At 29.3% G+C, this 288358-nt stretch overlaps 1 protein-coding gene across 2 annotated transcripts; it reads left to right on the forward strand.

The window, feature by feature from the left end:
- Nucleotides 1-5635: 5635 nt before the first annotated feature.
- LOC107449764 (nephrin) lies at nt 5636-242261 on the forward strand. 2 transcript variants are annotated; one of them, XM_043038973.3, is made up of 22 exons: nt 5636-5942; nt 158626-158766; nt 170096-170217; nt 185949-186006; nt 188131-188283; nt 195776-195943; nt 199407-199697; nt 201958-202169; nt 204012-204099; nt 205150-205286; nt 212745-212898; nt 213442-213500; nt 215180-215423; nt 219565-219876; nt 221766-222044; nt 229213-229521; nt 230628-230915; nt 232744-232929; nt 234014-234162; nt 235762-235822; nt 237109-237167; nt 240394-242261. In XM_043038973.3, the coding sequence occupies exons 1-22, from the start codon at nt 5852-5854 to the stop codon at nt 240586-240588; spliced, it is 3756 nt and encodes a 1251-aa protein (XP_042894907.2). In that variant the 5' UTR covers nt 5636-5851; the 3' UTR covers nt 240589-242261. The 2 variants fall into 2 exon arrangements, with proteins under 2 accessions (XP_042894907.2, XP_087008412.1); XM_087152286.1 differs by having other exon boundaries at nt 235750-235822; nt 240394-241871.
- The last annotated feature ends 46097 nt before the right edge of the window (nt 242262-288358 follow it).

Here is a 288358-nt window from a genome sequence, read left to right on the forward strand (position 1 = left end):
TAAACCAGAACATGCGTTTTTATTCAAGTCAGTGCTTTTTGATGTAAAATAAAACTTTATTTCAGAGTAGTTTTACTTATCAATATCCTCATTCTCTTCAGATTCGATTTTTTTTCTTCGGTCAGGTATATGAATTCTTACCAGAACATGAATTCGTGTCCATGCCATGTTCTTTAATTTAAGGTAAACTATATTTAAATTTACTTCCATTATCAAAATCCTTTTTTACTTACAAAATCCTTAAGCCTTACAGTTTCTATTTCTTTTCTTTGCCAGGTATGCCAGTTGTTATCTGAACATAAATTCTTTTTTACTTCAATTTTCCTTAATTAAAAACAAAACTATATTTCAAATTGTTTAAATTCTCTATGCCCGTATTATTTTTGGTTTCGAATCTTCGTTCTCTGCAATTTGAAGCAACAATAAATAAAGGATAATTATTTTTTAAAAAAACTTAAAGTTTGTTTAATTTCCTAATTGAACTGATTAAAAGTAGCAAAACAGACCCTTATAGTAAGCAACTTCCTGTTTTTTTAAAAAATTTATTTAGTTATTTTTAGAAAGAATTTTAAAAATCAAGATATAAACTTTTCGAAACTTCAAAAAATCAAGTTTCCTGCTTTAGAAATGCAAAGAAATCTGAAACATTACAAAAATCACTCATTTTAAAGAAGGAAAAGCAATGAGATTCTAGGTTTAAATAATCTTTCAGCAAATCTAAAAAGATTGCTCACCAAAAGGAAAATTTTAAATTGAACTTTTTTAACTATAGGGGTTTAAAAGTCCATTTTGGAAGTTCCATATGCTCTAGAATATCTAATAAAGCACTATATGAGATTTGCATTTTTTTTATTGACCCTACAGCCCAGGGTGGGTTCCAGCCTGTCGCAAAATGTGTCTCCAGACAGCTCTGTCCCTGACCTTGATCTTAAAGTTGGATAACTTTATATTTTAAATCATTCAAGACATCATCCATCCACCTTCTCTTCGGCCTGCCTCTTGGCCTATTGCACATAGGCTTCCAATGCAAGATCTTTACCATTCGGTTGATAAAAGCTTCCTATGCTTGATAAGTTGCTATGCTTGATAAGAATTCATCATCCGTTCTTATTCTTCAGAAATTAATAGCCAGCTGTAATGGGCCATAAGCTTTTGTAAGTAATTTTCCATATTTTTTTTTATTATATATATCTTTTTGAGTCAAAGTCCAAGTTTAGCAGCCATATGTCACCACGGGATAGATCATGTAAATTTTTAGTTTAATTTCTCCCGAGATCAATTAATTCTTTAAAAGATGGAATGACATGAAAAATAGCATTCATTTCTTTTCGGAATCCACAATTAATTTCTTCTTAACTTGTAGTTCAAGTATTAATAATTGAGCCTAGACATGTAAAGCCATCCACGGTTTCAAATATGAAGTTATCAACTATCAAATAATCACTAGAGTCGCTGAACAGAATAGAGGTTTACATTAGATTCCTCGTATAACATTAGTTTAGATTATGTAACACGAGGGAAAACAGGTTCCCTTATCAAATATGTTGATTAATTTGGATGTTTTGTTGATGAAACATGAAATGCCTTTTGCTGAGAGAAATTTAATAAACATTCTAATCGATTCGATGAAATATACAGATTAATTTAGATACATGCAAATTATTTTTGACGTTTGATAATTAACTCTTTTATTTCTTTATATTAATCAATATTCATTCGATTTTTATCACATTTTTATGCTGAATGATGCAAATGTCGAGAAGAAAATAACATATTACGAACAATGATAAGACTTCTTCTAAATTTAATTAGCCTTATCTCACAATTAATAATATATATATGTAATAAACTGTGTATGTTTTCTTATTTGTATAGTTCAAACAAAATTGTTTGATGTACGGTAAAATTAATAGAATAAGCATAAGTAATGTTTGGTAAGATTACAAATATTTCAGTTTGTTGGTGTAATAAGCAAAATTGCTATTTCTGAATAGAGAAATTAATTATTTTAATACTATATTCCCTCACTTTAAAAGCTTTTTAATTCCAATGTTGGTGATCTATAATGTTTTTGTGATTTCTTTATTATTTTAAATGGTTAGCTTTTATAATTATAGTATAAGTTCAAGCAGAGCTGTTAACCTAATTATAAGTCAGTTTTCTACCCCGATGTAAGGAATAAAAAAATTCCTTTTCTCTTTAAAATTGGTTAAAACCTTTTCAAACAGAAAAATTAAGTTAGATAATACTTTGATAGGCACAAAACAAGTCAGCTATTGGAAGCATGATAAATGGCATTCAAAATATTAAAAACTTAATAAAAAAACAGATATTTGTGTAATTTGCTGAATGTGCGAATGTACACTGTGCGTATTTACGTATACGCACAGTGTACATTCGCATATATATATATATATATATATATATATATATATATATATATATATATATATAGCAAAATAAAAACAAGAAAACATGAAGAAAGTTAAGAAAAACAATAAATTTTATTTATTGCGCATAAGCTGCAAGTAAATAGAACTCATCAAATAAGTTAAAAATGTAGAGAAAACAAGGAAAAGATTACAGAACAATGAAAAAAGAGGAAAAAAAGAAAAATGATAATAAAAATAAAAATAAAAAAATCCGGAAAAAAAGGACAAAAATTTTAAAAATCCAGAAAATGAAAGATATAATCTTTTCATTAGCTCCCACGATTATATCCACAAAAAAGAGTGCTTTCTAATATTGCATCAATATAGCCAAAGCAATATAATAGCGTGAGAAGCACAATATATATATATATATATAAAATACGCTCAACTGAGGGTGATTTTTACATCAAAACATCTAATTTGTAACTTATTTCGATTCTAATCATAGAGCAAGACTTCCATCATTGATTTATTATTATCTGGGTTAAACCTATTTTTCACCACGTAAAAAAAATGCCAAACTTTTCCGAAGCAGAATAGCATTAATATTTTTTGTCCTTTTTTTTAAAAATATTCGAAATTTTTCTCGCACTAATTATATTAATGACTGATTTATGAGCCGTGGTGGCTCAGGCTACAGAGCGCTCGCCTCCTAATGATGTGAACTGGGTTCGAAACCCAGCGATGGCTGGTCTATATGGATTCCGATACCGGCTCGCACCAACCACAGAGCTGACGTAATATCCTCAGTGGCAGACGGATTATGGATTACAGTTCCTTTTCTGTCAGGCTAACCATGGGATGATTTAGTATTTTTTATCTCCATGTAACGCAAATGCTGGTTAGTTCCCTGAAGTCCTCCACGAAGGCAAATTTCTCCCAATACTTGATCCAGGAGTTCCCTTGTTTTTTGGATAAGGTTAAAAACTACAAGGCTACGAAGTTGAACATTAGTAGTCGTAAACCCTGAATTGGGTCAGCTGTTCAATGACTGCTTTATGAAGTCTTCAAGGTTGACCACTTCCACTGTGGGCTCACAAATGCATAGATAGATAAAACTCATTCAAGAAAACATAGTAACTCGTTCCGTATTGCAATTGCGTGGAATTTTGCTCGAGGTGACTAAAAACATGAGATTTGTATGCATAACATGTAAACAAACATTTATTTTTATGTAAACGAATGTAAAATATAAAATTGAATTATAAAAATCAGAAATTATTAAAATACAAGTCAAGATTCCTAATTCTAGTAGAGGTGAAGGCTATTATGCATTAAACTTCCACAAACATGTTAATTTACGGCGAGTTGATTTTTAGAATACTACTTTAGGAGATATTAGTAACTTCATCACCTATTGAAAACTTTCAGAGTATGAGAGATGAGTTCTTAACATTCTATTTAATGATGTTAAATAATTGAATATTTGCTGTTTGTGTCAGGCGTAGTATTAGGGTATAAGTAAAAGTTAGTTTTTAACAAGAACACATGCTATGAAATTAATAAAACCGAAGAACTCAAATTGACGGGCTTATAAATATGGTATAGGCCTTTGTATCGAGATATTATTTTAACCTAGTTTTTAAATAAGAAAATTTAAAATTAATAAACATGTTTTATAAATTTGTTTTTTGATTTCACTATATATTCAGAACCTGATTTTTTAAGTTAAATAAAGTAACACTTTTCACTTTTTCTTTCCTAAAACGTTTTATTTAATCCTTACTTTTTTCCATTGCATTTCTTATTTATTTTCTGTTAAAAAACTTACAACAAAACTTTTTACTTAATACCGGAAAGAGAGTGAGATGATGAGTGTTGAGCAAGACTTTAGTAGAAAAACATGACAAAAAGTAGCTCATGTTTTTCCTCTAAGTTTAGAACCACTCCTCAATTTGATATATTACCATATTATATCATTTGTATATTACCATTTTAATTAATCCAATTTTATGACCCATAAGACAGTTTAAAGTGTTAAAAAACACTATTTTATAAAATGTTTGTTAAAATATCTGACACTGATTTTTCAATGTTAAATAAAATGTCCCATTGTTCATTTAATGATTAGCTCTTTCATAAAGTTTTTCTTATTTATTTTTTATCATAAAATTATCTTTCTCATAATCGTATGTCTAATCCAACAAAGAGTGAATGCGAACGTAAGTCCTTAGTAGAACAACATGTTTATTGAAACTTTTAAAAAAAATCTCAAATTTTCGAGTTCAGTTTTGTTACAGAACATATTTTCAGGAAATAAAGCTTGAAAAGCATAAAAAATGGATATATGAGATAGATATCTGTTGTTTCTAAACATTCCAAAGCAGATTTTCTTAAGCCAAATAAAATGTCTCAATTAAAATAAAATGTCCTCTTTTCTCATTTTTAAGCTCTTTCAATAATTAGATTCTCTCAGTAACACTTTTTCCATCCATTTATTATAAAAGTTTCTTTACAAAAATGTATGCCAGATACAACAAAGGGAAAATTTAAAGATGAAAATTCTTCTTGGAATGACATTTAAAAAAAAAATTATTGCCGAGTTAAGAAATTGTTTTTGGGGAATAAGAAGATTCAAAATGCAACAAACCATCTTTTTTTTAAAAAAAAATAGATACATGATGTTACTTGATATTTTAAAGTTGATTTTCTCCATCTTTAATGAACTATTATTTAGCATATACTCCTTCTAAAAATTTCCAATTTATGATAAGATTTTCCATTCTAAATTTTTCTGTTCCGTTAGTCAGTTTTTTGTCTCCAGCTCTTTAGAAATGCTTCATCATTGAATTGCATCCTTAATCCGGGAAAGAGTAGGGAACGTTCATGTGTACTATTGTTTTAGAATCAATATACATCAGAACAAAACATCTATTCATTTCTTATTTAAAGCAACTTTGCATAATCCTTTTAATACCATATTTATTTCACACATATTCCATACTCAGAACAACCAGTCTATTTTTCTTTGCAAACATCTCAAATATCGTCTGCACTTAGAACAAAAAACAGACCAATTAAGATATGCGTGTTTCTTCTATAAGGAAAAAAAAATGTTCTTCAGAAAGAAGAAAGAATTGCGGGATTGAAAAAAAAGAATAGAAGGAACAGAATAGAACAAAAAAGTGCATTCTAATATAGCCGTATCTTTACCCACTGGCGCCCTCCTCCTGTGTAACGATATAGCAGAAAGAATCGATACTGTTGGAATCGTAAGAGTTTCGGGAGGAACCGTCATCAGTTGCCGCGTTTTGCCATCGCTGAACTGTCCCGTTTGTGATCGTCTGCTTTTTCGCAGACCGAAATATGCTTGCTCTCTCTCGATACACGTGTTAATTTGTGTCTTTGTGGTTCGTTTCTCACTGTGAATCTATTTTTTTCTGCTCTTTTTTTTTCGCCGTTCAATTAATTTTAGAGCCATGGTTGGCTGGAATGACTATAGCAACAGGTCTGTGGAACTGATTTTGTTTGTGATATTATCTCTAATAGCATTTGGAGAATTTTCAAAAGGTAAGAAATTAAGAAATTGATAGAAAAAACAATTAAAATTTTTCATAATATTTTTTTCATTTTGCAAATCTTGTTTTTTTTTTTAAAATTTTCAGAAAAACTTCTTTTGAAACATTTAAAGTAATTATACTATTGTTGTATGCTGCTAATTTTTCCAAAATTACAAAATTAGATGAGTTATACTTTACATTTATCATACATTTTAAGACATTTTTAAAATAATATTTTACAAATCAAGTCGCAATTTATGTCAAACAGTTTAGTAATTATTTTTTAAGTAAATTGTGATGTTCAATCTAAAATATATGATTTTGTGTTTGATATATATTAATTACAGAAGAATTAGTTTAAATATTAATAGATTAATTTGTTTTTAATTGAAATATTTACAGATATTTCCCCGAAGTATGAGCTAAGTAATATTTTCTAATTACTGAAAGTGCAAAGTGAGTCAAGTAAATTTCACGTGCTTCTGTTAGAGTTTCTGTATGTTCTAACTAAGGGTTTAAATAATTTGTTCGCCAGGAAGTCTAGAAAAACGTAGTTAGCGCTCAAAAGCTTAGTACAATTTAACATGTTTTTTCATGAACTTGAAAATATGAATACTTCCTGAAAAAAATAAAATATTTTTTTTTAAACATAATCAGACCATTGGTATTTGTCTTAAAATACTAAATGCACTGGTATATTATGTCATGCCGGCATTGTCTGCGCAATAAATTCGTACTCAGTACTTAAGTTTATTTTACATATTTTAAAATAATATTGAATTAGTAAATTGTAAAGAATATTTTTCTCTGAGTAATCTCATAAAAGCAGAAATCTGATATTCTATTTAATAGTTTCATAATTAGCTGGCTCCGAACAGCTGATCTTGGATCTTAGAAATACTGAACTTTCGAAGGTTTCTGTTCATAAACATACAATAAATCAAATTAATTTTTAATTATTTTGTTGTATTGTTTTGGAAAATTAGAATTTGTCATGTTATATGCTGTAATGTTATTTTTGTGACGAAAAAAAATATTCAATGATTAATATTTTACTGAAGAAATATTTGAAATATTTGCTGCAACAAATTCGGACAAATTATTGTTGAGGGTAATCTGAGCAAAACAGAAAATGTATTTAAATATTAGAAAATAAAATTATTTAATCCGGTCAAACTTAAATCTGTACGTCTTTTGTTTAGTATCGAGCTTCCTACATATTAAACGGTTTTAGTTTTAACCAGTTTCAATTTATTTTCTCGGTTTCACTTATGATTCATCCGTATTTAATGTAAGAAATGTTTAAATTTGAAAATATTAAAAGTAATTATTGTTTATTTCGAAATATGTTTATTTCGAAAGCTTTAATTTTAAGCTTACTGCAAAATGATTTTGAAGAAATTAGTATTATTTCATAACTAAGTTTCGTCTGCTTTGAGCTTTCATTTCTCTTCTTTTTTTAAATTTTTTTATTCTGATTGATTTTTTATTTTTTCATTTTTTCATTTCATAATCACCAAAACATTACCTTAAATAACATTTGATATATATACAATTAACTGAAACATTAATTCTTAAGCCTTGGTGCATTTCTTAAAGAAAAAGATTTGTTATCACTGTTAATGACTGTTGAATTGTAATGTTTTATAATTAAGTGGGTAAAATTTAAATTGTCTACTAATTTAATATAAATTGACATTAGTTCCTCATAGAAAATTTCATTTAATATTTAGTTTTTTTCGCTGTCGATCTATAAAAATAGAGTAGAGTGTTTGTGTATGTATTTATATGTGTATTTGTATATACGAACCTTAAGCAATTCTGAACCTGCACTCTCCACGTTTAGTGTATATAAGCTTGCAGATACGGTGGATCTTACTGACGATATATTATGGTATCCAAAAAATTATAATATATATTATATGTTCGAACTATTAGAAATTTATTACAAAATTTGTTCATTAGGGTTTAGTCTTTTATTGTTTAGAACATGATAGGTACTGAGGTAATAAGTTTTTTTTAGGTATTTTCCTTGATGAATATAGAATGGAAAACTGTGGTAAATTTTAAATATCATGAGTTGGCGTTGACTAAAGACGCCATGGCAGATGATGCTGAAAGCAGTTAATCTTTATTTTAATTAGATACTGAAGCATATTTTCCTTAATCTAATAATGTAAAGCCTCAGGAAAAGGTTAAAAATTATAAAAAATAAGAAAAAAACCTTCTTTAGTTGAGACCCGAGTTTTAGCACTAAAAAATTAACTAAAGAAAGACTGCTACTTTTGAAGATATCGTATTCTGAAGAATAAAAAATTTCATCAATTTCTCAATAATAGTCTTCCAGTCAGATTTTATGTTAGAGGGGCTCACTATGCTCTGTAGTGAACGAAAACTTATGTAGCTTATAATTTTTTATCTCCGCCAAATATGAAAACAAAGTTGAGTTTTTGTTTTCGTTGAGATGCAAGTGAAGTGTAATAAATGTTGACAGTGATTATCCAGAAAATTAGTATTGAAAAGCTCATCGAGAAAATTGCGAACTGATAAGCTCGACTTGAAACTCTTATGCCGTTTTAGAAAATACATATAGTTTTTTTTGTAAGTTTTCAATGCAATTTTTTAAAAATAAATATATGTTTAAATTTTGAAATCGTTTATTTTGGTATTTTACTTAAAATATTTCGTTAAAAATAATCAAACAATGGATTTTCAATATAAGTATAATTACAGGTTTCAAAATGTATTATTGTTTAAAACGAGGTTGGTTTTCTAACTCTCGGAACCAGTGTAACCATACCAAGCCACAGAACAACTTTTAGGAACCAATGTTGAGGGAATCTGGTTAAATTTAACTCCAGACATTCTTTATCAAAAACTTACGAATCTTTACTTTTGAATAGCTTTTGGGAACCAATGTTGAGAGAATCTGGTTAAATTTAACTCCAATCATTCTAATCAAAAACTTACGATTCTTTACTTTTGAATAAATTTTGGGGAATATTTGGAATAACTTTGGGAATAACTTTGAGGGAATCTGGTTAAATTTAACTCCAGACATTCTTTATCAAAAACTTACGTATCTTTACTTTTGAATAACTTTTGGGAATCAATGTTGAGGGAATCTGGTTAAATTTAACTCCAATCATTCTTAATGAAAAACCTGCGATCAGTTTTTAATTCGCCTGATGTTTTTTTTAGTTTGGTATTTCAATGTAGTATAAATTATGCTGAAATGCCTCTTAAAAATCTATTTATTTATTTTTTAAATTGACAGGATTAGAATCCTCTTCAAGATTTTCCCGATATCCGGTGTATCTACACTTTCTTTCTACAATTACATTTTGAAACACCTACAAATAAAAAAAAATGAATTTTTTAAATAATATTTTTGTTTAAATGAAATTAAGCTAAATAATTTCAAGTTATGATGTTTTCTTCACTTTTCAATGGATTGCCAAAGTTTTTTCCTCTTTACTCCTGCGACCCTTTTATAAATAGATTTGAAATTGTGTTTTCTTTTAAATTTTATAAAAAGTATTTTTGTGATTTTTTTTAATTTAGTTTTGTTTGAATTTAGACAAAATGTTTTTAAGATTAAAAAAAAGTAAGCTCCTTCTACATGCAGGAAAATAAATTCAGATCTTCTGCAATATCTTCGACGTAGTTTTTAATCTCAATTAAAATTTGAAAAAGAAAATAACTAAAATAAATTTACATAAATAAAAGAAATAAAAATTAAATATAAGTTCATGAAAAAAGGGAGCTATAAAGTTTTTATAGAAAAAGTCTAAAAATCTGAATTTAGATTTCATCAAATGGCAGAAACAATGATGCAAACGTTTTCCAATGCCCATTAACAAAAATGGAAAAACTTCACAAAATTTTAATTTTTTTTTGGCATTTTGTGGTGAAAAAGGGTTGTTCAATTTTGAAAACCATTTGATTTGTTCTTCCCAAAGTATCTCTCACGTACTGTAGCTTGCGTACCGTTTTAATGTAACATAGCGTACCCTCCTTTGACCTAAGAATCGTGTAATGAAATTCGAACATAAATTGTGATATGATTTTCAAAGATATGAGATATGATTATATTAAAATATATATTTTTAAAAATATTTCGGCTCAATGCCATCGATATTTTCTTCCTTTGTTTAAATGCAAGATAATTTGAAATAATTCTTTCTGTAACATAAAAGATGGAATTAAAATTTATAGATTTTTTTTTAAATTGTTGTTTTTAAGTTCTTAAACAATTGTTTAAAACTCGCTTGTTTATTTATTATTTATAGAATGTTCGCTTCCTGAAAAGCGCATACATTTTAAAAACATTAAAAATATAAAATTCTGCTAAACTTAATTGATAATTAGCATATTTAATTATTTTAGGATATTTCATTAAAGTTTCCATTTCGTTAATTAATTTTGCGCTAATGATTTTTCTTTGTTTTTTTAATCATCTCTTAATGCAAACAACAAAACATTTTAATGATTTATAAAGAATCAATTAATAGAAATACTTGTTAATTATGAAAGAAAGAAAATAGATTATCAGTATTCTTTTTAAAGAAATTTATGAAAACAATGCATAAAATTAAATTTTTAGAATGAAAATTATAAATACGCATTTCAAAAAATGTTTAGACATGCAATTCTAATTTCCAATTATTTTAATAATTGTCTGTTTTCCAATTATCTTTATTAGGCATTTTATATAAACAAAGCATTTCCTGCACTATTTATTTTTATTTATGTGAAAAAAAGTTATTTATTGGAACTCAGTCTTAGTTCTCGAATTAAAAAACTTATTTTGAGAGTGAATTTATAATTAATTTCAGACGACTAAGTTAATCTGATGATGGTATTTTATAATCTAGATAAAGTGAAGTAAAAAGGAAAAAGCTTTGAAATTTAAGGTATCGCATTTGATAATGTTACAATTTTATTTAAAAAAGGAAAGAAATCGGATAAATAAGTATTCTATAGAGATATTTTATGGAATGATATAGATTTTTGAAATTTTATTATAGATTTTTGAAATTTTTAGATGCTGGTAGAAGAAACCTGACACGGCAGGGGGCGCTGCGGATTACTAAAGAATCTACAGATTATTTTTTATCTTAGATTTAAAAGAAGGGAGCGAAACGGCTAAAAAGTTGCTTTTAAAAAAACTAAGGGAAAATAAAAAATAAAAAGATTTGTCTACCCTCTTTCAAAAAAGATTAGTGAATTTTTTTTTCCTTTTGAAATCTAACACAAAAAAATAGATTGCTGTATAAACTGCGAATATGAATTTTTCCATTAGCATACTCTGCTATTTTGCGTAAAATGTATTTTTATTTTAAACTAAAAGCTATTAGACAGATATTTTGTCATAGAGAACCGTTATTAAAAAAAATTGAAATATTTTTTTTTAATGAACTGAAATAATTTTTTTTAAAAATAATTTTCGGAAAGTTTTTTTTATATTTCAGATTAAGCTGAATTGCGATTTTTTTCCATCTTTTACAAAGTGTTATTTATTTAAATAATTTTCGCTGAGAAGACGGACCCAATTTCGGGTTTATGACTACTGAAGTTCAACTCCGCAACCTTGTAATTTTGAATCCAATTCAGAAGACAAGGGAACTCCTGGATGAAGTATTGGGTGAGATTTGCCTTCGTGAATGACTTTTTGATGTAACTTACCCGCATTTGCGTTACATTGAGAGGAAAGCAACGAATACCATCCACGATTAGCCTGACAGCAAAGGAACTCTAACCAACGATCCGTTTACCACTAAGGATATTTTTCGTGAGCACTTTGGTCGGCGCGAGCCGGGTGCGGAATTCATATCCACCAGCCATCGTTATGCTTTAAATTCTGTTCACCTCATCGGAAGGTGGATGCTCTATTCCCTAAGCCACCACGGCTTTTCAAAGTGTTATTGTATAAAATTCTTATTAATGCGATATAAAATTTTAATAATATAAACTTTGTCAGGTAAATTATTAATTTTGCATATGCGAATTTCGTTTTATTTGCATTAAGCTTAAATACTGATTTTATGTGAGTGGTTCCGTTAGATTCATAAGAAAATGCGAATTTTTGAAGAGTGTGCTTAGCAAAATTTGCTACCGGAGGTGTAGCAAAATATAAGTTTGCTGATCATTTTTAATATCATATCAGATTCAGATAACTCAATTTCTTTCTTAAGCTTAATCGAACATCTTAATGTTTAATTTCAAATTTATAAGATAAAAACGGAGTATTGAAAGGTAATGTCATTTACGACACAAAATTTAACATTTTATTTATGTTTATCATTATTTAATATTTCTGATGATAACTAAGGTTGATTTTCTTTATTGTTATTTTATTTTAGAACGTTTCGCATTCACCTCCCTTAAATATATTTTAGAACCTTTTTTTAAAAATAAGCTAAAAAATTGTACACTATAGAAATCTGTCGTTATAGAAATCTACCAAAACACTATAGTAATCTGTCGAATCACTTATGAGGAATCTCGCATAAAGGAAGAAAAAAAGTCTGATTTCGAACGAAGCTTTTAAGTCTTAAGAAAAATAACTTTCCAAATCCTTTCTCTAGCTATCAATCTGGTTTTGATCTCTTTTGTCCTATTTTATTCAGTAGTGATTTGTTAGATTCCATATTGTTTTTTTCCGTGTTTGAAAGTTAGTTTGTGAATCACAATGTACATACTTTAACTTAAAAAGCCAATAAATAAAAGATATGAAATTATAAGATAACTTGAAAATTTTTGTAGTATCCTTTGCCAAAAGGAAACCGTGGTTCAAAAGTTGATTTTTAAGTGAGAACTAAACATTATAAAAACAAAAATCTGGTTAACAGGCTTTAAGTTCCTTTTTCATCTGTTTTTATTGAAAAATAACACATTTCCAAAATCGCTGCTCATTTCATTCTTTAACAGCTCCCACTCGATTGGATACTTACGCAGAATAATGTCAAACAGGAAAGTCTGCTCAAACTCTAACCGACACCAAATCATTTCATATTGTAACGAGTGCATATTTAAAGAGAATTAAAACAAAAAAAATATTTAAAAAGTGTTAAAATTAAATAGTTAATGCAATTAAAAAAAATTAGCACAATTCATTTGCATACGTAGTTAAGTACTTAAAAATCATTGTATTTTAGGAATAAAAAGAATATATTTCCCTGAAAAACGTTGAACGAATAACCACTTACCTTAAAAGAATAATCACATACAAAAGAGTAACCACATGATCTTAAAAGAATATATTTTCCCATCCTTGACTAAAAATCACGTCAGTTAACAAAATTTTTCGGTTTTTATCGAAAATGGTCAAAGTGATTCTACTCAAGTACCAGAAATTGTATTGTTTAGTCAGGTCATTTTGACCCATGGATATCTGCTAAGTTTCAAAAAGCGTATCGTCAAACTTCAGTGGCAAAAATTTTAGAAAAAGTTACACATTTATTAATTTTTTAATAGATAACAGAAGAACACAAATAGAAGCTTTTGTGTCATGGGAATTTATTGTTAACTTTTTAAACAAGTTATAATTTATTATATTTTAGTATCTTGAAGTAGAAAAGCTTTTTTGTCATGGGAATGTATTGTTAACTTTTTAAGCAAGTTATAATTTATTATATTTTACTATCCCAAACAGCTAAAAAAACTGTTGTACATTTAAGCAATTTTAAAAATCCCTGTTCATTTTATTAATGACTGCCAACTCAATACTAATAAAATTGTATACCCAATTGTAGAATAAACTCAGAGATCATTCTGACCCGAGAGTATCTATTGAAAGTTAAAAAGTATGTTTTCAAACTGAAGTTGCGAAAATTGAAGAAAAAGTGACAATATATTTTTAAAATATGAAAAATAGCAAATTGATTTTGTTTTAAGTAGTTGATAAATGCTTACAAGTTGAAGTTCTTGTTCAATAAAAATTTATTATTGATTTTTTAAACAATTTTTAAATTTCTTCTATAAAATTATCCTTAAATAGAATTGAAAAGTTTCATAAGACATGCTTAGCTTGAAATTTTTAGAATCAGCAACTAAAGCAAAAATATAAATATTCTTACTTTATATGCATAGAAAAGGAATGCTGGAAATATATAACTTTAAACCCTAGTCTTCAAAGTATGTCACGTAAAAATCAACTTTAGGTCAGAAGAAAATTCAAATAATGGCATTTTGAAACATGTGCAATTTTTATAAGAATAGTTTGAATAAATTTCAATGCATGGATATATATACCAAATTTTAAATATTATACCCTAAACCTAAATATTACCTTTTTAAATATTATACCTTATTTATAACGAAAAATCAAAATTAAATACGATCTGATTTTGAAGTTTACTGTCACAATTTTTTAGCTATATTCCTTTAAAACTGACTTAAAAAATTCCTATTTAGACGATTCAATTTATTTTAAATTTCTAATGAAATTTTTGGTGGGTACATTGAGTAAGATCTCTGAAGTACTTTTTAGGGAGTGGTACATTAATGTAGTTTTAATTTCTGACACTGGATTGCTAGTTTCGCCATCTGAGGGTGATTTACTATAAACTGTTGCTTCAGTACTGCCACTTCAAAAAAGAAGAATAAGTCAGGAGAGACATCTGTACAGGTGTTTCATGAGATTCCAAACGCCACAGATACGTCATGAGACTTTCCAAAGACAGAGATATTTCATGAGATATTCTGAAAACATTGATATTTCATAAGATTCTCCATAGAAACTTCATGCAAATCCTGAAAAGACTAAGTACTTTATGAGATTTCCTAAGGACGTTGATTTTTCATGAGATTTCCTAAAGACTAGGTACTTCATGAGATTCTTCATAGACACAGATACTTCTTGAGATTTCCTGAGCACATACTCCAAGCGATTTCCAAAATGAAAAGGCACTTTATGAGATTTATTAAAGACTAGGTACTTTACGATATTTTCAAAAGACATATATACTCCAGGAGATTCCCCATCGATGCTTCATACGATTTCCCATAGATAATTCATGCGATTTTTGAAAATAAAGGGTACGTTATGAGATTTCCTAAAGACTAGGTACTTTATGAGCTTTTCTGAAGGCTTCATGAGACTTCCTGAAGACGTAGACATTTCTTGAGATTACCTAAAGACAAAGAAATTTCATAAGATTCCGCAAGTATTTCAGGAGATTCCCTATAGGTACTTGATGCGATTCCTCAAAAGACTTCAGTAATTTATAATATTTCCTGACGACACAGATACTTCATGAGATTCCCTAAAGATATAGCTACTTCATGAGGTTTCCTAAAGACGTAGATACTTCATGAGATTCCATACAGGCATGGATACTTCATAATATGTGAAAAATAACAATATATATTATCAACAGAATTGATTATACTTTATTTCATTGTGAGAAAAATGCTATAAATTTTACTTATAATTTAGAAAGGTTTTCTTATTTCTGAAATATTTTTTGCATGGAAGTTAACTTTAAACTATTTTGAGTATGGCATAAAAGTATTGAGTGTAATTATGATAAAATGATTGAGCACAGTTTCAATTATAAGTTTATTTTAAAACGAAAATAATTAGCAACCTTAGTGTGGCTATAAAACTGCGTACTATTTAAGTAAATAATTTGCTACAAGTAATGGGACTTAGTTCTTTTCATCTCACTTATACGCAATCAAGCGTTAATAAAAACTTTTAAGGTTGTAGTTAAATCTAAATATCAATAATTGAAAAATCTTACACCAAGTCAGATAGATACGTTTATTCCCGACATCATTGGCTATAGGTCGGGAGGGAGGATTTATTGTTGTTTTATGCTCCATAAGCTTTTTAAAAAGGACTTTGGGACAACGCCAGATTTAACATTCACTAGTTACCATTGAATACACGGGGATTCTTAGCCGGCGAGATGCGAATTCACGTTCTCACGAACACAAGCCCAACGTCCTACCAAGCAGACAATCAAAATTCATATAAAATGTACATTTAGAAATTGAGAATCTGATTGTTGAATTTAAAGTAGGATGGGTCAGCCCCATTCAGCTGGAATGTTGCCTAAGTTTGTAAAGATCTTAATTTACATTTTATAATTTTTAAGAAACTTTTTTATTGTATTTTTATTTTTGAACAGAATTATTTGAAATCTTGATAAATAATTATTTTTTAAAAAAATACTAACGTCACTGCATTAAGCAGCTAACAACGGTTGAACGTTTTCGATAAGCTTCTCAAAAGTTGAAGAAATTTGGATCGAGCTCCAAAAGCTCCATACCGTGGAGCACATCCAATATCTATCTTCATAAATAATTATTTATCCTGCATATTATGTTCATTCAGAAAAAAAAATTTAAACTGTGATTAAACAGAATGCGATTGTAAAGATTTAAAGGAACTTTACGAAAAGGCCGAGGAGAGCAAAAGATGAATTAAAATCATCGAAAAATATTTTTTTTGCCTAGTGGGACTTCAATAAAGCTGAAAATTTTCTTGGAATCACTTTAAAGCTTCGTCTTCAGAGAAACTGGTTTTAAATAATTTTAATCTTTCATTTTCTTACACTAACACCGCAGTGTGAAAACGTTTATATTTAACTTCCTATTAACTTAGATTTTTAACTTCTTCATTAAAAATTAAATTCCATACATATTTTTTTAGAAGCATGAACATTTTTTTTTTATATTTCAAAAGTTGATCTTAGTTGATTTTTTTTTTATCTTGATTTCGCTCGAATCATTTGATTGACGTGTTTTGAAAAATAAGATATATCATACAATACTAATGGTGAAAAAGCATAAAAAAATATATGAAGAAAAACAAGACAATTCTTATCGATTTTTTCTGCTGCGACATTAATTCTCCTATTACGATTGTAATTAAGGTATAAAAAGATTAATCGAATCTTAACGTTTGATTTATCCTTACTCATATTATAAATGGTTCCGAGTAAAGCTTCAATTATTTGAGCTTTAATTCTATATCTTATTTTCTTCTGAAACATATGCCAAAATAAAAATTGTTTTCTGAGGTGATATTAAGTACATCAGGCATATTTTTATAGCAAAATTCTACTTACAAAAATATGAAACAAACATTTGACTATAGGCTTTATTTGTATAGTTATAATGCAGCATTTTTTATATATGTTGGACATGTAAAGTATCTACGGTTCGATTATTTGAAGGAATTTTCAAACTTATCAGACTTATATATGTCTATGAACTGTGTGAATTGTATTGATATAGAAATATATTCATATAAATTTTTATTTGGAGTTACGGTAAATATATATTTATACTTAGTTGAAAACATTTGTTTGAATTTTTTTTTACTTAAATTAGGTGTAAAATGATTATTGGATTTTCTTATTCCGAAGCAATTGTTGAAATTTTTTTCAGAATTCCTAAATTGTGAACTTAATTAGTCAATCTATTTTAATTGTTTTAAATGTAAAACCATTTGTCATTTTGAATAATTTCTTGTATTTACATTATTATTTGTCTGTATTGATTGAAAGCAGTTTAAAGTACAAATTTAATTTGTTTCTCTTAATTGCAAGATGGTTTCGCCACTGTTTGCTCACCTTGTCATTTCCCATAAATGCTTCACATTCATTATTGTTTCCGATTGAAATGTCAATACTTTTTTCCGAAAAAATAAACATATTTTTATAAATTGTGTATAAATATTAAACAAAGAAAATTTTGACGATAAAATATATTTATCAAGGGATTAGCATTTTGTAATAAAAATTTTATAATATTATTTTAACTCCAGTTTTTATTTGACATTGTTTGTTTTTCGAACGTCTCATCTTTTAAGTAATTTATCCAATTCTAAAGATACGCATAATGATAAAACTCATCCTCCGTGACAGTATTTATGTTTATTTTCACAGAAGATGTTTAATTTCATAAATTAAGCATCTTCTCCTTAGGAAGACTGGTAAATCGAGAAAATTTCCCATTTTGCCAGCCGTGATAGGATCTTAATCTTCAATTTAACTTCCTCTGAACATAGTTTTTTTCCCAACAGTGTGGCTTTATGCAAACTAAATTTGTTCAGTTTTAAATTTTTTGTTACAATTAAAACAGTCAGATGTGCATTGGAATGTAATTATACGCTATTCATATAAATAGAATTCTTAAGCGAGGTAGAGTTTGCATGTTTAACTAATCTTTTCTAAGCTTCGAAAAGCTAGCATTTTCGACATATATGTGTCAGTTGATTATTTATTTAGGATTCCATATATTACTATCAAAATTAAATTTTTCTTTCGTTTTTAGTTAAATTAGTTGAATAAGATTACTTGTGTTGAATAATATGAGCTGATGTTTAAATCTTGATGATTCATATATCAACTTATTTATTTTTTATTTTCTTCGTCCACAAAGAAAAGCGAGCTCATATAAAATAAAAAACACGGTAGGTAAATAAATTTTCATACTTCTCTTGTCAAGTATGGTCCATAATAGGGAGAAATCGCGAAAATTCACATAAAATTGCAACAGCCTATGAATAAATTAATATTTTTAAAAAAACACCTGTTAAGCTCAATGATAAAAGTATCCGTTTCAGCATGTTCAATTCTAATTATGTAGTTGCATCTGTTTACTGAAGAGCGGCTAGCATGATATTTCCTTTAGTTTTCAATTTAATGTTCATAAATTTGGAATTAATTATCAAGCATAAATTTTTTTCCGTCCATCGTGCTTTCTGTACATACTTCTCTACACTGTCATATTTTTAATAAATTTTAATCATTACTTCTTAATAATTTTTAAGCCTTACAGGTTTCTGGACAAAACGCAATTTAACATAAAGTTGAACACTAAAAACTTGCTTTGACAGTTTGTACGCATTTTACTATAGATTCAGTTAGAGAAATTTAAGCGGTAAATGTTCTTGAGGTTATTTTATTAATACAGAGAAATGAGGAATCGCATAAAATTAATCTGAGGTTTGATTCCTTTATTTTTTACACCATTAAACGCGAGTTATGAGTTAATGAATAATTTGATTATTTTTTTAATTAATTTAAATGTTAATTTCAAAATTTTAAATAAGTGAATATATATTGAGAAAGACATAAAGTAGATGAAGTTTAAAGAATATTCCAACACTAGAACAGCCGGATTTGGAACTTACCTAAAATCTCCATTTAGAATCAATTTGACCACTAAAAGAAATTAATGTCTTTTCAAAGTAAAAAATATTTTGAATGGCGAATATCGATGAAATGCAATTTGAGAAAGTTTTCAGACATTAAAAAATAATCTTTTCCTCGTCTTTTTTTATTTTACTAACGCAATGACAATATTACAATACTATGTAATACTGTATTACAGATTATTCTTTTGCAACAGCACAAGAAATACAAAAAAAACTATTTGAATATAAATAATGCATATTAGAACACAACATGTTTTAAAATGTTAAGTTCCATTATTAGTTAGTCATTAGCGTAGGCCTATACAGTACATCCGTTTGACATGAAAATGACAAGAAAATATCGATGAAATGCTCTCTATCATTTCTCATATCTAGTATTTCTTTATTCTCTAACCTAAGGTGCTAAAATACATGTTTCTTATGTTTAAGAGACTGAATTTTATCTATTAGGGTTTACTTGATGCACAAAATATTAATTTACATCAACAACTTACTAAATACATCAAAAAACTCAAGAATAATTTCGCAATAGATATTTGGTGTAGGAAAGGATTCCTTGAAAACATTTCAAATATTGAGGGCAGCAATGTCACAAACGTTGTAAAGAAATGCAAGACACCTCCAACTTTCACCTTTTGTAGAATAATTATTTTGAATCTAGTCCGCTTAGCCTATGTCACATTTCGTACTGTTATAGTAAGTGACAGTGCTCGGCTCCTACTCTTTGCTATCGTCTGTAAACACATTCGCATGATTACCATTCAGAATTCTAGAATTTTTTTTGCATTTATATAGATTTCATTTCGCAGTGCAAAAAATAGATTTCATAACGAAGAAGTGACAATGAAATTAAGAGGAAATTTTATTTTGTTCAAACGTAGTATCCCTGTAAAGTACATTTTTTACACAAAAAATTCATCTGTAAGTTTCACTGAGGCAAAAAACAGTAATCGAGCTGCACCTAGAGCTTAGAAGTGGTTCCATAATTCGAGCACTATACTTTCCTCAGGTTGCAATTCTCTAGTCTGTTTTGAAACTTGCACAAATAATGATAGCTACTCAAAATAAAAAGAAATTTCGATTTAATGTCAGTTGAAATCAAAGTAATAAGGCTTGAACATCATAAAATGAATTTTCATTTTTATTTACATGACTTTAACTGTTCACCAGCAATACTTTCCTGTCCAGGATTATAACAAACACAGATTCTTTCAGACGCAATAACGAAATTATAACTCAATAAGAACTCAACTCAGCTACTTCGTTAATCGAATATTAAATACCATAAAATTCCATAAAAACTTTTGCAGGTATGCAGTTGTAGACATACTGTTGTAGATGTATACTGCTGTAGATGTATACCGTTGTAGATGCTTTCATAATTATTTTTATTACTACTAAACAAAATGCGGGGTATTTTTTATATAATATACTTTGAAAGATAAAAGGAAAAGTAAAAAAAAAAGAGCTTTGAAGCTTCTTCTAAAATAACATAAGAAATGACGTAAAACACTCAAAATGACCCCTAAAGACGCTTCTAGTATTAAACAATAATGATTTCTCCAGTATACTGTAAAATTGCGACATTCTGTAAGACTGTTCTTCGTCTAAATAATAAAACAGATACTGCCTAGATAAACAAAGTTTGGCAAACTTAAACCGTCGGAATGTTCTTAAGCTCTTCAGAACTGGCGTGAGGGAAAAGAAACGCATCGCCAAGCTTGTACTAACCGAATTCTTATGTACTAAACAGTACTTATGCGTACTAAAGAGTGATAAAATACCAGAAAACCGTATTAGATCACGTTTCCATTATCTTACAGAATATTTCATGTATGATACATTGGATCGCGAAAGAAGAATCGCATGATCGCATATATGTGATTACGGGTATAAAGAGGGGAAATGAATTTGGTTTTTAGTAAGGTAATATTTAATTTTCGATTTCCAAATTCTGAAATTGAAAATGAATTCTGTTAGCTGTATCTGTTTTAGAAAAAAAATACTGACAAGTTACGTCTAAATTTCTCTACCTGTAAAGGTCTGGTTTCTTAGGACAAGCGCCTTATCTGGGCGTCAGCGGGACGTCAACGTCCCGCTGACGCCAACAATATACTGGTTTGTTAGCTCAAGGCTTGGTTTCTTAGAACTAGCGCCTTATCTGGGCGTCAGCGGAAAGTTGACGTAGAGCTGACGCCAAAAAAAATACTTTTTTGTTAGCTCAGCGTGAGCAGTCGGTCCAACGCAGACATTATCTCTCATTGCGCATGCCTTAATAACGTAAACAAATATTTATTTTGAATTTGTATTGATTTTGTTATTGTCGACCAGTGTTTTAGAGAACAAATAATGACTTTGTGCAAGAAAAAAACACATTATAGTTGAGCTAAATGAAGAGTGCTATGTTTAATGAAGAACCTATGTTTAATGTCAAAATCAAAATCTTGGCTGATTTCAATGTGTTGTTGGATGTTGTCCGCCATTGCTTCTGTGGCTAACGTCACGTTGTAATCCAAGTGCAGTTGAGTTGGACGGCAATTGTAGTTCAAGATGAGCGTTCGATGACGTATACTATCAAACTCACAAATGGACCAATCAGAGGTTAACGCTGATTTCCAGCTGACGGCGTCCTGTCCTAAGAAACCAGGCCTTAAGAAAGGTAGTTCACTTATATGGAAAGGGGCAGCTTAAAATAGAAAAATTGTCATACAGGCTTGTTGTTCTGTAAACTTGTAAACGGGAATCGTTTTTTTCCCGCTTGTTAGCAGCTGTTTATCAGAAAGTTTCATGAAATCAGTTGCAGACAGTTAAAATGTTACTTAGAGATGAAGACAGATAAGATTTTACTTACCAACGTCAATGTGTTCATCGCTTTTCTAAATAAGTCCTTTATAAATGGCATTCTTTAAAATAGTAATCACTTTATCCTCCGAAATTAGTTTATGGACATAACATGTTATTAATTCTTGAAATAAAACCTTAAGAAAAAAGGACTCACATAGGACGAAGTTTTTTTTACATTTCTCCAACTAAACAAGCAACTCGACTTTTTCTCTTATTATTTTCCGCAAAGTTTCTTTGTACAACAAAAAAGAATAAATTTCAGATTCAAAGCTTTGTTCGCTTATGTAGAATAGCTTTTCACCTAGTTCAATTCAACCAGTTTGAATGTTTTTATTTATTTTGAAAGCTTATCTAAAATTCTATTATATGAACAAACGTCAATATTTAAACTACATAAATTGAATAGATATCAATGCAGTCAATGTTTTAGTAGTTCGTAGTATTTATACACGTCATGCAGAATTCTCATAGTACAAACTTGGAATGTTTTTAAGAAAACGTTTATATTAAGTAACAAAAATCGAAAAGAAAAAATCAGCTTTCGCATCTAAAGTCTGTTTTATTAAAACTCTAATTACATAGTTGCGTAATAAATGTCGATACAGCGGTTTATTTGCAGGTACGTGTTGGCTTTAATCTTTATGCTTAATATCTTTATATTTATATTGTATTCATTGTTTGATAAAACTCAATTACTTTTGTCTTTAACTCATTAAAATATCTCTTCTAAAACAACAAAATCTTTCAATTTTGTAAATTGCATAAAGCAAAAGAAATGCTGCACAACCATGTTTTTTTGACGAAATCATAACGACCTTTACCTATCAAAATGTTTGTTTTATCATTTTTTTTCTCAATTAGAAACATTTGGCTAAATGTCTTATTTATGTTTAACTTTTATGAATACATATATTGTATTATCCAGTTTTCTAGTATTATTTAAGTGAAAGATCTTAAATATCTCGAAAATATATAATTGTTTTTAAACTACATCTTCAGAGACAGTATATATTCAATATCATTCACTTTCAAAAGCGTCGTAATATATCATTTTTGTAATCATTTATTATCTTTCTTTAAAAGCTTCCTTACATAAATTATTAAAAGCAAGTGCAAAATTAATTTCTATTTTCAATTTAAAAAAAAAGAATACGTGTATAGTTTTTACGTTTTGTTAATTCTCAAGACAAAAAAATGCATTTTCGATTTTTAGATCTCACTTATAATATTATTTCGGTAAATAATACTTTGAAGTACGTTTTTTTTGTGGAAAGCAAATTATATGACATCTTTATTAAATATTGTTTGAAAAAAATACACTGGTTGCATAATAAATTGAGATTTTCTTTCTTTGTAAGTAAACTATCTATTACAAGTCAATTTTATATAATTTTTTAAAAATGTTCAAGAATTTATATACAAACTATTGAAATTGCAATTCCCATTCCATATCTTTATTAAATATTCACTCTGAACTCAACTTATATTATCGGTGGGAATAAGATTTCTTCTGTATATAACAAACAATTCTATGCGCACTTTAAATATTTATTGAAATAAATAAACCGATTAGATAATCGTCTGAAATATACTTTCTTCTTAGGGAAAATAATTATTTCTTATCTATTTTAAATACTTTTTGAAAAAAATAATTCCTCCTTTAGATTATCGTTGCCAGTGCGATTTTCTCTTAAGTAATTCAATATGTAGTTTAAATATTTATCTAAATATATACACTGATCAGATAATAGTTGGAGACATCATTTATTTGATGGAAAACGAATAATTACATTTCTGTTTGAAATCGTTTTTAAAATAGATAGACATATTTACGAAGTTTATCGCTTGAAGTACGCTTTAACGTGATAGGAAATATATTATTCCATATCTGTTTTAATTATTTAAATTTGACACAGCTTAAGTTTTCTTTTGGAGTATGATATTTTTCTTAGACAGCGAATGATTCTGTATGTATTTTACAAAGTAAATCGGTATAATGACGATATTCTTGATAGAAACATATTTTTTCTTTATCTGTTTAAATCACTTCTTGAAAAAAATGTATCCATCCAAGTTTGTAAATCTTTAAAAGAACATTTTTCTCAGCAGATATCAAATATTTCTATATATATATCATAAAAATTTATTTAAATACTTATAATTTAAAATACAACTCCGCTAATGGAAATTCTATTATACCATATATTTGTAAAGAAATTTGAAAAGGAAAATAGAAAACCGTCTACATATTCGTTTCTTGTATGATACCCTTGGTGTATAACGAATAATTTATAACATATCAAACATATTACTACAGATATATCACATATTATTTATTGAAATAAATGTATTAAATAATTTTTTATTTCTTGAATGGTGTTTCAATGGGGTAAAAAATGCAATATAAATGCGGCTTAAATAAATTCTCGTCGTGGCATTTTTGACAAACATTTTGTAAAAGGACTTTTTTACAAAATTGTTAATTGGAAATTAAAATAAAACTAAAATAAAAGGGATAAAATTAAAATGAAATTAATACAAAATTAAATTAAAAGCAAAAAGTAAATAATGAAATTACATAATTTTGATAATCTACATAAAGATCAGCAATTATTTTATGTAAAAAAATTTTCAGAACAAAATTTTAAAATATGGGATTCAATAGTTTAGTTATTAGTTTGTCGTTAGGGTTTAGTTATTATTGTAACTATTATTTTTTAATGTAAAAATATGTGCATCTCAAATTTATTTTATTTATTTGGAATTGCTTTTAATAATTTAAAGCATTTTTACTTCATTTAAATCAATTTTTAGAATAAATTTAATATTTCCTAAGACTTGAATCAATTTAAAAATGCAAATTAAACTAATTATAAGTTATTTAGTTTTGGCGATTAATACCTTACAAAAAAAAGAAATATGTCTATTCTTTGAAAAAAACCTAATTGATATTAAGTTTATATAATTTGTATCAAGTCATTCTTAATATATGAATTTCGTGAATTACATGGAATCATAAATACCCTATTTGCTTCTATATTTAAAGTTTTAGATTTTAAAACAGAAGAGCTTTTCATCATTTTTGCAGCATTTTTTATGCACTTAATATTAATTGCAATAAAAAAAAAATGAAATTGATCTCATTACCAGAAGAAAAACTAAACCAACACAAAATAAGTCTGCAACGATATATATTCCTTTAATTATATACGGAAAAGTGGAATTTCATCTACTAAGAACTTAAAAAAGATTTAAATTTTTATTATCTGTAATTAACTCGTAAATTTGCACTTTCAACGGAAAAAAAATCTAATTGAATTTATGAGTCTAAGCATCTATCAAGATCTGTGAGGAAATTAGAATAATAAAAGGAAATTAAATTCCTTTGATTAATATAGGGGCATAAAAATTAATCACTGGGGAAAATCGATCAGGATCTTTTTTTTTTTCGAAAGTATTTTTATTAAAGAGCTCGCAGAGGAGATTTTAATCGAATATAGGGAAAGTTGTTTTGAAATCAAATGGAACTTATGCATTCAAGCTATGCCAATTAAGACATTTAAAACTGCATGCAGTTAACCAGTTTTCGTAACTTAAAATATTGCTATTTTATATTATTTCTTTTAGATAAGCTCTTAAAATCTTAAAGAGCTTTTAATTTATTTAAAATAAATGTCACAACATTATTAATACTTCCTCAGGCGGCAATCAGTTTGAAAATATAAATTAAATTAATTTATAGTAACTTATTTTTTAATGATTTATTTTAAATTTATAAAATACGTCAAGTTCTGAAAAAAATCTAATTGCTATTAACTCATTAGAATTTATTTCTTCACCTCTGAAAGAAGCAAGAATTCCACAAACCACATTAAATCATAAATATCATGTTAAAAAATCCACTTATAAAGCTTCTCGTTTTCAAAAGGAGAAAATTTTTCATGATTTTTATAGTATTTTTTAAGCTATTCATTTTAATTAAAATAAAATTTCTGGAAAAAAAGAACTAAATATATCGCTTTACCAGAAAAAAGAACTAAAATCAACGCGAAATAAATCTGCAGCGTATTTTTTGAAATATATTCTTTCCTTATAATCAGAAATGTGAAATTTTATCTATTAAAAAGTAAAAAAAAATATTCATATTTTTATTATCTGTAATTAACTCGTAAATTTACACCTTCATCAGAAAAAATGTCGAATTGCATTTATGAATCTGAGCATTTATTAAGATCTATTGTAAATTAGAATAATGGAGGCAAATTTAATTCCGTTGATTAATAAAGGAACATAAAAATTAATCACTAGGGAAATAGTTCGGGATTTTCTTCATCGATCAGGATCTTTTTCATTTCTTTTATTTTTAAAAAGGAACGTGTAGGGAATTTTAATGGAATGGGGAAAAGTTGTTTTCAATCCAAATAGAACTTACAATATGCAAGTATTTGACTTTTTATCCTTATTTAAATAAATTTACTGAAATTATTTAGGCAAAGCATTAAAACAAAAACTTTTTACTTCGCATAACCAAAATTTTACATTTCGTTTCTAGTTTTCATATAATTTTAGTCAGCTTTTTAATATATCCTGAGAAAATATTTATTTATTATTCAGAAAATACTAGCCGGAATAAAATATTATTATGATGTAGATGAAATAAATGCTGAATAAAATTTTCAACTTAATATTTTAACTAGATTTTGCTATCAGTTTTGCAAACCTATAAATATTGAAATTCTAATTAAATAAGTAATTTCTCTGATGAAGCAAAAGCTAAACAAAATCATAGTATGTAAGATATAATAATAAATATTAATGGTAATTAAATAGACATATGAATATACACCGAAGAGCTATTGCATTATGACCACACTGCTAATAACATGTAGGACCGTCTTTAGCCCTCAAAACTGCTAGCACCCGCCAAGGCATTGATTCCACAAGGTGCTGATAGGTAGTCTGAGCTATCTGGTACCAAGCGCTCACCAACTGGTCCTGCAATTCCCTCACATTGCGAGGGGGTAGCGTGGCAGCACGAATTTGGTTTTCCAAGTAGGACCACAAATGCTCTATTGGATTAAGGTCAAGTGAATTTGGGGGCCAAGACATGACTTGAAAGTCACTGGAATGTTCCTCGACGATTCGACCTTTATGACAGGGTGCATTATCCTATTGGTAAACACTATCCCCCGCAGGAAAAACTGTTGCCATGAATGGATGATCCTGGTCGGCAACTATAGCTTACAGACGTCAGGGATTGTTCCATGAGGATTATGGGTCCCAATGTGCCCCATGAAAACATTGTTCCTGGGCGAGAAACCATGAAAACCGAGGCGAACCCATTGTTATAGATGGTGGGTGGTCATAATGTAATGGCTCGTCGGTGTATACAAATTGAATCGAGATGGCTGTGATTTCAATATTATTCGAAATTATTTCTTAAAAATGAAAAAAAAAACTGCAGTTTCTTTCCCAAAGTTTCTGATTTTTCCTTAAAAATCGTGAAGTTGATGTGATTTGTTTTCATCTCTAAGAAAATTGAGAAAATTATAATTTTTTAATCTCGATGAAAATTATCGCAATCAGTGAATAATTATCTTGTTTCAAGTTTTCCTGAATCCAGATAATGCAGCGTTTGTGTAAATTTTGAATAATTACAAACACAGGTAACAAGGTGATAAACGGATTTAACAAGCGCTTTTCATTTTCACAAGTTTGACTTTTTGCGTTTTTTTTTTAACGTTCATTTTTTTAAAAAAAAAAAGATATAAGTGACTTCCGTAACAAAAGACTTTTGACGATTTTGTCTGGTCTCAATAATTTTATTTTGTACCGAGAGTCATCAATCTAGAAATAAGCTAAGATTGAATCATTGTTAATATTTTAAATTAAACGTTTTAAATCCCCAAATCCACCTTGGGGATTTGAAAAATAACATGAATTTATGGAGAAAAAAAAACGCATTCTATGTATAAAATTTGAAGAATTAAAAAAATTGATTAAGAAAAGCTATATTTAAAGCAACATAAGTAAAATTTCAAATTAATGCAGTTTTTAATTGCTCTTTTCTACAAATATATCATTGCAGCTTTTTTGTTACCCCTTATTTTTTGCATAAAAATGAAATATCTATATTATATAAAACGCTAATACGTACGTATGTATGTATCAATAAAACCGATGATGTATCTTTTCTCGCGCTGGCAACAGTTTTCATTTTTAATTGATTGGATTCGGCGCGCAAGAGCACGTAGTGAGCAACCAGATAACAATAACCAGAGTGAGCATTATCAGGTTGTTCAATTCAGATTCATGCACTAAAAACATGACAATATTTAATTTAAACTCAATTAGGAATTAATTAATTAATTGAAGTGAGAATGCTTTAAAAGGCCGCTGTTGAATTGATATTTTTCTACTGGGAGCTACCTAAACGTCTAAAAAACGTTTAAGTGTTTGTATTGAATGCATTGAATTTTTTTATATTTCGCGTTTATTTATGCATTGAATTTTCACGCTTTAAAATGCAGAATATTAGTGAAGCAATATTTGATAATTTATTTTGCTAATATGTTTCTTATTTAGCTAATGTTTTGATTTTTTCACCATGTACAATCTAAATAGCTAATATACTTTTTTAAAAGCCAATAAGAACATTGGTAGAATTCTTCTACATAAGTACAATACTATGTCTTTGATGATAAGATACTATGTCTTTGATGATAATATATTATGTCTTTGTGCTAGAACATTGTGTTCATTGGCGAGCAAGCGCAGCGAGCCATGGTTCACGGCGTGAACCACATAGGATTGCGTAGCAATTCTCGGGGGTTGGCGAGCGTTAGCGAGCAGGGGGCGGAGCCTCCTAGTAATCATTATTATTGTGACGATTACAAATGTCCTAAAATCACATAGATAAAGTTTAAATATAAAATTTGAAGCATAATCTATAGCGTAGTACTTTTTATCGGAACTGCATGTATGTTTTTAATTTATACGTAATTGTATAGCTGAGTGTGGTGATATATACTGTTGAAGGGCATATTGAAGAATTAGTTTGGGGTTTTTGCGAATAAAATGGTATGAGCTTTTGCAAACCAATTCAATAAGACTATGCTTAAGACATGTCGATAAGATATAAGGTTTCATACACGCATAAAGTGAAGTAAAGCATTGCTGAACATGCAATTGTTTTCAGAGCAATCTCAAGGATCTAAAAAAAAATCTGGAATTCAACATATCAAAGCTGTGCGATTCAACTGTCACGTAGATCTATGACTTAGAATGTGGTGTTCTCTTTCAAAACTTTATGTATAATTTTAGTTTAAGCGCATGCACGCATATGTGCATAGCGTGGTGTAAGGGACAGCAGGATATGCTTTCAGTATAATCTCAAGGATTTAAAAAAAAATCTGGAATTTAAAATATCATTACTGTTCTCTTGGACTGTAACGTAGATTTATAATTTATTATGCAGTGTTCCGTTTCTAAATCCCTTGTGTAATTTTATTTTGGGCGTTACTAAATATGGTTGTTAGTTTCAATTTCAACTTTGTTTTTGGAGATGAAAAGACAAGGAAAAGTCTGAGAATGGAATGGGAAAGACGATTTTAATGATTAGACGTTCTTTGTCGAGTAAAAAGACATACGGTCTTGCAAATCACGTTGATTAGACCTTAGATTTCATACGCTCATAAAATGGCACAAGATTGTAATTGCCTTTAGTCCAATCTCAAATACTTAAAAAAATCTGTGGGTTTGAACTCTAATGTAGATCCATGATCTATAATGCAGTGATCTGATTATGAATTACATGCATGATTTAATTCTAAGCGTTATTAAATGTTGTCGCTAGTTTCAATTTCAACTTTGGTTCAGAATATGCTGAAGTGCAGAAGAGAAAGCTGGAAGAAGTTCGATTTGAGCTATTAGAATAGCGGTTTTTAATGTGTTTAACAAGATGTTAGAAAATTCGAAGGAAAAAAAAGTACAGTTAAAACTACCAGAATATGGTAAAACATGTCCTGGCTCGACCGGAACTCCAAAGATCTCGGTAATTGTTTTACTGAAGCTCTTTGAAATAATTTTGAAAGCTAGAATTTCCAGTTAAAACATTACCATAAGAACGAAAAATTTACCAAATGAATGGCTTAAACACCGTATATTTGGGTTTTATTCACCAGAATTTTTTTTTCATTTCAAAAATGTCATTACCATACACTACGGTTATTTTACTAGATCTGTCTTCTTCCACCGCGTATTCAAGCACGCCATAAATGGTGTTAGATATATCTGACCATGCATATAACTTATACATGGTCTATCCATACCACAATTGTTTGATCGTAAACTATGTTTTACAGTAGATCACCAAAATCAAGCGTAACTGGCTGTGGTCAATGAGTAGTGGATGACCACTTTGATCAGCCTGCGAAGGGACCGAAGCGCGGACGGTAACTGTTCTCATTAAACTGCTCTTTTGTAATGTGCTCGAATTAGCCCAGGTCGTCAGGCTAAGGAAGAGGAGGAGCTATCTTCTATGCAGTTGATCAAAATTATGCCATGTCTTTGGATCATCCCCAGGGATATTTCCCTGACCATCGTTAAGGGTTCATTTATGCAGCTCTGTGTGACGTTAATAAACTACGGCAACTACATATAGTCCAATCGCAAAGAATAAAAAAAAATGTACACTGGAAATCAGTATTGCAGAACTATACGCTTGGATGCTCGAGAAAAAAATTTAAAATGGGAAAACCATTCAAAATAGGCGCATAATCAAAAATTCAAACTGTTTTCTCTAGAAAAAAACAAAAATTGGATGAATTTTGTAAATGAAAATCAGTAAAAAAAATATATTTCTTGAAAATATTTTTTTCAGCAGATTTTTTTCTTCCTTTAACTTTTAGAAAATAAAAATAAAATGCAAAAATAGTGCACGATTTTCTTTTTTGAATTTGCATTGTATTCTTTCTCGAATTCTTCGTTTACAAAATTGTATTCAAATCATTAGAATTATTGCGAAGTTATCCATTAAAGATAATTTTTTTTAAATATTTACCTCAATATTTATATTTTTAGCATGACGATCAAATCCATATTGAATAACAAAACTGTAAGCAGGAATTTAATATTTCAAAACATAGTAACTTTCAAAACTTGAATGCATCATTCAAACAAAATAGCAACTACGTATCTTGAATTTTAAACAGTTCACTCCAGAGAATAACTGAAATTGAATTGATTTTGCAAGTGAATACAAATCTCAAAAATATCTTTTGCAAATTCTTTTTCTCCCAGATGAAATTTAGTTAGAACATATTTAAACAAACCCCTTGGAAAAATAAAAAATAAAGGTTAAAACTCGGCTGGATTTCCCTTGTCGAATTTCGCGCCATTTTCTCTTTCCCTTCTTGTTTGTTCCGAAAACTAGTCGGCCTTTATTTAATTTTCTTTATTCGTGTTGGCAACGGTAGCAACTTTGAGAAGGAAGAATGTAGAAGGCATCGCTAAGTTTTGTGATGCACTTCAGAGCCAAAATCTCATTTTGGAATAAACAAGACAAAAAAGGAAGATAAAATTTCCGATCCAGGGGAATTCATGGTTAGCACGATTAGAATAATCGATATAAAGTTTTTGTTTTGATGTCCGAAAGAAGGAAAAGTTTCGTTTGAGTTTGTCCGTAGGCGACGAAGACAGGCGGAATGTTTGCATTTTTAAGAGTTTTGTTCGGAATAAAATATGAAGAAAAGATTACGCCATGATATCAAAAAATGCTTTAAAGAAAGATATTATGTTCGAAATATTTAATGTCTAGTCATTTATAAAGAATTTCTAAATGAAAACGTGCAAAATTTAGTTTTAAAGTGAAAAAAATATTAATCTTCAAATTTTGGAATTCCATTTCATCTATTAATAATTTGCAATACGATCGAAATTTTGAAACAAAATAAAGAAATTAAGAAAAACACGTGAGTTTTAGTTATGTTTAAGAAAAGAGTGTGATCAATTCTACCAGAATACAGCAAAATTAATTGTGTTTCCGGCTTTATGGAAAACCTTAAACTCGGTAATTTTTACAGCATCTCTTCGGTAATGATTTTACTGAAATTAACAAAAATATGTGGTTTTATAATATTTGATAAAATTCTGTAAGTCTGGTAAAATTTTTGTAGATTATTATGGTACTTCTGAGCACGACATAAAAAGCTTATTCGATTAATTGTATTTTTCTGTTTTGTACTTTTTGATAACTCTGAGGTAATAAGAACTATGATGTTTAAAACCAGAATTTCTATAAAACCATTACTTCATGAATGGAAAAATTACTAAATGAATGGTTTAAATACCGGTTTTATTACCCAAAATCAGAGTTTTTTTTTAAAAAATCTGAGATGTTAGTACCATACAGTACGGTACATTCAGTTGAATTTTTTCTCCGTAGTTTTTTTATTGGAAATAATATTGGAAAAAATTAAGCTAGCAACTTTATATTGCATCAGGGGTTCGATATCTGTTATTAAAAATGCTTTATTTTCAAAGATTCAATAAAATTACCAGATTTAAAAAACTAAAAACGATCTATTTATGCTGCTTGTATTGCTGGGTCGCGGCTGGGCGTCAAATGTTATTGATAAAAAATAGCTTTACTTTGTTTAAACTACTTTAAAAAGATATTTATTCCAGCATGGTTACATTTAGTGCATGACATTAAAAACAAACAAATGTATTTTTAAATAATAAAAGAAATACTTTGAGTGCTTATGATTAAATTTGCCGTTCTGGCAGAAACACAGAAACTATTTAAAATTCCCTAATATTTCAATATCTTATAATGAATATAAAATCGGGAGTTTAGAACTATTTCTTTTAAAAAATAAAATTTTGCTGCTGTCACAATTTAATTCCTACGTACAAAAAATAAGTATTTAAAAAAAATAGATTTTGAATGTACTTTGTATTTATTGCCATTTTTTTTCTCCATTTGCTTAGCCAATAAGACCTGTAGTAGATATCAGACGACCAATAAGCATCAATTATGCATATTTTTATACAAATAAAGTATCTGAAGTGGCAACACATTTAGTTTAAATAGCACAGCAATGTGACCTAACGTAGTAACCTAATAATAGCAACGTAAACAACCATTTTAATGCACTGTTTTTTTCTTCATGTCTTGATTTTTCGGCTTCAATTATTATCAAATTCTATTTCATTCACATTGATGACCGGTTGTCACATGCATTTTCTCAATACAAGAGTTATAACAAGTTGTACGCTCTTCTTATAGCGAATTTTTTTTAAAAGTTTAATAACTTTTGAAATATTTAAGTTATTTGTTCGTTCTAAAGCCTAGATAAATTCTTCACTGCAAGATTATATACATAGTTTAATATCATAGCATTGCTTCAAGTGTACTGGACTTAAAGTATGGCTTTTTTATTTTCCTGGGCGACAGAGCTTCGAAAAACAGGTTTAAGCCTCAACGCAGGCCTTAGAACAGGCAAATAACTTATATATTTTAAATGTTATTTAAATTTCCTAAAAATCTCTAATTTGGCGACAAATTATCAAAATCACTGCCTTATTTTAAGTTTTTGCAAATTTTTATAACCCCAGGTAAGGCAGCATAGAAGTAAGCCTTAAATATTGGAAAAAAATAGACCACAAACGCTCTTAATTTTCGTAAAACTGTAGTTTTTTTCACATTGACGCTCTGCGCCATTTTCAAAATAAGCGTAGACAGCGCTGGTTTTAGATTCACTAAACTTGACCTAAAAGTAATTTGTAACAGTTGCAAGCTAACAGCAGTTATACAAATAGCATATTATTCGCAAAAAAGCACCATTTGAAAAACAGCCCTTGAAAAACAGCCTTAATTATTCAAAACCCAAATGAAATTATCAGTTCCTATAATGCTTTATCAAATTAATATTAAAAAAAAATGTAAGAAATGTTTATATTAAAAATTAAAACTTAATAAAGAATATTAAATGTATTGTTTTAATTACTATGCAAAACTTAACTTTTATAACCTCTTATGCTATCAAAATTCGATACAACTCGTGACAGAAATTTATCGCCAAATGCTCTAATTTCAGCACCAGTGCAAGCGCTAAGCTACACAAACATGTAATGCATCTTAGGCCACCTGCTCTAAAATTTCTCATTTAACTCAACATGGTTCTATCGAAAATGGTTTTCCAAAGTGCTTTTCGCTGTTCCTTTTCAAAATATCGTGATAGAAGGGGATTCCAGCTCACACAATTGAGTACTAAAGAGTTTTCTCAAAACGGTCTCTCCGGAAATCTTTAGGAGGAACCCCCAAATGCCATCAGGTTCTGAATCTCACCTTAATAGCGCCCAGGATTAATTCATGCATCTTTTCCCTCTTTTGTGAAAGGATTTTTCCCTGCTAGGGAAAAACGAAACAAAACTCTTCTCATTTGGATACTCTTTACTTAATCTGGAGATGCATTTAAATTGTTGCTGGAGAGGATAATCATTAAGACTGTTCTTAAAAGATATGCACCAAGTGAAAAGATTTTGGAAAGATAGTTTAATGGGATGGAAATGGTACGCATGGAGACAAATCTCTTTCTTCTTAAGTCATTCTTTTGAGAGATAATGAAAACAGAAAAATATCAGGAATTAATGTTGCTTCCGTTACAATTTATGTCTTTAAAAAGTGTTTAACCACTGTGAGTTAATCACCTAATAACTATTGATAATTATTTCTAGAAAAGATAACAATGTAGATTGTACTTTAAGCTCACTTGGAATGCAAAGGTTTAGTTAAGATAGTTTAATAGGATGGAAATCTCTTTCTTCCTTCATTTTTATGCAAGATACAGAAAATAGAAAAACGGCAAGAATTATATAAATCACTTTCTATAAGTCGTTCTTTTGAGAGATACAGAAAACAGAAAAATATCAGGAATTAATGTTGCTTCCGTAACAATTTATGTCTTTAAAAAGTGCTTAACCATTATGAGTTAATCACCTAATAACTATTGATAATTATTTCTAGAAAAGATAACAATGTAGATTGTACTTTAAGCTCACTTGGAATACAAAGTTTTAGTTAAGATAGTTTAATGGGATGGAAATCTTTTTCTTCATAAATTTTTATACGAGATACAGAAAATGGAAAAACGGCAAGAATTATATAAATCACTTCATTTTAGTCGTTCTTCTGAGGGATACAGAAAACAGAAAAATGTCAAGAATTAATGTTGCTGTCGTAACAACTTATGTCCTTAAGAAGATTGTAACTATTGTTAGTTAATCACCTACTGACTATTGATAATTATTTCTAGAAAAGATAACAATGTAGATTGTTCTCTGATCTCACTTGGAATACAAAGGTTTAGTTAAGATAGTTTAATGGATGGCAATCTCCTTCTTCATTCATTTCTATACGAGATATAGAAAAACGAAAAACGGCATGAATTATATAAATCACTCTCTTTAGGTCGTTCTTTTGAGATATACAGAAAACAGAAAAATGTCAAGAATTAATGTTGCTTTCGTAACAACTTATGTTCTTAAAAAGATTTTAACTATTGTTAGTTAGTCACCTACTAACTATTGATAATTATTTCTAGAAAAGATAACAATGTAGATTGTTCTCTGATCTCACTTGGAATACAAAGGTTTAGTTAAGATAGTTTAATAGGAAGGAAATTTCTTTCTTCAGTCATTTTTATACGAGATACAGAAAACAGAAAAATTTCAAGAATTAATGTTGCTTCCGTAACAATTTATGTCTTTAAAAAGATTTTAACTATTGTTGGTTAATCTCCAAACAACTATTGATAATTATTTGCAGAAAAGACAACAATTCAGATTGTTATTTCAGCTCCGTTGTTATACAAAAGTTTGGTAAAGATAGTTTAATAGGATGGAAATTATACGCACCATCTTAAATCTCTTTCTTCATTCATTCTTATGAAGGATACAGAAAATAGAGAAATTGCAAGAATTATATAAATCGCTTTCTTAAGTTAAGGCGCCTACACACCGAACGCAAAAACGATGCGAAACACGATTTTTCTCCTCTGTTGCAGTGAATCTGTTGCACCTGATTTCAAGTACCTTCACACCGCAAGATACAACAAACCCGTTTCCATGTTCGCGCATGCGCAAAAACAGACATTTAACAGCGAGCGCTCTTTTTTTTTTTCTTCTTCTTCTTCAGAATCTTGTTTTCCTGTTTTTTCTCGTGTATTTTCCAAGTTTTGATGCTTCGAACGATCTCTTCTAATCTGTCAAAATTAACATTGTTTTTCATTTTAATTTCTAAATTTCATTTAAAGATTCATTTTAATTTTACGTACTTATTAATTGTTATTTTTATTTTATATTAGTGTATTTTAAAATGGATAAGAAAAAAATGAAAAAATTACTATTGCGTCGTAGAATTCAGTTGCTACAATTATTGAAAACAAATCAGCGCTCATGGGTGAAAGAGTTAAATCTTAAAAGAAAAGAGCAGGGACATTTTAATAATTTAATCCAAGAAATGCGATTAAATGACATGGACAAAACTATCGAAAACTACCAAAAGTGTAAACAATCCGATCAAGATGGATTCAAGATTTTCGCTTCACAGGGGAATTGTGGGTAGCGAGTTAAAACAAATCTGATTGGCTCCCGGGTCTGCAACAGCGACGAAAATTCAACTCAATCCAATTCTTGAAACCAGTGCGACGGCGATTGCTGGCTGTTGCAACAACGGGAGAAAGGGAGAAGTGCGCATGCGTCAAACCTCGGCAACATGCGATTTGTTGTTGTTGCAGTCGGTATGAAGAAACCTTTATTCTTATGAGCGATATCGAAAACAGAGAAATGGCATGGATTAATGTTACCTCCGTAGCATTTAATGTCTTTAAAAGTTTTTAACTAGGAAATAATAATCTATTAATTATTGCTAGAAAAGATAACAAAGAAGATTCCTTTTTAAACTAGGCGTGAGTTCAAAGGTTTTGTGAAGAAAATTTACTAGGATAGATATGATATGCATCATTATAAATGTCTTTCTTCTTTCATTCTTATGTAAGATACAGAAAATAGAAAAATTGCAAGAATTAATGTTAGCTCTGTAACAATTTATAACCTTAGAAAGCTTTTACTATTGTTAGCTTCTTACCTATCGTCCTGAACTTAGTGCTATGAAAGATAAGAATGTAGATTATTCTTTAGGTTGGATTTTAATGCAAATATGTGTTTTGTACCAAGCATCAACAAACAAAGGGTGGAATATTCTGTAGAATGTACACCACCAGATCACAAATAAAGTTAAGGAAGCCAGACATAAATATCAAACTTTCTACGAATAAAAAATATTTTACATGATTAAAGCTTGTGCTGCGCGATGATTTGTCTAAAATCTTTTGAATGTTCGTTACTTAAAGACTTCCTTTTTTCTTTTAACTGCAGAACAAATTATTTCTGGTTTTACTGATAAAAATTGAGCATCTCACCAGGATATAATGCTAGAACTTAGATTCTAAAATGACGATAATTAAAAAAGCAGTATTCTCTCCATCCAGTTAACCATAAAGTTTACGGTTAGAAGCAACTTTCACCACATGGGTCCTGAAACAGTTTAGAACTAGTTTGGCTAAAAAACCATGACTACAAAACTATATGATTTTTTAATCATTTGCAACCAGCATGGTTTCCAAACAGCAAAAACGAAATTTAACAGGACAGTGGAGTTAAGTGGTGGTCAAGTTGTGTTTTGTCAAAAGAACCGTGGCTTAATTAGTTTGTTTAGTGGTGCGATTAGCCGCACATAATTGTAAAATTTAACTTTAAAGCAAATAGCTGTTACACTTTTGTACATTTCATGGCAAACTGGCTCCCAAACCTTTTGCACTTCCTTGAATCCCTTGGATTCCTTGAATTATGTCACTTTTTAAAGTATGATAGTTGTAAATAATGATAACCAATCCGTTTTAAGATTGCAGTTGTAACAAACTGAATTACTTTTTAAACACAGTTAGATAATAAATACAAAAAATGCTCTATGCTATGCAGTAACTATGCTATACATGCATAGTTATTTTCAACTGTAAAAACTTCTTAAATATGAATTTGTAATGATATTTTGTAACAGCTGGTCTGAAAACAAATCTGAACATTTTGAATTCTACAATTAAATGCTCGTAATGCGATTCACTACTTCAAGTGATAAATGCATATATAATTCGAGTTAATATTTGTACATCTCATCATCACTTCAAAACTGGTAAACAGTACGTGTGTAAATGATAATGGCTTCTGTAGATTTCTGCTCGATATGCCACTGATGATCCCATGCTAGTGTTTATGAATATAGTACGATCACCTATATAGTGATATAGTCTGGTAATCCTTGCTCAAGAACCACGAATGTTATATACAACACATAATATATTTACTTTAATCGTTCTTGTTAGCAGTTATTAACCAAGATATCTATTCTAACTGTGATAATTGCAAGGTACAAACAATGTTTCCAGGCTTACGCATACTTAACTTTCTCAGTTGGGTTTTAAATTATAGGAAGCGCAAAACAATATCTTAAGTTTATCTTGCAAAGATCATTGTTTTCGTTAAATAGTATCTATATTAGAGAATTTTTCCTTGTAATTAAACAATAACTATAAATGCGGAATAGCATAAAACTAAGCACAGGTGACGTGTGCTGAGTTCATAATAAAACTTCCAAGTTAATTTTACATACAAGTTTACACGCTATTCCTTAATTGTTATTGAGAACCGTGGTGGCTAAGGGATATAAAGTATACATATCCTCAGTGGCAGATGGATCATTGGTTAGAGCCCTCTTATCGTCGGGCCAATTGTGGAAGGGTTTCGTGGTTTTCCATTCTATGTAACTCAATCATGGCTCCCATCAAAAGTAGTTATCCATGAGTCCCTTTGTTTTCTGGGTTGGTTTTAAAATTACAAGGCTGCGGAGTTGAACATTGATAGCCAAAAACTCAGAATTAGATCGGTTGTTCAACGTCGGTTATAAAATATAAGACGAAAAAAAATATTTATTACATAGAGAATTGAAAAACAATCTCAAACAAGCTGTACCCGTTTGCAATAGTTTGAAATTGTCAGAAATAGTCAAAAGGAAAGTAACAATTCTTCTAGACAGTGTAAGATCTCATAAGGAGAAAGCGACTAGGATGATGAAGAGGAATGAGCTTTGTTGGGAAATTTTACTTCATCCTTCTTACTTACCGGACATCACTTCAACAGAATGTCACATGTGTTTCCGGACATATATAATAACCGGTGTTGTGAACAACTAATGATTTAAAGATATTACTTGGGTTATAATACAAAATTTTTGTTTTAAGGACAGCTATATATATGGAGTTTAAAAGTTTTATATAAATATGTTTATAGGTTTTATACATGTGGGATTTAAAATTTTTTGTCTGATTAAGAGAGTGATTATTTGATAGGGCAATGTGCAATTTCACGAAATTATCGAGTTATTTGACATTGAATAACAGAACATGAAAATCTTAAAATAATGAATATGCATTTCCTGTCGATTGCACGAAGCTGATTATAGCTATAATATTAATAGTAAACATAGAAACTAATCACTGGTAAACATGGTATTAGTAAACCTGTATTGCAGCTTAATATATGTAATTCATAACAAATACGAGAAAATTGTTTTCATAATTAATTATTTAAAAATAAAAAAAATCTGGAAAATAAACTATAAAATTAACGAGAAAAATAAAATTTTCTTTTTTAACTGATGTTCAAATATCCAAAGCAAAATTTTATTTTAATATATGCATACAAACTGATTTTAATTACTTCTAACTAAAAAATAAAAGTTGCCAAATAAAGTGAAAAATATATTTTTCATGATAATAATTTCCCGATAAGCCTCAAACAGATGTCTTTGAATACTAAAGTGTCGGTGCGAATTCTCCTCATTCAAACAACTTCAAGAACTTCTTTAACTGCAGACGATTATAGTGTATGGAGGTACTTTGCCGGAGGATCAACGCAATTTAAATTTAGGTAATAAAACGCAGTTTGTGAATTGAAATTCTAGATGGGGGAAAAAATGAGAAAACTGATAACAATTTGTTGTGTCTAGGAAAGATTTTTATTGGTTGAGCTGGCATGTTGCCACAGGTTTTTTACGAATAATAAAGAAAACAGAATGGAATATTCGAAGCAGTTTCACGCATCAAACAGATATGAAATAAAATCATGAAAACTACTTGGAAAATATGTCTTGTATAAAATCCTCACGTATTTCAGTTCGTATTATGATTTGTTTTGGAGTAATAAATGACGGCTTTGAATATCTACGTCTCGCGTTTGAATTTTAACATATTATCTTTTAAGCCTTCAATAAAATATAACGTTTTCAATTTATTTTAGATATTTTAATAAGCTAAATAGCAGAGATTTATTATTTTCTTCTAAAACTATACATTTCTACTTATAAAATGTTTTTGATAGGATATTTATAAAGTTTTGATAAGAGATATATTACAAATTTAATATCAATACTATAATTTTTTATATTGAGGGGTGTTTAATCTTTAGAGTACATTTTATATTTTATCAATATAAAACACTACATTTTTACGAATCGTAGAACACGGTTATCTTATTCCCCCCCCAAACACTTTATATTTTTATTTGCTGGAATGCTTTGTCGCTTATCTTTATAGAACGTTTTGTTCTCTATCTTTATGGAATACTTTGTTCCTTCTTATTATGAAACGCTTTTTTTTTGTCTTTATAGAATGCTTTTTCCTTACTCTTTTTAGAATGTTTTTTTACTTAAGGCAGTATTTTGAAGGCTCCATCGTAATATGAAATGATGCTTTTTTGAGAATAATTTGTATTTTTATAACTGCTGTGAGTTTGCAACTGATACTCATGATTGTTAGGTCAAGTTCACTATCTACGCTTATTTTAAAAATGACGCAGAACGTCGATATGGAAAAAAAAAGCCATAGTTTTGTGAAAATGAAAAGCGTTTGTAGTCGTTTGTAGCGTTTGTTTTTAATACTTAAGAACTTATTCCAACGCCTGGACTCATAAGAATTTGCAAAAATTATGAATAAAGCAGTGATTTTGATAATTTTCTTGTAAGAGGAAAAATTTCACCAAATTGGAGATTATTTTAAAAAAACAATAACTTTTAAAACATATAAGTTATTTGTCTATTCTACGGCCCAGATAATTCTTTATGGCAAGATTATATATGTAGTTTAAAATCATCGCATTGCTTCAAGTGTAAGGCGCTTAAACTATGGGTTTTTCTTTTCCCTTGCTGACAAAACTTCGAAAAACGGCGTTAATTCTTTAAAACATATGGGACAATAGTGCCTCTTTTGCATATTTTTTCTTATTCTCTTATATATTTTAGCAAGCAAAAATATATTTTTGCATTTCTTTATTACAAAAAACAATTTAATAGCTAATGAAAAAATCATTTAGATTATCGGAATTATATTCGCTCTGAAATATTAAATCCAAAATAAATTTAGCTTAATTTTTTTTCCATTCATATTCAAAAATTTATCGATAATTGATTTAGTAAATAAAGGAAATTTCAATGATGAAATACTTTTTCGCGTAGAATTAAATAACTTCAAATAGATGCAAATTTAGAATTGAATAACTTCAAATAGGTGCAAATTGGAAAATTTACTGGAAGAATTTATCTTCAATGCAGAAAAAAACACATGTTTCATGCTGTATTTCATAATAATAAACTATCTCACTGCAAAATATAGTATTTCTCACTTATTTTGACTTAAATTAATGCAAAGTAAGAAAAATATGCTAAATAAAAATTCTGCTAAGAATTTACATTCATATGTCAATGTTCCTAAATTGCATTGTTTTTTTCTCTTATTGGAGATCTTTTTTCTAAATTATTAAGGAATGATTTGCCTTTTTTTTAAAGGAATTTTTCGTCTTTTCTCTTTATGGATAATTTTGTTAATCGTCTTAATAAAATTACTTGCCTTTTTTATTTATGAAACGCGTTGCTCTTTGTCTTTAGAGAATAACTAATATTTATGGAAAGATTTTTTTTTCTTTTTTATCTAAAAAGATTTCATTAACTGTATAGTTTTTAAAGTTCATATTTTATTTACATAATTTTTATATTTCATATATTTTTATCTTTAGTGAATGCTTGATAATACTATTTTATCCTATAGATTACTTTATCTTCATATTTTAGACCTCGATTGATCACGCTTTATTTTGTTTCAATTGTTTCTTCGCATTATATTTATCTTTATTCTTTACCAATTATCAATTTTACAGAGTGCATTTAAAATTCTTTTTCTTTTAAAACGGAACAGCTTTCGCAGTTCATTTCGGATTGCTTCGCAATCCGATACTCACTTTGCTCGCTCATTGGATACGTTCTTAACGTCTAGCTTTTGTATACTTTTTTGAACACTGAGGTTCCAAAAACTTTTCACTGTAGAAAATTTTAAACCTGTGCATTTCAATATTAATTTGAAATTGCAAACAGTTCACATATTTTTCTTAATCACACCATTCTAAATTTCAGTTATTGAGAAAAGTAACTGTTGTAAGTTTTGTTTTAAAGTCTTTCCCGCCAGAGGGCTAAAACCATGTGTTGTAAAACAATATGAAATAGTACTGAACTCCGGGTGTAAAGCATCGGCTTCGATGAAGATAATTTTGTGAGAATTTTTTTGATTATTCGGTGAGAATTCACCCGATTAGACATATGATGCTCACTACGTGTTCTTGCGTGCCGAAGCCTATCAATTAAAACGTATTAGCGTTTTATATAATATAGATTCGTCATATGATGCTCACTACGAGCTCTTGCGTGCCGAAGCCTATCAGTTAAAAATGAAAACTGTTGCCAGCGCGAGAAAAGAAATATCATCGGTTTTATTGATACATACATACGTACGTATTAGCGTTTTATATAATATAGATAGATACTTTTTAATATTTTTTCTTTAATTATTTTGCTTTAATTTTTTAAACATTTTCAAGATCCGCTCATCAGCCAGGGATTTTGACTAATTTATGATTTTTCCTTCCTGGATAATCGATATTTCTTAAGAAAAAAAAATATTCTGATAATAAAATATGTATTAGAAATCTGGTAACATGCTATTCGCGTCGAACTGAATAATTACCTGGATTTGAAAAATAACCGACTACACCTTATATATATAAATTTTTAACTTAAGAACAAACTATTTTTTTTCAAACTTAAGAACTTAAAAACTGTTTTTATCTCACATGAATTAAATTTGCCGCGTTTTAGAAAATTTCATTACGTCTTGAATTATATCTGAAAGTACTTAAACATCTAATCACCCACTCTCTCTCTTTCTCTATTTTTTATTTTGTCGAAAAGAATTTTGTATAACCATTCGATAAATAGTCATTATTAAAAGTAAAAAAAATATATATCCGATAAATATCCGAACACAAAAAAGCGTTAAAAAGAGCAATAGTTTTGAACATATTGGTATTTCAAAGAAACATGTATTAAATACATAAACACGTTAACATCTAATCAATATTATTACAAATTGGATTGAAATTTTCAAGAAAACTCTTTTAAATATATGAATAAAAATGACTCAATCAGCATGTCAAATTTCAAATCTGCTGAAACCTCTCTGCAGAGTGGCTCTAGTGACATTTTTTTGCTACGAGTTTATTCGATTGTACTTCCTGTACACTTTATTATACGCATTCTTAATTATAAGTTCTCATTTTTATAGTTTTTTCACAGTAAATAAAAATATTTAACATGCAGTTGAGCACCCAAAACCACGTCGGCTGTTTCATTTTATTACATCGTGTACGTAATTAACATTTATATTTGGTGGAAAATTTCCATTTTCGGTTCTAATGCAGTTAAATATTGCATCGTGTATCATAGAAATTATCATCAATTTGAAAATAAACTTACAAAGATAAGCGGAAGAGGTAGTGAAATACATTCTGCTGTGCTCTCTTTCAGAAATCAGTTAATTTATCCCAACAAACTTTTTAAAATAAGTTGCATTGTTTAACAGAAGATGGCGGTTTTGTCTGGAAAAAATATTAAAACATTGTTTTCTGCTGCACATTAGATAATTCGAATTAAAGTATCCGTACAGACATCAGTAATTTTTGTTTTCTGACTGAAACATGTTAATGCTGTCAAAAGATTATTTAGATACTATAATTCTACATTTTTTTCTAGCTAACGCATTCATTTATTGAATTTCTTTCAACCAATTTTAAAACTTATTTATTTAATGCTGTATCTGATGGGATGATGGTTTATTTAAAAAATAACGATGTTAAGCGTAATCAACCATTTAAATGACACTGCCTTTTAAAAAATGGTTAAAAAGCTTGCTTCCATGCAGCAAACTCTATCACAATCTCCATCCATTTTTATTTAATTTAATTTCCATCAGTAATTTTTCACACACACTGTAATCAAACTCTTTTATTAGACTACAATAGATTGAAAAAAAGCAAAGCTATTATTTTGTTTGAAATACAAAACATAGTTAACCATTCAAATGACTTAGCTTTTAGAGAAATTAGCTCTAATATACATAATACGCTTTAGATATTAACTATCTATGAAACACTAAACCATTTATGGATATAAAGATAAATGAGTTTATTAACCATAACTAAATTCAATAATGCACCGCTATTAAAACTCTTGTTATGCTATGCAGACAAAGTTCCTTCGAAAAGAGGTAATAAAAGTCACCTGTTAAAAACCATCGAAGTTGATGACTTCGAAATTGACGTCCCCCATAAAAAGTCATAATCTCCATTACATCGCGCTTCAATGACCTTTTTAATATACAGGCCAAAAAAGCTATTTTCTACATCACATAATTTTATAAGCATTGATGTCGTTCAAAACTAAGTTTCCCATATAAGTCCTTTTTTTTTATTCAGTGAATAGACGCTTTGTCATTTAAATTTATCGTATAAAATATTTTTTTATGAAAAATAACTTTTATCTAAGGCATATAAAATTTGGTGAGAAAAGTTTTAAATATCTTGAAACTGTTTATTGAGCGATTTTTGAAAAATTGTAAATTATATATCAAAAAAAAATTTATTCTAGTCACCCTTGAATGTTTATATTTTTTTTTTAATAATTATTTTCTAATTTCTAAACTGCGCTCTAATTTAAATATCAAAGCGGAAAGCAATATCAACTGCGCCATAAAAAACTTGTGTCATTACTAAGGCTTGTCTCAAATTCTAAATTTTCTCATTTGAATCTTTTTTTATAATATAAAAATAACAACAATTATCTAATGTATATTTCCTTCTTTTTTATTTTTGATATGCTTAGAACTTTAAACACAAAAAAACAACATATTTTTTTAATTAAAAATTTACCCTTAGGGGTGACTGTTATTATTAAGATGAAAGTTAAATTTTTTTCAGCATCTCTATATCAGAGGGCATCTATACACTGTAATAATTATTAAACTGATTAAAATATAAGATCACATGTTCTTATAAATAAATGTTGACTTTTTTAATTGAATTAAACAAAAATTCTTTTCTTTTGCTATTTTTTAGGCGAAATTATTGTTAGTGTATTTATTGCGCGCCAAAGGTTAATCGCAAATCTTCGATAGCACTGCGGTTAAGGTACTATTGGAAGGAACTAAGATTCAATCTACAGTGGCTGCGTCAAAGCTACCCAGTTTCAGATCGATGGCCACCAGGTTGTCTTTGAAGTAAAATTGGCCAGTGCGCAAATGCTGAAAACATTTCCACCATTATCACGAAATAGTGAAGTAAAGTCTAAACCTATATGACCGTACGAGCTGTTGTGGAAATGTTTTACTTTTCACTAACTTACATTTGCCAAATACACTATTAAAGAATTCAATTTTTCATGTGTATGATTTAAAAAGAGTTTTTGCACTAGATTTTGTCATAAATTTGCTTATAATAAGTCTAAGTACAATAATATATGTGAAATAAGTTTAATAGTCATGATGAGTATTGTAATAAGAGAAGAAGTGCTTGTAATAAATTATGAAAACATGGTAAGATGTTGATAACAGTTTAACCCAATGACGGTTCTGGACGTAAAAAGTCGTATTTTAACCCGTTGTCTTCTCCGCATAGCAAAACCGATTTTTCAATGTAGTTAGATAGAGAAATGGTCTGCACGGGTGATATATTCTCACAATTTTGTCCTTTCGCTTAACCGCCAGTAGGTTAAGGTTCACGGCAAGCTGCATTAAGTCAAAAATATATCGCTAAGTGTTTATTTCAATTATGATGAAAAAATATATATAATTTAAATTAATGTGTTTTTTAAAATAAAATGCTCTCCACCATTAATTTTTTTTCTGCATATTAACATTAAAAAAATCATGAATTGTAATAATAAAATTTATTATCTTTCAGAACTAACTTTAAGCATTATCATTATTTAGAATAAAATAAGCAAATTACGGCATACGTAGCCTGATATTTTCTTAATAAGATCTAAAAATAAAAATAAAAAAATAAAATATCCGTTTTCCCCGGATGAACTAATTGTTTAGACAAACTTTGTGATCAGTGTTGAGTAAAGTTTTCTCCTGATCTTAATTGAAAGATTTTGAAAAGATGTATGCTACAATTATAAAGTTATGATTTTTTAAAATTGCATATATACTATATAAAAGTAAAAAGTACTGGCACCCTGAGTGCAGCATCTATGTAAAATGTATTCTACTGTAAACTTTAATTTTACCGTAAAATTGTATCCTTAAATTTTTCAGTAATACTTTTTTACAGTGATTCAGTGATTTTATAGTAAGTATTACTATATATAAAATTTACGGTACATCAGATTTCTAGTTCTGAAAAAATATGCAGTAAAAATGAATTATACGGTAAAAGTACTAATATCCTGAGTGCTGATAATTTTTACTGATTCGTTTTTGATCCGAAAATTTTTACAGTTCAGACAAAATCTAGTATTAGCACATACTGTATTATGTTATATACTATGTAAAGGGTATTTAACGCAATTATAATTTCAAGCAATGCTCTTTGAGCTTTGTCTATGCTAATACATTTGGCAAAAAATGATATTAAATTGCCAAGTTCTCAACGCTCTATATTTGGACTTAGCAATGTCTTTATTATTTAAATGGTAGTGTAACTTTAATTGTTTTATCTGCAATTTTTGCTAACTTTTTGACTCAAATAATAGTTATAAAATATTTTCATAGCTATTCTTTTCATATAAGAAGTGAGTAATAAACGACAAGGAAGAGTCTGTTGTAATTTGTTAAAATGTAATTTGTTAAAATGTAATTGTTAAAATTTAAAAACTAAGCTTTTAAAAAGAATTCTTTAAAACAAATATTTCGTATAGTAATAAGAAAAATATGTATGCTTTTCTGAATCCTTAATTATAACTTTAAACAATTATTATATCTGCAATTTTTGCTTTTTATCTACAATTTAGCAACTGTTTTACTCAAAAAACAGTTATAAAATATTTTCATAACTATTCTTTTCATAAAAAAATTCAGTAATAAACGACAAGGAAGAGTCTGATGAATGTCAAAAAGTAGGAAAAGGAAATTAAAAGTTCATAATCTGTTAAAAAGAAATCTCTATAAGTTTTTCTTTTTAATAAGATCTATTTTTTATGACTGGGAAATTTATATCAACTATTTTTAATAGCAATCATTTTTTATAAATAAAATGAGTATTTTAATCCCATTAAAAAAAATAAGAATTTACATTTCCTATTGCTTTTAATAGAAATCAAAATTTGGTGAGATTTTTATTGAAACTCTTTTTTTTTTATTGAGAATTTTTATTTTATGGAATTTTCGTGAAATTAACGATATCCGTACAGTTTGGTGTCTCAAACACTGAAGTAATTTACCCCTTGTCTTAGAGCCAGAACGATTAATAAACATTAATTTATCAAACTTATTATTTTTATTTTTAGAATTTAAAAACTATAAAATCAACACTTTTTTCCTTTTTTCCGCAGTTCTATTGAGTAGAAAATGTAGAAATGTAGATATAAATAATTTTTAAAAATTCTTAATTCTTAAAAATTCTTTGTTTAGGGTAATGTGCGCAGAATAGAGCAGATTGTTACAGATCTCGGTTTAAGGTTAGAAGGTTACACGTAAACCGCATTACAAACACTTTTTAGTTTACATTAAAAGGTTTTTGCTCAGGGGAAATAAGCCTTAGTTTTCTATCGGGGAATGTAATTGAATATATTTCAAATTAGTGCATTAAAATAACTAAAGTATGGAGTATACGATAACGAGATAGTATGGAAGTTCTTTTTTCTATATTAATGCGTCAAATATTCAAGTGAAACATATATACTTAGTATAATTATATACTTATAAACATATATTTGGTGTGGCATGGTTTTTGAATGACAAACATCCAACAAAAAATGATTTTCTGCAAAAAAATTGAAACTTACACATCTTGAACAGTCACATATATTAAATAAACTGATTGCAGAATCCAATCATCCATCTCCATCTTCCATCTCTCTGAGCCAAATCATCTATTCTATCTTTTGCGATAAACTTTGTTTTTGCATCTGTTTTAATCGGTTATAATTATTGAACGTTTATCTACGTGTACGTATCAAAACAGATGGGAAATCGAATTAAAACTCACTTAAAAGTGGTGAATCTGTCTTTTTAAGCGTTAAAATGCGAACTTAGTTTTAAAATACTATATCTAGCTTGAATAATGGAAATGCAACATTAAATAATGACCAAATTCTGCAATAAAGTTGAGCACACATATCTTGAACTATGAATTGATTGCAGGAAACTTCGTCTCTTTTTATTCCAAATCTTCAGTTCCATTTTTGTTTTATTATGTGTTGTAATTAGATTCAAATTTGAAATTCAAGTATTTAAAAATCACGAGTATTTGAATCAATATCAATACAAATAAACAAAAAACATATACTAAGCTAAATGTCATTTAACATTAACACTGTTTCTCAAAGCTCTGCCACCAAGAAAAAAAAATAGCTTAAGCTCCTTACATTTGAAGCAATGCGATGATTTTAAATTTCATTTATAATCTTGCCATAAAAATTTATCTGGGTTTTAGAATAGAAAAATAACTTAAATATTGTAAAAGTTATTAAACTATTTTAATAAATCATCAATTTGGCGTCATTTTTCCTTCGAGATAAAAATTATAAAAATCACTGCCTCTTCTTAGTTTTTGCAAATTTTTATGAGCCCAAGTAATGCAGCATTGGAGCAAGTTTTTCAATATTAAAAATTAGTCTACAAACGCTTTTCATTTTCAGAAAACTGCGTCTTTTCTACATATTGACGTTTTGCGCCATTTTCAAAACAAGAGTTGACAGCGCTAACTTTAGTCTAAACTTGGCTTAACAGTCGTGAGTAACAGTTGCAAACTCCCAGCAGTATAAAAATGGCATATTATTTGCAAAAAAGCATAATTTCATATTACGACGAGCCTTCGAACAACAGACTTTCAGTCAAAGGTTCTCTTATAAATGTTAAAATACTAACTTAGTTCTGTCTAATTAAATTTTACAAGAATAACGGAGTAGAACATTTAATAACAATCCATACTCTGCGATAAATCAAAGCACACACATCTTGAACTATGACAGCAAATGAATTGGTTTATAGAAAACTTCCCCGTCTCTTTTGACACCAAATCTTCTGTTCCATCTTTAGTTGGCGATAAACTCTACTTAAGCGTCTGTTGCCATAACAACCACTTTTGATTGACAGCTCTTAATGCAATGGCAGCTGCTCCAGAAACGAAATTCTAGAAATGAGTAAAATGACAGTTTCGGTAGTGGATGTACTGGTCCTTTGAAGAACACTGCTTGCTTCCCTTTTCCCCAATCATTCGAAGTTGAAGAACAGGGAGTTCGAAGGACTGATAGTTGAAGGACGAGGGAGAAGGACTGATAGTGGAATTCTGGATGGCTAAATTACTTCTGATCGAAAAAGTGCCGACCCGGCACAAAAGAGGACTTAAAGTTTTAAGAGCCTTTGGATTGGGGAAGGGAATGAAAATGTTCGAAATGACGCGAAATGGAATTTTTTCCCTTTGGTTGGAGAAAATGCTTTAAAAGTCACTCTTAATTTCTGATTCGAGTTTCAAGTTTATGCATTTTTATTTCTTACAGTATTTTTCTCTCGCTTATAGAGGATATTTTTACATATTATGAAGTGTCATACATAAAAGTAATTGGTAAAAAGTTTCTTTAGCTGTCATAAAAATAAATTTGAGTTTTCTCTTAATGTTTGGGTTTGTTTAAATAAATAAATAAAAAGTAATTAATGTTTTTTTAATTTTTTTTTGAAATTTTCATGTTTTAACAATTGCAACCGATTTGTTGAGTGTATTTTTTGAAGTAAAAAATTATTTTCACTTTCATAGTTTTCATATAAGTGTAAAGATATCTTTTATTTCCTGATTTTTATTATATCCTGACTAACTTCAACTAATCGTATAACTTTAACTACTGGTAGAAAATGAAAGTTTTACTCAGGAATATGTAGCTTACAAGAAAGTAAGTGTATAAATGCTGCAAGGAAATTTAAAAAAAATCAATTGAACTTAATTCATATTTTTCAGTTATTGCAAAGTAACATCACACTGAAAAATGATAAATTTTAATTATGATTACTAATTGCATATTATAGGATGTTTTTATAGTTTTTGCATTCATAGTATATGCAGTTTTCGCATTTTGTTCATGAAATAAAAACCTCTAGAACCAGAAAATAACACATTTATATGCCATAAAACTATCCAAAAGGTCGTCTGCATCAAATTTCTTAACTAACTAAAATCCACCAGACGCAGATAATACGATATTTATATGCCATGAAACTGTCCAAAAGATCATCTGAATCGAATTTTTTGACTAAATAAATCCAGTAGACGTTACCATAAAACTGTTCAAAAGGTCAGCTGAATCCTAATTTATAACTAGCTAAAGAAATGAAAAACTCAGACCATCAAGGATAAATCAAATTTTATTTGGAAAATCGCTTTGTAAAGGCATGCAAACAGAAAATGAAATCATAAAATGAAATCATAAGATATTATTTTCTATGTACTGTACTATCTTTGTACCAAATGTTGATCACACTTACATTACGCTCATTGCATTTCTTTCTTTCCAGTTATTTCTTTCCAACGTGAGTCAATTATTCTAAATATAAGAACACAAAGCAAGCACCAGTACGCTTATTTCCTTCCAATGGTAGTTCACGATGCTAATTTCGCATCCCTTAAACATAAAATAGCAAAACAAACGTTCTTAAACGCAATGAAATAGAAGTAGATATGAATATTAGTACATCTCAGTATGCTTATTTCCTTCAATTGCTTGTCAGATCCCTTAAACATAAAATAGCAAAACAAACGCTCTAAAATACAATGAAATAGAAATAGATATGAAATTGAAATATTGCTATATTTCAGTACGCTTTTTTTCTTTCCACTGCTAGTCAGATCCCTTAAACATAAGATAGCAAGACAAACAGTCTTGAAAGCTATAAAATAAATAGGAAATTGAAATATTGGTAAAATTTCAGTACTCTCATTTCTTTCCACTGCTAGTCAGATCCCTTAAACATAAGATAGCAAAACAAACAGTCTTGAAAGCTATAAAATAAATAGGAAATTGAAATATTGGTAAAATTTCAGTACTCTCATTTCTTTCCAATGCTAGTCAGATCCCTTAAACTTAAAAAAGCAAAACAAACGCTTTTAAACGCAATGAAATAGAGATGGATATGAAATTGGTACATTTATATTGGATATTGGTACATTTAAGTACTCTTATTTCTTTCCAATGCTAAGTCAGATCCCTTAAAAATAGGAAATTAAAAAAATCTCTTTCAATAAATCAAATAAGCAAGCTAAGTTTTAGTTTGTTAATTATATCATCAAACTCTACGAAAAACTCTTAAATGATTACCCAATTATTCAAAAAAACTACTAAAAACATTCAAGTTAAGCTTTTAGAAGCAAAGTATTGCATCTGTGTTTCGAGGGATTAAGTAATTAAAAAAATACCAGAGCTGTTCTAAAAATATGTAATCCAAAAAAATCAAAAAATGAAAAAAAAAATGTTTAAAGCCTAGTTTTATTATTCTTTCCTAAAGACAATCCTGTGGTGAACATACGAAAGTTTTCCCCCTTACTAACAAAATTAATGTTTTTTGAAATAAAATCTCCGAGACTAATATTATTTTTTATTATTCAGAAGAAACTTTACGAACGTTAAAAGCAAGCTTAAAGTTAGGATAATTTTTCTTTCTTTCTCAGATGAATGGTAAAGTAATTTAAATTAATGAGGAGGAAAACGCTTCTGAATTTGAACTGTTTTTAGAAATGTTATTAGTTATACGTTTTTAAATTGTTTATTTTACACTATGCAATGAAGTTTCTCTCATCCTTTTCGGTTGAAAACGTTGAATGAATAAATAAAAAAAAAGGTATATTTAAAAAAACTACTTTCCAACTTCTTTCAGAAGTTATCATAATTTTTAATTTAAACCTCGTGTTTTAATTTGGATTTTTAAAGGAAATAAAAATATAATTCTTTTTAAATTTCTTGGAAATACTGAAGTGGAGTTTTTTTGTGCTTTTCAAGTTGCTTTAGAGTATTATAAAAAAGGGGGAAAAGTTTGCCTTAAAAAGGGTTTTCAATGGTTCAAAAAAGGTTTTTTCAATGTGAGATTGAAGCCTTTAACCATGCTTGACTGAGAGCTTTTCAGTGAGTTTAAATGGAAAAAGCGTGAAGCTTGTTTGACTTGGGGATTATAAAAATGATTTACAAGCAACTCACATTTCAAGAAAAAAGTGATAAATATATTTCGCTTTTTTGTTCTCTTTTCAACTAGCAGCGTATTTTTTTATATTCTGTTTTATACTTTTATGAACTCATTCCAAAAAAAATTATTTCAAAACTTCTATTTATTTTAGCATAAAATGTATAAAATAAATTATTTTAATATCTTATTGATTTTTAATTATGTTTTCAGAACGTAAATTTCGTCGAAAAGCCTCATTTTCTTTCTCTGAATTTTGATTTCTTCCCATTCATTAATTTCTCTTAACTCCATTTCCATAATTTAATTCTTTTTGACTTGTTTGTTACCTACCAACAACCCCAAAACCATGAAAAAAAACCAAAACTAGTTTTTAATTACTTCAAAATTAAATAAAAAATTAACCAATTTGGGCCGAGATGGTTCAGGGGAAAGAGCTTCCCAATGAGGTGACCCAGATTCGAATACCAGTAGTAGCTAGTTGATACGAATTCTGCTCCGATCTCACTCTCCTCTTGTTGTCCACGAAGGCAACATTTTCCCAATACTTTTACGTAGGAGTTCCTTTGACTTCTGAATTGGATTCAAAATTATAGTGCTATGAAGCTAAATATTGGTAGTTGCAAACTCTGATTTTAGTTGGCTATTCAACACTGGTTATAATTTAATATAATATAATATAATATAATATAATATAATATAATATAATATAATATAATATAATATAATGTAATATAATATAATATAATATAATACAATATAATATAATATAATATAACATAACATAACATAACATAACATAACATAACATAACATAACATAACATAACATAACATAACATAACATAACATAACATAACATGATGTAATATAATATATAAAGGAAAATTTATATGAAATGAGAATCATTCAGACATTTGAGTAAGTTGCTGCAAATAATCATTATTCTGCTGTTACTGGTTTTTACTAAATTGGAGAAACTTTACATTTGCAGCAATTCTAGGCAAACTGTTAATAAATTGCTGTCATAAAAACAAAAACAAAAAAAAATATGTCAGGAAATATTAAGCTTTAGACACAGTGCACAGAAAGTCTACATCTTTGAAATAAAATAACTTCCTTCTGTAGCAGAATGTTCCTTAAAAATTTCTCCAAAAATGTGAAAAAGTTTGCATTTTTAGAGAAATTTATCGGAATGTTAAAGATGTGCTTCACACGATTAGGAAATTCAGAAAAGAATAGGAATTTTTAACTTGTTGCTAGATAATGAAAAATTCATTAGTTTAATTAATCAATTTGTAAAGTTTTGTAAATGGCAATTAAAAGAAGAAAAAAAAATTCCCCCAATTTTTTTTTTTAAAGAAAAATTGAAAAATTATCGAAAGTGTCAAGCGTAACGTACTTGAAAATGTTCGAAATTGTAAGCCTAGTAAATATAGTTTAAAAAAATAGCCGAAGCGACTGGAGAGAGCTGAAAGTTCCAGGTTGTGAGCAATTATACAACTATGCTCTGTTTGTAATGCTTAGAAATAAAGTTTGATTAAGATTCACCAAAGTATGATTCACCAATTCATTATATTTTTTTATGGGACAAATGAAAAACATGTGAAAAAAGAAATTAATAAAGGGTAAATCAAAAGGAAGAAAGAAAAGAAACCTGAAAGGTTTAAATCAAAAATAACGATTTTTTTATTTGCAAGCTACAACCATCTAAATTCCTCAATTGCACGCAATCTACCTTTTCAAAAATACCTTCTCCATATTTCACATTCAGTTTCGTTCGTAGGAATTTTCTTTAGCTTTTCACTTTTGCTGACTGCAATTATTCTTCAATATTATGTTATATATATATATATGTTATATATATATATATATATATATATATATATATATATATATATATATATATATATATATATATATATATATATATATATATATATATATATATATATATATATATATATATATATATATATATATATATATATATATATATATATATATATATATATATATATATATATATATATATATATATATATATATATATATATATATATATATATATATATATATATATATGCCGATCAGTGGCCGAGTGGTCAGCGCGTCTGGCTGTGGAGCCGTTGGCTGCGGGTTCGAATCCCGCTCAGAGCATGGATGTCTCTTTCTTTCTCTCTCTGTTTTCTATGTCCTTTCTCCTTTGTGTGTGAATGTGACCCGCCCTATAAAGGGGTTTATGGTTGTGTGACGTGGGTGACCTGCTCCACCGCCGTGGCTTCGCCACAGGTTCCCACTGGGTAACGAGAAGAGAGTAAGCAGTTCTGGTACTTTCTGAGACCAAAGAACAATAGTTCAGAGTGCCCGCCATTAAAATATTTATATATATATATATAATGCTTTAGACGTTTTTTTAAAAAATGAAATTAATTTTAGCATTTTTGCTACTGTAATATTAATTTTTACTTGAGTAGCTCAGGGCCTACTACACCTATTCCTTGCCATCAAAAAGCTAATTAAAGCACCTCTTTCCACCATATCATATAGGTGCCGGAATTTTTCTGCTGGAAAATGCGTGGGTTTTATTTAAAAGTGCTATTAATTCCATAGCTACTCCCAACACAATGAAATATATTTATTTGCATAAGTTAATATTAAAAATAATTTATAGTATCTTAAAAGTGCGCTACACTTTTATGAAAAGTAATTATCTTTTTTAATTTCTGTGTTTCTTTTATTATGCAGGAATTTTTTTTCCTTAAATTACAGTTAATTTGTAGTTAATATTCATCAAAACACTTTGTTACCTGATATTAATATTCTGTTAATATGGCCTTTTTTTGGGTTATTTTACATGTGCATTGTTTTCAAATTGCGAGAAAAAAAACATTGGTATCTTGTATTGTAAAACTACATTGGTAGAAATGTTCTTTAATCTTATCTTTCAGAAACTAAGATTGTAATTATCTCAGAAATCGTTAAAATTGTTTTACAAAACAAATTTCTTAGTAAAGCTAGAAAATATATAGATCCAACTCATGACAGTATTTATTTTTTAATTAATTAAAAACACTGTTTAAAATCAATAATAGTAATATGGCTTTACCTCTGTGTCATGTGTTACTTTTTTATCCTTATGATAAAACAGAAAAGACGGTAAAACACACATGGCGTAAAACTCCAGACTTCAGGCCAACTTGGAAGAATATACGCGTTTAGTCTTAGCAACAAACGCATAAAATATTGGTAGTTAAAAAGTTAGGCATTTAATTTTTTAATAAATATGGTGCAGCATATAGATCGTTCTCCATTGAACTTTTGTTTTTGAAGCCTGAATGCTTCCCATAAATTCAGATCAATGCTTGGAATTTATTTATGAATAATGTTGAGTAACAACTGCTATAAACTTTGAAATGTTTTGATATCAATATCAAAAGATAAAATTCTTTAACATATATCATTATAGTTCATTGTGAATTTAATTGAAAATAAAGATGTACATTTTAAGATATTTTTAGGGCTGTAATGATATTTCTCAGAATAATTGAAAAAATTGTTTACTAAAACATGCTAGGAAGGGAAAATTGAGAAGAAAAAAAATTTTCGTAGCTATTAATAGAAAATTGAAGTCGAACGCATGATTTTCTATTCATAGTTCAAGCGATAAGTATTAACGATATTTATGTGCAGTTTCCTAACTGCTTTTATTCATTTCCTTTCTTCTTTTCATTGAAAGAAATTCATCCCCCCTTCGAGAGTTTGAAACAAAGAAAGATAATATTCATATTGATTTTAATTGTTTCATTACACATTTTTAAATTTACGAACAGAATCACAGAAATTTTTTATAAAGTACTAATCCTTTCAATTACTTTCTTTCCTCTTATATTAACGAACTAATAATTTAAACTTAAAAAATAATGCTTCGGTTATTAGACAAAAGGTATTAGAACAGCAAAGAAATAGTATAGTTTCTTTTTCGGGGGAGTGCTTCTGAATGATTCATTTTCGCTCATTCTTCTTATGTTTAGAGATTGGCCTTTGGTATATTAAACCAGAATTAAGAGCACGCATTGTGAAAACAATAACAAAAAGTATTAATAAAAATTAATGGATTTCGGAAGAATTTTAAAATGACTGCTCCGTGTGAGCTTAAAGCAGTTCTCAAATTTTTTAACTTTTATTGTTCCTCGTTTGAACTTCTGTAAGTAAAGATTCTTGATTCTCTGATAGCGATGCAAAGTGGATTGGGGTAGGAGCACACGTCGTGAAAATAATAAACTTTAAAAAATCGAGTTATGAAAATAATAAACTTTAAGGAATTTGAGAACTGTTTCAGTGTTTTGACGTTCATTTTTAAAAACAATCGTTTTTAAAACTGTTCTCATAGTTATTAATTTTTACTATTAAAATTTATTATTGTGCAATGGGCGCTCTTAATTCTAGCTCAATATACCAAAGGTCAACCTCTACGTATGTTTGCTAAGGTAAAGAAGCAAGTCAGCTTCAACTTCCAATCCGTTTCTTTTGACATTTTCAATTGCAGCCTTATCGAGAAGCTTTTATCACAAAAAATAAGTCGGCCCAAACGTGAAACAAAGCTCTGATACCACTTTTTGACACATACGGACGATATTTGCATAATTAAGACTAAAATTCTGTGACTCTTCAAATATGTCTTTTATATAGGAGTTAAAATGTCAAAAAACTAAGTTAATAAAGAAATTAAATGGTTTTAGAACTGAATTTAACTTCTTAACTGATTATATTATAAAGCATACCCAAAATTTCTTCTCTGATGATAAAAAGGTTTCTTTAATAACAGGCTCATACCTATTCATACTTTTTTTTTCATTATTTTCTATTAATTTTTTAGGTCAAAATAAGTGAATATCATATGCATCACTTTAATTATTTATGGTCATGAAATGCTGCATGAAACACCGGTGTCTTTTTCTTTGTTAAAGGTAGAATCTTCAAAACAAGGCTCACTGCCAAACAATAAATTTTCAAATTTGCACTTATTCGCAGTTATCAGTTATTCATCATTAATAGTTCTTTAATTATCAAAGTAAATTACTGATACATTTTTGAATATGAATGAAAAAAAATATTTTTTTCTAACTACCTTTCTTGCATTTTATATTTCAGTACAAATATAATTTTTATTATCTAATAATATGTTTTTCACTAACTATTATGCGACTCTTTTTACGATTAAAAAATACCAAAGTATATTTTTGCTTAAAATTAGAGCGTCAGTAAAGATACATATTAAAGATACAAGGGTGTCCCATTTGAGTTAAAAGGTTAAATTATTTTGTGAACAATTTAATGACTTAATATAAGTATTATACAAATTTACCAATTTTTCAAATTCTGACTTTCAAATTATACTGTCATTAGGAACCGATAACGCAATGACAAATTCTTGAATATGAATGAAAAAAAATTTTTTTTTTCAAAATACTTTTTTTTTTTGTATTTTGTATTTTAATACAAATATAATTCCTATAGTCTAATATATTTTTGCAGTAACTATTAGACTGTTTTTTTTGCTGTTTAAAAAACAAAAATATGTTTTTGCATGCAATCAGAGTGTCAAAAAAATGCATATTAAGGAGACACAGGTGTCCCATTTGCATTAAAATTTTAAACTATTTTGTGAACAAATTAATGATTTGATATCAGCATTATACATATTTGCAGATTTAACAAAAGAAAGACTGAAACTTAGATTATACCTATATTTCCCAAAAGCAGTCAAAATGACTGCATTGTGAAAGAATAACTAGTGTGTAAAGAAATTTGTTTAATTAATTTTTAATATTTTTAATATTATTTACAGTTATATAACAAGTTACTAGTAAATATTAAGAATAAGAAAATTTACTTCACTTGGAAAGAAAATATTTATTTATGCATTATTATTTGCACATTTTTTGCAAATGAAAAAGCAGTTAAAAAGAAGTCAAAATGAATTCCTCTAGGCAACCTAGTGTTAAGAACTTCTGATTTTCAAATTAAATTCTCATAAAAAACTGATGACTCTATTTACAAAATTATAATTTTTGTCAAATTTTTGAAAAAGTGTAAGATCCTGATTTGGGTTTACGTTTTGGAAATAATCTTTGGAACTGTAAGAATAGTTAATCTTAAAATGTTTTTGTTTCTCTAGATCGTCACCTTAAATCAGTCTAGTAAAATAAATATAATAAAGTAGAATTATTCCTGAATAAATCAAGTAGAAATAAAATAAATAGAATAAGACAAATAGAATAGTAGAATAAAACAAATTAAAATTAAAATATTCTCCTACCTTTATTATCTTAATGAATTAAGAAGAGTGTTAGTTCATTTTTCGCTTCGCGATCGTATTAAAAGCTTTTTAAAAAGAAATAATGTCGAGGAAAACTAATTTTTATGAGTCTTCAACTGGGGAATAGATACGGAGACAGCAAATTGAATCCATTCAACAGTTTGGCGACTAAATCATATTTGAAAAGCGGAATTAGTGAGGTTTTTTGGGATTCTATGAAAGGTCGTTTAGATTTTTTTTTTTAAATAACTGATCCTTCTTTTCAAAAACACTCTAAAGATTTGGTGAATTTAAGGGCTTTGTAGAATAAAAGAAAAAAAATTATTTTCCTTGAGTCATCATTACATGGATGGTTTGGCATAAATGGCAAAGGAATAAAGAAAATAGTGCTTTTTTTCTTTATTTGAAAGATTAATGTGCTAAATGAGTAAAATAATAACTTATTAATAAATAAAATGTTAAAAAAAATTTAAAATCACTATAATTAAAGTTAAAGGTTAAATATAAAATTAAAGCATAAGAAAAAGTTCAACGTAGAATTAAAATTAAAAGCAATAAATTTAGTTGCTCTTAATTTGAGTTGCTATTATATTCAACCCAATGAATTTAATATAACTACATTAATGAACATTTATTAGGTTTCCCGTTGGTTCTTAATATAAAAAATTGCTGTTGCTTTTAGCATTTTAAAATCAAGAGGGATCTTTGTCAGATTAAAATTCATAAATAACAAAGCATTTATGTGTATTTTTGCAATTAATGTGCAGAAATAACTTCAACCAATTTACTACGAAATATTTGCTATAAATGGTTGCATAAGAGCACAAAACCACAACAGCACAAATGGTGAAATTCTTTTATTTAAACCTAAACATATTCGGGTGTCACAATTGTACGCCTTCAGTAGGATAAAAGGCTGGAATGGTAAAAAGAGATCATTAAATCCGATAGCGTTTACGTCTTAATAAAGAGATAAATATTTTTTTAGAATTTTCAATATGAAGAGTTGTTAACAGGAAGAAAAGCAGCCATCAGGTATAGCGTAATCAAGTTGCATAAGAACTATATCGCAATTTATTAATAAAGAGATAAATATTTTTTTAGAAATTTCAATATGAAGAGTTGTTAACAGGAAGAAAAACAGCCATCAGGTATAGCATAATCAAGTTGCATAAGAACTATATCACAATTTATTTTTGAGATATTGTACAGAGTTAATTCCAAACAAAAGTTTTTGTTTTAAATGGATTGCATAAAATCTACTATAAATTATATTACTATGCCTCACATGTGTCACACTATGTCACGCATCATAAATTTAATATGACTGTATTTCTGAACTTAGATGTCAATCGATAAAAAACTTATGTTGGTCTTAAAACTCTCAAATTTAAAAAAAAAGTATGTGTATTTTTGCAATTAATGTGCAGAAATAACTTCAACCAATTTACTATGGAATATTTGCTATAAATGGTTGCATAAGAGCAAAAAACCACAATAAAGCAAAATAAGTTTATACTTTTTACCACGCAGCAAATTTACCTATTTTCCAACTTAATTTTAATATGACTGTATGTAAGCACGTGTGAATTATTAACAGATATAAACAGGCGCTAGTTTTAGCATTCACAAATTGGATAAAAAATATATCACATGTAATTTTCCAATAGAGTGCATAACTAATTTCATAGTATTTACATTAGAATTTTATTTTCAATTATTGTACAGAACAAATGATGAAGTTAAAATAATTTTGGATAAATTAAAATAATTTAGCTTTGGAATTTTTTAAATTCCTAAGAAAAATTAATACTGAAAATATATAATAATTATGAAAAAATAATAAATTTTTTATCAATAAATTATTTTTTTTCTAAACATCACAATCAGTTGGTGAGTTAAAATCAAAATTTTCAATAATACGTAAATTTTAATTATCTTTATTTTATTAACCGGGTTCTGTTAATCATTTGGTAGCACATAAATTACCTCGAAACAAAAACTAATGCGAATGAATTTACCACTACAGTTTAAAATTGTTGTATGTGATTAATTTTAAACGGATTTTAGCTGGAGTTTTTGAAAACAATAGCAGATTTGGGTATCATACATCCAACGGTAATTTTTAAATTGACTCTCAATAATTCTAAAACTAATTCAATATCAAGATATTTACGATTTCAAAATACGAGTAATTAAAAATCGTTATAGGCCAGCCATCATCGATAAAAGACTGTCCTCCAATTTTAATCTATTTAGATCTCATATCCATGCTGATGCTTTTGTGCTCTTATAATTACACGAAACCTCGCTGAGCTCCCACAATGCAGTTCGCTTTCGAATCTGTTTGGCTGTCTGTCTCGGCTATTGCTCGCCAAAACTATTCCAGAATGTAAATGCATCTTTAATATGAACAGCCTGCTGCATCAGGCAAAGTCTTGCGCAACTATCAAAGAGTACGCTTCTAGCTCGTCTCGTGAGACTTCATTAATCGACGGCCGCTCTTTGGAATTAATTCAAAGCTCGAGCTAATTATCGTTTTCTTGAATCGGATTGGTAGATAGCAAAGATCCGATCTGAAACTGTAGCGGGAATTTTCTACTGGAATAATTTCATTTTGTTCCCGATGTTCTGGCGAAATATGTAAAATAATTGATTTACGGAGCTACTGATTTAGTAGTCGTTTAAGATTTTGATAGGGAAAGGGAAGATTTTTAAAAATCTCAGGGGAGTCCATCTAGAAAATATTTAGTGCTTTTCCATTAAACTTTGAAATAAAACAGTGAATGAATGTGGCGGTTCCTGAAAGGGTTAAAAATGCTTCTAAAGATGATATTGTGAAAGTAATTATCCCAAAAGACTGTAATCTAGCTTTCATTTATTGATGCAAAATTTAATATATGAGGCAATTACGCATTAGGATAGCGTGTTTTGATTTTTCAAAATAAGGTATTATAGCATTAACGTAATTAAAATTTTCATTGAAAATTTTATGAAGAATTTATTAAATAAGCATGAATTAAATTTTCAAATATCTTGGAAACATTTCTGTTCACATATATTTATAAATTTGTATATTAAATTTGAATAAATAGTTACTCATTATTGTTGTTGTTACTTATGCCACTTGTCAATATCAAGCAAGTCAGCCTGAAATTAAGCAGAATCTTAAGGCAGAGGATGCGTTTTTTTTTCAGTGACGCCATTTATGGCCAAGAATCCTACTTCGGCCCCACACATGTCACACCCCGTTTTTCGGGGAGGACCAAAGCACATTCCATTCACACATCCACAGATCGTAATTTAGATCTGAACCAGAGAAAGACCAGTCTCCAATTCAGTATTCCAGAGATATTGATTTGCTATGGGGACTTAGAGAACTTGGTGACCCCGGCAGATTTAACTTGCACCAGTCATTATTTAATACACGGGGTTTGTCCGGCTGGCAGGATTCGAACTCACGTTCTCACAAACACGTGCCCAACGTCCAATGAAATAGGTCCGTCATTCAGTGCGTTGAAATGTGACAATGTTGCTACTATTAGAGGCCGGGATAGCCTGGTCGGTAGGATGCTGGGCCCATATCCAAGAGGTCGTGGGTTCGATCCTCGCCGGCCGAAGACTCCCCGTGTAGTAAATGGTGACTGAAGCACGTTAAATCTGTCGAGTCTCGAAGTCCTCCATGTTCCCACAACAAATCAATACCTCTGGGGGTACTGATCCAGGAGTTTCCTTGTCTTCTGGATTGGTTCAAAATTACAAGGTTACGGAGTTGAACGTAAGTAGTCGTAAACCCATGAAATTGGGTCGGCAGTTCAACGACGGTTATAAAATAAAATAGAATGTTACTACTATTGTTGTAAATTTACTTAATAAATTGCTTTACACTTGCCATAGATTTTAACGATGCACCAAAATATTGCCATGGTATCAAATAGAACAATTTAAGCTCACGAATGATTTGCTCCCTACTTGCTTCTTCTATCTTTCCCTACACAGTAAAATATTTTAGCATATCTTAAAACCAAAAATGTTGGTGACAACTTTACACCAAAATTGATATAGTGAAAGTAATCACACAAGTAGAATAATTTTTGATATAATGAAACACCATGAATGTTCCTTTACACTACTTAAGCAGTTTTTGTTAAAAAGCAAAATTAAAGCAGTGAGTCAGTAAAATTAAAATTCTTTATAAAAGTAAGATATAATGCACTTAATAGTCTGTAAAGTTATTTTTACTTAAGTTTATGTTTAATTTATGATGCATACACAGATTAATTAATTGGCTAATAATTATCCTTATTGAAATTAATATAATTAGCCATTTATCGTAATTAAAGTTATGAATACATTTTGTAACGGTGAACGTACATTTTCTGTAGATGTGAGACAGTATCAAACTTAATAGCAAGACAAGAGCAGACTTTTGCCACCTTTTATGGAAGTGCAAATGCATCGAATTTGGCGTTTCCAGCAGCTTTGTGTTCAACTAATGTTGTAGCTTGGTGTTGGCATTCTATATTATTGGTTTTTAAATTTAATTGCTCCTTTTAGAGTATATTTGACCACTCGAGTTGGTGTTAATTTTAATGAAAAGTTTTATTTTAGGTTGTCAATTACCGAATACGCAGATGTAGTTTCTAGTGCAGAAATGCTTTCACAGTATTTTTTGAATAGAATCGATTGCTCATTGGATACTTAGGTTTTTCTTGGTGAATTTTAATTTATTATTAAACAAATATAAATAAATCATTTTAGCAGAACATGGGAAAATCATTTATGAAAAGAAAACTGATTTTAAAGTAAAAATATTATTTTTTTTTCAATTAAAAAAAATAACAATAGGCGAAAAAGGGCTAAGGTTCATTTGAAAGACATGCTACTTGAATAGATTCAAGATCAAACTCTGCCAAATATGAAATATTATTTCAAATTACCATCTGATAGAATAAAAGGGATAATTAATTTGAATAACTAATGACAAGTTATGCTAGCAAACGCATCTGTAACTAGTATTCTGTATAAACAAATTATTTCAAACCTACTAAATCCCGTTTAATAGGATCTATTTCAGTAAAACATTGAAAATCAATCTAAAGACTACAGATTAGAAATTTCAACTAGATTCCAGGTCATCAGCTACTTACAATCCTAATCAAATGAAGGCAGATTGTAGGATTCCCACGGTATCAACCGAATCTTCCATCTCCCAATCCTATCCAATTCCTCTTCATCACATAGATCCTGGAAGTGGCTTTAAGGAATTTAGGGTGGACATCTTATTTGAATAGGTAATTCCCCCTCACAACGGCCAGTGTGCTTAGTTTCCAATTTCACGTCTGATTTCTAGTATTGATTTAGAATTTCCGAGCAGTGCTTAATGCTAGTTTCTAGAATAGTTATCAGTGCAGGATATGGTCAGTAATATTACATTTTCTGTGTCAAGCTGTTAAACCTTAAAGGGGATTTATCTTCCAGGTCGGTGTTATTTCGAAGGCCAATTTTTGGTCATCTTCTCATTTTGGTGATTGAATTAGAGTATTGAACCCGTTTTCCGTAGGAACATTCTAGAAATTTTGAAAATAGTAATATTGTATACTTGTTTCAAGGAAAAAAAATGAAACCATTGGGATGTGCTTAAATTTATCTCTATTTCTAGTATTGATTTCGAATTTCCGAGAAGTACTTAATGCTAGTTGAAGAATAGTTATCAGTGCGGGATATGGTATTTAATATCACATTGTCTGTGCCAAGCTGTTAAGCCTTAAATGGGATTTTTAGGGTAGAAGACTTCGTAGTTGATGTTGCTTTGAAGGCCAATCTTTGGTCACCTTCTGATTTTGGTGATTAAATTGGAGTATTAAAGCAGTTCCTTTGAAACATTCCCTTTGAAACATTCAGTTTCATTTAAAACATACAAGAATTTAGAGAACTGGGATATTTTATGCGTTTATTAAGTGAAAAACTAGGAACATGAACATTCATGTAGGTTTAATTTTATGGTAAAAGCAATCACTAAATTATGGTTTGAGACAGAATAGTGAGCTGTAATGTTTAAATATAAACGGAGAAAAAGTAATGTTAAAATTTCCATAGTTTATATAGTTTTGGGTAATGACATCAAAATACACGGTACTTAACATTCATTTGTTAATTTTCCACTCGTATGGTAATAGTGTAGCGGAAAAAAAATTCTGGTTTACAAAATTATTGTTCTAATTCACTCATATTTAGTAAAAAATTCCAAACCAGAAAAGTAAATTTAATCTAATAAATGGTTTTTATCTCATGCTCTGCAGGTATCATGATAAAATTACCCAATTTCACCACATTTACCAAATTTTATCACATATTTAAAAACCACAATTTTATTAATTTTACCAAAATCGTTACCTAAGCGCTTTGGTAAAAATTGTTAAGCTTTGTGGTATTTCCTAGTGCCAAAAACACGGTAAATTTTATCTTATTTTGGTAGTTTTGATCATACATTCTTCTCAGTGTACATTTTTTTTTCTTTCTCTTTTTAACTTTTTTTAAATTTTTTAACTTTCTTATAACTGAAAAACTTGGCACTTGATGTTTTTGAATTTTCTAGTATCATATATATTCTAGTATTATGTATATTCCAGTATTATCTATATTCCAACAGCTAAAATTATGTAAGAAATTTAGGGAAAATTATTAAAATATAGAATTATTTCTGTGAAACAAATGTAAAACTCTTTGCCATTATTTAATAAAGTGAATTCTTTTTTTGTCATTTGCGAAACGACTTCATATTTGTATTTTATTTAATTTGTGGGACAAATTGAATTTTTTTTCAATTGCTATATTTTATTAATCTTTTTTTTCATATACGTCCTTTGAATCATACCTTCAATCTTTTGATATCTATTTTTCTAACTATTATTTTTCAATGCATATCTTTAATTTTTCGATGCACAAATGCGTTTTTAGATGAAAACCTTCATCCTTTTAAGATAAATCATCCTTCTAATACATATTTATTTAAATATGTCTCTAATTATTTGGTGCTATTGTTCAAATTTTTTGAAACATATTCGCAATCTTTGAAAACATAACATATTTCTTAACGTATTTCGTCACCTGCTTTTAGGCGTAATTTTGATATACTTTGTATACTTTAGATAAAGTATACTTCTATACTTTAGATATGTTTTAGATATAATTTGATAAATTTCTTCGAATTTCATGCATCATAGTGAGTGATTATTATTCTGAAATTTTTATCAAAAAAAAAAAGAAAACAGTGATTGAAAAAGAGGCATAAATGTTTACTTATAGATTTAAATGTTACAAAAAAATGTTAAGAAAAAATAGCAGAGGGTAAAATTTACAGTTTATATGTAAAACTACAGTAAAATAACTGGATGAATTCGGGAAACTGTTCTTTATAAAATTTGTATATTTGCAAGCATTTTTACAACTGTGAGTTTAGCCCAAAAAATTATTATCTTGGAATGTATTTCTTTAAAATATTTAAAGAAATGGAAAAAAAACCTCATAATTTATATATAATAAAAAAAAGACTTCCGAAACTATGCACATGCAAAGAAGTAGCAAGATTTTCAAAACGTGAAAGGCGTAAAAATATTTATCTACATCTAAAAGCATTAAAAACGCAACAATGTTTATTCCCTTAGAGAAATTTAAGATATTTTTGAGGTTTATTTGAGGTTTTGAGTTGTCATGGTTGGCTTGAGGCTTATTCGAAGTTGATCAAATTCTCTCTCTCTCTCAAGGTGTATAATCAAGGTGTATGAAATTATTTTTTTCTCACTTGAGGTTGTTTTGAGGTTGATGGAAGTCTACTTTAGAGATACCAGCTTTAGGGCGTTGCGGATTATTTTTTCTGCGATTATTCCAGTTTATGGATTATTTTTTCTACACTTTAAGCAAATACGTATATTTGGGAATTAAATGATTTCATCCGATCTAAACTAAAATTATATCGAAGTTATATATGAGGTTAAAGTGTATATCAGGCTGAAATTGAGGTTTATTAATAAGGTTATTTTTGGTGCAAATCAAAATCTCGTTTCCTACCTCAGGTTTATTTTTTACAACTATCAACCTCAAAACCAGATTATTTTTTGCAAGTGTTTTAACCAATTCAACGTCTCTAGATAGATATTGATTTGAAAGTCATTAGTTATGAGAAACACAAAAGATTTTAGATTATTTTATTGTTTCAAAATATTCAGCTATAGCACTAATGATACGAAAGTGAGAAAGATACAGATGCAAATAATTTGACTCGAAAAATAATGATGAACATTTGCCAAGCATTTAAAGCTTTACAAACACAAATCTTTTACTTAAAACTTTTAAACTTTTACAAAACTACTTAGTTGAGATCATTTTAATGATTTTTATCTCAAAAGTGGTTAAATTTTCTTTCCTAAAGTGTGTGCCAGAAGGCACAAGAAGATGTTTTTAAATGAAGTGCTTTTCAACTTATAATCCAACATTCATCACGGCACGGTATATTCTTTAGTAATTAGTTGCAAGATAAATGAAGCAACTGAGAATATTTCTCAAGGCACTCCATTAGAAAAGTTTTTTTTCGTTTTCTTTACTTTCCTTTCTCCCCAATAAAATATGAATATTATTCGCTAGAAAACGAACGCAGACATTGTATTCCATTTAAAGTACTTTGATAAATTTTCATTTCTTGCACTTAATATTTAACTTATTTTTATGATATTATTTTGTGAGTTCCACAAGATTATCTAAGATGTGTATTAAAAAGAAATACCGAAACAGCTATAAATGATTTTAGCTTCAAATGGAATCAAATAAAATTAACGATAATTCATTCTTTTATATAGAATACTGCTTTTATGATAAATTACTAATTTAGTTTCCCTTTATGGTTGTTTTTTATACGTTTTACTATCCATTAAAAACAAGTATTTCCCAAGTAGGACTTTTAAAAACAATTCTTTTAACTTATATTTTTGAAAAACTAATTATGCGTTTGAAATTAAGGAAAATTATTTTTTCATCGGATGCTTTATACCGGCGTTTACTATTGGATTTAAGATAAAAAGCTATTTTTAACTTTACAAATATAAGTTTGAACTATTTACATGAACTATCAAAACACTTCTGATTTTTTTCCGAAACTAATTACTGCATTGGATTATTTAATGTGCATTTCAAATGAAATGTAGTTTTAAATATTTGGCTTACAAGTATGCGAAAAGTCTAACAACAATTTCAAGAATTTGAATTTGTCTTTTTTCAGTAAGCTCTTAAGAAGTTTAAACTCCATCCGATCGGATACATAACTTTTCATGGTGCAAAAATTATGTAAGTTAACGAGAGACTAATGTTTCGCGTTTAAAAGTAAGGAAATTCACGCTAATGACTTCGAAGTAAAAAATGTGAATAGTTCACTACCATAGTGTAGATATTTACTATGCTTTTGAGAGGATAAATGTTAAATCACTGATTTAATACTTAAGGTGAAGGGGCTGGATAGCCTAGTTGGTAGGGCGTTGGACTCATATTCGTGAGAATGGGAGTTCGAATCCAGCCAACCGAATCTCTCCGTGGTGAATAGTGCACGATAAATCTGTCGAGTCACAAATGCTTCCCCACAGAAATGTCTGGTCCTTTATGTTCCCATAACAAATTATACCTCTGAGGTACTGAATTGGAGATCGATCGTTCCCTGGTTTTGGTAAAAATTGCGATCAGCGGATGAATGAGTGAATGCATGAATGGGTCCGCCATATAAACGGGTGTTACGCATTTGTGGGGCAGAAGTTGTAATCTTGGCAATAGATGGCGCTCACTGGATAGGAAGAATATTCGCAGCCTTTCGCATATGGCCTACGAGAGCAACAACCATATTTATAGGCTCCATGCGCTGTTTGCCATTACGCACCGAATTTTGGAACTGCTTACGAAGATCTTTTGAGATTACTTCGTTAGTTAATGGCACCTTTTTATGTCTGGACCATTATAGCACTGCATAGCAACTCCATTACAGCATGCATAGCAGAAATAAGAAGAAAAAAGAGGACAAGGCTTTCATTTCGCCATTTTCAAAGCAGCAGCAACTAGTCAAATAATTTTTTTATGAATTTGTCAGACATCATTTTTTATCAGTAGATTTGGCGACTGAATAAATTTAATTATATATTTAATTAAACTACAAGGCTACTGAGTTGAACATTGGTAGACGTCAACTCAAATTTGGGTTGACTGTTCAAAGTTGGTTATAAAATAAAACAAAATATATACCTAATTAGTATATATTTTACTAATAATTTTCACTGCTAAATAATTTTCAAATTTAAATTAATATTAAATCCTATTCATTTCGATTACTTAGACGTTTAAATTATTCACGTATATAAGGCGAAACATTCTGGAAAATGTAAAGTACTTATAAGAATTGATATTTCTGGTAAAAGAAAATCTTTAATTTCGCTGAAAATAGTATTTATTAACCAATCATTTGGTAATTGTTCCGTTCCTATGGTAACGGTTTACCAGAAATTCTAGCTCTCAAAATTACGGTTCATATAATCAAGCTTTTTGTAAAAAAAAAAAATACAAAACTGAAAGGAAAATTTAACCGAATAAATCATTTTATAACAGCCTTTAAGAAATCACGAAGAAAATTTGCCAAAATTCACCATATTTACTAAACTTTATCACATATTGTAACGCTGTATTTTATGGTTAATTCAACCGAAGCAATTACAACAGTGCTTCTTTAAAAATGATCGAGTCTTTTGGTTTTTCCATACAGACAGAAACACGAGAAATTTAACCACATTCTGGTAGTTAATATATATATATATCATGCTTTTATTTAAAAATAAAATTATGTTGCAGTTGCCTATTTTCTGATTTTTTTTAAAAATTATCAAACTATAACGGAGTCTCCGCGTACCAAGTTTTCCAATTACAACAACATTCTTATTTAAGACGTTCGTAATAGCTTCGTGGGGAAGGCATTTAAGACAGCGAAGGAGGCTTTAATAGAAATTATTTCAGCGAAACTGAATGGAAGCTCATTTAAATTAATTAAACTCTTGTAAGAGTTTAGGAAAGAGGTTTCAAAATTCTTGAAAGACCCTTCACCGCTTGTTAGGGGAAAGCCGTAACGCTCTCTTTTGGACTGTAATTACAGAAGCATCTTAAAGGACAGTCCATTTCACTATACTCCACAAAGTTAATAGCTTCTGGTCTGCAATATAATTTCATTTTCACATTTTTCAAAGACATGGATAGCGGTATAGCTTATCTGAATTGATAAGCTTGTCATTTTGCTGCATAACGTTTATTTGCAAATGTGCAATTTCCTTTTAACATTTAATTTTAATTTCTATTTTAACATTTCTTTTTAATTTCATGTTAAAACTTTATTTTACTTACATTTTGATATTTAATTTCAGTTTCGTTTGAATCTTTTATTTTAATTTCATTTCAACATTTTATTTTGTTCCTGCTGTAAAAATTTCATTTTATTTTAACAATTTATTTTAATTACAGTTTTTCAAGAAAAATTTCATTTTAACAATTTTTATTTTACATCGTTTTTTTATTTTATTTAATAGATATGCCATTCTATTTTACCATTTAGTTTCAATTTTATTTTAATATTTTAATTTAAATATTTTTCAAAGATGTAAATAGAGCTATAGTATCTGAATTTTTCAAAAGAAATGTGATTTTTTATTCTACACAATAAACATTTGTCTATTAATGTGTGTTTCTATTATGAAGTTTGTTTTAAAAATTTATTGAAACTTTACAAAGATCAAAAGTCAAAATTTTTTCATAAAAGCAAAAGAATTTTTTTAGAAAATTTTTACAGTTCATTCATATTTCGTAATCTGTATTTTTTTAGAATCCATCTTAAAAATGAAGAAAAAATATGAGCTTTCGTTGAGATATAAAATTTAGTATTCAATCGAAAAAAGAAAGAAAAACTATCGAAATCCGAAAAATCATAACAAAATAAGTAGTATTTAAAAAAAAAACACGTTTGCTTTCTGAATGAACTAAGGTATAAAGAAGGTATATAACAATACCTTCAAGGTTCATCTTACAAACTGGTTTTGTTTTTTTTGTTTCTCATTCCTCAATAGTGATTTATCATGTTTTTTTATAATGTGTCTGATTGCTGAATGTACGAATGTATGATTACAAATTAGAAATTGTTTCAAGGCCCATTTTGCAATCAAATTGTTTTTGACGTTTTTTGTTTCTCATTCCTTATTAGTGGTTTGCCATATTTTTCTACGACACTTTTGTTTAATCCAGGATTAAATAAATTTCAACCTCCGAGTTGCTTAGTTCCTATTACATTTTTGGCAAAACTTCTAAAAATCAAAGTCGTTTACTACGAAACGTCTAGTATTTTAAAAGTTGCAGTAATTATCAATACACATAACTCTTTTTTTTAAACATTTTTTCTTAATGTTCACACCCTTTAGCTGCTACTTTTGCCATTCCCTCTATAGCTTAGTTGCCAACTTATAGCTCAGTTTGTTTGAGGTTTTTATTGTCGTACTGGGAAGGAAACGTCATTGATTTCCTGACAATATACGCTAACTGTTTTAAATACACTCCTCAAAAGTGAAATTGCAACACCAAGAAATAATGCACGTAGCGACGCTACGTGCATTATTTCTTGGTGTTGCAATTTCACTTTTGAGGAGTGTAATATAGATTACATATTATTATTATACAACGTATTTAAATTATTATACAATCATTTTTCGCGAAATTTGAACTGAGCATTCAATAAAAAATAGTGTACTCTTCAGAAGCTTTTAGTTTATTGTTTTAATGGCTAAGGTGAAATTATTATTTTAATCATCAAGTTTTGATATGCGAGAAGGCACTTGGACCATTGTTTGGGTCACATATAACTACAGTAGAGCATTCTCACATCAGCTCATTAAGCACCAGGGCAGGGCTCGATAAACTGCCCGTCCGCCCGTCCTCCGCTGTCAAAAATCCCCGGCGGACAACGAATTTCTCGAATCCGACGTTCGCACGGACCGTGTTCATGTTCATGATTCATTTTCAATTTTTGTTATCTTACAAGTGGAACTGGCAAACGTCATATTTGATTCATTTAAAAAATCTCAGTACCCTCGGATAAATTGACATTCCAGATAACTTCACCATTGTCATTTAAATTATTTCATAAAAGAAATTCGAGGTTACTATTAGTAACCTAGTATTTCTTTTATTACTGTATAATGTAATCCTAGTATTTTTAATCCTAGTAACTACTAATTCATTGCGCAATTTATATAAATGCTTGTAATAAATAAGAGAAAATTATGCTTTAATTTATTTAGAAGCTACGGGTACATTGTTGGACAAGCTGTTCTCGGGAATGTGTAAAATTTCTAAGTTTTTTCGAACCTTGCACCAGGGGGTCATGGAGGTCAAGGTTTCTTATTTTTGTGACCAGCAGCTTAATGATTGTGGTAATTATTGGGCTCCGGCCGCTTTGACCTCCGAGACATCTCTCTATTTGAAGCTGGGTGGGCTTCAAACTACCACCAGAAATCTAACCCCAGATCTTAACAATAGTTCAGTGCTTTAACCACTGAGCCAACACAGCTAAAGGAGTTGAAAGTTTTGGAGTTGAAGGAGTTTAAGCTGAAGTAGTTTAGAGAAAAGATGTCTCTGAAAATTGAATATTTGGATACGAAACATTTTGTTTTTGCTTGAGTGTAGTAAACTTTTATTTAATTTTGCTAGTTTTCGAATAAATTAGAAAAAAACTGTATCAAATATATATTTTTTTAAAGTTTAATTACTGTTATTTTAAATTGTGTATTTTTCTTTGCAGGTAAGTGTTACTTTATTTAATAGAATAAAAAGGAATTCCGTAAGTATATTTTTTTATGTTTTATAGTCCTTAAAAAGTTTATTAAGTAGATTTTTTAAAAAAATTACTCTCATTTATTTCTTTATGAATTAATAAATAAGTTTGTAAATTTATAAATTAGACTGCACTAGTTCTTTTTCTAGAATTTTTTTCATGCATCACCCGAAATCCAGGAAATTGTTATCTACACAAAATGTGAGGTTCTTATCTTAGATCTGCTTATATAGTAAAATATTTTTCTCTGCAATGACTCTCAAAAGTCTCTGAGGAGTGTAAGAAACCTTTCTTTCCAAAAAAAAATTAAACAAAAAGTAAATAAAGTAAACAAAAAATAAAGTAAACAAAAAATAAAGTAAACAAAAAATAAAGTAAACAAAAAATAAAGTAAACAAAAAATAAATAAAAAATCCTTTTTTTTTGAAATATCAAAAAAGTTCCCCATCCTTGATTAAATTTTTACATTTTGCAATTGTTATATCCTTACAATTCATAGTTAAATAAAAAATAAAAAAATAAATATTTTTTTTATTTAAAAAAAATACCAAACGGCAAAAAAGAGTCATTTTAAATAAAACGAATTTATGACATATTTTTCTAATAATTATTTCATAAATTGAACCATTTGCTGCATTAGAGAGTGATTCAAAATTATTTTTTTTTAAACAGAGAGTTGCAAATGATTTTAAACGTCAATAAACAGGTTTGCTTTTATAGAAGCAACTATTTTCTTTTCTACAAAATAACAAAAAGCAATCGCAGAAACCCATTTTCAGAAGTAGCAACAAACACTTTCGAAACTTTTACAAGTATTTTACCCGATTTTACCCCTACCATTACGACTAAGGTGATGTCATTCGATTTGTCACTCCTATTGAGTTCTTCAAACATCCAGAAGACTTGGCGACGCCAAATCAGACATAAAAGCAAACACTTTTGTGGGAAAAGCTTTTACCTTTCCTTGGATTATGTAGCAAAATACACAAAATAATCCACAAAATCTGGTAACTTCATTAACTAACGTAAGCGATAAAATCACTCTTTTCTTTAGTGCTTCAAATCAATCATTTGGTAATAAAAACTTTAGATAGTTAGTTTTAAACGATATTTTAAAGGTTGGTGTGTATTTTAAAATAATATTTCTAAAGTTTTTTTTTAAATTCAATGTAAATAAACGTTGATTAAACCTTTAAATTTTCTAAAAAATGATAGTATGTATCAATGAAAAAGCGTTTTAGTACATTTTATAAAAATGATAATTGATATGATAATTTTGTAACAAAGAACATTAAAAGGTTTGAAAGAAAGCTATATTGAGATATCAAAATATTTTTAGAGCTCTATTGAAATATTGGTATAGTTTACTTCATTTTTTCTTTATATAGAGACTTCTTATATAACTTTATTATTAACTTTATTATTTTCTTTATATAACTTTATTATTATTTGTTTTGGGTCAAATTATTTTCTGTTTGGTATATAAGGAACAAAACGTGTAATAAATTAATAACCTAATATTAGTGTTTACCAAAAATTATAGTGAAAAGCAATTTAAAAAGTTTAAAAAAAAGTAAGTATCGGATTTATTTGTTTTTTAAATGTTAAATATGTAATATTTTTTTTAAAAATTTCAAATGACCACCCGTGTTAACATTTCGTCAATTCAGGTATTTACAGAGCAGATTTGTTAGCCACTCTTTCAGGGGCACTATATTAGGAGCGCCAACTTTACTACTGCAGAAAGGACAGATAATGAAGAACATCTATGCCTTGCCGGGATTCAAACCCGAAACTTTCAGATGCAGGGCCAGTTCCTTGACCCCTACACTGTCCGGTCGGCATATGTAATATTAACTATCACATATTTTGTGCGAACATTTTAACTTTAAAGCGGTATAGTTTAAGTCTGGAATCTTTATACATGATTGGTATATAAATTATAAGACGTATTACAAAAATTAGTATCACAACATATATGTTGTAATCTTAGTTTAAGTCTGAAATCTTTATACATGATTGGTATATAAATTATAAGACGTATTACAAAAATTAGTATCACAACATATATGTTGTAATCTCAGTTTAAGTCTGAAATCCTTATACATGATTGGTATATAAATTATAAGACGTATTACAAAAATTAGAATCACAACATATATGTTGTAATCTCAGTTTAAGTCTGAAATCCTTATACATGATTGGTAGATAAATTATAAGACGTATTACAAAAATTAGTATCACAACATATATGTTGTAATCTCAGTTTAAGTCTGAAATCCTTATACATGATTGGTATATAAATTATAAGACGTATTACAAAAATTAGTATCACAAGATATATGTTGTAATCTCAATATAAAAGAAAGCGTCAATTTATATAAACCTTGAATCTGATTTATTCAGAATTTAAACAGTAGAATATGTGATACTAAGGATTATTTCGTTTATATGGACATGCTATTTTTTAAAGATATATTTAATAAGTCTAACCTTTTTGTTCATTGATGGTATATAAAGTATAAGACATATTATAAAAATTAATACCTTGATATATCAGTTCCAATGTGATAATAAAATAAAAAAATTACATCAAATTTAACTAATCTTTCATCTAGTTTATTTCCGAATTTTAACAGAAGAGATTTTAAACTGTATTCAGACTTTTAAAATTACCGAATTTATTAACTATTTACGAAGATTAAGTTAAATAGTTTGTACAGAAGTTTCGTAAGAGGCATCAAGTGAATGAGTTGTAGAAGTATTTACAGCAGGACAAATAGAATGATATTAAGGTAAATGATCCCTCATATTTGGAAAATTATGTACGAATAGGTTGTGTTTCATCGGGAACAGAATATTGCTTCGACTAATTGGCAATATTTAGTTTACAACAGTATTTGGTAACATGTTTATTGAAAAGGGGATTTTGTAGGATGGACAGCGAATGTCGATTATTGAGTTTAATTTGAAACACAGGACGAACAATGTTAAATGCTCAGGATGTTATAGTTTAAATTAACGTAATTTAATGCGTCTGCACAGAGTTCTATCTCGCTTTTTATTTTAATGCTGCATGAAAAAAGTAAGTAAATATTTTTTAAGCTTTTAAAAATCAAGCTTGAAGTTTACACGTATGATTTTTTGAGCTAGGTTCTCATTTTTTAATGAATCTTAATAGCAAAAGTGGTACGAAATTGTTTTAATTTTTTAACAGTTTTTAATAGATTTGGGAAATTTAATATTTTTAAAAATTATAGGTATGTTTCTCTAAATATTTCTCAGATTAAAAAAAAAAGCTTTCAAATTATTTGCTTTAAACAGATGAGTCTGATATTTAATTTCGTACAACAACATCATAAATCTTTTTTATTGCTTACGTGAATGAGTAAACTCATTCAGTAAGATATATGATATATGAAATAGAAAGAGTAAAGATGCCAGTAAAAAAAAATTGTGAAAAAACTGGAAAAACCGAGGTTGCCATGAGTGAAAAAAAGGTGAAAAAACAAAGCTAGTAAAAACGCTGAGGCTGAGAGAGGCAAATCAGGACAAAATGCATTTCCACTCCAGGTGGTGAAGAACTCATGTCGTTAACAAGAAAATTTCTTTTTCTAATTTTCAAATTTAAGCTTTCTGTTTCAAATCACTTTTTTCCACTCATTCACGCTTCGCGAGTTTCGAGAATTGGTGCCCATTTTTGAGCACTCGAAACTTGTCAACTTTTATTATCATGTTTCATATTTTGAAGGAAAAGGATTTTTTAAATCATCTAACACATGTAGAAGTATGACAGAAGAGTGTCACTTTTTTAACAAAGGAGAGGATTTGTTATATGAATATATAAAATAAAATGAGGCAACATATGTGAACATATGAGACAACATATAACGGTTCTTTTGTGCGGGTCTATTAATATTTTTCTTCCTTTTATGTATTTGAAATAATTGGTGAACGTAAAATGTAACATATCAGAAAGATAGTTTCAAAATCTTGACCCCAGCTACAGAGGTATCTGGAACTTCAACGCATTGCGAATTTTAAGCAAACCATCATAAAAATGTGCTAAATAGAACTGTGTAAACCATGTGACCAAGTAAAAATTTAAAAATTGAGATATGTTAAAGTATTAAGGGAGCTGCAACGCATTAAAGTAACAGCAAATTCAAACCCTATTATCATTAAACATGCTTCAAAATTTCTAATAATCAGAACATATTGTTATTTGAAATACATTTTGATATTTGAAATGCATATTAGTACTTTGAATACATATTGTAATTTAGAATGCACGTTTCTATTTGAAGTATATATTTCTAATTGGAATAAATATTGCTGTTAGAATGCATATTATTTTAAGTACATATTGTTATTTTAGTACATATTTTCATTTTGAGTGTATACTTTTATTTGGAGTGCAAATTTTATTTTGTTTGCATATTTATGTTATTTGGAGTGCATATTTTTATTTTGAGTACGCATTGTTATTTGAAAAACATATTGTTAGATAGAGTGCAAATTACTATTTGAAGTGCATATTTCGACTTGGAGTACAAATTTTTATTTCGAATGCATATTATTATTTGGTGTGCATATTGTTGTTTCGGGTACGCATTGTTATTTTAAATACATATTGTTATTTAGAGAACATATTATTAACTAGGAATATATTGTAAGTATTTAATTTTGATTGGTAGATAGTATAGCAAAAGGTATTAGAAATGAAGTATTTATATAGTATTGCATATTAAATTTTAGCTGAATTAGCATTCATTTAAAGTATATGAGTAATTCAAATAGTAAATATTTAACAGAATAAATGTCTCTTACGCTTTAAAACTTAATATTTCATTATAAAGTAAAAACTATTTCATAATTAAGGTGATTAAGTTGAAAAGCGTAGGTTGCATAATTTAGATTCACTTTATGATCAAAAGGATTTAGTTGGGTCTTTTTAGTATCATAATATAATTTAATTATATTTCCTCGAAAAAGCAAAAGTGTCTTCAGGAAATTTTTTTCTAAAGTGAAGCAGGTTTTTTTTTCACCTTGTAGGCAACTATTCCATCACTTTGAGGCAAAGCTTAATTAGCCTAGAAATGTTTTTATTTCCTAAACTGTGGTTTTACCTCTCGATATTATTAGCCTTACGACATAAAAATTACGACAGCTATTTTCTTTTTTTAATGTCTTTTAAATGTGAACCAGAATATTTAATGAATGCATAAAACATTAGCTTAATTTGATTTTTTTTAAAGCATTTCTTCAAAGAGCTTAATAAAGAGCGAGTCTTGCAATTTTTAAGCCTCTGAAAAATTAAATCCAATTAAGGAATTTTGAGTAAAAGTTACTTTTCTAAAATTAATGTTAAGTTAATTACTATTTTAATTTTATTTACCGAGTTTGAAACATTCTGACGTATTCATAATTGAATTAACTGAAGAATGCTTTGAATTTTTAATCACATAAATTTTTCCCTTATGATAGAATATTTCGTTGAATTGTAAATCGTTATGTATATTCAGCACTATTTTTAATAACTGCAGACTTTGCGTTGATTACATATCTAAACTTTTACTTTTATATATCTATTTTATCTGGTATGATTCGAAATTTAGATGAACATTCACTAGAAATTAAATTAGCAACAACATTGTAAAACTAAAAAAAAATTGCTTATTACTTTGCACCTTAAATTATAACAAAATTTAAAACTGGATTAGATGAAAATAAAATATTTTTAAATGACAGCATAAATTGATGCTTGCTTTTTATTGGGATTTAAAAATACTCTCATAAGAGAAAGTATGGTGAAAACTACCGGAACAATGTAAATTATGTTTCTAGCTCTATGAGAATACAGAAAAATTCGGTTATTTCTACCGAAGATCTTCGGTAATGATTTTGGTACAATTGACATTAAAATATGGTCGTATAATATATATTAAAATTTGGTGAATGTGATAAAAATTGGTAATTTCACCATGATGTCTTAAAGCATAGCATTGAAATAATTTCTTCGATTAAATTTACTTTTTAGTTTTGTATTTTTTACTGAATGTGAGATAATAAGAACTATAAATTTGAAAACCAGAATTTCTGTTAAACCGTTTCTGTAGGAATGAAAATAATTACTAAATTACAGTTTTGGAGTCAGACAAAATTTAAAATTATGCACATCATTGTTTAAGAAAACAATTTGTAAGCTGAGCTTAATTATTAAATTTTAAACTGGCATAGTAATAATTATCCTTAAGTGACGGTTTGAATTGATGTTTGCTTTTCATTACATCCAAAATATCAGATATAATTTTAAATTTTTTTCACCTTCTTACTGTCGTTTTATTTCTTTATTTATTTGTCACAACCTGCTGGAAACGAAGATATTGATCATGTCGCAGTATATGTTATTGGTACATAAGGTGCATATCTTACTAATATGTTTCAACCGAAGTCTAAATTAGCATTTTACTCATTGATACAAAATATAAAACAGTTCAGACAAAATTACAATTAGAATAGAATTATGCAACTTATATTGTTTAAAGAAAAAAAAGTAATTTGTTTCCTGGGAATAATTAAATTTAAAATTAATTACTTAAGTTTAACTTAATTAATTAATTTAAATAAATTAATTAATTTAATTATTTATTTAATTATTTATTATTAATTTAATTAAATTTAAAACCGGCTTAGTATTACATTTCTAAGTGACTGTATGAATTGACGTTTACTTTTTTTACCGTCATTACCGTTTTTAATATTTTTTTTTCCTTTTTATCATTAGTTTATGTCTTTATTTATTTCTCACTATCTGCTTGCAAAGAAGATATTGATCATACCGCAGTTACATGCTAATAAAAAATAATATGCATAATTTACTATTACATTTCATCCAAATTTTGTCTGAATTCACATTTTTCTCATCGATTCGAAATGTTTTGGATTGAGATGGAATTGTAATTAAAATAAGATTATGCATCGTATTGTTTAAATTCCTTTCTCATTGATTCAAAATGTGAAAAAAATGTAAAAAATGCGATTATTTTTTATTCAAAATGCAATCACATTGTTACCAAATATGAATATCTAGATTCAGACAAAATCATATTTAGAGTTTTGCACTTCATTGTTTAAAGAAAGAAAAAGCAATTAGTATCCTGGGATTAATTATTAAATTTAAAACCGGCTTAGTAATACATATCTCTTAAAGTGACAGTATGAATTGATGTTTATCTTTCATTACGGCTAAAATATCTAAAATAATTTCTTTTATCCTTTTTATCATCGATTTATGTCTTTATTTATTTCTCACAATCTGCTTGAGAAGAAGATATTGATCATGCACCAGTTACAAAAGAGCAATCCTTCGCTAAGAGAATTTTTTTCTTTCTTAAGAAGTTTCTTCCGATTTTCCCAAAGACCTTTTTTGGAGCGTATATCAGATTAAAATCAATTTCCCTTTTTTTTTATCCTGTTCCTCTTATATGGAAAGAAACAGGATAGAATCCTGACCGTCAGCTGTCTTTTTTGATAAATTAGTTTTGAACAAGCAAGAGCAATTTTTACACGGTTTTTTTTTCAGAGTAGAGAAAAATCTAAACATTGAAACCTTTGCTTTGTGTTAAGATATTTTTTTTTTGCATTTTGAATTCGTGAAAAAAAGATGATTTTTTTAAAGAAAAATCTAAGTATAAACATATTTAACTAAATTTCCATATCACCTCAGTACTTTCAGAAATATTTTTTTTTCGATATCATATCCCTCTTTTAATTTTTTCTCTGATAGCCATTTTATGTAAACATAGGTTTTACGACCTAGAGACACTTAAGTTGTATTTTCTTTATTAATTTATGTTTTGAGCCCTATATATTATACAACTCGCAATTCTGGTTGATTTCATAACTTTCAGTGAGTTTGAATTTTGTTCGGTTACTAGTTTAGCTCATATATTTATAATAATAAATATAGCTGGTTGTTTCGAAACCACAGTAATGTTTCTTCAAAATATAATATAGTTCAAATTTGGTATAGCCTTTATAAGGAGCTAAGTCGAATTAAGATTCTGTTCAAATTTAATTATTGTTTCTTTTAAAGTATAGTATTCCCGTTACATCTCGTAGTGGGCCCGTATTTGCGTTTATACGGAGAGGAAAACCTCGAAAATCTCCCACGGTTAACCCGAAGGCAAGGGGACTCTAACCGATGATTCGTCTACTATATTTTTTACGTCAGAATTGTGTTCGATGCGAGCTGGGTTTGGGATTCATATCGACTATAGCCATTGCTGGGATTCGTACCCGGTTCACTCCATTGGAAGGAGAAAGCTCTATCCCCTGAGTCAATACGGCCCCAACGGCATGCTTGTAGCGATGTGGTCAGCACAGCGCGAATTATCGCCTTTACTTCCCAGACAAGATGGCATCCATTGATCTGGGTTGGCTTCAAGCCGCCACTGGGGATCGAACCCCAGTTCTTATCACAATGATAGATAAGTGCCTCAACCACCGACACATAGTTTCCTCACATCATATCCTAGTTTCATGTAATCAATAAACTAAATTCATGTAATCAATGAACTAAATTCATGTAATCAATAAACTAAATTCATGTAATCAATAAACTAAATTCATGTAATCAAAAAACTAAACAAAATTAGCACCATATTGTGGTTTAAGCAAATATGAAGGATATTCTGGCTTGAGATACTGCAATAATTCTAACATTGCAAATGGAGTCCTCTTCAAGAATTTATTGTCTTCAGATGAAATGCGGCTTCTAAGACCTCACTGTGTACACGGTGAAAAGTTTCTGTAAATTCTAAAAAAAAAATATTTAAATTAAAAATACATTTTTCACAAAAAAAACTGTTTAAAAAAATACGGATTTTTTGAATTTGTAAGCGTTATCCACGAAATAAAAAAAATCACCATTTTTTGCAAAGTTTCTCAGTATATTTAAAGGTTTAAAGCTGTTTTGTTGCAATACGGGTTTGCTCTGCTTTTCCCTCGAATCATAAGCGGATTAAAACAGTCAGTTTAAATTCGTGTTTTTGCCATTAAGTTTTGCTTACCGTGCGATAACTATACCTTTTATATATCATTTTTCGATTATTTTCCTTATTTACTCTTACTTTTAAGAAATTATTTTTCGGTTTTAAACATCGCATAAATAAAATTGCGATTCGACTTTAGTGTCAAAATGATACAATATACCGGATTATTATATATCTTTCGATAACATTTATTATTAAGGTTGCCAAACAATTTTATAAGGGTGGGTTACTATAATTTTAAGTGTTTTCGCACTTAAATATGATTTCAGTAATACTTTTAAAATAAATACAGTTTAAGATTTTTCTTCAAAAATTAAAACTTGAGCTTAGGTAGTTCAGGGAATAGGGTCAATGAGGCCTCGTTTTCCAATGAGATGACCCTGGTTCGATCCCAGCATCGTATGATACATGTTTGCGGCTCTCACTGGCCACGAAGCTGACATAGTCATTTCATAAAGTTTTTTTTTCTTTCTTTCTTTATTAAAATAACATAATTTTTTTTTAAAGAGTAACAGAGTTTGTTAAAATAACGAAGTTCGTTTCTGGCAATAGCAGTATTTATTTGCTTAAAAAACAGGCTTCCATTCTTAAATAACAATAATATTTCGTGAAATAAAAAATTTAATACTGTGTGGCGTAACTACCATTACGATTATTGAACATCAATTCACTGGTATGTAAGACATGCTAACTTGATTTAATCACGGGGTACCTTTTCATAGATGACAGTTGACATGGTCGAAAACTACCATCGCTACAATTGGTGACCTTCGGACGTGATGTGAACACGCGTACTTTGACAGCAACGCCCACTTCAACATGAACACGCCTAATTTGGCAGTAACACCCACTTCGATCTGGTAACGCCTACTTCGATGAAAAGTCCACATTGAACAGTAGACTTGCTACTTGTGACTGCGACATTATCCATCTCCTCACGCTGTTGCTACTCAGTCTCGTCTCGATCTTGCACAACGTCAGCCTGCATTCACTCGACTTCTAAAGGCAACACAGGAGCGACTTCGACCGTGAAGTTATTACACCTCTCTCATTCAGCACTCAAAAAAACCCGGTGACCTTAATCCAGCTCTCCCGGTCTTTCACAAGTGCAGCAACTAGTAGTATCCTTTCATCGAATTATATCCCTGATAAAATTCTGGTGGGGGAGTATTGTGGCGTAACTACCACAACGATTATTAAGCATCAATTCATTGGTATATAAGACATGCTAACTTGATTCAATCATGAGGTACCTTTTGATAGATGATGGTTGGCAATGTCGATAACTCCGCCCGCCACAACTGTCACACCAGCTGACAGTTTTTTTGATAAATTTAACAGATATTTTTTTAACAGGGCAGGGATCTTTACTTCATTTCTGTTATGAATTTTTTCGTTATTTGTATTTCTAATACAGTTAAATTTTACATTGTATGCATAAAATCATTAATATTTGATGCATTCTCTTCCTGATCGTGTCTTTTTAAACTCATTTGGAACCTTTAAACAGTCGGAAAAAAACAGTTACTTTTAAACTTGTATTGATTGATTTATCATGTTAATTGGTGGTTCCGATGTAAACTTGCCATACCTTATATATCACATGCAAACTTACCAATGTAAACTATATTTTTCTGCATTTATGATTGAATAGTTATTCAAAAATGCATCGATGCATTTTCATTGTACAGAAACGGAAGTATATGCAAGCAAGTACTCTAGAAGTTAACGTTGGCGCCTACTTAGCATGCATACGTATGCATCACAAAGCTACAATTTTCCAGCTTCCAGACACGGTATTGAAACAAATAAAACTGAAAAGACGATTAGCTTGCGTCGAACAATATTATCTTTTAAATGCTATCTCTAACTTCAGTAAAGTGTTATGTCATAACATATGCAGGTTAACATTTTCCTTTTTTATCACTGCATTTAGAATGCAGCAACATCTCTCCCAATTTTTTTGATCAATCTGAATCCCACGAATGAAAGACATTTTTATTAAGAGTGCGGGCTTTTTTGCATCTGACTTCGTAACTTGAAATATCGATTGCATTAACTAAATATCAAATTCAAGGTCCAATTTGTAAAACCATTAGGAATGCATATTATTTCGTTGAAAATCCGACTATTAAATCAAAAGTTATGAGTCCGACTATCAAATCAAAAGTCATAATTAGAGACTTTGAATAAAAAATGTGCATATGGCTAAATCAATGTACATCTAAATCTAATCATTCGAATTGTAGATTAAGTATAAAAAATATATCATTTTTATTTATATTTATTAATGCCAAAGCAATCAACAGACTTTAAACGAAATGCTTTTTAAATTGAAATTAAAATGCAAGTAAGTGATAAAAGTTAATAAATGCAATAATTGAAAATTTAAAGTCTTACAGTAAAATACTGACTTCTAAAAAAATGGCAATTAAAATTTGATGAATGAACATTTAATGAATAACGTAGGATGTTATATTGGATAATGTTATAACTATTAGAATTCGAAACAAATCGAAAACATTATGACAAATGTAAATTTCGAAGCATGGAAATTTCGAAAAAGTCTTTCAAAGAGTCAATGGCTAAGAGAAAGCTGTTTGATAAAAAATATCTAATGGAACTGGAAGAAACTGAATTCCCATTGAATCAAGTACTGTAAGATTTGCCATCGGAAAATAAAATTCAATTTCAGTATCAGATAACATGTTTTAAACCTCTATTTACTTTAATGCCATAGAGTTTTTATTTTGAAGATGTCGCAACATTTTTAACTCAAAATTTTTGGTACATTAAAGTTTAGATTTCTTAGATTCAGAGATTTGTAAGTATGCAAAAACATGAAAAGAATGAATATTTAGAATGTTTAGTATTAGAATGTAACTTATTTTAGAATGTAACTTTTGAATATTTAGAATTGCAAAACAGTATTGTTCTTAAAAAAAATAAATATATTTTTAAAAATTCAATTTAAAAACATTGAAATAATAGAACATTATTTTAGTTTTAAAGCATTTTGATGTGTTTAAAGTTTAAACCATTTTTCTCTTTAAAATTTTAAACATTGTTCTTAAATGAATTTGAAACTGCATTTGTGTTTAAATTTCTATAAACATTTATATTTAAATCTTCAAACGTATTTTTATTAAATTTAAAAATCGTTTTTCCAATCCAGTTTTTTAAATCAGTAATAAAAGTTGTAATATTTACTAAAAAGTTCCAGAACTATAAAGCGATAAAACGTCAGCTTTTTAGTACTGAGTTCAAATTTAATTCAATTGTCAGTTAATAAACATAAGAAGCCTTTGAATTATTTATTTCGCAAAATAGCTTTTATCCAGAAATTCACCATACATATGTAAATTTATATTCATGGCTCTGCATTTCATCCCATAATGAAATTAACTGTAATTGTGTTTGATCCCTTATAAAGTACCAAGCATAGAACAACTCAACTTTACTTTCTCAGAAAAAGTTTCCGCTCAAAATGTTTTTTAACAGTTGAACGGTTACAGCTGTTAAGAAAGACAATAGAGTATTGCACGGACCAGAGAGCCAATCTTCTGCTGTACCAAATAACTATAATTCTTCTTCCTAGTATCGAAAATTTTAATTTCGCTTTATTCTTTTCTTTCAGTTCGGCAGCTGGTTTAATTCTCTTACCCAATCTAAAGACTTTATTTAAAATGCGTGCATATGAGCATATGCGTAAGAAAGAATCAAAAAAGTTTGCTCTTTTTTTGCAACTGCTGCAAAAAACCTCTCAGGGTATTATGGACAAAGATAAATTTTATTATTTTTTTATGGTGAATGAATTCATTTTCTTTAAGCAGTTAAGCATGCGTAACATCTGGTTCTGTTGCAAAAATTTCTCTTTTAAAACGATTTTTTTTTTTATTTTCGCGTGGAGGCTGCTAAGCCTAGTTTTTTTTCCACCGCCATTTTTTTTTCTTTGAATGTGTGAAACCTATACATGCGTGTAATAATAAGTATTTAAGAAGTAATTACCGCTAATAATAAATGCGTTTCGAATATTTCACGCTTTTGTTCTTTTTCTATCTTTATCTTTAAAAAAAATTACTCTTGCCTTAAGTAAATTAACTTATTTGTAATTAAAAAGATAATTTACCTAAAAACTTATTTAAACATGAGGATATTCTTTATATTCGTAATAATAATACTGTAGTTTATAATAGTTCATAGGCTAGGATAATTCATGATAACTCATCTGATAGTCTAAGTCATACTAATAATAGAATAGGATAATACATTATTCTAAGATAGATTTTATTTTTAACTTCCTTTTTTATAGCACTTACTTTTTAATAACAACACTTCTAATTTCTTTCATATTTCATTCCTATTTTTATCTACTTGGTTTTAGTAAAAACAAGTAATTTTCTGCAACGTGTATTTATATATGTGATGATAGTCTTTCTTCGATAAAGATAACAAGCTAAGAAAACTCATCAAAGATAGAGTAATTTATCTTTTTTTTATGTGTATAGCATATGGTTTTGCTGCAAAAAAAATCATCTCTCTTAAAACTTTTTTTGCGTAAAGGCTGCCATTTTTTTACACTTAAACAAGCGTGTTATACTATTTAAGAAGTTATTGTGGCTAATCATAATGCATTTCGAATATTTCAAACTATTATTCTCCATTTTTTCAAAAAAATGCCTTTTGATTAAAATGATTATTTGTTTCAAGCCATAGAGGTGTAATGAATGTAAAGTGATGAATTCAGGCTGATTTCTGCTCTCATGGGATCATGGGATACTCTCAACTCAAAAAGAAGAAGACTGCTGATTTACCGCCACCTGATATATAATTTTAATACCAGCTGGTTGTTTATAACCAAGATGACGTGTTAATTTCACAGCTGTTTGGCTTGTTTTATTAACGACTTTCTGTTAATAAAGGAAAATTAGTAGTTCGCTACTTTTTTACAAAATATTAATGACATAGTTCATTTATTTACAATTATTCCCTAGTTACGAGAATCTCGCACGATATAACAATTGATTACGAGATCTCATATCAAATTCATATTGAACCGGCTAGGCTTACATAAAATAGAATATAAAGATGTAACTAACATAAGTAAAGGGCACGTTCTTACTGCCAATCAAGATATGAGCTAAATTTATACCTGTTAGTAATATTAAATATTTAAGGCGTAAATTCTGCTAATAATATCGTATAAAAGATTTTCGATTGTTGTTGTTTATTTTTTTAAATAGTTTCCTTAAGTAAATTTGCATAAGTCATTTCAATCCTTTATTTAGATGTAGGAATAATCATTTGAATCGCGTATTCATCTAAGCATTGGTATCGATTTAAAATTGGGCCGAATTAACCTAGGTGGTAGGGGTTGAACCCATGTGCGACAAATCATAAGTTTGAGCCCCAGCAGACGAAAATGGCGACTGGTGCAAAAGCTAGAACTATCGAGCCGTGATGGCTCAGGGGATAGAGCGTTCGCCTTCCAATGAGGCAAATTGGGTTCAAATCCCAGTCGATACGAATTCCGCATCCGCCTTGCACAGACCGCAGTGGAGACGGAAATATCCTCAGTGGTAGACGGATCATGGGTTAGAGTCCCCTTGCCGTCAGGTCAACCGTGTGAGGGTATCGTTATCTTCCTCCCCATGCAACGAAATGCGGGTTAGTTCCATCAAAAAGTTCTCCACGAAGGTAAATTTCTCCCAATGCTCGATCCAGGAGTTTCCTTGTCTTTTGGATTGGGTTCAAAGTTACAAGGTTGAACATTAGCTGTCGTAAATCTATAAAATTGGGTCGGCTGGTCAACGACGGTTATAAAATAAAATATAAAAGCTAGATCTATCGGGGTCACTAAATTCTCCAAGTTCTCAATTCAAATGAATACCTCTAGTAAATTCTGGATCAGAAATTGATCGTACTCTCGTGCTCTGGTTCAGGTCAAAATTATAATCTGCTGATGAATGGATGCTGTGTTAATGTGTCCTCTGTAAAACGGGATGTGACGTACGCATGTTGTCGCCAAATGATCATCAGAGATGATCCCTGACCATTGCCAATAATGCATTGTGCAGCTCCAGTGCGACTTAAATAAAAGTACCTTACCGATTTAAAACTCTCACTCTTTCAAAAAAAAATTTCTTCATCAAATCTCAGGTAATTTACAATGGGAGAATGGAGCTTTTAATTGAATATATTTATGATTTAAAAATTTTTAAAGAGCTAAGTTTTGAGTTTGCATTCACTATTTCTTAAAAATAAAATATTTTGAAGTGTGTTTGAGGTAAAAAATGGTGATGAAAATAGGAAAGGTGATTATTAAAAACCCCATTTAGTTTTATGGAGCAACAAATCCCTTTATAATGAATCTAATCAGGCTTCAGATGAGAATGATATCAATAAGGATTTTTGTTTTCTACTTCGATAATTTGTTTTGGGAATGAATAACAATTTATTGTCACGAATATTAATAATTTAGCATTCATTGTTTTATAGATTTCAAAATTTCACATTGGTTTTTAGTGGTTTTTACGGTTTCCTTTTTCAATGTATTTTTTATCAACATTTTTATTTATTGTAGTATACCTTGTTCAAATTGAAAAACTAGTATCAATTTAAATGTAAATATTTATCATTCAATACGAAATTCAAATTTATCATTTGAATAAATATAATAGTATAATTTTTAAGTTATAAGCTTTTATAATTATTTTTAAAATTTATACAGTCGTATTATTTTTAATCTGCTCACTAGCTTCATTTTTAATTAATATACTTTTATCATTTGTAAATTATTCAATAGTAGTATTTTTGTTTATATATTAATATAATTTTTAATTGGTATACAAGTACAGTTCTTACTCAATATACTTTGTCGTTTTTAAATTGTACAGTAGTATTATCATTAATAATATATTTACATACATTTTAAATAATATACTAGTTTTTTTAATTTTTTTAAATTATACTGTTGTATTATATTAAATTTACATACAAGAATAATTTACAAGTAATGCATCTTTATAATTTTTAATTTATTCACTTGTATTTATTTCAATTTATTAATTAGAATAATTTTTAATTAATTTGCTAGTATAATTTTTTACCAGCATTAATCAATGTACTAGCAACCATTTAACTAATACGATAGTATTATTTTTTAGTTAATATACAAGTAATAGTTTTAATTTATGTACTAGTATTAGCTTTAATACATACATGAGTATCATTTTTAGTTTATACTAAGATTATAGCTTTAATTTTCACGCCAGTATAATTTTAATTTATGGATTAGCATTATTATTTTTATTTATATGCTAGCATCAGTTTTAATTATTAATAATATTCAGTTTTTTATTTTTAAGAATTTCAGAAAGATAAAAAATTCTGCTGATTTAAACAGGAGAGAAACCATTTACACAAAAAGTAAACAAATTTAATTTTCCAAAAGCTTGTAAACGTGTCCTGTTTAAACTGAACGTTAAAAGTTTAACCATTCGGGTTTTGAAAATAATAGTTATAATACAGCTCATGTAACACAGGACGAGGTGACTTCGATAATATAGTCAAAGCACATAGCGTTCTGTAAGAGTATTTCACACGCATTCTTGCACATATTTCATTACTCTTTCTGTTGGCAAAAGTGCCGAAGCACAATATTTTTACTTTGAGGAAAGAAAACATTTGCATCGAATGCATAAAAGACTCGGAATTTATTTATATTCATATTGAAAATATTCGAAATCGTCTGTTGCAAACAACAAAGGATAGTTCTGGAAGTTCCATAGAGTGTCGAACGTGATGCGTGTTTAAAACTCGAACTATTTATCCAAACATTCGATCCAAGCTTCAAAGCCACTTTAAAATACTCTCGCGTGTTTATGTATTTGTATTTTTTTCCCCTTACTTTTCTAACCATGAAGGAGGGTTTGTTGATAAAGGATTTTTCTTCATGCAAAGAAAAGCGTGCAACGAAAGTTTTGCTGGGCTTAACATTTTATGTGTATCTATGAAATATTCAATATTTCTTAACACATACATATGTATCACGTATTTAAAGAAAATCGTGTTAAATTACCTTTTAAAGGTAGGAAAGTTTGGAAATTGCAATATATACATTGAGCTTTTTGAAAGAGATGATTTTTTTTTTTTTGTATAAAATTTCAAATTTTAATGTATAATAAATTAAAAAATTACTTTCTAAACATATATGTATCACATATTTAAATAAAATGGTGTTATTTTGCTAAAAAACGGTTGAAATTTCATATTCATAAGATAAAGTATAAAAATTAAATTGATAATATATAAAGAAATATTAAGAAAAAAGTACTAAATTTTAATGTTTATTGAATATGGATAATGTCCAAGACAAAAAAAAAACGTGCAAAAAAAAAAGCTTACCTCGGCATTGCATTTTATGGCCTCTCGATAAAATATTTACATATTCATTACTTTTAAACAGAAATGTATCGAATATTTAAATAAAAAGCTGTTAAATTAGGAAAAAAGATAAAATAAAGGTGATATTAGAAATAAAATTAAATAAAGATAAGGAATAGTTAGAATTGGAAAATTTTCATTTCACAATTTTGAAGAATAGCGCAATTTGTTTTTTGCTTAAAAAATAAATAAAAATTAAAATGATTAGTAAATTTAAATATTATTAAATAAACAAATATTGGAACAAAATATATTTTAGTGCCGGTTGAAAGCGAGTTCTTCCTTATGTTTGATGAGTATTTATAAAATGTTTATTATTTATTCACGCAAAAATATGTATAATTTATTTAAGTAATCATATAATTAAATTCCTTAAACAAAGTTAAGAAAAGTGTTAAACTTTTGAAATTGTAATCTTTGCATTGATTGTTTTTTAAAATGCTTATTTTCAATATAAAGAGCAAGAATTAAGTTTGTAATAAATAAAAAATTAAAAATTAATTAAGAAGCAATACTAATTTCTAAAATTTGATGATGAAGAATTTTTTTTATGCTAACAAAAGCCGACCGAGAAAGTATTTGCTCAGCTATAAGTTATGTGGAATGTGTCTTTGAAACGCTCATTCGTTTTTAACACATTTTTATTACACATTTAAATAAAATGGTTCATTTTTAACACTGACAGAAAGCAAAAAAAAGTTTACATAAAGGTAAGCCCTTTTATTAGACTGTGGTAAATATTTTCATATTAACTTCATTTATTATTAAATGTATAATATGATTAATTATATATAATATTCGAAACAATATTATTAACAATTCAGAGCTATCCTCTATTCGTTATTCTAGTTCTGTTTCACCTAGCGGGAGCTATTTGAACTCCGCGTGTTATGACATTAAAACTATTTTATTTTATTTCTGATATCCATCGTTGAGCTTCCGATCTAATTTTGGGCTTACGACTTCTAATGTTCAGCTCCGTAGCCTTGTAATTTTGAACTCAATCCAGAAGTGAGGGGAACTCCTGTATCAAGTATTGGGAGAAATTTGCCTTCGGGGAGGACTTCTTGATGGAACTAACCCGCACTTACGTTATATGAAGAGAATGGACACCAGAAACTTCCACGGCTAGCCTGGTGGTAAGGGGACTCTAACCCATGATCTGTCTACCACTGATGATATTTCACGTCAGCCACTGTGGTCGTTGCAAGCCGGATACCGAATTCGTATCGACCAGCCATTGCTGGGATTCGAACCCATTTCACCCCATTGGAAGGAGAACGCTTGATCCCCCGTGACATCGCTGCCGCTTTAAAACTATTTTTCTTAAATATTTTATTTTATAATTTTACGTTGAACAGCCGTCCCAAATTTGGGTTTACGTCTACTAATGCTCAACTTCGTATCCTTGTAATTTTTGAACCAATCCAGAAGACAAGGAAACTCCTAGGTCAGTACCCCCAGAGGCATTAATTTGTTATGGGAACATGGGCAACTTTGAGACTCGACAGATTTAACGTTATTCAGTCACCATTACCGGCGGAGATCGAAACCAGGAACTCTTGGACGTAGGCCCAGTGCTCTACCTACCAGGCTATCCTGGCCCTACATTAAAACTATTAAAACTCCTCGTAATTCAAGTTTCAATTGCTTCCCAACTCTTTAAATCTGAATTTGCCGCAACTTTGTTGCTAAATAAGTTAATCGCCAATCGAAATTTAGACCATTTACCAAATAGATAGATCACTAAATGTTTAACTGGAGTTTAGTGCTTGGTAAAATTCCATATTTTTTTACCGACCTCTTTAAAGTCGTTTTCTTAACGTTTATCTTCATGTTACTAAATTTATATTTGTTTAAATTTTTGTCCACTTGTCGAAAAGCTGGAAAACTTAAATAATATTAACTGAAACTCTTCTTTGTACTCTTGGACAATTTAAATATCTGTTGTTGTCGTCACTTTATTTCCAACTAAAGTTCATACTCAATCTCAAACCCGACCAGTTCTCAATCAGATCTAACACTCTTAAACTTTAACTGGAGTAAGTTTCAATTATAATCTGACTGCTGCGAGAAGAATTTATGGCCATTTTAAATCTCCAAATGTTATCACTGATATTCTCTTTTTATGCTATAGAAATTAAAGTTACCCAAAACTAGCTTAAACCTATGTCCAACCAGGATAACAAGGAAGTAGAATTGAACATTGATAGTTGATAACGAATCAACTGTTATGAATGGATTGTTCAAGTCGATTATAAATATTAATCTCTATGAGTGCATATATGAAAAGTAAATTAAAGAAATGTTCATCAGATAAACTATTGAGATGCGTCTAGGCAAGATTTCTCTGTAAAAGATCGCATTCGTCATATTTTAATAGTATACTTTGGATGAAATATTACTTAACTACAATTAACAACACTTCGGCTTGGATGAGACTCAAATGTCTCTTTTAGATATTTTCTTTCTAAGACTCTGTTTACAAGTAAAAAAATATTTTAATATTGTTTTTTGTATAAAATGCACTCTAATAGTTATTACAAAAAACTGTTAGATTCTCAGAAAATGTTCTCCAATATAAGATCCAAAAAAAGTAGTTTGAAAAACAATTTTCTTTATTCACGTTCAAAAGTTTATCAATAATTAAATTTCAAATAATAAAGAAATTTCAATGCTGAATTACTGTTTCTCTTAGATCTAAATCAGTACAAATTCGAAAATTTATTGCGTTGAAGTGAACCATGTTTGGGAGATTTTACCTTTTACGCAAAAAGAGACAACGGAGTTCGATGATGTACTTCATAACAAGAAATTATTAAAATGCTAAGTATAATACGGCTACAGTAAGTATAATACGGCTAACTAAGTAATATACGTCTACCATCTTTCATTTATTTTGACCAAAATTAATGCAAAATAATGAAGGAAGTATGAAAAATATGTTTAATGAATATTCTGCGCCCATGGATTCAATAGTCGTAGTTTTTTCATCACTTTTATAAGGATTCTAAAAATTCAAATTCAAATTTTCACGAATAAATTTTTATTATAAATTTTCTATGGATAATTTTTTCTAATAATTGTATTATATATTGTTTTATTTTTACTAGCAAGAGCACACAAAATGTAAATGGAGTTTTTTTTTTTAATGCAAATATAAATGTCGATTGTTTTCTGTCCGCAGCGAGTAAACTTTATTGTCATCCTATCGTTAAACTTTTTTTCGCGTCTCACAACGTAAAATTACTTATAAAGAAATACTTTTTAGGGGTCACAATACTAATGTCATCTCATCAATTAAACCTAACTTAATATTTCATAACTTTTATTACAATAAAGAATATATTGTTTTATTCATATGACCTGTATCCAGAAACTTTTTCTCTAAGATTTATGCGTGCATTTAGAGATAAAGCGTAGTGGATTCGAAAAATAAACGAAAGCTAAAGTGCTCAATCATCATTTAAAAAAAAATGACGCTTGTCTCAGAAAAAAGTAGACGTGCGAAATCCTGATAAAATGTCAGAATTGTTTTATGGGGATAGCTAATCGATTTATGGTAATGCCGTGTCGTTTAGAAATTTGCGAATGCGTTTATACAGACTTTTAATTATGATCTGGATTGAATACGACTATGTAACTGTAACCTGTAGTTTAAATTTCAATCCAATAAAATATATACGGCCGGGATAGCTTGGCTGGTAGGGCTCCTATCCGAAAAGTAGTGAGTTAGATCACCGTCCGGCTGAAGAATCTCCGTGCACAAAATGGTGACTGGGACATGCTAAATCTGTCAGAGTCACAAAGTCCTCCAAGTTCCCATAAAAAATCAATCTGGAGGTACTGAATCGCAAACTAATGTTTAACTTGATAAGTTTTTTTTATTATTATTTGTAACCCTTCTTTTTGACTTTGCTTTATTAGATTAAAAGTATTGCGTTTTTAGAAGGTCAGTTCTTAAAAAGGAAATTTAAATACGTTTTAACTTATTTATGAGATTAACCCACAAATTCACTCAGTTAGAACTGATAAAATAATAGATGTTATTAATTGTGACCAACAGAGTGTCAAATATTTACAGCAATCAATAAACTTTTCAATAAATTTCCCTTTTAACTCAAATGATTATTTTACTAGGTGATAATTTTAGTACGCCATGAGTTCGCGTAATTTAGGTTTATAAAACACTTTTCAAATGTGTAAATATGAGCCATGGTGGCTCAGGGAGTATAGCATTCACCTTCCTATGAGGTGCACCGGGTTCGAATCTCAGCGATGGCTGGTCGATACGAATTCAGCACCCAGCTCGGACAGACCACAGTGCTGACTTAAAATATCATCAGTGGTAGACGAATCATGTGTTAGAGTAACCCTTGAGAGATGTGTTAGAGAGAGACCCTTGCCGTCAGGTTGACCGTATGAGGTTTTTCTCTTCAAGTAACTCAAATGTGGGTTAGTTCCATCTAAAAGTTCTCCACGAAGGCAAATTTCTCCCAATAGTTGATCCAGGCGTTCCCTTGTCTTCTGGATAGGTTCAAAATTACAAGTCTACGGAGAGGAACACTAGTAGTCGTTTACCCGAAATTGGGTAAGCTCTTTAACAACGGCTATAATATAAAGTAAAATGTGCAAATATAAACAAAATAAATACATTGTTTCAAGGAATCACACTCTTATTTCGGTGACGTCACAGCTTCATTCCATCTATGTTAATTTTATTCGCAAAAATCACAGTGATTAAACTACATGAAATGAACTGCTCCTGAAACTCGTTGTTGAATAAACGGAGCGGTAAGCTAGTAAGCATCTGTGATATTGTCTTCCAAGTAATTGAAAGTAAAAGCTCACTTATTTTAAATTGCACCAATGCGCAATGCTAATTTGATGAGGAAAATTGGCTTCTCACACATCTTTTACGAACAAAAAAGTTAAAATTGTTTAATGACTTTTAGGATAAGAAGCTTGAACTTTTTTTTGCACCCATTGTCTACATTTCAGAAGCCCAACACACACTCTTCTTGGATTAATTTTATTACGATAATTTTTTTATAGACTAAATTACTGCAGGTTCAAGTATTTATCCTTGATTTATGAAGTAAAATAAAAGATTGCAAACTTCAGTTAGAACTTTCATCTAACTAATCCAATCCTAAATCGTTATACCGCAACGTTTGACAATGACAACTTATGTATTGTTAATTGAAAAAAATATTCATATATGCTTGTGAAAAGAATATATTTTCAACAATGCTTACTCTGTTTGATGTTCTAATATAGTAAAAAAATATTTTTTTTTCTTGTCAGCACTCAATCAAATTGTTATTTGTTGTTTGTCTCGCAAAACTTGTAAGCAGCGACTCGTTGCAATGTTCCGTTGGCTCTTGAAATCTCAATTACAAGTGAATAAGTGAACACTCTCTTCATTTAATGAATGAATAAAGAGCTTCTCTGTTTCTCATCACTCGAACAAAGATTAAATCTAAGCAACAGCAACCAATGGTTGCACTCAATTACATATGAAATAGGTTTCTTCTTTCTTTGTTATTGCATCTCAGCGAAATAAAATGCTTTAATGTTAAAATTTGGATTAATCCCAGATAACAGGCAGCCTTATTACGTTAGACGTTGCATTTTATTTGTACGTAGGGAACCGATTATCCGGAACGATCGGAACCATCGGTATTCCGGATAACTGATTTTTCCGGTTTTCTGAATAGCTACAAAAAGCCGTTTTTTTATTGTTAAACCTAAGTAAAAAAAAAATATTTGGAAATAATCTTAAAAAGAAGAAAAAACGATGAAGTTATACACTGATGATTATTTCCAAAATGATGGTAAGGTAAATACATCTTTCAAAAAAGAAAGAAAAATCCTAAAATCTTATGAGGAAAATTTTTTTTTTTTTAAAAAAAATGAAAATTTTTTTTTAAAAATGGTGGGAAAATTTTTCGAATTTCGTTCCGGTTTTTGGTTTTCCGGTTTTCTGATTTCCGGATAACGGGTTCTGTACTATTGTACTTTCGCTGTAAATATTGTAAACGTATTTTAATTGTTGTAAACGTTGTATTTTCCTTTTTAGATAGGTTTACTTATTTTTCCTTTTCCCAAACTTAGTAAAAATATAAGAATGGAAAGCTTGTTTTCTGAAAAATTTAATAAAGACATGAATAATGGCGTTTTGAAGTGTATAGATGTATAGAAAAGCATAGAAAATCCAGCTCAATTAAACCTTGTTTTAGTTATGGTCATAGTATATAAAACAAACTTGAAAAGGTAAATTTTTCCTTTGTTTCTAAACGCTTACTACTTCTGATTTCTGAATGATGATTCATCATCTATTCCATAAGGTTTTTCGAGCCTTGTTTTGTAAAGGCAGTTTCCATCTCCATATAAAAGGGGGGTTTATGTAAGTCATATGTATACCTCATACGTTGCAGACTAGCATAACATTGTCTTAAGCCTGCATGATTTATTTGCTAATTATTTAAAAGAAACTTTTTTTGGTCTTGTGATAAAGGATGCTGCTGACAATAAAACCAACCTATAACTGCGATCTGGGTTGTGTTCAATTTGATATTGTTATTAATACGCAGTATTGTTTCTTTAAAAATTATATTGGAGAAAACTTATAATGACTAAGTCTTAAGAATTGTTACCGCAAATAAAAAAAGACGTTTTTAGATGTAGTTATTTATACCAATAATTATGACATACAAACAAGCATTATTAATTACTACAAAGGCTATAAAAAACCGAATTTTTTCGTTGACATAATATTTCTGAAATCTTTTGATGTAACAATTTTTTCTTTATCTTAATCCTGACCATTTGTTCCTCTTTTTAAAATAAATTATTTGAAAAAAAAACACATTCCAGCATAATCTAGGTTTTTTAATAAAGTGAAATAAAAAATATATTTTAATTACAATCATTATTTTTTTTAAATATTTTGTCGTTAATACTGGCATATGAAGTATTGTATGTACCCATATGACGTACCCATATACCACATTAGCACCCATATTACGTCTCCACTGATAATATTTCAATATTTGCGTTTTTCCCGTTCTCTCTTAATTATTAAGATAAACTATATCACCTTACTGAGAAAAAATGTATTGTTTTAGTTACCAGAGTTTGGTATAATTTACAGTGTTTATGGCTCTAAAGAAGCATTAAAAAGCTCGGTAATTTCTACCAAAGAGCTTTGGTGATGATTTTGGTAAAATTAACAATAAAATATGGTTTTAAAATGTGTGGTAAAATTTGGTAACTGACGTAAAATTTGAAAAGTTTATCATGATATCTTAGAGTAAGGCATACAATTTTTTTCCGGTTGAATATCAGTATCGTAAATTTTATTTAATGTATGGTAATAAGAACTTAAAAACCAGAGATTCCATAAGCCATTAGTATATAAATGGAAAAATTACAAATTTAATGGTTTGAATATCATATATATTGTTCTTATTAACTAAAATTATATATTTATTTGTGCTTAAAATGATATAACTATACAGTACAGCAATTTTACTACATTTTTTTCATCCGCGTATATATAAATAATATATATATTTCTCTTAATTAAAGCAAAAACTTGGACGTGCTAGTGGATCAAAAAGTTTTAATTGAAATATGTATTTATTCCGATTAAACTTTTAATTAAATGTATTAGGACATTTGATGTTTAATTTTGGAATTATAAAATTAGTTCTGTCCAACTAATTACTCTTTTTCGCAGTTTATGAGCAGCAACGTAAATTGAATTAAGTGTTTGAAGTTATTTACACATTGCGTCATACTAATGAATAACCTAACACTCACCGTTGAAGGAATTCTCTTGACAGCCTGACACTAAATTTCCTAAAAATAGTTTCCACTTTTTAATAAAATTACGTATATACTATGACACAGAAATCATAATAAAATGCATGAGAGTTAATTTTCAGCACGCATTTGATCTTCTTAATTAAGCCATTAACATATGAACAGAAAAATTAGCAAATGGGTGGTTTAAATTTAGTGTATTTTGATTTTTGCAAATAGAATTATGGCTTCTCTTTTTTATCCGAAAAATGGAAGCCATGATTCTTTTTTTTAATCAGCTTTACTGCCATTTAGTACTGTAATTTGTCCAATTGTCATTTGTCCATATTTATTTTCCTTGTCAGATATCGCTATTTAAAATATTGTGTGCATTAAATAATTCGCAAATTTAAAGTCATGTCATTTAATATTATTGTTATCATAGCTATTTAATGATTTGTCACTTTTCAAATTCCCCTTTTGAAACAAGTGAAGGTAATTTTATTTTATTTTTGATCTATTTTAAATAAACTCCTCGTTTTAGTCCCAATTATTTAAAAAAAATATAAAAGATAGTTATTTCTTTTTCTCATTTATCAATAAAGAAATAGGAATTAAGCAGCGTTTGTTAAAATCAATAAAAACGGAAACGAAAAAAATCAATGAAAGGAAATTTAATCCAATTCAAATTAAACGTTTTGAACCAAATATAAAATCTAAATTATTGTTCTAGAGGGAAAGTTTCAAGCATTTTTGCTTCTAAAAAAAGATAACAATAAAAATTCCATATAATTTTTTTTAAATGAAATTTTATAATACTGAACTATTTAATTTTTTTTCGTTTCTAAAAGCCGTCGCCTTTATTTTTAGACCACGTTCATTTTTCATCATCAATATTTTTTTTCTCCTCCTCTGAGTGTTTACGGTTTTTTTTTTACCCGACGGTGGATTAAGAACATGCTGAAAGGTTTTTTACTAGGTGTCGAGTTATTTTTGAAAGAAAGAAAAAAAGAATTGTCATTTATTTACTTTTTCTTTCAAACTCGGAATATCACAATTTCTGCAGTGAATCTTTCTGCTTCAAAAATAAAATCCATTGCCTTAATATTGCAATGTTTATTCTTTGGTTTTCACAATAAGATTTTAAAAGAGTTCTTCACAAATGAAATATATCATTGGTATTTGCTTCCTTAAGGGTGGCGGGATAATACCTCTGCTCGATAATGCTCGATCCAGAACTTTCCTTGTCTTCTGGGCAGCATTTAAAAATACGAGGCAACGGAGTTGAAAATTGATAGTCGATAACTCAGAATTGGATCAGTTCTTCATCGCCGGTTTTAAAATGAACAAATTATTTGTCATTTGAGCTTCAGAAGTATACTTAAAATCCGTGTCTTAATATAATGACTTGTTTTATAATGTATTTTAATTCGCAAATCTATTTTGTTTCGTCTAAAAAAAACTTTCAATGAAGCACACATGCTATCATGTTTTTTTCCATTTTGATAGAAGGTAACGTCCTTTTAACCTTTTATAAGGCAGAGGTAATTATACTTAAGATCTACTTTAATTTTTTTTTAATTATAAAGAGAAGTAGTTTTTTCCCTTATTATTTGTGCAGCTATCTGCTGATGACGTTAGAAACTGCAAAAAAGACCAGTGGAGTGCATTTTTTAGCATAAATGTGCGTAATAATAATGGTTTGCGTGGGGTGCAGAAGAGAGACTAACACTGGAAGCTACATTCTTTTGTGCGTTTTCTTGTGACTTTGTTTTGATCATTTCTCATCGAGTTTATATGAAGTTATGAACACATATTTTATGTATTCGGTTATTAATAAACTCAAAAGTGCAAGTTTATAGCCAATTCGTTGCAGTAGGTAAAATTTTATAAATTATATCTTCTTACTTAAGAAATAGTCGTAGCAATCATGTTAATTTTCGATAATAAGTTTTAGAGAGCCATGGTGGCTCAGAGGATGAGATGAACCGGGTTCGTATCCCAAGGAAGGTAAGTCGATACGAATTCTGCATCCGGTTTGCACCGACCACAGTGCTGTCGTAAAATATCCTCAGTGATAGACAGATCATGGGTTAGAGTCCCTTTGCCTTCAAGCTTACCATGAGAAGTTTGGAGGTTTTCCTCTCCATGCAACGAAAATGCTGGTTAGTTCTATCAAAAAGTAATTCACGAAGGCAGATTTCTCCCAATACTTGATCCAAGAGTTCCCTTGTCCTCTAGGTTGAGTTCAAAATTACAAGGCTATGGAGTTGAACATGAGTAATCATAAAACCAAAATATTGGATTAGCTGTTCAACGACAGTTATTAAATAAAATTTAAAAAAAAAATAAGTTTAAGAAATTTTCGTTATAAATAAATTTCAAAAATATTTTAACATATCTATACTGGAAAGAAATAGTCTTATTAAAGGTTAAATGGACGATCTGCTCAAATGGTTTAAGTTCGGTTCGTAAAACTCAAGAAATATTGTTATATTCATTGAATAAAAGATTTATTTGTCTCAATGAACATATTGCATGAATATCTATATTGCATAATTCGAATTCGTTATCTCTGACTCTATTGATACCTGGGATTCATTTACATAATGAGAATCATGATTCACGATGTTGAACAATTGTCTGTGAATTATTCCATGTAATTGAATAAATGAGCAATATGTCATTGTATATGCAAATGTCTATTCCAATTTTGACATATTTTAATCGATGCATGTAATAGTCGCGGAGTAAAATAATTGTATATAATACATTAAAGTCCTGAACGTCGTATTAAATTCATATAATTGAAAGTAGTTTTTAAACCTTTTATAAACAAAATATTAGAGGGAGAAATCAAACATTTTGCTAAATAACTCATATTTTTATTAAATATTTCCCAGTTTCAAATTAGACCAAATATTTAAAGCAACTTCAAATTACACTCAAGTATATTACTCCAAATATATTTAAATATTAATATATATTTGAAGTTATATATTAGTACACCGAGAAAGAAGGAATGATTAAATCTACCAGATTTCAATGTTTCTGTCTCTATAGGAACATCAGAAAAGTCGGTAATTTTTACTGAAGCACTTTCGTAATAATCTTGATAAAATTAACGATAAAATACAGTTTTATAATATGGGATAAAATATGGTATTTTGATCATGGTAATTTGGATCGTGTCATAACAACTATTTATTTGGTTTGAATTGCTTTTCAGCTGTGTATTTTTTACTGTACGTGTGGTTATAAAAACTATAATATTTACCAGCTATAGTTTTGTACAATATAACTTTAATTTAATCTTAGAACTATTATTTTGAAATTGCCAAATAAATAGTATAAATAGGTGAGAGTGGGGTCAATAGTAGCATTTTTTACTTAACTATTTTCAACTAACAAAAATCCAATGTATTGACAGACGAGTAAAGTAGACTATCCTCTATTAGAAAAAAAATAAAAACCTTTTTTTTAAATGTTATTATAATAGTTATTAACAATTTTTGACAGTCGTGCACTTGTTACAATTGTCCCCACTTACGGGGTCAACTGTAACAGTTCATAAATTCAACTAAAACATAGTTAATTATGCATATTATCATAGTTGTGTTATATTTTTTTATTGATCAAAATAGTAGTGATATTTTAGGAGTAAAAATAATAATGAACAGAGACCTAAAGGGTTAAACCTTTAACTTTAAGGGGTTAAAAATTTAATTTTATGCTGTGAAAGGTGACAAATAAAATAATGCACATGCAACATAATATAAATGATATAGGAAACTATTGGTGGTTCTTAAAGAGTTAAGTAATGGTTTGTAAACATAAGATTATTTATTTTCAGCTGTTACAATAGTCCCTTTACTTATTGTTACAATCGTCCCCAAGACGCCATTTCAGCTTCATTTGTTAAAAACAATGCTAGTTAATTAACAAAACTAATCTTTTTTTTATTGAAATGTTAATTAAGGTGTCCACTTATATATTCGGTTAATAATTTTTATTTGTTTGAACAAAATTACTTTGTTACAATATAATATTCTAATAACGTAGCGTGATAATATCTATTGTGATGTACATGTAGATTTATTAAATACACCTTGTGCGCCACCTAGGAACCAAATCTAGAACCCGACACTCGAAATTTTTGCTCTGTTACAATCGTACCCTGTTATAATTGACCCCACTCTCTCCTACCTTATGTTTTAAAGGAGATATTTTAAAGGAGATTATAATACTGAGTGATATGTAGTCTAAAGTAAAATTTTGCTTTATATTGTTTTTATTACCAAAATTACGGTTCTTTTTTTAACATAAATGTGATTACTTTATAGTACGGTAAATTTACCGGAATTTTTTTCCGCGTACAAATATTTTACTCAAAACACATAATTATTATATTATATGTAGTACAGTGCGCAGAATAAAACAAAGAAGTCGTTCTAGGACACAATCTTAACTATTTGACGGACTGGCCTTAAAAGTGTTAAATAATTAGTGCCGACAAAATTTAAATCTCGAAATTGGACACAGAAACCTACTTACTCTGAGTAAACATACATTTTTCCCACGACGGATTCGGACTTCTAATCCCCAAAGTATAGGGGTAGCCGAAATCTGGGAAGTATGGTCCACATAGTTTGATCAGAAGAGAGGTTCCAAGCTTGGACCCTATAATGATAATTTAATTTTTGTTTATTTCACTGTATCTCAATAACTTTTTAGACGAATTGAAATATTTTTGCACACAATTATGAAATTCGTTTATTCAAAGATAATTCCATGCAAAAAAAGGTTTTAGTAAATATTTATTATTTTTTATTTATTTATTTAATGATGGTCCAAAAATTTTGAACTGAGAGGTCTAAGTTTGTTACATCATTTTAAAGAACGCAATTCTACATGGTAAAATACAAAGTGTAAGCAAAATCGGTCGAATTGTTCCTGAGAAATCGAATTTTAAAAATTCTGCTTCTTTAATATTTGATTTCTCAGGAACTATTTGACCGAGTTCGCTCAAATTTTGTATTTTGCCACGAAAAATTACATTCTGTAAGATGATGCAAAAACTTTTATACCTTGAAATTCAAAATTTTTTCAACTATTATTAAATAAATATTTGCTAAAAATATTATTTTGCATGCTGTTATTTTTGGATAAATGAATTTTAAAATTATGTACAAAAATGTTTCAATTTGTTTTTAAAGTTCTCGAGATATGTCGAAAAATAAAATTAACATGAAATGGTCTGAACTTTGTACCGCTCTCCCGACCAAACTAGGGGGACCATATTTCCTGAATTGCAGCAATCCCCAATATTTTGGAGTCAGAAATCCGAATCCATTGTGAAAAAGGAATGTTTAGTCAGAGAAAGTATGCTTTTGCGTCGGATTTCTTAACCTAAAATACCATCTACATTCACTAATTAGCATATTTGAAGTCACCCCTTCGAACCTTTAAATCCTAGAAAGCGAAAATCCCATATTTAGACAAAAAGTTATTCAGGTTGGTCCATTTTTTCCTTAGCGCACAACACTAATATATTACTTCAAATGCATTTAAAAAGATAAAACAGTAGTTTTTTTTATTTAATTAACTGTATTAAATTTAAAACTAATTTGAAAATGTAATAAAAAAAATCTGAATGTTCTTTTTTTTTTTACCGATTCAACGCCTACTTAAATTAACTATTTATTTTTCAGTCTGGAAATTTTAGTAATCTGTTTTTTTCTTCGCTTTCTAAACTTTCAACATTTGCATGGATTAAAAATCTTATATAGAAGCAAGCGATTTTTTGATCAAGCTTAATTTTTGTTTTTGCACAAACAATTTTAATTATACATTTTCTGAAATAATTAATTGAATATTTTTTCTTGAAAACTTTCTAGTTAAGGATTAATAATTTTATAAAAAAAGAAAACTAAAATAAAAATTTTCCAGGCTGGTTTTACGGTAGATAGCATAATTAATTCCATGAAAATACCTAACTGTGATTTGACTCCTAAATGTGTTTGAAATTAAGAAATAGCTAAAGAAATTGTTTGGGATATTTTTTGCGCATTTTCGAAGGGATTAACGAAATATTTTAACTGCAATTCACTTACAGAAAATAAACTAGTTCAATCGTTGATATAATTATATTTTCTATTGCAATATTATACTTCATATTGTGGGTTATGTGAGTTTTTCTCTTAAGGTGGGAATGCTTTCGTTATTTACAGATAATTTTAAATTATGCTGAGTTTTTTTTACATGCACTGGTTACAAAAGTACGATTTTTTTCAAAACTTAATACTATAGTAAAATTTTAGACATCATAGTACTTAAAGCATTAAATTTATGTGAAAACTATCGGTGTTGCGATTGTTACGTGATTTGCAATCTTCGTTGTATTATAAGTAAGAGAGTGGCATTTTCCAGTAAAGTTTTTCGTAAAACACTAGAAAAATTGTTTGAAATAATGTATAAAAAATTATTTTAAAGATGAAAAAATATAGATTATAGCACTATTTCGATCTTTAAATCAGGACATGCTTCAAGACACTAGATATTTTATTTCCAAATGTATATTTTGCAAAGTGTAATATTTTTCATCAAGTGCTGTTATTAGTTACGATTTTTATGAAGTACCTGTCTTATTTAAAGTTTATTTTGTCTAATTTTAATCATCTAGAAACTCTTTTCACCTTAGACACACCAATGGTAATCTGTGGCAACCTATGGCAACCATAGAAGTTTATATGGCAAGATACCTTAAGGTAACCATAGAAAATTGCATGGCATTCAGATGGCAAGGCAACATACGCCTATGCTAACCATGGAAAAATTGAGTGGTTTCATTTAAAGGGACACGTGGACTTATGGTATGATTAAAGAGAATTACCATAGGCATAGGATAAATTATTGGATGCACACTATGCGCATGCGTCATTCATATGGAAGAGTGTACATGATTGAGGAAGAAGGCAGGCGTGTGTTACTGCAACTCCGAGGAAAAGGCGTTTTCGAAAACGGTCTTTTCTTAAGAATTTTCAAGACCTTATCGAAAACGGTCTTTTCTTAAGAATTTCAAAGGCCTTTTCGTTATCTGCGTTGGGCTAACACCGTTTGAGAAATCACAATATGCTTTACATAGAACATGGTAAAGAAATTTGAATTTTTAACCTTTCTTTGGTAATAAAATTTGTTGTATTTTTTAACCTTTTGGAAAGATCTTAATGAATTATCTTTGGAATGATCTTTCTTTAGTTAGTTTTTTTTAATACAAATAATTTTACAAAAAAAAAATAAGCATTATTACAAAAATATTCCTATATTTTTGTAAAATGATTTTGATGTTATCGCAGAAGTAACGACTTTCATAGTTGTACAAAATAAAAATTTCAGTTTCAATATGTTTCTATAAGTAAATATGAAATCATTGTTCTACTATATCTTAATAACTGGAACCTTGTGGGAGTCTTAAACTCAACTCGTTAAGGAAAGAAAAAAAAACATTGAAGTGAATTTGTGTGACAGGGCGTATTTTCAAAATTCCCGTTCAAAATTCCCGACAGATGGAGCTGCATAAACTAAAACCTACAAATCAACGAAAATCAATTGTAAATCGCATCCCAATTTTTCAATAAAGAAAAAAAGTAGTACAATATTTTCAAAAAGTCCACTATCGAACCCAAATATGAGTTGAAATCATAGGAGGGAATTTGAATGCATCGAAATGGAGAGGGAAAACGCTGGAAAGCTCTAAGCACCATCTGTCGGAAACATTATAAACTGAAACTGGGTATTTTGGTAGAAAATATTTATGACATGTCGCATCAGTTGGAAGTGAGAGCTGTTTTCTTGTCACAAACTTGTTATAACCAACAGTCTGAATAAAAACACTCAGCATTTGCTTTTATGTCAAGCATAGATTATTTTATATTATTTATAATTATTAGATAGACTTCTTCTATATTTATATATTTCTTTCATTTCAGGTAACTATTATTTTCCTCTCCTTTGATTACATTTCGAAAATGGGATGATTTCACTTAATTATTTGAACTGGTAAAGTAAAATAATTTTTACTACAATTTTTCATACACTAATATTTTGTGTTTATTGCCATATTTCAAAAATATATAAAACATTTAAAATTGTATAGTGTACAAAAGAAAATAAAACACGGAACCCCTCATTTTTCTGATATAAAAATCGGATTTTCACGTACTCAGAAGCAATTTCAATTGTTTGGAGATCTAATTTAAAATGTACAAATAAAAGGTTGCCAAAAGAGCTTTTAATTTTCGAAATCAAGCACAAAAATATATTCTCTGCTACTAACACGTCTTTCTTTTTCGACGCATATACAGTTTTGTTCTTCAAGAAGTGAAAGCTTTTAGAAAATTACAAACTATTTTCAAACTTTTTCGAAACTCATTCACCAGAAAATAATTCTATGCAAGAATTTTTTTTCCTCTAATTATTAATTATTTTTGTTATTTAATTTACTAATGATTCGAAAAATTTTGAAGTTCGAAACGTTTTCATGCCTCAACTGTTGAACCTTACTTTCCGAAGTGTGATCCGAAGTATGACCAACCAGTTAATGAGGATCATGACCAATTCCTTCGAAACAATAGTGTGTGTTTAAAAGAAAATACGTTTGCTTGTCTGATTTTGTAGTTTTATTCATCACCTGCATTAATAAATTCGTATATTAAATGTTAGGCTATTAAACCTTCGCATCATGAAATGTTAAAATCAGATCATTTGATCAGAAGCTTTTAAGGATTTTTCACGTTTTTAATTTAGAGAGTTGCATAAGCTCGAATAATTCTCTGTAAATATCCATTTACCGTCTCATAATAACTTTGAAAATGTTTTAGTTAAAAAAAAGTAATGCATACTACTTTACAAAACATTATCTTTAATAAAACACGAGTTAATATTTAATCCTATTAAGTCAGAAGTTTTATTCAGAGAATGTTTCACAGCCATAAAGCCTTTTCTGCAAAGAAAATTTCGAAACTCTCAAGTATTAAAAGATTTAAATTTCGTGACAAATTATGCATCAAAGTTGTTCATCAATAAACCAAATTGCAGATTAACTCAGAAGCTTGACACATTAAAAAAGAAGGAAAATGCTCTGAATAAAATTCAGCTAAAGACTATAAACTGAGTGCAACTGAATACGTCTCACCACTTTCCGCCCTCTAGCCAAGCAATCTCTCCTATTTCATGATGTCGGTTAATTTCGTAGAATAAATAAAAGTAACTATAGCGTTATTAATTTCTCGAATGAATTTAATTTTCTAATTTTAAGGGAATATAAAGTTCTACTGATTAAATATTTTTATTAAACTGTTTAAATATTTCATAGAAACCAATGAATATCCTTATCTCATTATTCATTGAAATCTGATTTATAAAATATCATTCTCAGTAAAAAATTAAGCTCACTATTTCCAAATTTTCTACGTCCACATAAAAATACCACTAGTTCATTAAAAAATCGGAATTTAATGTAAAATACAAAAAAAAAGTTCTATCATGGGACAAATTTTGAAGTACCTACTTCTTAGTAAGTGCTAAAAAAGTTGTCTCACACATCAGGTTTTGGTTAGAGAATGATAAAGTAGGTAGATAGGGAAAGATGATTAAATATTCCTGTCAAGGCATATCAGGCATTTTTTTTACGTACATTTTGCACTGAATTGAATAAAATCAATTACAATAACGCGAGACAAATAGTTCAAAATCTACAATGAGTTTAGGAACAAAAAGTACCATACATAATTTGCATCTATTTACGCATCTAATTGTTATATCTATTCAATTGAAGTATGGTTTTTTTTTTTTATGAATTTCTTATATTTATATACTTTTACTCTTATTCCTATACTTACAGAATGATACTAAATAAAAGTCAATAGAACTAGCGGTATAGAAGTTGCATGGGGTTTTATTTATAAAATTCTGTCTTTGCCGTGTCGTTATTTAAATTTCTTTGCCTTGCTATCTCAAAGCTTTTAAGGCAAGTAAAATATAGTTTATATATTTTTATGATACATTTAATGTGATAAAATTTGAGAATATAGGATAAGTAGTTTTGAAGAAAATTTTAGTCAAAAATCTCACTATTTAAGCACAAAAATTCCTGCAACTTTAGAACTATTAAGTACTTTTTAACATCATAAATAATGAAGATAAAATTCAACAAAAAACAATACTTAATTTACATAGACAGTAATTGCGAATGCGTAAATAGTTACAAGTCAATAATTGCCTTTTTTAAACATATAATTGCAATGCAATAAATTTTGTAATAAAATTTTATTATGACAGTCATTGAACAGTAGATCCAATTTCGAGTTTACAGTCTAATGATTAACCCCGTAGCCTTGTAATTTTGAACCCAATCCAGAAGACAAGGGGATTATTGGGTCAGGTATTGGAAAAAAATTGTCATTCTGGAGGACTTTTTGATGGAACTAGCTTGCATCTGCGTTACAGGGAGAGGAAAACCACGAAATACTACGATTATTCCGATGGCAAAGAAACTCTAACCCATGATCTGTCTATCACTCAGTGAGCGGTGCGAGCCGTTTGATGGAATTTAAACACGGGCCACCTCATTAGGAGGCGAGTGCCCTGAGCCATCACAGCTCAAATTTTATAGTTCCGAATTTAATCTAGTTTGAGTAAGAGTAAAATAAAATAAAATAAACAAATGGACTAGTAATAAAGCTCTATCAGGACAAAAGTAATCTACCAAAGTTTCCCCCTTGTAGGACTTAAATACGTACTAGAATAATATGATGTCGGATCCCCTTTTGCATCGATTACAGCCTGCATACGTCTGGAGAGACTTTCCGCCAGTTTTTGACAGATGGCTTTGGGAATTGACTTCAAGGCGTCCATCACAGATAAAGCGAGTGGTGGCAGTGATGATGGTCAGTTCAGTTAGTTACGTAATCTGCATCCTATTTCGATCCAAATATGATCTGTGGGATTTAGACCACGGCTCTGAGAAAGCCAGTCGAGTGTTTAATCATCCATTCCGTCTAACAATGGCTGCTCAAATCTCGTTGTATAAATAGAGAAATTTCCGTTTTTAAAGGAAAATGGACAGTTCACGAAGTATAGCTACAGAGTTTGGAGAGCAGCATCCTCAAGTACATCTTCAAACATCTCAGAATTCCTGTTTCCAACCACGTGTACCAGGTCGTATCCCCACACCATGGTGACTTAGAAGGGAGACCACATACTTTGGAACAGATATTTCATGGTATTTGTCTAAATAGTAATGATAAAATTTACATTAGTACCAGACGAAAAATATTTTAATACATAATGACACCTACAACTTTTGAACTATATACCTTTTTTTGGTCAGATTTGGATTTTTTGCACTCGAATTATTGGAGGACTCCCAAAATGTAGGGGGTAGTAGCAATCTGGAAAATATGGTTCAATTAGTTTGATCAGAAGAGTGATTTAAAGTTTGAACCCCTTTGAGTTAATTTCATTTTGTGTATTTCACTATACCTTGAGAAATTTTTTAATAGAATCAAAAAAATTTTACATAAAATTATAAAACTTTTTTAGTTAATGGTAATTCCGTGCAGAATTTTTTTTATTAATTATTTATCGTTATTGTATTTAATAGCAGGCTAAAAATTCTGCATTGTAAAGTATAAAAATTTTCACAATATTTCAAAGAATGTAATTTTACAAGAAAAAATATCGAAAATTGAAACGAAATCCGTCGAATTGTTTCTAAGAAATCGAATATTAAATATAATTCTTTTTTGCTTAATTTTTTCATATTTTCTTCATAGTTCGTCGTTTATGAAACATTGAAATTCACACTCTTAAAAATAGCACTCGAAAAGGCCATTATCAAGATTTAGAGTAAATCTTTCATCGGTGAGCTAAAAATTACAACTCTTTAATTTGTTAGTTTGACGAATGATAAAAGAAGAAATCTTTTCGAATAAATACCAATTAAAGAGAATATACTCTGAACGAAATTAAATCTCTTCACCTTTCCCCTTTTCTACACCGCAGCCAAGTATCCTTTTCAGTTTCAAAATGAAAGCCATCGTTTGTGTTACTTTCGTGGTGTAAACATGGTTGAAGTTAAATAGAAATCCCTTTGTGCGACGAAGACTTCCAGAATGAAGAACATAAATATTGGCAGCAAGAGCAACAACTCCATCACATGGTAAACAACACTGAAACATGTACTGCCACCTGGCGGCGAGAGGAAGGGTGAAAGAATGAAAGACACGAAGATACTATTTATGTTGTTTATTTCTGGCAATGAGAAAGAAGATTGTTGTTTTGAAAACAAATATTTCCTCGCTCTTAATTTGAAAGTATTTTATTTGACATGGAAAAGTTAATGAGAGAAAAAGTCGACAACATTCGTAAATAATGTCTTATTTTACAGATTTTTATTTGTAATTTATTAGCTAGATGTCAGCATCTAAATTTTAATTAAGCTTTGTTTGTTATATCTGGAAAAATAAAACTTTATTTTGACAAGCACAAACATATATTGTATATATTTCTCAATGCAGTTGGAAAACATGCAAAATGCGTGGTTTTTGGATCACATGTGGCTCACCGACTTGTTGACAAAGGCGAACGAGGACAATTATTTACTTCTATTTCCCAATTATTTTTTTTCTCCAACTAGTTCAAAATTTATTAAATTAATTTTATTTCAGGTTTTCTCACAATTTGTAATTTTTAATAAAGTAAACTTAGTTAAATAAATATATTTAAGATTAAGTTACTTAGAATACACAGGGTGCGCCGTAATTATCACCCTTAATATATATTTTAAGAATCCTTTTCAAAAATTACTCTCATTAGGGATCGCAAAAATATTTAAAAACTTAAGAAGACATATTGGCCAACATCTGAAGAATCAATATTGCAAAAATATTGGGATTAAAATTTATGAAACAATCATTTTCACTGTTTTCAGATTTACCCATAACGAATCATCTGCACATTATCATTTTATTTCACAAATATTATTTTATTAACTAATTTAATTATTTTTCCCCAAAAAAATTTAGATTTTTAAAAACAAATTCATGTATGTTACATATCATTATTGGTTGTGAATTATTATTTTTTAACCGTTTCTTTAATTGAGAGTTCTTATCTGATTAAAAAAAAATATTCATTTTCCGGGGCTATTCAACAGGCACCTACCAGAACAAAATTATTTCCTTACTTATTAAGTAAGTAATCAAGATGCTTTTTTAATTCAGCCATTGTGTTTTATGTAGCCTAGCTCTCAAAATTTAAATCTCAAAATTTAAGGTTGCAAGTATTTTTAAAACATAATCTCAATTTTATAAAATACTTAAAACTTTTATAAATGGGAAATAAGTTCAATAGAATATATTTAAATGAATGAAGTGAAAAAAATTCAGAATTCCGATCTTGTTTTTAATGAATAAATTAAATAAATGCCATACATGTCTTTGAAAGTTAACATGAAAGTAAAATTACCTACAACACATTTTAATGAATAAAACAGTGTTCAAAATTTGTTAAAATGTGAACTACTTACTCAGTTATAAAAAAAAAATTGGATCCATGAGTTTTTCCGTAAGTTAATATGATATTAGAAATAAATAGAACTCATTTTAACAAATAAATCTAATAAAAAAGCATTAAATATTCGAATTAATTTCTTAATAAATAAATGAATTGCATTCGTGCTTTGCTTCGTAGGCTATCATAAATTAAAAGCTATTAAGTAACATAAATGAAAAAATGAAACAAAATAGTGCACTAATTTCTCAATGAATTAAACAAATTTGCATTGCATTTTTTGGCAAGTAAAGATAAAAATCTAATTAAATGGAACATATTTAAATGAAAAAATGGACAAAAATATGTACTAGTTACTTGAAAAAAAGTACTGTTGAAAAAAAATAAGGAAACATTTTTATCATTTTATACTTTTCTCAACATTTTTATATATTTTTTAAATAGAATTAAATAAAATAATTCTGTTTTATTTAATTTTATCTACATTTTAATAAAAATAGAGAAAATTGACACAGATATTTGTACTGATTGCCTAATAAATGAGAGAGCTGTGTTTGTATTTTTCTTCGTTAGTAAAGATAGAAATAGAACATATTTTAATGAAAAAAAATAAAAACAGTATATAAAGATGTATACCGGTTGTCTAATAAAGGAAAGAGTTGTGTTTATATTTTCTATGTAGGTAAAGATAGAAATAGAACACAGTATAATAAATGAAAAAACAACAATATATACAGATGTATACTAGTTTCTAAATAAAGAAAATAATGCTGTTTATGCATTTCTCCGTAGATAAAGATAGAAATAGGACACATTTTAATAAAAAAAAAACAATAGATAAAGATGTATACTCGTTTCTAAATAAAGAAAATAATGGTGTTTATGCATTTCTCCGTAGGTAAAAATAGAAATAGAACACATTATAATAAATGAAAAAACATCAATATATAAAGATGTATACTAGTTTCTAAATAAAGAAAATAATGGTGTTAATACGTTTTTCCGTAGATAAAGATAGAAATGGAACAAATTTTAGTAAATAAAAAATACAATAGATAAAGATGTATACTAGTTACTGAATAAAGAACATAATGGTGTTTAGACGTTTCTCCGTATTTTAAAATAGAAATTGAATTAAGTAGGCAGCATTTTAATGAAGGAATCGAAACAAAAAATATCCAGAAAGAACTTATTACTTTATAAATAAAAGAAATACGTTCATACAATTCATTGTTGGCCGAGTAGAAAGTAAAATACATTTTCTGTCTAAAAGGGACCTTTAATGTGACTTTATTACAATAAAAAAGAAAGATAGCGGATAATAATCTTTAATCCTGATTTTTCAGATAGATTTCAGAATCATAAAAAAAGCTGCCAAATCGTTATTTTCAAAAAATAATCTTCCTACAATAGCGCCTTTAAAAATGAAGTAATAATGACGAGGAACTGCGACTTCTTTAATCTTCAAGCAATAACAATCTCTCCCTGTTATTTGAACAGAAGACAAGCTATTATTTCTATCGAATTCCATCAACCCTTTCCAAGTCAGATATTATTTGGAGAAAGTGATATTGTCTTGCTACCCTCTATCTTTTATTTTCTGTTTAATGATGATGACATTTAACAATGAAACTCCATTGTTAACAGTGGATAATGCAATCTACTATTCAATTCATTTTTGACAACTGGCGAGAAAAGACATATTATATCAGTGTTACTCATTACATTTAAATTATGCAATATACTGCTTTTATTTGAATTATTTAATATAGCATTGTTTGCCTTTTTTGCTTTGAACTGAAAAGCAGTACTTTTATCTGTATAAAATGCTAAATTAAATGGTAAATTGTATCTTCTAATACATTTTTTGAAACAATTTTGTCTTTCTTGTTCAGGCTTTAAATATATATATAACAGTACATTTATTTTTATTAACAGTATATTTATTGTTACATACATAGTATATTGTACATAACAGTATATAAATTTACTTTCTACTAGACATTTTGAATCATTTACGGAAACTGTTTTGGTCTAAGTTCTTTCAAAAGTTGAAAATTTATTCAATGGAGACATTTTATTTACCCAAATTACCAAAATATATAATGGAACATTATTCCATACAGAACATTTTTGAATTTATTAATGAACTAAGTATATTAAATATCATGATGTCTACTGATGTCAGTAGACATCAGTTTAACTGTGAAATACAGACAAGTATGTACTACCAATAGAGTACCTGCTGATCATTATTTATTGATTCCAATACACTGCTGATATCAGTTGAAATATCAATAGAAACAAGTAGAGACCAATAAAATTCTATTGATCAATATCTATTGGTACCAGTGCACTACTGATATCAGTTGAAATGTCAATAAGAACAAGTACTGGCCAATAGAATACCCCACCTGTTTAACATCTATTGATACCAATACACTACTGATATCAGCTGACATATTTTGAAATGTCAGTAGAAGCAAGTACAGAACAATAGAATTCTATTGATATGAATAAATGTTTTATTGATTTCAGTTGATAATTTTTTGTAGGGTGTTTCTCTCTCTCTGTGCTGTTCTCTGTTGTGTGTGTGCGATGTGTGAATGTGACCCACCCTGTAAACGGGTTTATGGCAGTGTGGCGTGGGCAATGTTACTCGCCTCCGTGACTTTGGCTCACAGGTGCCTACTGGGTAACGCTAAATGAGTAACAATTCCGGCATCTTCATAGGCAAAAATTCAAATTCAGTCCCCGCCATTGAAAAAAAAAAAACATTAATATACTAGTATGTATTATAGTAAAAGAGATTCGTTTAATGATTTAGAACTCAATTTTATCTTCATGCACAAAGATATTAGTACAAATATTGTTATTAAAAATATCCGACCGTTTGGAAAGCAAAAATATTAAATTGCAATTTTGTACTCGCCAAATTTAATACAACAATATACTTTTAATTATAAATGTTATTTCAAAAAATGATTTATGTCCACTGATAGATCTTAATATTATAAGGAAAATATTTGAACATGGTATTTGGTGGCACAAGCATTCTTTTTAGTACATACATGTTTATTTTAATAATTTTAACTGTTCTGTGCCAGGAAACAACAATTGTTATGAAGCAATCATCGGGTTTGGTGAGAATCAGCAAAAAGGGGAATCAGCTCCCTAGCATTCTTATATTGTTTACAAATTTTTCAACGCATTTTTTAATGTTTATAAATGTTCATTGTATTATATAATCCTTTATAATTTAAAACGCTTTTAATAGTTCTCAAAAATGTTTGATTTTTGTATTCTGTTATTAAATTTAAAATGTAAAAAGGATGCTTTAAAATGTTATTATTTAACAGCAAAATGTAGCAAAGTAAATGATCACTCCAAGTCAAAATCTTGACATAATGCAACAACAAACAATTTTAATGACACCAAAACCTAACAAAAGTGATGATTATCTATAACAAACGTAGGCAGTCTTTGTCTGTTCATAACACAAGCTATAAAAATGTCAAGTCGCTCATTTAAAACGTCGCTTTGTTTCATAAACAAAGAAGTTACAATAGAAAAATTGAAAAGCTAGACAAAAAAACTTTAACGAACCGTTCTAAAAATAAATAAGCGGGAAAACGACGCAGCGCACTCACTTTTCAAAATGGCGAACGAATAGACTTTTTTTTTTAATTTTTTAAAACTTCTCAAAAATATGTCGTTATCTGATTTGTTCCCAGTATTTTAAATAAAGGTTAATTTTTTTTATTTATTTCTCACTCTTGTATGAAAGGAAGCTTAAAAAAATGTCTTAATTAAAACTTTCTGCGTGCAAATTTTGAAAGACTGAATCCTTGAATAAATTTCCCGGTTGCCTTTGTTTGTAACGTTCTGTTCCGCCCCTTTCTTTCTTGGTGAAACCGTTATTCTATTTTCATAAAAGTGAACACAGAATGAAAAATATTCTTTCATATTGCAGAATACCATCAGAAAATAATATTCAGACAAAATCAAATTAATTAAAATTAGGGTGATGACTTGAATGACTTTAATGAATATTGAATATAAATCACGTTGCATAGAATTTCTAGAAAATCAAAAACAATCCTTCGTTTATAAAAATATAAATTATCTAAGAAACTCATTAATTTATGAAACAGAAAATGAAAACTGTTAATTAAACTACGGGGAAAGTAAATTTCAATTGGAATTGAAATTTTTTTAAAAAATGTATTTGTTTTATTGTATATTGTTTTCTGTCCATTTCGTGATTTCTTTCAATATTTTCTTTCTCTTAGTTCATTAATTTCCTTCTTGTAATTTTATTTAAAGAGAGACTGTCACATAAGTACATAAAATTTCTAACAAGTAAGATTTTTTTTTTTTGTTTTGAAAAAATTTTGAAAAATAAAAAGTTTAGGTTTAAAGCTAAATAAATTAAATAGTAATAAATTGGAGAAAATATGGTTTAGAATTTTTAGAACGAGCATGAAGTTATTTGTATTGTATACTTTACCATTAACAACTGCACAATAAAAGTAGGGGAGAGTGGGGTCAATTGTAACAGGGTACGATTGTAACTGAGCAAAAATTTCGAGTGTCGGGTTCTAGATTTGTTTCCTTGATGGCGCACAGGGTGTATTTAATAAATCTACATGTACATCCCTGCTGGCAATCATTTTCATGTACTTTTGAAAGAGTTACATCACAAAAGATATTTTCAAGCTACGTAAGTACTTTTTTTGGTATTAGAATATTATATTGTAACAAAGTAATTTTGTTTAAGCAAATAAAAATTATTAACTGAATATGTAAGTGGACACCTTAATTAGCATTTTAAAAAGAGATTAATTTTGTTATTTAACTAGCATTGTTTTTGACCAATGAAGCTGAAATGGCGTCTTGGGGACGATTGTAACAATAAGTAAAGGGACGATTGTAACAGCTGAAAATAAATAATCTTATGTTTACAAACCATTACTTAACTCTTTAAGAACCACCAAAAATTTCCTATATCATTTATATTATGTTGCATGTGCAATATTTTGTTTGTCACCTTTCACAGCATAAATTAAAATTTTTAACCCCTTAAAGTTAAAAGTTTAATATTTTAGGTCTCTGCTCATTATTATTTTTACTTCTAAAATATCACTATTATTTTGATCAGTAAAAAAATATATCACAACTATGATAATATGTATAGTTAACTATGTTTTAGTTGAATTTATGAACTTTTACAGTAAGTGGTGACAATTGTAACAAGTGCGCGACTGTCAAAAATTGTTAATAACTAATATAATAACATTTAAAATAAGGTTTTTTTTCTAGTAGAGGATAGTTTACTTTACTCGTCTGTCAATTAATACCAATAGTATATTGGATTTTTTGTTAGTTAAAAATATTTAAGTAAAAATGTTACAATTGACCCCACTCTCCCCTAGACTCTATATTTACAAACAGTTATTTTGTGTTCTTAAACGTAGAAGTATTTCCCAATTAGGATTTACATGTCATTGCACTGTATCCTTCCCAACCAAAGTCATTTGTATCAATAGTGAAAGGGCATGTGAAGTTCTATTTAAGAAATTGGAATATATGAACTTTAAAATACATAGAAACAACGGGAAAATCTTTCCAAACAAAATTTTTCCATTTACAACCTTAAGAATGAATTAAGATCTTATATTTACAACCAAACATTGTAAATTCTCAAACCTACACTGTAACAAAATTTTGGAGGAAATCCCGGTATAAAGTACTGACACTTTGGATGCAATATCAGTTAAATCGATTTACCGTTAATTCAATTTTACCGGTACACGTTTAACAGCAAATGATTTCATAAAACATATTTTACCTTAATCAACCACCTAATAAATTAAGGTGCAGCATCCGTAAAATCCATTTACCGTTAATTCGATTTTACCATAAAACTTAATATTATCGTGAAATATCATACCGTAATTTTTACCGCAATGTTTATTTTATTAATGGGAAGCAGTGATTTTAAGGTAACTATTACTAAGCAAATTATAGTATGTTACATTTTTGTTCCGTAATATGTTTCGATAAAAATGGATTTTACGGTAAAAAGTATCGGTACTCAAGATAACTGTACTGTTTACCTTAATTTGATACCAGATTTTATACAGAGTAGCAAAATAAGTATTTTCATTGTTTTTAAAGTTCTGATAAGTCAATCAATACTGCCTCACACCCTACAGCCAGATATATGATATACTGGCATTGCAAGCCAAGTTAAAATGCAGTGATTTATAAATAATAAGCTTTAGATTATACACGGGAAACAGGAAATGTTTTAACCAAACACAATCAACCACAAAATAAATTAAGGTCCTACACATCAACTAAAATACGAAACATGTTCTTGAAACTAGAAAATCGTGCATCTTTAACATTCTGCAAAATATGTGTTTACACCATTTACTTCACATGTCAAATCTCAAAATATGTGCTATTCATGTGGGACATTCATATGATACGGTGACTGTTTTGATACGAAACAAGTATAATGAATTTTAAACAAGTATCATTTGCTATTTCTGTACCTCCAGATCGACTAATCTGTACAATACTATAAATATACAATCTGAGTTTCATCGGTAGTTTATGGTATTTCGATCACGGTATAAAGTCACTCCTAGAATATAAATAACCTCTTCCACCGAACGAGGCCCAGAATCGAGCAATAAACTTAGGAGATACATTTCGTTTCATTACATATACCACTCTGAAAATAAAACATACATCTCATGATTTCTTTCAGAAAATAGCCGATCACAATTACCGGAGAAAGAGTCAGCCATTATATTTGGATTTAATCAGCTATCTCTACACCGTAGTGATTGGTGAAGATTATAAAGCTTGGAATTTTCTGAGGGGGCTATAAAAAGTTCGATAGCAGGAAATGGAATTTATGGTCACAGAAGAAATAAAATCATTTTTTTTCCGTTTGTTTTATTGAAGAATGTTGCCAAATTAGGATATTTCCGTTTTGGCGTGAAAATTATCGGTGGGTAAAAAAGTTTTTGACCTCCTATGCTGCCAGGATTTTAGACAGGGGATTGGACGAGGATATTGTTTTTGAAATGATGGTGAAATTCGTGATGGTACTGCAAATAATGATTTTGTTGAGTGATATTGCTTGGAGAGTACAATAACAATTGTTTTGATACTTATTTAATGAAGTTTAGATTTTTCCTATGACACGTGACTAAACTGTATTGTTACAATAGAAATTTATATTAACTTGTGTTCGTGCTTTTAAAGTAGAATGCTGCAATCAAAATTCTAATAATTTTTTGACTTGCTAAAGTGCTTAATTTTACTACATTTCCATCACCTACATTGATTCGATCCCGATTTTTTTTCCTGATAGATACGAAGAGCATCTATATATATATTTCTCTTACACGGCGACAAAAAAAAAGCTTCATTACAACTCCCCGAATGGCAACGCTAGAAAATCGACCAATGATTGCCGCTAAAAATGCCACATGCCAAATCTAGCTGTGGTGGCTCAACATATGCGCTTTTAAAAACGGAAACTGAAATAACCAGAGAGAGCATTCTCACCAAATGTGATCTCTTCCGAAATTCACCTATCAGCTGCGGCAATCTCATACTATTAAGCTAGGCAGAAGTGAGTAGTCTTTGTCGATAGATCTCTATTTTAGTATTTTGTCGAAAGCGCTTTTTTTCACGAATTTATATATTACGAATTTATTTGACGATTTTTGATTTATATCACGAATTTATTTGTTTTATTATTGTTATTAGTTATTCATTGAAAAATGAGTTTCAGTCGTGCTATTACGCTTTAAGATTTTACTATTTTAAGATTTAGTAAGATACTATAGCACATTTCTAATAGGTTTAACGTATTGCATGTCATTTATTTGAATTCAAATTTATTATAATGACTTAGTATTTTCTAAAAAGATGTAATTCTTTTAAAAAAAAGTTGTTATATGGATTTGAATGATTGTTTCGAATTCTTAGAATTTTGAGCATTTGCAATGTACCTAAGTTAGTAGCGAGTGAAGCGAGCTTGATTTGCGAAGCAAACCATATAAGAATCCGTAGCAATTTTCGGGGGTTGGCGAGCGTTAGCGAACAGGGGGCGCAGCCCACTAGTTTATTTCATTTCATGATCCGTTGTCAAAATGCGTGTTGATTTTGATTTGATGGCGGGCGAACCTTATTTGGACATCATCACAACTCTGTGCAAGAGTGATAGCTAACAGTGCGCATGCGTTGTCATTGCATGCGTTGCTATGGCGACTGCTGCTGTTTGATAATTTTTTTGAAATTCTTTTCTTCACATTTAACATTGTTATGCATTAAGTTGAAGAGTTTTTTCTTTGTATTTTCACCAGCAGACATTTTTAATGTATTTACGTAATAATAATTTAAATAATTTTTTATTCTCTTTATTATTAACTTATAATTACTCTCTTGACGGTGATTTTAATATAAATATGAATACTGAAGAATGAAGGTGACGTCTTGAAACGCGGATATAGGCAAGATTTAAAAACCAATTCAACGACAAACATCAATTCAGACAATTTTTGCTATCTATGATTTGAAATGTTGTCGCATTTATCGGAGTCAATCCAGGAAAAAAATAATCTGACCAATGGGTAACCAGCTATCGTAATGAAGCGATCACAATTTTTTCCTTTTTTTTCCATCTGAAATTGATACGATATTTTTAATCAGAAATAAAAAAAAAATATTGATTATTCTTTTTAAACTTGAAATTTCTTTTATATACTTATGAATTTTCGAAATATCTTTTAAAAAATTACTTAATTGGTTTTATATTATTTTATAACCGGTACTGAACAGACAACCTATTTTCGGGTTGCAATGTTAAACTAAGTATTCGTGTGATTTTGAACACAATCCGGAATACAAAGGAATTCCTCGATTAATCATTAAGAAAAACTAGCATTCGTGAAGGACTTTTTGATGAACTAACTAGTATTTTCGTTACAAATAGAAAAAACAACGAAATTCTCTTCCCATCGCTTAGCTCGACGTCATGGGGATTCTAAATTATGATCCGTCAACCACTGGGAATATTTTAAGTCAGCGCTGTAATTAGTGCGAACCGGATACAGAATTAGAATCAACAAGTGATTTTTAGAATTTTTACCTGGGAAGTCTCATTGGAGGGTGACTGCCACCTGAGCCACCAAGACTCAAAAATATATTTATCGTCATTTTAACAACGAATCAATTGTATCATCAAAGCTCCGAACTGTTTTCGAGAAGATGGAGCTTTAAAATTTTAACTGAAAGAAAATGCTAATAATATCCAAGTTTCAATTATTTAACTGATTGATGAAACTATAATTTATTTTAATATTATTGGGAATTAGGAATTATATCACAATTTTAAAACACAATCAATTTGATACGCAACTGCTTTTGAATATACATAACTGCTTTCGATACCTAACTGCTTTTTAACATCATATGCTTAAATTATAATTTTTTAACTACAAAATCTTTTTTTCACAAACTATCATGAAGCATAATGAACTTGATACACAAATACTTTTTAATGGATTGTATTTGATGCATAATTATTTTACAATGTAATGAATTTAAAGAATTACTATTTCATAACGTAATTAGTTTGATATATTTTACAACAAAATGAGTTTATTATAAAACTATTATCAAACAGAATGAGCTTAATAAACCATTACATTTGAACCAAATATATTTATTGCACAGTTATTTTTTTGACAGTTAATTTCATACATAACTGAAACTTAATTAGCTTGATTCATTATTTTTTCATAACAAAATTATTTTTTTTAACCGAACTATTATTAAGCAGAATGAACTAAATACACAAATACTTTTGAACGGATAGTATTTGATGAACAATTATTTTACAATATAATACTTTTCAGACATTACTGTTCTGTAACAAAATTTTCTTGATATATTTTACATCAAAGTGAGTTTGCTAAAAACTATTAGGCAGAATAAGTTTTATTCGCAATTATTTTTCTTTTCCGATATACATTTATTTTACAACAGAATAAATTTGACACACAAAAATTTTGCAATCCATTAAGTTTGATTTGCATTAATTTAAAACATAAAGAATTTAATGCAAAATTATTTTTTAGCAAAGAGAGCTTGATAAGCATTTTTTTAAAATTTTATCGTAGTGACTTTGATGCGTTATGAATTTAAACCAGAATGACTCTGAAATGTTACTTATTTTGCTATATTAAGAGTTTGATATTCATTTATTTTATAACAAAATAAATTTAATAAAAAAACAATGTCTAAAAGAATGGATTTATTACTCGATTATATAATGATTTTATTTAGAAATGAGTCATAAAAATGCAGCAAAATAAGTTTGATTCGCATTTCTTATAGCAAAATTAGTTTGATACATAATAATATTAGAAGAAGAAGTTTGATAAATTATTATTTTGTAATAAAATTAGCTTGATATTTGTTTATTTTATCACAAAATAAGCATAATACGCAATTAATATGTGACATAATGAGTTTGATTCATGATTATTATATACCAAAAGTAAGCTTAGTACAAAATAATTTTAAAGCAGAATAGGCTTAGTATATATTTATTTTATGACAGAATGAGTTTGATACAGATTTCTAGACTTAGTAAATATTTAAAATGAAACTCATGTGATACTATCAACGTTTGAAATAGATTGAATTTGATACATGTACATTTGAAACAGTATTGACGCATTGATTCGTGTTTCATTCGTTTGATTTCTGAAGATGTATATACTATAGTGTTCGAATTAATTGGGACAAGCAAGATTTTCTCATTCGAGTTGGTATGGGATTGCCAGTGATGTCCCGAACTGCTTCAAACCAGTTATATCTGTCTTGAGCTGCGGTGACGGATATACCTTCACTATAATTTACTCATCTGACTGGTTTTAGTGTATTTGTAGTTCAGTTGTGAGCATTTCAGTGTGGGAAACTGGTGGTTATAATTTTGAGTTTAGTCTAACACAAGTTATATGCTTATAAAAGATGGATATTAGTCCGAGGAAGCGCTCTAAAATTATCGCTCTTAATGAACACACTTCTATGACTGTAAGAGACATCGTTACAGCAGTGGGTGTAGGGAAATCTAGTGTTTCCAGAATTCTTAGAACATTTCAAGATTCCGGCTTATCCTCTCCAAAAAGAAAAGGAAAATGTGGACGCAAACGGAAAACTGCTCCAAGAACTGATAAAAGTCAAATAAGAATAGTAAAACTTATCCAAGAAAGATGAGTACAGACCTCCGAAGGGACTTATTGGATTGTGGTGTTGATGTAAGTATTTCAACTGTACGAAAAAGGCTTCTAGATGTTGAACGTAAGGCAAGAAGACCAAGGAAAAAACAATTCCTAACGCAGAAAATGATGATAAAACGTTTAGCATGGGATAGAAAATACCAAAAATGGACTGTAAATGACTGGAAGAAAGTGGTTTTCAGTGATGAAACACATTTATTTGTGCAGGGATAAAATCAAGTGGAGTTAGACAAAGTGAAGGCGAAAGTCTGAAACCAGATCATATCCAACAGACAGTAAAACACCCTTCTAAACAAATGTTTTGGGGTTCTGCACAACAAATAGCACTGGAAGCTTAGTGCCTCTAAAAGGCATGATGAATTCAGCCAAATACATCGATATATTACATAGTAGGATTGCTCCATTCATGGAAACATTCGACGGAACATATCAACATGATTTAGCCCCTTGTCACAATTCTCAACTGGTCCAGAATTTTATGCGAGAAAACAAAATAAAAGTGCTTGATTGGCCTGGTAATTCACCAGACCTAAATCCCATTGAGAACCTGTGGCATATTCTAAAGAATCGCTTAGTCAAGATGAATTGCACGACAGCAGAACAAATGATAAAAAGTGCTATTCAAGTATGGTTCCACGACGATGAAGTCAAGAACATGTACGCTACACTAGTGGAATCAATGCCAAAACGTGTTCTTGAAGTCATATCTGCTAAAGGAGGATATACTTCATATTAATACAGACATGTATCAATGTAACTTAAGGTATGTAATGATTAAAAGCTAAAGTTTCAATAAATCACTTTTTTTTCATTTGTCCCAATTAATTCGAACAGTATAGTATATATATATATATATATATATATATATATATATATATATATATATATATATATATATATATATATATATATATATATATATATATATATATATATATATATATATATATATATATATATATATATATGTATAATATGAATTTCATTTCCATTTAAATTATCATATTCTTCCTCTTTTTTTAAAAAATTTAGAAATAAACATGTATATTACCGTGAATATTGGGGTAAATCTAATAAAAGGAACTTTTTTTATTATAAATTGTGAGGATAACTATAAATCAATAAATATTAATTGCCTTGTCTTCAAGATTTTTAGAAGCTCTTAAAATGCAAAAAACTTAATAATTAAATGTTTGCCAACTTGTCCAATGTGATCAAATAAATTTGTTGTATTTTTTAAAACATTATTTTGACAATAGCTTAGAATATAATAATATTAAAAATAAGATAATGGGTCGAATCTTCACAGCCAAAATTTCGCCGGACATAACTTCGCATGGACAAAAATTCATTAGGGCAAAACTTCTCGTGGACGAATCTTTGCGCAGACAAATTCTAAAATTAATAACTAACATTAAATTATGAAACATTTTTATTCATAATTTATCAATTATTAGGAAATTTTTATATATTTCACAATTTTAATAAACTCAAACTAATAATTAACTTAATTTTAATAAAAGCCAAATAATTCAATTAAATATTTTTTATTATTTTAATTTAAAAAATAGAATAAACCAAACTATAACTAAACTTATGACTAAACTGGCCAAATCATTAATAATAATTTTGACGATTTGACGAATCCTTTACATTGAATATGCTATATAAGTCGCATATATGTACTACTTATCGTACATATATATATATATATATATATATATATATATATATATATATATATATATATAATATTTAATTTAGTAAATAAATTATGCCACAATTTTTAATCGTATAAACTAATAAACTAATTAAATTTTCTGATAAGACTTCTAAAATACTTTATTTTGTCTTAATTCTCATTAAATATCTACTGGTTACTATATGGAACAATTTGGTGTCAATTTGGCGGAAGTTGCGTCCAACACGGTATATTTCATTTATTGATATAAAAACTTCATATAACCGAATGAAAGCTTTTTTGCCAGCTTTCTTTTTTTAAAAAGAACTTGGGCCGCGATGGCTCAGGGCATAGAGCATTCGCCTTCCAATGAGGTGAACCGGGTTCGATCCCGGCGATTGTTGGTCGATACGAATTCCACATCCGGCTTGCACCGACCACAGTGCTGACGTGAAATATCCTCAGTGGTAGACGGATCATGGGTCATGGGACGGATCGTCACGGTCCCCTAGCCTCCAGGCTAACCGTGACCGGTTCTCGTGATCTTCCTCTCAATGTAACACAAATGCGTTTTAGTTTCATCGGAAAGTCCTTCACGAAGGCAAACTTTCTCCCAATATTTGATCCAGGAGTTTCCTGGTCTTCTGGATTGGGTTCAAAATTACAAGGCTACGGAGTTGAACATTAGTCGTCGTAAGCCCAAAAATTGGGTTGGCTGTTCAACGGATGTTATATAAAAAAAGAACTTGATATTCTTGTGAATTTAGCACACCATCAATATTTAAAACTTATTATGAATTATTCTTATTTGCCATTTGTCTGATGAATTCGTTGCAATTTCTTCCCCCTATATTTCGTATATTGATATACAGACTTCATATAAGGAAACAGCCAAAGTTATTAAAAAAAGAACGTCGCAATCTTATGTATTGAACATGCCTAGTCGACGTCGTCTGCATATTTTCAATGTGGCATATGATTTCCGTGTATAATGAATTCTACGTAATTTATTCTTCCAAAAAAGTACCACCCGTGTTTTATACGTCATTTATCAATATGCAAACTTAAAACTCCGATTCTCAAATTTCTCTTTAATATTTTTTTTCTCTTTAGCTGTCAAATTTATACTCTTATTCTCTCTTCATTATCACAAAAAGAACCGCACTTTATTACCCTTGCTTGTTAAAATAACCATTTGGGTATGAAAGCTTCTTTGATTTTCCTCCATCCAATTCCGGTGGCGGAGGTTTCGATCTACCGTTGCCATTCTGGGTGTTGTAATTTATCCGCATGAGAATGAATGTTGCCTTCTTTTGTGTTATAATGGCAGCCTCACGTAGCGGGTTCGCTATTTCGAATGAAATTCCTGTCAAAATAAGTCACGGGGAATTAGGACATTAAGGATAAAGTCAATAAACGTACAATGTTTTTAACGTCAAATAGATATTTATACCTTATGGAAATATTTTTTTTAGAGATTGCGGCAAAGTTTTTGCATTATTTTTTTCGGATTTTATACACTTTATAACTCACGGCTTTTTCTTACTGAAGCGGAATGTAATGAATATTTTTCTGCGTTCTTTTTTTTCCTTCTGAGTTTGGAAACTCATTTCAGAAAAACGGAATGTTTTCGAATTTATTTTTCTTTCAAGAAAAAATCTTTCTCTAAGTTTATTTAAACAGCTAGTATTAAACTAGATGAATGCTGTATCATGAATGAGGAAAACAACATTTATTTATTGCTCTAGGTAAATGTAACAAGTATAATGAAAAATGGAAGTTCTCTTTAATGATTTTTTGCTCGTACATTTAAGTATAATGAATAAAATTCCAATTTGCTGATTTTTGCTCATATATTTAAGTATAATGAATAGAGTTCCAATTTGCTGATTTTCGCTCATATATTTAAGTATAATGAATAAAGTTCTATTAGCTGATTTTTGCTCATATATTTAAGTACAATGAATGAAATTCTTTTTGCTGATTTTTGCTCATGTATTTAAGAATAAGGAATAAAGTTCAATTTACTGATTTGTTTTCATATATTCAAGTCTATTGAATAATGGAGCTTCATTCATTGATATTTCTTTGTTCATATATTTAAGTATAATGAATAAATCCAATTTACTGATTTTTGTTTGTATATTTATTTATAATGAACAATGTTCAATTTACTGATTTGCTCTCATATATTCAAGTATAACGAATTATTAATTAATTTACTGATTGGGCAGCATATATTTAAGTACAGTGAATACTGAAAATTATATTTATATACTGATTTACATATATTTATAATGAATAATGAAAGTTATCTTTATTGATTACTGTACGTATATTCAAACATGCACTCAAATTTAAGTATAATGAGCTAACTAACATCCATTCCTCGAATGGGTTTAAGAAATTTCAAACTAATTATTAATAGATATTAGCACACTGTACATACACTGAAACATTTAAGCAAAAAAAAATTTAAAACCCTAAATTAATTTCAGTTTTTTTAAATTACAATCTTTATAAATTATGGATAATGCCAGCTCCGGCAAATAATGATTCAAAAACGAAACAAACTAGACTTATTCATTATCTGGTACCATATATGGCAACGTTACTTTTAAAAAGTAACGAGTGAAAGTACAAGTATTTTTAAAAAAAGTAACGAGTAAAAAGTAAAAAGTTCTTATTTTGAAAAATAACGAGTAAAAAGTACAAGTTAAAAGTAGAAGTACTAAACAAAAGAAGTAACGATTCAAAAGTACATTTCTAGGAAATCGAAAATTCAAAGTAACCTCAAATTTTATTGAATAATATTCTTATGTTCTTTAATGTTTTTGCAAAATTGTTGTTATTTATTTAATTATTTTTAATTTTGAAAGTTATGGACATTAATTTATTTTTAAATTCGGAAGAATATTATAATATAATTTTAAAATCAAATATAATTTTAAAATCAAATATAATTTTAATATCAAACTTTTTATGGATTTGCTCGAAAAAGAAATTTTATATAATGATTTTAATTTTTAGCTTATTATTTTCATTTATTTAAATTACCATTGATTTAAAATTGTTTTACTCATTAGAAAAGCGTTTTAAAAGCACAAACATAAACAAAGCAAACACGGAGTCTCAGATAGTTTTGTGATCTTTGAGCTAGTAAAATATAATTGAATGTGCAGTATAAGTTGAAACAGAACAGTCTACAGTTTTATTTGTAACAATATCTAATGCTAAAGTCATGCGAGAAAAACATTTTCCGAACATTTCTGCCTAACGGAATAATTAATATTTGTAAACGAATTTTAGTATCAGCGGCTAAATTAATACCTTCGAGTTTTCAAGAGTTAAAATAGTAATTACAATAGTTTTCAATAGCACAAATAGTTATGAAGTTCTTAGAGATTTGACTGGGCGTTGTTTGGTCGGGCATAAACATAATTTTAGTAGAAAATGTACTAGGTAAAAATGTCTTTAGTAAAAAATGTATTAAAACAAAAATGTATTATTAGTGAGTTCAAAAAGAAAACTGATAAACGTAATAACAAAATCCAAAATTTTTTATTTAAAATGTATTAAATAAATGCCTAAAACTCGAAAATGAATTAAAATAACTTGCTAATTAATATTCTTATTCATTTTGCCAAAAAAATTGCATTTCGAAAGTGGTGTCACTGAGTCTGCTGCGAGAATTTTTCAGAACGTGCTTAGCCACGCTGAATAAGTGCTCCACGGGAGCACTAGAAGGTACTGCAGTATTATATTTCACATATAATTTTTTTACGATTGGATATCGATTCAAAATTAATATGCTTTCGGTTTCGACATTTGAGCTCATGTATGCCATAAATTCTTCTGTCACTGGTGATTGGCATGGTGTTTTCAGCTTTAGAAAATTAAAAATCCCTGGGTTTTTTTCTGTTACGTTATTAGTTATAGCAAGGTGTTTAGCTTGGACAATTCTTTCCAATTTTTTTGTAGTCCTAGCTTTTTCTTCCAACCAATTAAATTTGATTCAAGGTACCAGACCTGCTGCAACAAATAAATCGTCCTGCGATTTCACATCGCGAAACCTTTCGCTCACGCTTTCTAAAAGAGCTTTGCTTAAAGGTTTACGAACTGTTGTTTTAATAATGTTACTATGAAGCTCTTCTTCAAAAGAGCCATCTTTTCCCTTTCAGGAATGACAATTTTAAAAGGTCAAGGTATTTGAACACGGTGTTAGCTGTGAATGCATATATACTGCACATTAATTTTATAAATTAAAAAGACATAAGCATTTTTTTAAATTATTTTATTTTTAGAAAGCTTACCGAGTTTAGAAAAAAGTAACGATTTCATTCGACATTTCCGTTACAAATACTTGTACTTTTTCCCTAAAAATGTAACGAAAGTACAAGTAAAAGTACTAAATTTAAAAAGTAACGAAGTACAAGTAAAAGTACGTACTTTTTACTTGTACCGGCGGTACAAGTAACGAAAGTAAAAGTACTGCCATGTATGCCTGGTACACATGACGGAGGTAGTTGACGATCTGCAACTCGTCAACCAAGGTTTTCCTCTCCATCTTCTGTCGGATTAAAATCAGGCAAAAATGCTGATCATTTCATACGGTTGATGCCTCCAGATTAGAGGCATTCGCTTACGATATTTTATCGGTGAGGATGGATATTGCCATCGCACAAACTTATAAACATAAACGGGGGGGGGGGGTCTCGCATGACATCCCTATATGAAAATACATGTAGTTCCAGAATAATGTACCCATTGATGTGGTCTATCATGATTCCGATTTGAACCTGTTCTAGTTAAATCTAAATCTACTATAATTCCCCCCCCCCAAAACAATTAATCCTACATCACTGTAACTGTGTCGTTCAAGAATGCTGTCTTGGAAGTAACCGGTAGCTGGTGTTCTTCATACGATTAACAAATAATTAGAAATATATTCGTAACTAAGTCGCCATATTATAAAATATGAAAAAAAAAGCTTAAATAGAGTGTAGTGGGACATATTTTTGTGGCACGTTCATGCTGAATTAAAATACCGAGTATGATTCGTCCATTACCTCGGATTGGCCCGAAAACTGGATTTACACGAGGTAATAATGCATTTTTTTAACAATTCAAAATTTATGATTAATAAAAAATATGATTTTAAATACAAAATTTTAATTTAATGATTTTTATAGAATTCATTAAAATTTAATTAATAATATTGATTATTTAAACGAATATTGGAAGAAATTTAATTAGTTATTAACAAAATTTCACACTATTTACAATAAATAAAATATGCTTCTAATTTTAAACTTTTGGTAGCCATATATGTGCCATATTTTTATTTGTATACAGTAAAAATATTTATCAAGATAGCTAAAGGAAGCGTAGTTTTGAATCGCATTTTGAAAACGTATGCCTATTTATTTTCTGGATAAATAAATATTACAACAAACTCTTTTAATTCGATTTATTTGATTAAAACTAATATTTACGTAAATATTTTTAATAACATTAGAATTCTATGCAAATAGCTTGTAGATATTAAATTTGTCTTCCTTTAATCGTGAATGTCAACAATTTTGTTATTTTCTACTTTTTTAATACTTAATTTCGAAAAGTTAACACTAATAATATCATCATGATTACAAAGCCATATTAGTTTTCGAGGCAAATTTTATTTAACAAAATATGATTTTGAAAATTAAAGATAATTAAATGTCAGTAAATCTAAAAACAAATGTGATAATTTATGTTTATTTTTTTCTCTCTTCAAATCAGTAAGATGTGAGGAAAATTTACATTCTTTAAGTATTCCTTCTGCTCGAATATAAAAAATGTTTTCCATTATAAGGATAATTACTAAAACTGCACAGATTTATTAGAATTTTCCAGACTAAAAAAAAATGGTTGAAGTACAGAAAATGATGAAATTTACCGTGTTTCTGATTCAATGAGAACACGAAAAAGCATGGCACGGCACCAAAAGCAACTTTGAAATGATACCGAAGCACTTTGGTAATGATTTGGGTAAAACTAACACTGAAGCATTGTTTTATAATGTGTGGTAAAATTTGGTGAATAAGGTAAAATTTGGTAATTTTATCAATACAAGTTAGAATGGGCCATAAAATCCTCTTATTAGGTAAAATATACTTTTCAGAATGACCATATTTTTTTAAACTAAAATTGTGGTACGAACTAAACTTTCGAAAACCAGAATTTCCGTTAAGAACGGAAAATTTACCAAACGATCATTTGATATTCAGTAAGGTAATTTCACTATTTCGCCAGATTTTTATTTCTCAGTCAGTAAACAAATTCGCGATTTAGATTTTTTTTTAAATCATAGTAATAATTCAAAAGAAAATAGTTTATTTTCGAAAGTAAAATTTTACTAAGCAGATTTTGGAAATCAAATGACGTGATAGATTAGATTTAATGTTTTTGCATTTTTTTGCAAAATCTAAAATAGGTTGATTAATACTAGTAATCAATGAAAAATCTTTAATTATATTTCTCAAAATTTTATTTAAGTAGACAAAGAAATAGTTCCAGGACTACTAGCGTAATAATTAGATCCACAATTGATTATTCATACTATAATCGATATTTTACGAAATTTTGGACTGAATACTAAGAATGAAAATTGTACATTGTTAATTTCATTTAATTTTTAACAACTTATAGAAATAATAATATTATTATCTATTAAATTTTTTAATTCAGCTTGAATATTTTATTGTATGTATATATATACTTTTCTAAATGAAAAACACGTCTGAAAATAATTTAGTTAAAGGTGAATGATGCTAAACTTACAACTGAAGAAATCTTAATTAATTATTTCAAGCTGGTTCTGCTTTCTTAATCAGGCACATGCAAAGATGGATTGTAAGGTAGTAATTTCATATGCCGAAATTCTTCTCTGCCTGTAGTTTCCACAGTTGCGCAAAAATGAAACATTAATAGTCTCAACAGACAAGTTAAGACAAGTTTGCGAACTACAACTCGCCTGGGATCTAAATATTTCTTTATTTTTACCATATATTCGAAAGGAGACTTATGAATATTTATCGTATTTTTATTTTCTGCGGGTACATCGTCTTAAGATCTTTCTTAAGAATGTGAGGAGCTTGTTCAGAACTCGGGCAATTTAGCATCACTGAGGAATTTCGGATATTTAGAAAATTAGATTTATAAGCATTTTAAGAATTCGAAATGTTTCTGGATCGCTCTTTAGTTCTTTTTTTTTTTTTCTTCTTTCGGAATCCACCTTTTACGTTAATTTTCTTTTAATGTGATAATAAAGCTTGGCATAAAATTTCACCAATATTTTACTTTGATAAAAAACGTCTTATTTAACGGATAGCGTTTTTAAAATATTTATGGTATGGTATTTTGAAAATATTGCGGAATTTTAATATTGTTTGTTTTTTATACATATTATTATAATTTAAGAAATTTACGCAGGGGATGTGTTAAGCAAACGACCGATGTTTTATTTCTTAAATTTCTAATACAATCTGCAAATAACGAAAATAGTGTGTGCCTTACCTTCTTGGTACTCGTTAATCTGCACAGTACTTACTAAGCACTTTTTAATGTGCTATTTTCTAACTATGCAATCGTTAATCTGCATATTGACTACTGGGCAATCGTTAACCTGCACGTTACCATCTTAGCACTTGTTAATCTGCTCCTTACAATCTTGGCACTTGTAAATCTGCACATTACCCACTAGGCACTCGTAAAATATTTAATGGAATTCAGTTACGTAGTACAGTTTACGTAGGAGATATGTTAAGCAAATGACCGATGTTTTATTTCTTAAATTTCTTATACAATCTGCAAATTACGAAAATAGTATGTGCCTTACCTTCTTGGTACTCGCTAATCTGCGCAGTACTTACTAAGCACTTGTTAATCTGCACATTTCCAACTATGCAATCGTCAATCTGCATATTGACTACTGGGCAATCATTAACCACGTTACCATCTTAGCACTTGTTAATCTGCACCTTACAATCTTGGCACTCGTAAATCTGCCCATTACCCACTAGGCACTCGTAAATTATTTAACAGAATACAGCATACACATAATGTCATTTGTAAATAATTTTTTCCGTTAACTAAATCAAATTGCTGAACCAATCAACAAACTAGTTTATATAACAAATCATTTAAGAAACTGGTATAAAAAAATCAGACTATTAAGTTTTTAATAAAAGGAAGGTAATTAAGGAAGTGATGTTTATTTATTTTTCGATATCTAAATAATCAAGTTAATATAATTGAACAAGTTACTTGATAATGAAGACAATCCATTTGTTTCGTGAAATATAAAGGCGGAAAAGGTCGAGGGGTAAAAGCATTCATTAAGGAACCCTTTTCAAGATAGACACACCTATTTTGTTTTCTCCACTCACGTCTAGTGAGTCTTGAGAATGGGCGCTTGTTTTTAAACTCTTGAAGCAATCCCTACTTTTCTAGCATTATTATTTAAGGTTCAAATGAAGTCTTAATATTATAAAATATATCTTGTTATACCAATCGCTTTAATGACTTTCGAGCGCTTATTTTATATTTTTGTCTTATAACTTTACAGAGTTAGTTGAATCGTTAGTTTGAGAAAGGTAATTTTAATAGAAAATTTAATCGAGTTTAAGCATTAGTTTCATTGTGAAGAGGAATTTATCTTTTACTTGAAGATTCAATTAATGACGTTGATATTACTCGTGCATTAAAAGAAGAATACGATTTATAGAAAATAAAGCTTGTCCTTCTGGCCCATACAGAGAAATAAATCTGGTAAAGTGCTACAAAGACATATTTCAGGTAATAAAATTAAATTCCGGTAATAAAATTAAAATAATCAGTATTTAAACCAGTAAATTTGGCATTAATATTCGGCTTTTTTTCCGTTAGTTATGGTAAAGGTTTACCGGTACTTCTAGTTGCTTTTTCAGCCCACACGGGGAGACAGAATTTTGGAAAAATTGCGTTACCATGCGGTAAGGACATTTCTGGGTAAAAAGAAACACACCATTATTCTGGTAATAAAATCAAAATATACAGTATTTAAACTATATTTAAACTATTTTTCTGTTGCACTGATGAAGGTTGCCCTTTGAGCATCCTAAACAGCTGTATGTATTTTACAAATATTTTTGTGCTCTTTAACGTTGTTTGCTTTAGTTTTGTATTTAAACTATTTATTTGGTAATTTTTTCGTTTGTTATGGTAATGGTTCACCAGAAATTCTGATTTCAAAATTATAGTTCGTATAAATACACATTTAGTAAAAATACAAAATTTAAAAGTATATTTTACTGAATAAATGGTTTTAGTGCCAGTGTATAAAGTATTATGATAAGGTATATTATATCACATTTATATAATTTTAAAACATGTTATAAAACAATATTTTATTGTTAATTTTAAAAAAAATATCTACCAAAGCGTTTCGGTAAAAATTGTGCGAATTTAGGTGACCGATCTTAATTTCAAGTTTAACTCAGATTAAGCTATATCTCAACTTCATGATAATTTCTCGTCCATAGAAAGTCGCACATACCCTTGAGAATATACCATAGTGAATAAAATGGAAATAGTTTAATGTACCTAAGCAGTACAGGGGTTGAGTACCGCTGCTTTAAGGCATCATTATAAAATTACCAAATTTTACCCCATTTACAAAGTTTTATTACATATCATAAAATTATGTTTTATTGTCAATCTTATTGAAGTCAGTACCGAAGCACTTCAGTAAAAATTTTTGCTTTACCCATAGAACAAGATACACGGTAAATTTTATTATATGCCAGTATTTTTTCTATATTTTTTTTCTCAAGGCAGTACTTTTTCATCGAACCTTGGTAGACAATGTAAAGAATAAAGTAAAGTTTAAGGGGTTCAATATGATGAAGATATATTTAGATTAGGAATAATAATTTTTATTGCTGAGAAGAACAAATAAATATTCCAACTGAAATATGCCCGTGTATCTGTATTTTGTTCTCTTACTGTGCCACTTCGTCGATGAAAATGATGGTTATTTTGAAAACAATGCCTTATAATTATATCAGTTTTATTGCGGTCATTTAACGAAATTTTTAACTGATTTTTAAACATGATATTAATGAAAAAAGCTCGTTTCCTGAGCAGAACGTAGCAAAATAATAAATTCCCTTCTTAATCCAGTTTTCTGTATTCGCTAGTTAAAATTATCTGTTGCTTTGGAGACACATGCTATTCATTATCATCAATAAGTAGTTATACGTACATTTGTTCATTCATTGTTATTCTAGAATATTATTATACTGTCATCATATCAATCAAAATGATTATATGTACAATTTATTTGCTAGTTTAAATATAATAAAATATATACCGTATAAATAAGAAGAACTTGAATTAGGTAATGGTTTTAGTACCAATTTGGCATATTCTTTAATTCATCCGCTATAGCTCGAAAATTATTTTTCAGTTCAATAGTTTTCTTAAAGGAATAAGAATTTCAACATTATTTAAGACATTTCTAAGTCAAGTGATCTCTTTACCTCGTAACAAGCAGTAATATTTTACTTTTCAATCGATGCTACGAAAATTGTTTCCGATTCAAGTGCAATCATTCAGAAAATTAGACTTCAAAATTTCAATTCGATTCAGACATCAGCTGCTGTTTCAATAAAAAAATTGACCGATTACGATGCTTCGACTGAATACTCATAATGTTTTTTAGGTTTATTTATATTTTAGTTCTGATGTAATATGATTATTGATTCTTACACGAAAAAAAATAATGCAGACGTAAATAAATATAAAATTTTGTTTGATAGGAGTTGAACAGATATTTGAAAATATTCTGCAAACTAGATTATTATATCATCAATGAAAACTTAATACACGTTTTTCTAGTGGATATTTCAAAAAAGAAAATTTTTTTTAATCGAAAGGATATTAAATTTTTATGATGATAGTTTTTTGAGGAATTTAACTTTTTATAAAAAAAAAAAAGCTAGTTATTTTTTTAAAAAGAATTAAACGTTCCAGCACTGCTATTTCATTCAGAAAAACCTGTCCACATTATGAATTTAAAGAACGTATTTGGTTCAAATATTTTTGTTAGTCTATTTTCTTAAGTTCTATTGAAACAAAGGATTCGACTGAATCTCCGGATGAATTCGTTGTTCGTAGTCGCTACTGATTAAAAACTACGTTAAAATAAATGATAAAACACATATACTCTGTTGGTATTAACTTGTATTTATTAAAAATCTAATTATCATTATGACAAATTATCAGTGATTTTTTCTAAAACTTTAAGCTTTTTTTTAATGAAAAATTATTGCTTGACAGAAAGTAAACAATATATATCGTTTTAAAATGTCCATTTTGGAAACTAAGCAGCGTTATTACTTGAATGAAAATCTTATGGGCTTAAAAAATGTACAGATAACAGTCGACATATTTCAAGAGCTCAAAAATAGATTCCTATTTTCAAGACTTGTAGTCGTGAATGAGAAGAAACAAAAGTGATTTGAAATATAAAATGTAAAGTTGCGAATGAAAAATTGGAAAAAAAGATGAGGGACAAAACTGGAATAACCTCAAAGCCGAGAGTGAACAAAAATACCAATTAAAAAAAAAAAGCAGAATAACCCAAACTATTGTGACTGAGAGGGGCAAATCAAATCATGGTAAAATGCGCTTAAACGCGCTATTAAGAGTTGTTGGGGAACTAATGTTGTTAACAAGGGAATTAGCATTCATATGAACAAAACAAGATTCCAAGATATCAAGATGAGCTGATGCGATTGTAATAAAAATAATTTTGGTATTGAATTTATGCCAAATATTTCAACAATAGGCAACAATTTTATATCTTATGTCTTTGAGCAGCCGGCTCAATTTTCGGAGTTAACGACTACGAATGTTCAACTCTAAATTCTTTTATTTTGACAAGGGAACCAGAAGACAAGGGGGCTCCTGGATCAAGTAATGGGAGAAATTTACCTTCCTCGAGGACTTTTAGATGGAAATATGCGTTACATAAAGAGGAAAACCACGAAAACCTCCCACGGTTAGTCTGGTGGCAAGGGATGTCTAACCCATGATCCGTCTACTACTGAGGACATTTTACGTCTGCACAGTGGTCGGTGCAAGCCGGATACGGAATTTGTGTCGACCAGCCATCGCTGAGATTCGAGCCCGGTTCACGGCATTGGAAGGCGAAAGCACTAATAAGCCATCACGGCTCGATATTCACCAATAGATGATTTCTAGTATTTTTGATAATTGCCGTATCTATTGTGTTTCTTAAGTCTAAATTTCAAAGAGCGTCTAGCTGTCCGATGTCGTCAAGGTCACACAGATACGGAATGTGTAAATGTCGCAATGATTATCAAAACAGATAGGATCTTTAAGACGTTTAAAATTAATTATGTTAAGAGGTATAAAAATAACTTCAAAACCAAATCGGAAGAGGATAATATCAATTTTATAACAAATGGGGGGAAACGGTGAAGGAACAAGTTCTCCTTACAAATTAGAAGAAGAGGGCATTTGGATCTAGTGAGTTTAGCAATAGCTATATCAACTATAGAAGGTTTAAATCTGCGATAAGCAGCAAGCTAGCGGATGAAGTTAAGTTCGGAATATAAGGAAGAAGTATCAGAGTAAAGGTTTAATACACGGAAAACGAAAGTATGGAATACAGACATTTCTTTTACAATTACTGTGATTACAAATAACTAAGAAACAAGGCAAAAACTTGTTTGACAGTGAAACGGTAAATGTAAAGGGAGATAGAAAAATTGTCAGACTATTTAGTTACAACAACATCAAAACCCTGACCTAAACACCCTGATCATGTTTCCAGCTCTGTCAGTCAATCAAAATCATGAATTACAGCACATTGTGGAAATCATGGACATAAATTGAGTTTAAACAATGCCAATATTATTTCCTCTATAGGCCCATCTACTCATCTTGATACCATGGAATCTTGTTTTATTCGCATGAACGCTGATTCTCTTGTCAACGACATTAGTTTCTCACTAACTCTCCGTAGTGCTAAGTTGGTGTAATTTGTAATTAAATATTTTTTCTCATATTTCTCTGATTTATACGAAACAGAAAACGTCAAAAAATGCCAGTTTACTTTTAAAATGCAACAGCAAAAAGCACTTTAGATTTATTTTATACATTTCTTTGGAATACCTATAAAAATGAATTCTCCCTAGACTTATTTAACATCGCAAAATGAAGGAGCACAATTTAGATCAAAAGGTAGGGGAAAACATTCATGCTTCCTAGTATTCTAGTACTAAAGAGAATTTCAATTATTGTAACAGCCGGGTCTTTTAAGGGAAAATGCTTTAAGAAAGAAAGAAAAAAAATAGCTACCATTTTAAAATGGTAATGGTTTTTACATCGTCTCACATAACTGTTCATATATATATTTATTTTTCTTTGAAAACAAGAATATGTTGTGAAGTAAAGTTTATATGACACCGTTTTCTGAGGATAAGGAAGACATTAGATAATGTCGACAAGAATTTCACTTTCTTGGTGACAGTAATATGAGAACTTGAAAATTGAAAATGACTCCATGGTCTCTGAACGTGTTTTTCAGGATGTTCAAGCTAAAATAGCTTATAGACACAGTTTTAGTGTCATTTTTTTTTTAATTTTAAAGTTTTCTGAATGATTGTTGTAAAAGCCTTGACAACTGTTTTAAAAATTTTATAGTCATTGTCAGGATGGCATATTTAAATGAAAAAATAATAGAAGGAAGAAATATATTTAAACATTTATATACTTTACGCTTTTTATGAATTTTCAATGAATAAAATGAAATAATTTTGTTCGAAAATTTTTTTTTTCCAAATATTTTAGCAAAATTATACATTTAATTGCAATAATTATTAATTGTAAATGCACAGTTATCACGCGAAATTTTATTTGCGTGGTTATTGATTATTCACAACGGTTTTGCTTAATCAGTACAGATTAATTGATTGTGTGTGGTTAGTACATAATAATTGAGGTTGCCTGAATAAAATATATTGCGTAATTAAGACATATTATGTATGGATGTGTTTTTAAAGCATATTAATTGTGGTTGCGCTATTAAAACTGTTGAATGATTAAGGTATATTGTATTTTTAGAGCTAAATATTATTTTATTAGAACTTAAATACCTACTAGCACTATAGATCTTCATTTCCTTAATATATTATTTCATAAAACGTGGCATCTGCAGTCATGTAGGTTTCTCTGCGAAGCTTCATTGTTAAAGTAACGTTTTCAAATCTGAACATCACGCTATTTACTTAACTTTAAACTATATCTTTACTCAAAATCATAGTAAATGAATAATTTACTCAAAGTCTAAAAGTTGTTTGTAAGACTTTAATTTAACTCAATGATGAAGGTTTTAAAAATTTAATCCTGGATTTTAGAATACCTGGAAACGATGCCGCTGATTTTGCAGCAAAATCTACTAAAACTATTTCCAATTTAAGTCAATTCCGCTATCTGATCCCTTACAAAGAATAAAGTGTTTTTTAGGTTGACAGATGTAAAAAAACACACTTGAGGTCGAAAATGAAGTTATGTTTTTCACCAAAAAACTTCATTAATAAACCTCAATTTACGTCTCATACAAAGCTCAGTGATTCTTCTAGTTGAGATCGAGTGAAATTACTCTCACCTTTAGCATACTTATGTGCTTGAAGTGTAGGAAAAATAACATGTACACCTATAAAAAACAACCTCTTAAGCTGGTTGCTCAAAAGTAGATTTCCATCAACCTCAAAAAGGAATAAAATAGCTTCATACATCTTGATTATGCAGCTTGGGAGGTTGATTTGGTAAGGTTATTTTTGAAATTAACATTACATAAACCTGAAACCAACCTTAACACCTCGAACAACCTCAAAAACACCTTGAATTTCTGTGCGGGATGTTATGTAGGCAATAGCAAGCATTTTAACATTTAATTGGCAGACTGAATGGGATAGAGAAATCTTTAGCAGATTGCATATAACTAAACCGTCAATAGCCCCGTTTAAATGAGTTTAGAAGAAATGAAAGAAACGCTTCTTTTTAAAAAAGACATTTAAAGGAAAATTGAAGTACTAATAAACAGCTTACGATCTGGTCATACACGATTAACTAATAAACACCTTCTACTAAACGAGCTAGCTTCACTGTTTGCACCACTTGCAAAGAACCATTAACCATTAAATATATTTTAACCCAGTGTACTAAATTGAAAATTGAGCAGCGTAGGTATTTTAATTGCGATTTTCCTAATTTATTTACCTTCTATGGTGAAATTCCGCACCGAAATCTTACTGATTTATTAAGAGCCGTTGTTTTTAAATAAAAAGTTTGAAACCAAAAATAAGCAAAACGAAATATCAATAAAATCCGAATCATGAATTAATAATTTTAAATTACAAACAAGATTGCGCATTGCTGATAATCCAGATATGAAAATAGGAAATTTAATTAAAGTAAGAAATTGATTTAAGCAAATTTAAAGATAAAAGCAAATTTCATGAACAGGTTATTATAGATATTTTATTTCGTCTTGCTTGTTTTTTGTTTTCTAATTTTTTATTTAAATCTAATTTACTTTTAGCTGCTTTTATCGCTTTACCATTTTGACTTATTTTAAAGTAATCCTAATCTTAATCTATCTTTTATCTTAAAATTTGTTTTAATCTATCTAATACTTTGATTGGAAGGCACTGGATTCGTTTTATATTGAATTATGTTTTTATATTGACCAAGTGATCATCGTGGTATGGCCTTTAATGGCTCTTGCACTAAAAAACAATAAAATAAATCCTATAAAAATTTAAAAAAAAATCTAAATATTTATTTTGCAGTTAAAAGTAACTTACAAAAATCCAATTAAAACGTAAATAATTAACTTGTAACGTTACAGACCTTCGTTGTGATGTTAAGTTGGTATAAATTGGGATTGAAAAACTATCTTTATTACCTCTCTAAGAGTAATCACCCAAAAGCATCAAACGCCCTCCAAATAAAAGGAAAAGGTAAAAACAGTTTAGATTTCCTAAAATGTCTGAACGTTTCTTTAGAAGTACTCATAAAAGAGAATTCTTCCTTTACGTATTTATTAGCGCAGAAGAAACGAGCACAATTTCGATATAAAGAAACGGAAAAAAAATGGAGTATTCTAGTTCTAAAAAGAATTTCAATTATCACAATCTTTTCAAAGAACTGGAAGAGCTTTTGAGGGAAAATGTTTTAAAAAAGGAAAGAAAGATGCTATCATTTGAAGATGGTAATGTTTTCTACACCGTCTCACATAACTGGCTGTAAATATATATATATATATATATTTTCTTTTTCTAAAAGAGAATGTGTTGTGAAGTAGTGTTTATATGACACCACTTTTTAGAGATAAGAGGAGCCCCTTAATAGTTTCGACAAGAATTGTTTTTAACTAGATGATACGAATAGGAACACTTGTACAATGAAAAGTAGAACATATTTTCTCCTTGCTTGATATTCGCAAACTTCTTGTTCAAGTTATGACTATAGTTTTTCTGTTGATGTTATTGCAATTCGTTTTTTTTTTCAATTTTATTTTTTAAGTTGATGTATTTTTATTGAAAAGGCTTCTTAGTTACTCTTAATTCTAGATTGTAGAATTACAAAATGAACGTTCTATTACTAATATGATTTGAAAATTCAAACTTATTAATTCTTTTACAAATAAAAAATTAAAAGAATTAAATACAAAAATTCACTTTACTTTTATTTTATTTTTTAACCGTCGTTGATCTGCCAACACAATTTTGAGTTTACGACTACTAATGTTCAACTCCGTAACCTTGTAATTTAGAACCCGATTCAGAAGACAAGGAAATTCTTGGATCAAGCAATGAGGCAAACTAGTCTTCGTTGAGGATTTTTGATGGATTACAATTACATGCTGCAATTGAATTCGGAAAAAAGGTGATAAAAAGTTCTAAAAAATTAAAATTTCATAATCATTATTAATGTATGATATTAATGGTAAAATTAAAATTTGTTTGTTTAAATTTTCTGTGAGAAATATTTTAAGACTATAATCTAAATTTTGTAAAAAATTGTCAACTGCTGAAGTAAAATAATTTATGTGTCAGCCGTAAAGTATCTTTTCGTTTAAAAAGAATTTCATATCTGCAAGTGACGTCATCGTAGGTAAATCGGGGCATTTGTGGGTTCAAAAAACCAATCAGATTCAACACGAAGGCATGCAAAGCTCACATGTATCCAATGAAATCTAATTTAAATCACATTGTTCAGCATAACTTAACTTCTTTTTGAGTTACAATACAATAAATAAAACAATCGATTTTGTAAATAATCCGCATTGGAAGTCATTTTCTACTTTTCAGTTTAAAACTTTTTATTTAAAAAAATTAAAGACGAAACTAGACGACTTTTATGTAAGAAGTTACTGTATAGTAATATTTTCCAAATTCTGTAGTAAAAGGTTTTTAAAACGTTTAATATTTATTTTTTCCATCTTTAAAATAAAATATGCGATCCTTTATCTAAGATACTTTAACTTAAAAGTGATGCCTAATTGGAATTTTTCAACTTTTGTTTTTAACTTTTGTAAAGAAAAAGTTACCAAAAGTAAAAAGGAGAAGAGAAGCAAAAAAGGGTCGGGAGCTAGGTTGAAATTTATTTTTTAAGGAAAACAAAAGAATATTTTGGATTCTAAAGTTGTACTTAGAAACTCAAAGGGAAACTGCTTGCTTTACATTAACTTCACAGATTTAGTATTCTACGTGGAGTCTCAATTCTTTCGGGAGAGATCAAGGAGGGAAATAACGTTTCTATCGCTTTGAGCTTCAACTTTTGGGTCGATTTTTGTTACGACTTTTTATTACAAAAATTTTACATATGATTTATTATAATCATGAACTCGCTTGCATTTGCTCGAAACATCTCTAATAAACAAGCAGGGTCAACTTTCGCGTATGATATTTTATATTTTATTTTACAACCGATGTTGAACAGAACATTACGACTAATCAATGTTCAACTTCGTAGCCTTGTAATTTTGAACCCAATCCAGAAGATAAGGGAGCTCTTGAATCAAGCATTGAGACAAACTAACCTTCGTGGAGGAGTTTTGTTGCAACTAACCCGTGTTTGCCTTACATGCAGAGGAAAACCACCAAGACCTTCCACGGTTTAGCCTAAAGGCAGAGGGACTTTAACCCATGACCCGTCTCAGATTGAAAATATTTTATGTCAGCACTGTAGTTATTGAGAGCAGGGAGTAGTATTCGAATCGATCAGCCTCGCCTTCTGATGTATGGGATATATCTCTTGTATCTCTTTTTATGTCTCTTTTTATATGTATATGTCTCTTTTTATATGATATATCTCTTTTTATATGGGATATTCAATCGGATTCTGGCTAGACGAATCGACCAGCCAGAATTCGATTCAAATTGATCTGGGTCTTCTCATCTCTAGAGCCCCGGCGATTCGAACTTATGATAATGGAAATTTTCAAACATTAATTACTTGATATTTTATCTTTGTACTTACTGAATTTTTTATTGGCATTAGATCTCAAATATAATTTAGCTATCAATAAAAAGCTACACAAAAGTAAAAAGTTTTAATTACATTTCTTGAGAATTACCTTAAACTAATTTTAAAATAAAACTCTGTGTATGAATATTTTTGACCATGTAATTATATAGCTTAATGTTTGATTTCATGTGAATTTTTTTTCAAACATTTATGATGAAAATCACATTTTTACTTATATTATTCAAATCACTTTGAGGTCGATATTTTTACGTCTTTTTACCAAAAAATATTTCACTTTGGCAAGTTTACAATTGTTTTCAATACTTGGAATATATATAGCAGAATTAATATTCGATTTTTATGTGGGATATTTGTCTTCAAAAAACACTATAAAAACAGGACTACAGTATAACATTTTCAATTAAAATACTTCTTTAATGAAATGTGGAAATAACTATTGAAAGACGCGTTCTAGTACATATAAAAACGTCATATTCATATAAAACATTTAAATAATTTTATTTGCTAACATTTTTAAAAGCCATAAAATTAATCTGTTAATTCTATTATGGTTAGATTTAGTGTTATTCAAGGGTTAACTATACTAGTGATCTAAATTTGACTGACAAATTTCGAAATTTTAGCAAAATTTATATTATTTCAACAAAAAAAAAATAAGTACGAAATAAATGTTAAGATTTTAAAAAAATGCAGACTACCAAACTTCTCGGCTTATTTAGTTTAAAAAAATTTCCGAAAGATGGAGCTGTAAGTATTTCCCTTTATTCGATTGCTTTTTGATGTAAGCAAATTTTGACATCCGATAACGACACGTTGTTCTGGCTAACACTTAACATTTTAAAAATATCGTAATTTGATTTTTATGCATTGATACATTTTGAAAACTTGTATTGTAATCATTAGTTTTTTTTTGCCCCTTTGATTTACAGGTTTACTACTTGCAGCGCTATCTGTTGAAAAAATTTTGAACTAAAAGCATGAGAAAGGAAATTAAAATTCGAAATAAGAACTTTTGAGAAAAACTTTTGCCCTGCCTGTTTGTCTATTTAAAATAATTTATGTATTTGTTTATATTTGTTTGGTTGGTTGTTTGTTAGTTCTATTGTTTATTTTCATAATTTTTCTGTTTATTTGTTTTTTAAGTTTAGTTGTTATCTTTCAAAATACTGATACTTCAAAATACTTTATGAGTATCAGAAATAATATCTAAGCCATAAGATTTAGAAAGAAAATTTCATACTCTTCCCCATAAAAGCAAAATTTGAAATAACTCCAAAACGTTGACATAAATTAATGAAGTTCCTTATTTTTACGGCAATTCTTACTTAAATAAAGAAAGAAAATACACAACTTTAAATTGATATACATATTCAAAAAAGTATTTCATTCTTGGTGCTGTGAATATAATCATAGTTCATGCTGAACTGTACTGAAATAAACAGGCATATGCAGGAGATACTAGCTATAAGCCGCAGAAAGTCAACATATCACTTTGTATCGACCATCTGCTTTTCTTTATTATTGCTAGAGGGCGCAGCAACATTTTGGGTCAAAATGAACTTTGAGAAACACGCCGTTATGACGTCAACGTGGATTGTAATACTGCTAATGGTTTTGTTTTTTAATCGCTCAACATGTTTCAATAATACGACAACCATCTCTTAGCGTCATTGCTATCTTTAGGTACTGCAAACATCGAATAAATATTTTAATCAGTTTAGGATAAAATTCTATTTTTGACTTCCAAAACTAGATTATACCTTCCTCTACTTGCTTTTCCTTTACCATGACAAAAATTATCACATAATATATTCATCAAATTTCATGCTTGAAATTTTAGAAAATCTAAAAATTAAGTTATATTTAGATTTTGAAAGTGGAGATAACAATATCTTAAATATTTCAGAGCTACGCTTCAGTGCGGTTTTACAAAAAGTCATTTTATAAATGACTTGTTTTTCTATTATTTTTTAATGCTTAAATGAATACACGGTTCATATTAAATGTATTGAAGCCAAATTTGCTTTTTCAGTAAGAAAAAAAACACATCTTCAAGAAAAATAATTACATGCTAAAATGATTTCAAAGAAAATTTACTTCCAACAAAATAACATGCGTGGCTTACGAAGCTAAAAGCATTTCACATCTATGTAAAATGACAACTACTTATGTTTCAATTTGATATAGTTTTTTTTTTATTTTGAAATATCTTGTCATATACTTTACATCAAGTCCTTTAAAATTTGAATAAGATATCGCATAACAGCTGATGTCGACATATTTGCGTAAAATATTTGCAAGGTAATATTTTTAGTGAGGCGAACGGCATTCGTCGAAAAACATTTTCTAAATCCTGTAGAAGGAAATTTTATTTTTTGAAAGCTCTAATCAAGAAAGAATGATGCAAAAATGAAAAGGGGGAAGTAAAATGCCTCTCAAATATCCAGTAGCATGCATAATGCATAAGTTTTGACATACGTATCTATGTATTTTTATAATAGAATGAAATAAACTCACAAATATTGTGTAGGTAAAATTTAGTGTAGGCACAAAATATTTGTTTTAAATCCTAATCTTGAAATTATTTATATTATTTCTGTTAATATTACTTGAAAATGCAAAACAATATGTATTTATATATTAACCATTTTTTTTTCGAAACGCAATAGTAAGTATTTTTTTGATGCTGTTACCTTTTATGTACATACCCTAGCCAAATTATTAGACACACTATAAGATTCAATGTAAAATCTTAACTATCAGGTGATACTATACAGCTTTATTGTTTTTATATGATTGAAACCGGTTTGCACTTGTTTACGTTAGTGTATCAATTGGTTAAATTAGATGATATATAATATAAAATTCATGGTATGATAAATTAAACGATATATTATATAAATATAGAATATTTATTATATGAAGCATTATATTCGTATATTATAATAATCAGATGAAATTATTAGACTCAATGTAGTTCTTTTTATAATTACATGATTTGCACGATTTCATGCGCAATACTTTTATATTTAGACATACATGTAATGGGTTTTTATTCAGGAGATTTTTTCTGTAATTATATACTTCCTATTGGTATTTATTTTTAACGTATTGCATTACAATGTTAACCAATTGATATATGATCGTAACCAAATACAAGCCGGTTTCATCTGAGTAAAAACATTACAGCTGTATATTACCTCCTGCTAATTATAATTTTACATAGAATCTTATAGTGCGTCTATATGGCCAAGGACAGTATGCTACGAATTCATATACAATTTTGGAGAAAATTTATAGTTCTCTGATAATATATATATATATATATATATATATATATATATATATATATATATATATATATATATATATATATATATATATATATATATATATATATATATATACTTACGTTGCATTTTGTTTTCCTCCGCCAAAAACTAAAAAGACTTAGAAATTTGAAATTATGGGGTTATGTAAAAATCATACCATTAGCTTTCTGGATTGTTGCAGTGAAAATGATGTTAACTGATCTTATGCTTGCAAAAATATAACTACAATGTTAAAATTAAACATGCTGAAATGACCATTTTTAATCATGAACTTAACACAAGTATTTTCTTTTTCGAAATTCTAACATGTTCGTGAGGTATTGCAAGCGTTATTTTTTTTCAATTTGTTTCACTTTTTTGTTTCAAATAATGATTATTACTGAAGAAAAAATTTCCTTCCTCAAGATTTACGTTTTACGACCTCGCGCTTGACTTCATGTCAAAAACCACCAAAAAGGGAAAAAAACAAAATTTAAAAAAAATAAGAAAAGGAGATTAGCTGTTGCATATATAAATTACAATATTTGTATCTAAATAATAACCTATATTATGTATATAGTTGTTTATATTAATAGTTTTTAAAACCATGAAAGATAAATTCACTTTTAAATAGAACTGTTATACAATTTAAAGTGTATCGTCATAGATTATTCATAAGAAAAATTACTGCTCATTTATGAATTCTTGTTATGTCACACATTCTATATTAAGTATAATTATTTTTTTCAAGCACTTTTGATTTATTTTTAAATCCATATAATCGATTTTGTTACGAATGACTTATTAACAAAATGTTTTTACTTAAAGTTATAACAATCATATATTTTACTAACAAAACTAATAAAAAAGCATATAATTTTAACCCACTGGTTGTTTAGCATATGAGCAAAATAGGGAGAATGTTTCTTCCCTGTAGATATATTTCCCTATCTAATAACATAGAAAAAGCGGTTTTGTTACATAGAGAAAACTGCAGGTTAGAATACAATTTTTTTACGGGCAGAACCGTAGCGGGTTAAAGGAGAAAAAAACCTTCATTTCTATTTTAATTTATATACTCTAAAATAATTTCTTATATTTTGAAAATCATATTGTATAGTTAGTATTTTCTTAATTTATAAGTTTTATGTTTGTTTGTAATTTCTGAAAAGGAATTTAGTTGTGTTGAAATAAAAAGAAAAGTATGTAATATTTTGGTTTGTTAAAAAATTCTCGATCTCATTGTGTCAAACTGGATTATACTCTTCTTTTCTGGAAGATTGCATCTTCTTCTTTTTTCTTCTTGTAAGTTTGGGGAGGAATTTCCTGTTCTTTCATGAAATATTCAGAGCTTTTTTTTATAACACAAGTTCTCAGTATTGAGTTACTCTAAAAAATCCAAATATTTTTTCGGAAGTGAAAGCTATATTAAATTTTCTTTGGAAATTTTTTTTTATTTTTGAGAAAAAAAAACATTTGCTTAAATTTTAAAGTTAGAGTTTTTTTCCGATTTATTTTTAGAAGCGAAAGAAATATTCTGATTTGCCTCACCACGAATAATAAGTTTTTTGTTTGATGGTAATCTTTTAAATTTCGAAAGTCCATGATCATTAGAGTTAATGAAAAATTTTAAAGGCATTGAATTAAAACTTTTAAGAGCGAATAATAGTTTTTAAAATTTAAATTTTTCATAAACTTTTATAAATGATAAAAGCAGTAACCAGTTATTACGTTCATAATTGAAACTGAGTTTCGTTAACACAAAACATAACAAAAATCATAACTGCCTTTAAGATTGGTCGAGTTTTGCGGCACGAAACCAATGGAGCGCATTATGAAACGTCAAATTTGTTGCTGATCGTAAAAAGATTATAGGTTTTATTTGTTTAAAAGGAAGAGATTAGAAACGCGCTCTTCATTTTTGCACCATTTTGTTTAAACACTAGGAGGTCCTACCTCTTACTCGCTGCCCTCACCAACCTTAATTGCTTGGAAATTAACATTGTTTTTTCTCTTAAAAATTGATGTTCTTCATAAAATCTTTTGTTTATATGTTAATTGTAACTAATTATTACGAATGAAATACAGGTAATCATAAGGTTACCCAGGTATAATTTAGTATGATTACATGGATATAAATTTAACTTAGAATAAATTAGAATTAATTGTACTCGTTAATGGTATATAAAGATAACCTTATATCGTTATAACGGTTTTTATCAATAAAGTTTTTTATTATGTTTTTAAAAGCTTTAATATAATTTTTAAGGTTTATTCCAAGCAGCATTAAATCCCCATCTGTTTTTCTTCTATTTTTTTTATACTTTTTTTTGTTACAATGTAACTCTGATCTTTAATAAAAATCACGAGAGATTTAATTTGCTACAATAATGCGCAAATAGTCATTATATGAAGTGGAAATGAAAGAAAATTCTTCGAAAAAAAAACTTGAAACAATTTGCGGAAAATTTTTTATTTTAAAAAATAGATTATTTTACAAGTTCATTCTGTAAAATTAGCATATTACAAATTTGTTGCTGTATTTCTGTGGGGTGTAGAATAATCCAGTATAATATTAATTTACTACAATTAAGATAGTTAAACATTCTCAAATTAAATTTAAATACAAAGAAAATTTTTTTTAAATAAAAGCAAAATTAAACAAACAATTGAATACCTAAAAAAGCTGGGGAGATCGAAAACGATTTTGTAATATAAAGAAAATGAAAGTAAATTTTTTTACTTATTTCTAACTAAAACTATTTTATTTTACTACGCCGACTATTTCTATTGTTGAAATTAAAACCCATATTAAAAGCGGATAGTTAAATTAGGAATCTTATTAAGCAATTTAGACAGACTGGTTTGATCTGTTCCACAAGAATATTATTCGTATAGTTTTTAAAAACTTTCTGTTACATTTTGTTTATTCTTAGAGAAATGTATTAAATACTTGAAACGAAACTTTACTGGAAAAAAGAATAACGTCACGTAAAAGCTATGAGAATGGTTATTCTAGAAGTCTTAGGCAGAGTGAATATTTATAACCTGGAAAAGTGAAAATATTCGGTACAAGCTCGGTGTAGCAGAATTCGCTCATTCTAATTAATTTTTTTACTGAATTTTCTTTTCATTATGAGCTTGGAATTTCCTTTTTTAATAAAATCATTTGATTTATTTTTAACTAGCCGCCTAAGGCGGCCAGCTGTCCGCCACGCTGTAGGTTTTCACAAATAAAGTTTTTTAAATCATAGCAAGAAATCTGAAGATTAGTGGACAATTAACGTGTTCATGTCCAGCAATTTTGTCTTCATATCCAGTTCTGCTGCAGATGTGTTATAGCTCTTGAGGATGTTTGAAATTATATAGCTACAACGCTCAAGAAAAAAAAACTAAAATGCTAAATATATGAAAAGAACACGAAAACGAATAAATTTTTTATGGTATCAATTTCTATTTCTATATAATTTTTTATGGTATCAAATTCTATTTCTATATCTGTTACGTCAAGCACTCAGGTATTATAATTTGATCTAGTTGTGCTTTCTACGTCATTTTGTGAACATCGTTTGGTTTGTTATTTAACATCGTTTGGTTTGTAATTTCTAAGTTAACTTTCAAAAAATTGGCTGGCATCAGCATTTTTATTCTTTAAGTTGTTTATTTTTTCTTTTGGAATTCGTTCCTTTTTAGCGAAATGTTTTTCAACCTAATCGAATTCTTTGCCGACTGTTCTCTGTATATATAAAGAAAATAAAGTAAATATTTTTAAAGTGTTGTGAAAAGAATTTTTAGTTGTACAAAGTACTACAATATCGCTATAAAAATTATCGTCTTCGCTTAAGAAAAAAAAATAGAGCGTGGAAAGAAGAAGAAAAACTTATTATAACAATTATGAACAGCGACAAATATATCAGAGCGAAGCGTTCTATTTACGTATCGAATATGTTGCCACATTTTTAATACAAAAGTTAAACTTTTCTCCACTTTAATAAATGTAAACTAATGCGAACTTTACAGTTAAATTATTAATTCCTTTGTATATTATTGGTTTAAGTTGTCGAAAATTAATATTTCAATTGTGAGGTTCGCATTAGCATACATTTATAAGAGTGGGGAAAAGTATATGTATTTTTTAATAGTTTTTTGAATATGGCTCTTTGAAGACGAAAAAGCAGACGAAAAGCATAGACTTACAAAATGACTGATAACTAAATAACTAATCAAAATTTTTGAAAAAGAAAAAAAATACTTCTTTATTATGTCAAAACACAATTATGGGCCGAGTTTCGTGCCCGGGCGAGGCTTCTGGGGCGATATATTGTGATTACAGACACACACACACACACACAGCCGCGTTTATTATTGTGTATAGATTAAATATATTTTACAAACTTAAAGTTAAATTAAGGAAATAGGTTATCGTCTGCGTTATTATAGTTCTTATTGTGATAAAATTACTCCAATTCTTACAAGAGTTTTTTTCTGTGTTTTTTCGAAAGTGAGTTTTTTTCTCCCTCCAAAACCTATTTAAAAAAATATCCTTAAAATATAAATAATTGCATTGTTTTCAAATATAATAATGTACAGGTGGTTTCAATTTTTTAAACTTGATCCGATCATTTATTACGATCATAGTTTCCTACAAAAAAATTGATAACACACACAATGTATTGTGATTGAAAAAGACAGTTTTATTATTTGGTCATGATAGGACTTTTGTCAAAAGAAAATAAATTGTAGCTATTTTGGTATAAATGACAGCATAGAAATCTTTGTTGGGTATACATTCATATATCAAGAATATTTTTTTTTCGTTTAGACTTGTATTCATTCAAAAAGAAATCATTATTTTTAAGCGCATACCATTTTTATATATTTCTCAATTGTTTGACATAAAATACTTCGATATTTTAAACAAAGCTGTCCCAATAATATTTTATTGTGTGAATATCTTTTATAAATATATATATGTTACGGTGAAACACCGAAATCTAGAGAATGTCAACATTCACCGGTGAATGTCAACATTAAAGTAGTCGCTTGGTGTATGTCCGAAATATTTGTTATATCCAATTTTATATTGATTTATTCGTTAATATTATTATATTTATTTGATATATTTATATTTATTCTATATTTTAATACTTACTGAAGATACATTAGAAGAAACATCAGCGTTTGGAGTATCGGGTAAATATATACCGGACAATGGCGCATGACCTTAAAAAACAACAACAGTGTAGGGTATACCGAGCAAATGTATACCGGGCAGTGGCATTTAACCTTAAAAAAACATCAGTGTAGGGTTAAAATATCGAATAAATGTAATTATATCCATGAATAAATTCATATCAAATCGAATGTAATAAATATTTCGGACATTCACCAAAGCATATCAGTGATTGTCGACGTACACCGATGACGGTCCGAATGTACAAGAATGTAATGAAATATTCGATCTTTCGCCGACATATTTGGTGTTTGTCGACATTCACCGATCAAAGTCAACAACCACCGATTTCGGTCTTTCGCCGTGACATATATTCTTCAATCATAGTTACACTCTTTTGTAACGTAGATAAATTGTGTTACAGATTTAATCCCTGTAACTTTTATTTCACGCTTTATTCCAGTTAATCTTTTACTGATAGGACTTAAATGTATTTTTATAGTCAGAGAAATCTGTACTGATAATTTATTGAAAAGCATTTACATATTTATTATAATGGATAAGTAATATCTACATTTATTCTTCAAACTGTTTAAAATGATGAAGATGCAAGTCAAAAATAAATTGTTATAAATTTCTCCAAAATAATAGTTAAATAACAATTTATTTAATTCTTATCTAACCATATTCAACCAAAACAGTAAAATAACAATTTAAAAATGGTATTTAAACTGTTAACTGTGAGAAAAATAATTTATTGACTTTTTCGATTTATACGGTAAAACAACTAGAGCTTTATCCTCGCCAACTAGGTCAACTTTATGAAGCCACTTAGTTCCATGCAGCTGTGTACATATTATAGACCAGAGGTCTAACTGTCAATATCTAGACTAACTAAACGGAGGTTCGTATCCCAGTGCTACCACCAGAATATTTCATTCATTCCTCCACTACATGAAGAATTTTCTGCGTCCTACTCTCCCCAATTTGTGTATCTGGACTTTCTTACGATACTCTCATTCACGCGTAGATGGTGGCACAACACAACTGCTTGAAACAAAAACAGTCTAGTATTTTCCATATTTCATGATAGATGGCACTACCAGATAAACTAAGTAGGGAACATTCGTTTGTTCATTTGACAAAACATAAATCAATTCCTACCTAACTCCAATATCTATTACATAATTAAAAGTCTAACACCATTGTCTAGATAAATTTCATGTTTCTGGTTTTGATACTGTTCTAGTAGTAAATGTTTAAGAAACCGTATAGTTTTTTTATTCATGATTTTTTAACCGTACAAGTTGTAAACGGTTTCAAAACCATAAAATTAAAAATGGTTTCTAACCGTAAACTTTAAGCTTTCTTGAATGGGCCGGTTTTTCACTATAATTTTAGAATGAAATTTTTTTTGTTTTTGTTTTTCTTTATTCTTATAACAAACACATAGCCAAAATTTGAGATCGCTATGTTCGTAACAACTTGTGATTTAGCATTATTGGTAATTAGATTCATTACCTGGACTTATTCCTATAATTAGAAAATATCCAATCTAATTTTGAAAATTATTTTCGCTTTTATCTGTTAAGGAGAATGAATTTAAATTTAAAACTGTTACTTTTAATTTAGCAGATTTAAAAACATGAAAAAAATGTTGCTTCGAGTTTGAAGCAGCTTTACCTTTCATTTCGTAAGAATTTTTTTCTTCCGAACCATATTCTGAACACTTCACTTTTTAGAGCAAAAATCGATACATATATGCGTGTTTTGAAAAGCTTTTGTTCAAGCACTTTTCGGTTTCGTAAAATAACTTTGTATGCTTTTTGGTCTAAAAATATTTCGATAGAATGCATTAAAAGAAGTACTTTTATGTTTTCTTAGACACTTTTCTTTCAACTTGACTTCAAATCCCTTTTTTAAACTTTGTATTTTACTAAAGATTAAAAAAAGGAAGAAAAAATGTTTGGATGTTTTGCTTTTTACAACCTTTAACCTATAGTTGCTTGAATTATACCTTTAACCTTACAATTGCAAAGCACGCTATAAAAACTTGGACGTTTGTAAAGCTTAAAAACTTTTAAGTAGCTTTAAAATGCTCAAGAATTTATAAATCTTTTTCTTTCGTCTTGTTTATTTATTTTTCTTTTCTGTAAAGTAACTTGTATTTTATTTTCTCTTTAAAGAAGTGTTTCTTGGAGTGAAAATCAACTTTATTCTTTCGAAATGGTTAAAGAAAAAAATGTTCTGAAGATTTTTTTGCTTATTTGAAATTATTTCTTTTAAAAAATTATTAAAAAGTTTTTTTTTTTTTTTTTTTACTTTGTAATTGTAAAAAATAAAGATTTAATTAGTTTTCACTTTAAATAAAAAAACATTGTTTTTCAAAGGAAAGTAGAAATTATTTATAAAAAAAAATGTTTAATAATGCTAAATAATGTTTGAAATGTTTAAAATGTAAATTTTAATTTATTAAGTATGTAGTTAAAAATATTATACATTTTATATAATTAGAGTTATTTGATAGAGAAATTTATCATTATATTACTTAAAGATATTTTGCATGGAAATTTAATTAATAAACATCATATATGGGAATACTTTACAAATAAATCGCACTATTTTGAATTATAGTAAATTATTGTGCGTCATGTAGGGAATTATTTTACCAGGAAATTGAATTATTACGCTTTATCAATTGAGCGTTTTTTTCTTTAAATTTGATAGTCTTACAAATTTTTTTGAATTGAGCAATTTAAGTCTAGTTATTATGTTAATAAAACTATTTTTTAAATTTATTATGCTGATTTTTAAATGAAAGTGTCGCTGCACACATTGATGTAAAATTTGTCACATTATATAATGTAAATCCCTTCCAGTCCAGATTATATTCAAAATTTTAATTGCTGTTTGTTATTTTTATCAAATTCGTTTCGTAATTTTAATTAGTACTCACCTTTTATTAATTTGGGGTTTTTGGTTTTACAAAATCACTAAAGTTCCTTCTTGCATTATCACTGAAAAGCAGAACATCTGAGCTATAAGTTGGATTGAAATAGTTGCTTAAAAGCGAATTGTTCACCGAAATAAATGAAACATTCCATCTTGTTATTTAAATTATGCTTATTAATTTTACCACGCGGGTAACAAATAAGATTAAGAAGTGATCTTTTAGTTTTAATAATGCGAATGGAGATGTATTTCATTAACTGAGATCGGCAATAACTACATCAATCATTAACTATGGTTTACTACCTCTCTTTTTAAATTACTTTATACCTACATTATAGGGGCCGGGATAGCCTGGTTGGTAGGGCGTTGGATTCACGTTCGTGAGAACGGGAGTTCGAATCCAGCCGGCCGCAGACTCCCAGTGTAGTAAATGGTGAATGGTGCACACTAAATATGCCGGATCACAAAGTTCCCAATGTATGTTCCCAATATAACAAATTATACCTCTGGGGATACTGAGCTAGAGATTGATCGTTCTCTGGTTCAAGTCTAAATTACGATCTCTGGATGTTTGAATGGGTTCACCCTATAAACGAGAGTAGCAGAATTTGAATTCTTGGCCATAGATGGCGCCACATAAAAACAAGAACAATCGCACTTGTCTTAATGGCAAAAACAACAACAACCTACAATATTGATATTTTCTGTTTTCTAATCTTTTTCTATAGCATTGTTGCATTTTACGAGTTAAAGATAAAGAAGGTAGAACTGTCGTGTCTTTACTGAACTTTATAATATTAAAAAAAACACATTTTTAAAAATAAAAAAAAGTATTTGTACAATAGCTGCTATCTCCAAATAAATAACTCAAACGTAATATGTATGAATTGAATGAAATGTTTTAAATCAAAAATTTCACAGGGTGTATTATAAGTTGAACAGTGTGCAAGAAAAAGTTAAACAATCTGAATAACTTTTGATTTAATCATCGGATCTTTCGGTACTAGGACTTAATCTTGATTGTTCACTTAGTAATGTTAAATGTGCTAATTAATTAGCGCATACAATATTTTAAATTACAAAACTAGACGCATAATTGTATGCTCTCTGAATAAACATACTTTTTTTATGACAGTTTCATATTCCAGACACTCAAGACATCGGGAGTCCAAAGTTTGGAGTCCTTAATGCTATTTTTAAATTTTGTCGATTTCGCCATATCTTGAGAACTTTTTAGGCGATTGCACAGTATTATAAAATTCCCTTATCGAAAAATAATTCCATGAAAAAAATAATAATTTTCAATAATCATTTATTATATACTATTATTTTATTTAATAATAACTTAACACATTTTGAACAGTAAAGTATACAAATTTTCAGATGATTTTAAGAAATGCAATTTTATATAGCAAAATATAAAGCTTAAACGAAATCGGCCAAATAGTTCACGAAAAATCAAATTTATAAAAACGCCTTCTTTAAAATTTGATATATTATGAACTATTCGGCCGATTTAGATCGAGATTTGTACTTTACCATACAAAATTACCTTCTTTGAAATTATGTAACGATTTGTACACCTCAAATTTCAAAACTTTTTCAACTTTATTTATACAAAATAATAAAAAAGAATATTTATTAAAATATTTTTTGCCCGGAATTACTTGTGGCTAAACAAATTTTATAATTACATGCAGCAGCTCCTTGGTTAACTTAGAAAGTTCTCCTGGCCAAACTATTGAGACTATATTTCTTAGATTTTATCATTTCCTTACATTGTGAGTGTCAAGAATATGAATCCATCGAAAAAGTATGTTTATACATAGAATGTAGCATATTTGATGTCATAAGTGTTAGCCATTTCGTTAGAGTTCTTGTATTTTAAGATCCAGTCATTAAATCAAAGGTTATTTTTACGGGTTTTTTTGCACATTGTATATTTTTAGAACTTTATGTCAAATACAAATGCAACATATTTAGAAATCTTGACTAAAATATATAAATGCACAATGAAAAAGGGGAAGCGAATTCGAATTGCCAAACGATTCAAAAGGAACTGCGAATGAATTCTGAAGTTAGGGGGCATAATGAGCAATGTTTAGGGTACCCTATTGAGAATATATTAGTGTAAAAGTTTTCTAAATTTGCGAAATTATAAACAGCGACTTTTTTTCTCATTCTCGTAATAGTATTGTTTTTCGTAGGAACTGGCCATAAATCGAAGAAGAATATACAGAACATAAATGATATTTACTGGAATTTTCTGGACACTGAATCTTTTAATAATTTTTTTTTTACTATCCATGTTAGAGTATTTTAAAGAAAGATGCAACACAGTAATCGTAAATAAACATTTAGAAATGTTAAAAAATCTGTTAAGAAATCGTGACTAAAAATTATTGTGAATGGTCACACTTTGTAGCTTTTAATACATGGTAACATACAATGTAACAAATTTCAGAAACTATAATTTAGACAGGACAAAAATGCTTTCAAAAATCTCGGAGAACTTCATTCAATAAATCAATTAACCGAAGTTCTAAATAAATCAATTCAATCAATATTCTGAATAATTCAATTTGATCAATATACTAAATAAACAAATTCAATCAACTGAGAAGCATTTCCTTCATTTTCAAAAGCAGGAAACCGAATCACATTGATGCCAATTCAGTTTCTGAGTGTAGCATAGTATCAGTAATCAGTATTGGAAATCAGTCAATCAGTATTTTAGTCTATCTGTATCAGTATTATGTCAATCAGTATTCTAAATAAATCAATTCGATCAATATTCTAAATAAATCAATTCAATCAATATTCTAAATAAATCAATTCGATCAATATTCTAAATAAATCAATTCAATCAATATTCGAAATACATCAATTAGATCAATATTCTAAATAAATCAATTCAATCAATTGAGAAGCATTTCTTTTATTTTCAAAAGTAGAAAACCGAATCACATTGATGCCAATTCAGTTTCAGAGTGTAGCATAGTTACCACTACAACTATTAAAATCCAATTCACTAGTATATAAGACATTGATTCTTTCAAATGGCAACTTTTGATAAATGACTGTTGACATTATTGGTAGACTGACAAGAACTTTTCAAACTCATAAGAAGCACTAATAGAAATCACTTCAAAAATATTTAAAAGAAATCCGAAACCATGAAATGATTTAAATTATTTCAGAAGTACTGCGAAATGTTTCTGAATATTAGGGAAAGAGTTCTCAGAAAAATTCAGAAATGTTTTTGAATATTAAATTTTTTTAGAAATGTTTCAGCATTTATTTTCACAGCGTAAAAAGCTAAACCCTAAAATCCTGTTTGATCATTAGAAAACCTCAAACAAATATTGAATAAAAAAATCGCGTTTTAACATCGAGTGTTATCCAATAGACATACTGAATTTTATTTTTTTAATACCGCTTCTACTATGTTCAAACTAAATAATCATTTGCTTTCTAATGCATATTTTTCTTCCAGTTTATTTTTTTTTTTTTTTGGACGAATAATCTAGAATATACTTTAAGAACAATAATTACGAATCACTCACTCGGTTTCTAACAATGTATTTCTGTCAATATTTATACATATTTTTATATTTTTGTATTTTTTTCAGCGCCAAAACTTCCTCCTCAACAGCATTTTTTGACTGTTCCCCAAGATATGATAGCAGTTGAAGGAACAACAGTGGACATGCAATGCCAAGTTGGTGATTTAGCTGGTGATGTGCAGTGGGCTAAAGACGGTTTTCTATTAGGTAAGTTCAAGATTAACACTTAGAGCAAAATAGGTTGAATAGTTCTCGAGAAAACAAATTTTAAACAAACCAGTTTTTCAAATTTGGGAAACTCAGAAGCGATTCGACCGATTTCGTTCAAACTTTGTTGTTTTGTCGTCCAACATCGCACTTTTCGAAAAATAAGTTGACTATTATTCAATAAACTAATGAAAATAATAAATAAGCATGAAAAAGAATAAATCATTATTAAAAATGTTTTTTTACATGGAATTATTTTTGTATAAACGAAGTTTACAAATGTATTATTTATGTAATTATTTTTCTATTCGCTTACAAAGTGTTCGAGTTATAGCGAAATTAACTTTAATTGGTCCAAATTTTCGATTGCTCTTCTGCCTAAACTATCGGGACACTATTTTCCAGATGTGTATCGTAATTTTCAGTGAGCCAAGACTGTTTCCTTTATAGATAGTTTAACACGTTGAATGAAAAGCTAATTTTACATGGCTTGCCGTCTGGCCAAAATGATTTTCTCAGTATGTATTGCATCAATTTCTTCAAACCATTTTAGCAACGATAATAATATAAAAAAATAAAAGCACTAAAATATACTCGAATTAAGTGTTTCTAATAATCGTCGGTCACCGGTGACCCCCATGTCATTCAACGTGCTAAGATAAACTGCCGGCTAGGTGGCCGAGCAAGCTGCGTGCCTGACTGCAAAATCAATGGTTGCGGATTCGAATCCGGCTCAGGGCATGGATCTTTATCTCTGTGTGTTGTTCTTTGTCGTGTGATGTGAGAATGGGGCCCCATGAACTGATATCGGAGGTAGTGTGGCATTGGCAATACCTCCGTGACTCAGGTTCACAAGTGCCCACCGGTTAAATGTGATTTCTCCAAAATTTTCCATTGAAAGTATTTTTCGAAAAAAATGAACTGCTTGAATTTTTTGCAACTAGAGCACTGTTACAGACATAATAAAGAGCACAAATCATGAAAAATAATAAAGTGGATCACTCTTAAATGTACACTATACCAAGGGAGCATCTTCAAAATAAATTCTGCTTCACATACATCAGTATTTAAAAATTTAAAGTTAAAAAAAAGTGAATTTAACAAGAGTAAGGCATAAAGTTTCACATATTAGTCCTTTCTAAAATATCAAAATAAATACAAATTATGGTTGGATTGGTTTCTAGCTGCGAAATCCGGTTTTTAATTTATTTGAAAATATATTCCACTCTTGTATAGTTTAAAGGGATAGAACTTAAATGTGTTAACTAATTGACGCGAACAAGATTTTAAATTTCAAAATCGGGTATAAAATGTATTTTCATTGTGTAAAAATTACATTTTTGACACCTTCGAAATTTTGAAACCTCGAAATAAATCAATTACAATATCCGAAAAATACAATGCTTGTAGTAAAGTCACGATAATGGTTAAAATTTTAAGCTTTATTTTAGTTTTAGTTTTTTTGTTATAAATAATTATACTATTACTTATATTATTAATTATATTTTCATTGCAGTTTATATTCTGAGTTATTTTATTATATTTTCTTCAAAAATCCATGTTCTTAGTTCAGATGCACGTATTTTCGCTTTTTTTAATGAAATCAAAGGTATGCTTGCATGAAACTTTCCTGATAAAAATATCATTGAATAAAACATTTTTATCACTTTGCTCAGACAGAATTTTTCACATTTTAAGTATTAAAATTGCTGTTTGATTTGCTAAACTATTTAAAATCGCGGATTTTATTAGGTCGAAAAAGAAGGAATTTGCTGGTTAAAGCACTTATTGCTTGACATTGACTTTTTGAAAGTTTTAGAATTTTTCTCTTTGTATGTAAAGTCACCCATCTCGTTTGCTTAAGGAAATCAAGGGTCCAAAAAACAATAGATACTTTGTTTTTCTTTAAAAAAAGTTTAACTTTTGACTTATACAAAATCCTCCTTGAGAGCCGCTATGGCTCAAGGGATAGAGCTTTCGCCTTTCAATGCGGTGTACCGGGTTCGAATCCCAACGATGGCCGGTGGACACGAATTCCGCATCCGGCTTGCACCGACCGCAGTGCTGACGTGAGAAATCCTCTGTGGTAGACGGATTATGGGTTAGAGTCCTCTTGCCGTCAGGCTAACCGTTAGAGGTTCTCATGTTCTTCCTCTCCATATAACGCAATTGCTGGCAAGTTCCATAAGAAAGTCCTCTACGAAGGTAAACTTTCTCCCAAGACACGACCGTTTTCTTCTGCCTTAGGTTCAAAATTACAAGTCTACGGAGTTGAACCTTAGTAGTCGTAAAAACAAAATTGGGTCGTCTGTTCAACGACGGTTGTAAAAAATTAAAAATATTCATTGCAGAAAGAACTCATGTAATATTAAAAACTGCAAGTAAAACAACGAAAAGAAAGCAATTTCTGAAATATTTCGAGTGATTTGTTTTGTCCTTACATACTCTTAATTACAATTCAATACACAGGCAAACTCTTGACTTAAACAAAGTAGTTAGGCGTTAATAAAACAATAAAATGATATAAAGAACTACGTTTTTCAGGTGGAATCTATAAAAAGAGAAAATTATTCTGTTTCACCAAAACAAATATATTTCAGTTGTTATGCTTAATTTTCGATGCTGTTAAATATTAAAGTGGTTTTCAAAAGTTTAAAGCTTCATAAAACGCGTTATGCTTTTAATAAATTAACACTTTTGTAAGTCCCAGAACGACATTTATTTCAAATGTTTCACTAAAAATACCCTTACTCATTTGAATTCTATGTATCTTTCAAGCTTAAAAAAAGAGCAAAATATCGTATGCTCTTTGAAAAAAAAGTGGTCTCTCGTCTTTAAAGCAAACTACAGTTAGTTATGATTTATCTTACAACTCACTTTTAAAGGTAAATATCTCGCTTAATTTTTTTATAACATAATTTGTGTTACAATTGAGTTAATGAGTGGAAATTAGTGAGATGACAATTAAGATATTGTAAGTAATTAAGAGTATGTAAGGACAAAACAAATTACACGAAATATTTCGGAAATTGCTTTCTCTTCGTTGTTTTACCTGCTGTTATTAATATTACATGAGTTGTTTCTGTCATACTTCAATGAATATTTTGTCCAGAAGAGTTCTTTAAATTTCCGGATTTTATTTTATTTTATTTCATTTTTATTTTTTTTTTTTTTTGTTGCAGAATGCCGTTCGTTAATTTTAGAAGAATAAAAATATTAGTTTCAGAGTTGTAAAAAATGTAACAGTTTAAACGGAATTGCTACTTTATTTTCTTGTAAAAAATGCTTTTTTTTAGTTATTAAATTTCTTTTAATTACAGAGCTTAAAGTGTTTTAATACAGTTAATTTTCTGAGTTAGTTCAAGACAATCATTAGTGTTGAATAATTATTTTCGGGTTCATGTGTTACTTTTATTCTAATTACTTTTTATAAGCATGAAAATAAATGTCTGCATAGTTTACGAAATATACAATTCAAAAGAATCACTGATAAATTTGACACTCCTGAATTTTTAAGAAACTTTTTATGTTTACGTTTTATGAGCTGAAATTAATATGATAATGCCTAATTTAAGAAACATAAGTGAAAAACCTACCAATAATGATTTGACAGTCCTGATTTTTTAAAAATATTTTTCTAAATGTATATGGAGTGAAATTAATACCATAATGTATAATTAAAGATTAATGCGCTTCATGAAAAAATCATTGATAAATTGGACAGTCATGAATTCTGAAGAAATTTTTCGTAAATCTTATGAGCAGCAAATAATAGGATATTACGTGATTTATAAAGAATATTTAAACAATTGATATTTTAACAAAAAAACTATTGATGAATTTGTCACCCATGAATTTTTAAGAATTTTTTTCTAAATTTCTGTGAACATTTTAGTGAACATTTAAACCCAATAACATTTGTTCTAAGCTAAAGAATATCTTGAATTGACTCAGAAAACTAACTATCGCAACACTTAAAGTTTGTTAAAGTTTTCTGCAATTGAAAAAAAATATATAATTACTCAAAAAATGAATTTTTTACAAAAGAATAGACTAGCAGTTCCGTCCAAAATGTTAAAATTTTTACAATTCAGAAATTAAATTTTTTTTTATTCTTTTGAAATAAACGAACGATATTCTGTAAAATAAGATAATATATGAAACGATAATACATAATTTAAAAAGCATATGCTCAAAAAATCACTGATGTGTTGGACACTCATGACTTTTTCTTATTTTTTACGATAATAAGTATCTTATTTTATCATCATAGTTGGCCAGACAGCCCAATGTGAGCCAATGCCTTCCTCTGAAGATTTCTCCATGACGACTTCCGATTTATCCTTGATCTCCAATTGTTTTCATTAATTGCAAGAAAATTAGACTCCACTGAGTCAGCCCATCTCAACAGCGACCTCCCCCGCTTTCTTGTACCAGTGGGTCTAAGAAGCAGTATCTTTTTTATTGTATTGTCTTCACTCATTCGAATAACAAAAGCCATTGATGAATTTAATACTCGTGATTTTTTTAATCCTTCCCTAATATTTTATGGACTTAAATATTAATACGATAATATGTAGTTTCAGAAGAACATGCACCAAAAAATCATTTTTAAACTAGACACTCAGGAATTTTTAGCATACTTTTCTAATTTTTTATGAGCCGAAATTAAAAGGATAGTACTTTATTGATTTAGAATATTTATCAAAAGCCATTGAGTAACACACCTGTACCTGTACGAATACTTTCTTAATGTTTTATAAAACCGAAAATTAACACTCGTGATTCTTGTTTTTGTTCCTTCCCTAATATTTTATGGACTTAAATATTAATACAATAATACGTAGTTTCAGAGGAACATGCACCAAAAAATCATTTTTAAACTAGACACTCTGGAATTTTTAACATACTTTTCTAATTTCTTATGAGCCGAAATTAATAGGATAGTACTTTATTTAATAAGAATATTTACCAAAAGCCATTGATTAACGCACACTTGTAAGAATACTTTCTTAATGTTTTATAAAACCGAAAATTAATAAGAATATACAGATAAGTGTTAAAAAAGAATTGAAAATAAATTAGTATATTGAAGAAATTCTAGAAGTCAGAGTGAAATATCCGTCTGGAAAAAATACTAAAGAAGAGTTGAGGGAAATTTGAACTCTTATTTGGAAAAAAGTGCTTCTTATCATATTACTTCCCTATGTGACTTATCATTTTACTTCTTTTATTTCTTTATATTTAGCTTGCTTTTAGATGATACATTTGTTTAATTCTTCTTTCAAATTTATCGTCATAATTCAAATTTATTGTAAAATTAAAGACCTACTTAAAGATAAAATACTTAAACCTGTAAAGTAAAAATACACACTGCGTTACAGACGAAAATGATAAAATATTTTTTTTTTAGAAAAAAATATGTACGTAAAATATAAAATACAGTTATTTATCTCTTAACTAAAAGTATGAAAATTCCCATATTTTAGCATATTTTTTTTATATTTGGAAACCATGTCTTAAAATTGTATTAACATGAGCCAAAACGGTTTAAATTATTTTCAAGCATCATGCATTTGAAAGTCACGAGTCTAATAAAAAAAAAAAACTATTAAAAGCTCGTCATCCTTCCGAACAAAATGTGAAAAGCGTTATCTCTTTCATTCCTCAAAGTTTTACTTGTTTTCGAATAATCATCTATCTTTAAGAACTCTTCTTGACAAGCTTATCATCATCACCACGTCTTCGTAACTTTAAAGAATATCATCATTAATTTCTTTGTTTTCCTTTTGAAAAAAAAGTCAACTATCAGGAATACTCACAAAGACTGCATTAAGAATTAATTAGCGAAACGCATGTTTGTCTTTTTATATCGCCAAGTCTACGTTTGGAATAGCGAATGATGATAAAGAAACAAGTTTGGACGCGTCTTTACTGGATTATACCTTCAGTGACTTTGAAAAGTTTTTTAAAAATAATTTCTTGCCATAATTGGGTTTTTAACTTAAACCGTATATTGTTTAAACTAGTTAACGTAATGAATAAATTTACTTTCAAATGTTTTTTTGTTTCGTTTTGAGCTTTAGTGTCGGAAATCGTTTTAGGTTTTATGTATTTTTGTTTCATGATAAATGAAGGAAATTTTTTTAATGTAGAATTCAAAATATGTTTAATCCTTTGCAATTTAATCTTAAATTTGCAGTTTGGTATGTTCGAAGCTTGACTAATCAGTTAAGGAATGCATAAAGTTAAGAATTAACCTGTTTAATTGCCATATAAAAAGCTAAAAGAAAATAATTGTTAAAACCTAATTTAAATTTTTAAACTAGTTTCGATATTTTCAGTCTTTGTTTTCTCGATAGTGGTTTGGTAGATTTGAATAATATTTAGATTTTTCTTCACTTAAAAAGAAATTAGCTATTAAAAACGAGATTACTTTGAAATAATTTTAAAACTGGGTTCTAAATCATATACATTCGCTTTGATCTTTACCAAATATTCTCTTTAGTATCAACTGGGGACGGCTAACATTTTTAGGAAGATTGCTATTATCTAAAAAGGAACTATGCATGCTACTTCCAATAAATTAAAAAAATACAAAAAAAGAGGAAAAAAAAACATTATTTATCGCCTCTGATTACGAGATTTTTCTGCAGATAGTTCATTTCTTTTTCAGTTTCGTTTGCGTAGTTGAGATTTTTAAAAAAATAAATAAATAGAACAAAAGTAAAAATTTCGAATTTTAGCCAATTAAATACAATATAATATTAAATTGAAATATTTATTGGTAAATAATTATTAAAAAGTTAGTACTTTATTAGCGTGGCTTTAGAATTCGAAATTTTCTTTACATTTAGTTAGTTTCTTTAGATTTAGAGATTTTGACCAAATGTTTGAGGACAATACTATTATTTTTCAATTTTATTTTTGGGTTTGCATAAGGTTTACACGTGCCCCTGCTTACCCTCCGTGCTATACAGAAGCACGCATAATGTATACACGTTTCTGATCTGTAACTTGAATTCTTCATCTACAATCATACTGAAGTATTAATCGAAAAAAGCCTTTTGAAAGAAAATAACTTTTTAAAAAAAAAATAGGTTTAATGATCCCCACAGAAGAAAAAAAAATGAAAAAAGCAAAATCTGAAAGTCTTTATGAGACTTTTCCGCTGAAATAAACATAAGAGCAAAATATTGTCAGTTTTCCAATGTTTTTTTGTTCTATTGAAAATTTGTGGGTTTTTATTTATTTGTTCATTTTATTCAACGAAAGCTTAAAGATAAATATAAATGTCCATTAAGGGATATATGTATAAATTCCAGGCTATCGTCGCGAAACAAAAATAAACCGAAGAATATATTTCTCCACGAAAGATAAATTTATTATTGTTACATATCTTGACATTTTATTCAATTGGGCGGTTACATTTATCGCATGAAAAATGTGAGTTTTTAAAAGAAATATAATAAATTACATCCGTAAATCATTTGAAGCTGTACACGTAGCCAAAGAAACAAAATGGTTCTTTAAAATTTTGCAGAAAGTTAGAATCTCATTGAATAGGCGGACGTAGGAAATAAACAGATATTTTAATGTAATTTTAAAGCTGCTTTACACATTATAAGCAAGTGTATAAATAAAAAGTATTTATAATTTTAACTTGAAGCAGCGTTGGCTCTGTGAAAAGAGTTCTTGCCTTTTAATGAGAAGGCCGGGATTCGAGACCCATTGCTGGCTGGTCAATGTGAATTCTACTCCTAGCTCGCACCAACCACAGTGCTAATGTAAAATTTCCTCTGTAGTAGAATGATTATGGGTTCCAGCGAAATTCCCTTGCTTTTGGGCCAACCATAAGAGATGTTCATAGAATTCATCGGAAATGCAATTTAGTTCCACAAAAAAAGTTCTCGAGGGCTAGTTCCTCCTAGATAGTCAGTTTGCTCAATGTTTGAACTAAGAGTGTTCAAAACTGAGAGGTATGGTTAAGTTGAACTAAGAGTATTTGATTCAAAATTACAAGGCTATGGAATTGCACACTGATAGCCGGAAATTCAAAATTCACTCAGCTGTTGTAAATGATAAAAGACTTTTCGGGTATATTGATTTATATGCTCGTAGGTCTGTCAAAGATGTTTCGTTCACGGATTCTCACTGTCGCCAGCGATTAGTCTGGAGTAGAAAGCATACAGAGTGGATATAGTCACAGTGGGGCTTGTGGAATATTTTCCGTCAAGTTCAAGTTCAGTTGGATGCATGACTAATTAGTGTAAGTGACATTTTGAGTTATGAAAGATCTGCTAAGATACCTAAGAGGCTCTTTTTGTGTGGTATTTTTTTATATTTCATAACCGTCAATGAGCAGCCGACCCATTTCTGAGTTTAAGACCACCAATGTTCAACTCCATAACCTTGTTAATTTGACCCCAATCCAGAAGACAAAAGAATTCCTTGATCAAGTATTAGGAGAAATTTGCCATCATGAGGGACTTTTTTATGGAACTAACACGCATTTGCGTTACATGGAGAGAATGACCACGAGAACCTCCCACTGTCAGCTTAACGGCAAGGGGACTTTAACCCACGCTCCGTCTACAACTATATATCGGGATACAAATATATACTACGGATACTTTTCTTCGGCGCTGTGGTCGGTGAGAGCCGGGTGCGGAATTCCTATCTACCAGCCATCACTGGGATCGAAGCCGGGTCATCTTATTGGGAGGCTAGCGCTCTATCCCAAGAGCCGTCAGGACTCCCTGTGTGGTATATTGCAAAGACACACAAAACAACAATATTTTACTCACCAATAGTAAGCCAGCGAATTGCAAAGCTGACTAAAAGAAACTGCGAAAGCAGTTTAAGGGTTGGCGAGTAAAAGCGAGTAGAGAAAGATAGCTCCCTAGTATTATTTAAATATTTATTACTACAAAAATTTCAATTATCATTATAAAAGTATACAGGCGTCAAGTTTCTGACATTTATTAAAGAACTTCATGAATTTATGAGCCTAAAGATAAAGAAAATAAATTTATTTTCGTTAAGAAAGAAATCGTTTCCCTCAAATCAAATCAATTTTATTTATTGAACTTTTTAAAGATTTTACATACATGAATGAAAAAATTGGAATTTTCTTTTTCTTCCTGTTTTATTAGAAAGAAATATAGCTTCAAATCCTCAGCTTCGAAGCAATAAACGTCGGATTGAATTTTTTTATGAAGCTATTCTTTGTGCCGTAATATAGTGATATGAATTGATTTTATAAACTTTTGTTCTGGATGCGAGAATTTTTTTTTTCGATTTCAAAAAATCTGAAACTCAATTACTTTCTAAAGTGTTTGCTCTAAAAATTGAATTTTATAAGTTTGTATTTCATCTTTGAAACAGAATAATGAAGAATTGTCTTTTCCTGTTCATATCATTCCAGCGAAAAAAAAAAATTTTTTTTTCTCAGATGAACGTAAAAATTTAATTTTTGTAGTGCTACATTTTATATAAAAACGCATCTAGATAAAATAAAATTTTGCAAAATAATTTAGAAAGTTCTATAGATACAAAAAAAACCTATTTGAAAACACCAAATTCAATTTGGTGTCAATTAGATGTTTTTTTTTTCTTTAAATATGAAAAGCAATATATATTTTCTATCGAACATATAATCGTGTGTTGCCTTCAGGCATCTTTATTTTGCTGGGTTGAACTATTAAAAATGTGTTTCGTTTAATCTAATAACTGTAAGATTAATTCCCTTAACCGGTAATGGCAAAAAACAATAATAAATGAAACAAAAAATTTAAGTATTTAACTTTAATTATTGTTTTAGTATGTGTCTCTAAGTTAACAAAGGTGTGTGATTTTGGTATGTGTTTTAAGTTCATTCACGACAAGCATAAGTAACTGAGCTCTCTAATAGTACATAATACATATTACAAATACATACATTTGCATAGTGCTCAGATCTAGTTTAAAACAAACTAAATATCTCCAGTTACATTAAAAATAGTCTGGTGCAGCCATCTAGTGTGTAAAATACGAAATATAAATTTTTGGGCACTAGGAAAGATTTTTTAATGGCTGACACTTGGGGGTTGTCTCATTGGCCACAGAACTACCAGAACTGCTACTCTCTTCTCGTTACCCAGTGGGCACCTGTGGCGAAGCCACGGCGGTGGAGCAGCGTCGCCCACGCCACACAACCACAATCCATTTATAGGGCGTTGTCACATTCACACAATCACACACAAAGGGGAAAGGACTTAAAACACACACAGAGAGAGAAAGAAACATCCATGCCCTGAGAAGGATTCGAACCCGCAACCAGCGGCTCCGCAGTCAGGCACGCTAACCACTCGGCCACCAGGTCGGCCTAAGGATGAATATATTTAAATCTTTTCGGTGCGTTTTCTTTGAACGCTCTAGCTAGAAAATACCAGGGGCACGAGAAGTAGGAGACGAAATCTCACCTCGTGATTTTGACGGGAGGGAGAGGCAAGGGGTAGATTAAATTTGAAAAGATAATTCACGTCCCTTTCCTTCTATAATAATTTGTAAATGTACTAAGAAAAGAGCTAATCAACAGTCATCTGGCTCCTATCAACCATATTTTTATTAAACCATAAAAGTTTAAACAGATTATAAGATCTACTGCCATTCATTTTGGTAAAGACATAGCCATCAGATCTGTAACATTAAAGGATAAATGATAAAATGGATGATATATTTTGAAGGGCAGTCAGGTTATTTTATCGTGATTCTTCAAATTTTACGCACTCAGTATTTTACATTTTACGAACTTAGTGTTTTATATTTTACTCATTTTACACATTCAGTAATAATACAAAACTTAAAAATAAAGTGAAAACCTTTCTTCATGTTAATTTTTTACTTGTATTTTTACTAAATGTAATGACTAAGAACTGTAGAATTTTGGACGCTTGAACGTACAACAAACTATTGCCATGACAACGGAAAAACATCAAATAAATAATTTGAATACCGTACATTTTGTTTTCAATTATCAATTATTCTGTTGTTAATAAATTCTCTTTTTCATGAAAAATGTCAATGCAATAATAAATATACAACAATAGTTTCTTTTGTCCAGAAATTTTAACGCTACTTTGGTTCAGTTAATAGTATAAATGCCCAACGATATTATTATCAGAGCTATTTTTTGTTGCTATTTTAGAGAATTTTCCTAATTTTTTTAGAGATTCATCTTATCTTAGACTTTGTTTCTTTCTTATAATCTTATACATTGTAATTTTTTATCTTAGACATTTTCCCTACCTTAGCTTATTTTATAATTTTTTTTAAAATTTAATTTCAGGTTTTGATCCTAGAATACCAGGATATCTACGCTATAGCATGATGATCGATGCCAAAAATGGAATTTATAACTTTCGTATTTCTAATGTTCAGATGGATGATGAAGGAGAATACCAATGCCAAGTAAGATTGTGTTTTCTTAGTTTCAATAAATATTTTTTTTTATTTCCTATGAGCTGCACGATCAGTCTTCCCGTTGAGCAAGTGCGTTCTCCAGAAGTGGTATCCACTCTTTCAGGACCACCACAATGGGTGATATACCGTTGGCCATGGACGTCTAGCTTCTGCCACACTAGATGGCAGCACCGGGACTCTATTTGGATGCTAAAGTGCACTAGGAATTTAATTTTGCCGGAAATGCCAAGAGCCAATAAGACACTTCTGCGAACTTTTACATGCCGCATAATCATACGACATGGACGCTGATGATTTTCTGCATCCCGAAAATCTGGTGTCTGGGCCGGGGATCGAACCCGCAGACTTGGGCTCAGAAGGCCGACGACAAACCAACTGCGCCACCCAGCCAGCGCTTCAATAAATATAATTCTTTTGAAATAATGACAAATCACACATCCAGCTAATTTAATTCCGGACATATTTATTATAGCAAAAAAATTTTGCTTTCAATTCATTTATTACATTTTTTTCACTTCAATTTAATAAAAAAACCAGCAAAAAAATGCCAAAAAGAAACGAATAATGTTTATAGTTTATAGATTTATTCCAACGATTGAAATTCACTCTAGCTTTATGTCTCTTATTTGAAAGGTTCTCAAAATTCATTAATTGCAGCTAAAAAAATTTTACCATTTTTGTACACTTAATTCATGAATGGCAAGCCTTCGTTATTTAGGTGTTTATTCAATCATTTTTGAGTCAAAATGATTATTGTAGTTATCAAAAAAAGTTGCTTCAATTAACCATGCAGTAGTCAACTCCATGCCTGCCATATGGTCAAGGGATGCCGCTGCTATAGCAATAAGTGAAAATGAGGAAATCATGCTTGTAAAGTGTTTCTCCAGCCGACTCGAATCGAAATATAGTCCCTAGTAGTTTACCCCAGTCCCAACTTGAGAGTGTTTAATCTCGTAAAGAAAGTGCTAACAACGCCCATGAAGTCAGTTCAAGCTAGATAAACAGTAGAATATATTCAATTGCGCAATTATAACCGCATTTCCTGTTAGTCATAACAATGATTATTATGTTTTATTTGTTTATCAGTTCCCATGATGTAATCAAAAAATATGCAGAAGGGAAGAAGACTAACTTCCATAGACCTAATGTTAACCAGTCCTCCAAGGTTTGGTGTGCTCTCTGTGTATAAAGGAAAGAAATCTTAGGGCCTATTCATGTTGGATTCATTTGCATAGAAACATTTGGCATAGAAAGAAAGAATAAAATGGCGGAACCTAACACATTTTGGCATAGAAAGAAAGAATAAAACGGCGGAACCTAACCTAACCTAAACCTAACCTAATTGTAGAGTTGTCAAGCAACCGGTTCACACGTGATGTACCTTCTGACTGTCACGTTGCGTATTAGTGCATATGAGGCTCTGCTGAATCTGAGTATGTTGCACATCCTCTAACTTATTTTTCTAGTATAGCGCATACCACACCGTACCACAGTGTTAGTTACGTATTCGAAGAGCTGGACTTCTTCTCCTTCTTACATTCGTTGCTGTAGCCCTGCAATTAATGACAGAAACATGGCATAATGACAAGTCCTGCAATTAATGACAGGAACATGGTATAATGACAAGTCCTGCAATTAATGACTAACATGCAACATTCGCTATAACTCTTTATTGTTGCACATTTTTTGCTTGTATTTCTTGCTTAAAAAATTATTGTTACTCTTAATTGCACTTTTGCCAATTTTTTAAGGATTCAAGGGGGACGAAATTTTTATGAAGAGTGAGATGTTTTTCTCCAGAACAAATTCAATAAAATATAATTTTGGAAGTTAATTAAGATTTTCGCATTAAATCAAAGATTTACTCGAGAGTTAAAATTGGGATTATATATATATAATATAATAATGATAATATGATGTTTTTTATTATTATTATTATTATTTTTGTAGGAATAAGGAAACAATGTTTCGTATGTTTTTCGCTTTCCTTTCAGTACTATATATGATCCTGTACAAAGTCCATTAGCTCTGTTCTTGGTCTAGTAAATTCTCACTTTTCCTTATATTCCTGTTAGTTGATTCGAAAAATAAACCTTGTTCTTTTCATCACGGTTTAGTCCACAAAGTAAGCTTAATTAAATGGCATGAACGTGAATCCCCTAACTAAGTTTTATGATAACTTTTCTTTTGTTCTTAACATAGATTGCGATAGAAAATAGTAGTGTGTTTTTATTTCACTACGTTTTTGGTAATTCGCACCAGTTAGCTTCGAATATTTTTTATTAAAAGTAAAGCATCTAAGAATGAAAGAAACAATCTAATTTTTAAAGAAATGAATATGTCTGGAATTAAAAGTTATCGTTCTTTTACAAGAAAAATATGTGCTTGGTTTATTTTTTACTTTCGCGTCAGACTGACTTATTTAAAGCTATAGAGATTTTTTGATGCAGAATGACCACTTCCACACAGACAGAAAAAAGCATAATCATAATTACCTGAATATGGTAAACTTTACCCTGTTTTTGTCTGTGTGGGAACACCAATATCTCGCTAATTTTTTCCGAGCTTTTTTGGTAATGATTTTGGTAAAATTAACAATAAAACATGGTTTTGTTTACCATATAAATAGTCTTTCTACTATAGGTTTTATAGTAAATAAGATAAAATTTGGTATAATTTGATAATTTTTTCATGATATCTTAGAGCACGGCATACGAACCATTTATTCATTTTAATTTACTTTTCAGTTTCATAATTGTTTCTAAATGCGTGGAATTCAGCCGGAAGGATAACAAAAGTAACTTAATTGGAATTAATTTGAATCATACTAACTTCTTTTTCTTTTTTCTTCAAAAAATCAAGCTGAAATGCTTTTTTGAAAATAAAGAACACAAAGTATGTAAAGTTATTACAATGATAAATTGTTTGCCCTGACAAAAGTTGCAGAACTATAATTTTGAAAACTAGAATTTTGGTACACTGTAGCCACATGAATGGAAAAAAATTACCCAATAAATTATATAAATTCCGCATATTTTAGTTTAATTAATCTAAATTGTATTTTTTTGAAACCAGAAATGTCATTAATAACAGTATCGATAATTTTTACCGGTTTTTATTTCTTCGTGTAGTTTTTTCGTGTAGTCGTATCGTACACATGTGTAGTAGTTTATCTCAGAAAGCTCTTTATCCATCCACTCAGTTGTAAAGTCGATGGATTTAGGCTATTTTTATATATATCGTTGTTTCTGACAATACTTGTCCTCTAGGATGTATGAGCCTAAACTAAGATATGTATAAGCTTCCATGATCAATAGGCATAAACTAAAGTGACACTATGAGTATCATAATAAATCTCAGATTTGATGCTCAAAAGGGAAGAAAATATGTGACACCATTATCTACCTTTTTTTTATTGTATATCCACATTTTTATCCTTGTATTATCCTTAACTTAACGGATGTCGTAAGTATTATCCATGGTATCACGATTAATTTGTTTTTAATCATCAATTCAGTAAACTTTATAATTTAGTTTTCAACACAGTCATCAAATTTGGATCTTAAAAATCGTTAATTAAACAACAATCTATTGATTTATAAATCTGCAAACAAGGTTTTGCGGATTTGAGCCAGTTAAAAACTACCCAATATTCGCGTGAATAAAAATACCATTTGTAATAATGAAGTTTTGAAAACTATACTTTTTAAGCAGACCAAAACTGGAAAAAAATTGTTTTTTCAAACCTAAAACAAAACTCGTAGGGCCACTTTCGAAAGATGTGCGAGATATCTTTTGATCGAAGGTTATGTCAGCGTTCGAAACTCATATATTTCACATTCTTTGCTGGATAAAACAAAGATTTTTTTAAGATCAAACGAAGATTTAAAAAAGAAAACAATCTCTCATTTTTTAGTTGACTTGAAAACATAGTTTTAAAAAATAATTATCATTTACTTTAGATTATTTTCCTTGCATATTGGAGATATTAGTTAAAATTTCGATTAGTGATACATTTTTCCTGCAGGATTTCAGAAACAAATTTAGCTTTCACTATCATCAAGCGCAGAGCACCAATTGAAGTTTCGAGCTAACTAGCTAGTCGGAAAGTGGTAAAAAATAAATACTTTTTGGCAAAAAAATTCTGTGTGTAGAGCTCAGTATAAAATTGCATACTTGCAAACTTAGTCATTAGTGGACCGGCCAATCAGATTCGATACATACGCGTGGCGTCAATTGCGGGTATTTTAAAATCTGATTCTAATATTGATTCAGCGTAATACAATCCCAAGTCTTACAGCTGTAACGATAACATGTCATGCACAACCTCGTGAGTAGACACCACCATATGATCAGTTGCAATTAATCACCATAGTGAAATTTGTAATACTAGGAGGCTTCGCCCCCTGCTCGCTGCCGCTCACCAACCCCCGAAACTGCTTTCACAGTTCATTTCAGAATGCTTCGCAATCCAATGCTCGCTTTGCTCGTTCATTGGATACGTTCTTAACGTCTAGTTTTTGTATACTTTTTTGAATACTGAAGTTCCGAAAACTTTTCACTGTAGAAAATTCTAAACCTGTACATTTCAATATTAATTTGAAATTGCAAACAGTTCACATATTTTTCTTAATCACACTATTCTAAATTTCAGTTGTTGTGAAAAGTAACTGTTGTAAGTTTTGTTTTAAAGTCTTTCCCACCAGAGGGCTAAAGCCATGTGTTGTAAAACAATATGAAATAGTAGTCTGCCACTGAACGCCGGATGTAAAGCATCGGCTTTGATGAAGATAATTTTGTATTTTTAATTCTCTGGGCGCCACCTTAATAATATGGAATTTGTAAAATAAATGTTTAGATTTTTGATTGTTGATAAAGCCCATCATTTTGTGTTTTCATCAGTGTTCAGAAGCAGAACAACTATAAGTTTTTTATTTTACCACAAATAAATAAAATGTATAAAAAACAAAGAAAAGAGTAATAAAATGAGTATAGTCATAGAAAAAGTTAAAATTATAATATAGTATTTGTCAGTCAAAATAAAACTTTTTGTTTAAGTCATTGCTAACAATTCAAATTTCTCCGAGGCAATTCTAAAGTATAAATTAAGGTAGTATTGTTAAGTTGAAGCACAGTATTTTTAGTTTTGATGTCAACAATACAATTCAATTTTTCACAAAAACGATTGTTTCCATTGTTAAGTTCAATGTCAACAATTCAAATTTTTCTGGGGCAACTCTTAACCTTTAAATATTATTTTTTTTATGTACACATTTCTAAATGTCAGTATTCAACCACAAAACAACTTAAAGTCCTCAAATTTAGCATGAAGTTGTAAAATGTAATGAAAGAGGGTCATAGCAATAATGAAAGTAGAAGTAAAGTTAGTACTGTAAAATTAAAACAATATTTTTAATCAGTGAGCCAAGTTCTTCAAGAAGCAGTTGTAGAAGTAGGTTGTTTATTTAAAACATTTTATAGAATTTCTTTAAGAACACAATTGTTAATTTGGGCATTTGGCGATACAACACCTTTAGAATAGAGCCCCTGAATTAGACAGGCCGACTCATCATCTATTTTTGCTCCAAAGAGCTAACATAAGCACAATACTAACATAACGTTAACTTGCGAACTTTTTTGCTCCAATATTGCTTGATAGGTCAGCTCTGATAGTATAGGAGCCTTACTTTAGAATTGAATGATGTGTTACGTCAAGCGCTCAGGTATCATAATTTTGATCTAGTTGCGCTTCTATGTCATTTTGATTTATGTTGCTAAGTTAACTTTCAAAAAATTCTATGGCTGGCAATAGCAATTTTATTTTTTAAATTTTTTATTTTTATTTCTTTTAGGATTCGTTATTTTTTCAGCGAAATGTTTTTTAACCTAACAGAATTCTTTGCCGACTGTTTTCTATATGAATGAAGAAAATAAAGTAAATATTTAACTGTTGTGAAAAGAATCTTATTTAGTTGTACAAAGTACTTCAGCCAAAATTTGGGAGCCACGTAAGAGAATTATATATATTAGATCAGAAACACATCATTAAAAGGCAGAATGCTTTGGTGTTTTCAAAACAAAGCAAACGTTGCCACCGGTGGAAAAGAAATACAGCCAAAATTTGGGAGCCACGTAAGAGTATTATATATAATAGATTATCAGTCAACACTCCAGTTTATGGTTAAGAACTATTATTTGTAAAAAGAGTATATTTGCTATAAATTCCATACAGAAAAAAATGTGATTTTTTAGTAGTCAGTAATGAAAAAACCTATTAAACTTATAAGGCCTTAAAACTCTAAATTCAGGGGCCAAAATCCTCTTAAAATGCTTAAATTTTCTAAAATTTTAAAAAATACCTTAAAATTTCTACTTTTATCCTAACGTTTCTAAACGTAAGATTTTCTTTTCATTTTTAACTAACTTAATAATATTATGATAAATTAACTACATAATATAGTATAACTATAATATAATTAATAAAAAATATAACCGATAAACCGACTATCTGCAGAAAGTGCTGTCAGTTAATGAAAAGCTTAGAGAATTTGGCAATAGGTGAGAAAAGTTGAAACTTGCAGCACTTTACTTTTTCATTTATATTATTATGACAGCTAGGAGTAGGTGACGTTCAATTTTATTGAAAAAAAAACTGAAAATATATTAGTTCATACAGTTTAACTAATTAAAGAATATTATTGAATTTTCATATCTGAGAAAATGTAAGTACATACTTTTGCATCGATTTGTGTGATGCTTGGGGACATATAAGTCATAATTTAATTTTCTGTTTAGATAATTAAATTGAGATCTCCTTTTAATTGAAATTATCTAAGTAATAAAATTCCTAGTTGAATATTCAGAAAATTTGTGTCCCACAAATTAGATTTTATCATCAGAATTTCATCGGAATTTTAATTAGTGACAAACTTTTCTTGCAATCGTTAAAAAACAATTGAAACGTCATCGGGTTATGCACTCCAGTAAATATTTTGGGGCAAAGTTCTTACAGGCATGATACTACACTGACAGACAATATACTATCTTCACTGTCACGATATTACCCTTAAAGACGATGCTTTCCTTACAGATACTATTCTACCCTCACAGACACTATACTATCCTCACAGACACTATACTAGCCTTACAGATACTGTACTATTCTCACAGACACGATATTACCCTTACAGACACGATACTACTCTTAAAGACACGATACTTCCTTTACAGATACTATACTACCCTTTCAGACACGTTATTGCCCTTATAGACACGATATGACTCTTACAGACACTATATAACCCTTACAGATGCCATGCCATTCTCACAGACACCATATTACCCTTTCAGACGCGATACTACCCTTACAGACACGATACTACTCTTAAGGACACGATACTTCCTTTACAGATACTATACTACCCTTTCAGACACGTTATTGCCCTTATAGACACGATATGACTCTTACAGACACTATATAACCCTTACAGATGCCATGCCATTCTCACAGACACCATATTACCCTTTCAGACACGATACTACCTTTATAGACACGATACTACCCTTAGAGACACGATACTACTCTTAAAGACACGATACTACCCTTAAAGACACTATATTATCCTTAAAGACACTATATTATCCTATACGATAGACTTAACGATACGATACAACCCTGGAGACAAGATACTTCCCATACAGATACTATACTACTCTTACGAACACTATACTACACTTGCAGAAACAATACTATCCTTACAAACATGATAGCGAATTAATAAAAATATAATTAAATAAAGTAATCAATCGGGGTATTTTGTTTCATGATCCCTTCGTATTATAATCAAATGTTAAACTTGAGGTCAGAGCTTAATGCTACGATTAAATAAAATCGAATCATTGCTTATGTGTCAAAATTATTTATAACGTAGACCAATAAAATGCTGTTTTATATCAGAAGTACACAAACTAATCATTTATGTACAACATACACATTTCGGAAGAAAACGGGAACAAGCTAAAACAAACTCCCATCCTATCATTTTCGAATCAGATGTTCAGCATCAGGATATATATGATGTTTCGGTACAACGAAAGAAAAATAATAAATACCTATAAGCAATCAAGTAAATTGTTGTTTTAGTAAATAGATTCTGATTTCTTAGAGATAGTTCTCTTGTTTCATTCCTCATGTTATGGTGATTAGCTTTGTATTATTGTTTACTATCACAAAAGATGAATGACTATTTAAAATTCATTCACAAAATCAATACAATTTACTAGGTCTATAATGATAACTAAAAGGAAAATAAACACTCTGAAACTTTACTTTATTAATTCAAATTGGAAAGGCTCACAAGACAGCTGAAACCAAATTTGTATTAGATAAACTAGAAATAAGACATTAATTCTTAATAATTAAAAATACTTAAAAATAAAATATAATATATAAATGTGTGCTTGCAGAACAGTACTTCATCAGGGGACACACTGCCTGCAAACACACAGGAGCCTTTCTGTTGTTAGTGGAGTTAACCAAAACTAACAGTGCCCCGAGGCGCTTTAATGAAAAGACAAGAAAAAAACTTTTACCACAAATAAATATCATTATAAATTTGAAAAAGAATCACACCAAAAAGATACAAATGTTAAGTAAACAATTGAATGAAACGCCTTCTTAAAGCACAATTTCATTTGTTCAAAACAAATCTATTAAAAAAATTTATTTAAAAACCTTACTTTACGGATCTGACTTATACTTATTTTTCACAAATGGAACAATTTTCACGCGCTATGGAAATGAAAACATTCCAAACAATTCTATATCAAAGTTTATTGAATCCAAAGATCAGAAATTTTTAATAAAATAATCCATGCCTTGAAATGTCAGTGGGGAATGTGCAGAAGCAAACGCATATATTCTGATTAATTGAAAAGCTTTTGTGAATTGATATGCAGCTTTATGTATTCACTTAATACTGACGTTTTACGCGCACCTACCTAATATGATAGAATATTAGTAATTTATTCGATATAATAGAAAGAAAAAGAACAAGAATTGTAATGGTACAGTTTACATTCACAATTATTCGTACGCAATACGAAGGAAAATATAATAATGTAATTTCCTGCTGTTTTTGACGAAGAATGACTTGCATTTTTATGGGGTTAGGATGCCCGAAAAAATCAAAATTCTCGTTAAATTTTAGTGTACTGCAGCGGTTTTCCAATTTTGGAACATTAAATGACCTATATTACCAAAGTGACGTTTGTCTATGGAACTTTAACTGATAGAGCTTCTGTTTGAAGGGAAAAAGAATTGACCACTGTGAATTTACCAACAAAAAATTGGTTTGAATTGTTTTGAAAATGTTTAAAATGAAGAATAAAATATTTTAAACTATGAATTTGTTCTTGGTGAAAGTAGAATCTGAAAATTAGCAAATTAAGTGGATTTATGCCATTCAAGAAAGAACTGTTATGAATTTGGTGGATAGTTTATCAGAGGAAATTAATTCGTATTTTATTTTGCTTTGAGGTGAAACGCTCTATGAGACAATTCGCTCTATTTTACAATTTATTCAATATGTTATGATAAAATTTTTTGTTCAATTTCGATGCTTTTTTATTGGCATATTAGTTTACTTTCTTGTAATATCATACAAGCAACCGAAGTGAAAAATAAATCACGGATTACATTGGGGAATTTTTTTTCTGCTGCATGAGATGTTTTAATAGATTTTAGATATTCTCGTATCACCTATTTTAAATCTGAAATCGGTTTGTCTCTCAACGCAAAATTATTGATGGCATTTTAATCTATGTTCTGTCGATAATTACAAGCTTAAAACGTTAGACGTATCTGATGTACAAGTAAACGTGCGTGAAAGCGTAAACGTACAAGTTTCAAACGAATTACTTGAATGTTTTTACAAACTTCTAGGGAAGTTAGGGCGCATCATCAGAACTAAAATTACATAGGAACCCATATCCGGAAATGTCGTCAAACGGCTATAGGGCATCCAGAATATAAATTGCTTTTTTTTTCGTGATCTTAGGAACAGTTATAATAGAGAAACGTCTTTAACCGTGAACGCATTTCTGTACGGACATTTCTGAGCATGAGTTTCAATGCAATTTTAATTCTGATGATTGCCCTAACTCCTCTAGAAGTTTGTCGCAACATTTGCACAGCCTTAGTTATTCATAATTGTCATATATATCCTTGTAAATGTTATACGCCTCTAGGGGCACCTCTGTATTTTAAATTGTTTTCCCGCTTGCTTCTGAACAGTTCATAATAGAGAAGTTATTGTGCGAAACGTATGTTGTATATAGCGTTTTCTAACTAGTATATCTCAAAAAAAAAAAAAACTAAAAGTGTCATTCAAAAAAAGCTGTTACTTTCGGAGCAAAACTTATTTCAGATTTGATGCTCCCATACCCGAATCAGACAAGATCAAGTGTTCGCATGAATTCAACAAAAAATTTATCTGTCTTAATTGTTATTGATTTGATTTAAATAAAGCTATTATTGTTTAAAAACGCCGGCCAGGTGGCCGAGCGGTTAGCGTGCCTGACTGCGAAGCCATATTCTGCGGGTTCGAATCCCGCTCTGGGCATGGATGTTTCTCCCTCTCTTTGTGCTGTCCTCTGTTGTGTGTATGATGTGTGGTACTATAAACGGGTTTGTGGCAGTGTGGCGTGGGCAATGTTGCTCGCCTCCGTGACTTTGATTCACAGGTGCCCACTGGGTAACGTGAAATGAGCAACAATTCTGGCATATAGGCAAAAGATTCAAATTCAGTGCCTGAGATTGGAAAAAAAAATTGTTTAAAAACTCATAACTCTTGGAGATTTTGCGATACTTTCACGGAACCCAAGAGTTCCACGGAGCAACTCTTGAGACCAGCTTACTCACTGTATAAAAATAGGAACGAAACATTTAGTCTAAAATAATTTTAGTTTATCCAACGGTAAATTAAGCTCGAAACAGCAACAATTACAATCAACTTAAAAAATATCTTACGAGAATGCATCACAAATAATAAATTTATGCAAAAATAATAAAAAATATATTTGTAAATAAAACAAATTAAAATATGCACAAGATCATTATTCAGCTATGCATGTTTTGAATTACAATTCTTAATACCCCTATTTTCCTTGAAAATTTTATTTTTAACGAATTTTTCCGGAATTGAAAATATATATATATATATTTTTTGTTCTCAATTCATCAATAAAATATAAACAGAAAAATACACCTAAGAGAAATTGAACGCTTTTTCCCCCAAATATTTCCTGTAATTTAAAGCACTTCATCAAAGTCAGTTCAAACTCAAGTTTAATTATTTTGAACTTTTCCTAAACTAGACGACGCACTTTAAGAACTGTTTTTATTTCAACTAACGAAACTTATTTACTAGAAATGCTTATTTTCAATAAGAAAGATCTTTTCAAAAAAATACTTGCTCTATTAAAGTCTACCTTTAAATTTACAGAGAAAAAATAAATATTCAATAAGACTAAGCCAAAAGAAATCAATAAAATATTCTAAAAGAACTGGATGGGTTTCAAAATAAATTTAAATTACATTATATAAAAAGCAATTTTTCAGTGATCGGAAGAGGAATTTAAATTCTTTTTCTTTCTGATGCGCATTTCCGAAAAAGAAAATTTCTGTTTAGTTTCGTTTTTTATATCATAGTTTACTCTATTAAGTACCACCTGCGTATTTTTCTCGGAAAAAGAGTGGGTAAATTTATGCGCAAATCTAGCATTGCTGAAAAATATATGCTTCTGAAACAGAAATTTAAAGCACGACTAAACGTGGAAAAATAAAGAATTCAAATACTTGAGCACAATCAAGTTTAGCGCTTCAAGCTACTTCTTTTAAATTTATTTCTATCTAGTGGGACTTTGAAAAAAAAAAACTGAATGTTTTTGAAACTACAGTTTCATTATTTTAGACGTACTCTTTTGATTTGGGATATTTTTTGTTTCCTTTACCTTTTCCAAAGCGTAAATATGCAGGTTTTTCCAATTTAGACTGACGTATTTCAAAATTACTGGGAAACCGACTTTCCTTTAAAAAAAAATGTGTAAAAATCGCATAATATGTAGATTTAATCAAACAAATGTTTAATAAAACTTATGCTTGTTTTGTTTTCCTTTGACATGAATTTAACATCAGCAGGATAAATGGCGGGAATGATTAGATGATAAATGATAATGGCGGAATGAATGAAAAGAATGATAGGAAAGATGTAATGCAATAGAGGTTACGTCACACTGCACCACTAAATGTACAGTGCGAAAAAAAAACTCTAACCACCCTGAAAAACTTTCGATCTAATGATTGGATCTTCACGCTCTAGGATTCATTCTTAATTGTTCGAGGGGGTAACCTCAATTATGCTAATTAAGTAGTGCAGACGATATTTTAAGTTACGAAATCAGACACAAAATCATACTTCTACTGAATAAACATTCCTTTTTAACCACGCAATTGGATTTCTGTAATGACACCAAAATGTAGAGAGTAGCCGTAATCTGGGAAACATGTGCACAACAGTTTGATCAGTTAAGTGGCCCAAAGTATGGAGCACTTAATTTAAATTTATTTTGTGCATTAAGGTAAATCTCGAAAACGTTTTAAGAGAGCTGCACACAATTATAAAATCTGTTTATCCAAAGATAATTACCTACAAAAGTAACTTTCAATACATAGTTGTTATTTTCTGAAATTATTTTATAGAATAATAGTCGAAAATATTTTGAAGTGTATGGTATTTTGTTTTTTACATTATTAAAGAATATAGTTTTATTTAAAATTATACAAAACTTGTGGAATAGTTCCTGAGCAATTGAATTTTTAAAATACAATTTTTTAAAGCTTTATTTCTAGTTTTTCACTAATTGTATTTTGCCGTTTAAAAGTTATATTTTGTCTGGATGCATTGTTATGTTTTGTAACTTTGAGTAAATGAATTTTATAATTGTGTTCAAAAATTTATTCAATTCTATTAAAAAGCTCTGGATATATGGTTATATTCACAAAAAGTAAAATAAACATTCCAAACTTTGAGCAGCTTTCCTGACCAAGCAATTGGGACTCTATTTTCTAGAATGCAGCTACTCCCTAGATCTCGAGGATCAGAAATCCGAAGCCATCGAAAAAATGTTTATTTGTTCAGAGAAATGTATGTTTTGTTCCTGATTTCGCAACTTGAAATATCGTCTGCACTAATTAATTATCGTCTGCACTTTGCACGTATAAGATTGAGTCCCAGAATGTAAAAATCTGATCATTTGATCAACAGTTTAATGTATGCCTGTTTTTTTTTTTTTTCTTTCTTTTTGCATTTTGCATTTTGCACTCTGTACAGTTAGAGATAAAGGCATTAAGTTGACAGCATTAGAAAATTAAAAAAAATAATTATTATTGTCAAATATTTTAAAAAAAGAGTATAGCAGCAACATCATTTAACATTGAGAGGTTTTATTACATAAATTTTTGATGATGTGGAAATCCACCCAGAAATCCAGATCAACGAATGAAATGCATTAATTAATGATAAAAAGGGAAGAAAAATCTACCTACGGCCTTCTGTTCAGAAATGTTTAGAGAATCAAAGCAAAAGTTAAAGCAGAAACTTTATAGCTAAATCATAATATTTTTAAATTTTCTTACACTCTCTGTCTATTAAATGTTGTTAATTTAACTGAATATTTATCTCTATAGAGATATGTAAACTCTATCGCATTACATCATCTCTGTTTTTAAACTGAATGTTTATCTATATTTTATGATGCAACCTTTCTTGAATTACATCATGATGAAGGTATGCATATGTGACGCAGAAACGAGCATAAGTTTTAATAATAAAAAATTCCACTATTTGTGATTTTTATGCGTTATTTTTAATACAACTTTTTTTTTTTCGTAAAGGATTCATTTCGCATTTTAATAATGGAAAATAGTTGAAATAAAAAAAAGTAGTAATACTCTCTGCAAATCTATGCATTAAAGCATAGATTATTTTTTTTCTCAAAATTCCTAGTTTCAGTTCAAAAACTTCCGAAAGATGGCGCTGTAATTATTATATTTACCATTTTTTTTCGTTGCATTTTGATACGTAAAAATTTCATTCTCGGATTATGAATTATGATTGCGTCGGATTTAAGATTACAGATATTTTACAAATACCACTCTTTAATTTTCCTTTCTTGAAAAAATTACAGAAAATGTGTTCAATGGATTTTCTTGTAATTGTCTAGTGAAAATTTATAGTTTCAGTTTGGAAGTTTATGACTCTCAACGCTATCTATGAAAAAATATTCTACTCAAAGTATAAATTCTGAGAAGAACAAATTATGTTTTTTATATTAGTTCTTGCTGCACATAAGTGTGCAGCAATAACTAATTTTCCTCCTATTATAACTTAAATGTATTCCTATTAAGTCTAGATATAACTATTTATTTACATAATGACATGAAAAATAATTTTTAACTTTTTTCATTTTGTTTCCCTTGAAAGACAAAACATACATTACAAACTAAAAAATTGCAGCTTAAGCGGTGTATGCCATGAGAGAAAAATAAACTTCATTGCAGCAATAAAACATTTAAAAATAATTATTTTTAAAAACATCTTTAAAAATTTAAAAATATTAAGTTTTTTAGTATGTCCGTTAATAATCAGGAAAAAAATGTCATTATCTTCCAATAAAGGGTTTAAAATAGTTTTTTATTTCATATATTGACTTTTTTTTATATAGAAAATGAATCATATTTAAAACATTCAAGTAATAAATTTCATTATTAAGAATTTCACATAAAAATAATAAGATTCCACGACATTAAAATGATGAGACATAAAAACTATCCTGAAAGGCGAAACACGAAGATCATCATGATATTGCTTATTTGTTTCAAAATGAAGAAAACGTAGATTATTATATTGAACTCTTTCGATACAATGAGTTTTATGATTAAGGTAGAAACACATAATAATACTGCAATATTCCAAAGTAAAGCGACCAAAATTTAAATAAAGAATTTCTAAGGTTTGTTTATTTGTTTATTTAAACCGATTTCACAATAAACTTTGGAATCAATTATTAATGCGAGATAAAAAAATATCAAGATTAAATTTACAAGTAACGTAAAGATATATGAAAATATCCAAAGGGCTTAAAGTAATACTGCAAATTTTACAAGAGAATATTAATCGTTAAGACTATCAAAAATAAAAGTATCATTTTGGAGATATATTAATCCTTGAGCTGTATTTTGTTATTTTTGTCATTCATCTTGACACAAGATAAAATTATTTTGGACAAAAGGGATTTTAAAGATATTCTAAAAAAATAAATACCCACTAGTATGTCATCTCTTTCTAGCATGGGAGTTCTGTAATATTTTTCACCCGATTACCATGTGATTTAAAATTTCTAAGTGTATAATGCGCATGCGCCGGTGTTATCTTTCGATCGTCATTATGAATGAACTCCAGAGCGTCGTCAATGGAATATTAGTGTTGCATTTGTGTAACGTTAACAACCAAAGTTCATTTATTTGACACTTCGCAGAAAAAATTTCCTAACCGATAATTTGTGATACATAAATAGTTTGATTAATGACGTGAAGGTTAAAGTATCCACACATTAGTATGAAAAATATAAACTTTTCTAAGTTATTTTACTTTTTATAGGTTGGTCCGGCACCAAACAATCAACCAATAAGAGCCCAGGCTAAAGTAAATGTAATTGGTGAGTATAAACCTTAATTATTATTATGAACATATTTGTAAAGTTAAGTTAATTTTAAATCGTAAAGAGTATATTATATAGTTGGATATTTAATACATAAGTACGAAAAATATTAACTAAAAGTTGAATATTTTTTTAAGAACTATTATTTATAAATATGGCTAAGAAAATACAGTAAATACAATTGATATAAAAGAAATACTGTTCTAAAAAATATTATAGGACAAAAGTTAAATAAATAAAAAAACTATCTCTTGTGTCTGGTCATAATTTTTTTGCGCGAGATTTTTGTGTCTATAGTTTAAGAATTTTCCGTTAGACGGCGCTGCAAATCGTTTTTAAGCATTTTTTCCGATGCGTTCTGCTTTATGCGAATTTTATCCTTCGATTACAATATGTAGTGGTGAAGTTAATGTTAATATGTAGTTAATACATTGAAGTTATTGAAGAATGATTCGAAAATATTGTAAGGAGGTTTTCAGTCATTGATTGAATTCGAAAACCTGACAAAAGAGTATCATTTTTCTCTGGCTTATAGGTCTACTACCGGCAGAGTCATCTATCGGAAGATTTTTAGACTAAAGAAATACTTGAGATGCCCTGCAAAATATAAGCAAAGTTTATATTTGAACTCTAACTATTTTCCTGTTATAAATTTATAAAATCTCTAAAGACATTCTCTATCATGTATAGTATATGTTTCTTTAAAATTCATGATTCTATATGAGATCTATATTATTGCATAAATTATTATTCAACCTGTTTTGAAATTGCCACTTTTAACGTGTATTTCAAGAATCCTTGTCAGAAATGAAGTAAAAATATAAAAAGATTTGTACATTAAATGTCAAAAGTAAATACTTAAATTTGCTAAAAACGAAATCGCTTTCGAAATTAAGCGAATTATTAGTAAAGGAGGTAAAAACTGAAAGGAATAAAAATTGCTTGATTGCTGTAAGGAAGTTGGAGTTGTTTTTATTAATTACCTAATCCTCTTTTAATAATAATAAATCCTCTAAGTTATATCAGGAAACCAAATTATTAATGACGTTTTTTGCCCCTGCGTTGTCAGGCGGTAATCGTAGGAATTTGATAGAGTTTTTTGTTTTGTCCCTGAAATATTTATAAAAACCATTCAAAATGAGCCCATGGGATATATATTAATAACTTTTTGGCCTAACAAAAGAGCCGAGGAAAACATTTCAAAAAGGCAATCATCAAGATACCATTTATCCATATCGTACCAAACAAGATACAAATGTCGCCTCTACCTGGGCCCTCAAAGGAAAAAGAAATGAAGAGGTACAAGCTGATGTCCAGAAGAATAATTTTGAATGAGTTGTAATAATTGGATTGGAATAACTGGATGTTAGAAAGCAATACCTGTTGTCCAAGGACAGGAGTTGCTGGTAAAATAAGCTCGAGGTCTTCTATGCCAAGACCATTGAGAGGTAAAGAGTACCCTATATAGAGTGAAAAGCTTTCGATGACAAATTCTGTTTCACCTGAATTGGTATTTTAAAATTTAAAGTTTTTAGAAAAGTGAATGCACGCAAAAATGGAATAAGCAATAAAATTTTAGTTGCTCAAAAATGCTTTTCAAGTATCGAAATACAAATAAGTTGTTGCAGGGTTATTTTCCCAATGCGTAATCCTAAGTTAAACTGCCATAATTTGCTTGCGTTCTAATATCTTTAAAGAAAATATCAGCTTTTGAAACTGCGTGTTTTAATGTAATATTTATCTGTACTCACTTTTCTAATTCTGTAAATGTTAAATTCCTTATATAGGTGAAAAATAATTTGCCATGAACGATTTCTCCCTTGTGCTATGGCATCCTTTTAAGTAAGAAAGTAATAGTAGTTCCCCTTTCTGAAATATATTTTCCTTTATTAACTTTAAGAATTTAATTGTCGAAAAGGATTTCTAAAATGCATCTTAAAAGCAGTAGTAACTATGGAAAATTGAATTTTAATGTTTATTAACGGCCGAACCTTTTGTTTTATTTAATTTAATTATCTCCTTTCTCTCAACATAAATTATTTATTTTGTAAAAAAGTCAGTATCAAGAAACAATAGTGTTTTATCTTTATTTAAAAGATTGATTTGTTGTTTTTATTTCAGTTCCACCAAGAGTTCTGGAGATACGGGGCTACAAGAATGGCAGCACGGTCGAAATGAGAGAAAATCAAAAACTATCTTTACAGTGCTTCGCAAAAAATAGCAAACCACAAACCAAACTAAAATGGATGCGAAATGGCGTAGAAATTACCAAAGGTAAATCCAAGTAAAAATAAATCGAATCTTAAAATAACAGTGAGTTTAGTTGATTATTTATTTAACATCAACGATTTCTTAACAGCAGAGGAAATAACAAAATACTTTTTTTTAAACCGTTCTCTAAATTCTCGTAAAGATAAATAATTTAAACTAACAACTAAAGTTTTGTTTTTATGTCTCTCTTACCATTTATTGAAATCTACCTCAAACAAATTTTATTTAGCTTTTGTGGTTTGTTTATTGGACCACAAAGTTTTGTAGTAGGAAGGTTTTAAATGCTTTCTATTATAAAAGATATTGATGTTTATACGTTAAGAAAATGAATTTTTCCAGAGGAATGAATGTAACTGTGAGTTTTTTAAAACTTTGAAAATGGTCATAAGATTGTATGTTTTTTTTAAGACAAACGGCATTACTTAATTTTAAATTTGAATGTTCGTTATACATTTTTTTTTGAAGTTATATATCTTATGCGACTTCCAACAAGGTTGCGTTAAACGCTTAACCCTACATTTTTATTGGCCGGGAAATCACGTGGTAGGATCCAGTTTTCCCTCATTCATTTCCATATTGTTTTGGTTCTCACTAGCATAAAAATAATAAAAGTATTGTTTTTCTATAAATATTTTTGAAGTTTGTTTTGATACACATATAATTTAATAGGGTAGTATTTTTTATTTTCAAATTTAGTGGATAACAATTGTAAAAAATGAGTGAAAACAATCCCACGGACAATGCGACGGATTTAAAGTTATGTCAAGGTACGTCTCTTGTGAATATCAATTGATGGTTAGGTTTTCTCTTCTGAAGTTACATTATGACGCATTCACATACATTATTAATACAAATACGTTTTCCAGGGCGAGACAATGAGACAACCACAAGCACTTCCACTGGTTCAAGAGGTCCACGAGGGAAAAATGCACAATATTACCGTGATTACAGAGCACGGAAGCGAGCGGTGCAGGAAAAAGAGTCGTTGAATAGATCCTTCTACGACTGCTGATTCTTCTACAATTAACGTCGCAGGTTGCGAAGTTTAACTTCTTCCGCGCGGAGAGACTCCACGCACTATTTTTTTTCCTTTTGTTAATATTACAAACAAATCAAAAATATACATTAATTTTTTTACTAGCTGATCTTCTTACACGATCTTCTTACTAGGAGAAGAAAGTAAATAACAAACCAGTATTAATCAAAACTACAAAAAACATGCTCAAAACAAAAACTGAGACAAAGCTAAGAAAAAAAATTTTTTTTTCATTTATTTCATACTATTTTCTTGCGTTTTTGGTGCCTTTATATCATTAGAATAAAGCAGAACACATTTTCAGAAGTTCATTTCACCAAAATAAAGAATAACTAACTTTAATACTATTTGGAATGATGTAGCTCTGACCAAGGATCTTTAAAATATCTACCACAACAGTACCTAAATTAGGTATCCTTGTACCTATATTAATATACATGGCACCTATTAAAGCAGTACCAATTAGCACAATACCAGTAGTACCTATTATCAAAATAAATTAGGCATTATTGGTGTCAATAATAGCACAGTGATTTTTTTCTAAATGATAAAAGTACAATATTTGATATAATTGCCGAAGTGTTCCCATATTTTAAGGGTAATTGCCATCTTGGAAATATAGCCCTAATAGTTTCGATCAGAGAACGGTCGAAAGTTTATTACCCTTAATGTCAATTTTACTTCTTGCGTATTGTGCCATAGCTGGAGAACTTTCGAAGCGAGTTGAAAAAAAGTTTGCACACTCAATTGTGAAAAAAACTGCCCCCTTTGGAGACCTACTTGGCCCCTGTTAAAATTATCTTATAAAAAAAAAGCTTTAATGTTAACCGAACCAAATGTACTACAAAACTGTATTTAAATATTCTAATTCCTTTAACTCTCTTCCAATTCTAGCACCTTAATTAGTTTTGGACACTAAATTTTAACAAAGGTTCTTTTTTCCTCGATTCACGGTTGCCAGCGCAGAAGTACTTAGATTTCAATCTTATGTAATTTCAAGAAATGTATGAGATGTTGTAAAAGATATTTATGCAGTGAATTTTAAAAATAATTTAAAATATGTCCGACAGCCATTAAATCACACAAAGTATGAGTAAGTATGAGTTTGGAATATTTTAGCATAATAGGTAGCTATTAACAACTTCGTCATGATAAGGCAGAAAACTCATCCCAGAGCTCCATTACGTGCTGTACTACTTCCTCACGTGCCTTTCAAGCCATAACTTGAGTATCGCATACCTATGTCATTTTTTTTACGACCGTTGTTGAACAGCCGACCCAATTTTTGGGTTTACGACTACTAAAAGTTCAACTACGTAGCTTTGTAATTTTGAACCCAATCCAAAAGACAAGGGAGCTCCTGGATCAAGCATTGGAAAAAATTTGCCTTCGTTTAGGATTTTTTGATGGAACTAACTCGCATTTGCGTTGCATGGTGAGGAAGACCACGAGAACATCATAAGGTTAGCCTGACGACAAAGGGATTCTAACCCAAGATCCGTCTAGCCCTGGTGATATTTCGCGTCATCACTGTGATCGGTGTAAGCCGGATGCGGAATTCGTATCAACCAGCCATAGCTGGTATTCGAACCCGGTTCACCTCATTGGTAGGCGAGCGTTCTATCCCCCGAGCCATCTCGGCTCACATTAAAAAAGTAAGAGCTCCGTCACTACTAATTTATATGAAAGTATGCGACACAATAGTACCGTTTATGTTTGAAATTTCGTTAGCTATTTTAGAAAAGAAAAAAAAAATAATAATTACTTTGTGATGTTTTTATTTCTTTAATATCAATCACAAAATTATTCTAAAAAGATCCCTATCATATAACTAACTATTTAACTCTATTTAGATTATTGCTTAAAACAACCAAACGAAATTAATCAAAAAAATTTATTAACGTATAACTAATTTTTAATACTACTTAAATTAATACTTAAGACATAAATTATTAAACTTTATTTTTTCGAGCGCTAGAGTAATGCCTGGATTTACGGAGCCACACAAGAGAAAAAATATCTATAGATCTGGAGCAAAATTCAAACATTAGCTATTAGCTAAGTATTTTTTATAGTATTTCTTTAGCGTAATATAAGTTATGCACCATTTATGAGTGTTTCATCAAGTGTTCTAAGCAATCCAGTCGAAAATAGCCTGTCTGCTTGGTAATGAAAAACTGTAGAATAGTAGATAAAAACTACGTAATTTGGACCTGGTTTTAATTTGAACCAGGTAGGCTTGCTGAATATTATTTGTAAAATGGAATATTTGTAACAACATCATATAGCAGTTTTCGTATTAAACTACCATTAATTATTAAAATAAAATTTACAACTTTTAAGAATATGTCCGTCAAATTTAAAAACACTTTTTTTTTGCAGAAATAGACTATTTAGAAATTTTCCTACTTCGAAATATAATTTTGTAAGAATTTTATTTCCTTATTTTCTTGAAAAAAAAAAATAGGCTATAAGAAGTTTTCAGTTCGTAAACATGAATACTTTTTTCTGTACTGTGAAATAATGTCTAGAATTGTCTTTTCAAACTAAACTTTAGTCAACTTTGTAAATAAATATTGTATTTCACCTATGAAAGCCAACTAATATTTGTTCATGAAAGTGAGTAATCTTTGAGTTCAAAACTGATCTAAATTAAGAGCTTCCCTAACAGGTGATCCATCATTTTCAAGTGCTCCATCCATATAGAGCCCTTGAGTCTTAAAATGTCTGTCAATTCACTGATGTGAGATGAGCGAGAAATCTCAGAAATCCTTCAACCTTACATGAGTGACTTACTTATTAAGAGACGTTCTAGAACAAGAACCATTAGAGAATTTGGCCTTTCCCCAATTTCAGATGTTCTGAGCATAAATTGGGAGGGTAGAGAAAAGCTCTCATGCGTTGAAATCGTACTGGTACAGATTTTAGAAGTACCTGTGAAATAACCATCGTTCGAGTACATGAATTAATGTTTGTAGAGTTGTTGGTTGCTGAAATGCTTTGTCCATTTGCAGTTTTGGGATTGTGAAAGCCGTGATCAAAATTTAATGAAACACCATTTTGATCAAACTTGAAATTTAATAACATATTTTTAGAACAAAATTGTTTAAATGTACTTTTATTTCCCAAATGATTTTTTTTAAAATTTGTATTATTAAATCTTTGATAATATATATATACATATATATATATATATATATATATATATATATATATATATATCATAATAAATAAAAACAAAAGAACACGAAGAAAATTAAGAAAAACAATAAGTTTTATTTATTGCGCATAAGCGCTGCAAGTAAACAGAACTCATAAAATAAGTTCAAAATGTAGAGAAAACAAGGCCAAAATTACAGAACAATGAAAAAAGAGGAAAAAAGAAAAATAATAATAAAAATAAAAATAACAAAGAACCGAAAAAAGACAAAAAAATTTAAAAATCCGGAAAATAAAAGATATAATCTTTTCATCAGCTCACACGATTATATCCGGATCGATCACACGATTATTTGTGGATAAAATCGTGTGAGCTGATGAAAATATTATATCTTTTATTTTTTAAAAATTTTTAAAAAAATTTTCTCTTTTTTTCCTGTTTTTTGTTATTTTTATTTTATAATTATTTTTCTTTTATTCCCCTTTTTTCATCGTTCTGTAATTTTTTCCCTTGTTTCTCTACATTTTGAACTTATTTTATGAGTTCTATTTACTTACAGCGCTTATGGGCAGTAAATAATATATATATATAATATATATATAAATATATATATATATATATATATATATATATATATATATATATATATATATATATATATATATATATATATATATATATATATATATGGGAATTATTTGGAAATACGTAATTAAATTTTATTTAGTAATCTATATTTTTTGTTTATTTAATTCAAACAGAAAACTATGGTGTTTAAAATTATTATTAAATAAAGCTGTTAAATTTTCAGTTTTGTTTGAAAGTATTCTTTAGAATATACAAGTTAGACTATACAAGAATATACAAGTACAGAATGTACAAGTAAAGTTTCAGTTTGTTTATTTTCCTCTTAGTTATCATTATAGACCTAGTAAATTGTATTGATTTTGTGAGTGAACAAGAGTATGTTTATGGTTATGACAGAATTAAACCATGATTGAATAAAATTATGTATAAAAATATAGCAGAATGAAGCGATGAGTTAAATTAAAATTAAATTATAATATGCATGCAATTACAGCAGAATGAGAGCATAGTTTAAAACCATGATTGATCAAAAATATTAATATAAATATGGTAGAGCGAAACTATGTGTAAAATGCTGTTTGAATAAAAATATGTAGAATAAAATCATAAGTAAAACCATAGTTCAATAAAAATATGTATAAGATAATGGTAGAATAAAACTAAGTGTAAAACTATGGTTAAAGGAAACTGTGGGTAAAACTATAGTTGGATAAATATGAACACTGTTGAATAAAACTATGTGTGAATCTCTTGATCACTTGAATAATGTTTAAAGTTATAATAAAATTCTGTATTTAACTATAATAATAAGAATATTTGCAAAATTATTGTTGAAAAAGTAATTTTTAGATTTTTTGTCAAGTCAAACTGGGAATATGATCAAAACTTTTATCGAAAAAATATGCTTAATAAATTTTTAAATGCACCATTTAATGAAAGTAAAGCCAGAAATGAAATAATGATTTAAGCAAAAGTATAGCTGAAAAGCCCCATATGCAAACTTATGATTTTAGTCTTAGTTTTAGTTCATAAAATTATTTAATGTAATTAAGTTCATAAATTTTAGTTTTTAGTTCATAAAGTAAAAAAAAACTAACTACTATTCTTAACCAAATGATTTTTAAAAAATACTTCCTTTGGTAAGATTATAATATACGTGAATAACATGAGGACCACAATATGTTCGTTTTTACCTGTTGTATATAGCTTGAAAATATTCATTTTTTCTTTCCGTGTGAATATTTCGATTAAAATTTAAATTTAAAATGTCTGAATAAAAATTAATTAATTAAAAGGCAGATCTATTTTGTATCCTTAGCTCAAAGGTAACAATTTTAAAGCGAAATAATTTTTATTTGGGACTGAAAATTCTCAAGCATTTGCTTAAAACTCACAATACAATTATCTCGTTGTAAAATATTTAAAGTAAAAATATATATACTATTAAATATATATATATATATTTTATTTTCAGTTTTTTGCTTGATATATTTCTTTGTTTTTCCGTATATATTTTTTACTTAATGTGTTCCAATTTCGTTTAAATTTTTTTGAGTGCTCCTCACACTGTTGTATTGATATATTTTGCTCTGGCTATATTAATACAATATTAGAAAGCACTCCTCTTGCGGATATAATCGTGTGAGCTGATGAAGAGATTATATCTTTTCTTAGTTTTGTTGTCCAAATTTTAATTAAATATTTTTTTATTTATTTTTTTTTGAGGTATTAAAAATTATGTTTTTAAAATACTTTTAAAAAAATTATTGTAAATAATTTTCTTCTCTTGTCATTATTTTTTATTTTTTTCTCAATTTTTTAGCTTATTTTATGAGTTCTATTTACTTGCAGCTTATGCGCAGTTAATAAAACTTATTTATTATTTTCGTTTTTCTCTTTGTTTTTATTGTGCTATATATATATATATATATATATAAACTCAGCGGCGCGACAGCCCTTGAGGGCCAAGGCCTACTGTGCCCATCTCAGTTTTCGTGACCTTGGGCTATGGGGTGCAGGAGCAGATGTTCCGGTCAGGTGGTCAGCCGAACGCGGAACCCCCAGTGTTTAGCTCCCAAGCACATGCTTGGTACTCATTTATCGACCCACTGAAATATATATATATATATATATATATATATATATATATATATATATATATATATATATATATATATATATATATATATATATATATATATATAATATATATATATATATATATATATATATATATATATATATATATATATATACACACTATATACTATTAAAAAATATATATATAAATATACATACCATTAAAATAAACATTTACTCTTCTACGTGGTAATAAGTAAGTTCTTGTATCAACGATGAATATGAGCTCTTAAAGGAAGATGCCAAGTTGTTATCGCTTTTACAGGTTTCTAATGGTGGAATGCTTAATAAAATTATATCTAAATTGACTAAAATGCCATTTAAAACATTCCTCTATCAAAATTTTTTCAAACACGAAGCGTTTATAAACACTAGTTAATTATCCTCCATTTTTTAACTGCTTATTAGTTGTATTAAAAAATCGTGGATGAAAACAATGCTTCCAATTTATCATTTGTCCTGTAAGAAATCAGCATTGAAAAAAAAACTTACTGCATATTGAAACCATATATTTGAAACATGCATTTTTTTACTGGCTCACAAGCATTTTTTTCCTTCTTTTTTCTTGATAGATGTGACACCAATGCGTGAAGAGGAATCAAATTCAGTTTTAAAGAGCACTACAACTTCCATCACGTTATCTCCTAAACTTGACGACAACGGCGCCATGTATAGTTGTGTTGGGGAACATAAAGCCGTTTCCAAACCTATCCGCACGAATGTCTTTCTAAGTGTTTTGTGTGAGTATTTAGATATTTTTGTTTAAAATATTGCAATACGAAATTTTCCTAAATAGATTATATAAATAAATTTGTAATGGATTATCATGAGATATTTAAATATATGATATTCCATCATAAAAACAACACGTAAAGGTGATTGATAGTGATTTTCAGTCTATTATATGCAGATTTTATATTTATAGTATTCGAGTGTATGTGGACCGTTTAAATATTGCCCTTTGAACAAGCATTTCAGACATACCAGCCTTCACGGAAGACTTTTCGATGGAATTAACTCACTATTGCGTTACATGTAGAGGAAAACCTCAAAAATCTCAAACGGTTAGCCCGGCAATGAAAGGAGTCTAATTAATTGTTCGTCTTTCAGTAAAGCATAACATTTCATAACTGTAGTCTGTGTACATCTGGTGCAGAGTCTTTAGCAAACAGACATTGCTCTGAACGAGCTTAGACCATTTCATAGGGAGGAAAGAGATAAATACCCCTAACAACCGCATTTCCTGGAAAACAATTTGCATCTTTAACCACATTAGATATTTATCTTTAACACAATCTGAAATGAGCTCGCATCTCTGACCACGTTAATAATTTAAGATAAATTTGTTTTCCATTCTTTATTAGCATATACGTAACAGATATTTTTTTTAAAAATCTAGGTCACAATACAATTTTGTCTGAACCATTTAATATTGATATGTTGTTTCAATTTGAATCAATTTATCAAAATTGCGATACATTTGTGAAAACCACGTCAAATGCATTGTCCACAAGCAATACATTATTTACAAAAATCCCCATGCTATCTGTACTCCTATACAAGTACAAGTATATTTGTGATCGATGAACACTCTTTTGGTTTACCCTAGTACTTATTTAAAGCCTGGTCATTTCTGAGAAATGATCTAGGAAAAAAAATCCGATCCATATAGATTACAGTCTCAATTTCTAAGGAAATAAACATGTAGAAGAAATCAATGTAAGATAGAACATTCTGTAATGGATCTATCCCCCATTCCATTCCCCGATATCGATTGAATCATCACCAGGGCCAATGATTGCGAGTACTTAGAGAAAGTCATGATTACGATCACGACCAGACGACTCCCGCAGAGGAAAAATTCAAGAAAAAACTCCAAGTCAGATCTCAAACAACTCAACTTCACCAAGTTTGATTTTACAAGGCATTCCAGCGCAATAAATATCTGATGAAGAAAAGAAGCCTGATGCGAAATAATGGACGGGGAAACACAGGCCACCCTTAGTACACCGTGCGATCATTAATCATTCAAAATACATTAAGCGCTGACGAACTTCTGGAATGTTCGATTAGATTTTATATAACTGGGTAGTTGATGGGAAATGAAATAGAAAAGTTTTTATCAGGTTTTGTATCAGTAGCAGCTTAACTATCAACAAACACGAGGAAGTTAATGTTTTTCCCTACTTTTTTTTCCTCCATTTTTGTTGACTTACTTTTAGAGTAGTCTGGGTTATCAATCATTCTCTGAAGGTCATTAACCTAATAGTAAATGCTTTTTTTTTTCTTCAAATTTTTGGTATTTTGGTTTACATTTATTTAGATTAACTGTTCATTTAGCATAAGACTTTCATTGTCTGCAAATAGTAAGTTAGTTAATGCATTTTCAAGAATGTTTAGCTTTTGAAGTACATTTAGATTAGTTATTGATTGAACAGGGGTTCTTCATTTTCCCACTATTATTACTGCCTGTTTGTGACTACTATTATTAACGCATTTAAAGAGATATTTGGGTCTAAAAACGGACCCTTCGCATATTTTTTTAAGTTAAAATAGGAACTTTTCCCAAATCTTTCTTGCTAACAAAACCTTCTTGAAAACAACCTTCCCAAATTATTTTACTGTAAAATAGAACACTTAATATTAATAATTTGTTTATTGAAAATGGATCCTTTTAGGAATTCCACTTGTAAAAAACGAGTTTGATGAAATCTTTAATTTATAGTCTATGACTTTTTGAAGTACATAGTTCTGGGTCTGTTTTTTTATTTCTTTTTCCTTTTCTTAACCTTGACAAGATGATTGTACGGTACTTTCAAAATCAGAAACTGTTTAGTAGATTTTCCATTAGCGCACAAACGAACAGAAGTAATTGTATATTTTAAAACAATGTTTTAAATTATTTGGAATAAAAAGGGTGTTCTGGAAACATCACTACGCTTTTCTTTATTTAGTTAAATTAATAAAAAGGGATTGACTAACAATCGAATTCTATACGCAATAAACTAATAAATAAATGTAAGATTTGCTTTAATTTTTTTAAAAATAAAGCCAGCGTAAGATTTATTCGTTAAAAAAATATTATAAAATTTCTGTGAAAGAAATTATTTCCAAATTTCTATTAAACAATTTAACTTGCAAAAGCACTGAAAGAAAAATAATAAAAGTAATAGTACTATTATTAAATTATTAAAAAAGCGTCACCTTCAAAACGTCAAAAAATCACTAAACCTTTTATGTAGTTAAAATAATAAAGCGGTTTTAACTAATAGCTGAATAATAAGAATAAAATTGAGGAAATTTTCAAACCTAAAAGAAAACAAATATTTAGAAGATTAAATTATGTTAACACTTAAAATATTTAACTTATATGGATTGAGAAATATTTAAAAGTTAAGAAAAACTAGTAAAAAGAATTGCACACCTAAATAAAAAAAGTATAAATGATTTGAAAAAATGTTACTTTTTTAACATGGATAGACTAATGACAGAATATTGCATAAATAAATATAAGTTTTGCCTTAATTTTTTTTAAAAATAAAAACGACTAAAGATTTAATGATTTCAAAATAGAAGTACATCAAATCCATATACATAAGTATATGGATTGCATTAAGAGAATGCATTGAAAGATATTAAAAAAACTCATTATAACAAAGTGTAAATTATTTAAATTTGAAATCCCGCTATTGAATTGTACCACGGGAGTCAAAATTAAAATTATCTGCTAGAAACGTTGATAAATCCTTATTGAAAAAAAAAATGACAAAAGTAAACTGAATGCATTGAGTACAGTATTTTGTTGTCAATTCGCGCACAAAGCCGTGACTTCTGATTCAATTCGCTCCAAGCCACTCAACATCTCGTCTTTCTAAGAAGACAAAATTCGCAACATCTTCGTAGGACGAAACATTGTGCGGTAATAGCGTTAACCTCAGCGATGAATCTTGGCATGCTAAATCGTTATATCGTTGCTTCGCAAACGTCTTTTAATATCGGTGACTTAAATCATAGTTCCAATGCATCGCGAAAAACGGAAGTCACTATATCGGTTTTATGATGCATACGTTGCATCGATATATCGTGATATATCGATGTATCACCCGGTTCTAGATCGAACCTAAGAATATATAAGTTGATAATGTAACAAAATGGGACCTTTCAGAAAAAATCTGGAATTATTCCTATTTTTTTCAATTTCAGTTCCACCAGGTGCTCCTCAGATTGAAGGTTACCACGACGGAGACATCGTACAAGTTGGCGATAAACTGAACTTGGCATGCATTTCTAGGGGAGGTAACCCACCTGCTAAGTTGATCTGGTTCCGGAATGACGATCAGGTTGATATAACTTATTCAACAGGTGGAAGAGAAGCCACAAACACCCACACATTCACAGTTGGACCCAAAGATAACAAGGCTGTCTACAAATGTGAAGCTTCCAGTGTAGTCACTTTACAACCCCTTGTTGCGTCTGTGCGCCTTAATGTTTTATGTAAGTATTCAAGATAAATAATGTTTATTTCTTATTTTAAGCAAAATTTAAGAAATAAGACTATTAAATTATAGAAGAAAATTCGAATTCTAGCACATTCTGAAGAGTTGCCTTAGACTAAAATGACACTAATGACGATTTTGACCGCAATGTATTTTTGAACTGAAACGTGGAATCCTTTGTGACTCTCTTGTAGATAAGATATAAGAATACATAAGCAATTGACGCAAAACAAGCATTCCATTTTTCTTTATTTTATAGCTGGCGTTGAACAGCCAAACTAATTCTGAGTTTACAATTAATGTTCTACTCTGTGGCCTTTTAACTTTGACCCAATCCAGAATATAATTGTCTGCTGGGTTGCCTCCTGAATCATGGAAGGGGACAAACTAACCTTCGTAGACGACTTCTTTGATGGAACTACCCCACATTTGAGTGACATAGAGAAGAAAACCACGAAGATTTACCACGATTTGCTCGAGGGCGAGGGAACTATTGTTCCATTTACCATTCATTCATTTTCAGCACTTTGGTCGGTACAAGCCGGGAGGAGTATTTATATCAACCAGCCACCACTGAGATTCGAGCCTAGGTCATCTCATTGGAAAGCGGACGCTCTTTCCCATGAGCCAGCGCGGCTTTATCCTATCCATTTGTCGAATAGTGGACAATAGAGGCATAAAAAAGGAATGAAAATTTTCACCTGAAAACTTGTATTCATTTATAGCTCTTATAGATAGCATTTAACAATCTTGAGTAATTGAGATGAAATAGACATTTTGTCTACCATATCTATTTGTGAAATCGTAGGCATTTGTGGTCAATTTGACATCAATGTAATTTTCACCTTACACTTGTATCCATAATGTAGCTCTTATAAATAAGAGATAAAAAAAATCTAAGTAACTGACTTAAATTTTGCTTTAAATTGTCAAATCGTAGAGAGCATTGGTCATTTTGACTGCAATTGAATTTTCTTTTAAAGCTTACATGTATTTGTAGCTCATATAAATAAGTTATGTCAATACATAAGTAATTGGAATAAAAAAGGCTTTTTATCTATCATATCCCATTTGTCGAAAAATCAAAATTTACATATTCTTTAACTGTATAAATAACTGCCGGTGAAATTAAAAATCAAATGAGAAAGTGGGGCCTGGTGGAAATAATGCGTTATTTATTAAATTATTTTTTGTTGACAAGATGTTTTCATATTGCTCATTCAAACAATTTTTTTGCTCATTTTATTTATGATGTGTGTGTTAAAATTTTATTGCTTAGTCTTTATTCCGTGCTAGCTTTCAAATTTACCACGGGCTGTCATTGTAGGTTGTTAGGTATATTCTTTGCTTCTAATATTTAGCTAAATTTAATATCACTTTATAAAAATTATTATTTTGTTTAAATCTTTTCTCGATAACTATGAAAGCTGACTTTTTATTCAAAGCCACATACAACAACTATCGGATATCAAATTATATTTTCAGATAATTTTTTTATTTGTCAACATATAATCCGTCACATACTTTAAAATGATTTCTTTTCAAATTTAAATTTTGGGTGGTGTAGTTGAGTTGTCTTAATTGGCTTGACTGTTGGCAAAGCTTTTTTTTTGATAAATCACCAATAATGAATCTCTTTGTGTAATATATAACGTCAGTTAATATTTATGTTTGATTTTATTCTTTTGTTGTGAGTTTGTGAGTTAGATTTTTGTCCTTTCTTTTGGCCATAATCGTTGGAACGTTAAATTTTTGAAATCTGAAATTGCAATGCGATTGAATGCGAATTGTTACATCGATTCAGGCATTAGAATATGATAGCAAAAAATGCTTTAAATTAAATACGTTTTTTATATCGTTTTAGGCATGACAATAATATCTCAAAAACACCTTGAATTTAATATGGTTTTTTCATCTATTCAGATATAAGAATAATATATCAAATGAATAATATAGCCTTGAACTTAATACGGGTTTTCGCATCAATTTAGACTTAAAAATAAGATATCAAGGATACCTTGAATTGAATACGAATTTGAGCACAGATTCATGCGTAAGAATAAGTTAGAAAAAATACTTACATTTTGGGAAAGCCCTGAAAGAAGCTAAAAGAATATAAGAAAATGCGAACGTAATTAGTAAATTTGAACTGACTACAATTAGCTACGCTTATTTCATGACAGCTGCGTATAGTAATCTATATTTTTTTTAAATTTTTATTTGTACAAATTTGGTGTTTTTTGCAACTTTTCTTGCAGTTGCACCTTCCAAAGTAACAATTAAAGGGCCAAAAGAAGTGAAAATTGGCGAATCTATAACCTTGTCCTGCACAACAGGTTCTAGTAATCCACCCGTCGAAGTGTCCTGGGTAGTGGACGGTCGACCCATGATGTCCACTCAAGCAGTCACAGAAGATACGTCTGGTGGTTGGGTAACCAGTTCCAACGTCACTGTTTCTGTGTCCAGGCAGGTAAATCTCCTGTAATATATTTTAGATACTATTTATAGTTTCAAAAGTATTAGATAGTTTTTACAATTCAACAAAATAAAAGTGGTCGCTCAGTAATTTAGTTTTTATAGTTGTTTTATCTTGTGGTAAATCAAACTTACATTCATGGTAGTCAGTTTGAAGATCATGCTCGGCAGAAAAAACTGCACGATCACGGCTCACATAAATGTCGTGATCATCGAATCCAATGGAATATCGGTTTTGACTAATATCCCCTACATTAATGTCTTTTTAAAAAGTACCATAATTGGATATGGTAATGGAGTCGATGCATCATAATTCAAAGAACTGTAATTCAAATATTCTATTAAGTCAATTGTTTCTAACTGGTCCCACCCCTCTATTTGTATTTTCACATTAATTTATATTAATTAATTGAAATTTATTTCTGATAACTCTTTTTTTTATCAAGCAAAATGGATTGTTCCTGAAAGCTAAAAGAATGCCTATCTTATCACCAACGAAGTGAAATCTTCTTGCTCTTCCTTTCGAAGGAGCAATAAGATTTCGAAACATATTGTGATAGAAACGGATTATGATCGAAACTTAATGAGATCGGACAGAACAGAGAGATTTCAAAAAAGATTTTCTAATCATATTGTGAGAAAATCTATTTCGAAATCCCCTCCCATTATGTTTATCATAATTTGAACAAGACCTGATAAATCGAAATAGTTTATTTTTCATAAACTTATCAATAATATGTATATATAATTACAACAGTATCCAAATTTATTGTACACTAAAAAGCAAAAACTGTGTGTAAACTAGTGAGTCGAAGTTTCCATAAGTCAAAATATTTCTTTCGTCTTATGAAATTCGAGTTACTGTGAATCAAATGTGAGAAAAACTATCGATTTTGTATAATAATAATAAATAAACAAGCCTTTTAAAATTAAACTTGTGTTTCATAAAAAAATTGATTCATTGAATGACACTGTTAATTATCTATTCATTTTGATTATAAACTTAGAAATATTATTTTATACATCAAAAAAGGTGAACTCAAAAGCTATCGCTCAAAGTGGGATAAAAACAATAGCCTTTTCCCTCTTAGCATTTGAAATGAGTAATTTTTAGATTAACTCTAAAGATGGATAATGAATTATCAACTGCAGTAAAAAATGTGCTTTCTGCAAATATTTCTGTCTTAATGCAGTTTCTGCAATTAATTATGATGGCAAACGCTGAGACATATTTTAAGTAGAACTAATCTGTTAGTGAGAAAGCACTCTTAGTTTGAGAAACGAACGATATTTGATTGCGTGAAAAAGATTGTGGTTGGCTAGCATCAGCAACTTAGGAGTGCAGCCTTATAGCTATTAAAATAGATAACATTTTCTCTCTCGCCGTTTAAAACAGGTATATTCTACGACACCGCCTCAAATGGGAAGTATCTAAATTGGTACTGCACCAAGATAGAGTAATAATGATTGGAGGGGGGAAGTAGCGAGAAGCAGTCAGTTGAGAGTGAAACTCTCAAGCTAATAAAATGAATAACATTTTCCTCCTTATCGTTTGAAAAGATTCAATTATATAATGCCATCACAGGTGGAAGTGTCTAAATTGATACTGCACTATTTTAATCATACGGTAAACAATATGTAAAATTTAGTCATTATTAATAAATAAAGTTTAACCATTGATTTGTAAGCATAGTTTCATCATTATGTATTTATTGATGCATTTCAAAAGTTTCTTTTTTACCCTAGTGAAACTATTTATTAAATCACCTGGCGCAATTTTATCTTTTTTCCTGGTAATATTTTAATGACTTTTTCTTACAAATACATTTGTTTTCAGGACCCGGATACTAAGACGTTCTCTTGTTACGCTGTCAGTGAAGCTTTAGGTGAAACAATTGTGCAAACATCAAATGTTGCAGTCGTTCGTAAGTAAATGCAATTTTCAATCTCTATTTGCTGAGTTTTGCAATCCTACATCTTAAACCAGTGAAAAAGCAGTTGAAAAGGAGAAAATCATCATGATTATATGGAAAAAAATATTATTATTCTCTAAGAATTAAACAAATAAAACCTATTGAGGAGTATATATTGCGACGAAATCAGTTCTGTTTTCTAGCGGACTAACTCAGAATAACTGAGTGCGTCGAGAAGAAGGGCTTGCCATATTGGCGTGTAGTTATTAAATAATTCACGGCGTCAGAGCAGTTAAGTTTGTTTAACTATGTGAGTCAACTCTGTAATGTTCACTTGCTTCTAAGCTATTCTTATTTATTAGTCATTACAGTTATAAAACTAATTTTTTTCCAGCTTGTTATATGTTTACTAAAAGATTGATACCCTAACAAACAATAAGGATTTAGTCCGATAAGTAGCACTATTCTGCTACGTTTCAGTAACCTCTGCTCTGGAAGAAAAACCGGGTTCTACAAGTTTCGAATCTTTCCCTTGATGCTCGGCCCATGAAAGCTGCAGTATAGCGAATCCAAAACGGAATATAGGGTTCAGGTGCCCAAGGACAAAATTTATTGTTGGCCCTATCATGAAAGCACAAAAAAAAATGCTGTTTTAATATTTTTTAGAATTTTTGAAGACCCTACAGATTATAGATTTTGTAGCAGTATAAAAAAAACTAAGCAATTTTCTTTTGAATAAAAAAAACAATAATAGACACTATATTTTTGTAAAGAATTTTCGTCAGAACCTCAAAAATCTCGTGGCTCATGTCTTTTCGATCCCCTTCCCCCTTTAGTATGGCCTTTACTACATCCCATGTAATTTGCATGCATATTTTTTTTCAAAAAATATAATATAAAAGGCTAACCATATAAGATAGTGATTGAGAGTTTGTGAGCAGAAGCGAGTTGGCGATGGTGTACTCTTGTATTTATTAAAATATCTTGAGTTTTTTTCTTCTGAATGGTATTTATTTTGATTTAACTACGAAGACTTTTTTTATGTAATAAATCTTTTCATAGATCCCCCATCATCTCCAACAATCAGTGGTTATGAGGAAGCAAAATCAATAAAAGCAGGTGAATTACAGAAATTCAGCTGTACTTCAGAAGGCGGAAACCCTAAGGCCACACTAAAATGGTTCAAAAATGACAAAGAGGTAAATTTGTAACCTGAATCAATTTCATTTTTCCATGCTCTTAGCATAAAACTATTATATACATTCAATTTTGGGTTCTGTTCTGTTAACTGAGAGAGAGTAATTTTATTTTTTTGTTTTGATTTTTTTACACAAAGCAAAATGGCTGCCTCACTCTCCAAAAAATAAATAAAGTGTTGCAAGAAGTTAAGAAGTTTGTAAAGAAATTAATTAAATTTTCTTTTTCATTTATTTTTTCCCTTTTTCCTAATTTTTTCTTAACAAAAAAAAAAATTCTCGCTTCCTCCTAACCAGCCAACGGAAAAGTATCGGATTTTGCAATTGGAGTTTCTATTTTTTGAGATTTTATTCGGGAAAAATGCTTGAAGTGATGATCTTTAAAAATAAAATTCTTTTAAAGAAACAAAAACAATTTTTAATTCAAACTACTTTTTATTTCATTTGTTGTGATTTTTAGTATGTTTGCAAAATGTTTGCTCTTCATACGAAATGAAAAAAATGCTAAAACAGTTATGCTTCTTTTTTTTATTGTTTGTTGCCCTTCTTGGTGACTTCACGTTATTAGATTAAACAAAACATGTTCTTGAAAGTTCATTTCATGAAAATAAACTGTATTCAAAACATCAAAAACAATGCTTTTGCATGATATATTTACTTTTTTCCTGCCCTAACCTAAATAAAAACTGGCCAGTCTTCTTTTTAATATACTAGAGCAAGATTTCCAATAAAACTAAGTTCTACTAAATGAGTTCGTATGTTTATAAATACTGTAAGAGTTATCTTTTAAAGGACTGAAAAGAAAAAGAAAAAAATAGTTAGCTATTTAATTTGTAACAATGCGTACTGAGAAACATATTACAAATATCCTTTTTCTAGCCTCCCAATTGAAAATTTTTAATGGTTTCTAAGAATTGAGCCCAAAATGTATTCTTTCACCCTCTTTAAATTTCAGGACAAAAACAAAAACGATTCGAATGTAATAAAAAGAACAAACTCACGCAGAAGCGCAGACTAGTACACGTCCACAAGCACACATTTTTTAATATACATACTGACTTATTTTTGTTACATTGAAATTTAAAAGAAAAAAAAAATTATGTTAATAGAAAATCTTTATCTATTGCTTATTTTATTTTTACAGTCAACACTCCAGAGGTATAAAAAATCCACGTCATATAAAAATACATACTCAGACTTAAACTTTTTCATTTAGAAAAGGGGAACATCCTTTCTTGAATGTTCTGAAATTTGTTTTCTTTCAAGCATAGAGATAGTCTTAGACAGAGTTGCATATTTCCTCGAGCAATCTTTTAATTGCTGTGGGCTGGATTATGAAGAAGGTATCATAAAATGAAAGGGGTATACGATAGAAGCTTACTGAATATATTTCTGAATCTGATTTTGCAAACGTCATATGTTTACTAACAACCCTTTAAGACATGCAAACAAACACAAACATCTTAAATGTAAAGACAAAGAAAATGGGGCTTATGATCAACCAAAATAAAATAAACAATTTGAAAATTAATCCTAAACAATTAAATGACATACTCTTAGAAAATGATAAACTGGAGGAGGTCAGCAGTTTTACTTATCTTGGGAGTATAATTAATCCTTTGCTTAAGGTGCACCATGTTGTATCATCACATGTGGTCCACATGCAGTACCGGTCGTAAGCAAAATGTTAACAACAAAGGAGGAGCAGATGAAGATATACTAAATAGATTATACAAAGCCCAAAGCAGTTACACTATTCTCGATAAATTCTGCAAAAGCATAACAAATTCAGCAAAAATTAGAATTTCCATTACTAATGTTAAACCTGTCCTACTCTATAGATCTGAGACATGGCACTGTAATAAAAATAACACGAAAAAACTTCAAACCTGTCCTACTCTATAGATCTGAGACATGACACTGTAATAAAAATAGCATGAAAAAACTTAAAGTACTTATTAACAACTGTTTTTGAATTTAAATTTTATAGTTAATAAATTTTTATAAATATAAATATTATTAATTTTTTCGTTATATTTTACACTCTCTATATATGAATCTTCAAGTAATTTTTTTTTCTTCAGAAAGCTTATATTGCCAAAAATCAAAAATAAACACAATTATTTTTTGTTAAAATCTTTGTTACTTTACTACTCATTAAAATTCTAAACATTCATTTAATTAATTATGTCTTCGTTAATTTCCATGAATATAAATAAGTTAAAAGATTTATTTTTATTCGTAGAATATTTTTTGAGTTATTTTTAAAATTTTATTCATATATTATGTTTTTAATATATATCAAATTATCTTCAAACTATTTTGAAGCCCTGAAAATGCTTATGTTTTGCTAAGTTAAAAATGGAAACAATATTATTTATTCCAAAAATATTTTCTTCCAACAATGCTTAGAAAAAATTAAATAACAATTTAATCAACAGTATACTATATAAATACATTTAGTAAGCAGAAATAATTTTTAATATTTAAGCAAATAATTCTAATGTTTTATCTTAATATATATTTTTTATCTAATTTTATTTTTTATCCTATAAAAGCATATAGAAGCTAAAATAACACAGAAACAATATTACTTATTCCAAAAAAAGTTATTTTAACAAAGATAAGTGAAACATCAAATAACCATTTAGCTAACAGTATATCAGTTATTCTATAAATATTTTTGTACTTAGAAATAATTTACTACGTATTAGTAAACAATTATTATGTTTTATCTTAATATATTGGCCATCAAATATTATATTTTGCTAAGCCTACATTGGCAACTTTCAATAAAAAACGTGATTGCTACAATTTTCATATAACTACAAACCTTGCCTACTCCGCACATTGAAATATAAGTGTATGATTTATCTAACGGCCTTCATTTTTTATTTATCGCCTGTGGTATAAAATATTCCATTGAACTTTCTATAACGTTTAGCGAACCAATGCGGAGAAGATTATCCTAAGAGTTGGCCTCTTTCTATTATCACTTATAATCCAGCAACTTATGCTCAATCCATGAATCAAACATGTCTGTACAGGAAAAGGAATGAAATGCAGTCCATTCCAATTTATCACGGCTGACCGGAATTTTTCCGCTTGTGTTTGCTTTTTTTTTCATTATGGCCAATCATTACGTCTTCGGAAAGACGACCACGCTCACGTTCATAAGTGCCATGATGAGAAAACCAATATTCTATCTATGGTTTCTGAGCTGCTAAAACAGTTTCCGTCTCCCATTTTCTGTGCAACAAATAATAGGAAATGTACAGATGAGGGAACAGCAGAGGGTGTTATAAATCATTCTGTTCCCGCGAATTCCGGATCTATTTGGAAGACACTTTCGTAATGATGCTCAATATTTAGTGATGGAGCTTCTTTGTGGAAAGATATTAATGGCTCAGTAAATTGCCTTTCGCGAACGTAACATACTAATTGTTTTATTTACTAGTTATTAGTTCATTGTTGAAGAAAACAAATTAAAATTATTTCCTTTTATAGCAAAACTTAAACTATCCATGTTCCACAATTTTAAATTATTTATCGTGCTTTGTTTCATGCAAAGCTGTTCCGTAATAATGAACATTTACAGATACAATTTAGAATCATTTTTGTATTTACCACAGATATATCAAATTAACATTTAAGCGAAGACTAAGCAAAAAATGTTGATAACTAATGAAGCACTATTGTGGAAGGTGGAACTGAGTATACTAAGCGAGTTGAAAAGTGATTATTCAAAGCATCTACAGGTTTCCTCAGCTAAGCAAATAATTCATAGGAATTCGATAGTGCTAATTTGTTTTTTGTCCATCGAATGATTAGTTTGAGACCCTAAATAAATGGGCTTTTTTGGCTTTGTCTCAAGGTTTTAAAACTATATATCAACAGATTGTGAAACACCTTGTATACAGGAAAAAAATAGGTTGATTGTAGTATAGCAATATGGCAATCATTCTGTCTCCACACAACGCTCCCCAATTACCCGGCGTCAAAACATTCAGACATCATATTAGGGTAAATTTTGAAGGACTAACGCATAGTTGCTGGAAGTGAAATCCAATCAAATACCCAGCCTTAAAAACATGGAATAGAAACGTTGGTTAGGGAGTGTTAGACAAAGACTCTATCCTCCATTTGGCTGGGCAAATGCCAACACTGGAAAACACAACGTTAAACTAAATGCGCTTTTCTATGAACTGAACTTTCAGATTTTTTCTAAAATTTCAAATCATTACTACTAACTTATGATGATTATTCATTCATTAACCTCAAAAAACTTAAGAAAATTTTATGTATCCAAACTAGTTTTCTATGAGTAGCGAGGACAGCTGACGGCTGTTTAGACAAAACGTGGGGAATTTAAAAAAATGTTAAAGAAAATTGAACTGAAAAGAGAGTAATTTCAATTTTAAATACGCTAATTTCTTACAATTTCAGATACAATAATTTTTTTAACCAGTTTTTCTTTTTTAATTGTCAGACATTCCTACTAGACGGAGTTTTTTCTGTAATTCATGATTATCATAATTTAATAATTTATCATAAAAAAAGTTGTAATCAATTCATGTGCATTTTATTATATAGTTACGATTTATATTCATCTTCAAAAATTTTAATGCAGTGATACTGTTTAGTATAATTGAATGAAATTTATCTCACGGTTTCTTTAATGTAATTTTCCTTGTTTTATCAATTATAGATAATATTGCGTATTATAAATAAATGGTAAAATTAGCCTTGTTTTAAAATATGTAGACATTATTATTAAAAAAGAGAAAGTATGCATACGAAAAAAGGGGAAAATATACATATTTTTCTTCTTGTTCAGAAAACCGGCATTTTTAACGAAATAAAAAATTTTGCTTCAAAAAAGAATGTTTGAAGTTTTAGGAAATCTAGAAGTCTTAGGTTTTTGAATGAATTTTAAAGGATTTTAGTTTGCACTTACCGAAATACACACCGCTCCACCCGTTGGGTATGCAGGAGATTTTATGACATACTTTAAAACTTTTCCCAAGCATTTTTATATGTCAAGCCATCGAAATGTTTGTATCAGGACTTTTCCCCCCTTCTGTGTGATTGCTTCCCCGTCTGGTAACAATAATTTTTTCAAAGAGAAAAAAATAAATCCATACAAGCTTTTCTTAAGATTTTAAATTTTAGATTTCCGTTCTAATGTTTGATAAGACTTAACAGCAGAGGGTCACGTTTGAATTTCTCTGATCATTGTTTTTTTTTCGTACATTTTAATTCTTTTTATAACCAGCGTTAAGCAGTAGAACCAATTCTAAGTTTACGATTATCAATGCTTAACTCCATAGTCTTGTAATTTTGAACCCAACCCAAAAGACAAGGGAACTCCTGGATCAAGGGTTTGGAGAAGCTTGCCTTTGGAGAGTACTTTTTCAATAGAACTAACCCGCATTTGCATTACAGGTATGAGAGAATAAGTAAACCACCAACGGTTAGCCATATGACTAGGGTATTTTAACCCATGATTCGTCTACCATTGAGGATATTTTACTACAGCACTGTGATCTGTGCGAGCCGGAAGCAGAATTCGTATCAACCAGCTATCGCTGGGATTCGAACCTGGGATATCACATTTAAAAACGAACGTTCTATTAATATATATATATATATATATATATATATATATATATATATATATATATATATATATATATATATATATATATATATATATATATATATATATATATATATATATATATATATTTATATATATATATATATATATGTGTGTGTGTGTTCAAAATTATTTACAAAACTTGTCAACAGATAGGGGCAAAATTAATTGACACTTGCACAGATATTTCAGTTTGAATGCGCTGACATGCATCTGAAAAGGTTCTTTTATCATTGTTCTAGAAAGCAGCGGCATCTATAGATGAACTTCTTAACTAGTTTTCAATTTTGCTAAAAAAATATCTAGTTTCCATGAACAGTATTCAAACCACGCATTTCTTTCGTGTTTTCTAAATGGATTTTTCAAAACTTCGGCCATTTTAGTGACGAACCGTAGCATACTTGTTATATTAGATATATTTGCAATTTATAATCCAACTACGATTATTTCGTAATTTCATTTCTTTCAAATACAGTCAAACCCCGCTATAGTGAACACAGTTTATAGTGAACCCCCGGATATAGTGAGCAAAATGCTCGGTCCCGAGCCTTGCTATACACGTATAATGTTATTTTTTGTGGATATAGTGAACCAAAAAAGTGAGGAAGTTGGATATAATGAACTTTTTTCTGTCTTCGACTAATTTTTTTCTTCATTTTTTTTAATAATTTTGAAATTTTCTACTTCAAAATAAATACATATGCCAATTTTTAGATTTTTAAAACCATTTATAGAGGGGAATGTAGGGATAAGCATTTTTTCTTGTTAGCTTCTTTTATCTCACTTTCCCATCCCTAAATAAACCAAGCAGATGCTTCCAACTCAGGCGCAACTGATGCACCTGTAAGGCGTCAGTGGGATCAATATGCATTTTCTGTCAGAGGGAATGAGTAATTATTCATTATTGGTCAAAGAATAGGACACTAATCTATGTTGATAAGGCCCTCATTTCAACTCCTTTTGGCTCTCAGTTCAGTTAAAAAAAGCCTGCAAACAAGTGTCTCAGCTTCAACTATGGCGAGCAGTAAACGTAAAATGTTCTCCATTGATGATAAAATGGGCATAGTCAAAAAATTGAAAATGGATGAAATCAAGCTGATATTTACAGGGAATATAAACTTTCCAAATCTACAGTTTGTTACAAATGGAAAAATAGTTAATTACCAATTTCTGCTCATGAAAGAAATTTAGATGGCAGGTAAAAGTTGAGAAAAGAAAGCAGATCACAAGGATGTTGAAAAAGCGTTACTGAAGTGGTTCAGCATTCGAAGAAGCCGCAAACTTCCAGTATCTGGACAAACGTCGAAGACTTTGCTAAGCCGTTTTGTGAGACTACTTTTATGTAATCGAATGGCAGGTTAGACAGGTTTAAAAAGCGGAATAACAGAAATTCAGGAAAAATTATCTGAGAGTCGGGAAGTCTTTCCATATCTGATGTTGAGGATTGCTCATCAGTTAAAGATTACAAGATTTTTTTTATACGCAAGACGAAGAGTAATAAAAAAATAACACATCTTTTGCTACTACATAATATTTTTCAGTCATTTATTTGAATAATGTGAAATAAGAGTGAGGATTTAAGGAACCATTAGTTAAATTGTCTGCTAACGGATATAGTGAACTCCCGGTTATAGTGAACCAAAATGTCGGTCCCTTGAAGGTTCACTATACCGGGGTTTGACTGTAGTACGATTCAATCACGATTTCATTTCTTTCAAATAGTAATTTTAAAATAAAATTAAAATGTTTCTAAATTGTGTGTTTTTTTTTTTTTTTTTTTTTTTTTTAATAAACCCTTCTAGATACGGGCTGTGGAAAAGAGCACCATTGCTGGCACTACAAGTGACTTAATCATCAGAACAGAAGCTAGTGACAATGGTGCTGTATATAGATGCGAAGCTACCAATAGTGCCTTGACAAAGCCTCTCATTACTACCGTGTCTCCCACAGTGCTATGTAAGTTACAGTAGATATTGTCTTTTTCCTTCTTTCTTTGCTCTTATACTATACTGATCCTTAAAACAAATAAAGCCCTATTTTAGAAGAACAAAGTTTACAGGATGTTATTAAAAGAAACATTATCATTATGAAGATGGGGTAAAAGTGTATTTTATGGACCATTTCGAAAATGCTACAAAAGAGCCTCAAGTGCTACAAAAAAAACTAAGTTGGTACGAGTGTAATTTATCAGGGTAGTACTGTTTTTTCAATCAACTAAATTAGGTTTGGAAAAATAGGTTAAGTTTCTTATTGATATGAAAAAGCCATTTTTTTCAATCATTTTATCTTGAGTAAGCTATTTGCAATTTTAAATCTAAAACCATGTTTATAGCATTTTATTTAATATTTTATAACTATATATATATATATATATATATATATATATATATATATATATATATATATATATATATATATATATATATATATATATATATATATATATATATATATATATATATATTAAAACTGGTAGTTACACACTTTTTTCTTCTCTAGTTCCACCAACCTCTGTATCCATCAAACTGAAACCAAGAAAACCTAAAGCAGGAGATTTTGTAAGTAGGTCAATATGTCATTATGATATTAACCCTAAAATATGAGGGCTGTTTTTTTGCCTGAAGAGATTCAAATTATTCCATGTTGTTCTACTTAAAAAAGTTTCTTATTTTTTAAGTAATTAACTGAAATTTTGAAACATTACTTGTTTTATTTTACTCATAATATGTGTTTCATTGAACCTATCTGACACCTTGAAATCTGAAATTCGTAACAATGATCAATGCAACATATTTTTCAATGAATGAAATAAAAAAAATACTAAAATCTTAATTAATGAATAATAATTATGGTAATTGCCATTTTTGAAATAAGTTCGATTAAAACTAGTCGAAACATTAAAATATTTTTAAAGTTATGTTTACATTTTGCATTTCTCCTTTTTTTTAAATCTTCGACCTACCTAAAATGCAGAATTTAATACACGCAACCTATCTCGCCAAAAAGGGAAAAGAAAATATCATCGTAAGGAAGTGCCCTTAGTGTCATACAAGGACATTTTTTGTCAAGGATTACCATGTAATTCTCCATCCTTTTGAAGTGAACTAGTGTAACTTAAAATGTGTATCAATATTTATGCAACACCTCGGTTATTTAATGTAAAGCAAGTTTTTAAATATTGAACACTTTGAAAGGTGGTTGGTAATTGGAGCGTAAGACTTGTAGTGCAATGCGTAAAACTAGATATACATTTAAAAGAAAATTAAAATTAACTGAATAAATAATGTAAAATATTACTTTCCAGTGGACTTATTTTCGATATTTTATCAAAATTTGAATTAAAAGTAAGTTATAAATAAAAAAGAAACTTATTAAAAAGTTATAAATTTTTATTTAAAGTAAAAAAAAAAAAAAACGCTTCTAACTCAGACCGGAAACTAAGGCAAATAAGAATAACAGAAAGATTGAATGATCTAAAAATCAGTTGAGTCGATTTCTAGTTAAAGTGAGTACATTCAAATTCACGAAAAGGAATAAGCTAATTTTTGATTAATTTAATTCCTTCCGAGCTGTCGCGTACATAGACCTGTGCTCAGCTCGGACTGAACACAAATTTTAAAAATTATAATATGAAAGAACAACACAATAAAGATACATTCGGGTATTTACAATAATTCATTTTACTTTAATTTAAATTAATTTATGCATTTTAACTAAAATTATTTTAATATGAATTAATAAGGAATTAATAATTGCGATGGAAAAGCGGAATTTAGAAAAAGTACTAAATGTGTATGCACATACTGGCATATAACATTGAATATAAATTAATCTTACTATATGTGTATATAACTCACTATCTTGCAATAATTATTATCAAAGTTTGGTTAAGAGTTATTTATATTTGATATGTGAAATAAATAAAAATATTTAAAAAAAAATATTTTTACTTCATTTTATAGTGTAAGGGTGCACAACCTTTTAAAACACACTTTTATTGAATTAATAATTCGTGTACATACTGAGATATAGATGAAAATCGTTGATTATGAAACACTATATTTTGACTCACTCTTTTTCAGTTCATTTTATAAAGGGATAACATTTTTAAAACTCAAAAACGTTAGTTTAGATTCTGATCATTTTCTTTTGCTGAAAATTAAATGTATGAAAAATTAAATTATAAGAATTATATAGTTATTAGCAGTGATTCGAACGCATGGAAAATATTTCCTAGGTCACGCTAACGTGTGAAACAGCCAGTAGCAATCCAGACGCAACCATCTTATGGTGGAGAGAAGGAGAGTCCATTACGGGCCAGCATGATGGAGTAATAGATTCAACATATGGTGGAAAAAGTACCCGGAATAAAGTCAAATTCAATGTGACGTCATCAGATGACATGACATCTTATACCTGCCAAGCCACCAATCATATTCTGAAAAGAACTGTTCACGAGACGTATGTTCTCCGTGTATTGTGTAAGTCTTGTTTTACTATTTTCTTAAACTTAATAATTTTTGCATTGGCATTTACCTTGGAAATACATCTATCCCGATAATATAACATATATATTATAGCAGACTTTAATTGGGTACTTGCACTTGAAAACGAAGAAGATCATAAATACCCACACATGTAACCTATGATGACAGCGCCAGCTGATCGCTTATAAGCAAAATGGCCTTTAAAGTTGTGCTGTAAAGTTGTAAAGTTGTTTCCCCACATGATTTAGAATTTGAAGTAATTACATTTAGAATTTTTTAAGTAATTACATTTAGAATTTTAAGTAATTACATTTAGAATTTTATGTAATTACATTTAGAATTTTAAGGAATTCAGTACATACAGAACCGTATCCCACATCGAATTTTTTGAAATATAATTCTTTATCTTCTACGTCTTGTACTTAACTTGGAGTTTTTATTTGTTTACGTCTTTAATTGTAACCGTGATATAGGTTTGCTTTTTGGACCTGGCGAATTCGATACATGATTGGTTTCTTTATGTTCTACGTGGCTTCGTGCCTGTCTTTGTGTTAAGTAAAGAATATGTAGTGAAAGGAATGAATTCTATGTGAAAGAATATCTTGTTTTGTCTTGAAATTTGAGCTGGGCACCTGGGTCGCGCATTGGCCTTTACTTTGTGAAAGAATATAGAACTCAAGAGAATTCATACTTGGCTGATTTCAGCATACTTCGGAAAGAGCAGCGGCAAACGCAAACAAATACCACGTTCCAACAACCAATCAGGATCGAGATACCTATGCTACATCACTTGCAGGTATCCCATTGCAGAGTTACCCCAGTGAACGAGTAGATGCAATAAAAATTATTCGAGATTTCTTAAAACATTTGCTAACAGTTAACGCTGCATGCTGCTTTAAGGCGGTTAATTGATTTTGTTATGAGCTATAGAGCTGTAAAAATAAACTCGGATTATAAAGAATGGCGTGGTGAAATGCTATTGCAATACATAATCTCCTTTGAACTCCGTTGCTGTTGCCAACTTTTGTAACTAATTTCGAATATTATGAATATCATATTATTCGATTCATATTTAATAGTATTCAAGAATTATCAGATATGAATGAGAAGAAACCAAACTGATTTGAAATATCAAACGTAAAGTTGCGAACAAAAAACTAAATCACCGTAGCCGAGAGAGAAAAAAGGATGAACAACAGATACAAGAAAAACCACAGTGGCTGAGAGGGGCAAATAAAGGGGAAATGCATTTGCAGGCTCTATGGAGATGTGGTATGGAATTATGAAAATGGGCTCCTGTTTTTTGATAGCTTAAAATATATCGACCGTTACTTTTTATAAATCAAGATGCGAATAAATAAGTATAATTAAGTATATTGATGCAAATAATTAAGAATAAATATGATTACCCGATTGGAGTTTTTCAATTAAGTAATAGTTTCGAAATGCGTACAGAATTTTATTTAGATCCTCGCAATCTAAAGGAAATTTGAAATTCGGCAACCCTATTGATTCGAATGCGGTATTTTTTTACTTTTTAACTAAATAAAATCTATGGTATTTAAAGATATTTATTTCGGAAGGAAAAGAAAAGACTGGTAAGTTATCAGAGGATAAATTGCTGACTCAAAAAAATGATGTTAAAACAATTCTACGAGATAAAAGAAATGGAGAGGGTAAGTCTTAGATAATGTCAGATTACTTTACTATCGAATGGCAGAAAAAGAATTTATTTTGAGTACAGCTAGCTTTTGAGAGGAAATAAAAAAAAGGAACTCATTCGGAAATTGAGTTCTTGTAGACGGTTTCAATTAGCGGCTCAAGTACATCCGACGGAACTTGTTTCATTGATAAAAAGAACAAGTGAAAGTTAGTCACCCGGAAACTGATCTTGCTCAATTTTTTATTCTGTTCTTACGAAGAAAAAAATTTTTTTGATTTATTACTATCCCAGTAGAGAATTTGTTTTTGCAATTTAGACAGTTTGAACATTGGAAGAAATATCGTTACTTAGGACATGCGTATGCTTTTTAACTAACAATCAAAAGTTAAAATTCTTATTTCTAGAAAATGAGTACCAAGTTAGACTAAATTGGATAAGTATGGAGCGAGCGAATTTAGCAATCTGAAAGGAATCCAGCAAATCACTTTCAGGCGAGCGCAGTGAACAGTTTTGATGACATCCATTATCAGTAATATCCGATTTAAAAAATATCAGTACCAGGGAACTGCCTTTAAATATCTGCGAGTCGCGATGGCTCAGGGGATAGAACGTTCACCTTCCAATGAGGTGAACTGGGTTCGAATCACGGCGATGCTTGGTCGATACGAATTCTGCATCCGACGTGCACCGACCACAGTGCCGACGTGAAATATCCGCAGTGGTAGACGGATCATGGATAAGAGTCTCCTTGCCGTCAGGCTAACCATAGGAGGTTTTCGTGGTCTTCCTCTCCATGTAACGCAAAGGTAGGCTAGGTCTATTAAAAATGTCCTCCACGAAGGCAAAATTTCGCCCAATGCTTGATCCAGAAGTTCCCTTGTCTTCTGGATTTTCAAGGCTACCTAGTTGAATATAAGTAGTCGTAAACAAAAAAAAGTGGATCGGCTGTTCAATGACGGTTATAAAATAAAATATAATATCTGCGTTAGAAATACCGGGTAGTGGCCATTTATTTAGAAATAAATCAGTGTCGGCAATGCTGGAAAAGAATAAACCGGGCAATTGTGCGATGCTTTAAAGAAATTGCTAATGAATAGTGGAAAACGGTAAAGGTATCGATGCCAGACTAGTATTTCGGTTTCTATAATTACTTAGCATTGCAGTCACTAAAAATCGATACCTCTCTTATTAAATTGAGTAAAATGGAAATTTACTTCTTACTTTTACTAGTGTTAAAACATTAAATATATCATTATTATACTAATTAGAAGTATGTAATCGCCGTATTTCATACTTTGTCGATTTTTTACTTGGCATATTGTATAACATGGTGTGGCAATGTGTCTTAAAGTATTAAATAAATCATTTAATTATTTGTCGGTTAAATGTTGGTATTGTATTCAATTTCGTTTCCAGCATTAACATATCAGTAGCATATGCACTAATCTCCTATAGTATCAATATAGTAGTATCCTAATTTCATCATTCCATCATATACTCTTTTCTGTTTGATGCCTTCTAAAATTTGTAATAGATTACAATCGAGATTCCCTCTTATTCCAGTGATTTTTTGCCAAGATCAGTGCCAAAAAATATTAGATTTTTGTTATGTATTTTAGAATGTTTTTAAAGTAACTAAAATAAAATATCCAAAAAGTAAACTAAGAACCTTTCACATAACAGAAATAAGAGTTGCGGTAATGCGAATATGACGTTATCGAAAGAAAAGACAGCAAATAATATCATGGTTACCAGAAACGGGGTGTCAGACAAACCGTGGGTCTAAACTAAGGGGCCGCCAATTCTGCATTTTAACCTTAAAATTAACTGACCCAAAAATTCTACGTTACTCTGAACGGATCATATCTCATGAAATAAATGGTAAGCTTACAATAGGGTATCTCTCTTATTTCTGCAATTTTTTTAACGCCAAGAACGGTGCCAAAAAGTAATGGATTTTTGTTGTGTTTTCATAAAAATCTTTTTAAAACCATTGAAACACTAAGCAAAATGTTTCAGCATTTATAATAGATGTTACTTTATCAACGGATATTATTAAACATCTATATAAATAGTAAAAAGAGATGTAATTTCCTTTTCAAATATCATAATTTTACCTTTTTGCTCCAATCCAAAAAAAAAAAAATACATTTGTCTTTCGGACAGTCTTTATTGCAAAGATAAAATTACATTAAGAACCAATCGCATAACGTTAAGCAAAAATTATGGTAACCCTAAGGTGACGTCAATGAAAACAAAAATAATCGTGGCAACCAGAAATGGAGTTTCAGCGATTTGTTGATTCGTCGAAATTTTTCCGTTGTGAAAAGGCCAGCGATTCTACCCTTTAATCAAACAAATTTTCTTGAGCCTTTGCATAAAATGCTATGGGTCTAGTTTGATGAAATTTCATCCAACCTTTAAGAATATATTCACAATTTTAAAACCCGTTACCTTCTTTTTATTTTACAGATAAACCGGAATTCCTTATTAACCCTGCAGAACGTTTTGATGTTATGGAGGGCGAATCCACAGTAGTCAACGCCACAGCGAAAGCAAATCCTCCTTTAGTGACCTACTCATGGACAAGGAATGGTCTGCCATTGCTGGACATGGCAGACGGAAGTGCAAGACCCAGCGGAGCTAGATATGGACACAGAGCCGTGTACAGAGGTCCTCTTTTAGAACTTACTGACGTGGCAAGAGAAGATGGGGGTGAATACGGGTGTGAAGCTGCTAACACTGAAGGCGTTACGTGGACAAGTGTTAATATAAATGTCATTTGTAAGTATCAGCTGATCGTAACATTGAATTATAGTACATGTTTTCAATGGATGTAAAATATTTGTAATACTATTTTCTATAATTTGATATTACCTGGATCGAATTTTATCACTGGTTCAACAGCTCTTAACCTGTTAATGCCTAACCCAGAAAAGTGGCCTACATATGTAAAACAGCAGTAGTAGTAGTAGTTTACACGAAGTAAATGTTTCTTTCTGTTACTTACCGTTTTGCCTTTTAAAAAGCATTATTCCTTGACTTTCGATCTAAATATGAATATTTACGTTATTGTTATGTAGCTTTAGATAGAACTATCATGATTTTGAACATAAATATTAATAAGGAAACTAGTGTGATACCACTTTTTTCTTTTTCGGAAAAAGGAGCCGTACTAATAATAGGAAGCAAGGTACAAATAGGTAAGGCTGTTTCCCGAAGATTGTGTTGTTACATGAACGTTGCCTTTATTGCGAATAATATTACATTCTTATAACTGCTGTGAGTTTTCAATAGTTATTTATGACTCTGAGTGACTGTGTGGTTACGTTAAGCTCATCTTTAACCAGCGCCTTCAATGCTAAGTTGAAAATGACACAAAACATCCCCAAGAAATAAAGCCAAATAGTTTTGTAAAAAAATGTAAAGCGTTTGTGATCTTCTTATTTTTTAAAAAAGTTACCCGAATGCTGCATCATCAGGGATCATACAAATTTTCGAAAATTGAGAATTATTTATTGATTTTAATAAAATTTTGCAAAATAGCATGAAATTTTTGCAAAATAGCATAGTTGAAGACCCTTTATACAAAATTGTAGTTTTTATATAGAAGTAAAGAACTTCTCTGTGATTTTTTTTTTAAATAGCTAATATACACTATATTTTTTTTAAGGAATTTTTTTAGCTTCTCAGCAGTCCCGTGTTCTGGGATAATTGTCGCTCCCCTCCCCCCTTTTTGAGTACATACACAATTTTCTTAAATGGTCATTAAAAAATAAAAAATGCCTGTTACTTGTTTCACTGAAAGTCTATAGTGTTTTCAAATTTTCTCATGGAGTTAACATATCCCCCCGGCCTTACCTCAGTAGTGGAATAAAGCCGAGTGCAAGTGTAAGCATGATTTTTGTTAGAAAAAATCATACATAAAAAAAAAGTTCATCTTTAAATTTTCAGGAATGATCTATGGTTTATTACTTAGCAAAGAATAACTTGATTAAATCCGACAGTTACTAGTTCGTACAGTCTAGCTCCAACAGTCCTTCGAATCTGAATAGCTCATCCTTATCCCACTTCCTCTTAATTATGGTATAGATACAAGGTTTATATATTTGTAATAATAAGCTATTAATGAGTCACGACGTTACAGAACTCGAAGAGACCAGTTCAAATTGAATCGAAAATTACTTTGTCGCAGATTTAATATTCAGTTAAGGCAGATAATAATTTATATACTGTTCTAGTTCTGTTATTTCCCCTTGGTTACACAAATTAAAAATACCTTCTGTTACAAAGCATTAATAAAAAATTCTGGATGGCACTTATCAAGTTATATAAGTTAGTGATTCATTCGTCATTCTTCTTTTAGTTGTCTATTTTTGGAGGTAAACAAACATTATATGGGTATTATCTTGTATTCTCGTTATATATTGATATTATCTTGTATTCTTGCATTATATAGGCATTATCTCAAACGTTACATTGTGTTACATCTTGTATTTAATTTATCAAACACAAATCAGGCTAAATTGTAAAAATAATTTAGTTTCAAGCATTTATTAAGTTTATACGATAGAGTTGCTATTATACTACAAGTTTTTGATCACTATTTTTAAAATTTTGATAACTGTAATTTTATATTTCAATTTTACTGTATTACTGTATTTTATTTGCAGATCCAGCTAGGATAACAAAGCTAACGCGTAACGTTGTTGCGGGAAGTGGCGAGAATGCTGATTTTGAATGCCAAGCAGTAGCCAATCCATTTGTTAGTCGCATGATCACTTGGCGGCGTAAAGGATTTGATATGAGTCGGACACACGAAACAGTGGAGCGAGGCAAATCAACACTAACAGTGATGAACGTGTCAAGACAGGATGCTGGCGAGTTTGAATGTGTCGCCTTCAATGGTATTGGCACAGAAGCGGTGATGTTGGCACAGCTGATAGTCAAGTGTGAGTTGTGAGTGGTTTTTAGATTTAGGTGACAATTTGCCACACCTATCAGCAACATGCTTTCATTTTAAATGTATTTTTAGTTTTATGGTTATATCATAGCGATTTAGATTAATATATGTGTAATTATTGCAAATTAAAGATGATTAAAGATGATGTTAAGCATAAAAATTAAGGAGAACTTTTTTAACGATTACTTAACAATTTTTAGAGCCAATCATTCTCCTTGAGTGTCCTAGATATTCTAAGTAGTACCATTTTAGGATATCAATTTTATAACATTAAAAGGAATCTAAACTTTTTTAATTAGCCTGTTGTTACGATATCTGTTATTATTCCTTAAAGTCGTTTCAAACTAAAATGGGATCACCAGAAGGATTTAAAATTGCATTACAAACCATGTCCGGACATGCCATAAACCCTTTTACAATGAGTTTTCATTAATTTATTTTTCATATTTTTTCATTATTTTGTATTTTATTAGGTCAAAATAAGTGAAACAAATATTATTTTCAACATTTTAATAATTTGTGGTTAGGAGATACAGCATGAAACATCGATGTCTTTTTCTGCGTTAAATGTAAAATCTTCCAAACAATAGTCTTTCAAATTTTCACTCATTTGCATCTAAGAGAAACAATTATCCATTATAAAAATTTCACTAATTTATGAAATCTATTATTGATAAATTGTTGAATCTGATTTTTTTTCCAACTTACTTTGCTGTACAAATATAATTTGGATAATCTAAAAGATTTTTTTAGTAACTATTAGATCGTCTTTCATAATTAAATGACAAAATATATTTTGCTTGTAATTAGGGTGGCAGAAAAAACTAACAATAGGGACACCGGTAACTTATTTGCATCAAAGAGTTAAATGCACTTTTTTATGAACTGATTGTTCGTGCACATTTAAATTTGAAACTTACATGTTATTTAAATAATTTTAATTTTAAGTTTTCTTAGAATTAATATTAGAAATTGCGTTTTAGTAGATCTAGAAATATCTGTCTTAATGATTTGGTTCCGAACTTGGTAGGCTTTACTAGTCAGTCGTTAAAACATTGGAGAACGCGTAAAATAGCTATTTCTGAGCCTATATGAAAGTAAAGTTGACAATAATTGTTAAAAAAAATATATAATAATATTAATGCCATTTAGGCAAAAAATGTAAAAATTCAACGAGCAGCCAGTTGATAATAGGGAAGCTCCTGTAGCTATATTTACTATAACATTTCTGGCCATGAGATGCTTTTGTTAATCTTTATGACCTTCTTTTCAAATTCGTAACCACTGTATAATATCAATATGCATATGAAATGTGAAGGGAAAAAAAACTGGATGACATTGATGTAATTTCAAAACCTTTTATTTGCAACTTAGTGGATACGGAATGGAACACGGCATATGCATTAAAAAGATAGTAGATGAACATAGTAGATGAAAGATACGTTTATGACATTCTTTTATGACAATGACTGCGATTAAATTATAGTGAGTACCAATGGATGATTTTAAAGTCAGGTATCACGGAGTTTTCCTTTTACCACAGTCACTAAGTCACTAAAAAAATAATTTTGTTTTTGTAATCATAACGTGGATTATGCAAATAAAAATTTATCCTGAATAGTGTTTCATCTAACAGTCAGAGTTTCGAAATGTAACACCCGGTTTTAGTAGTTTAAAAAGGTGAATTAAAATATGTTCAATTTTTAGTACAAACTCTTAATTAAGTTATGAATGCAAATACACGAAAAATACTTTCTCACTTTTGGGTTTTCGAATCTTTGGAAAAATTAAATTTTTAACTATGTGAATTTTTTTTATTTCTTTGAAAACTTTCCGAGATGTGGTGATATGCAGAAATAGTTAACATGAAGGAGCCCAAACTTTTGATTATTCTTCTGACTAAACTATTGGGACACCATACTTTCAAGCTTTTGGCTATCCCTTATATTTCTATAAAAATCGAAATACGTTGAAAAAATTGATTATTATGAGAAAATTTAAAAAAAAAATAAAAACACTTTTTTTGTATCACATACCTCAACAAAATAGTCGATATTTTATTGATGTAGATGTGTTAATAAGAAAGAAAAAACATTGGTATTTACATATTTAGGAAATCTGGGAGCACATCAGCACTACTAATTTAACTGTCACCTATGAAGCCCGTGCTATTTATTATTTTTATATATATTACGATCATCGTTCCATTTTGTTTTCTTTTTGTAGTATACTCAATAAACCATTAGTTTAACTTTGAGATGTTATGTTCAGTTATTACTTGCATAACTCAATAATTTCTACAGGTTATGGACTCCAGCAAGCTATTTATGCGAAGTTAAAATAATGAAATAATTGAGTTTGGCGATAGTTAAGATGAAGTGTTAGTGCTAAGTTAATTCATATTCCGAAAGTCAGCAATTGCAGTTAGTTTAAGTAATGGATCAAGGAAAAATCCAAGTGAAACCATTGAGTGGTAAAAGTGATTGGGCAATTTGGAAATACAGAATTAAATTTGCTTTGAATTATCATGCAGATGCTCTGGAAGTTGTTGAAGGAAAGGTGTACAAGCCAGAACTGCCTGAGCCAACAGCTTCTGAAACTATCAAAAAGAAATATAAGGATGATCTCAGAGAATTTAATAAGGCAAATAATTGTGCTATGATGGTGTTAACCAACTCTATGACAGAAGACACATTACAAAAGGTAATGAGATTTAATAGCGCAAGAGAAGTTTGGCTGGAACTTCAGAAAATTTTTGAAGATTCTTCTGACAACCAGCTCTATAGCATTTGTCTTCAATTCTTTAAATTTAGTTGGTCGGATGATGATATGTCAGCTCATTTATCAAAGCTCAAAAATTTATGGAATGATTTAAATAGTGGTCTTGAGAGTAAAAGTGAAAACCGGCTACCAGAAATGTTGCTAATTTGCAAAATTTTGGACACTCTTCCTCTCAATTATCGTACCTTTAAATCAAGTTGGCTACTTTTGAATGATGAAAAAAGAACTCTAGATGAACTAACAACACAGTTGTGTACTCATGAAAGAGAGATAAAGAAAGATTCAAGTTTTAGTGAATCATTAAATCAAGAAGCATTAGAAGCAAAAGTAACTAGAGCCAAGCCGATTTTTAAAAGTAGAAGACAAATTGGAAAGTGCAACTACTGTCATCAAAATGGTGACTGGGTGAAAAATTGTCGAAAGTGGATTGCCGATGGTAGGCCAGCTAAGCCAAAGCAAAATGAGAAATTTCAAGATAGAGATAATGTTATAGCAAATAATTCATTATTAGCTCTTCACGAAGAAGTTTTTTCATTTGAAGAAAGCAACTACGATTGGTTTATAGATAATGGTGCTTCAAAACATGTCACCAATAATAGTAAATTTTTCGCCAGTTTTGAAGTTTTTGAATCCCCGCATGGGATTACTGCTGCAAGTGGTAAGGTACTACCAGCTATAGGAAGAGGCACTTTAAAGATTATGACAAAAGTTAATGGTGAGAGACAATTTAAAGAACTTAATGAAGTTTGGCTAGTCCCAGATATTAAGAAAAATTTATTTTCAGTACTAGCAGCACAGGATAGAAACGAAAACAGTAAATTCGTATCAACAACGGAAGAATGTTGGTTAAAAATTGGTAACAAAACTGTACTCTATGGTACAAGAAATGTAAGAGGTGGTTTATATAAAGCACATATGCAAGTTCTTATTCCAAACAATCCAGTGGAAGTGAACTTAGCTACCACAAGTGATTCTATTCTGCAATTATATCATGAGCGCTGGGGACACCAAGACAAACGCCATGTAAAGAATGTTCTTGAAAAGCAAATGGAACTTAAAGTTGAATTTAACAATCAACTCTGTGAAGCATGTATATACGGTAAAGCTCATCGATTAAAATTTGGTAATAGACAGAAGACCAAAAGCCCAGGAGAGCTTATCTTAACAGATGTCTGTGGACCTTTTGATCAATCATTTAAAAAGTATCGTTATTTTGTAGTTTTTAAAGATCATTTTACTAAATTTCGCTATGTATTTTATCTTTATAAGAAATCAGAAGTTACCCAAGCTCTTGAAAATATGTTAGCACATGCCAAAAATCTAGGGCACAATATCAAGGAGATCTTGAGTGATAATGGGGGAGAATTCGATAATGAAAATGTGAGAAGAATCTTGCATAAAGGTGGAATTATTCAAAGACTAACAGCTCCTTATACGCCTCAGCAGAATGGCGGCAGTGAGCGAGAGAATAGGACTTTAGTAGAAATGGCAAGAACTTTGAGGAATTCCAATTCAGAAATAAATTTTCCTTCATCATTATGGGCAGAACTGATAAATACGTCTGTGTACATATTAAACAGAACAGGAAAAAGTTCATTACCAAACATAAGTCCTTATGAATTATGGATGGGGCAAAGACCCAGAATAAAACATATGCGAATAGTAGGATCATCATGCTATGTCCATATACCAAGACAGAAGCGTAGAAAAATGGATAAGAAAGCAATAAAAGGTTATCTATTGGGATATGATGGTGATGAAAGATATCGTATCTGGATAAAGGAAAACAATAATGTTATCTGTTCTCGAGATGTAATATTTGATGAGAAACCTCTAACTAATTGTGTAGATTCTGCAGTAATACCTTTGATTGATACAATGAGTCAGTTACCTACAGAAGCTGAAAATGAGGGAAAGCTTGATCAAAATTACTTAAAAGAGAAAATGAGTTCAGAAAATGAAAGTGAAGATAGAGAAAATTTATTTACCATGAAACTGAGAAATCGCAGTGAACTAAAACAGCCTAAAAGTTTTGAAGACTATGTAATGGCAGCTGAAAGTTTCATATCAGATTCAAATGAGCCAGAGTCATACGAAGAAGCTATCAATTGTAAAGAACACAATTGTTGGATAAAAGCAATGGATGCGGAAATCAAATCACTAAAAGAAAACCAAACATGGATATTAACACCTTTACCAGAGAAAGTGAAGGCTTTGCCTTGTAAGTGGGTGTTTCGTATCAAGAAAAATCCTGACGGTACTATAGATAAGTATAAAGCAAGACTTGTGATTAAAGGATTTAATCAAAGAAAGGGTATTGATTACAATCAAACTTTTAGTCCAGTTACTAAGTTAGGAACTGTACGTTCAATAATAAGTATTGCAGCTTGTGAGAACATGCATCTTACACAATTTGATGTATCAACTGCCTTTTTATATGGTGATTTAGAGGAAACCATTTACATGTATCAACCTGAAGGTTACACTAATGGCACCAACGATGTATGCAAACTCAAGAAAAGTTTGTATGGCCTTAAACAAGCTCCTCGTTGTTGGCATAAATGTTTTGGTAGATTCCTGTTAAACCTTGGCTTTAAAGTTAATGAAGCGGATCAGTGTTTGTTTATTCGGGAGAAAGAAGATAAAAAGCTACTCGTAGCTCTCTATGTAGATGATGGACTAGTTGCTGCTACTCACGAAGAAGAGTCAAGAGACTTCATAAATCAGTTGAAAGCTCAGTTCAAAATTACAAGCAAGCCAGCATCATATTTTTTAGGAGTAGAAATTTATAGACTTGATGATGGAAGCATTAAACTTGGACAAGAAGCTTACGCCACAAAGATACTACAGCGGTTTGGTATGAGTAATTGTAGACCAGTTCATACACCTATTTTGAAAGAGGAAAAATCATGCTCAAGTGAAGAAGAGGATAAAACAGTATTTCCTTATCGTGAAGCTGTCGGTGCATTAATGTATCTTATGATGGGCACTAGACCTGACTTGGCATACGCTATTAGCGTTTTGTCACGTAAATTAGAAAATCCTGCCAAAGAAGATTTTATCAAAGTAAAACGTGTATTTCGATACATTGCGAGTTCCAAGCAAAAATGTATTATTTATAAATCAGGCTACAAACCCGGAATTCTAGAATGTTTTAGTGATGCTGATTTTGGAGGCTGCATGAAGACAGGAAGATCGACGAGTGGAGTTTTAGTTTTGCATGCAGGTGGCGCTATATCTTGGTTAAGTCAGCGTCAAACTATGGTTGCAATATCAACCACAGAGGCTGAGATAGTTGCTGCAAATGAAGCCGCAAAAGAATTAATTTGGCTTAAAAGATTCTTCGATGGAATTTCCTCCTTGAAAGAAGCGCCAACAATTTTTGTTGATAATAGTGCAGCTGTCAGATTGGCTCAAAATCCCGAGTTTCATCGTAGAACGAAGCACATCAGTATAAAACATTTCTTCATTCGTGAAAAGGTTCTAGAAGAAGAAATTAGTGTGCAGCAGATCTCAACGGAGGTGCAAACTGCAGATATATTGACGAAGCCCTTGCCTAAGCCAAGACTTTTAAAGCTATGTGAAAAGATGGGACTCTTATGAACTCTTAACATTTAAGTGTTACTTAGAAATTAGTAGTTTAGTTTTTTTTTCTTTTTAACAAGGGAAAGTATTGATGTAGATGTGTTAATAAGAAAGAAAAAACATTGGTATTTACATATTTAGGAAATCTGGGAGCACATCAGCACTACTAATTTAACTGTCACCTATGAAGCCCGTGCTATTTATTATTTTTATATATATTACGATCATCGTTCCATTTTGTTTTCTTTTTGTAGTATACTCAATAAACCATTAGTTTAACTTTGAGATGTTATGTTCAGTTATTACTTGCATAACTCAATAATTTCTACATATTTTTAAGGATCGGTGCTCATGAAAACCCAAGCTTAGGACTTGGGTGCTATTTTTTTTATTTGCTCACTGAACTTTTCCCTCAATTTTCATATCTTTAAACGATTCCACATTGAATAAAACTGTCTTATTCCTCAGGCATTAAATAGCTGTAACAAATTTTCTAAGATATATTTCCCCAATTATATTTTTTATTTCTAAACCTACAATTCACTAACTGACAAGAACTCATTCTTAGAAAATGAAAGATATTTTCATCGCATGCACAAACTTACTTCAATTGAGATCGAAGAATTACTAGATTGATGCAAGTTTCCGGTCCTCTGACCAAGCCTTCAATCTTATCTTGACCGTGTGCTCTAAAAGTTCTTTGAATGATAATTGGCTTGAAATATTTATCTGAATAGTTATGTCTATAAATTTCAAAAGTCGTGCCTTTAATTATTCATTTTCAATTGCAGTCAAACCGGAAGTGCGACTTCCACACAGTTTTGTAGATGTGGCAGGAGAGGAAGGAGAGGCTGCCAGATTAGTCTGCTTGGCGGAGGGGGCGCCAGCCATCAGCTTCGTCTGGTCATATAATGGCGGTGTTATTGGCGATAACTTCAGCAGCAGTAAATACGCTTCTCAAGCTGCCCAACTAGACGACATGACATGGGAAAGCGTCCTCTTTGTCAAGCACCTTCAAGCTAACGACTTCGGTTACTACACATGCGTCGCTCGAAATGAACTTGGGCATGATCATGTCAAAGTTAAACTTCGAAGAAGAGGTAAGCTGTTTAAATCTTAAGATAATTTAAATGAATAATCCAACTCTTGGCACATAGTGTCATAATTTCGCAACGCGCGTGCCACGTGAATTGAAAATAAATCTCTAGTTTTTTCTGTCTGTGTATAGCTGTGTCTTTACGATCAGTCCCTGATCGTATAGACACGGCTAGATGAACTGATGGACTGATCGTAAGCACACGGTTCCCAGTAGAAAACCGAAGTCAAGCATCACTGGTTGGGGTCAGTAAGCTGGTGGGTAGCCACTTTGATCAACCTGCGTAGGGATCGAGGGTGCTCGGTATTGGTCCTCATTAAACTGATCTACCGTAAAGTTAACGACTTCACGTGCAGGTCGTTGGGCTACCAAAGCAGGGGAACCATCCCTTCTGCAGAGGATCAGAATTGTGAGGGCATGCCTTCGGACCATCCTCAGGGATATTTCCCATCGCCAATAGCCCATTGTGCAGCTCTAGTGCGACTTAAATGAAGTACCTACTTACCTACTAATTAGTCTGTCAGGATTCCGATTCCACTGCCACGCATTTGGAACGCACCTGAACTGAGGGACAATGTGTGATGGACACGGGAAGTATCGTTCCCCTATTCGAGGGAGTGGGAAGAGTTAGAAGAGAGACTCTCTCTTTGATCAGTATTTGAAGAATAAGCTGAAGCAAATTCTTCAATTCTTTGTTCATTTCTTCGTTCTTCGAGGCTTATTCGTTGAGTGTAATAAGCCTAAAAAATCTCAAATGCTCCTTTTAAGTCATGTTTATTTTCTAGAACGCACGAATATGAAAAGTCCAAATTCAGAATTTTATCATAGAACAGAAATGATTAAGTGAATTTAAAATTTAAATTTTTATTATATTGAAATTTTGTTTTAATTTCTTAAGTTTACCTAAAGTGGAATAAATTCAATAAATAAATTCAAATAGTAAGAAACTCATTTATTTAATGGAATATATTTAGTAGAATAAATTATCTATTTACAATAAACTTTGTAAAATGATATATTTTTCAATTATTTCATTTTTCACAACCACCACATCTACTATACAATATAAAAATAGTTTTAAAATGACATTTTTCTTTCAATCATTTTTAGGACCACCCGATCCACCTTACAATATTCGAATAGTAAATACCTCGTCAGACAGCGTTGTACTCAGCTGGACTCCTGGTTACAGCAGTGGTCTTCCCCAGCAATTCCGAATTCGCTATCAAGAAACAGATTCCACCAATGCCAAGTACACCGATGTATTTCCTGCCAATACCACTGTCTTCACATTGAATGGCCTGGAACCCGAAAAAGAATACACATTTAGTTTGTCCGCTAGAAATATGTTGGGAGAAAGCATGTACAGTCAAGAAAATGCCCGTGCTTTCACTCAAAGTACGTGACTACTTATTTCTTTCTGTACCTATAAAACAATTCGTTATGATTAGATATTCTCGGGGCTTAAACCTCGCGAAAATACACTGATTTCAATTTTAACAATTTTTAAGAGATGTCCGTGATATTACCAAAGTATATCCTGAATTTTAGTATCAATTTAAAATTTGTGGAATATCCAATAAATCACACAAACTACTTTAAGTATGAGTTAAAAGCATTTCAGCAAGGTAGACAGTAGAAATTAAAGTAATTTCCATCTCCGTTGTGAGATAAGATGGGAAACTTACATCAATGTTTCATTGCATGCTGTACTACTTCCTAACGAGTCATAGCTTGAATTTTGTATAAAATATTTTTTATTGCTCGAAAGAGGTAAATTCCGTCAACAATAATTGCTAACACATAATACGTCACCATAGCACTGTTCATTACTAAAATTTCAGAAAGAATCAAAAATAAATCTAAATAAATGCTTCACAACTGAGTTTTTATTTCTATAAAAACACAAAATTATTCTCAATAAATACTTAGCTTAAATAGTATTAAATAGTTAGTCATACGCTATCACTTTAGACAACTCAACAAACGGAGTCTATGTAAATATTAATGTATGTATAACTAATTATTTAATACTGCTCAAATTATTACTTAAGATAACCTGAAAAAAATTATTATAGATTAATACAGTGTTGGCAAATTATATAGAAAAATATTCCCGATTTTGGTACCACGTAAGGTTAATAAGTATGTAGATGAATCCTTATTCCTCTCTGATTGCACCACAATGGCTTTGTGATCAAAGGCGCTGGTCTGTCATTTCGAAAGATCTGGGTTTGATCATTAATGGCTTGAAGCTCGCCAAGCTTTAGGTTTATGGGTAGCTGATTTTATGGGAAATAAATGTATCTCATCCTTGATCCTGAAATTGTGAAGTTTAGGCTGTTGTGGGAATGATTTAATTTATTTGCTTACTCCCATCGTTTTCCTCTAGGTTGTTCGAAGAAAAATAACCCATAAGAATAATGCTTAATAATATTGTATTCTTGAAATATGTACTTATGTTAGCGTGTAATATACGATGCCAACTAGAATAGAATCAGTTGGCATAGTTTAACTGACACAAAAAGACATTTATACAAAACTTTATTTATACACTCATAGTACAATTTTCTATTTCTACATTGCCACCATAGTTGATATGACAGCAGTGCAACGTAGGATCAGTTTTGTATCGTAGGGTCAATTGTGACAATAAATATTCGCTAATCATTATGATATGTGATCTTAACTAATTTGCCGAAACTATACATATTTTTGTTAATAAAACCCCTTTGCAATTTGGTCAAGTTACTCACCAAATCATTAAAATGTTGATTAAATTTTTTAAATCTGAGCCTGTTTAAATAACAGTTTCGAAAATAATTATTAGAAAGTAAAAAATTAAGATGATTTAGGTGAATAAGAGTTATATTTCAAAGACGTATAAAAAAGAAATACGTATTGACTAGATAGCGTTTCTACAATGAAATTTTCAGCCACGAGATTCTATGCAATTCTCAATCCTTATTGTGTGCTCTATACTTCTACAAATTTTTAACTCCTATACTGAATGGCAATTTGCTCAGCAAAATTTAAAAAAAAAGTCTACTGTTCTTCTTAGCACACTTCTATAAAAATACCGAGTTAACAATTTTGTCAAAGTATTTTGGAGCTCTTTGTGCGCGTTCTATGAATTACAATAAAATAAGATCAATTTACTCTTAATAAAAATAAATGAATCAGTAAATTATAATTTTTTAATGTAGATTTTTTTTAAAATTTTCAGAATGGAAACCTGGAAACTTGTCACCCACTGGTGCCAGCCTTGATGCTCTGAATGACAAAAACTCAGAACTACCGAAATTATTGCTTGTAATAGTATCAGTAGTTGGAACACTGCTTCTGATTTTAAACATTATCCTTGTCAGCTGCTTTATTAAAAGAAGAAAAAGCAGAAATAACCGTTCAAGAGGTAAGTATAATTTCATGTGCTTGATCTCAGAAGAATAACAATTTATGTTACATTTTATAAACGCTTATTTTCCACCATTGAAGAAGCAATTGTACTGCCGATGAAATGATTGATTTATTTGGCGATGGAATGACGATTTAATTTTTTTGGCATCGTTCAGGAAACAACTACGTTATTAGGCACAGAAATTAAGTTGAATTTACATCCAATTGAAAACTCATGGGGAGTTTGACAGATGATACAACAACGATTGAAAATAATAGTGGTTTTTTTTAAAAAAAATATATATAACTGGAACAAAATAATGATTATTAGAAATATCTGTGAGGTGATAAAATATTCTTCTAAATGATAAACACTTTCAAATTAATAATAGAAATCATGGATTTTGGCATTTTAAAAATTTAATTAATAAATGTATTAATTATTGACCAAGTTTTGTTCTATCAAAGGACACTGTAAAAAATTGCGAATTAAATTTCTATAAAAGTACCAGCATTCAAGGTGCCGGTACTGTGTACCGTAAAATTTATTTTCACCAAAAAATTTTAGGGAGCAAATCGCAATATAATAATGGTTATCGTAAAATTACTGAATAACAAATAAATATCACTGAAAAATTTACGGTATAATATTTTACGGTAAAACTGCATTTTACGGATGATGCACCCAAAGTGCCGGTACTTAATCTCGTAATTTGAGGAGTAATTTTCTACAACGTTTCTTGTTTAAGCAGGAACAATTTATCGGATTTCTTAGAAGGATAACACGTTTTAAACTACTTTTTCTACAGAACAAAAATCACTCTTTTGTACTAAATTACTAATTAAAACTGCATATAAACTTGTATATGCATTTTTTTTTATAAAATGTTAAAGGGAACTGCGATAAAATCACGTTTAAAGCATCATATAATACATATTTGCATTAATATTTACGATTGGTTATAATCAAATTAACAATACGAGATACTAAATACGTCATGTCAATCATTTTTTTTTCTGAAGACTCTCAATTTAAACATTATGAATGATATACATGCCCATACCTCATTTTATTAATTTCATACTGATATTCTGAATAGGAAGTCCGAAAGCTCTCACGCAAGCTACAACACCAGATTCTGTGATGTATACTCCAAGTAAATACCAACAAACAATAAATGGGGAAGCTATTTGTCAAGTCGAAGACAAAGACAGCTATCAAGAAGAGATACTTATGAAAGAGCTTTATGTAAGTGCAGTTTTTTGATTTATTCAAATTTAAAAATAAAACTTATTAACAGTATTTTATTTACAAATGTATAATATATCGGAATGGTTTCGACACTTTATCGAAAAAAACTAATTTCAAACTTAAATTCATTATTTGGTAAGCAGGGGGTTCTAAATTTATAAGTTATAAAGTAAAGTTTAAATATTTAGAAAATATTTTTAAAAATAAGCGTGAATTTGAGATTAAAAACTACATCTAACGTATAAGTTTCTAAATAAATTTTTTCTAGATTAATAATGTGTTTATCTGTGCTTAAAAACTTTAAAGCATTTAAAAAAATAAAATATAATTGTATACATTGCTGAATTTTTGAAGAAATTTCTTAAATATTCTTACTTAAAGCTTGATAAAAATAATAAATTTAAATTTCGACCTTAGTCTTTAGTACAAAACATCGCTGCTAACATTATAGAACATCTTCCTACAAAATTTTTAACAATTCTGTAATAAACTTTTTTTGTAATGTGTATAAGCATAAAAAAATATCCTCAAAATTAAAGTTCTTTAGAAAATTCAGTTAAATTGCAAATAATTTCTGACAAGAAAAAAATTAATAACTTGAAAATTGGTTTCAAAAAAGGAATTTTATTTGTCTTAAAAATATAAGTTATTCAAATAAATAAGGGTTAAAATATTCAAAGCTAAAAAAAAGTATTTTATGTGATTTTGCCCTTCAGCATACAAAAAAAGCAACTGTAACTTTATTTTTATGCGTCGGAGATTAAAATAAGGAGTTTAAGAGTTTAGGTGAGCTAATGAACTGAAGTATAGGTATAGATACTTATAAAAACAGAATCAAAATTTTGTCGAAATTGCTGGTTTTAAACCTTAATCAAATCGTTATCATTACAATTAATGTAAGTCGAAATAAGTTACTCTCAACTTTATTGTAGACTCGGAATAAATTGTTAAATGCATTCAAATAGGTTTTTTAGCAGCATTAAGTTTAGTGTCTAGTTTTTTTAGTATCTAGATTACAGTATGTTAAGCTTTGATAACTTCATAAAAAAGCTAGCTCTGGGTTAAATTTGTAAATTACAGTTGTTTTGAAATAGAATAGTTCCATAAAAATGTTCTCCTGTTTTAAAATTGTTCTCTTTATGCAAATACTCTTATGTGCCATACGATTTAACATATTAAAAAAAAAACACGAGAATCTGTGAGGCGAATGTTATCGACGAGGTCAACCTTCATCTATCTAAAAGTACCCCAAGTTAGGATCGAGTTAACTTGTCGTATATACTAATGAATTGGTGTTTAATAATTGTATTGGTGGTTACGCTACAGTACTCTCCCGCCAGAATTTTATCTGCGACATAATTCTATGAACCATTTTATTGTTTACCGCCATTTTTTGCGAAAAACCGGGAGAGCTGTGTTAAGTTCACCAGGTTTTGAGCCCTGATGGTGAGAGCTGTATCACCTTGTTTGAATACTGACGTCGTCGATAACATTCGTCAAGCAAATCTATATATTTTTTGATGTCACATTTTCGTTCATGTGAATAAATCCTTAAATATTAAGTTCACTTTCGTGAAAATATAGTTTTATTTCCAGGAAGCTAAAAGACAAGTTAGTGATAAATGCATTCCAGGTTATCAGTCTCCAAGTCCATTTGGTGAGTATGCAAATTTAAATTGTTAAATTGAATAATATTTTTTTTTTAAATTTAAATAGATGCTGTGGCAAAAACTTGATCGAACAAATTTTAATATAACTTTATTAAAAATAAATAAAAGAACAAAATATTAAAAAAATAATGAGAAGAATAGACTTTTACTGATAAATAAATTTAATTGGTTTTAAAGTCAGCGTTTTGAAGTGATACAGAGGGGCGAATGATTATCGAAATTGTCAGCAATGGGCTGCAAAAAACTATCTAATACTATATATAAATACTATAAATACAAATACTATAAATCTATTCTATTCCCACCGAAGAGATTGTTTTAGAAAGTTCATTTTTTGTGCACAGTGCGAAAAAAAAACGGAAAACCATGAATAACTTGTGATTTTAAAAACGGATCTTCACGTTCTATGACTCTCTTAATGGCTAAAGGAGTTGACCTCAAATATGCTAATTAACAAGTTCAGACGATATTTTAAAATACGAAATCAGACACAAAAACGTTCTTTCCCCGAATAAACATGCATTTTTATTGAGGGATTCGGATTTGTTACCCCCTAAAATATATTCCCCGAATTGCTTGCACATTTTTTTATTGAACAGTTTATTTAGGATTCGTATGAGACATTTAGCCTCATAACAAACTTTTTTTTTGTCGTATGCCTGTTCAGGCAGGGGGGATGCGATTGTTCCTGTTTTTCAGTGGCGCCATCTATGGCCAGGAATTCGACTTTCTGCCTCGCCATGCACAACAACCACAGCCCGTCACATTCACACACAAAGGAGAAAGGACATAGAACACACACAGAGAGAAAGAAACATCCATGCCTTTCCCGGGATTTGAACCCAGGATCTTTCTGATGCAAAGACATTTCCCTGCCCACTAAACAGGCCGGTCTGCATGACAAACTTTACATCATATATAACACATATTTACAAAACTATAAAAATATTTTCAAACTTGTAACAAAATTATATTGTTTGAAGTTGCAAGGAACATCCTTACTTTAAAGAATATAATTCTAAACTCTATTATATTGTTTAAAGTCAAGCTGCGTAGACGATAAGAAATAAAACAGACTAACTTCAACTAATTTTTCGTAATAAATTTTAATATAATTAATACTTTGATTTTCAAATACAAAGTTATGAATTCAGTTTGTTGATTAACAGTTTAATGCAGACGATGCAAATATAAAACCCGTATTGCTTGTTTAGATAGTGTTCTATTTTGTTTTAAATGTCTTACAAGATAGTCTCATGGTTTTATTTTCCAGACTTAACACAATCAAGAAAAAAAGATAACTGTCCAGATATCCTTAAAAATAGAGGAATGGTACGTATTTTTCATTCTTTTTTTGTGAAAATCGTATTACATTATACACCGAAGAGCCATTACATTATAACCCCCTCCCCTCCATCTATAACAATGGGCTCGCCCTGTTTTTCATGGTTTCTCGGCCAGGAACAATGTTTTCATGTTGCACATTATGACCCATAATCCTCATAGACAATCCCTGACGTCTGTACTTGAACATAGTTCACCCATTCATGGCAACAGTTTTTCCTGCGGTGGATGGTGTTTACCAACTGGATGACGCACCATGTCATAAGGGTCGAATCGTCGAGGAACATTCCAGTGACTTTCAAGTCATGTCTTGGCCCCCAAATTCACCTGGCCTTAATCCAATAGAACATTTGTGGTTCTACTTTGAAAACCAAACTCGTGCTGCTACGCTACCCCCTCGCAATGTGAGGAAATTGCAGGATCAGTTGGTGAGCGCTTATTACCAGATACCTCAGACTACCTATCAGCACCTAGTGGAATCAATGCCACGGCGAGTGCTAGCGGTTTTGAGGGCTAAAGGTGGTCCTACATGTTTTTAGCAGGGTGGTTATAATGTAATGGCTCTTCGGTGTATATCAATTAGTTAAAATTGAATGTTTTTCCCTTATTTAAAAACAAAGCATTTCGAAGTAAAATGAGGTTAATAATATTATAATAAATGTTTTTTATGCTTAAAAGTAATTTTATAACTTCTACTAAATTAAATCAAAAATTTTTGGGGATATTTAAAAAAAAATTAAGATTTAGTCTTTAAAATTTTTTCATTGGAATATTAAACTAGAAAAAAATATGAACGTATAAAACGTTCATCTTTTAAAGTTTTAAAGACAGAACTTGCAAAAGCACTTATAAATAGAAGTTTAAAATCTATGTCAATATATATGCTATTGCTCAAAAAAGTCACCAATAATTTGTATGAATGTGATAACATAGCACCAATTATAATAAAAAGTTTTTCAGCCCTTTTTAAGGGAATCAAAAATAAATATGAATAATTACTTCTCAACTAAGAATTTATATCTATAAAAATACAAAAGTTTCCTAAATAAATACTTAGTGCATAACTCACTATTTAACATTGTTTAAACTAATTCTCTAACAAACAAAATAAATCTAATTTAATACTTAACGTATTACTAATTATGTACTAATATTAAGTAATTTTATATTAGTTTTATATTAGCTTATTTATTATCTTTTATAAATAAATATTGATGAAGATAAATTCTATTAACTAAACTGCTTAGTCATTTAAATTTATATTAAAAAAAACAATGAGGCACAAATTTGTGCAAAATCTGAATTAACATAAATTACCATTTCGTATCTAGTAAAATATATTTAATCTTAAAAAAGAACAAAGAATCAAGGAGTTACTTTTAATTTTAATAAAATAATAAAGTTAACTGTTTTATTTTTAAATGCAATCCCTAAATAAAATAGATTGATCTTTAAGTAAAAATATAGATATGATTTTTAGTCTAAGGCAGCAAAATTTTATTTAAGCAAATCGATTTATAACAATTATCTAACAGAATATATTAGTTTGTTTATGTGTAAGTTCACAACCAAAACTTACAGTTTCCGCTATTTGGAAAGTAAATTAAACATTCAAGAATTATTTATGATCATAATACAGTTCTCAATAAATATTTTATGACATTTACATTCAGCCCAATTTTTTAGTTAGCTTTATAATTCATTTATTATTTTCCCCCTACTTATTTCAGGAATAACATGTGATTCACGTGTTATTCATTTAAATCAAAGCAACTTAATTTTCTGGTTTCGCTACCAGAAATTGTTTTAATTATTTACACCATTGTTCAAATCTTCTGTTTATGTTTAAAAAACATCACAAATATTTACATTTCTGCCGGGCATGGAATGTCCATGAAAAAGATATGAATGTATGAAGAATGAGTATTATCCAAACCATGAAGGACTTAATCTCCTGACAAAAACATTTAATCATACTTAATGGGACAAATTTTATTTTCACTGAAAATATATTCTGTCTGGTTACATTCCATCCCTCCAGGAATGTACTCTCGAATGCAAGCAAATGAAAGACACAAAATTGTGTTACACAAGAGACTAAATAAAAAAAATTTATTGTACTTCATAATAGCTAACCCAAAAACTTTGGAAATTAATCCTAATCCAGTTCCTAATCTAGAACCTAACGGAAATCGTAATAAAACACATCATAATTTAAATATCGCAATGGAAATTATTAAGTAATTTTTATGAAAATCTAAAAAAAAAAACAATAATAAATTTTACTTAGATTTAAAAAAATTAATTTTCATTTAATAACGTTTGCGAGGTGAATGTTAGCAACGGAATCAAATCATTGTTACGTGTGAAAAATACTTCGGTCTATCTTGTACGCTAAACGAGAAGAGAGTGCAATATCAATACGCTATTATACAAAAATAAACACCCGGTAGATTATAGTCGCCAATGAATTTTTAATAAGAAGAATTTGATTGGTTAAATCGAAGGACTCTGAAGAATCGGATTAATATTTCAAATCTTTTAAAAATAAATAAAAAAGAGTGCCTTAACGTCTGAAGTAAAGGACAACATGTCACTAAAATGTAATTTTTGAGGTGAGAAGATTTTAGATTTTTTTCACAATTTTGCTTTGCGAACTAATCTTGGAAACTGTTCTATGACTAACTTTGCCGTTTATTATGACAGCACAGTTGCCCTATAGCACAAGATAAAGGGAAAAATCTGCAATACGGACATGTGGTATCAAATCAATTTTAGAAACAAATGGACATGGTGTCCTTTCCCTCCGACATACAGCTATATAAAGCGTAAACGCTGAGAAAAAAAACAAAGAAAATCGTTTTTTAACTCTTCTTTTCGATTTGACAAGAATCTTATAAAAATTTTAAATAAAAATGCAAATTGTAGTAGGAAACAATAACAATGTTAGTGAGTTGGAACAAAAATATTTCATAAGTGTGACTGTTCATTGGGTCTTCAGATTGAAAACGTTGTTGCTAGAAATTTCACAGCGCCATCTGTTGATAAGCTTTAACTGTATTCGAAACTTACATTAAAAGCACATGTTGTTTCTTTTATTAATTTTTTTTATGAAAATGCAGCAAAATGTGCCTTTTTATACCTTTCCGTGTTTTTTAATTTATTTTTCAAATACTGTATACTGATATACTGATCTTTGTTCTTTTATCAATAGGATCACGTGAGCTTACAATCAGTTCCTCTAAGTACTACACTTTCATCAAGTGACGTCATTACCACTCTTTCAGACGATTCAAGATACTCTCGAAGAGTACTACTACCAGACGAGCCTTCAGTATGCAGTACAAGGCAAACGGACAGTCCGCCTGGTAGCTGCATACTAGGAACGGTGGGGAGCCACCTTGTGTGATAACTGTGACTGTAATCTAAACTTTTGTCTGTGTTTCAAACTTAAGTACCACTTGCGAAGATGACGTAGAACGATGGGAAGATTTAAGCCCGACGATTTTAGCTGAAATATTAAATCATTACATTCATAACGAGTACATTTAAAATTAAATTTCTTCATCTAGAGTAAAGAGAGTGGTTCTGTGAGCTTACGTTGATTTACAGTTTTTTATTTACGTTTGCCATGTTGATCTATCAAATACGATATTACCAACTATTATTTAAAAATTATATTTTTTTTTAATTATATGTAAATGTTACGATACGCAAAGGTCAAAGTATTTAACTAATTTTGAATTATCTGTGAAAGTATTAAATGATTTTAGTACATATGGTTTGGATAATTTAGAAGTTAAATTGTTGACTATAAGACATATTGCATAAGAAATACCTTGCCGGAGTTAAGAATCATGATACTTAAATACTTCGATTAAAACACTTAAATATATCTTTAAAATTTTATATTGCTAAATAAAAAAATTGTAGCATTGTAGCGTAAAAATATATTTTAATTTGAATGCGAAATATACGGGATTGCATAGTTGCACAATAGTTTTTAATAGGTTTATTTCGTTAGAATTTTTGTTTTATTTTTCTAAAAAATATGTATTTTTAGTAAATGATTTTAGTAAAAACATGTTATTAAAATAAATGAGAAATAAATTAATATAACAAAAACGGTGAAGAAAAACAGTTAAATGATTATATCATAAACTTTAAATCAGATTAGCTTACATCAAATGGGAATAAAAAGGATTCCATCAAAAAGGTAAACTCAACACGATTATATCAAATTGGTAAAAAATGAAATGATTTGGTCATTGGAATGAAAAAAAAAACGATTCTTTCAGAGAAGCAAGATAGTAACGATTTTATCAAATGAGTTAAATTAAATAATTTAGAAGAAACGTAAAAATAAAACGATAATTTCAAATGGGTAAGAAACGATTCCACCAGGAAGTAAAAACAAAACAAGTATTTCAAATGAAAAAACTAAAACGATTACTTCATTGGATTAAAAAAAACGATTGTATCAGAAAAGTAAAAATGTAGCGATTATACCAGCGATTATACCAAATAAGTTAATAAAAGCGATTCTCTCAGAAAAATAAAGATAAAACGATTTTATCAAATGGGTAAGAAATGACCCCATTAGAAGGGTGAAAACAAAACGATTATATAAAATGAGTAAAATATTAAACGATTATATCAGTGGGTAAAAAAATGGAACGATTGTATCAGAAAAAAAAATTAAACAATCCCTTCATTTCTTATTTTCTTTTTACGAAAGGAACGAAACAAAATGTTTAAAATTAAAATTATAATATCTCGTTATAAAATATTGAATTAGAATAAAATAATCTATTTTAAACAAATATTTTGTAGATTGTGAGTAATTAGAAAGTTAATTTTAACATATTTCCGATGTGAAATGTGAATTTGAGTAATTTATCCATAATAATAAGGGACAACATTTCATAAAGTAATTAATGAGCTTAATCATTAAGTAGCTCATAGAATTTAAGTTTGAGTGCAGTTTTAACATCCCATAAGACGAAAACATGTAAAGGTGCAATTTTAATGTGTTTTAAAAGTTAAACTATGAAGAGGTTTTAAGAAAATAGAAAAAAAAAACAGATTTCGAGTGAATTTAGAAACGAATTTATCTAAGAATTTTCCATGAAAGAATAATTCAGGTATTTATTTCAGCTTAAAAATCAAACCAACATTTTGTAATTTACTGAAAAAAAAATTCATGTGTTGTAATTTTTTATCATCATGTTTTATACTTAGAATAGTTTAAAATATTACATTTTACTTATGTTCTTGTTTTAGACTTAATTTTTTTATTATTATTTTATTATGATGTCAGGTACATCAAAAGTTTTGTAAGACTATATAGTTATTTGCAGGAAAAGATAGATATATATATGAGAATGTATATTGAGAAAATGAGTCATTTTGTACTTATTGTATAAAATTAACTTTATTATAAAAAAGCCAAAGAGCAAAATTTTTGTTAGTTATGAACATATTATGTAAAATAAAACTTTTTACAATAAACGTTGTGCATTAATCCTTGAAACGTAATACTTAAGCGGTATAAATTATTACAGAGTGCTTTTGGTACTAAAGGGTGTCGGAAAATTATCACATGATTTTAATTATCTGACATTTATTTGTACAGTAAAATATTGAGAAAATAGGCCAATGAGCCGGCTAATAACTCAATAATAAAAACTGAGCTCTGGAAAAAAGTGCAGCATATTTCATAGATAGAGAAATATTGTGACCATTTTTAAGTCATATCTTTGCTCATTAACTTCCAGTTTCGATTAATAAAATTACTTGAGTCGTTAGGGCTCAGGGTTCAACTTCCAATGAGGTGAACCATGTTCGAATCCCAGCGATGACTGTTTGATAAAAATTGCGCATCTGGATCACACTTCACACAGTGCCGATGTAAAATATCGTCAGCTGTAGAGGGATCATGGGTTAGAATCCCGTTAGGCTAACCATGGGAGGTTTTCGTGGTTTTTTCGCCGTGTAGCGCAAATGCGGGTTAGTTCCATCAAAAAGTCCTCCACGAAATCAAATTTCTTCCAAGAAATTATCCAGGAATTCCTATGCCTTCCGGATAAGGTTCAAAATTACGGAGTTGAACATTAATAGTCGTAAACCCGAAAAATCCTGTCGAAAAATCGAGTTGACCTGTTTAACGACGGTTTTAAAATAAAACGAAATAGAATTACTTTTGCCTATGTCTGTGTTCTTCTGACTCTGCTCTAAATCTTCGCTGGGCATTATTTAATCAGTCTACAAACAGCTGATGAATTACAAAAATACAACATTAGCTTACAAAGCACAATTTGCCGACCACTGTCTCAAATCAGTGGTTCCTAATTTTTTTCGACTACGGAACCCTTAATAATCAACCTTCTTTTGGCGGAACCCCAACCAATAAATTTTAAGTTAATTGCATGTACACATCATAAGCTATAAAAGCTTATACTAAAAATATTTAGTTAGAGGAATGAAGATTTATCATCGCCTCATTATTCAGGGATGAGATTTTTCCGCTTTTTAGCGGATTTCCGCTTTTTTAACTTATATCTCTCAAATTTCAGCTTTTTTATAAAAAATTCAGATTTTCTAAAAATTTCATTTGTTTTTATAAGTATTCCGCTTTTCAGAAAATTCACCGATTTTCAAAGAGAAACAGAAAATTCAAACTACATAGCTACCAATCCTTTCTCATTTTTACTTATTTTATCTATTTTCTTCCCTTTTACACGCAGCAGATAAGATTTTCCGAATTTTTTACCCACCCTCCAAATAGATCCGATTTTCGTAGTTCGCTGCATCTGACAAGCCCTTTAGAGGTCCCAAGCCTGGAATCCGCTATTATCTCGATTCTTATTCACACGATTTTAATATCAAACATAGCTTTTCATATTTGCGTGTTGCAATTCTTATTCACGTGATTTGAATATTGTACGTTGCGATTCTTATTTACGAGATTTAAAAATCCAATATTGTTATTCGTATTTACGTCTTTTTAAAAACCTATGTAGTGATTAGTATTCACACAAGTTTAAAATTCAATGTGTTGATTTGCTCATGCGGTTTATAATATCAAACATTGATTTTCGTATTTATACGTGATTTTAAAATAAGGCATTGGGATTCACATTCACGCATTCTAAAAGTTATGCATCATAATTCTTATTTATGCAATCTAAAAATTACGCATCATGATTCGTATTTACGCGATCTAAAAATTATGAATCGTGATTTGTATTTACTCTTTTTAAAAATTCTATATCCCAGTTTGTATTTTCTCATTTTCGAAATCGTATATCTAGTTTCATATTCATGTGATTTCAAAATCCATAATTGTCATACATATTCACGCAATTTTAACATCAACTATCGCGATTCTAGTAAGAAGTAAATTTTTTTAAAAATTAGTTACTATAAAGGTGACTGTTTTTCTAACGACGACTATTAGTATATGTAAGTGTTACAACATCAGAGAAACTGGAAGGCAATATATTCAAAACTTACATTCTGTGCTTGCAAAGAAGAAAAAATAGGATTTGTCACAAGATGTTTGAAGATGGACTAACGACTAAATAAAGCAAACATAAAAGATATAGCAAAAAAAGCAATCACTTAAAAAGGGATTTAATTAAAAAAAATTTGGGGGGAAAAAGAGTTAATTAACTCATCATCAAAATTTTATTTATAATTGCTGTTATTTATGCTATAAAATGCAAAATTCTTATCAAATAAAAAACAATTATCTAAACAGTTGCTGATTGTCATGTAATTTTTCAAACTAAAATAACAATTTTTGTATGTTAAGGACTTACTATATATTTCTACTTCTCTGTTATTGATATGTTTCAGAGGGCTGTAGTTAGATTAGACTATAATATGAACATAATGATTCGGTCCATTGTTAAAGTTTTTTTTCCAATATAATTTAAAAAGTAATATTACTGATATATTTGCTATAAATCACATAACAGTATTTATTAAAAGAAATGAAATATTAACATATTCTCAGTAGTTTTAATTTGCTAAACCAGGTAGTTTTTCAAGTAATAATTGTCTCTTATGTGAACTGAGGAAAAATATAATTTCCAGCATTATTTTTTCAATTGGTAATTTTTTTTTCTCTAAATGTTAAGTATCAATGTAATCGTTTATATAATAATAGATTAGTACACAATTGTATGTCAACACATTATTTATTACCTTAAACTGTCTGGAATTTATTATTAAAGGGTTCCGCTTGCGTAAAATTTACTATTGTGGAAATTCAGCTTTTTTGCATTTTGGCTAATCTCATCCCTGAAATTATTAATAATCTTTAATTAGGATTTATTTTCGATTGTTAAATTTGTTGTCCTAGTGATACATCTAGTTTAGTCACAAATTTGTTTGTTTTGTACATACATAAGCTGAAAAGGATACGCCGAATTATGTTTTATTTCGAAATGGAAACTTAAAAGAGCTGCGATAAAGGTTGAAAATGGCTAATATGGAAACATATTTCTTTATTCAAGAATTTAATCAGTTCGATTCCAAAAAGACGATAGAAATACTAATGGAATATTATTTAAATGCTTATTCTTTTCATAATTTATTATATATTGTTATTAAAAATTTTATATTGTCCTTTGAAAAATACTATATATATTTCATTGGCATTTTACTTGAATTAATTTCATAAAAGCTACCGCAAAAATAAATAAATTATTAATTATAATTTTGATATAAATATAATCAGAGGTTTCAAAACTCATCACTGGTTATAAAAAGAGCTAACTCACGGAACCCATTTAATTCTTCAACTGAACCCTAGGGTTCCATGGAACGCCATTTGAGAGCCACTGTCCTAGATCATGTGATTTAACTCTATAAAATCGTATACTTTGGAACAGAAAATACCTGTTTTATACTGTGCATTTCTCTAGGGATTTTCAAAAATTTAAACGTATTTTTATTTATTTCATAGGTAAGTACTCATCTATTCGGTGAGTGGGTAATCTTTGCCGGCCACGGCTTGAACCAGGGTTCGATACCCCGTGTTCAAAGCTGGGTATCTGATTACATTGTCATTGTCCTCGATCATGTCTTGGTGGCTCGTATTTTTCTCTAGCGGTGTCAAAGCCGAAAAAGGTTTAATATCTAATAGCAAGTAAGTAATTAACAGGATTTTACTTAGTATGCTTCAGTAAAATTACTGAATCTAATCTGTGAATATTTTTTGTTATCTTACAGTTGTTTTTGTTTTCTGTAACTTTACTTCATACTCCTGAGAAATTAACTCCTGCAGTTGTTGTAAAAAAATCTTTTTTACAGTGTAAGTACTAATAGGCTTATTTAAGAAAACAATTAGGTGTATTCTGAGCTTTTAAAAGCTTTATAACTTCAGAGTTTTAGATTTCAATTTTTCTGAGATATATTACGATTTCGTACCAGTTCCAAGACAATTTCTTTCTCTCTAGCAGTTATTGTAAAAAAAATCTTTTTTTTAAAGTGTATGTGTTAATAGGTTTATTTAAGAAAAAATTCGGTGTATTCTGAGCTCTCAAACGCTTTATAACTTCTGAGTTTCAGATTTCTATTTTTCTGTGATATATTACGATTTTCTACCAGTTTCAAGACAATTTCTTTCTTTCTAGCAGTTATCTAGTAATTACGATAGGCATAACTCTTTCATCTTTTTTGATACGATCAATTAGTTTCGTGTCAGCCGCGTTTTGAAGATAGATTTTATACAATTTATATCTATAATTTCTTCTGCGCTTGGAAAGGAAGAAAGTGAAAAGAAAGAAACGATAAGAGATTTTCACATTGACAAGAGCCTCATAAAATGGAAGTTAGAAATATAGACCTCATACCAACAGGAAATAGATATTGCCTTTTTGATGTTAAAGAACGTAGGAGTGACTACTTCACTTAAGAACTTCTTTTCTTTTCTCTTCTTATTAATAGGAAATAATTTTAGATCAGTTATATTAAAAAAGATTTTGAAACTATACAATAAAATTCAATTAGTTTCACAGAATTCATTGTTAAAAGAAAAAAGAATTAATTGTTTATAAAAAATATAATCGTTTTTGTTATCGGTGGAATGTAATTATAGAAAAGTTGTGAATGAAAACCGTAATATTTTTTGTTAAAAGTAGAACATAATTATAGAAAAGTTATGAGTGGAATTCTTTCGAAGGTAATCACAAAAAATTCTAGTCGCTTCTTAGAATTTTCAGTTAAAAAAAAAAATATAAACTTAAATATGTTTTGATTCATAGAAACTTTTTAGTGTTATCGGTAAAATGTAATTACAGGAACGCTATGTATAATATCCTTTTGGATCTGAACAATATGATTCTAGTAGTTTAACAGAATTCATTGTTAGTTAAATTTAAAGAAGATAGACTTAAATATTTTCTTTTATAAATGCAATATTTTTTGTTAAAGGTGAAATGTAGTTTTATAAAAGTTATGGCTGAATTCTTTTGAAAATAAACGAAGCAAGTCTTGTCATTTCTCAGAATTCATACATAAAAATAAAGAATATAAACTTTAATGTGTTTTTTATTATTATAATATTTTTTGTTATCCGTAAAATGTTGTTTCAGAAAAGTTTTGAATGAAAATCTTCTGGATCTAAAGAATGAAGTTCCTGCTGTTTTACGTAAATAATTGTTAATAATTTAGTAAACTAGCTAAATACCCGTCTTTCCTTCCAGGTGTATAAAATAATCAAAAATTATGTACCAAAAAACAAATAAGGCTGAAACAATTCTTTTTTTAGTTACTATTTATTGCCATTCAGGTGGTTTTACGTTATTAAAATAAGCAAAACAAGATTTTTGAAGTTCATCACATCAAAATAAGCATTAACTGTATTCAGTATCATTTAGCATTAATCAATGTTGCTTGAGATTAACTCAGATAATCAAAATGTTACCGCAATCAAACATTTTTTCTCCGGTACTTATCCATTTAAAGGGAGCATTTCCTCATTATCGATATTAAAACTCTACAGTATCGATACATTTAAAGGTACCAAGTATTTACCAATACATTACATTGTATAATTATACTTGTTACCTGTATTAGAATTCTTGTTACCAACTAAAACTACACGGATAACCATACCAGCATTTCCTCTTGAGAAAATTAATTAAGGATCATTGGCTATAATAATAGAGAGGATATATTATATATTTGTCTTAAACTATTTAGTTTCAAATTTCTCTAATTCACTTTCTTGTATATAGCTTACACTTAGTACTTTTAACCAAAATTAATTAAGTATTATTGGCATAAAAAGCAGAATGGTGATATTTTACTCTTCGTCTAAGCAAATTAGTAACAATTCTCCATCATATTCGGCATTTTAGTACATAGCTTATTTTCTGTAGGTGCCTGTACCAGTATAATAATTCTCCCCGACACTCCGAATACTTAATCCAGGAGTTCCTTTGTCCTCTGGATTAGGTTCAAAATAACGATTCTACGGAGTTGAACATGAGTAGTTCCAAGCCCAAAATTGAGTTAGGTGTTTAACAAAGGTTATAAAATAAGTGCCTATTGAGCCATGGTGATTCAGGGATTAGAACACTCAAATTCGAATCCCAGTCAGAGCTGGTCGATTCGAATACCGCAACTGGCTCTCACCGACCACAGTGCTGACTTAAATTATCATCAGTGGTAAACGGATCTTAGGATCCCCTTGTCACCAAGGATTCGCGATTTCATAATTTCCCTTTCCATGTAACGCAAAAGCGATTTAGTTCCACCAGAGAAAGTTCCCCACGAAGGCAATTTTTTCCTTATACTTGATTCAGGAGTACCCTTGTCTTCTGGATTCAGCTCGAAATTATGAAGATACGGAGTTTAACATTGGTAATAGTAAACTCAAAAATTAGATTGGCTGTTTAACGACAGTTATAAAATAAAATAAAAGATAAGTGCTTATTACCAAAATAAATAAATTATTATCAACGTCAATAATAGCTCCCCTAAATAAATTAATACCAGTCCTTTGCTTCGCCTTTCCACAATCATTTCCCCTTCTAATTTTAAATTTCCGTACATAACTTATTTTTACGATTCCGCTAATTTTAAGTAATTAAGTTTTAAAGAACACGTGAGTCCATTTTGTGTTGATATGTATAAGTTTAAAAGCGTTGTATATAAAACATAGAGTAGCATAAATGTTGCGACAAACTTCTAGGGGAGTTCAAATCATCAGGAATAAAATTGCATAGGAGCCCATATCGTTATACATCGCTAGGAGCTATGTTCTTTTCCATATTACGAATTGTTTTTTCTTTTTGAACTTCTGAATAGGCCATAAAAAGAAAGCCGCTTACGACGACCTTTGCAGGTATTGGTTCCTTTGCAATTTTAACTCTGATGATGCGATAGAACTCCCCTAGAAGTTGGTTGCAATATTTACATGATCCACTCTTATATACAGTAAAACCTGTCTATAACGATACTGTAGGGACCTAAATAAAATATTGTTATAGGCAGGTTATCGTTATAGACAGGTTTGAAATGTAAAAGTATACGTTCAAAACTAATGATAAATTAAACTTCTTTTATAGGCTCCAAATGAAAATTTTACTTAGAATTATGAAGCAGCACTGAAGAAAAATTTACTTACAATTTTATGAATCAAAACAGAAATTATTTAGAAAAATAATCGGTTAGTTTTGTTTGCTTATTTTTGGAAGCAATTGCCATTTCCATGCGCATAGATTTCAGTCCATCTAATGAATTCAAATGAACATCAGTTACATTTGGTAATGTTCCAACAAAATCTTGCAAAGTGTTAATTAGCAATATGGCATTCTCGGGTGAAATTTGAGTCCTGTTTTGAGAACAGTCAGCTGCTTCTTCCTCATCATTTTGATCACCCGGGATAACTTCTGATAAAATCTGTTCATCACTTGCACCACTGAAAACCAACACATCATTATCTAAATTTAAAAATTCATCTGCGTTAAATAGAAATGATGTATTAGATGATCTTTGGAAATCACTGACAATCGAATTTAAGCCTGCCACACATTTTTCTTCTTCATCAGTGATTTCAGTAAGCTCAGTTTCTGCGTTTTCGTTGCTTTTATCCTCAAAGAAAGAAGCTTTCTTCTAACAATTTTGGATGGTGGATTGTGTCGGTATATTCTAAAAAGTAGTATGTTCTAAATAAGTAGTAGTAGTGAGGAATAGAAAAATCGGAATGGAACTATCAACTATCAAAATCGGAAAAATTATCGTTGTAGACATGTTTAACTGAAAAGTGGTTACCGCTATAAACAGGTTAAAAATACATTGAGTAAATAGGAATTTCACCGGGACCTCGAGGAAATATCGCTATAGACAGGTTTATCGTTATAGACAGTATCGTTATACACAGGTTTTATTACGTTTCTAAACCTGTATACACTTCGACAAAAAGTAGACTAAAATGTTATCTAGAAAAAAATCTATAACCTAAGGAGCAAAACTAATTTCAAATTTTAAATCTCCGCACACAAAGAAGGTGAGATCAAGTATTTGTGTAAATACTACTAAACATTTGTTCCCTATTGTAATTTATAGGGCATATTATTTTTTAATTACATCATGTACTTTATTATGACACGTAATTGTTGTTATTGTTAGAATGTAACTGCAAAAAGAAAAAAAAAGTTTTATTTAAAACCTTTTTAAAACTAAACTAAAAAGTTCTTTTAACTTCACGTATTTTATAATTCAAATTATATAAAAATAATTAAATTCATCAATGTTTTTTTTTACTCTTAAAATGCGTAAAGCTTAATTGCACACATTGTTTAAATTCCGCCACGAAATTCAGTTTGAAATAAGTAATGAAATAAGTTTAATTGGTAACGACTTAATTCAATATTAAGCATTTGAAGAGCTTATTAGACGAAGCTAAAAAAATAGTTAAAAAATGGCTTCTGGAATTTTATACAATTACGTTTTTCTCAATATGACATAATGGAGTATTCTTATAATAATACTCATCCATTATTAATTATAACTAAATATCCCGTTAAATTTTAAATTGTATTTCATAAAATAATCTAATTTATTAAATAAAGAAGATAAAATATATTATTTTTCCTTGATAGTCAACAATAATTTAAATTATGAGCTAATTTTGTAAGCTAATTTTGATAATATTAAGACCTTTCGCCTAGATTTGGACAAACCGACAAGCTTTTTTTTTGCATAAATCTCTTTTTATGAAATGAGACAAATTCCAGTACCGACTCAAACAATCACGCCTCAAATGATACTAAATAATGTAAAATACAATAATCGATACACAGATATATATCGGTACACATATCGATTCATACATAATCCATTACATTGGAGAACAAAATTTTTGTGGTGTTTGAACACATACCTAATTCGCATGTGGTGATTTCAAATCTGAAATTATTTTACTCTTTACTAATTTTGAAATTATTAAATTATATTATTAAATATTTTTCTTCTGAATAATATTTTTTTATTATTTTTTTGCTGAAATCGTAAAGCTTTAAACGCTACGTATAAAAGAAGATCACATAAATGTGGCGACAAAATAATATGGGAGTTAAGGCACATGATTAAGATTGAAACTGCATAGAATCACATGCTCGTAAATGCCGTCATGTGCAGCTAGGGGCGCATCCCTATAATAACAATTACAGAAGCACATGAAGAAAAATATCATTACAGGAAATCAACCACAGCGGCTGAATGATCATATTTTCGGTCATGGGTACTGATGCAATTTCAATCCTGATAATGTAACTTAACTAACTCTCCTTAAGTTGGTCGACAATTTACATGACCCCTCCTAATCAAAACGACTTAAAACTGTAAGTTTAAAAAAAAAATAGACTAAAAACGTCGTTTTAAAAAGCTGTGCCATGGAAAGTAAATAGTAGATTTGAAATCAGTGATACGAAAATATCTAAGCTATATACAAAAAATCTCATGCAACGGAAAACAAACAAAGAAAAAGCTTTCTCCAGAGTTATTTATATGTATAACTTCATTGTGACATAAAAAGAAACTTTTTACCTTCAATTTTATTAAAAATAATTCTGTTTCGGAATTATTAATGATTATATTTTAAGCGAACATCTATTTCTTTTATAGTTTTCGAGAGCAGCATAATAGCATCTGAGACTTTTTAACAAATATATATCCATACATGCAACTGTATTTTAAAAGCTTTAAGTACCACGGTTTCTTAAAAGTATCCACGCTTGGCACTAAAAAGAGAAACTTCTTTTCCTTTTCCATTGCTTATTGGCGTAGAAAAAGAGAGCACTTTTCAATCGGAATAAAAAAAAAAATGGTAACAAAACATTATAGTTTTTCTGGTTCAAATGTACATTTCCACCATTGTTTTCTTTTTTTCTTTGGGCAGTAGTAAAAAGGCTTTTTAGAAGGGTACTCAACAAAAGGAAAGCGAGTGGCGATATCATTTCGGAGTAGGGAACATTTTTTGCACTTTCTTTTACAACAGGTTTCAGTTCCATCGCCAAAAAATAAGTGAGCGCCAAGAAGTAGTGTTTATGGCGTTCTCGTTCCTACATTCTACGAGAATGATAAGACCTGGCATTGTTAGATAGTGTCAGCGTGGATTGCTCTTTTTGATGGGGGAGTAGGTGATTTTGTAAATTGAACACTGCGTCCAGGATTTGGCGATAAGAATGTTTTGAAGGAGGAAGTTGTAGCTAGATTGCTTCTACCTCATATTTTATATGAAATTTCGAATTTGAATATTTTTGTTTGTTTACATTTTGGGATTTTGATATACTCGATGATTCGTATTTGATGCAAGATAAACACTGATATTAAAAAGGATACTTTTTTAATCAAAGTTATTACTGTAGGTTCATGTAGATTTTAAGAGATACAATTTTATTCTTAGTTATAACTCTATTTCAGCTGAAGAAATAAGAATAGTAATGATTGATATAATCAGAATATTTTACTCTTGTTGAATTCATGTAGAATTTAATATATTCTATTTTACACTTAGTTATAACTCTATTTCAACTGAAGAGATAAAAACAGGAAGTGGTAGATATTATCAGATTATTTCACTCTTGATGGTAGAGAAGGTGAACGCTGCGTACATGAATTGGAAGCAAAGTGACTAAGTTGAAACAAAATTGTTTCTACGTCATATTTTATATGAAATTCAGAATTCGATCATTTTCATTTTTTTTTACATTTGTAATCTTGAAATATTCGATGAATTGTATTTGAATACATTTAATGAAGGAATTGAGACTTCAATTATGTGAACCATAATAAAAGTTTATCTTGCAAAAATGGGGGTGGTTTCAAAGCCACTCTTGAAATCTCTAATTTCTACCGGATTAGGCATGCCCAATAAAGGTAATTGTAATCCAATACCTTAAATTGAAAAAGATTTTTGGAGATACTGCTGAAAATTCCATAAAGCTACAGCAGTTGACATATTTGATAGGTGAAGAAAAGAAATGGCCAAAATGTTAACGAGGGAGCACGCGAAGGGATCATTTTGGAACTCCAGGTATTCTAAAGGTTTTGATTTATAAAAAACCTAGACAAATGTTCAACCCTTTTTATTAGTAGCTGAGTTATTAGTAAACACTCCTGAGAAACGTTAAAACTGTGACTTCTCATTATATTTTCTAAATCCTCTTATTTATACGTTTTTTACGTCATTTTTCCGAGATTATGGTAATGGCATCATGATGGCGATTTTTAGAACCAAAGAAATATTACAAATCACATATTATTTAAGCTAGAAAAGAAAAGTTCAGAGTTTTCTACTGTAGTAAAATAGGTTTTGAGAAGTTAAGAGAGGGATGTGTTTGGAAAGTAATTTTAAGATTAAATTTTCTTGGTTTCATTTTTATAATATTTACCCTTTTTCTACTACAATAAAATAGCAAAAAAATTCTAATTTGAATATAAAATGCGTATTTCATGGTTAAGTCTTCTGATCTACGTTTCTTAACTTTTAATTGCATCAGCATAAAAATGTATTAATAGATTTTATTCAAAAATAAATACTCAAAAAATATACTTTTTTACACCTAGAACTTATTTTTACAGCCATCATAAAACCGTTTCTAACACGGAAGAAATGTTTACGGCTCAATAAAAATATGGCGAAAGTTAAAAAAATTTCCATACATAAATAGGTTTCAGATGCAGAGAAATAATATAACTTTTCAACGTTATGGTCTAAAGATCTTTTAACGTTATTGATCTATAAATATATTTCGCTCTGCTGTATATCTCAGAAATATTTATGCCTGTTTAGACATTTAAAATTATCATGAAATATCTTTATTTAAGATTTAAATAAATATTATATATTGAATAACATTTTTGAAGAAAATTGTAATGGAACAATCTTAAAAATTTTTAGACCCAAGTATATTCATTTGCTTTTGTAAAATAATAATTGAAAAAAAATTAGTTATTTATTTTTTCTCATGGAAGAGGGTTGACAGTGCAACATAAGAGAACACTAAAAAGGATAAAAACTGGCTCAGAAAAAAGTGATTTCTTTATTAGACGCCTGCTCACTTCGCAATATATCATATCAATATATCTTCACAATATATAAGCTCCAGAAAGAGCTTCTACAGTGGAGAATGCAGTGGTCACCCATACAAAAAAGGCTACACTGATAAAAATTTCTCTGAAAAATGGTTGAATAGCAAATTATTTAATCGTTATTGTCACATATTCAAACAAAACAGCCAAATAATCATTAATAATATGATATTCAAACATTTAACTGTGAGAAAAAAGGTTTATTAACTGCCTTAATACGGTTAAACAACCAGAATTTTATCGCATTAACTTGACCCACCTAATAAAGTCAGTTAGTTCCTTGCAGATGAGTACACATTACAGCCGAGGGGAGCTAATCTGTCAATCTCATGACCGACAGTGTTCAAATTCCATCGTTGACCCACAATACTTCTTCTATTCCTCTTAACAAAAAGCGTTTACATTGTTTTGTACTCCACGATTTGTGACCCTGGGCTGTTAGAACACGATACGCTTATTCACACATAGATGGCAGCATCATAAAGCTTCTAAACTATCTCCTATGTCCAGTTAATTTTCTTTTTTTACGGTTTTGAAACCATGGCTAGTTGTAAATGGTTAAAAAACCATCTAGTTTTGTATTCATTGTGTTTAGACCATAGTAAATGTAAGCGATTTCAGAACCTTAAAGATAAAAAATGTTCTTTACCATAAACTTTACTGTTAATTGGTTAGACAGACTGTTGCTGGTTATTTTACCATGATTTTAGAAAGAAAAGTCTAACAGAAGCAAGAGTGTGGGTAGGTGAATGAGGTGTAGGTGCGTGGCTAAATAGCCATGTCCTGTTAAGAATTGGAACTGTGCCACAGCTTCATAACGTTGCCAGTCTGGTATGGCGCTTAATTCAAAATTGTTCGACCTATTGTCAGTTATGTCAGATTGGCATTTAGAGCACAGTATTCTTTTCGTAATTCATTTTAATATTAATACTAGAGAGACTGATCGTTGCTATCTGTAATTTTAGAATGACTAAATGACCAAATTAGCCCTTCCCAAAGTGTTGGCTTGTATATCAACTAGGCATCCAAAGTCTTTAAATATAATCATAATTTATTTAATAAAATCAAATTATAGACTTGTTTATCGAAATTCTATGGTATTTTATTTGATTTGGTCAAATAAATTATTTGATTAAATGGAACACTGGTTTTTCAATTCTACGCATACATTAGTTTGCTTAGATAATGGAGCTTTCTTTTCTTGATAAATAATAACTAGATGAGTGTAAAAATGCGGCTGTTTTTCAAATGAAATTTTGGTACTTTTTACAAAAAAAAAATAATTATAAAAGGTAATGATACCCAAAACTACCAGGATTAAAGGGATATATACCAAAGTAAGAGTATAAATTCAATATACATAGATTCTAGATATAAAGTTGTATAGATATGCGTTTCTAAAAAGTTAACACATGAAGAAATAAAGATGGATTAAATGGTAAAAAGTCAGAAATACTCACCGTTTTCAGAAAGTAATTTTTAGAATTACAGAGGAACAAAAAACGAGAGGAGTATTTATGTCTTCCAAGTGTTCAAAAAAACTGTTTATTGCTGATTATTCTTAAATTATTAAAAAAATAACATTAAAAATATTGACTCGAAAACGAACTCCAAAAACTCTGGAAATAAAATTTAAGTTAAGCCACAAGAGTTTAATCTAAGAATTGAGAACGATTAAATTTAAAAGAAACAAATATATATCATTCTATTGTACGAAGTTTCATAAATCAAGATCGATATTTTTAGGCAAATCTTTTCGATTGCTGAATAGTTATATAGAAAAAAAAGTTGAACTAAGTGTTTCTAAAATGAATAGTATGAAGAAAATAATTCTTGTTTTGCGAAAATAGTAATCCGTTTCTTTTTTTTGCGAAAATAAATTTTGTCTTGCAAAAATAGTAGTTGCGAAAATAGGAGAATAGTAATACCCCTCCAAAGTATAAAGAGTTTCATCTAAACAATGTATTATACATAATTTTTATGCGCTCATTATGATGTTCTAAAAATTCAAAAAATTCTCTTTATTCTTCTCTTCTTCTTCTCTATTCTAAAAAGCACAAACTCTTACGCGCATATTTCTAACTCTTTGTTACAGAATTTTAACTGAACATATTTCTTACACTTTTTTATTACTTTGTATAACTTTAGGTCAAAATAAGTGAAAAATATTATATTTAGCATTTTATTTATTTTTGGCTATGAAATACAGCATAAAGCACGGGTGTCCCTTTCTCTTTTTGGAAGGTGAAATGGTCCAATCATGATTAATTTGCAAACAATAATTTTTCAAATTTGCGGTTATTAAAATCTAAGTTAAACTTCTTGATATCTTTTTAATTTACGAAATCGATTATTGGTAAGTTTTTTGAATATGAATGGAAAAAAATGTCTAGCTACTTTTTTTCGGATATTTAATTTTAGAACAAAAATAATTCTGAGAATGGAACAGATTTTTTTTAGTTTCACGCAATTCGCCAGTTTTTTTATAATTAAAAATAAAAATATATACTTTTACTTGTTATAAAAACGTCAGAAAAAAACTATATAAAAGGGACGCCGGTGTCCAATCTACGCCAAAGGGTAATTTTTTTTTTATATGTAAAATTCGATTAAGGTACCAACATGCTGATTCTTCCTTACTTGTATTCAGGAATAAAAGGATCAATATATTCTAAGATTAAGCAATTTTTTATGCAAATTTTTAAAAGACGCACTATTTTATCCAATTCAATCTTTTAACAAAGTGTAGTACAGTGTTCATTAAAAATGAGTGATTTATGACTATTTATACCATTCCAAAACGTAAAGTAATTCCCAAGTGTTTTTACTCCGTACCAAAAATTCCATTAATATGAAATATTCAGCATAATAAACTAAGCATAAATCTCTCACATAAAAATGTTTTGTGTTGCCACAATGCTTCATAACTTTTGGACTGAAAAGAGATGAAGCATTATCCTCAGGATTTCCGGTATTCCATAGGGATATCACCGGTACTAGTCGTCTGCAACAAACTAGGACAGTCCACTTTTTGAACATTCGCCAGAAAATACGGCCCACAAGCTGTTGTCGAAACACCCACACTATTAATAATGCCATAAGCTCGCGATTATGTACTAAATAATCAGAAGTGATCACAGAAAGAATTATAACTTTCATATTTCAAATTGAATCGGGACGGGAAGATGGATGAAAAATGGCGAAGGGCCATGGAATGTTTATTTTTATACATAATTTTGTCGTTTTAACTAGAAAAGTGCAAAAGTTGCGAATTTTGAATTGAATATATATATATATATATATATATATATATATATATATATATATATATATATATATATATATATATATATATATTACATCTTCGCGATTTTTGTTTTATTATTGTACTTTTAAACCTAAACCGCGTTTTAATTCACGCCGGTAAGTTTGATTTCTTTTTACATTTTTCTTTTATTTCATGATTTTTTACAACATAAGGTTTTTTGTGATATCGACACATATAAAGAATAATTTTTATCTTAGGATAATTATTCTTTATTCAGAAATATCGCATTTATAGCAATAGATGTGTCTTGATAACGACTATTTGCTTTTACCATTCTTGTTTCTCTATTTATTTTATTCATGTTTTTCATGTTAATTTGTGTGTATATATATATATATATATATATATATATATATATATATATATATATATATATATATATATATATATATATATATATATCATATCATATCATATCAATAGAAATTTATGTCCAAAATAGAGAATTTTGAATTTATTAATTTCAAAATGTCTTTTCTTCGAAGTTGAGTTTACATAAACTTGACACTTTCACCATAATATAATTTAAAATCATATATATATCTAATATATGTAATTCTCTTACGTGGCTCCCAAATTTTTGTTGTATTTCTTTTACGCCGGTGGCAACGTTTGCTTTGTTTTGTTAAAGCGTTACTATTTCTCTTAAACGGCGACAAAAAAAAGCCTCATTTCAACTCCCCGAATGGCAACGCTAGAAAATCGACCAATGATTGCCGCTAAAAATGTCACATGCAAAATCTAGTTGAGGTGGCTCAACATATAGCGCTTTTAAAAACGGAAAGTGAGATAACCAGAGAGCATCAGCTGCGGCAATCTCATTCTATTAAGCTAGGCAGAAGTGAGTAGTCTTTGTCAATAGATCTCCATTTTAGTATTTTGTCGAAAGCGCTTTTTTTCACAAATTTATGTATTACGAATTTATTTAACGATTTTTGATTTGTATCACGAATTATACTATAGCACATTTCTAATAGGTTTAACGAATTACATGTCATTTATTTGAATTCAAATTTATTTTAATGACTTAGTATTTACTAAAAAGATATAATTTTTTTAAGAAAAAGTTTTTATATGGATTTGAATGATTGTTTTGTACTCTTATAATTTTGTGCATTTGCAATGTACCTAAGGTAGTAGCGAGCGAAGCGAGGTTGGTTTACGAAGCAAACCATATAAGATTGCGTAGCGATTTTCGGGGGTTGGCGAGCGTTAGCGAGCAGGGGGAGCAGCCACTAGTAATCTATCTATCTATCTATCTATATATATATATATATATATATATATATATATATATATATATATATATATATATATATATATATATATATATATATATATATATATATATATATATATATATATATATATATATATATATATATATATATATATATATATATAATCATTCTAAGCTTTAGAAAAATTACCTTCATTCAACATCCACAAGCTCTACACGTAGTACGGGAAAATGAAATATGTGTATGAAACATGAAATATAGATTAATGAAAGTCAAAATAAATTTTTCCGTATTTTCGAGCTAGAGTATTTACAAAGTATAGAGCAATAACACTTTTGAAATAATTATGGAAGGGCTGTGCGTTGAATCTAAAACCATTCTGAAGCCACTGGTTGTCAAAACGACTTCAACTGCACCGATTAAACTTACAAAGTTTAGCTTGGTTTGCTTAAATTGTAAGTGATATGTAGGTGTTACTAAATGGTGGAAAGGTCGAATGCGAATCTCTCGGTTAGTTTCCTTAAACAGTTTAATAGTTAATTGGTGCTGCTAAATAGTTAGTAACGACATGCTTTCTGTACTAAATATGAACATGTAAATTCGAAACACTTGTTCCATTGCCATGTAAGTAACAATAATTTCATCGTTTTAACATAATTTTCTTTAATACACACACATTTATGATTTAATTTAATTAATTATAAATTCAATTCATAACTATTAAAAGAATGTACATATTTACTTCATTGAGTAACTTTAAAGGGTAGATAAATTTCACAAAAATAATTAATGTGATTAAATAGTGTTAAAAATTTAGTATACGCCATGAAATGTAGTTCAGCTCTCATAATTATAAAAAGCAGTGTGACGTTTTACTTTTTTAAAAATGGCCTCCTGTCAAGTTCGGGATAACAAAAGGAATTCATTTTTCTATTTTTGACACTTGTGATTCCAATGTAATTGTAGTATAGTTATAGGTATTACCGCGTGCGCGGTAACTAATATACTTATATATATACCAAATATAGTTCTCGTGGTAATCTTAACTCTTTTTGCGGATAATCTGTTATATATAATTCTCTTACGTGGCTCCCAAATTTTGGCTGTATTTCTTTACCGCCGGTGGTAACGTTTGCTTTGTTTTGTTTACGTTTTGAAAACACCAAAGCATTCTGCCTTTTAATGATGTGTTTCTGATCTAATATATATAATTCTCTTACGTGGCTCCCGAATTTCGGCTGAAGTACTTTGTACAACTAACTAAGATACTTTTCACAACACTTAAATATTTACATTATTTTCTTCATATATCAGTCAGCAAAGAATTCTGTGAGGTTAAAAAACATTTCGCTAAAAAAATAAACGAATTCTAAAAGAAATAAAAATAAACAACTTAAAAAATAAAAATGCTGTTGCCAGTCATAGAATTTTTTGAAAGTTAACTTAGCAACATAAATCAAAATGACATAGAAGCGCAACTAGATCAAAATCATGATATCTGAGCTCTTGACGTAACAAGTCCTTCAATTATATAAGTGTTGTATCGCCAAATGCCCAAATTGCCAATTGTGTTTTTAAAGAAATTCCATACAAAAATTTAAATAAACAACCTGCTTCTACAACTGCTTCTTGAAGAACTTGGCTCATTGATTAAAAATATTGCTTTAATTTTACAGTATTAACTTTACTTCTACTTTCATTATTGCTATGACCCTCTTCCAGTACATTTTACAACTTCATGCTAAATTTGAGGACTTAAAGTTGTTTTGTGGTTGAATACTGACATTCAGAAATGTGTACTTAAAAAAGTAATATTTAGAGGTTAAGAGTTGCCAGAGAAAAATTTGAATTGTTGACATTGAATTTAACAATGAAAACAATCGTTTTTGTGAAAAATTGAACTGTGTTGTTGACATTAAAACTAAAAATATTGTGTTTCAACCTAACAATACTACCTTGATTTATACTTTAGAATTGCCTCGGAGGAATTTGAATTGTTAGAAATGACTTAAAAAAAAGTTTTATTTTAACTGACAAATACTATATTATAATTTTAACTTTTTCCATGACTATACTCATTTTCTTACTCTTTTCTTTGTTTTTTATACATTTTATATTTTTGTGACAAAATAAAAAACTCATAGTTGTTCTGCTTCTGAACACTGATGAAAACACAAAATGATGGGCTTCATCAACAATCCAAAATATCTAAATTTTATTTACAAATTCCATATTATTAGGGTAGCGCCATTCAGAGAATTAAAAATACAAAATTATCTTCAATAAACTAACTTCAGTAACTGTTGTTATCTCCATTATCTTCATTAAACTAACTTCATTAAACTTCTACTATTTCATATTGTTTTACAGCACATGGCTTTAGCCCTCTGGTGGGAAAGTCTTTGAAACAAAATTTACAACAGTTACTTTTCTCAACAACTGAAATTTAGAATAGTGTGATTAAGAAAAATATGTAAACTGTTTGCAATTTCAAATTAATATTGAAATGTACAGGTTTAGAATTTAATACGGTGAAAAGTTTTCGGAACTTCAGTATTCAAAAAAGTATACAAAAGCTAAACGTTAAGAACGGATCCAATGAGCGAGCAAAGCGAGCATTGGATTGCGAAGCAATCCGAAATGAACTGCGAAAGCTGTGAAGTTTTCGGAACTTCAGTATTCAAAAAAGTATACAAAAGCTAGACGTTAAGAACGTATCCAATGAGCGAGCAAAGCGAGCATCGGATTGCGAAGCAATCCGAAATGAACTGCGAAAGCAGTTCCGGGGGTTGGCGAGCGCCAGCGAGCAGGGGGCCAAGCCACCTAGTATATGCTTATTTTCATATCTGCAGAGAGTTTGCAACAGTTACTCATGGTTGTAAGGACAAGTTTAGCATGTCTAAAGCTAGCATTATCTTACTTATTCTAAGGGGAAAATACACAGTTTTGTGGAAAAGAAAAGCGTTTGGGATCTAATTTTCTTTAAATATTTCTTTAAAAATTTAGCATTAATAAAAATTAAGCATTACTGGGCTCATAAAATGTTGCAGAAACTGAGAATGAGGCAGTGATTTTGATAACTCTCTTCCAGGTGTAAAAATGTTGCCAAATTGGTGATTTTTTAAAAAAAAATTAATAACTTTAAAATATTTAAGATATTTATCTGTTCTAAAACCCAGGCAATTCTTCACACCAAGATAATGTCTATAGTTAAAAATCATTGTTTTGCTTCAAGTGTAAGGCACTTAATCTGTATCTATTTTTTTGTTTTTCTTGGCGTCAGAACTTCGAAAAACTTATACTAACTGGGACTAATGCCGCATATTTGACGTTGCTAATCACTTTTTTAATTTTATTTCTTATATTCTTTTGCTGTAATTCATTCAAGTAATTTAATTATGCTTAACTTTATTATTGATATGATAATTAATATTATATATATTATATTAATACTATAAATAATTATTATAATTATACTTGGGGGATTAAAATCGATACCGGACCGTTAAGAGTTATTATATAACGTACTTAAACGATGTACCGCATTCAGTTCAATTCCTAATTTTAGCTATTTTCTAATTTTTTACTATTTTAAAGTGCAGTCCTTTTTGTTAATGCATTTTCACATTTAGCTTTAAAATTTTAAAATAATGACTCACTCCACATAAAAACCCAAATAAAAGGGATTTTATTATATTTTTTTCATCCGTAATTTTAAAATGTAGGCAAATTTTCGAAACACATTTTGAAGAAGTATGTTAAAATAAGATTCACAATACAATCCAAGTTTTGAGTTTATGATGTGATCTTTTGCAATGCATCAGTCATTTTTAACTGTTTTATATATAAAAATTTTATTTCATTCAATTAGGAAATAATTTTTTTTAATTATCCAACATTTCTTAGCATTCAATACGGTTTTTGTTATCTAATAATTGTTTCCCTCAAATATTATTTTACTGATAAATATTTATAAATTTCTACTTTTTTTAAAATTTTCCTCTGTTCACTATTTTTTAATATTTTGTAGTTACTCAGAAATATTTTTTATTATTCTTTATTAAATCATTCTACAGTATTTCTTACACGCCAATGCATTTTTTTACTCAGTATTTGTTGTTCTTTAATACTTTTTTCTCCAATAATAATACCCAATACATGCATTTATACTATAATGTGAATTTCGCAGAAATACGTTCTCCTTTTCCCAATATTTGTGGTTTTAACTATCCATTATCCTCCAATGTTTTAATAATTTTCTAATATTTTTCACCCTTCAGTATTTTTCACTTTTCAATGTTTCTTACCTCAAACATCCATTATTCTCCAATGTTTTACTTATTTTCTAATATTTCTTACCTTTCAGCATTTTTCCCTTTTCAATGTTTCTTTCTTTCAAATATTCATTATCCTCCAACTTTTTACTTATCTTCGAATATTTTTCACATTTCTGTATTTCTCATTTTTCAATGTTTCTTACCCACAACTATCCATTATCCTCCAATGTTTTATTTATTTTCTAATATTTTTAACCGCACAGTATTTTTTATTTTTCAATATTTCTTTCCCTCAAATATTCATTATTCTCCCATGTTTTATTTGTTTTCGGATATTTTTTTTTACCGTCCTGAACTTTTCTCTTCTTCCCGTAGTGGACTGATCGCAAAGACACGGTTCCCAGTGGAACACAGAAGTCAAGCATCACGGTCTGTGGTGATCAGTTAGTGGGTGGGTGACCAGTTTGATCAGCCTGCGTAGGGGCCGAGGATGCATGGTAGCGGTCCTCGTAAAGGTGTTGTACAGTAAATTGCTCGACTTCGGGAGCAGGTCGTCGGGCTTCCAAAGCAAGGGAGCTATCTCCTCCGCACTGGATCAAAATTGCTTTGGCTTGTCTTCGCTTCCCAGACTATCGCCAAATGCCCATTGTGCAGCTCCAGTGCGACGTAAATAATGCACCTACCTATTAAAATGTTTCTCTCTCAACTACCCATTATTCTCTAATGTTTTATTTGTCTTATAATATTGTTCACCCTTTAGCATTTCTCATTTTCCAGTATTTTTTTTCTCTCTCAAATATCTCCCATTATTTTCTAATATTTCCTCCTACTCTAGTATTTTTCAGTTTTCCAGTATTTTTTATTCTCTTATATTGTTTACCTTTCAGTATTTTTTTCCATTACAATATTGTAGTTTCATGCGATACACGCCGTTCAAGAAAGTTATTTCTATTTTATAAGAATCAGAAAAGCGATTTTTTTATTAAACCACATTCTTTGTTAGAAGAAAATATATCAAGAATATCCTGTAACAGATTATGACACACCCTCCTAATAATACAAAACAGGGGAAGATTGCCCATTTATCTCTCCTTTCTTCCTTGCATAATATGCTAGAAAAAGATATTTATCTCATAGTTCGGCCAGAATATGTAACCCTTTAAAAAGATAATGCATTTTCAGTTTTCAAAAGAAATTTAATAATAGCATCGAAGTTACAATGTATTTAAAATTATATGGTGTTTCAATTGTATCACAAATTCCGAAGCAATGTAAATTGTTTTATTAACGTATAATAGGGTTTATACATACACAACTCTTAAAAAACATGCATCTTTATTTAATTCCTAAGTTATTACAGTTATTACAGCATATTTTAAAAGCATTGAAAGCTCGTTTTATATATTTAAAAATATGTTTTAATAATTTTGAAAACTATATTTTAAGTTATTCTCCCAAGCTTTTGAGACTACATTTAAGAATGTGGAAATTATTCGAACATAGTTGATCTTCAGTTATTTAGTTCCTGTGACTGTTTCAACTGAACAGAATGTTTCAGAGTAGAATATCCTTTTTTATAACTTATAAACATGTTTGATGTTCTATTTTTAAACTTGTTTTCTTCAATGGAAACAGGACTCAAAAATAATATTGCCTGATGTATAGTTTCCAGTCAGGTACAATCGGGCATGTATTTCCTACCTTGAAATACCCGGTCTTGCATATAAATATTTTATCAGTAATACCTATTATGCACCCACATAAAGTTTGACGAAATTGACGAACTATGCCGTATGAGATGGATAAAATTGTGATAATGGATAAAGGAAAAAAAACAAATTATGTTTAAATAAGATTTAAAAGTTGATGAGTAACTGATTCATAAATTTAGGAATTTAAAAAGCTAAGTTAGCTCAAAGCTTAATCATTTTTATCCCCCCCCCTCCCTAATCATGTTTATTTTTATTCAAAATAAGTTTGCCCAAAAACTATGCGATGTGAAAACAAATCACAAAAGTGACGTGGACAGTTATAACTCTCACTTAAGATCATATTCAAATTGTTAACGAAATTCAACAATGTTGAAATAAGTGAATTTTTTTTGAATTCAAGTGAATGTAAAGTTTCTTTTAAAAGTCATTCTTATTTATTAATTTTTCTTCCATTTGATGTTTTTATTTTATTTTATGAAACGTTAGGAGGATTATTCAGTACTTATTGTTAGTTTTCTATATACATAGTTTATTTATGTGGCTGGGATAGCCTGGTCGGTAGGGCCCTGGGCCCATGTTCGAGAGTTCGTAGGTTCGAACCCCGCCCGCCGAAGACTCCCCGTGTAGTTGATGACTGATGCACGGTAAAATTCTGTCGAATTGCAAAGTCCTCCATGTTCCCATAACAAATCAATACCTCTGGGGGTACTGGATTGGAGATCGATCGTTCTCTGATTCAGGTCAAAATTACGATCTGTGGATGAATGAGTGGATGTATGAATGGGTTCGCCTCATAAACAGGTGTGACGTTTAATGCGACAGAAGTCGAATTCTTGGCCATAGATTGCGCCACTGAAAAACAAGTATCGCACACTCTGCCCTAAATTTGCTCGGTTTCACCAAGTAGGCTTGCCCGTGTGGAACCAACCAATAAATCCGCCATACATAGTTTATTGCTAGTTTACTGATCATCAATAAATTGAAATGAAAACTTTCGTTATTAAATACATTTCTTTCTCTCAACAAATTCTTTTTATTAAGATGTTCAGTCATATAAATGTTTCATTCGGGCACTTACAGGGGTGGGCAAAATAATGGAAATACTTCTACACTGATACATTTTTTTCATATTTCTCAAAAAATACTTAAATAATCATTTTATAACTTCAGAGGTGTTTATATCATGTGACTTCTCATACATATCAATAAAGTTTATTGCTCTTACAGGTTTCATAGACCAACAATAAATTATAAATACAAAAATGATATTTAATATTTTTTATGTTCATAGTATCGTGACTTACTGCTTATTTGGAAGTTTCAAATGCGGTTTTTAAAACGTTTTCAGCTCAATTTTCTCGTTATTAGAGCTTACATTGTTAATACTTCTGTAAAGCTTCAACAAATGTTCAATAAAAACATTAAATAGAAATACATTCGAATAGTAATTTATATGTGAAAATTTATAACATAAAATATAAATCCGAAGCTTAAAAACTGTTTAAATAATACGAACAACATTAAGGATTCAGGCTTGTTACGTCATAAATTCGACTTTCCGAAGACGGTTAAAATAAACTTCGAATAGAGCAAACCATACTGTTTATTGAAATTAGGAAAAATATTTTTAAGATAACATTTTTCCTCACATACAATAATTCTTAAATTATTATTTAACCAGTACTATTTATAATATTTCATTGCAGTTATTGTGTTAAACTTAAATAACTTTTAGGTTAATAAATTATGAGAATTATTACCTCTCTATCGTAAAAATATGTCTCTTTAACCACCGAATATTTTATATTTAAAATTTATTTGCTGTAATATTTTATTTGTTCAAAAGGTTGTTTTTTCAGTTAACAGGATTTAAAAAAATATTCTTATAAAAAATTAGTGTTGTTATTTCAGTTTTTTAAACCAACTTTAAAATGTTATTTAAAATACATTCGAGTTTTTTTTTCAATCACTTGCACCTATATACGAGGTTTTAAAAAAATGCTTCATTACAACACGAAGCAAGTAAAAAATGAAAATCATATATTTTTTCGTTTGATTTCGATTAATTTTTCGCTCAGCCCCAGATCCGTAACTACATGAGAGGTTTAATAAATTTTTAATTACAACGTAAAGCCAATTTAATGACAATAAAACAAGATTATTCCAGACTTTTTCCCGCTGAATTCTATTTTTTTTTTAAAAAAAAGCTTTAAAAAATGGGAGCATTTTTAGAAAGTTATTTCTTATATTAATTAAGAGCTATTTGCACTTACTTCGCTAAGTGATGATCTTTCCTTTTTTCACGGTTTACTAATGAAATTAGAAAAAAAATTCGCATTATTTATCTGTTATACCATACTTTTTAATGATCTCTACGGTACTCATAATTTAAAAATACGTAAAGTAATATATTTACGTATATAGTTAATCATTAAAAAATAAGAAAGCATTGCATTTTTCATGAAAAAGAAACTTCAATTTGTTTTAAATTAAAAATTTTTTTTCCTAGGAATGTAACTGTAATAATAAAAAACTCCGAAATTTTAAAAAGGAATAAGTCAAACATTGTTTGTCTTTTCAAATAAATTTACATATCAAATAATAGATAAACGGAAATTTGCTAAAAACAACGTTTTTAAGGCTGTTGTTTTTCGTTTCGCTCAAAAAATTTTAATTCCGAGCCAGTGTGATTTAACCTTATTATTTATGTGCATATTTAACTATATTTTATTTAGTTAAAAATACGAAATTAATTTTAAAAATTAACTATGTTGACTGATTTCCTCTTTCGCTACTGTTATTTTTCTCAGTTACTGTTGATTTTCTTGTTTTACAATCCATATTTATTTAAATTTCCCTTTTTGCGTTTGTGACGGGGCCTTTTCTTTTCTTTCATTATTTTTTTGAAATTGGATTTTTTTCCTAAATGACTCTTTATGGAACTTGAGGATGTGCGCTGTGATGCCCCAATTGGCATTACAGATTTATTTCCTATCTTTTAAAATATCTATGATTACTTAAGCTTATTTTATTAATAGAATTATATATTTAAAATAAATCAAAGACTTGAGCTTTTAAAACGAACATAAAATATTTATTTCTTCTCGTATAGATCAATGTAACGGATACTTTTTATTTCATTACTAATTCAGATTTAATAATTAACTGTCGCGCCTAATCGAAAACGAAAATCTATTTATAACTTTTTATTCTAAATTTCTAACTGCAAAAATGTTTCAGTTGCATGGTTGTAATAATTTCAATAAATTTGTTGGCGACTCGTGATCGCCAAGGTATTTTTGAACTCTGTATTGATAATGCCGGGTTGGCTTTGTTTTGGCTATGTTATATTTTAATAAATTGCAAACTTTGGATTTCCTATCAATGCTTCTGTGCCCGTCGGAAACAAATTACACGTACTTTTTAATTTGGCTTTTGTTTAGGCAGGTCGTGGGGGATTTGTCTCCCATGGCCTGTCCTTATTAATAATTATTATGCAAAATTTATTCAACTGAAATTATTAGGGTTAATAATTAATTTTTGTATCTCGAGCTCTGCAAATAATACTAAATAAAAGCTTTATATCAGTTATGACTCGGATTTCATTTTCAAGTGTTGTTTTCATCTTCCTCTGTTTTTATCACTATCTTCAACTAGTCTACTATACCATACAAAACTCCAACACCCCTGATAGCCATTTTCCCCATATGCGACTTGTTTTTAAAAGCTCGAAACGGGTTTAATTCTTCCACCGTAAATACTTTTGAAATCAATGAAGTTTTTCTATAATCAAACAAATCTTTCCACTTCAGTTTCAGGGAATTATCCATTTCATATCACTTTATACGTCTGGAATAGAAAAATTGCTTGTGAAAACAATTGACCATTACTTTAACCATTCGACAGAAACTGAACGAGTGTTTTAAATGTTTTAAAAAGGACACTGACTTTACATGTCTTAAAATTAAACATTGATTTGCTTGAGCTTAAACTAACCATTATTTTATATGCTTAAAATTTCTACACCAATTAAAATGTTTAAGAAATAAACACGTATATGCTACGCTACATTAATTGAAATTTAATTCTAAAATTATGGCAAAATGATCGTCCAATTAATTACCGAAACATTGATGGTAAAGAACATGTTTTGCCTTTGTGGCTTTAAAACCGGTTGCATCTAGCAAAGTTGGCCGTTGATTACAGTAATCGATTACAACTGTAATTGATTACAGATAATTATAGCTATGTAATCAATTACTTGTAATCACGATTACAAGTAATCAATTACTTGTAATCGTGATTACAACTTTCAAAAAATTTTGATTACAGCTGTAATCATGATTACAATTTTGATTACAGTAATCAATTACTTGTAATCATGATTACAAGTAATCACAACAAAAACGATTACAAGTAATTATGATTACAAGTAATCAAAATATATGATTACATGTAATCATGATTACATGTAATTTGATTACATGTAATTGTGATTACTTGTAATCAAACTATACGATTGCAAGTTATTACGATTGTATACTATAGTCAAATTTTTTATGTAAGTATTCATGTGTTTAAATATTTTTATGTACATAGAATGTACGCACGCATGAACGTACAATTTGTATGCACAAACGTTGTTTGTACGTGCAATATTCATAATTACATTGTAATATACTTAATGCAATGCGCATATGCTTAGTACATATAATTATGCATTTATGATACATGTACGCATGTATGTTAGTTTGTACAAAAAGGCAATGTTTTGTATCTTTGTATACATAGACAATGTAAGTATGAACGTATATGAAAATAATGTTTATGCGTTTGCATGCTTTTATGTACTTAAGTGCATATATTGTATAAATTTACGATAATAGCACGTATATACAATGTACGTTTGTATATAAAATTGTACGTATTTGCGTACAATATGCAAAAATGTTATTTAAAGGTACAATATATGCACATAGTTGGGTAAATAAAATGCGTACATGTATACATGCATATTTATATGTATATCGATATATGTGCACGCAAAGTATGTACATTTGAATGTATGTACATTTGCACATTTTGAAATACATTTTTGTAATACAAGAAATTAAAAAATAAAATCTTTCATAACTTTCGAGAAAAAAAGCATATATTATGATTATTATAGCACTTATTGTAAGTGTATGCTGTCAAAGAGAATTACGCTGACAAAGTGTCTCTTTCTCTAACAATATAATTTATTTACAAAAAAAAATTACTAAGGAAGTCTAACAGTATAATTTATTTACAATTAAACAATTACTAAGAAAATCTAAAGTAAGATTCGGTTTATTGTCCTTTGAAAGTTTGGTCCCTTTATCCATTTCTGATGCTTCTTTTCCATGGGAAATTATACATTTTTGTTAAAAAAAATTTTTTTTAATACTTTAGTACTGCTTTCCAAAAGTCTGCTTATAATCCTTTATTTATTGTAAAATAATAATGATTAATATTTTTTTTCATAAGGAGAAAATTGCTTAAAATAAAATGACGGCTTGCTTACAAAAGATGAGAGGAAAAAGCGATATTTAATTTTCTAGCAATTATATCTAAATGTTAATCATCGAATATTGCACTAATTGCTAACAAAAGTTGTATTAATTTGATTGACATATAAAGTAAACAAGGTTATTTATTTTTTTGCTTAAGTTATTAAAAACTGGAGGCAATTAAAACTTCGATTTGAGAGTTTTGAACTAATCTCCAATTAAATAGAAAAGTGCAATACCTGAAGGACTTATAGAGAATTTCAGACTTTGATGAAGAAAAGTTAGATGCATTTTTGTGTCACATTTGTGTGACAGAGCATCATTCTCTAAAATAAATACCTCATTAAAAGACGCTAAGTTTAAGAAGGCAATTAGCTATAATATTTATTTCTAGCCTATTCAATATTTCCAGCAGATAGAGGAGCATATTCTTGAAATAATGTTTAAAAGCTTTTAAAAAAACAATACAGAGAAAAACAATATTGAAGGCAATTTTTTTAAACAAAAATATAATTAAAAAATCTATAAGAGAAAAAAAAATACTTATTCGAGAATAAACTTCAACAAATGAAATTCAATATATTTATACAATTTTCAGATTCTTTTTGCTAACAATTTCGGTTAATTAAAACTGAAAACTCCCTAAAAACTGAAGCTTAAATATATACTTTATACGCAAAAAAGTCTCTTGCTCCGAAAATATTAAGGTGATAAAAGTTCACATGCATCGAACGCTTAAAAATTGGCTCCCATTCTCAATTCTCGCCAGAAAACAGACAAAAGAGATTTGATAGAGTAAACGTAAAATTGCCAAAGATAAATAATGATGAAAAAATAAACTAGAAAATCCAACTGAGTGAAACAGAAAATGGCAAAAAAAATAAATAAAAAAATAATAGAAAAACTGGAGAACACGTTAGTTGGTGAGGAACGCATATCGTTAACAAAGTAATCGTCATTAATAAAAAATGAAACAAGATTCCAGGGCATCAAAATCAGCTGATGTGACAGGGGTGCAATTAATATGGCGTTATCGAAATTGAATTCATACCCAAGATTCCAACAATGAACGGCAATAGAAAAGTCGCCTATCATTTTAAAGTCTAAAATCAGCCTTGAGCCGATTCGATTTATTTTTATTTTTCATAAGATGAGCAATGCTATAACAGTTGATATAAGCAATGCTACAATAGTTTGAGTATGTGTTGAAAATGTGTATGAGTTGTTGAGTATGTGTTGTATGTGGTATTAAGTATCTTCTAAGCGTTATAATTTTTTGTTTGTTCTTGTAATTTTAAAATAAATTTTGCATACTGTAAATTTTTGAATGCGTTTGCAAGCTTATTTACTGATTTAGAGACTTAATTTATTTGCTAATTCGTCCCTTTCTTCCGTTCTTTTATTTATTCACATTCTTAATATTACCTTCTTCTTTTATTTGGTCACTCATTCAATTATTAACTTGTTCATTTAATCTCATTTACATTCCTCTTTCCACTCGCTCTCTTCATTCATTCATTTACTTCTTTATTCATATACTTATTCATTCACGCATTCATTCGTGTATTCGATTGCTATTTTAAAACGTATTTTCAAGACTAACTATCGTCCTAAAAACGGCTGCCATATTCACATGTGCTTGATTTTCGAAATTTCAAAATTACTAGTAGCTGGTCTCAAAACCAAACTTTCGATTTCTTATTTTTACCATTCTTGTTTTAATTTAAAAGAATTAATACCCTAAAAATTTAAGGACTTATTAAAGGTGCATTTATTTCTGAGTGTTGTGTTTTTTCATTATTGTTTTATTTCATAAAAACAAATATAGAAACTTTACATTTAAAAAAAAAATTTTTCTTAATTTTTTTATTTCGTTCATTCTTTTTTTTTTTTTTTCAATTTTTTTTTTAATTTGCTTGCGAGCGTTTTCTTTGTTTTAGAAACTCACGCATTGCTGAATATGTTTTCATTCTTTCATAGTAATGACCGTTTATTTAACTCTTCATTAATCTCTTTAGTTTATTTAGTTCATTAATTACATCATTTTTACTCATTCAATCCCTTATTCAGTCATTTACTTATTTATTCATTTACTTTAGGATTCATTCACTTCCTATGTCAAGACTTATCTTTCGTAACTACACTTTGTTGCAAATTAAGAAAAACCGATTATCCCTATGAAGAGTGCCAGTTAGCATCTAAGTGAGCGCCAAGTGGACGCCAAGTTTCCAGCTCGAACGTATATCAACATCGCCAACTCTTGAAACACATTTGTACAGTCTATCTTCTGTCGTCTTGCGAAAAATGAAGAAAACAAAACTTATTGAATAATAACTATTGTTTTGTTTCCTGTAAAATTAGAGAGTTTCATCCATTTAAGTCTTACTTTCAGTTCGCATTTTATGAAACTGTTGGAAGAATAATAAATAATATTTCTTACAGACGATTTCTTACTACAGCGAATCAAAAGTAAAAATTAGTTATCTCACATTTGATTTGTAAAGAGCATGTCAGCATTAGACTTGCCATTGTTAGTAGTCCAATCAATTCTCTTAAAACGTTAATTGTTGTTTGTTTTTAAGAACGAATTTTCTCCTTTTTAATCGAAATGTTTCCCCAATCAAAGATTCCAGAAAGACTACGAAATGATTAAAAAATTTTAATAGATCTAAGATATATATTGTGAAAAAGTACGAATTGAATTTCAGCCTGACTTGCTTGACTTTTATATTGTTTTGAAATCATATTTGTATAATATGATATCGAAATAAAATGAAACTATTTGCATTCACGGATGATTACTCAAATCCAACACCACTTTTATTAACTTACAACGGAGTATAGTTATTATTACAATAACGATAGTCATACTGAACTGTTTTTCATTTCTTAAATTTTTAAACTTTTTCGATAATTTCATAATTGTCATTTTTGGAAACTAAATATTTCATATTATTCAAATCAAAGTTACAAAATAGTTAAGTATTTCTTTCGTTAGGTTTTGTATACATATGTCTATTGTTAGTTTTCAAATTATAAAATATTTATAAAAAATAAATGAAATCTCCTAATTTTAAAATGAAACATTTAAATAGAATGAGTAATATCAGATAATAAATTAATCTAATATGCAATAATTGGCAAATAATGCAGAAAGATTGTGGTTCCGCTTGTATGATTCCAATTACAACCTTGAAAAAGCGATAGAGCTTAGAAAAATTAATAAATTCCTTACGGAGTTAAGCATTGGCTAAGCGGAGTTAAATACTGTTAATCATAAATCCAAAAATGTGTCGCTGTTTAGAGACGGTTATGAAATAAAAATCTACTGAACATCTAAACATTCAATAAGATACATAGACATTCGATAGAATATTACACATTCTATATACAGTTACTTATTAAAGCACAAATATATAAAACAATACTTGTTTTTCTTACTAAACTAAAAATGCCAAACGTTTAGCATTGCTAACCATTAAACAAACTTTGGCATTTCGTGCATTAACAAATGAATTTTTGTAAACATATTTTTAAAAAAAATATATTTTTTATATTTAATATGAATTTTTTTTCATTTTTTTCATTTTTCCAAGGAATATTTGCAATACCATCTATATATATATATATATTTCTCTTACACGGCGACAAAAAAAAGCCTCATTACAACTCCCCAAATGGCAACGCCAGAAAATTGACCAATGATTGCCACTAAAAATGCCACATGCCAAATCTAGCTGAGGTGGCTCAACGTAAAGCGCTTTTAAAAGCGGAAACTGGAATAACCTTAAGCTAGGCAGAAGTGAGTAGTCTCTGTTGCTAGATCTCTATTTTAGAATTTTGTCGAGAGCGCTTTTTTTCCCCAATTTATATATTACGAATTTATTTGACGATTTTTGATTTATATCACGAATTTAATTGTTTTATCATTGTTATTAGTTATTCATTGAAACATGAGTCTCTGTCGTGCTGTTAAGCTCTAAGTTTTATACTATAGCACATTTCTAATAGGTTTAACGAATTACATGTCATTTATTTGAATTCAAATTTATTTTAATGACTTAGTATTTACTAAAAAGATGTAATTTTTTTTAAAAAAAAAAGTTGTTATAGGGATTTGAATGATTGTTTTGAATTCTTAGAATTTTGTGTATTTGCAATGTACCTAAGTTAGTAGTGAGCGAAGCGAGCTTGGTTTGCGAAGCAAACCATATAAGATTGCGTAGCAATTTTCGGGGGTTGGCGAGCGTCAGCGAGCAGGGGGTGCAGCCCACTAGTTATTTTTATTGATTTCATTGATTTGGCACTGTTTTTTTTAATAAGAAAGATCATATTGCACAAAGCTCTTGCTTGCGTCTGCCAAGAAATTATACAATGATATATATTTTTTTTAATTGCATGTTTTCAAATAACGAGATAAAAGAGGAACGTGATCCTATATATCTTTAAAAGAAAAGTAAGAACAAAAAAACAATCTATACTTCTTCTTGAAACTTCGTATTAACTTTATTCATTATTCATAATCGAAAATCTACCAAACATTCTTATCATCTTACTTCCTTCTTGTTAATTACGGAACTGCCGATCATTCACGGTTGTTATTTTCTAAAATCACCCTCGGATATTTATCAGGAAAACAAAAACCTCCAAAATCGATCTCTTAAGTTTTTCAGTTTTTTTTCCTTTCAATTCTGAGTGAAAATAATGATTCGTTTTGAAGTTACACTTTGGCATTATTATGACACTGAAGTTGTGAGTCATTATTTTTAAACTGCGAGGAAAAAAATTATATTGATAATTTTAACCCAGTTTGATTTGACTGGCGTTGTTAAAATGCATCATTAATTTAAGATTACTTTAAGAACGTAAATATTTTTTTTTTGTTTCATGTCAAAGAGATGTTTATCATATTTGACATTGGAATTTTTTTAAACATATTTAGTTATAGTTAAGGAAAAAGTAATGTAAGCCTCATTAATAAAAGATTAGTTGGGTAAATGCCGGAGGAAAGGCATTGCCCATTTGTATGAGTTTTCTCCTATCATAGAGATTTTACAGGCTTTATGCAGAATCATAGTGCAACTTTGTGTAAAAAAAAAGAAAAAGGAAGGGAAAAAAAGACAAATGAACGGGTAAAAATTAGCTGAAAAGCTTAAGCCCCATTTCAAAATTCTTAAGGAGAGCGTCTTAAAAATAAATCGACGCAATATTTATTTGGACAATAAGCTGCTTCTTCGTATTGTAATTTCATCACTTGGGTATTCTCGAAACTTACAAAAGTACCCATTTTGAATTAGTACTAAGGAACAGTTCGATGCGAAATCAAAATAAAATGTGGCGTCCCATTGTTTTCCAAGTCATTAAATTGGAGAAGGGATTGAAAAATCAAATTATAGAAGTAACATTTTTATTTCTTTTAAATGACCATCCTGTAAATAGATCATCAAAATTTAAATTTTTTTTTTTACTTTTCTTATGTTCTGTTTTAGTATTTAGAATCTTATTTAAATGGGAATTTATTATTTTTTAGGTAGAACATATAATTTTTGTAAGATTAATGTTCACTTACCTACTTTATTTGTTTCACTCGAAGTTTAGTTCTGTTTCTGAAAATTTAACTTTAATGATTTAATTGACTTATGTATGTGATAAACTTATGTAAGCTGAAAATAATTAAAATATGGAACATCTGTGATTTTAATTTAATTTTTTTACAGAATTGTTCTTTTTTTTAGTGTTTCGCTTCAATCTATAAGATTTCAATTAATTTTAAGTTATTTTTCATAGAAGTGCATTTATTTCATGATGTATTGAAATAAATTAACTTTTTTGCATTTTAAAGTTTACTAAATGCAAAATTTTAAAATTTTGTTTTCAACGAGTTAAAAAAAACAATAATGAATAACGCTTGATCTAATGATCAGATTTTCAAGTTTAAGGACTCAATATTACACACTCTAGAGCCATATCTCAATTATGCTAGTAAATAGAGCAAGCAAATAATGTTTTAACTTACAAAAGCAGACAAAAATTGTTCTTTCTCTGAATACACATACCTCTTTTTTGACAGCTTCGGATTCTTGACTCTCAGAATATATAGATGGGGGGTTGGCGCATTCTTGAAAATATGACCCCAAAAAAGTTTTTTTGGAGAGTGGTCAAGATTTTCAATCCCTTAAATATCATTTATTTATTTATTTTTTGTGTGTTTCGACATATTTTGAGAACTTTTTCAGTAATTTTAAAATGTATGCCTATTTTAAATCTTAAGCAAATGGAAAAATAAAAATCCCTAAAATTCAAATTTCAAATACGGCTGTATTAAAATTTGATTTTTTAGGAACAATTCGACTAAATGCTCTCAAATTTTGTATTTTTGTCATTTAAAATTATAATCTATTTGAAGAAAAAGTAAAAAAATAATTATACTTTACAGTTTAAAATATCTTTGACTATAATTGAACAAAAAATAATAAATAAATATTAAAATTCCTTTTTTTTTTGCATGGAATTATCTTTGGATAAACAAATTTTATAATTGCGATAAAATAGTTTTACATTCGCATTAACATTTCTCGTTGTATGATGAAATATGGAACAAGTAAAATATACTTTAAGGGCACCAAACTTTTGTTTGCTCTCCTGAACTCATTATTGAAGCAATATTTTCCAAATACTCGATCCAGGAGTTCCCTTGTCTTCTGGATTAGGTTCAAAATTACAAGGCTACGGAGTTGAACATTACTAGTCGTAAACCAATAAAATTGGGTTGGCTGTTCAAAGAAGGTTATAAAACAAAAACTGTGCGGATAAGGGCCTGGATAGCCTGGTTGGTAGGACACTGGGTCCACGTTCAGGAGCTCACATGTTCGAACCCCGCCTGCCGAAGACTCTCCATGAATGAGAACTGATGCACGTTAACTCTGTCTAGTCACAAAGTCCTCCATGTTCCCATAACAAATCATACTTCTGGGAGTAATGATTCATTAGTTTTCTTTTCATCTGGATAGGTTCACAATTACAAGGCTATGGAGTTGAACATTAGTAGTCGTAAACGCAAATTTGGGTCAGCTGTTCAACGACGGTTATAAAAAAAAGAAAGAAATTGTGTGGCGTGAGCCGTGGGGGCTCAGGGGATAGAGCTCTCGCTTTCAAATGAGGAGACCCGGGTGTGAATTCCAGCTGCGTCTGGTCGATTCAGTCTCTGCAACCATCTCGTAACGACCACAGTGCTGACGTAAAATATCATCAGTGTTAGACGAATCATGGATTCGAGTCTTCTAGCAGCCAGCCTAACCTTGGGAGGTTTTCGTGGTTTACCTCTCCAGGCAAATCACGTCCTCACGCAAATTCGGGTTAGTACAGACTTCCACGATGGCAAATTTCGCCCAATTCATAGATGAATTCCTTTATCTTCTGGATTGGGTTCAAAATTACAAGGCTACGGAGTTGAACATTAATAGCCGTAAACTCAAAACATTCAATCGGCTGTTCAACGACGGCTATAATATATTAAATAAAATCTGAATTCGTCAAAAACAAGGCGTGCTTATTCAGAAAAAGTATGTGTTATTAGCTGGTTTCGTATCTTAAAATATCATCTGAAGTAATTAATTGCCATATTTGAGATCAACTCTTTAAACCATAAAAAGATTGGGTCCTAGCACTTAAAACTCCTATTCTGAGTTCATTTTTCTGAAGGCTTTATATATATATATATATATATATATATATATATATATATATATATATATATATATATATATATATATATATATATATATATATATATATATATATATATATATATATATATATATATATATATATATATATATATATATATATATATATATATATCTATATATATAAAAATCTCTTGTCACAGTTTTAGTGGTTAAACTCCTCCTAAACGGCTGGATCGATTTTGATGAAATTTTATATGTATATTCAGTAGGTATGAGAATAGGTTTATAACTAATTTTTTTTTCATTTTTTGGACAGATTTAACGTATATTTTAAATATATCTTTATTTAATCATATTCCAATTCAAACTAGACATAGAAATCTGATAAATCAAAAAGTAATATTCACGCACGTTGCAACAATTCACTTTAAACTCTAATACTTATGCTCGCCCTTAAAAGAAGAGCATCAAATATATTTGCAAGTATGTGAATGAAGGCAGTGATATGGCAGTATTTCGAGTTGAAAATACCAATGTGACTGCTCTTCCAGTGAATAACAACAACGAAATAACGCTGTACCAAATTGGCCGGTACATCAGCTCCAATGAAGCTGTTTGGCGTAACTTTGGATTCCCAATTCATGATCCAACCGTTAGTCATTTAGCCGTTCATCTTGAAAACGGTCAGAGCGTATATTTCACGAACGAGACTGCGATTGACCGAGCTATAAATCCACCAAAAACTACACTAACCGAATTTTTTTGAATTGTGTAATCGTGCGGATGCTTTTGGTGCCTTTGCACGGACATTACTCTACTCAGAAGTACCACACTATTTCACATGGGCTCAAACAAAAAAATGGACACCCTGCAAGCAAGGCACACCCGTTGATGCATGTCCCGGTTTATTCAAATCAAACACCGTAGGGGAGAGTATTTACAGTCAATCCAAGGCAGACTGAGTGCTTTGATTTTCGACTGTTGTTGGCTAATGTCACCGGCTCATTGTCATTTCAAGATATACGAAAAGTCGATGGACATCAGCATCCAAAGTATAAAGATGCATGCCTTGCACTCGAATTGATGGAAGACGACAACCCGTGGAAATGTATGCTTGCTGAAGCAGCACTGAACTGTACTGCAAATCAAATTCGTCTACTATTTGCTATAGTATTAACTACATGTTTCCCGGCCAGTATAGGAACGTTATGGGATAATCACAAAGATTCGATGACTGATGACAAACGGTATCAACATCGCTCACGTTGCAACAATCTAACGATAGCATTCAGCGATGCTATGTGCAATGAAGCACTGATTGCTATTGAGGATCTTTGCATTATTATTGCGAACTTGCAACTCAGTCATTTCGGTATGCCTTCGCCAAATCGAAGTGCATCTGATTTATTAAGCACTGACATGAATCGTGAACTTCAATACAATACGATAGAAATGGCAGCGATTGTTACTCGCAATGCTCCACTAATGAATGAGGAACAAAGGAACATTTATGACCGCATTATGCTCGCAGTTTTGGCTGAACAAGGTGGATTTCTTTTTGGATGCACTAGGTGGAACTGGCAAAACATTTATTATTTCGTTATTTCTCGCTGAAATGTGATCAAATAATGGCCTCACGTTGGCCGTCGCATCATCTGCCATTGCGGCAACTTTATTGGATGGAGGCAGAACAGCTCATTCAGTATTTAAGCTGCCACTAAATATTCAAAACAACCCAGATGCAGTGTGCAACATAAAAAAAGCAATCGTCTATGGCCGCCACAGTGTTGAAACACTGTAAAATTATCACCTGGGATGAATGCACTATGGCATACAAACATTCGCTTTAAGCGTTGAACAGAACATTGAAAGATATAAAAAACAATGACAAATTATTTGGCGGCACTCTGTTACTCCTTTCAGGTGATTTCAGACAAACACTTCCATTAGATTGGCATTTGCAATGACAAGGCCAAACAATGTCTGTTTTTGTCTTAGATTTGAGCACACCATGTTTTTCACACGGTGTGCTCAAATCTAAGCATTCATACGTGGATAATAAGCATTCATACGTGGATAATAAGCATTCATACGTGGCATGCTCTCGAGTGGGCAAACCATCCAATTTATTTGTGTTAGCTTAAGATGGAAAGACAAAAAATATTGTACACTCCATTGCACTAAGAGATTAATATTGTTGACTAATACTTTCAGAATTCGTTGTATATATAATTTATAAAAAAAAAGTTACAATAAATTAAAAAAACTATTATATGGTGTGCTGTTATTTTCACATTTTGTCACCGTTCATGCCTCTTCCACTCATATACCACATACGCACACACTTACTATAAATATAATGTATATTCATACTCTAGAAATAATTCATATGGCAAAACAACGTTTGCCGGGTCAGCTAGTATATATATATATATATATACACTGAGTGGCCAAATTATTATGACCACCTCACAGTTTTATGCAAATGAGTTATTGTGTCACAGCACTGCCGCTAGAGGGCAAGATAACTATAACACGGGAATGCTGGACAAGTGAGACATCAGTTATACTGTGTTGCTTGTTCAGATATGGGAGTGAAAAGTGATTTAACTGAATTTCAACGTGGAATGATTGTGGGTGCGAGATGTGTCGGAACGAGTATCAGCAAATCGGCTGCACTTGTGGAGTGTTCTAGAGCAGCAGTTGTTAATGTGTACAAAGAATGGGCAATCAAGCAAAAAACCGGATCTTAACGTCAGACTTGTGGTCGTCACAGGGTACTGAATGCTCGATCAGAGAGAAGGCTGGCCAGGGTTGTGCAGCGCAACAGGAGAACAACAGTGTGACAAATTGCAAGTGATCTTAATCAAGGAGCAACTGTGAACGTCTCTGAACGGACTGTTCGACGGACATTGCGCCGTACCGAAGGGGTGGTCATAATAATTTGGCCACTCAGTGTATATATATATATATATATATATATATATATATATATATATATATATATATATATATATATATATATATATATATATATATATATATATATATATATATATATATATATATATATATATATATATATATATATATATATATATATATACATATATATATATATATATATACATATATATATATATATATATATATATATATATATATATATATATATATATAAATATATATATATATATATATATATATATATATATATATATATATATATATAAATATATATATATATATATATATATATATATATATATATATATATATATATATATATATATATATATATTTATATATATACATTTATTTTTCTTCCTTAGCGCACTCTTTGACTACTCCAACATAGTAATCTGAATCCTTTCAATGAGTCTGTGCTTGAATGCTATCACAAAAACAATTCGCAAAAATAAAAGCTTTCATCAGTCTAATTGTTCTATTCATCTAACGCAAATTCCGCACAATACCTTTAAATTAGGAATACAAAAATATTTTATTCATCTTATTCACGATCGTGCTTCATGTTCTCCGTGGAATGGGCAGTATTTGTAGTGGTTTTTGCGACTTTCGGTGGAAAATTCAGGTAGAAGAATTTCTGCTGGTGTAAACTTAATTGCGAAAATTCACATCTTAATGATCAGGTAATTGCATATCAATATAGAATAATTTCCGAAGTACTTCTTTTTTCACTTCTTCATCTTATATTTTGAAATGTGAAGAGCACAATTTTTCGCTGAAGCACAACTGAGCATTTAGAGTATATACAAACAAATCCGGAATGTAAAATATTATGACGTTAGAAGTGGACCTCGAGACTTCCGGTATGCTTTTTTTCTTCTTTTTTTTGGGGGGGGGGATGGAAGGTGAATAAAAAACTATACTTTTATGACTTTTATTAATTTTAGGCTCATGAGAAACAAAAAATATAGAAGGTAAGGTGGGAAATGTGGATCCTACCATATAATTTTCTACCCGATAGAGATGTCTATAAGCAGACGCCACTTCACTTACCTGTTCACTGGAATTCTATTGGACTGGAATACGAATTGTCCTATAGGAAAAGTGTAAACGGAAATTGATTGAATGATAATGGAAAACTGATCTATCTCAGCCACTGACTTAGATATATCTGTTCAGTACCCTAAAAAAAAAAAAAAAAAAAAAAAAAAAAATCACGCTAGAATTCTTGCAGTCCTATGACGTCATAGCAGCTCAGATTAATGTAAATCGATGCATGCGTATAATCAAGAGGAAGTCATAAGCTCCTCTGCCATCTGATGATAATAGAGAACCTCCGTCAGGAATGAGATGAATAAAACTGCACCAAACATTAATGGAAAACTGTGAGAGACCAGTACGCTTTTAAGTTACACCAAAACACGCTCAACAGATAAATTTCAGATTTTTCCATTGTATTTCTGATCAAAACTGAGATTTCTGTCCCTGGATTCAAGAATAACAATAGAAAAAAACTATAGTTTTTTTTTATTAATAGTTTTATGGCAGTTAAATATTTACAGTAGAAATTTTGATCAGATATTCATCAAAATATGTCTTTAGAGTACATTGACCAATATCATTCCTGTGCTTATAATTTAAACGAAACTATTCTATAAAGACGCGACAAGGAATATAATCTTCTCATTTTTTTCCGTGCTTTCTAAAAAATATCGTTATTTCTGACAAAAATGTTTGTCATTTAGAAAGCGAACTTTTCTTTTTCTCTATTCGATGAAAATCTGGAAAGAACCGAGACCGAATGAAATCGACCGTAGTGCGATGGAGATATAATATTTTTCTCTTCTTTCGACCAAAAAAAAAAAAAAAAAAGAATTTTCTGAAATATTTTTTTTCTTCTATCGATGAAAAAGTGAATGTCGCGATTTACAGTACGCTTGACTTATCACTCATCCATTCGTCTATAATATTGAAAGAAAAAGTGATACTTTATGACGTCATTCATAAAAATTCCATGATACTATTACGTCTGTTAAAAAAAGTTGAGGAAGTCGGAATGGTTTTTTTTAAGGATTTTAAATTTTGAAATGTCAATTTTTCTCCTTAAAATAATTAACTAAAAAATTGCCCCGAAAATTTCTGGAAACGTTTCTTATTAACAATTTATACACTTTATTTCAAGAATCATTTAGGGGGGAGTCGAGTACCTCGATTTTGCCGAATTAGTTCTATTTTCTGACGGATCAACTCTGAATCGCACTATACTATTCATAAAAATCATTCATAAAAATTCCATGATACTATTACGTTTGTTAAAAAAAGTTGAGGAAGTCAGAATGGTTTTTTTAAGGATCTTAAATTTTGAAATTCCAAGAAGGACCTACCACTTTGGCGTGTTTTTAATTAATTCACTACGACTCCGTAGACATTTTTTTACTATGTTGACTCTTTAAAGTTCCTTTGTTTTAAACTGGCCTTATTTATTGATCTCTGCAGTTGAAAAAATTATTTTTACTCTAGCTCCGCTTACTAAAAATTCATACTTCAAAAAACTATTAGGATTTAGTCAGATAATATTCTGTTATGTTTTAATCAGATAATTCTGTTAATCAGATAAATTAGTCAGATAATTCTGTTATGTTTTGATAATATCTGCTGTTGCAGTAAGACTGGATACTACAGGGTATTTGCCCCGCAAACTTGATGTGAGACTTCGCCGGGCCCACGAAAGCTGCTGTTCAGCAAGGCTGAGCAAAGGCTTACTAGCCCCAGGACAAAATTTATTTCAGGTCTCTTCCTCAAAGCCCAAAATTCTTTTATTTCATATTTTGCAGAATTTCTGAAGACCCTTTATACGAAATTATAATTTTTATTTTGTTATAAAGAAACTCTCCGCAATTTTCTTGTAAAATCTTATTAATAAATACTATACTTCTTGTAAGAAATTTTGATCGGGCCTTCAGCAGACCCAATCCCCTTGATGATCCACCCCTTCAGTGCGGCCTTGACTACAACATATAATTTCCTTAAATTGTCAAAAAAAATAGAAGTGCCTGTTACTTTCTCACCGAAATACTTTAATCTTTAAATTTTCTATAGAGTTAAATTTTAAATTTTCTATAGTTCTATAGAGTTCTATAGAGTGCACGACATACGTGTATCCCACTTGAGGGAAAGACTGGGTCATTATTTTTTCTAGAATAAAAATCATTTAAGAAAAATAGTACGCTTAGGACTCATCTGGAATGATATATTGTACGCAACTGAGCAATGAATCAACATCTGTTTAAATACTTGTTATACGAAAATAGATTTAGATTTCGATCCAGAGAATTTTAATTAATAGTTTGAACCTTAAAGAAAACTAATGTGATGTTAGGCATGTCAACATTTTTAAAGACAAATTACCTTATCCTGATGTATAAATGTAAAAATTGAATATTTTGAAACAATGTTTTATGTAAATAAAAATTACGGCATGCTTTTATTAATTGTAAAATTTTTTTATTTTGAAATAAATCACGTTTTTTTTCGTTTGAAATATCACGTTTTTTTTCTTTTCTTTTGATTTTGAAATACATTTTTAATGCTTATCTTGTCATAACATTTTACTGTTACAAGAATAACATCACATTTAATGCATACTTAGTTCTTTAAATAATATTTTTGTCTTTTTTATAAACTAAATAAACTAATATATATATTCAGAAAAAATAGAGAATTCTTCTTACGTTTTTCATTGAATTTTTTTTATAAATATACCTGCTACACTGTGTCTCAAAAAATGACTCGTGTTCAGTCTTTAAAAAATTGAAAAGACTCTTCATTTTAAGCCTTTTAGTCAATTGTGATAAAATGATTTTTCTTCGTGAAAATTTCCGAAAGAATGACTTTTAAATTAACTAGAGAACTTTTTCGATGTGTTTTTGAAAATCGTATAAAATACTTTTTTAAGCTTCAGTCGTCAAATCTTATAATTCCATTTAAAATAATCCAAGGACATTGCAGGAATTATTTAGAATCGCTGCTCAAGTAAAAAAAAAATATAGGAAAAACTTACCGTCAAGTTTTATCTCAATTTTTTTTATTTCAATTATCTGTTTTCTACGTTTTTATGATCTTCAAATTATCTCTTTTTTTCTGTTTTAAAAGATGTATCCTTATAAGATTTCTAAAGGTAAAACAATAAAAAATGGAGCAGCAATAAAAAAAATTGTAAAAAATGGAGCAATGCTGAAGAAAATTGCTCATTTTTTCCTTAAAGTTATTTTCCCTTTTGAGTTATATGATGTGTTAAAATAATAATAATAAATTATTATTGTGATAATATATTATAATACTAAAAAAAATTGAATAGGTGGAATAAAAAAATTTCAATAATAATAATAATTATAATTTATAATAAATAATAATAATAATAATTTATAATAAATAATAATAATAATTTGTTAAAATAATGATAATAATTTATAATAATAATGATAATAATTTATAATAAAAATAATAATAATTTATAATAATAATGATAATAATTTATAATAAAAATAATAATAATTTATAATAAAAAAAATTATTTCAGAAATATTTGTTTTAGAAAACCTTAGTAAAATTTTTAATCAGATTGACTGCAAAGTTCATTGGCAGAAGATGTGAAACTGACTATTTTGCGGCAAACTTGATCAACGAACGCCTGAATTTTTAACATGAGAACTTATCAAAATACATATTCAAAAAAAGCGGTTATTTTGAATATTTACTGAATATTATGAATATTTACTTCTCTTTGAAACTACTTGATTTTTGAAAAGAATAAATGAACATTAGAGAAGAATAAATGAACATTAGAGAAGAACTCATAGAATTCAATTCGCTTGACGTATATGCCAAGCGAGGTCAAAATAGGTTCGATATTAACTACTCGTATTAAGGACTACGATATTAAGGAAAATAACTGAAGAAGTAAAACATTACATATTGAAAGGCAATTCAATCAGTATGCTTGCTTCAATTTTGGTTCGAATAAAATTAAATGAAAAAATATTATAAATGAAATAAAAAAGTAATACAATTGGAATATAAAATGTTGTAATTCGAAAAAAATATAAAAATTATAATAGAAAAAAATATAACTGGAAAAAAAAACCTTTCTTAATACATATTTACTATCGAAGCAAGGTAAACACGCATGTTTTGAGCCCCGAAACTCGACGTTTCTAATGATGTTGACATACAAACTCATAATACGCTCAAATGATATGATAAGAAATAAGAAAAAAGGAATTAATTAAATGGAACGTGGATTTTAATCCTCCAAGAGCCCCAATCAGACAAGCTATTGAGAATTCGATTGGTATTATGTAATGACGAAATCAAAAGGTATGATAAACTAAGCTTGATAGAAAAATAATAAAATGGGTTGAGCTTTAATTTTAATTCTGCAAGAGGCAAAAAAAAAAACTGTTCCTTTACAAAGTTTGATGCGAAAACAAATAAGGTAATTTATGTTAATTTTAATTTCACAAGAAATGAAAACATCTATTCTTAAAGAAACTTTAAATCTTTAAAGAGAATAAAATCAAACTGTGCTCAAACTGTGTTAAACATTTGACTCAAAAAACAAATTCATTGCTGGTATATATTTTTAATAAAGGTGAAATGTGCAGTTTCTTTTCTTAAATGATGCTTAAGTTAACGGAGTTTAACGCCGTGTTTCTTACTTTAGAAAAGTCTAGATAATCGAATGTAGATTTTAACTTTAAAAGAATTGAAAACTTAACGAAAAATAAATAAAAGAAATGAAACTGGTTTTATATAAACTATTAATCTCTAGTTTAAATGAATTCTTACGGTATTTAAGCGAAGCCAAATGTTACAAATGAGAAAAAGATAATTGAGATATGTCTAAAACAAGATATACCCCTATAAGAAAACAAAGATAAGGAGTGGCGAAACTGGTATTTACCTGAAGAAGTTAAAACCGATAAATATTGCAAATTCTAATATACAGGGTAATATAAAATGTATTAAATTACTTAAATGCAAAAAATTCAGTTAAATATAGCCAAATAACATCCATAAAAAAATTATAAAGAAGGCATGAAATCAATTTCAACTTATGAACTTCACATGCCAGTGGAAATCTTTGAGAAAAATGTTTAGCAAGAATAAAATAAATGCAAACTTCATTAAGCAGATCGAGTCACATTATAATGAAAAGAAATTCCAGATGCAGCACATAAAATAGTTACACTTCTACTTCTTTAAGCATATTGTTTATGTTCTTCATTTAATAAAAAAAATATATGTTCCGAATAAACTGTCAAATAAGAAAATTTTCTAGAAACTCGCGTTATTCTGACGTAATTAGGGAGAAAATAACGAATATGAAATACTCAGCTCAGCGATAATATTTGCCAATTTGGCTACAATCATGGCTATTTGGCAACTATTTTGGCAACAAAATTGCAGTTTTGAAAACTTCGAGGTACAGAGTGATAGGACCAATATTTAGGGAGTTATTGGGAAGCAAGAGCACTGAGGAAATGACTTTTTACTTTCTTGATTTGTTCCTGTGTTTTTGCCTTTTAACATGTCAATTCACCTCTGCCATTTGAAATAAATAAATATTTAGGGAGTTATGCGAGGATCGAAGTTCCAGGATTACGCCGCCAAGCCTATATCAGAGTAGAGTAGTCTGCCTGTGACCGCAGTAGCATTCTCACTTGATCCGTCAGAGGTTTAAAAGCCTCTGTTTTCTGTATTGTACTAATATTTGATCCACAGTTGAATCCTGTAAATAGCTATACATTTTGGAACTTTCTG

Source organism: Parasteatoda tepidariorum, chromosome 9, assembly GCF_982258835.1.
Source record: "Parasteatoda tepidariorum strain Cologne lab strain chromosome 9, Ptep-v5.0, whole genome shotgun sequence".
Lineage (NCBI taxonomy): Eukaryota > Metazoa > Arthropoda > Arachnida > Araneae > Theridiidae > Parasteatoda > Parasteatoda tepidariorum.

Coding starts and splice junctions, on each gene's coding strand:
- LOC107449764 (XM_087152286.1), top strand. CDS start 5,852: ATGGTTGGCTGGAATGACTATAGCAACAGGTCTGTGGAACTGATTTTG. Junction 199,698..201,957: donor TGTGCGCCTTAATGTTTTAT/GTAAGTATTCAA, acceptor CTTTTCTTGCAG/TTGCACCTTCCAAAGTAACA. Junction 235,823..237,108: donor TCAGTCTCCAAGTCCATTTG/GTGAGTATGCAA, acceptor TTTATTTTCCAG/ACTTAACACAATCAAGAAAA.